The sequence below is a fragment of the Eleginops maclovinus genome, chromosome 2 (genome assembly GCF_036324505.1).
Source record: "Eleginops maclovinus isolate JMC-PN-2008 ecotype Puerto Natales chromosome 2, JC_Emac_rtc_rv5, whole genome shotgun sequence".
NCBI lineage: Eukaryota > Metazoa > Chordata > Actinopteri > Perciformes > Eleginopidae > Eleginops > Eleginops maclovinus.
Window position 1 is genome coordinate 21,911,308 of NC_086350.1, and position 288,358 is coordinate 22,199,665.

At 39.3% G+C, this 288,358-nt stretch overlaps 24 protein-coding genes, 1 long non-coding RNA gene and 2 other non-coding genes across 35 annotated transcripts in view; 12 read left to right on the forward strand and 15 right to left on the reverse strand.

The window, feature by feature from the left end:
- Positions 1-3,874: 3,874 nt before the first annotated feature.
- Positions 3,875-34,918, reverse strand: lonp2 (lon peptidase 2, peroxisomal). The gene is made up of 17 exons (XM_063896669.1): positions 34,419-34,918; positions 31,352-31,487; positions 30,191-30,304; positions 26,904-27,035; positions 26,203-26,325; positions 25,952-26,115; positions 25,528-25,622; positions 24,413-24,531; positions 24,093-24,232; positions 22,432-22,573; positions 12,401-12,551; positions 10,929-11,055; positions 8,162-8,301; positions 5,978-6,063; positions 5,518-5,725; positions 5,232-5,422; positions 3,875-5,153 (listed from the first exon to the last, which is right to left on the reverse strand). Exons 1-17 carry the CDS (start codon positions 34,649-34,651, stop codon positions 4,923-4,925), a joined length of 2,532 nt encoding a protein of 843 aa, XP_063752739.1. The 5' UTR covers positions 34,652-34,918; the 3' UTR covers positions 3,875-4,922.
- A 6,702-nt stretch (positions 34,919-41,620) lies between these two features.
- On the reverse strand, positions 41,621-66,713 carry il34 (interleukin 34). 2 transcript variants are annotated; one of them, XM_063896920.1, is made up of 8 exons: positions 66,520-66,713; positions 60,087-60,379; positions 52,976-53,079; positions 52,266-52,343; positions 51,391-51,468; positions 50,023-50,130; positions 47,333-47,516; positions 41,621-44,821 (listed from the first exon to the last, which is right to left on the reverse strand). In XM_063896920.1, the coding sequence occupies exons 2-8, from the start codon at positions 60,130-60,132 to the stop codon at positions 44,778-44,780; spliced, it is 642 nt and encodes a 213-aa protein (XP_063752990.1). In that variant the 5' UTR covers positions 60,133-60,379; positions 66,520-66,713; the 3' UTR covers positions 41,621-44,777. The 2 variants fall into 2 exon arrangements, with proteins under 2 accessions (XP_063752990.1, XP_063752998.1); XM_063896928.1 differs by lacking the exon at positions 60,087-60,379 and having other exon boundaries at positions 66,520-66,629.
- Positions 66,714-74,865: 8,152 nt separating this feature from the next.
- Positions 74,866-78,393, forward strand: LOC134873357 (uncharacterized). Its single transcript, XM_063896888.1, has 4 exons — positions 74,866-75,627; positions 76,445-76,597; positions 76,965-77,048; positions 77,605-78,393. The coding sequence occupies exons 1-4, from the start codon at positions 75,292-75,294 to the stop codon at positions 77,908-77,910; spliced, it is 879 nt and encodes a 292-aa protein (XP_063752958.1). The 5' UTR covers positions 74,866-75,291; the 3' UTR covers positions 77,911-78,393.
- A 15,807-nt stretch (positions 78,394-94,200) lies between these two features.
- sf3b3 (splicing factor 3b, subunit 3) lies at positions 94,201-124,343 on the reverse strand. Its single transcript, XM_063896641.1, has 27 exons — positions 124,236-124,343; positions 123,471-123,611; positions 122,787-122,942; positions 122,364-122,534; positions 121,898-122,070; positions 121,440-121,581; positions 120,969-121,081; positions 120,545-120,682; positions 120,328-120,431; positions 119,966-120,131; positions 119,739-119,834; positions 119,326-119,398; positions 118,481-118,632; positions 111,980-112,135; positions 111,583-111,738; positions 110,702-110,845; positions 110,229-110,351; positions 109,915-110,069; positions 107,394-107,568; positions 105,972-106,177; positions 101,817-101,973; positions 99,307-99,432; positions 98,329-98,541; positions 98,030-98,128; positions 95,843-95,986; positions 95,495-95,599; positions 94,201-95,390 (listed from the first exon to the last, which is right to left on the reverse strand). Exons 2-27 carry the CDS (start codon positions 123,538-123,540, stop codon positions 95,250-95,252), a joined length of 3,654 nt encoding a protein of 1,217 aa, XP_063752711.1. The 5' UTR covers positions 123,541-123,611; positions 124,236-124,343; the 3' UTR covers positions 94,201-95,249.
- Positions 124,344-126,863: 2,520 nt separating this feature from the next.
- LOC134873731 (uncharacterized) lies at positions 126,864-158,780 on the forward strand. The gene is made up of 3 exons (XR_010166980.1): positions 126,864-127,196; positions 156,839-157,019; positions 157,428-158,780. It is a non-coding gene; the product is annotated as an uncharacterized LOC134873731 (long non-coding RNA).
- A 22-nt stretch (positions 158,781-158,802) lies between these two features.
- On the forward strand, positions 158,803-175,225 carry st3gal2 (ST3 beta-galactoside alpha-2,3-sialyltransferase 2). Its single transcript, XM_063907011.1, has 8 exons — positions 158,803-158,819; positions 158,851-159,343; positions 166,256-166,315; positions 166,663-166,796; positions 170,025-170,204; positions 170,628-170,673; positions 171,319-171,438; positions 171,558-175,225. Exons 1-8 carry the CDS (start codon positions 158,803-158,805, stop codon positions 171,729-171,731), a joined length of 1,224 nt encoding a protein of 407 aa, XP_063763081.1. The 3' UTR covers positions 171,732-175,225.
- Positions 175,226-178,320: 3,095 nt separating this feature from the next.
- On the reverse strand, positions 178,321-197,327 carry aars1 (alanyl-tRNA synthetase 1). The gene is made up of 20 exons (XM_063907087.1): positions 197,199-197,327; positions 193,422-193,579; positions 193,122-193,310; positions 190,171-190,316; positions 188,997-189,188; positions 188,291-188,435; positions 187,846-187,991; positions 187,522-187,630; positions 187,221-187,371; positions 186,514-186,638; positions 185,573-185,717; positions 185,313-185,490; positions 184,518-184,647; positions 183,530-183,736; positions 183,115-183,299; positions 181,499-181,607; positions 180,829-180,942; positions 180,546-180,752; positions 180,042-180,155; positions 178,321-179,145 (listed from the first exon to the last, which is right to left on the reverse strand). The coding sequence occupies exons 2-20, from the start codon at positions 193,563-193,565 to the stop codon at positions 178,966-178,968; spliced, it is 2,916 nt and encodes a 971-aa protein (XP_063763157.1). The 5' UTR covers positions 193,566-193,579; positions 197,199-197,327; the 3' UTR covers positions 178,321-178,965.
- A 319-nt stretch (positions 197,328-197,646) lies between these two features.
- On the forward strand, positions 197,647-199,273 carry exosc6 (exosome component 6). The gene is made up of 2 exons (XM_063896861.1): positions 197,647-198,102; positions 198,603-199,273. Exons 1-2 carry the CDS (start codon positions 197,825-197,827, stop codon positions 199,246-199,248), a joined length of 924 nt encoding a protein of 307 aa, XP_063752931.1. The 5' UTR covers positions 197,647-197,824; the 3' UTR covers positions 199,249-199,273.
- Positions 199,274-201,414: 2,141 nt separating this feature from the next.
- Positions 201,415-202,131, reverse strand: LOC134873407 (histone H1-like). The gene has a single exon (XM_063896979.1). The coding sequence runs from the start codon at positions 202,088-202,090 to the stop codon at positions 201,476-201,478; it is 615 nt and encodes a 204-aa protein (XP_063753049.1). The 5' UTR covers positions 202,091-202,131; the 3' UTR covers positions 201,415-201,475.
- Positions 202,132-203,600: 1,469 nt separating this feature from the next.
- LOC134873649 (histone H4) lies at positions 203,601-203,912 on the reverse strand. Its single transcript, XM_063897442.1, has one exon. The coding sequence runs from the start codon at positions 203,910-203,912 to the stop codon at positions 203,601-203,603; it is 312 nt and encodes a 103-aa protein (XP_063753512.1).
- A 1,639-nt stretch (positions 203,913-205,551) lies between these two features.
- On the reverse strand, positions 205,552-205,953 carry LOC134873545 (histone H2A-like). Its single transcript, XM_063897234.1, has one exon. It carries the CDS (start codon positions 205,933-205,935, stop codon positions 205,552-205,554), a length of 384 nt encoding a protein of 127 aa, XP_063753304.1. The 5' UTR covers positions 205,936-205,953.
- Positions 205,954-207,132: 1,179 nt separating this feature from the next.
- On the forward strand, positions 207,133-207,569 carry LOC134873666 (histone H2B 1/2). The gene has a single exon (XM_063897467.1). The coding sequence runs from the start codon at positions 207,278-207,280 to the stop codon at positions 207,521-207,523; it is 246 nt and encodes an 81-aa protein (XP_063753537.1). The 5' UTR covers positions 207,133-207,277; the 3' UTR covers positions 207,524-207,569.
- Positions 207,570-208,382: 813 nt separating this feature from the next.
- Positions 208,383-208,716, reverse strand: LOC134873641 (histone H4). Its single transcript, XM_063897430.1, has one exon. It carries the CDS (start codon positions 208,702-208,704, stop codon positions 208,393-208,395), a length of 312 nt encoding a protein of 103 aa, XP_063753500.1. The 5' UTR covers positions 208,705-208,716; the 3' UTR covers positions 208,383-208,392.
- A 1,533-nt stretch (positions 208,717-210,249) lies between these two features.
- Positions 210,250-211,312, reverse strand: LOC134873695 (histone H2B 1.2-like). The gene has a single exon (XM_063897500.1). It carries the CDS (start codon positions 211,289-211,291, stop codon positions 210,914-210,916), a length of 378 nt encoding a protein of 125 aa, XP_063753570.1. The 5' UTR covers positions 211,292-211,312; the 3' UTR covers positions 210,250-210,913.
- A 2,094-nt stretch (positions 211,313-213,406) lies between these two features.
- LOC134873531 (histone H2A-like) lies at positions 213,407-213,796 on the reverse strand. Its single transcript, XM_063897207.1, has one exon. The coding sequence runs from the start codon at positions 213,794-213,796 to the stop codon at positions 213,413-213,415; it is 384 nt and encodes a 127-aa protein (XP_063753277.1). The 3' UTR covers positions 213,407-213,412.
- Positions 213,797-218,066: 4,270 nt separating this feature from the next.
- Positions 218,067-218,138, forward strand: trnap-agg (transfer RNA proline (anticodon AGG)). The gene has a single exon. It is a non-coding gene; the product is annotated as a tRNA-Pro (tRNA).
- Positions 218,139-220,626: 2,488 nt separating this feature from the next.
- On the forward strand, positions 220,627-236,870 carry phaf1 (phagosome assembly factor 1). 3 transcript variants are annotated; one of them, XM_063896804.1, is made up of 17 exons: positions 220,627-220,853; positions 221,676-221,822; positions 221,951-222,033; positions 223,240-223,323; positions 223,629-223,672; positions 224,107-224,186; positions 224,275-224,369; positions 226,504-226,601; positions 226,889-227,001; positions 227,862-227,995; positions 229,001-229,084; positions 229,812-229,894; positions 230,551-230,594; positions 230,701-230,750; positions 231,263-231,321; positions 231,735-231,807; positions 231,957-236,870. In XM_063896804.1, exons 2-17 carry the CDS (start codon positions 221,759-221,761, stop codon positions 232,050-232,052), a joined length of 1,284 nt encoding a protein of 427 aa, XP_063752874.1. In that variant the 5' UTR covers positions 220,627-220,853; positions 221,676-221,758; the 3' UTR covers positions 232,053-236,870. The 3 variants fall into 3 exon arrangements, with proteins under 3 accessions (XP_063752874.1, XP_063752883.1, XP_063752890.1); XM_063896813.1 differs by having other exon boundaries at positions 220,627-221,822; positions 230,704-230,750; XM_063896820.1 differs by having other exon boundaries at positions 220,627-221,822; positions 226,537-226,601.
- Positions 236,871-238,069: 1,199 nt separating this feature from the next.
- On the reverse strand, positions 238,070-244,258 carry b3gnt9 (UDP-GlcNAc:betaGal beta-1,3-N-acetylglucosaminyltransferase 9). Of its 2 annotated transcripts, none has more exons than XM_063896757.1 (7): positions 244,054-244,258; positions 242,508-242,817; positions 241,843-241,962; positions 240,616-240,972; positions 239,609-239,850; positions 239,260-239,515; positions 238,070-239,179 (listed from the first exon to the last, which is right to left on the reverse strand). In XM_063896757.1, exons 2-7 carry the CDS (start codon positions 242,622-242,624, stop codon positions 238,835-238,837), a joined length of 1,437 nt encoding a protein of 478 aa, XP_063752827.1. In that variant the 5' UTR covers positions 242,625-242,817; positions 244,054-244,258; the 3' UTR covers positions 238,070-238,834. The 2 variants fall into 2 exon arrangements, with proteins under 2 accessions (XP_063752827.1, XP_063752821.1); XM_063896751.1 differs by having other exon boundaries at positions 240,616-240,975.
- Positions 244,259-245,516: 1,258 nt separating this feature from the next.
- bbs2 (Bardet-Biedl syndrome 2) lies at positions 245,517-254,358 on the reverse strand. 2 transcript variants are annotated; one of them, XM_063896681.1, is made up of 18 exons: positions 254,253-254,358; positions 253,615-253,749; positions 253,064-253,291; positions 252,145-252,270; positions 251,971-252,033; positions 251,513-251,590; positions 251,203-251,307; positions 250,006-250,092; positions 249,711-249,846; positions 249,433-249,572; positions 248,492-248,621; positions 248,220-248,391; positions 248,016-248,145; positions 247,380-247,499; positions 246,985-247,122; positions 246,647-246,759; positions 246,373-246,521; positions 245,517-246,190 (listed from the first exon to the last, which is right to left on the reverse strand). In XM_063896681.1, exons 2-18 carry the CDS (start codon positions 253,729-253,731, stop codon positions 246,084-246,086), a joined length of 2,139 nt encoding a protein of 712 aa, XP_063752751.1. In that variant the 5' UTR covers positions 253,732-253,749; positions 254,253-254,358; the 3' UTR covers positions 245,517-246,083. The 2 variants fall into 2 exon arrangements, with proteins under 2 accessions (XP_063752751.1, XP_063752760.1); XM_063896690.1 differs by having other exon boundaries at positions 254,231-254,309.
- An 899-nt stretch (positions 254,359-255,257) lies between these two features.
- trnap-agg (transfer RNA proline (anticodon AGG)) lies at positions 255,258-255,329 on the reverse strand. The gene has a single exon. It is a non-coding gene; the product is annotated as a tRNA-Pro (tRNA).
- A 758-nt stretch (positions 255,330-256,087) lies between these two features.
- Positions 256,088-257,710, forward strand: LOC134873555 (histone H2B 1.2-like). The gene has a single exon (XM_063897280.1). It carries the CDS (start codon positions 256,096-256,098, stop codon positions 256,471-256,473), a length of 378 nt encoding a protein of 125 aa, XP_063753350.1. The 5' UTR covers positions 256,088-256,095; the 3' UTR covers positions 256,474-257,710.
- A 703-nt stretch (positions 257,711-258,413) lies between these two features.
- Positions 258,414-258,767, forward strand: LOC134873617 (histone H4). The gene has a single exon (XM_063897394.1). It carries the CDS (start codon positions 258,432-258,434, stop codon positions 258,741-258,743), a length of 312 nt encoding a protein of 103 aa, XP_063753464.1. The 5' UTR covers positions 258,414-258,431; the 3' UTR covers positions 258,744-258,767.
- Positions 258,768-263,282: 4,515 nt separating this feature from the next.
- LOC134873400 (histone H1-like) lies at positions 263,283-263,897 on the forward strand. Its single transcript, XM_063896966.1, has one exon. The coding sequence runs from the start codon at positions 263,283-263,285 to the stop codon at positions 263,895-263,897; it is 615 nt and encodes a 204-aa protein (XP_063753036.1).
- Positions 263,898-268,706: 4,809 nt separating this feature from the next.
- On the forward strand, positions 268,707-269,529 carry LOC134873513 (histone H2A-like). Its single transcript, XM_063897183.1, has one exon. The coding sequence runs from the start codon at positions 268,814-268,816 to the stop codon at positions 269,195-269,197; it is 384 nt and encodes a 127-aa protein (XP_063753253.1). The 5' UTR covers positions 268,707-268,813; the 3' UTR covers positions 269,198-269,529.
- A 981-nt stretch (positions 269,530-270,510) lies between these two features.
- On the forward strand, positions 270,511-270,922 carry LOC134873587 (histone H2B 1.2-like). The gene has a single exon (XM_063897345.1). It carries the CDS (start codon positions 270,524-270,526, stop codon positions 270,899-270,901), a length of 378 nt encoding a protein of 125 aa, XP_063753415.1. The 5' UTR covers positions 270,511-270,523; the 3' UTR covers positions 270,902-270,922.
- Positions 270,923-273,137: 2,215 nt separating this feature from the next.
- Positions 273,138-273,929, reverse strand: LOC134873466 (histone H3). Its single transcript, XM_063897097.1, has one exon. The coding sequence runs from the start codon at positions 273,904-273,906 to the stop codon at positions 273,496-273,498; it is 411 nt and encodes a 136-aa protein (XP_063753167.1). The 5' UTR covers positions 273,907-273,929; the 3' UTR covers positions 273,138-273,495.
- A 2,491-nt stretch (positions 273,930-276,420) lies between these two features.
- cbfb (core-binding factor subunit beta) overlaps positions 276,421-288,358 on the reverse strand; it is a 32,760-nt gene continuing 20,822 nt past the window's right edge. The window contains exons 4-7 of one of the 4 annotated variants that reach the window (XM_063897034.1): positions 287,198-287,314; positions 286,628-286,723; positions 284,606-284,669; positions 276,421-279,779 (exon numbers count right to left, since the gene is read on the reverse strand). In XM_063897034.1, the coding sequence (XP_063753104.1) occupies positions 284,640-284,669; positions 286,628-286,723; positions 287,198-287,314 (243 nt within the window). In that variant the 3' untranslated portion in view covers positions 276,421-279,779; positions 284,606-284,639. Of the gene's footprint in view, positions 279,785-284,605; positions 284,670-286,627; positions 286,724-287,197; positions 287,315-288,358 lie in introns of all 4 variants that reach the window. The other 3 variants (XM_063897024.1, XM_063897016.1, XM_063897007.1) reach the window with 3 other exon arrangements.

A 288,358-nucleotide genomic window follows, 5' to 3' on the forward strand; every position in this document is an offset into this window, starting at 1 on the left:
CTTGAAAGAATAAAAAGTAGCCAGTTTTTCTATTTACAACAAGACGAGTCCACGGATGTCACGAATGCTGCACTGCTGCTGGATTTTGTTTGCTATCGCTGGGACAGTAGTTTGCACGAAGACATACTGTTTTGTGGAGAGCTACCAACACGTACCACGGCTCAGGAATGTTTCCGCTGCATGGATAACTACTTCACTGAGAACGGCCTGGACTGGCAGAACTGTGTCGGGGTGTGCAGTGATGGTGCAGCATCAATGACTGGCAGGCATCAGGGTGCACCAGAAGCTAAATGGACACACTGTTTTCTCCACCGTGAAAGCCTTGCAGCAAAAAAGTTGTCACCAGATTTCCACCAGGTGATGGATGTAAGTGCGAAAACCATAAACTTTATTAAAAACAATGCTACGAACTCCAGATGTTTTGCTAAGCTTTGCGAGGACATAGAAGCAGATCACATCCAGATGCTGTATCACAGTGAAGTGAAATGGCTTTCAAGTCCTCAAGTGTTTGTTTGAACTGAGGAATGAGGTCTTCTCTTTTCTCACTGAGAAAAACAATCATCTTGCACAGTACTATGCCAACACAATGTTCACAGCAAAACTTGCCTACCTCTGACATTTTTTCACTGCTGAACCAACTGAACATCTCACTTCAAGGAAGAAACAACAAATATGTTGCAGACAAAGTTCAAGCTTTCAAGAGGAAACTTGCTTTGTTGACCAAGAGGGCCGAGGAAAAGAGGATGGACATGTTTCCACTTTTGTCTGACATAAAAACTACTTTCCTGAGGATCTACTTTCCTGAGGATCCCAGAGAGGGAAACATGTGGATTTTGGACCCATTTTCAGTGGATCCCACTAAAAATGGTGTTGCTTTGCCCTCATATCTGGAATCCCAGCTTCTGGAAGTTTCCACTGACAGCACTTTAAAGTTGCAGTGGGGCAAACTGGACCTGGGCTCCTTCTGGATTGCTGTCTCAAAGGAGTACCCATGTCTTGCACCGAGGGCCGTGAAAGTCCTTCTCCCATTCACGACTACATACCTGTGTGAATCAGGATTCTCCATTGTGGCCACAACCAAGACCAAAGCCCGAAACAGACTCAGAGCAATGCTTGAGGCTACTCTGAGTGAGCCTTTCCCCCATTCCACCCAGACTGGATCTGATTATGTCTCAGAGGCAGGCCCAAATGTCTCATTAAGAGCTGAAGATAAAAAAGGGAGTTGTATTACTGTTGTTCATTGTTGTTATTATTGTTGTTATTGTTGATTTGTCAGATATAAAGATTCTTCTGGTTCTGCATGCCTGCTGAAACAATTGTCAAATGACTTCGCAGATTATAAGGCTATAGTTTCATTTGCACTTTATTTCAATTTTATTTACAGTTTATTTCATTCAAAAAAAATGTTCATATTATTTGAATGTATTTATTTTGTCACCTTTTTACTGATTGATTGATTTATATATATATTTGTAATTTTTTTATTATAAGTAAAATCTAAATATTGGTCCTTTTTTAATTAAAAAGCCTGACTTGATCCCTCAGGAATTATCAGCCTGTTCAGTGGCTTGATGTGTGTGCAGGTTTACATACACATGTCTAATAAAAGTCTTTGTGATGATCCCATTTTATCATGTCATTTTATTTGACAAGGTTTTTGCTTGTTAAACTGTAAGTGGATTTGGTTTATTATTGAATACAAATCAAACCGTGAGTGAGGTCAATTAAACCTATACAGTGTAAATATTTAATGGGCCCCGGGCCACTTTGTACTATAAAAATTGGGCCTCAAGGTCAAAAAAGGTTAAGAACCCCTGTTTTAGAGCTCAACAAAACAAAAGGCCTTTTAGATTATGACATAACTTGTTTGCAGTTGACATTTACACATTTAACTCTTGATACACATTTAATTCTTGATACACATTTAACTCTTGATACACATTTAATTCTTGATACACATTTAACTCTTGATACACATTTAACTCTTGATACACATTTAATTCTTGATACACATTTAACTCTTGATTTAAATGTATACAGGAAGTATATGATACTATGCAGTATGGCCTACATATTCATTGATAACGTTATTGCTTTTTTGTTACTGAAAACTTGGAACTTCACTATTAATGATGATTATAAATGAAGTGTGTAACTCATTGAAGTGCAACAACGAAAATCTAATGAAGTTACTAGAGAGCAAAAATATTGAATAATAATCAATAGAAATAAAGAAAAAAACATATCACTATTTTAAAATTACATTTCAGAAAGAGGCAACACTAAGTAGCTAAGTGTGATACAGAATTGTCTGCTTTTAAAGTCTTTACAGCATCCTCAATTAAAGTTAAACATTCCATTATAGACTGCCTGTAGAAGCTGACTCACATCTAAACATTTGTGTTGCATTATGATTATTGCAGTTATTTTCCCCATTATTTTATGTTTACATATGTTTTACTTAGTAGACACCTTAAGAGGGTATGCTTTGTTTCCTTTAATGATAGTGTGAGCATATGCCCGCACGTTTGCAGATGGGTGTTTATGGGATGCATTGTTGTCAAGAACTGCCTTTCATTTCATTTTTTCCTCCGTCAAGGATAACATTACACTCCTATAATGACCTCCTGTAATTTGCTGCCTGTAGTCACTTTTCAAGCCCCCTTCCAGGCGATGTTCCCTTGAAAAGGTTCCCCCTGCAGATTGTTTAAGTGGCTTCGTTCTTTCTTTTCTTAAAAGGTGATGCAGTGTTCATAGCTTCTCACTGCTCATCCTAAGTGACCAACATTAGTTATTGCAGCTTGAATGGATTTATTTTCCCCCCACAAACACATACAAGGACAAATTGAAAAATAAACAAGAACGTTCACTAATTCTTCACGTTGATAAAACATATCGCTGCTGATATATTGCTCCAAGTAAGTACATTTCTAGTACGCACGCAAGCGCAGTGTGTAAAATCTATTGTACCCATTCAACTCTTTTGATGTTCTTGGCTTAGTTGCATGTATCTGGTCAAAAATGTTCTGCATGTGCATGAATCTTTTCATGGCTGTTGAATATGTAAAAACACACTGCACGCTGGTGTTCCGCATTAGATGGCTGCAGGGAAAGAACATCACATCTGTAACAGAGTTGAAAATCATTAATTTTGTCCTGCTTCAACGTGAATTCAGCTGGGATACGATTCATCCTGTGCGAGTTAAAGGAAGAACTAATACACGTGAAGAAAGAAAAAAGGTCCTTTTTCAAAATGTCAAGCATCTTTAATTAAACTCTTTATTTGTAGTTATTCAATAGGACATAAGTGCATTCTATGTATTACGAAATCAGAGTTGTATTGATTTAAAGGTCTTTATTACAGTTTTGTACACCATGTTTTTTTGTTTCACATCAATCTCAGGGATTTTAACGTATTCCTCAGACAGCCCCCTACAAGAACAGTATTGTTGTTACAGAGCACCGAACTCTCCTGAAAGTAACTGAACACATTAATATATAATATTTTTAGTTAAATAATTGAAAAAGATGCCAAAAGAAATATAAATCTTTATTCTTTTCATTGTTTTAAAATAAAAAATATTTTTCTTAGTATTTCATGAGAGGACCGTAGCTTAGCTAACACTCGTTGCTAAACACACTTAGTGGCCGCCTTTGTGCTAGTTTATGTATCATCCTACATATGCTGTGGAATCACTGTTAAAAGTTATAAGGTAGTTGTAGCTTTAAGAAGGTGTGATGGAAAAGAATAACGTTTCATGTACGCTTTTAAACACAATTTAGCTAGAAACGTTATTTATTGTGTGTACAGTTATAACTTGTCCCAGCGCCTATACTATATTTTTGTCCAATAAAAAAAAACGAGTCCAATTAATAGCATTTTGGATTTTATTAAAATTGTAATATCTGTCCAGAATAATTGTTTAGACACATAAGGAAGGGCCTCAGCATTCATAGTGTTTATGATCAAACTAAATATAGCCTTTTCTGTAAATTGATATGAAATGTGCTCATACATCACAATCTGCATGTTCAATACCTATTGAATTTAAATCAGACATGTTCACCTATGTGATTTAACACAAACAGAACATATCATCACATACACGCCAACTCAGCAGGTGGCTTTGCCTTCACTTTTCAGCACACGCTGTAACAATCAAACTGAATCAACATGTTTTCGGTGGCAGGCAATGTTTTAAGGCTTCACATTCATTTCACAACGCTGCTATTAATATAATGAAGATATTTTTGACAACAGCAGTGAAGCTGAATCCCAATGTGACAACACACAGTGGGAATGCTATCAGAATAAGTCTTCCCTGCAAATGATACCATCACGACCCCCATAACAGAGTTTGGAGTATATTACATTCTCCTACAGGGCTTGAATGGGAATTTGGAGCAATAACCTCAAATGATCTCTTCAATAGGAAAATAATGCTTTGTTCAAAGGAGCATTACATCCGGTCATAAAAGGGAAACAAGGGAAATTGTTGATTTATTCTGCATTTCAAGAACAAAATCCAAATGTGGAGAATAAAGTCCAAAACCATATCGAAAATAAAATTAAGATAGCCATTTGGAGAATAAACGGAGAATAAGTTTGAACTTTTGGGGGAATAAATCAAAGTACTAGCGTTAGCGCATACACTGATATTTGGAAATGTTTCTCGAAAGTTTGGCATTTTTCTCAAAATGTAAAATTTATCATCTTGTTTTTCCCTTCATACTCATCCAACAACCTGACTACTCAGAATCACAGCTGTTCACACTGACTTACAATTTCCGGGAAACTGCAAATCAGGGAAAAACACATTGCACTCCTAGAAGTCGAGCATGACTACGCAAGCTCTCCGCTGTTGGACTACAAAATGCTTCTCTCACTTCAGACTAGCTGTGTGTGTGTGTTCTTCAGTGTGTTACAGTTTACTGCTGAGCTGAGGCTGTGTGTGTGTGCCAGCTATTCCTGGGAAGCCTCCGTCAAAGGCACCGTTCAAAACTTCATCCAGGTTGGCCGCGGTGACAAAGTCAAGGTCGGCTCGGACGTTAGCCGGTAGCTCCTCTAAGTCCTTCTCGTTGCGTTTCGGGAGGATGACGCGCTTCACTCCCGCCCTGTGGGCCGCCAGGACCTTGTCCTTGATTCCACCCACCTGAAACAGACCAATCAGCTGTGGTTAAATTTGAAAAACAAATCAATTTTGTCTTTAAATTACGTGTTAAGAACTCACGGGCAGCACCAGCCCTCGCAGCGTGATCTCGCCCGTCATGGCGACATCTGATCGGACCAATCGGCCACTAAACAGCGATGCTAGGCAGGTAACTATTGTAACGCCTGCAGACGGGCCATCTTTGGTGACGGCTCCAGCAGGGAAGTGGAGGTGGATGTCTGTCCCTTCCAGCGGATCTGGCCCTCCGACCACTGATCAAACCCACACAAGTGCACGTCAATTAGCCTAGCTGCGGATCAGAAGCATTTCTTTAACTCATGTACACTTTGAATCTGTGTGCACTCACTGTTGGTGAGCTGGTAGGTCTTAGCGTTGGCTCGGAGCCAGCTGATAGCAAGATGTGCGGATTCCTTCATAACGTCTCCCAGCTGACCTGTCAGAGTGAGCTGGCCCTCCCCCTCCATCCGACTGGCCTCCACAAACAAGATCTCCCCCCCCAGCGGAGTCCAGGCCAGACCGACAGCCACGCCTGGCAGGGTGAGTCTCTCAGACACCTTACCAGAACGAAAAGAGAGATGAAAAAAGCACAAAAAAAGGGAAAAGCCTGTTTTACTTTATACTGTATGATAACATCAAGTGGCTGCTGCACTATTCTCACTTAATGTAGAGCAGCTGTTGTTGGAGCTGTGAGACAGCTTTTCTTTATATTCATGAGCTGTGCAGAAATACCACACAGCCTCAGGACATTAAATATATCTGAAGGTCAGCTATGCAGGTTTCTGTAAATGTAGATTGGTCCTGCTCACCTCCATCTCAAACAGAGGAGGCCCCAGGATGTCTTTCAGGGCCACGTGGTCGATCACGATGGGCATCTCTGGCGGCGCTGCCTTGTCTGAGCACACAGGAAGTTAAGTTAGTCCTTAATGTTGACGTCATATTTTTTATGAGAAGAGTTACAGTGGGGCAAAAAAGTATTTAGTCAGCCACCAATTGTGCAAGTTCTCCCATTTAAAAAGATGAGAGAGGCCTGTAATTTTCATCATAGATACCAACTATGAGAGACAGAATGGGGAAACAATCCAGGAAATCACATTGTAGGATTTTTAAAGAATTAATTTTCAAGAAAAAAGAATTAATTAATTTCATTTGTTTTTCTCATTCTGTCTCTCATAGTTGAGGTATACCTATGATAGGTCCTCTCGCTTTAAGAAAGTACTCCTGATGTCATCTCGTGACCTGGATAAAGACCCCTGTCCACAGTCAATAAATCAGATTACAATCTCTCCACCGAGGGCAAGACCAGAGACAGGTCTGGTGATCATGGTGGAACTAATGTCTAAGGACATCATGGACAAGATTGTAGACCAGCACAAAGACTGAATAGGAGACAAGACCACCAGCAAGCAGCTTGGTGAGAAAGAGACAACTGGTTTGATTATTAGAGAATGGAAGAAGCACAAAATGACCATCAATCGCCCTCAATCTGGGACTCCACTATCTAAGGTCTCGCCTCTTGGGGCATCAATGATCATGAGAAAGGTGAGGGGTCAGCCAAGAACTACACAGGAGGGACTTGTTAATGATCTCAAATCAGCTGGGACCACAGTCACCAAGAAACCTATTGGTAACACACTGCTCTGTAATGGATACAAATTCTACCATTAAAACTATAGACTTTTAATTTATTTGTAAGTAGGCAAACTTACAAAATCACAATTTAATATCCCTCTAGAATTAAGTATACAGAAAACAATTAAATAATACAAATACATTAATTAAATGGATGTGTCTTCTGTGGTACTATGAAAACAAACTGGCATTCAAGAGTTTAAAATTCTGAAAAAAAAAAGCTTAAAGCTAAATCTACTTTAGTTTTACTGGTGCTGCTGATAAAAGGGAGTTAAAAATACTGTCTGTTATTTTTCATGCCATGTCTTAATTCCAGTTTCAGAACAATTACTGTATTATGATATATACCATTACTATGATATAATATACTCTGATAGATGATTTTGGCCCTGAGTAACACATTGAATTAGTGATTTTGAAAACAGGTGTCGTTAGGTGCTAAGCAACTATTGAAAACTGCCAAGTAAGTATTATTTTAAGGAAACTTAGATTATGGAATCTGTTTTCTACAGTAAATAATATAGATATGTTCTCCCCATTTGTTCTCTTAACTGTACCTTAACATCACTTGCTATCATTTGCAGTTATTTTATACAACAGTTTTTATGTTTCTCAAGCTCAATTCTCATACCAAGGAATTATCTAGGCCTTTCTCACATACGAAATCCACACATTATGTAGCTGGAACAACTATGCTACAGATTCTTTGTCATTATTGGTGGTATGCAATTATGAACACAGCCAGTTTCAAGTTGGGGACTTATTGGTGAAACTGTTCTGTAGATAAAGAGGACATATTATATTCATTTTGTGTGTGTGTGTGTGTGTGTGTGGGGGGGGGGGGGGGAGAGAATCTCCCTCTGGTGGGAACATTGGGATTTTTGCCTTTGTAGACCATTTACAAAAAAACGTAACAGGAAAGGGGAAACCCAAAATAGCAGACCAAGACCCCTTGTATGTCATTTTGTTTAACTTGGTGCACTCATGGCTGTGTGTGCCAATAGAAAAGTGTGCAAGCATTGTAAGCAGTGAAATATAATCTTATTAGCGTTTTTATAAGTGTGTGGTCACGTTGTAGTCCCTTTGCTCGCCATGAACTGTTCTTGCTCAGGTTAATCTCCCCCCTAGTATTGGTTTCTTGGGGCCAGAAAGATCCGTTTTTTTCGGCGCTTAAAGCCGGCGCTTAAAGCCGGCGCCGCTGCGGTGGAAACACGAAAAAACCAGATCTTTATCGGCTCCAGCTCCGGCCAGGTTGGTGGAAAAAAGAATTGATTGACTTTAACGTATGCAAGTTGACTTATTGTGAGCGAGAGTGCTCTGCTTAGCATCTGGCTCATCAGGCAGAGAGCCGGGGCTCTTACCCCCCGGCTGCGTTGGGCTCTCCGGGCTCAGAGCCTCCGTCTTTGTGACTCTGTGACCTTCAGCGACCTTCACAGCCACAGCCCGGCAGATCGCCCCTAACTTCCTCTCAAGGGAGCGCACGCCCGCCTCCCGGGTGTAACTTAAAAGGACAAAAACACACAAACAAAGGGGTGAGGTTTCAATGAAGCTGTGGCTGAGCATCAGTGATCAGCATGTGTCTGCTACACAAAACAGGTTCAAATTTAACATTTGGATCAAATGCTGTGCCTCGCTCGGGCCTGAAAACGCTGATTAATCGTTTTTACTGTGGCATTAAGAAAACATAATCATATTAATTTATTCATCCTAGGGGGAATTGTTTTTTTCTAAAAGCTGCTTGGTTTTATGATTAAATATTTTTTTTTTTTAAAAAGAACATTTATGAAAAATGTTTATGTAAACACAAGAAGTTTAAGAAAAAAATCTGCATTAAAATAAATACATGAATAAAGATATTAATGCAAACATAAGCTAAACGAAAAGTTATGAAAAAATGTAAAATGTCTAAAAAAAGATTAAATTAAATAGAAAAATACAATATTAATACAAACATAACAAGTTAAATTAAAATGTCTAGTAAAATATCAAATTAAATATAGTTAAATTAGTTATATAATCATGGGAAATTCAGGTAAAATGTCCCAAAAATATAAAATAAAATATAATATAAACATAATAATTTACAGTAAAATGTCCAACACAAGATAACAAAAATAATATTCAAGTAAAAAAGTGCACACTCATAATAAACAACACATAACATGTATATTGCTACATTTATAGTGATGTACAAATGTGAATACAATATTAATGCTGAATTGCAGTCTAAAAAGCTTGTAGTTAGTTGAAGAACCAGTCTATTGACCATTTGTGGTGAGGAATGAATCCAAGAGCATATCAATGAAAACTTGGGGTAAAAATAGATATGAATTCATTCAAAATGAACTGGATTGGCCCCGGCCGTGGCGCAACTGGCTGGGGCACCTGCAACGTACGCCGGCGACCCGGGTTCAATTGTGGTCCTTTCCGGATCCCATCCCTACTCTCTCTCCCGCTTTCCTGTCACTCTCCACTGTCCTATCCCCCAAAAATATCTTAAAACAAAAAGAAAAAATGAACTGGATTGATAGTGTATGCAAAAATACTTGAAGCCCAGCTGAATTACATCCGTATCTACTCCCTCCACTTAACACCAAACCTCTTCTGTTTCTTCTGCTTTCTGCTATTTGTTCTTCAAAAAAGGTCTAGACAGTAAAAAGGGAGTCTCCTTTAAAGGATGAGCACCAAGCTGTGGGGTGTGGAATGTTACAATGGTAACTGGACTGGAGTGTGGCGTGTGTTGCACCGAGGCTCTGCGGGGAACGTAGTGCTGACCATGTGAAAACAGCGGAAGCCGTTTTATCAGCGGGAGCTCGATGTGGGCTTATTTCCTTTTAAACATGCACTTTGATCCGGCTGGTATTGATAGATGTTACCATTACAGTCTGACTACATTGACAGATAATCAGACTGTTTCCAGCTTCTCAAATGTCATGATTTTTTGCTTTTCTTCAGTGACTTGAATGAATTTGGTTTTAGACTACTGTTAAGACGAAACAACCAACTTGAAGCTGGTAAAATGTGCTCTTTAAAGTGTGATATGTGAGTGAGTGTGATGTTGGTCAACCGCTTAGAGATGTCCTGCCTCTTAGCCTAGCATGTACACCGTATTGGAGTGCTAGCCAATAGAAGCATAACATGCCACTTGTTAGATGCTTTGATCCAAAGCACAGTAGTGATATCACTATGTCGCAGAAGTATGAGTACATCGAGGCATTGTAGGTGGGGTGTGCGGTGGTGGATGGTATGGGAGAGGCTTTTGTTGGCCTTTGAAGACCCTTTTCATGCACAAAAACATATATAGCACACTACAGGAAAGGAATAAAGCCCCCTTAACTTACAGTACACTGTTTTATAACATTCAACCGCAAAGAACTGAATGAGATCCAAAGCAAGACTTTTAATAAAAATCAACACCGGACCAGAATCCATGGTGAAAGGCAGGATACGCACTGTGGAGGACAATAATGCTGATGTGTTTCAGACAGAAACTTACAGACAAATGAGTCTGCACTCATACATCTGGTTTAAAGATGTTCTCTGTCCAATCAAAAGACAGAGACCAGTACTTCACTACAGGATACGCACTGTGGAGGACAATAACGCTGATGTGTTTCAGACACAGACTTACAAATGAGTCTGCACTCATACATCTGGTTTAAAGATGTTCTCTGTCTTATGAAAAGACAGACACCATTACTTCACTGCCTCTCGCGCCGGCAGTGAAGTAATGGTCAATATTCACAACACATAGTCACTAAACCACTTGACAACTTAATGACACACTCTGATGACCAGTGGAATTCCAAGTAAGCCTCAGATCCTGGATTTCTCTGCCATTCACACAACATACACATGGCTCTTGTGAGCATGCAAACACGTGCATATAATCTTGGGAATTGGGTGTCATTTATTTAAAATATTCCTGTGTAACATGAGCTCAAGCATGCTGTAACAAATATGATGCACCTGTTACTGACTACTAGACAGGGTCTCTCCACTAATGACGTATTTTGAGACCACTAAAGGATGTGAAGATTTCATAAAATGTGGCTCTTATTATGTAGAACTTGAGTTATTTACCTTTTTTCATTACATACTTTTTAAAAATGTTTTGTGTGTGTATACCTGCTGATAATATTCTGTGTGGTGTCCTGTGGTATATGCAGCTGTTGAGGGGTTAACCCATGCTGCTCCAGCTGGTTTGGGATCAGGTGACGGTGAGCTATCTCCACTTTCTCCTCCTGAGTGTAGCCTGAAACACACAAACTAGTCTTTGAACACAGTAATTCATAATATTCATTATTGGTATTTGTAAGGGATAACGCACAGCGAGCCAAACACATGTGTCTTTAAAGCTGTTTCCTTCTGTTGCGCTCTTTTTTTTGTTCTCTTATTTTTTACTTGTTACAGTTTAGCCATCATGATGCCAATATTTAATCTGCTCCACATACAGTGAAGGATTGTGAACTATTTGATCCCCTGCAGATTTTGTGAGTTTGCCCACTTGCAAACAACTGAACAGTCTTTACTTTTAGTGGTAGGTTTATTTTACAGTGAGAGACAGAATATCAAAAATCCAGAAATGTACATTAAAGATATAAATTGATATGCGTTTGAGTGTGGGAAATAAGTATTTGATCCCCTTTCAAAACATGCCTTAGTACTTGTTGGAGAAAGCCTTGTTGGACAGCACAGAGGTCAGATGTTTCTTGTAGTTGGTCACCAGGTTTGCTCACACCTCAGGAGGGATTTTGGTCCACTGCTCTCTGCAGATCGGAAATCCTTAAGGTTTGGAAGCTTCAGCTTCCTCCACAGATTTTCTATGGGATGGAGGTCCGGAGACTGGCTAGGCCCCTCCATCACCTCAATGGGTTTCTTCTTTAGCCACTCCATGTTTTGGGTCATTGTGCTGGAGGAGCTATCCATGTCCCATTTTCTGTGACCTGGCTGAGGGAAGGGGGTTATCAACCAATATGTTACGATACATGGCCCCCACCATCCTCCCCTCGATGCGATGAATCACCCTGTCCCATTAGCAGAGAACACCCCCCCAAAGCATAATGTTTCAACCTCTGTGCTTGATGCTGGTGATGGTGGTCTTCAGGTAATAGTCAGCATTGTTGTTCCTCCAAACACGACATGTTGAGTTGATGCCTAAGATCTTGATTTTGGTCTCATCTGACCACATCACCTTCTCATAAGCCTTCTCTGAATCATTCAGAGGTTCATTGGTAGACTTCAGATGGCCTGTACATGTGCCTTCTTAAGCAGGGGACCTTGCAGTCCGTGGGAGCCAGAATTCTTGTTGGTTGCAAGAGGATCAAATACTTATTTCCCACAATTAAATGCAAATAAATGTATATCTTTGTGTACATTTCTGGATTTTAACATGCTGGGGTGTGCATGTTTGGATGAAACCAACTGTGATTTGCTACGCAGCATGACACAATATTTCTTCAGCTGTTTCCTAGATATGGAGAAAACTCAATTACACGGATGCACTCTGGGGTTAGTTTATCACCAGAGCAAGAGTCCCAGGTTCCTTGATCAAACGGAAAGTGCTACAAGAGGGGATTTCTTAGAGCACCTGAACCTACCTGGTACCTGCAGCACCTCCATCCTGTCCAGCAGGGCAGGGGGAATGGTGGCTGTGGTGTTTGCTGTGGCAATAAAGAGAACTTGGGACAGGTCAAAGGCCACGTTGAGGTAATGGTCGGTGAAGCTGTGGTTCTGCTCTGGGTCCAAGACCTAAAGGCACAGGTAGAGACAGTTTTAGTGTGTGCATTTTTGTATCGAACTTCATTTAATTCATTTAGATAGAAAGAGGGCCAGCTAATCTTAGCCTGGCATCATCTCTGGTTTGAACACAAACGTGAGGAGTCATTAACAGCATCAACAGGCTGCAGCATTATTTTATTAAATGTTACCAAGAATAAGTCACAATGACTGATAAGATATATGCCTCAATAAGTGTCTTTTTACAATGAGTTTAACTGTAGAAGAACCCAGTTTATCTTCCTTGATTACATTTGCTTTATTGGTCATCATTTGGGGAATGGGTTCATCCGAGCTGCATGTAACAAGGCATTGCACATGAATTCAAAATTAATAAAATAAAAAATAAACAGGAAGCTAAATGGACACACTGTTTTCTCCACCGTGAAAGCCTTGCAGCAAAACAGTTGTCACCAGATTTCCACCAGGTGATGGATGTAAGTGCGAAAACCATAAACTTTATTAAAAACAATGCTACGAACTCCAGATGTTTTGCTAAGCTTTGCGAGGACATAGAAGCAGATCACATCCAGATGCTGTATCACAGTGAAGTGAGATGGCTTTCAAGAGGACTAGTCCTCAAGCGTTTGTTTGAACTGAGGAATGAGGGCTTCTCTTTTCTCACTGAGAAAAACAATCATCTTGCACAGTACTATGCCAACACAATGTTCACAGCAAAACTTGCCTACCTCTGACATTTTTTCACTGCTGAACCAACTGAACATCTCACTTCAAGGAAGAAACAACAAATATGTTGCAGACAAAGTTCAAGCTTTCAAGAGGAAACTTGCTTTGTGGACCAAGAGGGCCGAGGAAAAGAGGATGGACATGTTTCCACTTTTGTCTGACATACAAACTACTTTCCTGAGGATCTACTTTCCTGAGGATCCCAGAGAGGGAAACATGTGGATTTTGGACCCATTTTCAGTGGATCCCACTAAAAATGATGTTGCTTTGCCCTCATATCTGGAATCCCAGCTTCTGGAAGTTTCCACTGACAGCACTTTAAAGTTGCATTGGGGCAAACTGGACCTGGGCTCCTTCTGGATTGCTGTCTCAAAGGAGTACCCATGTCTTGCACTGAGGGCCGTGAAAGTCCTTCTCCCATTCACGACTACATACCTGTGTGAATCAGGATTCTCCATTGTGGCCACAACCAAGACCAAAGCCCGAAACAGACTCAGAGCAATGCTTGAGGCTACTCTGAGTGAGCCTTTCCCCCATTCCACCCAGACTGGATCAGAGGCAGGCCCAAATGTCTCATTAAGAGGCGAAGATAAAAAAAAGGGAGTTGTATTACTGTTGTTCATTGTTGTTCATTGTTGTTCATTGTTGTTATTATTGTTGATTTGTCAGTGTGGCAGCCGGGTGTGGTTAGAGCGCCGGCTGCTGGGGTGAGGGGAGTGGCTCGGCCGGAGACCAGACAGCTGATCGGAATCAGGTAATCAGGCAGTCAATATAAAACATGTCGGTAACCTGGTTCTGGTCTGTCTTGCAGTAGGCTGGGTCCTGGGAAGACCACACACCCCGTCCTGGCCTTGCCCGTCCTGGAAGTACCGCGGAGCTTTCTTTTGATTGCACGTTTCGGACGAAATAAACGCTATTGTTTTTGCCCAACCCCGAACGCTTCCGTCTCTTGCCTTTTACCTGAGCCATCCTGCTCACAGTGGCACCTAAACAGGGACCTGACCCCTCAGATGACGGAAGGAGAAAGCCCGCTGGGCCAGGCCCTCCAGCGTCTCGCCCTCATGCAGGCTCGAAATCGCCTCCAGCCAGTGGGAGGACCGTGCTCTCCTGCGGGAGCTGCTGCAGCGTCCGGCCGCCCGGGAGGCCGAGCCGGTGACCAACCCAGCCCGGCCGCCGCAGATTGCCCTCCAGAAGATGTCAGCCGACGACGACTCAGAGGCTTATCTGGACATATTTGAGGGCACTGCGGCGGCGTGCGGGTGGCCGGAGGAGGAGTGGGCTGTGCGGCTTCTTCCCCTGCTGGCCGGGGGAGCGCAGCTAGCCGCCCACAGCCTGCCAGAGTCCGATCGACATGAGTACAAGCAGCTGCGGAGGGCCATCCTGGACCGGCTCGGCAGCACGCCAGAGGGACACCGCCGCCGGTTCAGGGCCCTTCCCTTCGAGGACGCTGGCCGCCCCTTCTCCTACGCGAAGCAGCTCCTCGATGCGACGAGGCGCTGGCTTCAGCCAGGGATGCGCTCCGCCGAGGACGTCATGGAGCAGGTGGCACTGGAGCAGTTTGTCGCCGGGCTGCCATCGTCAACGGCGAATTGGGTCCAGTGTCACCGCCCTGCCAGCCTGGAGGCAGCCTTCGTCCTCGCGGAGGACCACCTTTCGCTTCCCCGGCGGAGCATGAAGGAGGAGCCCCGACAACCTGTCGTCCCCGCGGGCCGACCCGTTCCAGCCCCGAGGAGGAGGTTCCCGACAGCAGCCGCTGCACCGCCTTCCCCTCAACCCACGACCCGGCCCCTTCCCACTCAAGCCCTACCTCATCTCTCTCTCTCTCTCTCTCCTCAGGATCCAGCCTCCGCCTCTGGTCGTCCGGCACCACGGGGGGCTCCTCAGGCGCCAGGGCAGGAGTGCTGGCGGTGCGGGCAGCCCGGCCACTTCCGGCGGGAGTGTCCCATGATGGAGGTCGGACAGTTGGTCCGGGTTGCGGGACCGCCAGTTGCCTCCCCCGGTTTAGAAGGGACGTACCGTATACCGGTATGTATACAGTGGGGTACCCACCAGGCTCTGATGGACACGGGCTGTAATCAGACGATGATCCATCAGCGCTTGGTTCGGCCGGGGGCATTGGTTGAAGCATCGTGGGTGAAGGTGAGGTGTGTGCATGGGGATATTCACCAGTACCCGGAGGTGACTCTGGAAATATCTTTTAGGGGTAAAAAGCATAGAGTCAGGGCTGGAGTTAGTACTCGCCTCACGCACCCTCTGATCTTGGGAACAAATTGGCCGGGGTTTGCTAAGCTAGCGGGGGCTATGGGGGTGCGTTCACGGGAGTCAGGGAAATGTGAGTGGTGTGCTGTGTTTAGAGGCGAATCGGAAGCGGCTGACGGCGACGAAGGGGGAACAGACACGGAGGGGGCCGGGGAGGTCCCTCTACCACCGGAGGGTGCCGGGGAGGCCCCTCTGCCCCCGCCAGTGTTTCCGGTTGAGGATTTCCCCCTCGAACAGTCTAGGGATGGGACCCTTCAGCACGCTTTCGATCAGGTGGTGAGTATTAATGGCTCCCAGCTCCACCCAAACACAGCACTCACACACCCACACTTTGTTGTTATTAGGGACAGGCTGTATCGTGTGAGCCGTGACACACAGACAGGAGAGATCAATACCCAGTTGTTGGTACCACAAAGCCGTCGGGAAATGATTTTCCAGGCAGCTCATCACAACCCCATGTCAGGTCACCTAGGGTACGATAAGACACTACACCGGATCATGGCCCGATTTTATTGGCCGGGCATTCGCGCGGATGTGAAGCGGTGGTGTGCATCCTGCAGCGAATGTCGGCTGGTTAATCCGCCGGCCACCCCAAAAGCGCCTCTGCGCCCACTCCCATTAATTGAGGTGCCTTTTGAGAGAGTTGGTATGGACCTCATCGGGCCATTAGACCGGAGTGCACGGGGATATCGCTTTGTACTCGTCCTAGTGGATTATGCAACACGATATCCCGAGGCAGTGCCGTTGCGCAATATCTCTGCAAAGAGCGTTGCACAGGCACTGTTTCATATAATCTCCCGAGTCGGGATCCCGAAAGAGATCCTGACTGACCAGGGCACGTCATTTATGTCACGCACACTACGCGAGCTGTATGAACTGTTGGGCGTCCGCTCGATCCGGACTAGCGTTTACCATCCACAGACCGATGGCCTGGTGGAGCGGTTTAACAAAACGCTAAAGAACATGGTTCGTAAGTTCGCTCACGAGGATAGCCGTAATTGGGATAAATGGCTAGACCCTCTGTTGTTTGCAGTGCGGGAGGTGCCTCAAAAATTCAGTACGTTATGGACCTGCGAGCAAAACTCCATTCACTGGGGCAGTTATCACGGGAGAATTTGCTGCAGGCTCAGGAACGTCAGCAGCGCCTGTACAACAGAGGGTCGAAACTGAGACAATTTTCACCGGGAGATAAAGTACTTGTGTTACTCCCGACTTCTAGCTCCAAATTACTCGCCAAGTGGCAAGGGCCCTTCATGGTCACACGACGAGTGGGGGACGTAGATTATGAGCTGGTGCGTTCTGACAGGGGGGGAGCAACACAGATCTACCACGTAAACCTCCTTAAAACATGGAGGGAAGTGGCGTCTGCTTCTCTGGCCACCACGGTGATAGAGAGAGATGAGTTGGGACCGGAGGTCATTATTAACACCGAATTAGCCCCGGTCTGTTGCGGCGACCATCTCTCACCCGGTCAGATGGCAGACGTTGCCGCGTTGCAAGGGCGGTTTGCCGATGTGTTCTCCCCGCTGCCAGGGCGCACCTCTCTCATAAACCACCGCATAGAAACGCCCCCGGGCGTGGCCATTCGTTCACGGCCCTATCGGCTGCCTGAACACAAGAGGAAAATTGTTCAGGCGGAGCTTCAGGCTATGCTAGAGATGGGAGTAATAGAAGAGTCCACCAGTGAATGGTGTTGCCCTGTCGTGCTGGTACATAAGCCGGACGGGTCAATCCGGTTCTGTGTGGACTACCGCAGGGTTAACGAGGTGTCCAAATTCGATGCTTATCCAATGCCCCGGGTCGACGAACTCCTGGATCGGCTAGGCACTGCTCGTTTTTATACGACACTGGATTTAACCAAGGGCTACTGGCAGATTCCCCTTTCTCCAGAGTCGAAGGAAAAAACGGCCTTCTCCACTCCGTACGGTTTGTACCAATTTGTCACACTTCCTTTCGGGTTGTTCGGGGCTCCAGCCACCTTCCAACGGCTCATGGACCGAGTGCTGCGTCCCCACTCTGCATATGCTGCTGCTTACTTGGATGATGTCATCATCCACAGTGAGACATGGGAGCAGCATATGCAGCAGGTGGGGGCAGTGCTCGAGTCCCTGAGGCAGGCGGGGCTCACGGCCAACCCAAAGAAGTGTGCGGTTGGGCGGAGGGAGGTACGGTATCTGGGGTACCACTTGGGCGGCGGGCAGGTGCGGCCACAGATAGAGAAAACTGCCGCAATTTCTGCCTGTCCGGTGCCCAAGACGAAAAAAGAGGTTAGGAGGTTCGTGGGGCTGGCCGGTTACTACAGGCGGTTCATCCCCGCCTTTTCGGAGCTGACCAGCCCTCTGACCGACCTGACCCGAAAGGGTGCTTCAGATCCGGTCCAGTGGACGGAGCAATGTCAGCTGGCGTTTGAGAGGGTTAAGAAAGCCCTCTGTGGAAAGCCGCTTCTGTTCACCCCTAACTTCTCTCTACCTTTTGTTTTGCAGACCGACGCCTGGAACAGTGGGGTGGGGGCCGTTTTGTCCCAGCAGGTAGAGGGGGTCGACCGCCCCGTACTGTACATTAGCCGTAAGCTGGCTCAGAGGGAGGTGAACTACAGTACGGTGGAAAAGGAGTGCCTCGCCATAAGGTGGGCGGTCGGCGCCCTGCGTTACTACCTCCTGGGGCGCCCTTTCACCCTCTATTCGGACCATGCCCCGCTCCAGTGGCTCCACCGCATGAAGGATGCCAACGCCCGGATCACTCGTTAGTATCTGGCGTTACAGCCGTTTAACTTCAAGGTGATCCACAGGCCGGGTAACCGGATGGTCGTGGCTGATTTCCTCTCCCGCTCGGCGGAGGGGGGGAGTCAAAATAATAACAAAATAAACGCTATTGTTTTTGCCCAACCCCGGCGCTTCCGTCTCTTGCCTTTTACCTGAGCCATCCTGCTCACAGTCAGATATAAAGATTCTTCTGGTTCTGCATGCCTGCTGAAGCAATTGTCAAATGACTTCGCAGATTATAAGGCTATAGTTTCATTTGCACTTTATTTCAATTTTATTTACAGTTTATTTCATTAAAAAAATATTCATATTATTTGAATGTATTTATTTTGTCACCTTTTTACTGATTGATTGATTTATATATATATTTGTAATTTTTTTATTATAAGTAAAATCTAAATATTGGTCCTTTTTTAATTAAAAAGCCTGACTTGATCCTTCAGGAATTATCAGCCTGTTCAGTGGCTTGATGTGTGTGCAGGTTTACATACACATGTCTAATAAAAGTCTTTGTGATGATCCCATTTTATCATGTCATTTTATTTGACAAGGTTTTTGCTTGTTAAACTGTAAGTGGATTTGGTTTATTATTGAATACAAATCAAACCGTGAGTGAGGTCAATTAAACCAATACAGTGTAAATATTTAATGGGCCCCGGGCCACTTTGTACTATAAAAATTGGGCCTCAAGGTCAAAAAGGTTAAGAACCCCTGGTTAGGGGGGGTGGATAAATGGAAAAAATGGAAAATGATTACGCCCACTTCAGTGATGGTGCATTGGGTCATTTGGGAGATATTTTGTATTGGAAGTTGGTACCTATCATGAAAAACCCCCTACCCCACCCAAAAAACTAAATCGGACATGTTTTTTGCCCCCTTTTCCCCCCTTTTATCATTAAAAATAAAATAAAATCTTAAGAGAACACTTTGGTTCACCTGTCAGATGTTGCAATGTTCTAATGTGATAAAGTACATATACATAATACATTGTGGCTGCTGGTTGACTGCAAGCAAACCGTTGAAATCCCCAAGCAGACAGTCATATTCAACACACCATCAGACAAGCAGTTAAACAAAGTTGTCCCAGGTATGTGTTTTCCTTTTAAACAAAATTATTATATTCTAATTGTATTATTATATGATTTATTGTACTATAATTTAGCTTGGTTTGTGTCAGGTTCCAATATTAGTCATACTTTTAGCTTTCTATCTGTTAAGAACATAGCTCAAACTAGCTAGCTAGCTAGCTTAGTGCAACAGTTGCACCCACACTACACTGGGCTTCAGCAGTGCCATGAATAAAGTGATGCGGTTGGTGGAGGCCGATATGAAGATGGAGCAAGTGCTACAGAGTTTCATGGTGGATCTGGATGTAGACAGCAAGAATGCCAGTGTGGCTGGACAGGCACTGGACATGTGCCTCAAGTTGGTGGCTCCTGAGTATTCCCACAAACCCTGGAACCGCTACAGGGAATTCCTCCTCTTCCTTGAGCAAAGGCAGGTATCCAGTGTGCTGTTTTCCTACAAAGACAGCAGGTTTGGATGTCTCTCCAGGGCAGCAGCAGTCCTAATATACCACTTTGGCCATCTGACAGAGTTCCTGAGCCAGAACCCTCACATAAACAACCGCCTGGCCTGGCTCGTCAGAGAAGTGATGGAGCTTCCCTACCTCAAAGTGGCCCTTTTGGTGTTTGCCTGCCTGGGTGTGCACTTGGTGGAGCCCTTCTATGCCAGAACCATAGAGAAAGATGCTACCCATACTCAGCTCAGGGAGTTCTACAAGGGACTGCATAAAGGCTTGGGCCAGCCAATCAGCGACAACTACACTACGTTCACAACAGCTGAGTATCCTGTAGTGTCTGACAAGCTTTTCAGTAGCGTAAAGAAGACCTACACGGAAGAGGTCCTGAACTCAGTGTCAGACGTGGCTGCCGAACACTTGGATGAAGTGAAGAAGCTGACAGATCTCATGCAGCCCCATCTGAAGACTGTCCTGGCCAGGCAGAGGAGGGACTATGGGATTGATGAGGAGACCTTCCCAATGGACTACCCTGTCAGTGAACAGGCTAGTAACATTGATGGCACCCCTGTGCACAACATTGGGATGGAGAGACAATGTGGCAAGGTGGACTACAGACTGAAGAAGCTAGGCACACTGAACGCAGTCAGTAGGTCAATAATTTTACAGAAGAGCCAGGAGCTTAGGGATGGACAGATTCTGTCCTTCAGATGTTTCAAGGCAGCAGCCCAAGCAAAAAGAGAGGTTGAACTCAACTGGAGTAAACTCATGAAGGCGAAATTCGAGAGTGGGGCAGACGAGAAACAGGAGATGGCTCAAAGAAAGGAGAGGAAGAGACTAGACATGCTGGACACACTGAAATCTAGAGGTGGCCCCTTCACTGACAGTGGGGAAGTTGAAAAGTTCCTTGTGGATGAAAGTCTGAACAACAACGCAAAGCTGCAGAGGATGAAGCTCGAGGTTCAGTTTGCCAGAGAAAGCACCACGCTTCTGCCTAAAGTCGATCCTATCTTCAGAATCCAGGTGACACTGCCCAGTGGGAAGAGGAGGATGAAAACAGCACAGGAGTTTGGAGATGCTCTCATGGCGTACCTAGGCAAGAGGAGTGACCGAACCACACTGGAATATGCAAAATTCCAAGAAAGTCTTGAAAGGCTAAGAAAAATGTGAGGTGCTACTTAAGACTGACAAGTTCAAGTTCTTTCCATGTCAATGTGACTGAATAAAAATGAATTAACTGTTTTGTATTTGAAATAAAAAAATTCCAAATGAGTTTAGTCTTTTAGTATTGGCAGACTGTAAGAATAGTGAATGCATACAAAGGGCAGAACAGCTAAAAAAAACGCTTTTTGTTTCTTTTTTTAATTTTAAAGAGGGATGGGGTATTATTTTCAAGATACAGGGTCACTTTGAGGTGTAACAGTTCTTCTATTAATAGTGTTTATTAAATATCAAATGGGTTTGAAAGCATTTATTCAACAGTATATAGGCAAACAGTAAGAACAGCTTATGCATACCAGGCGGAATGTGCAGAAAATGCCACTTTTGGGGTTCTTTTTTTCATTTTCAAGGGGTGGGGGGTTATTTTCAAGATACAGAGTTACTTTTGGTGTCAAAGTTCTTGTATTGATAGTGTTAATCAAGTCCCAAATGGGTGTGTTGAAATTTTGAACTTGATGATTATCCCCCCCCCTACCTGATTTAGATAACGTTTTAATGCGGAAACAACAACAAGATGAGTTTGACTTTTTTCTTGGTTTTCCATAATATTGTTTAATTGAACACACAAATGTATCAAACTTAGCAATGAAGTTCTGGCTTTTTTTGCATATTTTTGAAATATTGCCAAAAGTTATTGAACCTATTACAAGACGACTCAGATGAGTCAGGTCTGCCTTTTTCTGTGACAGCGTTAACATACTTTGTTCACGTTAGGGCCTTACTAAATTAGTTTGATTGAGAACATTATGGACGTGAGGTTGAACCATTTACCCTATTTAAGTGTTTAAAGGGGCCCTATTATGCCAATTTTCTGGTTCATAATTGTATTTTGTGCCTCTACTGGGACATGTCTCCATGCTTTATTGTTCAAAAAGCTCTTTATTTGTCTCATACTGCCTGTGCTGCAGCACCTCTCTTCACTCTCTGTCTGAAACCAGAGCCCAGTCTGCTCAGATTGGTTAGCTGATCGGCTATGTTGTTATAAGTCAACCGCTTAGAGATGTCCTGCCCTGTAACCTATCACCTTCAATATGTTGGAGGGCTAGCTGGAGGGAACTTTGGGAATTTGGCCTTTGAAGACCATTTACATGCACAAAAACTATAACATACTACAGGAAAGGGAAACCCCTCAAAAGCATAATAGGGCCCCTTTAAGTGTGTGTAAATTAGATGCTGTTTCCGACCTAATGTGTCTAATTGAGGTGACCAACATGCAACTTTTTTCGATTAATCCCACACCACATAAATGCAGCAGAATATTCCCTTCCCCCCAAACGAGATAACTATAGAGAAACACAATTTATATATCCTCCCAATTATAAATTATTGGGTTCACCCTTTTTCAAACATTGAGGACAATTGATACGAATACATAAGTCATGTGAGAGGGAGGGACATATCTGACCTCTAAAAGGGCAGCTGCTGGGTCTCCTTGCAGGCTCTTCCCCAGTTTGTCCACCTCGTCCAAGAGGAAAACGGGATTATTGACGGCAACTGTCTTCAAACCGTTGATGATGCGGCCCGGCATACTGCCTACGTACGTGCGTCTGGAGAAGTGAACACAATTTCAACTCCTGACTTTGGTGTAAATTATGACAAGAGAAAAGTGTCATGGTGAACTTCATTTCTAAGCATTTTTTTGATGCTCAACTGCTCATAGGAGTATGAATTGCATTATCAGGCAACAATGATAATGGAATGGTGGCAGAAAACATATCTGTGACAAATACAAACATGTTTCAAACATTTGTCAGCTCAAGGCATGAGATCTTCAGGATCTGGGTTTCAAAGAAATGAAATAAAAAAAACAACAGGAGTGATCTACCTGACATATCATTTATTGTTAAGATGAACAAAAATTCACCCTTGAAGAACTTTAGGTCGTTATCTCTTGCGCTCCTGCTGTTGGAATGCCTGACACATGTTTCTCATTTGGTTGGTAGAAAGTGTCTAAACTCAGTCTCGTCTTTTTAAAGCAGGGAACAGCTCTGTCGCAACCTGAGATGAATTTTGCTGCCTTGCTCACCCCTCTGCAGACACACATGCATGCAGAGGCAAAGGCTCTGATATGTTATTGTTATTCCACCTGATACTATATACCCGTGCGCAAACACACAGCAGACTGTCTGCATTGTGTGTTTTGATAAGAGTTCAGACTCATTCTGATCAAAGGCAAGATAAATGTCAAGACGGATGCCCCTTAATGATTAGTTTTCTTTACAAAAAGCAGAAACTGTGTGAGTCCATAAATATACTGATAGTTTGTTAGGTCTTTGTTTGTTTTGCAGAATACTTTTACCTGATGTGAGCAAGACAACAGTAATCTTTTAATTCCACAATTTATTTAGTTTAATCCTTAATTTTAGTTGTCGTATCAAAGTTCATTCAATTCCACACGGTTGTACTTTTTACCAGATAATAACGCTTTGTCCCCGTATGAACCCTATCTGAGGTTACGGCAGAATTGATTTAACTGTTTTACATCAGTGCCGCTGATGTTGTGATTTGATAATGTGGTTTACTTGTCAAGAGACAACATTAGCAGCAAACTACTATCCCTGAAAAGGGCATGTCTGGGGTTGGAGGCTCCGTAAGAGATGTGCTGTTTACAGATGTAATTGGTCTGCAGACTCTTATCCGCACAACCTTTAAACATGCACATGTGTGTTTTAATCCTCACTGTCTTAAATTACACACAGGTTGACTCCCAGACAAGCTGGATTTAGATCCATCTTGAGCCAGTGTGTTGAACTGCTGGATAAATACTCCAGCAAGAGTCTTTTAGAAAAAACTTGAAAGAAATAAGGGAAAAAATAACTTGAAAAAACACAAGAAACAAGTTTCCAGGATTACACGCCGCTCCCGAACAAAGACCCATCTGGAGTAAATCCAGTTTGCAGCTGATAAATCAGAAGTCCATGAATTCTAAATATTGAGATTTCTTCAGACGTGTGCATATTTTAAATGGAATGATTTGCCTCACATTCAAGCTGTTTAAGAAATCTCCTTCCCCTAGCTCCACAAAACAAAACATGGTGTTCATAAGCCTCTCAAGTAGGGTGATACCTGTGTCCTCGGATGTCAGATTGGTCACAGACGCCTCCCAATGCGATGCGGTGAAACTCTCTGCCCAGAGTCCTTGCTATGGAGCGACCCACACTGGTCTTACCTACTCCTGGGGGCCCCACGAAGCACAGGATGGGACCCTAAAGACAAAAAGTGCATGAATTCACAGGCAAAAAAAGCGAGACAGGGTTGTGGCGGATGCAGTTTTGAATCCAGCCTGTGACCCCTTTTCTGTGCTCCTATTTTTTACTTTTCTCGCAATTAAACTGTTCCAACAAATAATCTTAAGCTTAACAGACCGACAATTCTTTAAGACACACCTTCAGTGAAGTTTTCAGCTGCCTCACAGCCAGGTACTCAAGCACACGTCTCTTCAGCTTATCCATGGCAAAGTGGTCGTTGTCCAATAGAGTGCGAGCTGCTCGGATGTCCAGGCAGTCTGACCATTGTGCATGTGAATGTGTGTGTTGGGTAGATTCCAAGAAAAGAAAAAGAAAGCAAGTACAATGATTTTCCTTCAGACATACTGATGTGAGGTTTTTTGTTATTCAGGCATTCTGCGGTCAGTGGCAGAGACAAGGCCAAGCAGAGTCTACCACAATTATATTATCATGTAAATGTGTGACATTTATTGGCAGCGGGTCTGATATTCTTATTTATATTCTACCTCAAATAAATCATCATAAATAATTGCATGGTACATTGTTTGATAGGATTATGGCATTGGAACTTTTCATGGAAATTACTCTGGGTTAAGATATAGCAAAATGCTTTTACATATTTACGTTGAACACATGATTAGCATTAGCACAATTGTTCTTTGTTATTATCAATAACATATTAGAAATCTGCGAAATATGTATCTCTGTATCCTCGGTAAATCCCTTGACGTGCAGCAAACATTAATTTTCAGCTGGATGTGTGTCTTTGACAACATGATGAAAGCAGGTCTACTATTCAGCATGAGTTTGCCAACTGTTGTGTAAAAATATCTGGCTCTGGAGCAGCTAAATGCTCCAATATGTTAACAGATCATTGCTAATCTTCACATGGTGTTGTCCTGAGAATTTTTGCTGTTAACAGCTGCTGCTGGAAACTGGATGAGATTGGATGAGAGTTGTGAGCCAAAAGGGCAAAAGTTTTGGACCTTAAAACCACAACAATGAGCTGATAGACACTAAAACACTCCTTACAGCTGGGCGGAACTACAGAGTTTAGTTGGTTAATCAAGCCACACCTTTCATATAAAAGTATTGATAAATTCGGGTAAAACTTTTCTTACATAAAATAAAGGAATATAGTAGGAATATACATTAGCAAGTTCCCTTGTTATGAATTTGAGAGGTAAGTGTAATCAGAGATCTCTTACTGTATCTAAGGAATCTGACATTCTGCATTTGGATCTAGAAAAAACATCGCCTTCAACTTCATTTACCTTTAGTGCTTTTACTCCATGGCAACTCTACCATCAGATCCAAGTAGTTTCTGGTCAGGGCGAATTCAGGCATGGACTGAGGCATCTTTTTTAATCTGAATACACATGTATGAGATTAAATGTAATACAGGTCAGACTTTGTGCTCATCAGTGAAATCATGCATTAAACAAAGTAAGACATTGTACTCAAGACAAAACCACATCTAAGAAATGATCTGAAGGGATTGAGAGTATTCAAAGGCTTTAAAAATGAATCTTAAAAAACTAAAAACAAGCTTTTGTTTTAGAAGAGTCTTTTTTAAATTAAATTAATCAAAACATGATCTATCAAAAAAGTATCAGCATGTGGCATTGTTTCACCCAAAATATTTGCTTTTTTAGAACTGTGGAATCAAAAGGTACAGTTATATAAATGTGAGTTCACCTCTTGAGCTCTTTCAGGCAAACTCTAAGTGCAGCTTCAGGCATCTTGGCTCCATGAACCTTCCTTTCCAATGCTGCTGTGTCATCCCCATCCTCATCTTCATCTTCCTCATCCAGGTTAAACTGCCTGCCCGGGAACACTCCACCTTTACGAACTGATATCACCTGTTCAGATGAGACACAGAGACGTGAGCGGGGATATAAATAAAGATACTGCTGAAAGAAAAATTAGAAATTCCAAAGTTTTGATACCCTCTTCTCATTGTCAGGACTTTTTTTCCTGGTTTTCTGCAGCAGCTTCAGTCCCTCTATCTGTCTTGTCAACATGGGCAGAGCCTTCTTGAATCGCTCCTCCAAACTTAATGCATCAAGGACCTTCAAAGCACACGGAATTACACAAACACAAATAGATTCACTTAAGAGAAAATCTTTGACGCAAGCTTACTCTACTGTATGTGTCAAAGTTCAAAGGCATAGGTCATAAAAAAATAATCTGATAAATATAATATAATAGAAAAATGTAAAAAAAAAAGTTTAATTACGTTTAAATAATCAAAAATAAAAAAATGTTTTAAAAAAATTGTGAAAGTGACACAATATAAGAGTAAATGGAGAAATGATCAAATTATATAAATGTAAAGTAGGTAATATTACAGAATGAAAATGTATGTAACAGTATTGACATAATTTCTCAATGGCACTATCTAATGGTAGCCTTAGTTACATCCCATTACGGATTCAATGTAGGGACACTGCATTATGAAGAAACACTGCACACATGTTTACAGTGACTCACTACAAAATAAATAAATACGATTATATTTCAACTGAAAATAATGAAAAATGGTGATATCCCATTGAAAACAGGCTTTAAACCCTGAGCTACTTACGGTTATATCCAAGTAATGGGTTTGATTTGATTTGGGAAACACAGAGCTAACATGTTACTTCACCTGGAGTTTCTCCTTGTTTGAGGTGCGGATCATGGAGGCTACCACATCAGGGAGAGTTTCCTTGGGCAGACTGTCCAACAGACGCCTGAACTTAGCCACCACTGGAACAGACATGTCCAACATACCTAACAACTACACACACGGAGGGACATGGAAACACATTGGTGTTAGATAACACAACTTTTTTAATTTCCAAGGTTATCAATTCAAAGCGATTAACCGTTTCTATTATTCAAAGGTTATGTTACATACATTACACATTTTATTTGTCACACAAATGTTTGTATTTTTAATTTGTTCATATATTTATATTTGCCGTAGACATTTCTCTTTATTTTAGTTTTGGGGTTTTTAAAAATAGTATTTAAAAAAGTAATATTTTACTCTTTTTCTACAATTTAATTTTCTTACTGTGTTTATGCATGCACCATTTGACACCAAAGCAAATGCCCTGTATGTGTAAACCTCCTCGGCAATAAACCTGATTCTGATACATTTTACTCCTCTGTGTCTCCAATGTGTGATAAATGTATATCAGTCTTTCTGGGTCTTGGTTCTCTTTGTCTGCTCAGAGGACTCTTCAATACTCTCTGCCAACATTCCGCAGTTTGGCACGGCACAGTCGTTCAATCAGCCGGAATTTATTAGTCAAAAATATGCTGCAACGCACCAGCAAAGGAAGAAAGGCAGTAAAGAAGAGCTGCTTCATGCTAGTTTACACATATATCAACAATTACCCCTTGACACTCATTTAACAGAGCGTGTCATATAAACAGCTGAACAAACACATTCTGTTTATGTGGTCAGGGACAAACTAGGGGCAAGAGGATCAATCAGTCTCAATCATCAGGGCTCAGGCAGTGCTGACAGTCACTGACAATTCGTCTAGCTGGTTCCACCTTTAAACTTCATTACACGGCTTAGTCGAGTACTTGTTTGTGGTCAATTTGTATAGCCTGCAGCCTGCTATTTCTTTATAGCTATATCTTTATAGCGGACCATTGCTAGATATAAATGACCATTGCTGAGCACACTGTGATCAAGGGAACAAGTGCATTCATATCAATCTGCAGAAAAAGGTCCAGTCAATTTAACGTAAGCTTTGGCCAAAAAATATAGCTGTTATCCATCCGTTACTCCCCCAGATTACACTATTGAATACTTTTTGAAGGTTCTCTTTAATATATGGTTGGCAGATTTGGAAGCATGACAACGAACAAAAACAAATAAAAATTGTCTGAAGGACATACTTTTTTATTGTTGATAGATCTAGAACCATAACATGAACTACTGTACATGCGATCTGTGAAAGAATCGAGAATTTCTGGGTAGAGGGATGTAACCTGGAAATAACAGCTCTGTAGAAATCACTGCTTTATCTCAGTGGCAAAACTGTGGAACCTATACACCGAGTTTAGTTTATGAATGAGTTAATTCTCTTCCTTATTGAATTCATTATATTATTTAAATAAAATGATAATAGTATATTTTAAAAAATATATACTTTTCTTTCCTAGCTCCAATATATGCACCAAAATGAAACCATTGTTTGTGACTAGGACAAAGAATTGATAAACACTTATCTCTTACCAAATGTTCTTATTTTTTCAGGTGCTCAGGGGATTTTTTCTTGTTTACTACCCCTCTATTCCATACTAACAAAGCACACCCTTAAAACAAACACATACAGTGGGGCAAAAAAGTATTTAGTCAGCCACCAATTGTGCAAGTTCTCCCATTTAAAAAGATGAGAGAGGCCTGTCATTTTTATCATAGGTACACTTCAACTATGAGAGACAGAATGAGAAAAAAAAATCCAGGAAATCACATTGTAGGATTTTTAATGAATTAATTGGTAAATTCCTCGGTAAAAAAAGTATTTGGTCACCTACAAACAAGCAAGATTTCTGGCTCTCACAGACCTGTAACTTCTTCTTTAAGAGGCTCCTCTGTCCTCCACTCGTTGCCTGTATTAATGGCACCTTTTTGAACTCGTTATCAGTATAAAAGACACCTGTCCACAACCTCAAACAGTCATACTCCAAACTCCACTATGGCCAAGACCAAAGAGCTGTCAAAGGAGACCACAGACAAAATTGTAGACCTGCACCAGGCTGGGAAAACTGAATCTGCAATAGGTAAGCAGCTTGGTGTGAAGAAATCAACTGTGGGAGCAATTATTAGAAAATGGAAGACATACAAGACCACTGCTAATCTCCCTCCATCTGGGGCTCCACGCAAGATCTCACCCCGTGGGGTCAAAATGATCACAAGAACAAAATCCCAGAACCACACGGGGGGACCTAGTGAATGACCTGCAGAGAGCTGGGACCAAAGTAACAGAGGCTACCATCAGTAACACACTACGCTGCCAGGGACTTAAATCCTGCAGTTCCAGACGTGTCCCCCTGCTTAAGCCAGTACATGTCCAGGCCCGTCTGAAGTTTGCTAGAGGGCATTTGGATGATCCAGAAGAGGATTGGGAGAATGTCATATGGTCAGATGAAACCAAAATAGAACTTTTTGGTAAAAACTCAACTCGTCGTGTTTGGAGGAGAAAGAATGCAGAGTTGCATCCAAAGAACACCATACCTACTGTGAAGCATGGGGGTGGAAACATCATGCTTTGGGGCTGTTTTTCTGCAAAGGGACCAGGACGACTGATCCGTGTAAAGGAAAGAATGAATGGGGCCATGTATCGTGAGATTTTGAGTGAAAACCTCCTTCCATCAGCAAGGGCACTGAAGATGAAGCGTGGCTGGGTCTTTCAGCATGACAATGATCCCAAACACACCGCCAGGGCAACGAAGGAGTGGCTTCGTAAGAAGCATTTCAAGGTCCTGGAGTGGCCTAGCCAGTCTCCAGATCTCAACCCCATAGAAAATCTTTGGAGGGAGTTGAAAGTCTGTGTTGCCCAGCGACAGCCCCAAAACATCACTGCTTTAGAGGAGATCTGCATGGAGGAATGGGCCAAAATACCAGCAACAGTGTGTGAAAACCTTGTGAAGACTTACAGAAAACGTTTGACCTCTGTCATTGCCAACAAAGGGTATATAACAAAGTATTGAGATGAACTTTTGTTATTGACCAAATACTTATTTTCCACAACAATTTGAAAATAAATTCTTTAAAAATCCTACAATGTGATTTCCTGGATTTTTTTTTCTCATTCTGTCTCTCATAGTTGAGGTATACCTATGATAAAAATGACAGGCCTCTCTCACCTTTTTAAATGGGAGAACTTGCACAATTGGTGGCTGACTAAATACTTTTTTGCCCCACTGTACCTGTACAGCCGCCTGGTAGAACTTGTGTGAGAGCTCCCCCAGCTCTCCATCTTCTGCTGTGACCCCCTCTGAGGCTGGGGTCGTATACTGCTCCAGTTTATCCAGCTGCTCCACCTGAAATGTTTTCCAAATGGAGAGGCACATATTGAAGTCACTTTGGAGAATCTGAAAAAAGGTTTATTTTATCCTATATTGCCTATAAAAGGAGGAACAATTGGTAATGAAGTCCCAAATCAGGGATCCACCTTTGACAATAAATGTTAACATTTCTCAAATATTTCGTTTTTTGACCATATTAAAAAAATGGCAATGGTCCTACTGAACTTTTTACACGTCTATTGACAAACAATATTCCACATACACTCACTGGCCTCTTTATTACATACACATGTTCAACTGCTTGTTAACACAAATATCGAATCAGCCAATCAAATGGAAGCAACTCAATACATTGTGGCATGTAGACATAGTCAAGAGGACTTGGTGAAGTTCAAACAGAGCGACAGAATGGGGATTTAAGTGACTTGGAATTTTTTGCAGAATTTGGTGTTAACAACTTGAAAGCATGGATCCATCCTGCCTTTCATCAACGGCTCAGGCTGTTGGTGGTGGTGTAATGGTGTGGGGGATATTTTCTTGGCATACTTTAGGCCCCTTAGTACCAATTGAGCATTGTTTAAACGCCACAGCCTACCTCAGTATAGTTACTGATTATGTCCATCTCTTTATAACCACAGTGTACCCATCTTCTGATGGCTACTTCCAGCAGGATAACACACGTCACAAAGCTCAAATGATGTCCAACTGGTTTCTTGAACATGACAATGAGTTCACTGTATTTAAATGGCTCCACAGTCACCAGCTGTCAATCTTATAGAGCACCTTTGGGGTGTGGTGGAATGAGGGAATCGCATGATGGATGTGAAGCTGTGTGTGATTCTATCACGTAAAGGGGATGCAACCCGGTACTAGCAAGGTGTACCTAATAAAGTGGCAGGTGAATGTATATCCTGTCACAGGCAAATGGATCAATGATTTTACAAAAGGGTCCCCACTTCCCACATTATTTATAAACAATGAATTTTGCATTTTGATAAATTCTAGGAAAGACCAGATTTGTTATCTTAAATGTTCAATTGTCTTGATATGAAATAGTTTTACCTCTGCCAGGACAAAGGGTCGCTCCTTAAGCATACTTGTTACACTAAAGCGACACAGTCCAGTGATGAGGAGGGTGTAGTGGGGCTTTGGCCAGTTGCTGCCCACAACCTGCACAGCTATACCTGCTGTACCAATTCTGCAGAGAGAGGAAGAGAGTGAAACACAGGAGGTGATGATAGACAACCCACTGGAGAATGGATGGCTTGTCCTGAGCTTCATGGTGGTATTATCTTATATTTAACTATAAAGTGCCCTAACTGTTTTTCTGTGAATGGTTCAGATTTACACCTTGGAATTGGTCCGGATCAAACGACTCTGTTATAATCTTTGAGGGTTTTAAGTGCATTGTGGGAAAGTCTTTAATTTAAGTCTCACATCAAAAGTCAGTGAAGCTTAGCAGACTTTAAAGTTGTGCATTGGACCAAATGAACATTACTTAAAAGCTTCAAAGGTTGTTTGTTTTTTTGTCACATACAGTTACAGTTTAGTTTTGCTGTGAATATGTTGTGTTACAACATGAATATATATAAGACAGAAAACAAATAAAAACAATCAAAATAGTGCAAGCTGAGGAGTTCAGCAGTCTTATGGCATGTGGGATATAACTGTCCCTCAGTCTGGTGGTCTTACCCTAATTCAAAGCGTTATTTCCTGTAACCAAGAATGAGTCACATGTTCAATTGTTTGAGAAAAGCTTTCAAATGTATCTTCAAAACTTCTGCTTGTTTCTGAGCCACATCCAAATTTATCTTCTGAGGCTTTTTTTCTGCTCAGGGTTAATTGAAGCAGTTGTAATAAAAGACTTCCAGGAAAACAAGCTGAGTAAAAGTGTTTAGGGTCATTTGGAACCCATTCAAATGCTGACACATTTTTAAAACATGCAGTGTCTGGGCCTCAATGACTTGAGGTACAGACGTTTTTTGGGGGGGAAACAAGTTTTATCGGCAGGAACCCCAAAAATGACAATTTCTTTAAAACAACCCCAATAGATTATTAAGAACTCAGCGGCTAGAATTGCTAAAGTCAGTGTGCATGATAGCAGGACATGTATAGCTATGGATCGATACAATATACTAGCAATTCAAGAGTTCTTGGCAATGTTCCCTGACTTAACAACCCCCTTACACACACAACATATGTTACTGATTATGGGCTTGCAGTGGCGGGATATCAATTCCTCAATTTTAAGTGAAGTTGAGTGGAACTGACAGCTGCCACAGAGTAGATGACAACAGTTTGGCAAGGATGGTGGCTGGTGTGAGAAGCCATTTGAAGGTGCTCAGGCTCTAAATCAAAGAATCATGTACTGCCTAAATTGGGAAGATGATTAAATAAACAGCATATAATCCCAGCTTCCCCTCAGAAATCAAATAGTACTGTAGTCTACTACATTGACACAAGGATATCAGATTGTCTTCATTATTTTAAGACTTTCAGCGTCATGGAGCATTTAGTCTTTTTTAAATAAACTATTTGTTAGCAGTGCATGGCCACAATGTATTGCTACATTGCCAAGTTCAGTGCTTTAGCCAAGGTGGTAGTTATTCCCCCCAGTAACCGTGGCTGAAATATAGACAAACCATCGCTATTTAGTAACCAGAATGACCCGGTAGACTGTAGGTGAAAGGTTAATGTCCACTTCTCTGTACTCACCTGCAGTGCCACTGCTTAACTGTAGACTTCTCGAGAACAGATTACTAACTGCCACTTCTTTTCTAAAATGACTGTGCATATAACAAAAAATACCATTTTGAATAAATATTAGGGTCATGCACAAGGCCGGACTAAAGTTGCTGAACAAAACAAAAGTTTTTTTCTCTCTGTTGCAGTTGCATAGATCAGTTAGACCAAAGAGAGAAATCAGTACATCCAGAGATGTGACAAAACAAATGCAAAGCAATTTGTCATGGGAAAACATGAGACAATAAACCATTTTGCAGGGGGGACTGCGCCTATTAGACACATTAATGCGGTCAGATCTGCAAATTAACATGATTTAATTTGGACATGGGTTTGTGTTAACCATTCAAATGTAACTAAATGAAGAATTAAAAAATCTTTTTGAGGTTAGCTTAATAACCCTGAATTTAAACTCCTGAGCTTGCACAATTGTATTGTTTTTGTATTTGATTTGTTTTATGTCTTGTACATATTCATATCGCATTGTTAAGGAACATCTGTTACCCACGTTTTTCATTCAACCTTTGAAATCTTAAGAGTCCAAATAAACAAAAGAAAAATAATTCATGGATTAGCATTATGGTATGCTCTGTAGTGCCAGTGAAATGCCATGGCCTACATGTTTAATGAATTGGGACATGGTGTTACACAGAAGTGGAAGAAGTACTCAGATCTTGTACCTAAGTAAAAGTAGAAGTAGCAGAGTGTAGGAATAATCTGTTACAAGTAAAAGTCCTGCATTTGAAATGTTACTTAATTATAAGTATTAACTCAAAATATGCTTTTTGTACCAATAGTACTTATCATGCAGATTGGTCCATTTCAGAATAGTATATCTATATATGTTTTGATTATAATTATTGATGCATTAATGTGTTTATTTTTAATAACTGTGTACTGCAAGGTAGCTTGTGAATTTACTCCAGGTGCAACTAAAGTCTGATTTAAGTGATGATTATATTTAACATCATTAATCCAAAATCTGTAAAGTAACTAAAGGTACTAAATAAATGTACTGGAGTAAAAGCAAACTATTTACCTCTGAATTGTGTACAAGTTCAAGTTAGCATAAAATGGAAATACTCAAAGTACAAGTGCCTCAGTACTTGAGTAAATGTAGGATACTTAGTTACTTCCCACCTGTGGTGTTACCTAAAGTGTATCCACTCTTGTCGAAAAACTGAATAGAATGTATAGTAAGCTATCTTATTCTCCCCTTAACAGTGCTGAACATAACTATTTGTCATGACCCCTAAGGTTTGAAGGGGTCTCCACTCCCAGGTTGTACTGTACAGTCATCTGGTAGGCCTCCATAATACAAACAAAAACAACACAAAGGACATAAATGTTTACTCTTTATCTTAGTATATAACTAAAAGTTGATTACTTATGCAAGTTGGGAAGGTCATCGGTGTCTTGCTCTGGGTCTCTGGTGTTGGGAATCACTCCTATGATAGTGCTTTTCAGAGAAGTTCCCTTCAGCAGCCGCTGGCTGACCAGCTGCATGTTCCGCGGAGAGTCCACGCTGAATCTGACGGTGGAGCCTGGGAGGAGCACCCCTTCATGAGTCAGTAGCAGCGGCAGGCGGCTCGGTATCTGAATTCCGCCAGCAGAGGACATTGTGTGCTGTTTTCACAAGCAAAGTGGGTCACTGTCTATATAACACAACTCTTGCAAATAAACAGGCACACCTCTTACTGTCAAAGACCTTTGGTATGGCTTCCGAGTCGTTCTTTCAAAATAAAATTGTAATTTTAACGCAATAACATAATACAGTAACCTTGGAAGCGTACAATGAAGTTAAGCATGTGTTTTGAGTTAATGTCACTGAACATAAATGCAGTGGGTTTGGTTCTTACAATGATTTTTTGCAATATGCTTGCCCTAAAAATTGAATACAAATTCTTCTCACTTCTTGCCTTGGAGGACTTCCTGTATTCTCTGTTAGGGCTACGGTAAGTACAGAGGGACAAACTAGACGTTATTGCAGTAGTACATTGACTGCAAGAGAAGTTGATTCTGTTGGACATGTACTCTAGTCTAGATCAGTCTCAATACTAATGTATGCAACAAATAAGATCACAGACGTTATTTGTGAATTATATAGAAATCACTATCTCAACAAAAATGTGTAAATCCTTTTTTTTTTTGCAATAGAAAAATATGTTTCATTTGCACAATGTATCTAAAAAGATAACTGTTATAAACACAATAGTTTAAAAAATAAAACAGTTATAAACAAAATAGTTTTCGTTGTATATATCGGTGAAATAAAGTAGATTAGAAAATAACATTATCTCATATATATTTTTAAATAATTGTAATAGAAATCCACATAATGATACAATTTCTATTACTGCTTATAAGGATTATAACACCTCACTACATTAGACGCTTTGTATGATCAAGGTCCCAAGCTCTGGAATTCCCTGCCTGTGGGTCTGAAGCTAACGAAATCAGGGGCATCCTTTAAATAAGCTCTTAAAATGTTTATTTTCCCAAAAGGCTTTATTCTTTCACACTTTTTAATTTACAACTTTTCTTTCGTGTTTGTTTGCGCAATTTCAGTATTATCTTTGATTTTGGTTCAGACATACAGTGGGGCAAAAAAGTATTTAGTCAGCCACCAATTGTGCAAGTTCTCCCATTTAAAAAGATGAGAAAGGCCTGTATTTTTATCATAGGTACACTTCAACTATGAGAGACAGAATGAGAAAAAAAAATCCAGGAAATCACATTGTAGGATTTTTAATGAATTAATTGGTAAATTCCTCGGTAAAATAAGTATTTGGTCAATTACAAACAAGCAAGATTTCTGGCTCTCACAGACCTGTAACTTCTTCTTTAAGAGGCTCCTCTGTCCTCCACTCGTTACCTGTATTAATGGCACCTTTTTGAACTCGTTATCAGTATAAAAGACACCTGTCCACCAGGGCCGTAGCCAGCATTTTGGAATAAGTGAGGTCCATGATGGCGATTTCTAAAAAATATATATATAAATATTTTAAATTATATTGTTTTTTAGATATACATTTATGTACATGTATAATATATATATATATTTTATGTATTTATTAAATTACAAGTCACACAAGAGTTTTATTGTTTAAATGTCTTTTAATTGTATAAACCAGCATTTTCACCCCAAAAAATGTACTGTACTATATTTACATACCACCATGTTTTTAAAGAATATAGGGGGTAACTTTGAACTTGATGAACTGAATGATGAATGATTCCAAAATAAAAATAATATTCAAGTAGAAATAAATCATTGCAAATTACAGCCCCTAAAAGTACAAATGGCATCACCTAAAATCTCAACAATCAACTTTTTAATCAAATGCAAGCTGAATCCTCCTATGACCAGAGGCATCCCACCGTCGAAGGATATTCTCCCGGTCCACTTCCACTTTCTGATGCACATGCATCATCGCCAGGCCCGTCAGTCTGTCGTTGGACATGGTAGATCTAAGCCATGTCTTTAGTCTTCGCATGGCTGAGAATGACCTCTCACAGGCACAAGTTGTCACTGGCAAGGTTAAGAAAATCTTCAACATACATTTTATGTTAGGGAAGAATGACAGGTTGTGTTTTTGTAGAACTTCTAGGGCAAAAGAAGGAAGGGGGCCATCTTCAAATTTATGTCTCCAGCGCTCAATTTCCTGTCTGGCAGTGTCTTGGTCAGGGAGGTCTTCGTGGTACCACCGAAGCATCTCATCCTCTCGTGCTGGTGTTAAATATTTCAAGGATGATGGCACCAAGTATGATGCAAGGATAGGGGGCTTATTATTCTTGGCAAATCTCTCATCCAACTGAGCTGTGATGTGGTCCAAGAAGGGGTAGAAGAGATTTATCCTGTAATGGTCCTCCACTGATTCTGTGGTCACGTTTGCTCTGTATGTTTGTCTCACAGATACCCTCCGCTTGGCTGGGACAACACCTATTGAATTAGCCAATGCAGTGGCTTTCTCAAAGCACAACCTGGAACCTTTGTCCTCTCTTTGGTTGGCGATGACCTGCCGCATGTTTCTTGCTTCCTCATAGGCTGTGAGGATGTCCAAATTTGTAGTCTGCAGCAGTTTGGTTAAAGGATGTATGTATCCAAGTATTTCATTTACCATCACAGCTGTAATTATGGTCTCAAATGATTCCATGCTGTGCCTGAGGGTGGCAGCCTTTGCAGAAACAGAAGGTTTTTCAACCCCCATTTTTTCCAACACAGAATGCACCGCTGTGAACTTCTCCACAAATGCGCTGAGGGTGGTTGATCTGCTGCTCCATCTTGTGTCACTCATGAGTGGGATTCCTGATTTTTTTGTTTGTTTGGTTTCTGCCTCCAAAGCACCTTTTCTGGCACTAGATCCTGAAAAGAACACTGCAATTTCCTCAATAATAGACATTGTATTCCTCACTATAGGCAGATCTGAACAGCCATGCACTACAACTAAATTAAGTGCATGGCTCCTGCAGTGGGTGTACATTGCCCTGGGATGAACATCACTGATTCTTTTTTGGACTCCACTCACATGGCCACTCATTGTAGATGCCCCATCATATCCTTGGCCCCTTAAATACTCAGTGTGAAGTCCCCATTCAGTCAGCTGTCGAAGAATTACTGTGGCTATTGTCTTCGCATCTTGCTGAGTCAAAGGGCAGAATCCAAGAAAGTCCTCTCTTATTTCAGAACTCTCTCCCTCCCCACTCACATACCGAACGCAGAGTGATAGTTGCTCAATTCCACTGATATCCATTGACTCATCAGCTAAAACAGTGAAGAACTTCGCTGTTTTGATATTGTTGATAAGAGTCTCCCTTATGTCCTCTGCACAGCATGCAATGAGATCATTCTGAATTTGTGGGGATATGTATTTTGCATTCTTGGCTGCAGTCTCCAGATGTTGCTTGAGTGTAGTGTCAAATTATGCTTTCCAGTTAACAAAATAGTTAAAATTTCCATTTTCACTGGATCCCTCCCAGTTCCCCCGGAAAGGCACATTTCTTTTCCCTAAACATACAATGATGTCTATGATGGAGAGCAAAGCCTTGCGGTTAGCCATGACCTTGTCATCATATTGCTTGCTGATAACAGATTTAATATCTTTCTTTTGGCCTTGTGTGATCAACATCAAATTTTCAGCCAATTCGGTGGCTCTCTGGTATCCCTCTGAATGGCTATGCCTTGGGATCACGCCTCTTTTATCACCAACTGCATTTTTCCAGTCAGTAAAGCCCTTTGTAAGGAAGCTAAAGTTTTTTCCTTTTACTTTATTAAAGCAGAGGCAAGTGGCACAATAAGCTGCATCCTCAGATGGCGAGTAGCTCAGCCATTCATAATTTTTCTCCCACTGGGGATTGTACCTCAGCTGTTTTCCTCCCAAGGTACGTTTGGGACAGCTATATCCCTGTGGTGCTAACCACCGATGTTGGAGTACACTTTTTTTCTCATCATCTGTAAGGGCATCACCATTAATAACTTGGTTTTTTACCCTAACCGGATCAAAGGGATGCTGAGGGCATGAACTTCCAATTTCTTCTCCCCCTATTTCCATGTTTCCCTGCCCCCTGCTGTATTCATTCTCTGCGCTTCTCTGCCCTCCCTCCTCCACTGTGTGCCTCTGCGCTTCATCATCCTCTGCGCTTCTCTGCCCTCCCTCCTCCACTGTGTGCCTCTGCGCTTCATCATCCTCTGTGTGCCTCTCTCCTTCCATCTCTGAATGACTCTCTTCTCTGTGCTCCAGCTTACTTTCCCTATTCTCTCTTTCATCCTCCTTGCTTTCCTGTTTACTATCTCCATCTCTGTCCTTTTCTTTCTTTTTCTTTGACAGAAATGTATCCATTGTGTTTTGTTTTAATCTCTTGGACATGGTTGGCCTGCTCTTTGTGACTTGTTTTCTGTGGAATGGGTATATTAAAATCAATATGAGCTGAAAACGTGCTAGATTAACTGAACATTAATATCTAAAGGTGCCCCCTCCAAATTTAACCCATAGCCTAACCCAATAAAGTCAATAAGACTAGATGCTTATTAATCTACCTGAAAAGGAAGCTTTGGCTGATCCTACAGTATGGGTCTAATGCCAAAGTAGCCAACAAATGAGCTAAAATATCCGTTGAAGTCGTGGACAGTCCCAAAACGGATATTTAAAACGGATATTTTGCTCATTTGGACACTATTTTAATGGTACAGGGTAAAATAGTAGCCTACTTTCACTTACCAAATGGTTTCTTGACGTTGACACAGGCTAGAAGTTACTGTCGTTACTGCTATCATTCACACACTGACTTCATGTCGGCTGAACATTCTTATCCTCGCGTCGCACGCGCGCTTTGTGTTATTTTTTTTCTTCACACGTAAACGCAAAAAGCCGAAAGTGCACACAGGAAACCGAAAACAAAGCCCATGGATGTTAACCACAATCTGCAAAGCACGTTTCACAGAGGTTTAATGAGAGGTTTTTAATGTTTGATTCAGTTGGGCATTTTTGACGTTCAAAAAAAAAAAAAAAAAAAAAATGAAATAAGCGAGGTCCGGACCTCCCTTACCTCTAATGTGGCTACGGCCATGCTGTCCACAACCTCAAACAGTCATACTCCAAACTCCACTATGGCCAAGACCAAAGAGCTGTCAAAGGAGACCAGAGACAAAATTGTAGACCTGCACCAGGCTGGGAAAACTGAATCTGCAATAGGTAAGCAGCTTGGTGTGAAGAAATCAACTGTGGGAGCAATTATTAGAAAATAGAAGACATACAAGACCACTGCTAATCTCCCTCCATCTGGGGCTCCACGCAAGATCTCACCCCGTGGGGTCAAAATGATCACAAGAACGGTGAGCAAAAATCCCAGAACCACACGGGGGGACCTAGTGAATGACCTGCAGAGAGCTGGGACCAAAGTAACAGAGGCTACCATCAGTAACACACTACGCCGCCAGGGACTTAAATCCTGCAGTTCCAGACGTGTCCCCCTGCTTAAGCCAGTACATGTCCAGGCCCGTCTGAAGTTTGCTAGAGGGCATTTGGATGATCCAGAGGGGATTGGGAGAATGTCATATGGTCAGATGAAACCAAAATAGAAGTTTTTGGTAAAAACTCAACTCGTCGTGTTTGGAGGAGAAAGAATGCAGAGTTGCATCCAAAGAACACCATACCTACTGTGAAGCATGGGGGTGGAAACATGCTTTGGGGCTGCTTTTCTGCAAAGGGACCAGGACGACTGACCCGTGTAAAGGAAAGAATGAATGGGGCCATGTATCGTGAGATTTTGAGTGAAAACCTCCTTCCATCAGCAAGGGCACTGAAGATGAAGCGTGGCTGGGTCTTTCAGCATGACAATGATCCCAAACACACCACCAGGGCAACGAAGGAGTGGCTTCGTAAGAAGCATGTCAAGGTCCTGGAGTGGCCTAGCCAGTCTCCAGATCTCAACCCCATAGAAAATCTTTGGAGGGAGTTGAAAGTCTGTGTTCCCCAGCGACAGCCCCAAAACATCACTGCTTTAGAGGAGATCTGCATGGAGGAATGGGCCAAAATACCAGCAACAGTGTGTGAAAACCTTGTGAAGACTTACAGAAAACGTTTGACCTCTGTCATTGCCAACAAAGGGTATATAACAAAGTATTGAGATGAACTTTTGTTATTGACCAAATACTTATTTTCCACAATAATTTGAACATAAATTCATTAAAAATCCTACAATGTGATTTTCTGGATTTTTTTTTCTCATTCTGTCTCTCATAGTTGAGGTATACCTATGATACAAATTACAGGCCTCTCTCATCTCTGCTTGTGAGGAATAAGATTATTTAAACCAAACACAACACCAGAAAATATGATTCATTTGTCAAAGAGTATAGTTAAATTAACTCCACCGAGACCAGGTACAGCAATTCTTCTAATATATTTTTACATAAGCAATAAGAATACAAACATTATATATTCTGACAGGAGATAACATGCTTTATAATGTACAATATGCTTAATAATGTACTGTTTATAAAAGTACATTTTGCGGAAGACACTCAAGTCACTTTAAAAGTAGTATTAGCTACTGAAGTTTTATCTGAAACTACCTCTTCCACTTAGTAATTGGAACTTCCTATTAGGTTACTGCAGATTTGATTGGCAGGTCTTAAACACTGCTTTCAGGATAATTGGTCTCCCCACACCCAACATTGTAGAGCTAAACAAGAGGTCATCAGTTGAATTGACACCTTCATAGAACAGGACATCGCACCTCACTGACCTCCAGGCGCAGGGATCACTGAGGTGCAGAGGGCGCACAAAGGGAAAAGCCTTACTTAATAGGCTTACCCGGCGCAGGCACAGGGGCCCAAAGTGTCAGGGCACCTCCTCAACCTTCAACATGTTGCTCAAAGAGACACATACTGACCAGAAAGAGTTTGAAAAAATGACTTCAAAGAAACATGAACAGACTTTTCCGTGGCACAAAAAGGCTACAAAGAGATGCTCCAAATATATATATATATATATATATAAGTTATATATAAAATATATAAGGGGCAAGCAACCAAAAACATACAAAATAAGCAAAAAAATCTATAATAACTGGACACTAAACACACGGTTAGTTGAAAAAAAATAGCTATTTAATTTGTATTTCTTTCATTGAAGTACCGCACATAGCATTATACATTTCAAAAAAATAAATAAATGTAATATCTTGTGTATAAAAAAATCTGTTTTTATAGACCACAGGCAACAACCAGTTTGCAGTTATCATATGTCTGCTGTTGCCTGTCAGTTTTGGGAAAATATCATTTTATATTCACAATAAGGGATCTTTGAATACACACAATGCTCTTATGGTAACAAAAAGATAACCGTACATTTATATATGATTAAGTGTAATACCAATATACGCTGCATTTAGAACAATACACCAATGATTATCATTCATTTATTACATCATTAAAGCTCTCCTGAATAGAGCTCCTTTCAAACTCAATCTCAACACATTACTTTGTATATTACATCATCATTGAATATCATCATCATTCTCCCCCTGAAGAGTGAAACAAATAAGATTGCAAGACTTGAACATATATCATATGGTATGTGAATTTAGGAGCAAATGCTTGAACTGAAACTCTTAGCTTCTTATAGTTAGCTTTCATAAATAGATACTTGGTGCAGTCATAAGGGGTCACTAAGTTCTATGGGACAAATACCTGAAGTTTATAAGTGAAACACCATATTACTTTTTTAAATTGTTTAGTGTTTTTTTATTTATTAATTACTTTATATCTTTGTTCATTTAATTTTAAATGTAAAATGTATAACTTTACTGTAAAAGATACATTTTTCTATTCGATCTTTGATATTTTGTTTTATTTTTTTATATAAAGATAAGGATTGTTATACTATAAACTGACTACACCAGCAAGTCAGGATTTGTAGGCAGTGAATAAGGAGCATCAAGATGAAAGTCACACCACTGCCTGAAGTAGTAAGCAAATAATCTTGAGCCCGTCCTTGCCTCAATCGATTAATATACTCCCAGAAGGCCTACAGTGTCCTTTTTTTTTGTTGCACAAAGCATGACGTCTTCATTTATAGGTTTTATTCTTTATTGGTTGGTGTATATTCAATTAAAGAATTATCTCTATTAGGGCTTTACCAAATGACATTTATTTCTAATTTATTTTAGTTTTTGGCTGAAGCTTTGAATGTCCGTCACCAACATTTGTTTTAGTTATTGCGGCGTAGTTAATGTAATTTATTGTGCTGTTAGACTGTTGCAAGACCAGCCTTTTGATCCAGATGTTTGCCTCCCTTTGCAAGCTGGAGAACATTTTCGTAAACGCAATGAATAATATTATGTAAAACGTTAAACACAAACATGTAAGGATTCGAAGTAAAATATTTAAATATAGTTATTCAATCTCTTTTCAATATATTTGGACTTTTGGACTTTTTAACAACGCTCTAGAAAATATTAGCCCACATGTATTGGAAACAGTTCATCGCAGCCACCACTACCATATCATTTTTGGAGTAGTATGACAATAATAATACTGTACCCTTACCTTTGACAGCAATTGTGCATACATACAGGGTTAAATAGAATGAATAGACATGCAAACAGATAACAGCTGCACATTATTCAGCAATTTAAGATTTGAATGGCATCATTATGAATGAAGCTACAAAGCTTTAAACTCTTGGTATAGCCCTAAACCTTATGTTGAGTATATCGAGTATGTGTTCATTGCTCAAAACTTAAAAACAGTGAATACGTTTAATTCCAATTAAAAATCCACAAGAAAGCCTAACAACTGGAAAGCTGACTCAACCTGAGGTTGTCTTAGACAGAACATCAATGACATGAGATACTGATTTGTTTTGAATTAAAATCCTAGAGTCTATCAATCTGTGAAGTTAGGGTTTCAGGTTATTCTATATCAGCCTTCATTTCTAGCCTGTTCATAAATAAACATCTGAAAGGAGCAACTGAAAATATCCTTAACAAGCCTGATGAAATTCAAATATTTAAATGACACAAATGTCTCCAATGTAGTTATTTTTAGATTATGTATCTATTTAAGGAGGACATTTTTCAAATGTTCTCTAATTTTCAGGTTCGTACTTGTATTTTGGGTTTCTACAAGAACATGTTTACATGCTTTAGTGTTTAAAAAGTATATTAATTGTTATCATACTGCCTTTCTTAATGTACCTGTAATAACTTCTGTCTGGAACGCTTCATTTTAGCGCCTGTCTTTAAGATCCCTTCCTGAAAAAGCTAATAAAGCTCTGAGTGGCTTGTGAGAAAAATGAACCTGCCAGATTTTTATCATAATATATATATTCTAATGGACCTGCATGTGACTATGAAGGGAAATCAAATCTGAATGGCCAGATATGCAAATTTATGTGCATGAGCAATGAAAAGGAGAGTTTTTCATGAAATTCCCCTTTTAAGAACATGTCATTCTATCAAAAAAGATCGATTTTGGCCCAAATTGTAGTGTCAGAACAAAGTGAGCTATGATATTGATACACATTTAAAAATGCTAATGGTCACTCTTCAAGGTTTGCACAGTTTGCCAGTAGGTTTGAAATTCAGTTCATGTCATTTGCTCTGGCTCCAGCTCTCTGATGTGTGAAAGACTCAGATATGGTACAAAGTCAGTGGAAGTTTCTCAATATGACACTACAATGCATTGTCTGTCTTACGGCTTCATGTTGATCTCTGATCCGAACCATTCAGTTCCACCGGAGCACATCAAAGGCTTTTTGAGGAGAGTTTTTCTAAAGCCACAGTGACATCCAATCGATGATCAGTTTAGTCCATATATGTGAACATGAACAAATCTCTCAAGTATCAAAGAATCAATCTGAGCTGCCATCAAGAGACACATATTTAAACTTCATGTGTGACAGAATTGGAAAATCTAAAAGTTGGAGAATTGGTCCTCAATAAGCATAATTTCATTTTAGCAGAAAGTCCATATGCTCATTAAGTCACCATAAATGCTGCTGCTGTACCTACAATAAGGGTCTTCTTTGTGTGATAAAGCCATTGATAATACCTTATTATCATCAAAACAATCTTAGCTCTGTTTGGTATAATTAGGAAGGAGTTATTGGTGTTCACAAATCAGGACTGAGCTCTGTTGTTTCCGTATGGATTGTCCTTTCACTCTTTTCTCTATCGCTGAATGGAGATACTGACACCAACCCCTTATTGGTATCAACACCGCAGCTTCCTGGCCCCCTTCTCAGCTTCGAGGGCGTAAATCTCTCTTCCAATGGGAAACGCAATCTGAGAAGTAGACAAAAAGATAAACTTGATTTATTTTCATAGATATTATTCCATGTCTCCTACCACATGTTTTACTGGAACCGTCTACAACGTGGATAAGAGCCTTGAGACTACTCAGAGATAATTACCTTCAGCCCCACTTCCCTCTCAGGTTTCAACGTTTTGAGGAGTCAAAAACAAAGCAGTTGCAGCTGTACTTGTTAACTGAACAGTGCAGTATAAGAGGTATTAATAACTGACTAAACCACAGATACTTGAACAACACATGTATGTATTTTCTGAATGAAACAGCAAAGGCTACTAGGCTTACAATAGTTTGGGAAATTTCAATTCGGGAAATTCAACTAAAACTGTTTCTATATGTGACGAAGTGTACTCGATAGCATCACACGGCTCCTCTAGGCTACAATAACACTCAAAAAACCATTAACAACACAATTATCAGCGCCATTGCTGATACATACCCCCGATACCTAACATAGAACCTTTGTAAGACTTGTTTCGCCCTGTCATGTTAGTCCTGTAACGACACCTATAATATTAAGCTCTTCCCAGTAAAGTCACACACGAAACTTAACTTTATTTGGTAATTAGTTTAAGTGTCATGTCATTCTCACATTTGGTGGTGATGTGTGTAGAGATGCAATGACTTAAATCTCTGTGAAAGTCAGGACCACAGAATAACCTGTGACAGCAGCCTTGTATGGGGGGTCAAAAGCACAGTGAACACATACTACTGAAAATAGACCAGGCCATGAGGATATCCGAATGAACGTCTGATTGGGAATTACTGTATGATAAATGCAGGTTATTATGTAGATTTTAAGCCTTTCGTAACATTGACATGTTCTACTTTTCAATTTACTAGACACAAATCGCATAACTGAACAGAAATGCTGACTGTACCGTTGTGCTGCTAATAACTGTATAATTTACCACTGAAACCTTCCAAGTGTTGGCTGCTATAGTGATTAAAGGTTTTAATGCTTTCAATGTTAACTGTCTTATTAAAATCTTCTTCCAGGTGTGTAGTAGGCTGGAATAAAGTCCACATGAAACCCGCAACATTGAAGCTCTGTTTCATGATGAATGGAGTCACATGTTGGGGCCTCTCTTCCAGGAACAGTTCCCCTTCTGACTTTGCCTAAATATCATCTTGTGAAAATCCATGTATAGTATTATTGTAGCACATTACTACCGAGACATTCTGGTTTCGTTCAAGCAAACATGATATGTGTCCTTGAGGTTTAAGTCAGGTTTCGTCATGTCGTTTCAATTTGAGTAATGCAAGATCTGGGGGCCACTCTGACAGAGTGAAGGACGTTGAAGCTTTCCAAAATCACACCATCATACCAACCTACCTTAGCATTAAGAAACAGCAGTCAAAAAATGTATGATATTAGGATCCAATGCTAAGTTGTTCGTCACAATGATAAAGGCAGGCCTTCTATGAATTATAACAATATTCACCCAAATTGTGAAAATTGCCATCGAACAACGACAAATGGGTGCATACAGTATGTTTTGGTCATGTCCATGTCTGCGTAACTAGTGACCTACGATTTTCAATAGTCTAACTGAGGTAACTGGGACACTTATCCAAACTAATGCCATTACTGCTCGGTCGACATTCCTCAGTTGACTTTTGCAGAGTCTCCAAACGGATCTGATAAATCTTCCAACATTATTGGCTAGACCTCTAATACTAATGAGATGATGTTGAAAAAAACGTTGTTTATTTATGGCTTGAAAAACTACGATGAACGTTGGAAGCCTCTCCCAAGAAGTCTAAATAGATGTGGGGGACTTTCTTTGCCTATGCAGAGAAACGCTACAACATTACTGTCAATGTGTGTATGAAAAAGCAATAATCAAATCTCATCAACAAAAGTATGATATATGTAGTTGAATAATGTGGTGAGAGCCATTGATAACATAGGCCCTACATTATCTTTTGCTGGTGGTATGGTATCCATAAATATACAAGCTTACCAGGGGTCAGGCCCTGAAGTGTGTGTGTATGAATCAAATCTAGGCTTTCGGTATATATGCAGACTTCCTGCTATGTAATAGGCATATTTTGTCCATCGCTCAGAACTTTGTTCATATTGGGATGGATTGTTTAATATGCTGTCCTCTTAACTAAAACAAATGATTGAATTGAAAAATCTCATTGACAGTAGTATTTTACTGTTACATAGGAAACAATAACTCTTCCATTTTCCACTGGTTTAAAAAGATTTTTAAAGATTTTCATCCCGATGAGAGGCAGCGCATGCCCTTGCCCTAACCCAAATGTATGATGAAACACAAATGTTGATGGAACCTTTGACATCAAGTATCTAACATACAACAATGGCCTGTAGGGAAGTTTGGTTTGTCCTTTTTTGAATTGTTCTTCACAAAGCATATGTTGCTTGTGTTTCTCTCTAATTAGGGAAATAACATGTTTTTAATTGTTGCCTTAAATTACAGCCAGTGCCACTTGAGGGATTTCTTTAAAATACTCACAGTCCTGCTTCGTTTCTGTGCTGGCAAAGCACTCACTGAAGAGGCAGTGCATAGTGTGGCAGAGGTTGTCCAGGAGAGACTTCGGTGGAGCAGATCTCCAACTGGACTCTGGCACTCTGCTAGGCTCTTCTGTTAAATGATCCCAAGTGTCCTGGATGGACTCTGGAAGCTCCTGCTGGAACACCTGGACAGACAGAGACACAAGAATGAGTCAGTAGCTACATTTGATTTATGTATCAATCCAATACCTCTTAAGAAATGCATCAACCGCAGTGTGAGAAAGTCTTTAGATGCTTTTGTGGCAATTTCAAAGCATGGATGCAGAACCCATTTGAATTCTGAAGCTACATCACACTTGGGCATTTTCTTCATTTGAATTCAAATGGCAATACAAGTGTTGCCTTTGTCATTAATACTTTCACACAGAAAGGGAAAAAGACATGGTGGAAAAATGGCCATGTTGCATAATCACGTTATGCTTGTGTACTCTAAAAGACCTGTGGTTCAGAGGGTTTTAAATTGCTTATCAGGATTATAAAACAACATGTAAGCTTCCTAGTCCAATCTATAGACTGTATAAATACTCAATGAGTCCCTTCACCTTAAATCCGCCCACTCATAAGACTTCGATTAGGGTTAGGGTTGGGTAGTTTTTGGTTCTATTTACTTGTGTTCACTTTGCTAGTCCTGTTTTTTGATTGCACAGTCACACTAATTGTCAATATCAAGACAATGTACTGTATCCCTATGTCCAGCTGTCATAGACATACACATAGGATCGCAGTGCGCTCAGCAAATGAAGGCGTTCATAATTGTGACGTCATTCGTAGAAGTTAATTGCATTGTTTCCCTTTATCTACTCATCTGAGTTCCCTAATTGGTAAATGTTCAGAATTAAGTAAATGTCCGTGATCTGTCTGTGAGTCCAGACTGACTGTCTGCTGACTTTAGTCTCACTGTCTACTACAACAGAGGCCATAAGGCATGTGGAAGATGACTGATATAGGACAACGGTATACATTCAAGTAACTTGTCAACGTGTCCATCCCTGCCATAAAGAAAGTGGTCCAGGAAAAGTTTTGTATAACTGCTACCACTGGGCTAACAGTATTTAACACAGAAATTCAAGAGGATATATGAATGGAATACATAGACTTGAGAAAAAATACCTGCACAGATTGGTCAACAAGATCAAAGAGTGTATTGAATTCATTTTCACTGAACTTTTGTTTGACCATAAATAAAAGCTGCTTTCAATTACCAATGATTGAATGATTGCACTTATTCTCAATATTAATAAATAAAATCAATGTTACAACCATTCCCAGTCAAATCTCAATATTATAAGTATGTGCGAAACTCTCAAACAAATACTTAATTCAATACGTTTTCTAATATGTTTGCTAGCAGTGGGGACATTCAACCACAATTACATGGTAACGGGTCACTCCCTGGGCTAGACTTCCCCAAACAAAGAAAATTCGCTGTAGAGCATGTTAGTGATGGCAGATCACTTAAGGGCCCTTAGACAGCAATAAATAAAAATTGCGGCCATACATGCCAGATACTGTATCTTTTTTATTAGCAATCGGCAACATTAAAGTTGACAGCGATGTGGAGTAGGTAAAGGGAACATATTTATTTTTCAACAACACTAGAGAAAACACTTCTACAATCTGAGAATAGTCTGTCTACCAAGAGAAAACATGAAATTGAACATGAGGAAGACATTAATGTAGAGAAGAGGTTGCAGACTTGTGTAGGTGTACACTCTGACTCATACAAATGGAGACACAAGCTCTTACAGTTCATATTTAAACTTCATTTGTAGGCCCGGCCGTGGCGCAACTGGCTGGGGCACCTGTACGCCGGTGACCCGGGTTCGATTCCCGACCAGTGGTCCTTTCCGGATCCCACCTCGACTCTCTCTCTCACTCTCCACTGTCCTATCCGATTAAAGGCAAAAAGCCCCCCAAAAATATCTTTAACAAAACGTAATTGAGTAAACTGAATGATATGCATTCAGAAATGTCCTTCTTGTGTTGGTGCAAGAGACATAAGGGATCCTTTCTGACTATGCTAGAATCTGTTATACCAACCATTTACTTCAACAGAAGATACAGAGCATGTGGAAGATGACTGTTAAAGGACAATGATATGCATTTATTTTAATTATCCAAACATCCAAGTCTGTCATGTAGAAAGTGCACTATAAAAAGTGTTTTTAATAAAAGAGGTCAAATAGGCCATGGAATAACCGATTGTTGATAAAATACCAGCACAGACCTGTCAGCATTCAAGGGACACAACATTTATTGCAGGATTTTATTTTGGAATGAGTACTTGCACCATTCACCAAATATAGCGAACAGTCCAAGTACTCATTCCAAAAGAATATTTCAACATATCTTTCATACGCACTTTCCTGTCAGATCAAATCATTTACTTAATTTACTTTGACTGAGCTCTTGCTGTACCATAAATATAAGCCACATTTAATTCCCCAAAGATTGAATGATCAGATCATTCCCAATATTGATAAATAGGATCAATGTGACAACCATCTCCTGTCAAATATCCTCTGAGCCCTTACCGTCTGAGGAGAAATTCACTTACTGACTTAATTGCTTCGTTTGAAGAGGAACGTAGTACAGCTGTGGTACACATACAGTACGTGAACTCTGGCTTACCTCAGCCGGATGTGACTGTACAAACACGCCTTCCGCATCCCTGAAGCGCCTTTCCAACTCAGTGGTGTATTGACGTGAAGGATGTCTCTTTGGCATAACCCGGATGATCTGAAATGTATTAAAAAACATGTTTAGTGTAAGACAATAAACTAAAAGGCAGCATTCAACTGTCTTCTCAATTCTGACCTTTGTTTGAAATTTTAAAAAAATGGCAGTAAAATGATGTGCAGGATCCAAATCATTGCCATATAATTCATTATGAGTTATACAATTTATTTTATGTTTTTACTGTGTAACAGGTGGCAGCTGTGACATCCACCTTTTACCAATACAACAAAGCTCAGCCTGTTGCGCTATTTCAGTAGCTCCAGTACAACCCTCAAATGTCTATGCAATTACATAGTAATTAACTAAGTTACTGTGACAAATGCAATTAGATGGCTACTCACTCAAATTCAGCTTCTTTTCTAAACTATCAGATAAAGAATATAAGGCTGTGTTTCCCGGCAGAGTCTTTTCACAACCACACCCACCACACCCTTTTTTGTGAATTCTTATCTGCCACTTTTCTTTCTTCCCTTTGTTTCTTTGTTTTTAGTTGTGTTTTTTTGTGACTTGTTTTTCATGGGTGTCATTGTGTCATTGCCTTGGGCTTCTCCCAAATATACAACTTATCAGAGAAATAAATGGAAAGACACCAAGAGGTTGTGGCATTAAAAGGGAGAAAATAACTTTGTATATAAAATGAAATAGGTCGGGTCAGTGTTACAACAATTGTAACACTGATAATGATAAAAGAAGAGTTAATATAACTACAGGACCAATTTGTATGTGTCTGGTTTGACTGTACTTGGTGGAGAGAGAGTATAGATGGGCATTAATGGATACAATTTTATGTTTTTGTGTGTATGTGCGTATATGTGCCATAGCCAAAAGTAGAGAAAACTATTTTTCATTCACCTTCTTTGCTGTCAACAGCTGTACTGGTGTGACGCAGTTGACTATGATGGATTGAGTGAACAACATAACCTTGAATAACACAGGTTAAGTGTCCATTAAATGCTTAAGGGCGTTGCCTTTTGTTACTAAGTGGAAGAAACTATACACTTCACTTGAGTGCACTTGCCCAGAGGCTTAGGAGTCATCATACATTGGCAAAGAGAGCTGCAGGGCCAAACTCAACTAAAACCCCTTTCCCTCCCAAATCAGCAAAATATGCAGGTTTCCATCACAGCTGATCAAAGAAAAAAAAGAAGCTCTATCACTCATAAAACATAATTTGTGTTAATCACATTAATGACACATAACTGCATATGGTATAATCATGGTTTCTGGACAAATATAACAAATTGCATATTTAAGGAGTACCTTTTTTAACACGCCTCGGTTGACCTGGAACCACAACCTCTGGAGAACTAGCTCTTCCAAACCCTCCACATGTAACCTCTGATGGGCCAGGAGAGAAGACAAGAGAAAGAATAATGTTAAACAAAATGATGTAACAATAACTAACTGAAGATGACCACTCGAAAATAATGTTGATGCTACACTGAATTATAACTAGTTGGTAATTAGTAGTTTCCTTCAGGAGAAATGTGTAAAGCTTAACAGCATTAAGATGTGACCTATCTAGCCCTTCAGGAGTATAGATGTCTCCCCTTTCAGAAGAGCAATGTGAAAACAACTCTCAAGTCTGCACAGTCAAGGCCAGACACTTAGAGGGACATAAACATTCTTGAGTTAAGGAGATTTTTGGACAAATTCTACAATACGGTAATCAGAATTATATGCCAGGTTGAAAGTAAAATACTGTGTAAATTCCTGCAAGAGCAATATATAAAACTCAAAAGGGTTTATAGATTCAGCACTTAAGTGTATTATTTAACTGTTTATATGTATCTTTTTATTCTCCTTTTATTGCCTGCTGATCTTAATTTGAATGACTTAATGTCACTAGAGGGAACAGTTAGTGTTCAACAAACTGCCTCCTACTTTACGGGAGCAAACAAACACATCCAAGTGGCAGTCAACTTTTATTTTTAATAGAAAAGATTTACGGGAAAATATTTAATTGGGAGGACAGCGGTAGAAAATGGGAAAATATGGGGGAAATCCTTGAAAAAGCAGCCTAGGTTGACATGTTGGCTTGTAAGACAGATGGTCTGAGGAATCTCCTGAACCAAGTCCTCTGGCAGGAAAATAAAAGTGGTCACTGAATCAAGAACAAGACTGGAGACTTTTACCATTCTGTTAATGTTTGACAGTTTGAAGACTTCCTCAAAATGGACCCTGATGGTGTAGTTGATGGGGAAGTTGTGTTTCTGTAATACATGGAAAAGGAGAGATTAATCAGCATGTGGAATTCATAAATCAGAGAGCTGTTAACTATGTTTGGTTGTTACATTTATGTTTAGAGTAAGCAGATTTAGACATATACACTTGTGGTCTGGGACAATAATTAATTAATGTCAGACAGCAAGATATTGTGCATGATGGACAAAGGGACAGTAATAATTCATTTGGTGCCCGAAATGTCTTGTTCAGGACAAAAAAGAGACCTGTGCGAAGAATTTTAAAGACATGGCCATTTACCAGTCAGAGTGGATAGACAGCAGATACTTTTGAGTTGCATTACGGGAATAAGTGATTTAGGAACCTGTAAGGAAGGACTACAACGTAAGCTATCTCCGCAACCATTTAAAAAAAATGTTTCCTTTTAGGGTTTATTGATACAGAAATCCAAGATTTCACTTTTTGTGGATAATGTCTAATCGTTATCATTATTGTTATATATTTGCATGCGGACATACAAAGAACTTCGGATAAGAAGTAGAGAAAGGTTCCAAAAGATTACCTCTAGAATGAACCAAACAAATGTATTTATTTGAGGGTGAAATTAGCTAGCGTTCCTCCACATTGAGTCAAACTTGCAAATGTGTCATAATTCTCTCACCATGTACCGCCGCCTGTTGCTGAGGCTACCGTTGAGTGTCTTCAAGGCTGTGCACATGCTGGCTGGTGTCGGGGCCATCAGAACAGGTGATAGCAGAAACAAGCCTACAAAACCAGAAGAAAGAATGAGATGAACTGCATTACCAGTCATGTTATACTCTTTACATACTGACCTTTAAGGGACCAACCATGTGTGTATAAAGAATACAGGTATAACAGTTATAAAACTAAGACCAAAACCACAGCATAAACGTCCATGGTCTCAAGTCATAAATAGTATATTTTCCTGAAAATTTGATTGCCAGGAATTATAGGGAATAATGTGGGTTTCATTGTATTCATTTACAAAAAAGAAATATAATTTAAATTTAAATTGTTTCAGCATAATGAGTCCAACAGATGAACAACCAACCCCCGTGGCCCTCACTGCACACATACTCACACCCCCCTCCTTCCTCACGGCACGCACGCAGGCACACACACATTTGATGTGCAATGATCAAGATAACAAGAACAAGATCCAGATGGTCAGTGGTATGTCTAGATACTAATCCGTGTGTCAATCTAAAAATATTTTCTGGGACCCTTGCAAAACAGGTATACATTTACCTCTAATGACCAGGGTTTGTTTGCATCAATTTTTCACCATCTAATTTTCTGTTTCTACCAACATTGTGATTTCTGCCTACGCTGCTGCTACACTACTACCTATGGTTCTGCTACTGTGCCAGCTACAAATGTGACAGATTTTCCCATACAAAATTGGTGCTTAATTATGCAAGATTAACGGTAGTTGTCTTCAGTGTGTGACCTGAAAACTAAGATTCAAAAGTCGGCACTGTGTTGTTCCAGTATCTTTAAATGGAAACATGTAATTTGTAATGTATCGTAGTACACATCTGTGCGTGTATTGAGTGGGGATGAAAGAAAGTCTCGCACAGGTGGGAGAGTAATACTGCTGCTGCACCATCTGGAAGTATTTGTGTGTGAAGACCACGGAACAACTTGTGGATCAGAAAACTAATCACGATAAGATAGCATTCAAAACCAACATATAGAAGTACAGCCATTACAGCTGATCCTTTCAGCAAAACTGTTGACCAGTTATAATATCATGGCCATTTAAAACATGAGTCATGTCATATTAATGGTACATTTAAAGTCAACAACACAGCCTTTATGTCAGCATGTTTGTCTGTGCATGGTTTGGTTATACGCGCAAGGGTCTAAATGGATTCATTGCCACTGTATGACCTAATAAATAATTTGTACTTCTATAAAATCGTTTTTCATAGTAAGGTAAAGCTTTAGTTTAGCAATAAACTTCTTTCTACACACCAAGTGAGTGGAAGCCTGCAGCAAATATACTCCATAAACTTTGATTACTGTCAGCAAGCTGATTATTCTACAATATGCATTGCTGTGACACTTGACACTGCAGTAAAAGGACTGTCAGCTACCACAGAAGAAGACTACGCAGGGGTGAGACCAAAACCAGCTGTGTTTCATCAGGGCAGGAGTTTACAGTGATCTGTTTAGGGTCCTAATGGGACAAGGAAATGTTATATAAGAGGTGCAGCTTGAGATAAAGATTAATGGGTTCAAAAGCTTATGAGATGGTAAAACACTGCGCAATGATCCTTGTGTGAGTTTGAACATATTTATTTGGCCAACACAGTGCCGTAGCCTGGTTGACCATTTTTGCCACACAACCCTGCATTCTTTCACCAGAACCCTTTATATATGTAACCCTGTTAAGACGAGTGACTTGCTCCATTCAAATGAATAATATAGTTAATGTCTGTTTGAGGCCCAGCAGCTCATAAGGGCCGTACTTAACATGCTTACAATAAAAAATGCTTTAATGCTGACATGAAATAATCATAACTGAAAAAATGGGAACTCTTTTACCAAACAGGATTTATTTGGTTAACCAAACACTTGACAATGTGCTTGTCAACTTTTTTTATTTAATTTACTTACACAACGATATCAAAATGCAAAATTGATGACGAAACAAGACAAGTTTCAAAAGTGAAAACTTTGGGAGAATCTCTCTTTATTTTTCTAACATTCCATCTTCTCTCTTCATCTTTCTCTTTCACTTCCTCTTGCTCTCTCTTTACTAAATATAAAATACCTGCTAAAATAAACCCTGGTACCAACACTGAAATCCATCCAATCCAAAATAGTTTTGAAACATTTGACTCAAAACCAAAGCTTTTAAACTAATTTTGATGCTATGGGCAAAGTCTGGGGCTCACCAAAGTCAATAGTACACATCCACCAGCCATGATGGATATCCTAACAAATGTTTATGGCAATACATCCAGTGGTTACTGAGATATTTTAGTTTGACCTGAACCTCAATTATAGAGAGCATTTGTGCAACAAATGATCCTGTTTATAAGTACAGGAGAACTAACAAGACCTGCACCCCTCTGCGACCTACCCATTAGAGGGCAAAGTGTGCTGCTTATGGTAAATGGCTTGTTTTATTGGTTGTAGCCACTTTAAGCAACCAAGGGAGTACAACTTGATTGCATTCCTCTGAAGACACAAAGCCTAAAGCTAAGGTTAGAAGAATGGATGACAGGAGTCACTAACGGTGGTTTAAAAAAACATCACATTATGCTGCAAAACATACAAAGGTCTCACAAACAGAGGCATAACCCAGCCTTAGCAATTGCTTACATAATGCTGGAAATAGCTATGCTGGCCCACAAGCCTGGCAGGAGTTTTTTTGCAGCTCTTTTGCCATGATCCCCTATGAGACAATGCGGAGGGGACTGGTCAAGGCCATCTTGGCCCTCAGAGGAGGAATGAATGATCAGTAAGCCCCATAGAGGACCAATTGCAATTATGCCTCCTCTGTTGCTAAAAATAATTGTTTTGCTCAAAATTCTGTAAATGGGGATCTATCTGTATACTTTACAGGTCAAGGAATATAAATCCAATTAGTGGTAACAATTTTAATGGGTGGGCTTATCATAAACTTTATGTAAGTTCTGTCACCCTTTTGAGGACTTAAATCACAAGCTAATGCAGGCAAACAGAAAAAATGCTGAAACTACCTATGTAGCCTGGTATGGGTCAGTCAGTCTATACAGGTTTCCAGTAATGTGATAATCGAACGGCTTAACTGTTTAAAATCTAATAGGCTTCCATGTTAAATTATTTCATTATGGATGCTTCCTCCACTATTTTGTATGTTATGCCTTATTTGGGCAAACAATCTGTAGATGAACCAACATTTGGCACGTTGACCAAAACAGCCGATTTTGAAGTATCTGAACAGCTTATTCTGTTATTGTTAAGATTTTAGTTTAAGGCAGTGTAGAGGTACATGATCATGCAGAGAGCTGTCGGTTTCATTTTATCTCAAAGGTATATACTGTATATGCTGCGATAGTTTTACTGTATATTCTCTTTTTACATTACTGTGTTTTGGCCTTACCACAGGAACATCTGAAACAAATATATAACAGAAGTTTTTATAACAGTGTTTTGTGGTAATTGACTGCTGTCTTGACATTTGAAATCCATCATCTGTAAAGTACACTGTGTCTGCTTCTTTTTTGTACTGGTAGTAATGCTATGATCCGAAGATTCTTGGAATTCGGAGATATACGTACAGTATATTACTGATAAATGTTGAGTATAGCCTGATTTTGGAAACTACCAGGCTAACTGTCTGTCCCCAGGCAGTGTGAGGAGCACACTGTTAAGGATTAACACCTGAAAAGCCCCTGGGCCCGACAACATTCCTGGTCGTGTGCTAAAGGACTGCGCAGCTGACCTCACAAACATCTTCAACATCTCCCAGAGCCAAGCTGTTGCTCCCTCGTGCGTCAAGGAAACCACCATTATACCAATGTCGAAGAAGCATCTCCATCCAGCTTTAATAATTACCCCCCATTGCGCTGACTTCGAGCATCATGAAGTGCTTCGAGAGGCTAGTCATGAAGCAAATCAAATCCACCCTCGCTGGACCCGTTTCAGTTTGCATAATGGGCGAAGCGGTCCACTGAAGATGCCATCTCCTCTGCTCTCCACCAAGACCTCAACCAATGGACACTAAAAACTCCTATGTTAGGATGCTGTTCATATACTTTAGCTCAGCATTCAACACCATCATCCCCCAGCAGCTGGTTTGTAAACTAACAAACCTGGGCCTCAGCCCCTTTCTCTGCAACTGGCTGCTGGACTTCCTCACTGCCAGACCCTAATCTGTACGGGTCTGCAATAACACATTAGATACCCTCCCACTGAATACAAGTTACTCCCATGATTGTGTGCTTAGCCCCCTACCCTTTACCCTGCTGACCCATGACTGCACTCCCACCTACAGCTCCAACAACCAATTCATGGGGGTGAACATCACAGAGGACCTCTGCTGGAGCAACACCAAGTCCCTCGACAGGAAAGCCCAGCAGCGCCTCTACTTCGTCCGCAAACTGAAGAAAGCAGGAGACCATACACCCATCATGCACACCTTCTACCGAGGCCCCATCGAGAGCATCCTCAGCAGTTGCATCACTGTGTGGTTCGGAAACTGCACAGCATCCAACCGCAAGACCCTGCAGTGCATCGTGAACACTGATGAGAGGATCAATGGTGCCTCACTCCCTTCACTCCTGGACATTTATAACACCCACCTCACCCGCAAAGCAGTCAGAATTGTGGGTGACCCCTCCCATCCCTCCAACTTCCTCTTCACCCTACTGCTTTCACAGAGAAGGTTCCGCAGCCTGAGGTCAAGCACCATCCGACTGAAAAACAGTTTTTTCAACAAGGCTGTCAGGAGGCTGAACTCTCTCCCCTCTCCACCCTACCCCCACTTGACATGGATTTTAACGCCCCCCACACACACACACACACACACACACACACACACACACACACACACACACACACACACACACACACACACACACACACACACACACACACACACACACACACACACACACACACACACACAAATCCAGGACCGGACTTTGTTTCAACAGGTTAATTTGTTTCCCTTGAGCTGTCAGACCAAAGCACAGATGAGCCACAAATAAGTGAATCCATATGAATTAAATTCCTCTGTAAAACTGTCTACACCCTGTACCCTCACTCATGTCCTGGGGCAAAGGTTGTCATGTAAATGGCCCAGCACAAAAGCCTACGTCAACTGAAGTTAAGATGGAGTTGCTTGCCATCTGTGTTAATCTTGTCAGTTGTCTCAATGGTATTTATTCTCAAACAATAACTAAATAAATTGTAAAACTACTTAAGGCTCTGTTTGAGTTGATAGACTGCAGCAAAACTAAGGTGATAGCTTAAGGCAAAGATACTTTGATATAAGAAAACATCTGTGTAGATGCTGGTTTGTCAACAAAGTCCTCAACAGAAACGTTGCAAAAGCACGCAAAGATCCCAATTTTTTATCTGAAACCACCATTGGAATCACTTAGTTACAAATCGGGGTAATTTTGCTTTTTAATAAAAACTGTGTACACATGATCATCCAAAGGATAATATAAATTAAATGCTGTGGTTACTTTCTCCAAAGTAAGGTTTAATTTCTTTGAACTATTAAAACTATTTTTTCTCTCAATGATAAACAGCCCTGTTATTATTGACCAAGAAATGAGTTAAGACGCCAAGCCTGCGGAGGATAGACTATTGGTATTTTTATGGTTAAAGATGCCCAGCCCACCTATGGTGCAGTTGGGAAAGAAGTAAGTATGTTTTGATCTAGGATCAGTCACAGTCTGACAAACCTCTACAAGGCTCTGACAAACATAGGTTAAGACCCTGTTGAACTTAACTTGTTTCAGAAAGAAAAATAGGCAGATAATGTGCAAATCTTAATGTAGCATTTTTCCCCCCATTACAGGGTTTCACTCTGATTGAATACAGGGAGTACCCAGGCACTACATGAGACATACCTGTAATTATAGATATGTAATGTAAAGTAATGAAAAATGTGTAAAAGAAAATGTAGTACCTAATAATTTCATTATTATTCTATTGTGTGCCTTGAATAATTGCCTTGATTTTCTCAAGGGGGATGCATGAGTTTATCTTCAATGATAGACCCATGTGAGTGAAACCATTTGAACTTCCAATGGGAAAGAATTTAGAGTGATGATTTATTGCAAGGGGAGCCCAGCCTTGCGGGGTTCCACTATCTCAGGCGCCTCTCTGCTGTTTACAATAGCACCTCATCTTAAAATAGACATACAGCCCTGGAAAAAATGAAGAGACCACTTCAGCATTAATAGTTTCTCTTGTTTTATTTTATATAGGTAAGTCTTTTCAGTTAAATGTTTTTTTAATTTTTTTATTGTATTCTTAAAACTTCTGGCAATTGTTCTCTGTGTTGGAATTCAACAGACACTGGAGTGGCTGCCATACATGTAGAGATAAAGATTTAAGAAAAAATTGTAGTGGTCTCTTAATTTTTTCCGCGGCTGTAGTTTGACTTAGTAGTTGTAAAAGTGTAAAGCTTTCATGGTAAATACTTAACTTAAAGTTGAATTGATTAATATAATAAATAATCAGCAGATTATTCGATAATGTCCACAATTGTAACTTTGTACCCATACACAGATGTAGCATATAATATCTACAGGCCGGGCAAACAAGCAGCCTCTACTAAAAGCAACCTGCCATTCTCATTCGTAGGTCAACCTCAAAATAAACATATTGTACAGTAGAACAAATATGCTTTCAAGGTATATAAAGATATTTTCAAATGGCTATGCCACAAAGCTGGGTTCTCAAACTACCAGTGTTTGACTTTATGCAACAATGGTATCAAGTGCTGCCAAAACAAGTGTAAGCAATAGTTTGATTAGGTCACTGACCAGTTTGCGATCAGACCCTTGAACTGGAAAAGAAAAAACAACTCAAAAGTCTTGTAAGAACAGAGCTTAGCGCCAATTACGGTGGCAAGGGCCACCACACACACACACACACACACACACACACACACACACACACACACACACACACACACACACACACACACACACACACACACACACACACACACACACACACACACACACACACACACACAGAGGGACAAATACAGACATGTGCAATGTGTGTCTTACCCAAAAGGCCTCCCAGCAGGTAGACTGAGGTGGACAGTTGGACCATGCTCTTGAACACAAGTTCTCAACTCCACAGTGCTTTAAATTCAGTACAGTGTGTAAACACACACACACACAGGGCCAGCCAGGCACAAAACACTGGTGTCTGCAACTCTTCAGTCTGTGTGTTCGGAGGGACAAACATGGGTTATCTGGCTTCAGGTCGTTATTGCATTGTTGAGCTTCTGGAGCATTTCAGCAGACAGATCTTGGTTTCTGAGGCTCTTGTACTCCTTGTTGCTCCCTGATGTTCACTGAAAATAAGAGGCAAAACCAGTCAAGGAAAAGACAACAAAATAAGCGCATGATAATACTGATAGGAATAAGAAGTTGGCAGTCCACCTCACCGATGAGTTCAAGCCTGAACATTTGTTAAATAAAAAAACTCACATATTTTGTAATACTGCAAAGTCCTTAAAGTCTGGTTTTATGCCGTTGGAGGGTCCTCAGTATACAGCCATCTTAATAGAGCGTTTCACCTAAAGCTCTACCGTATTTCTTTTAAAGTCCATATCAACACATTGAATATATTATATATCGTCTAAAACAAATTGAAAGGGTGATTTCTGTAATGGAAAATAAATATAACACCTATTTTAGAATGTTATCAACCACTTAAATCGGCATTATGAATGGTTATCTTCACCATACTATAGCGTAAAGACTGACCAAAAATGTCCTACAAAGCTTAAAAAGTGAAATTGAAACAATTTATTCAGGTTTTGGCAACAGCACTACAAGGGGATAAAACCAAGTATTCAGTCCTTAGATGCAACCACAAATGCATCCATACACACTCAACTTCAAAAACGTCTCCATGCCAATTTTAGCTTCCTAGGTCAAAAACTGTCACCACCAAAGTGTGAGGAAATTTGGAAAAAGGCAGATGAATCACTGTGTATGATCTTTTCGTAGGATACGTTCTAGTGTCTAGTGTTTTCTAGTGTCTTGTCCAGGAGTGGCTCAGTCAGTAGGGGCTTGGACTGGGAATTGTAGGGTCGCCGGTTCAAGTCCCCGAACAGACTTGAAAATATGGAAGGTGGACTGCTACTTGGAGAGGTCCATGTTCACCTCCTTGGCCCTGCTGTGGTGCCCTTGAGCAAGGCACCGGACACCTCCAATCCCCCCTCCCCATTGCTCCACGGGCGCTGCACAATAGCTGCCCACTGCTCCTAGTACTAGGATGGGTTAAATGCAGAGGACCAATTTCACTGTGTGTGCTCTGCTGTGCGCATGTATGTGACTAATAAAGAGGGTTTCATCCTCCGATTTTAGTGAGGCGCTCTTACAGTTCTGCATTTGTAGATGACAAAAAGGCAAAATTCAATATTTAAACTAACAATTTAACTAACTTAAAACTCTTTAATCAATATCATATTAACATGTAATGCAGCTGAGCACAGACAGCTTCCTTCCATCCATCCTTACAGTCACTTCTTCTCAGTAGATGATTTTGTAGCATAAGATCTAGTTGCAGTTCTGAGGAGTCCAGTCTCACTGGCACATCTTCAACTTGGACCTACTTTTGGGCACCATCTTCACACATGGTTCAACGACACGCCCCTAACTTAGACAATATTGCTGCCCTATCACTTCCGAAAGATAAATTGCCACCTACTGACCAACGATAAGGTAATTTCAGATGTAATTATTGAGCTCAGTGCAACTTCACAGCAGGCAGCATAAAGAAAAGAAAGACACTAAAGATAAAAGGCAACTTTATCAAGTTCCCACTGTCAGAGAGCTTCTCCTTTCTGTGAAGATTCTGTCATGAGTGCATGACATATTAAAAGGTGTTTCCAATATGTGTCATCCCCATTGAGCAGTATATTAGAAGCTTTTCAGGGAGAGCAGAGGCATTCCCCTCATGATACAGAGACTGACAGAGCAACACACCCACTGTTTGAGTTGTTTTTTTTTTTTTAAAAATGGTATCTCAAGTAACATCCAGCAAAGCTCAGGAATGCTTCTGATTTTTTTACGGAAAACACACAGGAGTAAAGCTATATATTCACTGGTTAATGTCAATGATTTGTCAAACATACTTAAACAAAAACATGTTTTTGTGACTCTTCAACACAACATGACTTGTTGATACAAATTTGAGGCTAAATGAAAAGACCTTCCTCCTCTTCTTTTTCTAATATGCCCCAACTTCCTCTATCTTTTGTCAAACTCTGTCCGGCTCTCCACAGTGTCACTGAAGTAGTTGTGGCAGGCAGCAAATGTGCAGAGATCAAGAAATGACTAAATCCATCTGTTGGGTTCACAGCCAGCAAAAATCAAACCGTGCGTAGGTTGTAATTACATCATGTGTGGTCACCTCAAAAATAATTTTTAAAAAAACGATAGATTGTTGGAAAATAACATCAAATAACAACATTTTGAAATAGGTTAAATGCAGGCAATTCCCTTTGGTCAAGTGTTCAATTTAGAAAACTCCTTAGAAAGTGCCAATCTGCAACACATAGCTAAAGAATGTGCAAATTATCTGAATGAATCACAAGGGATTTTGGGTACAGCAGATAGGATGGAGGCAGAGTAGTTAGGGATATGAAGATGTCAATATAGGCGCCAAAGCAATTTGGCAACAGACGCAAGCCAATGCTAAACTCAGGGAAGCAAACGTGTGTTTATGTGGGCATATATCTAGCTGTTATCAAATGCTGGATCCGCTCAGTCCACTCGAAGGATTCACCTCTTGAATATTGGGTGGGTGTGACCTTTTCACCATTGTCCTCATTAAATATCGAAACAACTTTATGATTAAGTCGTGTAAAAGCATAACAAGTTTTACAAGAGCAGAGAGTTTTACAGAGAAATAGAATTTTGTTCTGAAAGTGCAAAAAGTCAAAGGGAAACACTTGGAAACACTAATACGTGGTGCAATGTAAGCGAAGTATGATAGTTACACAGACAGCAGCTTTTTTGGATTGATGAAGGCTATGTATTGCAGGAAATGGCACTTTCAAACTTGATGCTTTAGCACTGTGATACATTCTAAGTTTGAACAAAAAAGATAGTAACACGTAACTGAATATATCTGAGCACGTAGATTTTTGTGCAGATACTTAAGGGTTTCAAATTGGCACATTTAACAACTCATTTCCATACATAGATTATTTCCCAACTGTCATGAGATGTTAGCCCCAGTCTTAACATCTGGCACCCACATTGTAACGATGTATAGAAACAAAGCTGCATCTTTAAGATGCCTTCAGTGTGCACTATGAAAATTACAGGGTTGGTGAGTTCTTGCCTTCACAAGGGTACACTGTATGGCCATAGTCCTACAGAATTATGCAAATTGTATTGGTGGGGGGAGCCGAGTGTCATCATGTTTACTGGGAGCTCCAGAGCAACGCCTGGTGTTTTTAAAAAAATTTTATTCCTGAGCCCCAGACAGTCTTTAATAGCTACTGCCAACATTGACGTTATCCATCCAACATTGCACATCTAAATCTCATCCTAATTCTAAACCTGACCCCAGATTAAATACCTGCTGCATTTGTATTTCTTTGTAGTCTTATTTCACTGGTTGACACAAAGACGTATTTAATTTTGTTTTAATGTTCATATAAAATGTCATAAATATGTAAGTTTATAGCCCTGTGTAGTTCTAACAAGAAACTAAGCAAATCAAATGCAGTTCCAAAAGTCAAATTGGTTTTAGTGGTGTAATGCTCATGCGTAAAGCTGAGCAGTTCCTGCCGCTGCGACTCCTCCGGGACTTGCAGAGCGAGGCGAAAAGAGAGTCCCAAGAGTATCGCGCATACAAATTACATAATTGTGGCCTTGATAGATTGTGTTATATCTTTATGGCCACTTACGGTTCGGGTTACGTTGTACATTGCATATCGAAAAGATTTGTGTTACGCTCGTCTGATGCACTATTTTTTTCCCTTGCAACAGTTATGTGTTTTTATTTCCCTTTTATTGTGTTTAGGGAAAATTGTTCCTGTTTAATAGTTTATACAATTGTTGTATCCTGTTTTACATGGTAATCTTTAAAACTGTAATTGATTGTTATCCTTTCACCTTTTCTCAGAGTTTGCTTTAACAGTAAAGGTTTTTGAAGTGTAACAGTGCTTTAAAACAGTTGTGGTGAAAAGAGGTTTAAAACGGAATTCAGTGTGAACTTTCTTTTTCCTATCGACTCTTTGAAGAACATCTCCTTTTAGACAATATTTCACTGGGATTTACAATCCGGGCAGTCAGCTGGGAAATGTGGTTGTGGCTTCTAAGTAAGGCTCCAAAATGACAAAACGCCTTTTTAAAGACCAATGTAGAGGATGGAACTTTTTGCAAATTTAGAATCCCGGTGAAATTGTTTAAGTGAAGATTTTCAATGTGAAAATGCTCACTGGGTCTGGTTAAATGAGCTTGTGGAAAAGCGTGAATTACCTTTGATTCCATGAATGTGGCTCACCTTAGCAGGAACAATAACCTCCTGGGGAAAAAAGTTTCTTTTATTTTAAGTTAACCTCAGTAGTCCTACGCTGCACAAGTTGCCACACAATGTTTAGTAGATCTACGCTTTATTAGCCGCATTTGATATTGATCTAATGAAAACACGTTTCATGCAGCTAATAAAAGGTTGGGGTCTCAGTAATTTCAACCAGCAGCATGACTCTAAATTGTGAAACCTGAACTCTTTCCCTCCTATGTTCGCTCTCGGTGTATGGAAGTAGACGCGGGCGTTTATTCTAACGGTCTTCTTATTGTAAGGAGTCGGATCAGAAGGTCTCATATTATCCTTCATGGTCTATATAGCTTCAGGAATCTATACGAAGAGGCGACTGGTCGCATAACTCCCTGCAGGCTTTGCACCACGGTTTATTGACATGTACATTTCACCATGGGAACCATCTCCTCACTTCACCATAACTAAAAAGCCGCTCTTAATAAAACATTAACTCACCTAACTAAAGTGAAAGTACCTTCTGCTGCACAACTAAAGGCTACTAGCTCCCTGCGCCAGACACAACAGCACACACTTGAGAGCAAAAGGAAGATTTGAGGTGGGGGGGGGGAGAAGTGGGACTGACTACCCAGGGCCCAGATGGGGGAAGGGCCCTTGAAAGGCATGGAATTAAAGTTTGTTTTTGTTTGCAATTATGTTTTTAGTAGATAGTGTCATAACTTAGGTTACCATAGCTCAGTAAAATTAGTTGAGTGATTACATTTTGTATATACTTTTTTTTTTTTTAAATGGTGAAGGCTTTGTGGGGCCCATCACCCCTCACAAAAAGGAGGTAAATGGTTTAGTCCAGGGCCGCACTAGGATTCGTCTCGTTATCTTAAGCCCCGCCTCCCAACCACATCTCTCTCACATGAATGCAGAAAATAACCCTCTGGTTTCGGCTTAGAGCGCATTTTACAACTTTGAGGATTTAATGATAAGTGCTTCAAGAGAGTACTGGAAAGTTGATTTAGCTCAAAGAACTATCATACAATTTTAAGATTTACGGACATCTCTTTCCCAAGATAATACAACAAAGGATCATTGCTGAATTTGAAAATGAAATGCTGCACCTGAGCAAAATATATAGTGCCACATTTCCAAATACTCTGTCCCCTCTTGAGCTCCTAATGCCATCTATGAGATGCAACTACAGAGCCTTTTTGGAGAAATTTGTATTGGATTACGGATGTTCAGCACACTGCCTGCTGTTGCTGGGGGTGAACGGGCTTTCAGAAAGTTGAAACAGGTGAAAAACTACTTGAGATCTACAATGTCTCCGGACAGACTGAACAGCTTTGCACTTCTCTCCATTGAAAGTCCAATTAGCAAAATAATTTGACTTTAAATATCTAATCAGTGATTTTGCTAACCAGGACCCGTCAGTGGGTCCAATATCATGAGCATCATTTCCATAAGATACTTTAAAGTTTGAAGTTAGACATTCTCATATTATTGTCAATAACTGCAAGATCAATCATATTATCCAAAGCATAACTTGTAAAGTTTTTCAGCTTTCTAAAGTTTTAATTAGCCTTTTTGCTTTTCATGCTTTCTGATTTTGTGTGTGTTATTGTAACTTGTGCAAATAAAGATGATGAGTGAAGTCTTGTTCAACTGTCTTATATTATGTATTAATATTATATATTATTATAGTATGTTGAGGAAAGAGGTTTGAAATGTGCACAGATTATTATTACTTCTATTATTACCACTATTATTATTACTTTGTTACTTTAGTTCATTGGTGACTGCCCTAATAACTGCTACAGATTAATGTGTACAGTTGTTGGCTCAATCGTTTGTAAATACATTTCAAAAGATACATGAGATCATGGATCAAGAGAGGAAGGGGGCCCACAGAGACAGTTAATGTATAGGGCCCGGAGTTCTACTCAACGCCGCTGTACACACATATTGCTACACACTCACCTGAAGATTCCTTGAGTCCCAGCTCCCGTGATGCGCAAAAGCAATATCCGCTCAGAGTTGGCGCGTTGTAAAAAGCCCTTGTTAAATGAGTGGAGCCGGTAGGAATCCAATCATAAAATTGCCTTAAAAGAGGTGGAAGGGAAGTCCTTAAGTGGCTCCGTCCATCCAAGCATTTGGGGTGCGTTGTGTCTGTGTGTGCCGTCATGTGCGCAAGGGGCTGAAGTGTAGCTGCTTCCAATCAATTCAAACTGCACACACACACACACACACACAAATTTAGCCTTTTTTCAAAATAAAAGCAGCTCGGAATCCTCTCTCCATGTCTTTGCGGTCTCCCCTCATCTCTCTCACTCTCTGGTGCTCTGTCCACCCCAAACAGACTAATCTTATCTATTACAACTAAATTACATCGCATTTACATTTACGTTTTTTGCTAAAGGTGATCGAGGATCTTTTGTATATACACAAAAGATCCTCGCTTTTAGCAAAAAAATATTTTCCAAAAACCTTTTTTTCCAGTTGCCCATTTGATTTAATCCAATTAATGTAAATTGCCAATCAAACAGAAATGATGAGCTATATTGTTAAGATAAATCTATGAATCGACAGTTTTGGGTCACTCTTGCAAACTTCAATGAAAAGTGTTTGAGACACCAATGTCATTGTCCTACCTCGTGTTACCATTTTCCAACAATTACCCTAGCCTTAACCTTGATGTGTGTTTATTTACCCAACCTTAACCATAACCTTCATACATAGGCCTACTGCAGGACTTTCCAATTGTAATACCTTGGCAGTGAACTTTTTGTGGACCTTTTATCATCTGTCACACTCAATTATTTCTTTATAGTGTACAGATAAGACCTCACAACCTGTACGAATCAGTAACACAGCGTCCGTCTCATATCAACGCTTAATCTTTGTTGCATACGTCACCCCCCAAAACGTTGTCCCTTCATTTTACTTTGAAATTTGAGTTTTAACCGGAACTGTTGCTACTATTTCCCATCTAGCTTGATGGTATAAAGCGCGATACGGCCGCGCCGGCTCTAACAGATAACATATCATTGTCTATCAGACCCCCTGTTGCTCGTACTTTTTTCTGCATCGCACATGTTTTCATTCCACTTTACAGCCTTTCTCATTTTACATCCATTCATAACAAGCAGCAGAGCAACGGAATCGCTATTATATAGGCTACCTATCTTATTATTTCACCTGTTTTGTTAAAGAAATGGGCTGTGTGTTCTTTTTTCTTTTTTTTTTTACTTAACCTGCTTAAATAAGGTTTTATCATAATGGCTTAATTCCATCCTGAACTTAATTTCAGTGGACAACTCAAATTCTAGAAATGCTCAAGACAAGTACAACGAAGGGCAAATCCACTCTCCTCCTTTCTGCACCCCTCTGATTATGACCTGGAAACTGATTAACATCTGCTAAAATCAGCCAAGCCTCAGGGCATCGAGTCCGTCTATCTATCAAAGTTTGGATATATGTTATTATTAAGCATCAATAAATGCACGCCTGTTAAGGATATCCGGATGACTCTAAGCATTCTTGGTGGTTGGAGGGATGTTATTTCATTATCATAGACCAAAAGCCAGATCACATCAAAACGTTTAGAGCCAAGCCTGCACCACAACCGCATGTGTCGCTCCAGACTGGCTGCTGAGCTCAGAGGGGGAAGCCCGCAGCAGAGAAGCGGCATGGTCACAGTTTTGTTTTTTTAAATAAGCATTTTCATTAAGTCATATATAAATGGTCGTTGAGATTGTTTTTTAGAAAAAGTTGAAAAGTTATAATTATCGGTATAATTTTCAATATTTCAAAAAGGAGCTTGTCAAGAACAGGAGCATAAAAGGAGCTGCATTAATAATCTTGAGGTAAGATTGTGAGGTTTTTCAATGGAGCAAAAATAGCCTTTACGAGGGTTTATATAATGAGGGTATGCATTGCAACTAATGGGTTAATTTACAGCTAATAATACATCATTAGGGGTTACTCTTTAGTTTACTTTATTGATTAGATAAACAATACACTTAATTTGGGGTTGTTTAAAACTTTAAGAGTTTAATTTGACTGGCCAGCGAATAAATATTTTAGACAAAACTATTCCAGCTGTTTATTTCAAGCAAGGATTATAACTGAAAACAATTCTACATGTTTTGACATTCCAATACCACCCCCCCACCCCCCCCAACAAAAAAAACGGACTTAAAAAGTACATTTTAATCTTTAAGAAATGCTCTCCCCTCTGCCAACAGTAGTGATTCAGCTCTAGTGAAAAAACTCTATGGACAGCAGTAGAGGGCTGTGTGGTTGCACTTGATTTGTTATTGAGTCCAGCCTTCCCTTTCCATTGTTCATCTGTAAAGGCTTGATGCTTGAGGCTAAGAATATGATAGGACACTGCACTTGACATTTTTTGTTGTTTTGTACATTTGTCACCACAAATAAACTCTCCAGGTTTGGGCTTTAATTGTTGTATATTTTGGACCCAGAATATTCTAGATCGACATGACAGCTAGCAAAATAAAGGAAGAGAGAAAAACCTTAAAAATAACAGGAATCCAGACTTTGAAAGATTGTTGCTATTGAAACTCCCGCTTCTTGTCAGAATGCTTAGCCAAAGTTACTTTCTTCCAGCATAAGGTTAATATTTAAAAGATACATGTAGAAACTGGATTTATCTTCTCATATTAACGTCCTCAGTCCATTGCCATTATCAATGCTCTCAGTCCGAAAGTCAAAATGTGGAAGAAATAAATCAATGCAATAATTTCCAATGTTCACAACATATTTTTTTTCAAACAATATCTCCTCTTGTATCCATATTTGTTGGTGTTGGTTTGTTAGTGTTAATAACATTTCACATAGACCTACTAAGAGAAGAATCCACTTTTATCGTCAGACATTCAAAGCACACACAGAACGGACTGTGTTTTGGATTGGAATCACAGAGACCACCTTTGAGTGCATTTCCCCCAAAAAATTGAATTATTACTTGAATAAAAAGCAGGATATATCAGAAATGTAGCAATGCAATTGTATAAATGATCTTATAAAGATGGGGGATATCCTAACTTTTTTTCCCTCAATTTTCTCTGGGTCAAATCACCAACTGCCTTCAAAAGAAAGTTAAGTTAAAAAACAGTCTTCTGACCACAAGACTCTTAAAGACTTGAGCTGTTCTTTGATACAGTATCACATGTCTAACGTGAAACAGTTCAATTTCAAACTCTAACATTATTAAGCTTACCATATATATGTTATGGTCACTCCAGGACAACTCTAATTTATTTCATTTTGAAACTCTTGATTTCTGATTAATTTTCGGTGCATCCGGAGAAACACTTCACTGTCATAAATCTATTTATAAAGGGTCACTGCGAAAATATGGTCTATTGGATTCATGGAAGCTAAGCCCTGTTTTGTTTTTTTTCTACAGTAATTTATGGAAAAATAAATATTGCTGTTTGACATTGTTTGGACACCCATGCTTTTGGGCCAAGTAAATTCTCTTTCAAATACCTCCCATACTATTCAGTATGAATATGCAAAGTACATATATTTATCTTGTTGCTGTCAAAAGGTTATACAAAATTATCCTCCAGGACCTCTAAATCTCATTGCTTTACATGTTATGTTATCGTATTCAAACCATGTTATCGGTTTCGTCCTGCGTCTTGTCGTTATGCGAAGCTACAGAAGCTAACTCCTGGTTGCATATTTATATTTAACACAATGTTTCTTCTCTTCTCATTCAATAAAAAAAAGCACATTTTCCAAAATGTAGAAAACTGCCTTCAAGAAAAAGAGGGACAAAGAATGACAGACAAGTGCACTAAGAAATTAAGTGATCTATTTTCATTGTATTGTGCTGTGGTATTTGGCCTAAATTGATTAAAAATATGCCAAAACAGGGTCACTTTTTGGACTTCTTGTTTATGATATTGTTGACTTGGCTCGAAGTCAACAATAGTTGAGTTTTCAACAACTAAGTTTTCCACAACAATGTTTCTCAGTCTGGTTCTGGTTTTTTTTCACAAAGGCTTAAATTTAAGGTTACCTACAGTTTAAATGCAGACATTGAATTTCATTTAAATCTTCCTTTCCATTTTTTATTTCAATTCTTGCAATCAAATGAAGTGAAAATAAATCTTAGCTATTTTTAGTGTTAAGAATAGCAATCATTAACACAATACACAAAATGTATTAAAGATAATAACATAATCAACTCACAAATGAAGAAACTAGTAAACAAAATGTATGAAATGGTAAAATTACTATGACAATTAGAAAGCAATTACATTTTTGATGAAAGATGGGAAAAATGGGTAAAGTATAGAAGCACAAAACATTTATAATGGACATTAGGTAAGAACTGACAATTAATGTAAATATTAGTATTAGTACATGAGTATTAACAATGTATCCATTATGTTTTTTCCATTTATTTCTTTTTTCCTGATAGATTGCTATGTAGTTAATTTAGTATCTATCTGTGTTTATTTGGTTGTGTATGCTTCGATTGTCGTTAGCAAAACAACAACAAAAACAATTTGAAATCGTATCTTATCTTGGTGTGTTGTTCTGTATTTATCCCTTCCAAAACTCAGTAAATGAAAAAATGAGGTAATGTAAGGGGATCAGGTCAAAGCTTCTAAAGAATTTAAGGTAATGTCTAAAGCAGAGTGTGGTGTAATGTAATCTGGCACAGAAGAAAACATGGCTGAGGTCACATGAAGGAGGGTGGTATTTGTAAAGTTGTTGAGCAGCATTTGGAAAAATGTAAATTTTTTAAAGAATGAACTTGGCTGTTCTATAAATCCCCCAAATGTCTATTTTAGGCAAGAGAATGGCCATGTAATGAGTTGTGTATAGTATTTAATGGATCTATAAGATAAAAGAGATTTCTGATGGAACTTTAGGGTCAGAAGGTATTCCCATTGCTTGTAAAACTGTCTTCAAATAAAACTTAAGGTCAAAGGGCAAGAACACACAGCTTGACGCTAGTGTTTTCTTTGAACTACCATTTTGGCATTAAGACATGAAAGCTTTCTTTTTGACAAAAAATTGTGCTGGAATATCTAGTTCCAACCAAAAGTGTCAAGTGGTAGCTGACATTCGAGAAAATGTGAGGCATAGTAAAAGAAATGTATTAGATGTATTGCTGTGAGTCAGATGATCATAAACCTTTTACCAAAAGAGAAAAAATATTGTGGTCTGACGCAGTAAGTCAGGGAAATGACTCCTCTTTAAACCCCTGGAGAGTTCCGGCCACAGTTGTTTTGATGATTATTGGTTCCACCCTGAGGGGAAAATACATTATTTTTCAAATACCCTTGAGTTTACTGTGCAAGTAGCCCATGGCATTGACTTTTTGTAGTCAGTAATTAGGCTTAGGTTTAAGCTACAATGAGTTAAACAGATGGCTCCACAGGTGCACTTTCAACACTTCAGACATTATTAAAACAAAGCTGATCTGGACCTTTGATGGTTTTGTTACTTACATTGTTTTTCCTTTATTTAACTGGGGTATCTTATAAAGATATGATCAATTGTGGTCTTTTATTATTTTATGTATTTGATTTGATTTTATCCCCTTTTTGCAACTGTGTTATTAAATGTTATTATTATATTATAGGCAATTGTCAGCGCTTATAGATCAGGAGGCTTGGGACAGAATCATACAATAATGTTAAAGCAATTTTCTCATAGTAGGTGTTCACTAACAGTGTTCATTTTGGGTTGGATATGACAAATTAAGGATTTATTTTTAAGGCACTGATAGCCTACAGTTTGTTTTCGGACCTGCTTGAAAAATGTAGAAATGCACCAAAACCACCAAACTTGGGAGTAGCCTATTTGCACTGCTAATGTAACTGTGTCTGCTAACAACATAACACTGCCTTAGACTGGCGCCTGATTAGAATTGTAAGTACAGTAAACACATTGTGTAAACAGCATGTACAAATCTACTGTACAATTTAAACACTACACTGTGTATAATTCTAATTCACAAGCATATTATAATACAGCGCAATAATGCATTTCTATAGTAAATTGTTTAAAACAGACAATAAAATTCAGTAAACAGCAAAGACATCAGTTGTAAAACCCAATGTTGCTTGTTTGTTATCATAACTAATTTTTCCTTGTCAATACAACACAGATTTGTGCAAAAAGTCATTTCAACTCAAAATAATCAATTGATAACGTCTCAACTACATGGAAGTTGACTCAATGAAAAGCCATGCTATGTTAACAAAATATGTCAAGCTGAGTTGACTACTGCATAAACGTTGTAAACTTGTGCGTCATCACGCTATACGCTGTGTAGCACGTTTTGCGTCTTGCGTCATTATTTAACGTCTTTCTCTGCTAAGCGCGCGTTCGGTGGAGAGTGAAATGGGTGGAAGTTCATGGAACAACACCACCAGAGACTGATACCAGTCGTATTTTTGCAAGGTGAGTGTAAATGTTAGCTTGCAAGTAATATTTAAGACATGTTTTACGTTTTTGATTTGATTACATTGTCGTCCGTGTTGCCCGTTTATTGAAAACATAACAGCAAAACTTTGGCTGAAATTCACAGTATAGCTAACAGCGTAGCAGACCGAGTTAGCTGCATACTGGCGCCTATTATCGTTCGAGTTGTGGGGAAATTCTATGTTCAAAGTGTACTTTTAGAAGAACGCAACATATTCACTTACTTCAAATACCAGTTTCTTGATCACGTTTATGTTTACTTTCCCATGAACGATTCGTTTTTCCGCGGAAATGAACGTTGTTAAAATTATCTACAGAGTCGGCGTCAGAGCAGATCTACAGGAGGGGCATTGGTTCAGCAGTGAGGGGGGGGGGGGGGGCACTGCCGTTTGATAAATATTTTAAAAACAAAATATGTTTTTCTTTATTAATAATAATAATAATAATAATTTCATTTGCGAATTTCGTTTTTTGTTGTTGCTAATTTCTATATCATGTCACTCAGGGAAGCTACACCGGGCACATAACTGAAGCGTTCCGTTCGCGACACTTAAAAAACAACAACAGATTACCCACCTCTGACATGTCAGAAATAGTTTTAAATGCACGTCCAGAAAACCATTTAGTAGGTGGTAGGCTGGTTATATACATATATACATTTAGACAACCTCATCATCATAAACAGGGCCCTGTACAACATAGCTATATTAGGTCTAGGTAAAATGACCGGACGTTATCGGCTGACATCATGACATATGGCCTAGGCACACATTCGGGCAGCAAGTAGCCTAACAGACAAGCCACACACCAGGCAGAAATGTCATAAGCCCATGTATTTTACAGGCAGCCGAGTATAAAACACAAATGCAGATAGACCCAGTAAACGTTAATCAACAATTCACCTGCTTAGGCCTTATCATGAAAGCCAGGGCTGGCTTCAACAAGTGAAATGAACAAACAACAACTTACGGTCAGAAGAGCTGCAGGCGACGAGTGTTGCTGCTGAACTTTCGAAGTACTGTGTCTTTCCATTCGCTTGTGCATTTGCAAGTCAAGTCTTTTTCGAATGCAAGCTGTACCAACCGGGCCTTTCTCTCGTGTAACATTGAGCGTCTGTGTTCCGAAAAAACATTTCTCAGAGTGGAGAATGAATTCTCACACATTGCTGTAGATGCACCAAATGTTAATGCATGTTTAAAAGCAGTCAGCACACTGGGCATGGCAATCAGATGGTTGTGGTACTTTGAGATGATGTGCTGTATGGTCCAGTCTCCCTCCATTGCTTGCTTTTGTGACATTAAAAACTCTTTAGCAACTTCGAACTCAGCGTCAATTAAAACTGATTGTGACAGGTCGAGAATATGCTTCACAGCTTTCACATCAAGGAAATTATCACCTTCAGGATTTAGTGCTGCAAGTGCACTTGCCAGTTGTGAGTTGCGCTCGCTGAATCTACGCTCCAGTTCCCCAACCACCAAATCAATCGTGTTGTAGTACAATCCCCGAAGTTCAGTTTCGCAGTCATCATCACCTCTGGCTCTGTATCCTCCTGTAGGCCCCATAACGATGTAACCATCCATCCGTGTGGTCTCTGTGCGTCTCCGTTTGGGCCCAGGTCTCAATGACTCGCTGGTGGCTGTGGCAGTATCCAGCACCTGCTTAAACTCCTCATCACAACGCAGTTTTTTAACACATGCTGTTGCACTCGCCACAACACTTAAACCCGTCAACAAGTCAGTGTCCTCTCTCTGTAGAAGCTTGTTCGGTGGATCCAATAGAGAAAGGACCCTGTGGGTTAAGTTGACAAGGAACATGAAACTTGGCTCAGACACCTCGCGTAGTAGGCCAGTAGCTTCCATTCTCGTCTCTGCGCCATAGTTCAGCACTGTGTCAGCATCGGTCAGAATCGATTTGATGTCATTGAAAGACTTACGAATGACTGAGACAGTGGCAAGATGCCCTGTCCATCTCTGCTCCAGAAGACGTTTAAGCTGAACACCTTTGTAATGCATAGCAACCGTTGGCTTCCTACAGAATTTGTAGAGGGAATTGCAAACCTCAAAAAACTCTGAAAGTGCAGACTCTGCAGACATGACATGGACCACAACCAAATGCAACTGATGGTTGCATTTATATATATGTATATAGTATAACCCCTACCCAGAATCTGAGGAATATGCTTTGGTGGCGCAAGCCCTCATCAAAAAACATCCATGTCTGAGGGAACCAGGGTCTGTCGCTGGATGGTACAATTGGAGGTCTAGTTTAAAGTATAAAATGGGTAACTTCAGACAAAAGCTACGAGAGGCTGGATGTCCAGAGCTCAAGATCAACTCGCGGTCATCCAGCACATCTGGGAAAAGAACTCTTGAGAGGGCTAGAAAATCAGAAGTCAACTTCATGCCAGACATCCCGGAAGGAAAAACAAAACACTCCCTTGATGAAGAAAGGACAGCAATGCTCACAGAAATGAAGAAGAGGAAGGTTGATTGGAAGCAAATTCAAGCGATGATGACCAGCACATTCTCTTTGCGGAGAAAGGAAATCGTTGAGGACGAGCCACTTGTGTCTGACATCAAAGATAGATGGCCATCACTGTTCTCTGAACGTCAGGTAAAGTACTTCTCTATTTCAAATGAGTTGAGGAAGATCAGAATGGAGGCTTATTAAGAATAGAAATATATTCAATTTTAATTTCACTTATAAAGCGCCAAAACATTACACACGTCTCATAGCGCTTTAAGGCCGTTTTATACTTCAAGAGACAAAAGTCGTTTGACGCTTGTGACTTTTTGTTGCAGGTGTCGCTGCGAACTACAACTTATGTCATAAGGGGTGGAACTATTTTTCGCGATGTAAATTTTAGAGGTGGTGCTAGGCTAAACCAACAAAATGTTACTAGGACAACAGTTGGCGACAGCGTTCTGCGCCGCTACAATATTCTAGATGTACGCGACAAGCTCGGCGACAGCCCTAGCAGACAGAAAATTTGTCTCCTGACGTAATATTTTGTCAGGCGACATTTGTCTCTTGAAGTATGAAACGGCCTTTACACAGAGTGTTAACGTTCCTACAGAGCCCAAGAGTACCAGGGGCGAGGAAAAACTCTCTAGAGATATATAGGAAGAAACCTTGGGCAGATCCACAACTCAAGAGGTTGACACATCTGCCTAGGGTCAGTTACAGGGCAGTAAAGTCTGTATACATGATACATCAATAGGTTAGTTTGGAACAGAGGATAGGACATGGTGTTAAAGCAACCTGGGTATAGCTTACAGAAGGTCGGATGGTGACGTGACCTATATGATAATGCATGATAACTATATTATGCAACAATGGCTAATATCTGCTGTCATGAAGACTATACAATTATAATTATCAGTGCTAATGAATCCCTCGGCTTGTTCTTTGCTTCTTTTATGCCTACTAGATTGAAGCCGAGTTAGCTCGCCTCACCACTGTTGACCTGAAAGGCTGCCTCTTCGCTGGCCTTGACAAGTATCTGCAGAGGTTCATTGATATCTACAGAGCCAAGCCTGGTGTGGTGGAGCTGAAGAAGCTGTTGACAACACTGGATGGTGAAGTAAGTAGGCTTACGTGATATTTTAAACAATATGTTTTTCTGTTAAAAAAAAGAAGTTATTATAGTAAATATTACTATATAGTGTTGGTTCAGTAACAGGCTTCTCCCAGTCCCTGTCTCTCCAACTCTTTAATAAACAGCAAATGTATTTTAACACAGGTCAATGGTATATCCAACCAGAACAAAACTTCAAATTTATAGTTTTCCAATTTTGTCTGCAGCTTTCTTTGTTTCATGACTTACAATTGCACTTGTTTATCCTGTATCTGTGTCTCTCCTGATTGGATGAAATTGGTATTAAATACTCTATTCTGATGCTATCTGATCGAAGCTGTTCCATTGATTGTGTATTGTCAATTGTTTTTAGTGTTCCAACCAATGGAAAAGGACCATCGTGCTGATGGGGCTCCCCCACTACCTCAAAGAGTCCAACTTTTACAAGAAAGTTCAGGTATATTTTATTTTATATTTTCTGCCAGTGTAGATCAGCCCCCCATTCTTATGTATTTACCCTTACTTGAACATATCCTGTATTTTAGGACCTAAACAGCGGGTTGGGACCAATCATGAGTAAATAGCCCTACAGTGCTAACCGCTCCAACATGTGGCTTTGTGTGTATGTCCATACCAGAACGGCCTCAATGTCATTGTCCAAGCTTCACATAACATCTGTGCCACATATAAATTAACTTATTGAAAGCACTGCTCATTTCACACTGGGTGTAATTTGTTTTTGTTATTTGTTTTTTTAATAAATGCCTTTTTAAAAATAGGTTTTTAAGTACTCAACAGCTCACACTGCGTTTTTTTATCACTATTTTGAAGTGTTGTGAGCTTGTAGGTCAGCTATTTTCACTAGTTTGGATTCCGGGGAGACAGAAAATGTCTCTTTTGTGTCTCAAGCTAAAAAGTTTAGGAACCACTGGTGTGTCATGCTTAATGCTGTTTTGGCCACAACAACAGAATCAATAAAGGTTTATTTTATCACGTTTGTCCACTTTGTTTAGGCCACAGATGCTGAGGAGGACATGACTAGAGGAATGACGGTGGGCATCCTCATTGTGGCAGACGGGGTTGATACTGTCGCTTTCGCTGTGGTCATTGAGGAAGAAATCATCCTTCCATCGCTCAGTGATTGCCCAACAGCTGTGGCACTTCTGTTGGGTCTGCTCTACGCACTAAACATTGACTATCCCAAACACATGAGGTACACATTTGAAGTCATTCAGAAGGTGCTCATGGACATTGGTGGAGGCCATTGCACTGCTTTGGTTCATGGCTTGAGAAACAGACTCTTGAAGAAGACCATGTAAGCTTAAAGCAGAGTTTAAGCATTGGCCAAATGTGAACAAAATGTGAACTTGATTGAGAAATCTTATTTTGTTATTTTGGTTAGATGTCCTATAGATTGTGTACTGTATTTGACAATTTAATGACTTGTGCAGGTTTACACGCCCACTTTGGAAGGGCACACACTGGATTTGTTGGGATATTTACACCCAGTGTGTATTTGGGTATAGCGACACAGTGTATTTCGGACACAGTAACACACAGTGTATGTGGGACACATAACACACACGGTGTGTATTCATTTTGGGGGACACAGTAACACACACGGTGTGTATTTATTTTCGGGACCGTAACACACACAGTGTGTATTTATTTTGGGGACAGTAACACACACGGTGTGTATTTTGGGGACGGTAACACACAGTGTGTATTTATTTTGGGGACAGTAACACACACGGTGTGTATTTATTTTGGGGGACACAGTAACACACACGGTGTGTATTTATTTTGGGGACCGTAACACACACAGTGTGTATTTATTTTGGGGGACACAGTAACACACACAGTGTTTATTTATTTTGGGGACGGTAACACACACAGTGTTTATTTATTTTGGGGACGGTAACACACACACAGTGTTTATTTATTTTGGGGACGGTAACACACACAGTGTTTATTTATTTTGGGGACGGTAACACACACAGTGTTTATTTATTTTGGGGACGGTAACACATACGTTGTGTATTTATTTTGGGGGACACAGTAACACACACTTCATGGGGTGTGTAACTGATAGAAAATAAGTATTTGTTCCAAAAAGCAATTGTATTTACTCATCTGTTTTTATTAAAGAGGCTTGAGTTGGATCTCAGTGTTTTGGGTTTATGAAGTTGTATCTTCAATAAAACAAGAAACATATTGGGCAGTATTAGTTGTTAAATTGTATTAGATGTCTGGGGTGAAACTACATTAGATTTAAGCAGTTGGTGTATGTAACTCACTAGCATTGCAGATAAATCAACCAAAAGCTTAAGTAGTATTGACTTAAGGTTAAGTTATATCAACTAAAACTACCAAGTAGTGAAGTTATATCAACTAAAGGTATGAAGTTATATCAACTAAAGGTATGAAGTTATATCAACTAAAGTCAAGTTATATCAACTAAAGGTATGAAGTTATATCAACTAAAGGTATGAAGTTATATCAACTAAAGTCAAGTTATATCAACTAAAGGTATGAAGTTATATCAACTAAAGGTATGAAGTTATATCAACTAAAGGTATGAAGTTATATCAACTAAAGGTATGAAGTTATATCAACTAAAGGTATGAAGTTATATGAACTAAAGGTATGAAGTTATATCAACTAAAGGTATGAAGTTATATGAACTAAAGGTATGAAGTTATATCAACTAAAGGTATGAAGTTATATCAACTAAAACTACCAAGTAGTGAAGTTATATCAACTAAAGTTATGAAGTTATATCAACTAAAGGTATGAAGTTATATCAACTAAAGGTATGAAGTTATATCAACTAAAGTCAAGTTATATCAACTAAAGGTATGAAGTTATATCAACTAAAGTCAAGTTATATCAACTAAAGGTATGAAGTTATATCAACTAAAACTACCAAGTAGTGAAGTTATATCAACTAAAGTTATGAAGTTATATCAACTAAAGTTATGAAGTTATATCAACTAAAGGTATGAAGTTATATCAACTAAAGGTATGAAGTTATATCAACTAAAGGTATGAAGTTATATCAACTAAAGGTATGAAGTTATATCAACTAAAGGTATGAAGTTATATCAACTAAAGGTATGAAGTTATATCAACTAAAGGTATGAAGTTATATCAACTAAAGGTATGAAGTTATATCAACTAAAACTACCAAGTAGTGAAGTTATATCAACTAAAGTCAAGTTATATCAACTAAAGTTATGAAGTTATATCAACTAAAGGTATGAAGTTATATCAACTAAAGTTATGAAGTTATATCAACTAAAGTTATGAAGTTATATCAACTAAAGGTATGAAGTTATATCAACTAAAGGTATGAAGTTATATCAACTAAAGGTATGAAGTTATATCAACTAAAGGTATGAAGTTATATCAACTAAAGGTATGAAGTTATATCAACTAAAGGTATGAAGTTATATCAACTAAAGGTATGAAGTTATATCAACTAAAGGTATGAAGTTATATCAACTAAAGTCAAGTTATATCAACTAAAGTCAAGTTATATCAACTAAAGTCAAGTTATATCAACTAAAGGTATGAAGTTATATCAACTAAAGTCAAGTTATATCAACTAAAGTCAAGTTATATCAACTAAAGTCAAGTTATATCAACTAAAGGTATGAAGTTATATCAACTAAAGTCAAGTTATATCAACTAAAGTTATGAAGTTATATGAAGTTATATCAACTAAAGTTATGAAGTTATATCAACTAAAGTCAAGTTATATCAAAGTTATATAAACTAAAATCAAGTTATATCAACTAAAGTCAAGTTATATCAACTAAAGTCAAGTTATATCAACTAAAGTCAAGTTATATCAACTAAAGGTATGAAGTTATATCAACTAATGTTGAGTTGAGTCAAATAGCAATATTTATTGGAGTTAACTCAATTGTCTTTGTTGTCTTGACATAAATTCTTTCGCAGCATGGAAACACAAATATTTAAGTTGAAACAACAAGTTGGGTTTTATAGTGTAGCTTTATACTCATATAATAATGTCAGTTAAATTGTAATCTTCATAACAAACAAAGAAAAAACTGCTTAATCATCCACATAGTTATCAATATGACCTGGACCGATGTGATCACTATAATAGTTTTACACTTTAATGAATACAAGTTGTTTCTGTTTTTAATACAATGAATGTCTGTGTTTCTCAGTTTATTCTGTTTTGTTCCGACCAAGCTTATTTTCTAGCAGCTGTGATTTGTTTTTTACTTTGCTTTTTATGTTTTTTACATTTTCCAAATGCAAGCATAAGATCACAAGTAAATCACTTTAAATTGCCGTGTTGTTGAAAGATGCTAAACAATTCCTCAATATTTATATTTAATCGTTTGAAATACATGTTGCCTAATTCCTTTGTTTTCTGAATTTCCATCAAACTTTCTTTTACTTAATTATTATTTTATAGGGTCAGGAATTTTGCTGAATCTGTCGTAATTTGAATATGTGTAAATCACTTTGAATTGCCTTGTTGTTGAAAGGTGCTATAAAAACTTGCCATTTCTCATCAGTTATATTTGATCATTTTAATTATATTTTGCCTTATTAATTTGTTTTCTGATTTTGAATTTCATATGATCTAATAGAGTCAAGGATATTCCAGAGGTTGTTGTAATTCACACCAACATTTAAAAAATATATATCATTTGAAATTGTGTTTTTTCCAAAATTCTGTTTCAAGTCCAACAAAGACACTGGTCACATCACAAATTCAAGTGCTCCTCTGGCAAGCGGTCAACTTCAATTTCAGTTTGGACTCACAGTCAATGGCAGATTTATTCAATATGCCTTTCATTTTATTGAGAAAGTTGACATTTAAATGTGAAAGTAATATAAGAATAATTATTAGGAAGCTGCTCTAAACAATTTGTTTGAGGTTTTTTAATTTATTTTTATGTAATGCCCTGATTAGTACTGATTCTCACCTGTTGAGTCAAGTACAATGTATTTGAATGGCACAAAATTAAATGGACTTATTATTGGTTAGTGATTTTAATTTTGTTATTGATTGAAATAAAGATTAAATAATAAGTCAAATGATATTATACCTGTTGAAGCAATAAACACATTTGTTTTATTTTTAAAATATGCACCTTTTGGAGAAGAAAATCTATCCCACCAAAATGATCAAATCTGGAACCAAACATTTTCTTGAGAAATATAAAAAAAGCACAACCTCACCTGAAAGTAAGTAAGTAACATCCCACCTATCCTGCATCCATCCTGGGTAGGTTTGGCTGGAATGCAGGTTCAATGGGCCCAGCTTAATTTCTTGTTAAATCTATCTTCTACCATTGCGGAAGCAGGTGCTTGGACTCTACGGCTTTTCAATTTTGCAATCCAAAAGTTGCTGGTGGACATGATTGGTGGCGGAAGTTGTCCGGATGAGCAAGAGTCAGCCGACAGCTACCAGGACAAAGAGAACTGCAGCTTTCTTGTGTTTTCCAGAAAGTCGATCAATCCGATGAGTCAGAAAGTGGACTTTGCCTGTTTCCATCCAGAGGACACAGCTGACCTTGTCCTTCTCCATACTAGAAGGTTGACAAATAGGTGCAAGATGTGGATGATGTAAAGTGGCTGGAGGTAAAGCCTGCTGACTAATATCCCGTTTTGGAAAAAATGGGATTGGAGGGTGTGCATTAATGGATTTCGCTGCTTAGCCGCTGTCTATCCTGGGTATGAGCAAGCCAAACAAAAGCTGCTGGTGGACCTCATCGTTGAACACACTTGAGAGGCGTGTGTCAGCGTCTGTTTTGTGGAATTAAAGGTGGGCGTATGACCCTGTCCCTTGGACTTCCTGAGGGGGATGCTGCACGAACGGAGCATCACAACAGATGGCTACAAGCCATCTTGTTCTTGTGTGGCTGTATTAATTGTGAATGCAGTTTACATCTATAACCATTTGTCGTCTTTTTTTCAAATGCTTTATTTAACAGTCAACGAGAATTTTAGTTAAGAAGTTAGCTTGAGCTGAACAATTTGAATTAAATTCGACAGATATTACAATTCTGATATAATGAATGATATTATAGGCAATGGTCACTCTTGAACCATTATTCTAGTCTTCATTGATTTTTTGGGTGAAGATATGTACCAAATAAATACATTTCTAAGTTTGTATATAAGTATTTGTAAATCAGGACACCCCTACATCACCACACCCCTAAATTAAAGATTTGTATTTTGACACATCATTTCTCTTTAACAAATTGTGCAGTGATTTGACAATTGCACTTGTTGATGTTGAGATTATCATTTATTTATTTATTTGTGTGCATAATATGAACTTTTCTGAGTGCACCTTCAGGGGTTTTAGGAGGATCCCCCTCCAGTCAATCAAACCACCAGTTGTAAAGTTTGAGGAGGCAGACAACGATCTATAAAATGGACATTAAAAGTCTAATTGTCAAAGTGGTTGTTTCTAAAAACACTGACTCACTTACCAGCAGTTATAGTAACAGCCATGCAACTAGCACTGCCCTGGAGTCTCCAGAAAACAACTCGTCTCACAAAACTCCCCAGATCTAGGTTTGTAGCCTCCAATCCCCAAACCTTTTTATAAAAGGGACAGTTTTTTAAATTTTTTTAAATGGACGTTTTTTTTTCATGGCTTTAAGATATTCAGTGGGAACGCTGTTCTGTTGTATGGGAAAATGTCCAATTCATTATTAGTTTTTTGTTTTTTGCATTGATTATTTTGTTTATAATTGAGACATAATATCCCCCCAAAAGTTGTTGCAGTTCATTAACCAATATAAATGATTAATTAACAAGACAATGGCATATCGGATTTTATTGATTTCCTTTGAATTCGTGGGAATTTAAATACATGTAATGTTTATCTGAAAGATTACATTATGTGTTTTAACAGAAGCCTAAATAGAAAAAATACTAAAGGCATCAAAAACCTCTGTGTATTGAATTTAACAAGAGTGCATTGCATATCTTGTTAACTAAAGCGTGTTTTCTTTTGCATTTTGTATATATATATTTTGTAATATTGATGATCCATTACCATTTTTTCAGATTTATTCCAAGTAAATCAGTTACCCCCTGATATTATCACAGAAAAGGGAACAGACTCATTCTGTTTTTGGTATCAAGTTCATATTTCACTATATTCTACACATTGTTTTCGAAATATGGCACAAAATGTTTAATGGCAAATGGCTCATACCTGTGCAAATGGCATTATGTTATAAACACCAATTCTGTTTAATCAAACCATTTATGTCTTTAATGTGGGAGCAACATACACATTTTTTGTGCACTTTTGACAACTCTATTTTATCCTTTACTCTTGAATTTAAAACACATGGATGAAACCACGACATGAGGTTGAATAGTGAGCTCCTGCATGGGCCTTAATGAAAGACACTTATTGAATCACTGCAGCATCATAGACCCCTTGAAAGCTAAGGAGAAAATGTAATGATGAGTCTAAACATAGTAGCAATGTCCTTTGAAACAGAGCATCACTGATAACTGAAAGTTGTATGTTCCTCATGTCTTCAACTGTCCTCTCTTTGGACATTTGTTAAGATACACGGCAGCATAGGGCAACACTGATTACAATCAAACTAAAGTATTTCTCAAACCTTTAAGCTGTCAGGAAATGTGTAAGACCAAAAAACAACGGTTTTCTTTCATTTTTTTACTTTGTTATTAAATCTTTTGATCAGAACACAAGATGAAAACTGGTTAATTTCAGGTGTTATATTTTGTTAACCTGTTTGGATTTCATTTCAGTAAACCAACAGGGACCTCCCAAATGTTTAGTGCATTCTTTCATTTAGTTTTAAAGTGGGGACATTTAACTTTAATGAGGACAAACTGATTCCTGCAGCTTACTGTGAGTGTGAAAGTTCTCCTAATTTGAAACGTGTGATTACTTGCTTGAACATCTTGCTCTGGGATCAAAGGTCTGTTGTGGGTTTTTCTGTGTTTACTTTTTCTCTAAGGTAGTAAAAGTTGGCTTGAGACCACAAAACAGTTGTAAAAGGTGCCATAAGCCCATCAATTTATATAAGGTGTGAAATGGAATTTATGGCAACAGGAAAGGTAAGGTAGTTCAATGATGAGATGGGACACATTTGAGATGGCAGATTTATTTGTTCACCTGTTCATCTGTAAACCATTTGGGCTCATTGTTTTGCAGTGTGGGACATCTAAATGGGATGCTGCTATACCGTATGTCTATTCAACATTTGAATTTTTAGTTTAAAATATATATATATATTATCACTGCACTGCACATGTTGTCTTAATCCAGCATTTTGTCAATGAGATGACTTCAATATGATAGATTGATGTCAATAACCTTGATCATTTACTAATAGCTCTATTTTAGTTCATTTTTTGTTTCCCCAAATGAAATATCTTCTGTTTTTGCTGGATAAAAATGAATTTTGGTTTCCTGCAATATTATAATTTTATTTGTATTACATTTTACTGCACTCCGTTTTCTACATAACCATATTTTGTGTAAATACTGTCTTTCAGTGACAGGCTGCCTCATCCACGCTCACATAAAGGTACCACAAGTAACCACTATCAAACTATTCACACTGAGTCCCTGTTGTGATAGGAATAAGGGTTTTTTGATTCTGATATGGATAGGTTTGTGTCAGAGCTGGCTTTCCCCGCTTATGTCTTTGTGAGTGGGATGTGATATGGTTTATGTTTATGTAACAAGACTTGTGCTAGTAAAATACATATTCTACAACACCAGGACTTCTGTGTCTGTCTCCACTCAGGGTATTTTGATGGGTCTGACCCATGACTAACTGTTTGCATGCTCAAGCATCCCTCCTTCAGGACATTTGGATAGAGAAATAGTTGCCAAATTATTTTTCAAAACATATAAATATCCCAGCTCTTGTAAACAGCATGATCTTAGGACTGAGGAAACTCGATCAAAGGGAAAATATGTGCCAAGGGGAAGTCTGAAAAGAGAAGTGGAGTTAGGGTTCGTGCAAAGATGTAACATATTCAGGAGATCTGCTTTTAAAGGAACAGTGGTTTTACAATCCCACCAAGCAGGTTTTTGGAAAACGAGCGATGGCATTTCCTTTGTTTTCCACAGTTATATGATCTTTTAAAGGGAGATTATGACATTAAAGGGATGGTAAAGACATATAAGCAGAGGTGGATATTTTACTTAAGTAAAAGTAGAAGTACCAGAGTGTAGGAATACTCTGTTACAAGTAAAAGTCCTGAAATCAAAACGTTACTTAATTAAAAGTACAAAAGTATAAGCATCAAAAAGTACTTAAAGTACCAAAAGTAGTCATTGTGCTGATTGATCCATTTCAGAATAATATCTCTGATATGTTTTATAATGATTGATCATTAAAGTGTTCTCAGAGCTGGTAAAGGTGCAGCTAGTTTAAATGGCTTTGTATACTGCAGGGTAGCTGCTGAATTTACTCCAGGTGAACTAAAGTCATACAGTATTTAACTGTTGATTATATTTCACATTGTTCATGCAAATTTGCAAACTAACTTAAGATATAAAATACATGTATTGTAGTAAAATTACTCCATTAACCTTTGCATTTGAATGGAGTAGAAGTACAAAGTAGCAACACATTGAAATAATCAAGTAAAGCACAAGTATTTTGACATTTTACTTAAGTACAGTACTTAAGGACAGTACTTAAGGACAGTACTTGAGTAAATGTACTTAGTTACTTTACACCACTGTAGATAAGATAAGCTGCAGAATCCCCGGACAAATAAAGTAGCCGTGATCAGTCAAACTGTGATTGTGAGGAGGTGTTTATTGTAAACTGTGTAAATGGATATTTCCTGTTGAGGGTCAGTGTTCCGAAGCAACAGTTGGGGGAAATCCTGCCTCCTACTGTATGTATCATAATGATGTCTCGAAGAGAAATAAAATAATGTCAACAACATTAAAGTAGAGTCAAGTTGATTCAAAAGAAAAACTGCTGGCATTGCATTTTCTGGCAGATCACATGCATTCACATTATCTCTTTAGTTGTTGTTTATATTTATCCTTTAGTTTGGCTTGGACAAAGGTCTTCCACTTTAACTTAATAATGCAAATTCCATGTTGCAACACACACTCTGAGATAAGAGATGCATTTAGCTTTGACTTTTTCGATAAATGTCCCTGTAGATACTGGTGGTAAACATTACATTCCCTACTGCAGCATTCTGCTCTCAAAGGGTGATCTGTTTAAGACAACTAATTACCTGCTAAGTGGTTACTGCTGGAATGCATAGGATGATTAAAAAAATTGGCTTCTTTTGCAACCCTTTTGAGTAAATTGTTCCCTCCAGAATGAAGTTAAAAAACAAATTTTATTAGCTGATCCGTATGTGGTCAGCATATTTTGAGGCATCCGAGCACCAACACACACTGTGAATCACCTACTTTGTTTGCCAATGGTACATGTCCTCGTGACCTGGAGCACACAGGTCCATGCGCAAAACATTAGTCAAGTTCTAAGCACAGGGATTGATTTCTGTGTCTTTGCATACATGTATAGAGGACATTCATGTTTTTATGTAAAAGAAAACAATAGAATTGTATTTAAAGGCTTTCAGGCATTCTGTATCGCCACATTTTCTGCTTATGGCAAAGTCTAGGAAAAAAAAACGAGATGGTAATTTATCAAATCACAAACATACTGTATTGAAGAAAAGTTGAAACTAGCGATTGAGACCAATGAACTCATGAGGAGAATGTTTACTGAGGAAATAAATCAAGTGAGAAGTAAGTCATTTCTGATAGACTTCTAAGCAATTGGAATTACTTTGCCAGAAAGGTCGCTGCCTGCTGGATTTGAGAGAGAAGACACATTCAAGGCCGTTAGTGGTCCCAGGCTCAAGGGTTTGTGAATGATGATGAAATGGAAAGGCTTAATTGACCTTTTAAAGGAAACAAGCCATCAATAATAACTTAAGCCAGGGTAATGCTTTTCTTAATAGGAACATTAATTTGAATATACACAGAGCAGAGTCTTGTATTTTTTGGAAGACAGACCCTTAGAGTGTGGTTTAATAATTCAACAATTGCTTAATCACAAATTGATCAGTCAAGGAGATAAGGATCATGAGGATTAGTATTTGGATTAATCTGATGTTGTGTCTGTACTAGGGCTGTCAATCGATTAGAATATTTAATTTTCATTAATCGCATTAATCGAAAAAAAAATTGCACATTTTCTATCTATTGTAAATGTACCTTAAAGGGACAGTTTATGTATTTTAGTGAGTGGACAGTTATGATTGCTTTATAATAAATTATACATTATGTTTATAATAAATAAACATTGTTTATAAACCATGTTCATTTATTATAAATCAGTCATTATTATAAATAATCATTGTATAATCATTATTAATTATAAATGGTAAATACAATGGTGGCTCTCTGAGGCATTTCATATGTGCGGTCGTTTGATGCGGTGTGAATTATCTCTAGCAGAGCCTAAATTAGCCAATTTAACTCATTGAATAAGGGAGAGAAAAGAAATATGTAATATCTCTAATTGAGTGGAATAAGATAAGATAAACTTGAGCCAACACTGAAACTTGTACTTTGAATAGATGTCTTTTGGCCTTGTGTGTTTCCCTTTGACTCCATTCGTCTTTTTGGGCAGCTACCAAATGTTTTTCCTGGAGCACAGTGTGTTTGTTCATTTATCAATTTGCAATTAGAATTCAGGAGACTAGCTTGACATTGAATGTATTGTATTAGTTCCAGCAATATCTAACAACGGTAAAATAAACCTCATCCAGTTTCCCTCTGTGTTAAATAAAGGATTTCAGATTTTTGTACACCTACAGAATGTTACATACTCTCTCTCCACCCTCCTTACACTTGTAGGTTTAACTTTAATTTAACTCTTTTGCCAAAACCATGACCATTAAACAAAGCTTAACACACATTTGGCTGATAGATAGTTATTGTTTTTGAGAATGATTTTGGAAATGTTTAATGGGATAGTCAAAACCTGATGTAGTGACAGCCCTAATTGCCGCAGTTAAATTGTCACTCACTGTGAGGTCTGTTGAGGCCATCTGGTATCTGTTGTTGTCACTAACAACCTACAGGATTTACAGAGGTTAACACAGTTAACCTCCTATGTATGTGAACACTAACACCTTTAAAACTGGAAAGTCACAGTTTGAGATGGTTGGAGCCGAAACAATAAAACACTGCCAGTTTTCTCCGCTGAAGGACTAATAAAGGATTTTCTTAGCTCAGCCCCTAATAACTTACTCTGTCATATGAGAAAAAGGTCAGTTCTGGTAGAGAACTTGGTCTACATTCAAACCCTGGAGCTCAAATTCAATTTCACCAACTGCATGACACAAAATCTAATCTTTCCATTGCCATTTAGGCGGGGTAACATTTCACACTGGACACCCAGGAGCGGTATTTGTGACTTTATCTGCTTATTTAACAGTTAGCACAGTGATACTACTTATGGACTGCAGGCACATACATTGAATAAATTGATTTAAAACAGTATTTCTTATGAAAAAATGGTCTAGGTGCAAAAAAAGCACACAAAATTGGTAAGCGCTGATTCATATAAACCCTGCAAGAAAATCATTATGCCAAGTGGCTCCCAGGCGATTTTGCTCCTTTGTGTCGTTTAAACTGGTGACCTCATTTTGATGTCATGTATACATTGTTTTTCATTAATTGATAAGTTTATTTTTAGAAAATGTGCCTGCTTAATTTTTATCCTCGTGTTGGTGTCTTTTTCAATATATAGTCTTGATCCAAAATTGGGTGTCAAACAAGGGATATTTTATTCTAATGGGTCTGAAGGTTTTCAAATATTTCCCCGTATCAAATACACTGTTCACAGAATGCACAGCTGCAAATGATCCAATAAAGAAAAACGGTGTCCAAAAATAGAATTGAGGTTTTGCGTGTTGCATTGGACTGGTCTGTTATAATGAGAGTGTAATGAATGAAAGTGAAAATGAAAGGAAACGTGTGACAGTGGCAGCTCACGGGATAATTCTTGTTTTTTATTTAGTACATATGTCTAACTACAAATCTGCTCTAGAGGAAGCACAAAAGGGAAACATCCCGGGGGGGCGGCGGGGTTCGGGGGATGAAGCGTATCACTCTGAATTGTAGGTTAGGTTTATGGTCAAGGGTCATGGCCCAAAGTCTGAACATTGTCAAGAGGTCCAGACACAGCAGTGGTATTCTGTGGGATACATCACATGCAAAGCTCTTTGTAACAACATTTAGTAAAACAAATTTCCCTTTTGAAAAGATCCATCAAGACAGTTTTTTTTGCACCTAGACCAGAGTGAGGAATGTATGATGAATTTTGATCACGTGACGTCGACCATGTATATTGGTTTTTCTTGCAATTACTTATCAGTAATCCATTTAAGTCATCAATTCATCAATTGAGCATAAGGAAACCACAGAGTTTCATGTATAACTGGATTTGTAAAATTAACAAGTTCATGGAAAATGTTAAGGGTAAGTATGTTTTATTTAGAGGGATGTGTGATCATAAATGGAATATAAAACTATATTTCCTTTGTGTGTAATCACATGAAACCATCATCCTTACTTTAGAATGAATGTTTCATGTGTGCTTTGTCAGGTATGTTTGTAAAGCCAAGAGCACGCTAAATAATCTCTAGGGAGGGCATTTAATGTTTTTAAGTTACTCTAAAGGCCACTGGAGTTGTCAGACACGCTTGTAAAACTGAGGTAGCGTCGTCTGAATTTCATTGTCCTTGAAGTAGTGTTTCATTAAGGATCGCCTCTGAATAAAGGTCCTGAAAGATCTCTCTGTATTACAACAAATTTCTGGTAATGTAAATTGGTTTCCACCGTCTTGTAAAGGCAAAGGTAAAAAAGGGGTGTTTAATTCATTAATTTAGCATAATCAGTTTAAAGTCTATATTTACAATATGCACTGGCATTAAACATATTTAATGTTACACACTTATTACCTCCCTGCTGTGGAACAGCATGTTATCCAAGCCTTTGATGAAGTTCAAATACTGCCTTCATTCTTGAAGCTAAACCAACTCTCTTGTTGATTAGATAGATTAGCTAGTCAGAGCCGTACTTAAGAATGTGTGTGTGTTTTTTTAAATGGTATGCATTTAAAATGTTGAACAAGCACCACTTATTACATACGGTGTCTTTATTACCTCTTCATGTTGAAGTTCTAATAGTTTGGTTTATGTCTTCTCAAAGCTTGTATCAACACATACTGCCGCATTTAGATGATCAGATAAACACATATAAAAATGTAGAGCATGTTTTTGTTGTACGTGCCTTACATGTGTAATATTTTGAAGGACTGTGTTTTCCCCTTTAAGGTTTCGGATGGATAGATTGGTGATATTGGTAACCAGACTTTGAAAATCTAATCACATAAGCTTCAATCAAGTCTTCTGTTGATTGATTGCAATCTATGACCCTAATGATTTGATTGTGTGTGACTGTAATGTTTGTCCTTTGTGAAATGCTCATGTGTCTGATATGAATAAAAGAACACATTGTAGAAAAATAACAGTAGCGCAATATTGCAGACAGCAAAAGGCTGCTCAAATACTTTGAATGAACACTATAGTAGGTAACACACATGTATAAAGAATCTCAGAAGTTCAAGCAGCAATGCTTTGAAAAAAAAAGATTTATGTAGAGGCGGCAGTGGAATGCAGTGTGATGGATGAGCTCTATTATCCCAGTCATGACCCCCGAACACCCAGATCACTCCAAGACGCAGGGGTGCATGTAAAGAGAATACCAGTTACAGCCAAAGGTGTGAACAGGGCTTCGTAGCTGGACCCCTTAAGAAGAAGAAGAATATATACTTTAATAATCCCATACAGGGACATTTCTTTTCCCTCAAACACAGAAGAAATAAATGCACAAACAGATGCACATAGAAGAGGTGGCAGAGCAGAGAGGATGCCAGGTACCCGGCAACACGGACCAGTTTCTGGGTTAGGTGCCTTGCTCAAGGGCATCTCGGCAGTGGGCCAGGAGGTGAACTGTCACATCTCCAGCTACCAGCTCCATATTTTAGTTTGGTCCAATCCGGACATGAACAGGCGACCCACCAGATCCAACTCAAAGCCCTACAGGCTGAGCAGCCTCCCTTTGGCCAATTTATGGAACCAAAATATTCATGAGGGCAGTAGTGTGCTTCACGTGCAAGATACATTTCTTCATATCTTTTATATGACACTGGGAGAACTTATATATCCAGCCTCAAAAGAATTTAAAGTTAAATAATGTTTTTTTAATTTTCTATTAAATGCTATTTTTAGGTTCATACTTGTATTTATTAGTTAACATAACATGCTTCAATGTTCAAAAACAAATCATTTTTCTCCGTCTGAAACACTGTTTTAATGTCTGTCTCTTTAGGCCCCAGTCTGCTCTGCTGTCATTGGTCAGTTGTCTATTAGTCTGCATCATCTGACCCCCTCGGTGTCCCTGCACTGTAACTGTTGCCTGGGAATGACTGTAACAGCTCTGTTGAGCCACCTTTACTTATACATATTGTAGTTCTGATATCACAAGCCTAAGGAAGTCTGGGCGGGTCATCTAAAGACAGGTTTTTAAACACAGGTCTAGTGCATTTTTCCATGAATTTAGAATTGTGATACTTTTGCAGTATTTTATACAACCTACACCTGGTTTATTATTTTTTTAAATCCCACTTTTTATGATAAAGAAACATTAAAATAATCAATGTTTTGACAAAATTCATGGGGCATAATTCTCAAAATGTGATCTAACTAAATGGTTTCCTTGCTGGTTACCAAACTCAGACCTAGACTTAACTCACTGGCTCAATTTCAGATCCAGCCTCTACACAAAATCCCTACCAACATCCATCCGTTTGCAAATTCCCATGGGGGGTCCGCCATATTAAGTGCCAAACCAACTAGTGGGGAGGGGAAGTTGGTTATTATATATACAGGGACTATTGCAAAACAGACTATGCTGCTAAAGATTTTTATTATTGTTTATTATTTCGTCCATCAAGGTTATGAGAAATGTGTATTATTTAACCCTCCACATGAAAGAAGAGGCCTCATTCAGCTGAGAGAGACTAGAGTGCAGTCGGCCTCAGAGTGTGAGGGTCACTGTCGCGTCTGCTTAACCAACAGGGCACTGGTGTAATGTAAAACATGCATAGATACATTTACTCAGTTACTTAAGGTCAGCTTTCAGATAATTGTAATTTGAGTATTTCCATTTTAAGCTACTTCATGGCAAATATTTTTGCTTGTCTACAGTTATGTTAAACTTAAGGTACTAGTCAGAGACAGGTTCATTGCACAAGCCGTAAGACTATTTAACGCCTGAGCTTGCACTTTTTTAACTTTGATTGTTGTTTTTTATACATATATACAGTATTTTGTATGTCCTATAAACTGCATTGTTGAGGAACCTGTGATCTAAGTTTTTCACACATTACATAATGGAACCGTATTATACTACACGTTATGACAATAAACCTTGAATCTAGTCACTATCCGGGTTTATAATGATTACTGCATATAATCAACTAATACTTTATCTGTTTTAATTTTATTATAGAATATCTACTTATTTAATTCAATAAAATCATATAGGATATTCAGAAATAGTTAATTCTGCACCGAGTACTTTTGGGACGTACCTATACCATTGCACCATGTGCTACTTGAATGTTTGCTTTAGCAACACTGCCTATATAACATCATTGGTGTATTATATACCTGTTTGGTGGTTATGCTGCCCATTTTATGTGTTTTCAAACTCGTAATTCTGACCAGGACTGACTTAAGTGTTGCAATAAAAAAGGAGTTACAAGTAAATAAAAAAAGGAAAAACAATCCATTCACTTAATTCCTCTCATCTCATGGTCGTACTGCTACCAATTTAAGGAGCATCATACCTCCTAAAATAAAATCATTTAAAAAATAAATTGAAGTAGCATGTGAAAACAGTTATTGCACAGGATGGACATTCTCAATGACCCAGATGTTTCTTTTGTGTGCCTGGAAAAGTTTTATCTTCAAATTACAAGCACATGTCTCGATGGTTATTCACTTGAGGCAGTTTTTTTGTCCATAACATTTTTTTTTTTAACATTGCCCATGTGGTTATGGAATATAAACTCTGGGAAAAAGTGGGGAAGTCTTATTCTGACCAAGTGCATCCCGCAGCGACAAAAACCCATCACACATCCAAAAGCAGACAGACGTGAGCACTTAGTCATGTCTGTTTATATTCTAATTGGTTAAAGATCATTACCCTCTTGTTTTGTGATTTAAATGGCTGTAAGTGGTGTTTTCGACCTTGCTCAGCGTTAGATATGAGCAAGGTAGCTCACAGCTGTATGCGTTGTTCCAACAACAAGGTCTAAGTCAGATTGAGGCAGTTTAACTTTTAATAAATAAATAAATTACCTATGCTGACACCGTGACGAATCACAGAACTTATTAGACCTCTACTGTGTTCATGATTGAGACAAATGCACTCATGAATCTTTTGGTTGATCGATGTTTCAGTGGCAGGAAATGACCCAAATGCATGGTTTTATAAAAGCACAAAAAAACAACAACTTTATTTACAAAAAACAGATCACGTCCCCCATCCCACAAACCCCTAAATTCAGTGACTACTGAGGAATGCTATGTCTGAGCCTGTGGCTGAGGTTGGGAATTTACAGGACTGAGAAGAACAACACCCAGTGCAAACCTTCGGAGTTCTTCCACCCACTTATTTAGTCTGAGTCCGGCTGACGTCTAATGCCACAGTATGGCAACACTTCTCGAAACGTGGGTCAGACGTTGGCTTCTGTTTGGTTCCCAGTTGCAAGTAAGCAATATGCTTTAATGAGGCTGACATGTCAAACACAGGTAGGGCAAGGGGATAAGAAAGATTTAATGATACCCTCCTGGACTATGGTATATGCATCATGGCATAATTCTAAATCAATACACATACAAAAAGATCTTACCATACAAAAACATGTTTCGTTCAGCTGAGATTAAAAAGGACAAACACACCGTTGTGCTAAATAACAGATACAAAAACATTTCTTAGCTTTCAGCTTGACATCCCTCTCTACACAACTAGATTTCTCTGCTTGGCTTTTAAATAAAAAGTTTTCACTTGTGAGAAAAAGATTTTGGTTGCATGTACTTGAGGTGCAGATGACAGTTGCTCCTCAGTTTCTGTTCACACATATGTGTGAATAACACGTATGACTGAGTGTGGTGAGTGACATTCACACTGCTGTTTGTCTTAATCAAGGTAATTTAACGGTCTAGCAATGTAAGAAGGCTGAACTGGCCCGACAGTTCCTGCCATGTTTCCAGGTAATGACGGAAATACTGAACGTTTGCACACTCATAGTTTTAATTGCGGGTGTTTGTGTTACAAGGTTGAGATATGTGTGACTTGCAATGTACGGGAATCAAAACCATGTGACGTCTTGCGGTTTGTTTCTGCGTAATAAGGTGTGTGTCTGCTCACATAGAAATCCATCAATTTGTTTCCTGAACTTAACGTGGTGCTGAAGGGTGTGTGTGTGTGTGTGTGTGTGTGTGTGTGTGTGTCCTGCTGCATGAGGGTGTATGATTAGAAGGCGTAGCGAGTGCGAATGTCCTCCAGTTTCTTAGACACCTCAGGCGGTGTTCTGTCCAGTTCCTCTGCCACACTTTTCTGCTTGTGAGGGTCCATGCTGTTAAACTGCTCGCAGAGATCTCCGTCAATCACATTCTGGAGGGGAAAAAAACATGGCAGATCAAAATATACGAGTCAGGACATAAAAGTCTATAAATCTGAAACATCTGAAGGATGAGATCTCGCAAAAGATAACCAACCTTGACTGGGAAGTAATACGATCTGAAGCTGAGGTGGTCTCTGCCGCACAGTGGGGGGAACTCGGAGCGCATGTGCATCTCTAAATGCTGGAAGAAGTCATGGTCCTGGAGAAAGAAACAGAAGGGTGGGAAATGTGAGAAAAAGAAATTGAGACACAATAAATAAAAACCCAATGAGGGAAAAATAATTGATAAGTTGGGATATGTTTTGCCACAGCAGCATTTTGACAGCCTTAAACATCTCCCCACTTAGCTGCAATATGTATATGCATCATATGCAAATTGTTCATGATTATAGAAAAGAACAACACGGATCTTGTTGTGTATGACTAGGCTTTGACGTAATACCTCATGTGACGTGAATGGGACCAGAATGCCGATGCCTCCGGACAGAGTGGTGTAGACCATGGACTCGGAGCCTCCAGGGATCAGAGTGGTTTTCTGAAGGGATAACACGGTCTCTCCTACGTGGTAGTTCATAATCACTTCAGCCTGGAGAGACAAGAATGTAGCATTATGATCCCTTCATCCCGAGACATGAACCGATGGGGCAATAACAGCCACACAGACAGCCATGCCTGTTTCAGACCCCCTGTGGCTCTTAACGGGACTTTGAACAAAACAACATTCCATGTGACGTGAATTTCATTTCATACGCTATACATCAAGTAACTATAGGCATTCACTAGTTTCTATCAACATTATGTGACAACGAGCATAAAAGAAAATAAACAAATTGGAACACATGCTATGAGTGAAATTATTTTGCCAATTTTATTCTATTTACGTGACCCGGTGTGTTTCAACGCAATATGGTTATTGTCTTCTTGACATAAATATATCAGGCTTTTAATAATAATAAAAATAAGAGAAATACACAGCTTTTACAATGAGCTTGGTGGCATAGAAAGCCTAAAATGATAGTTCAATGACCTCTTTACCTTACTTTTATCCATCCAGGCTAATTGAAAATTATTAGGGGTTGATTTAGACATGACAAATCAAGAAGACACGCAGCCACCCTGTTCCTAGAGGAAATTGGTCCGGATGGTCAGATGTAATGCAATAACCATCAAAAAACCGCTTTGCTCATGATTAGGGTAATAATCAGCCAGTACAGTGGATACAAAGGAGGCATTTGGGAGCAATAAAACCTCAGTATTAGTCTGAGCCGAGTGAACAAAGTACATGTGGATGCCAAGAGACAAGGAAAGCCCACTAGTAAGACAAAGAGACATGTACAAAAACAAGCAGATCAAATCGATTAATCACTGACTGCTCATTTCCCTGTGGGTGTTCACTATTAACAAACTAAGAGTATAGAGCAATGCTAGCAGAGAAGTCAGTGACATCTTTGACGCTGTAGGGGATTCCGGCATACCAAGCCTACAAAGGCTAAGCAGCAGGCCTCAGAATTTGTTTTTGCGTCAAGTGTTAAGGCGCACTTCCCAGGACACTTTTTAATAACATGACTGCTCCTAACACTGACATTTGGGGGAAACACAGCCATTCCTTTCATTGTGCTCGTCAAACAGCTGCGTCTCCCTGACCTTCATCTTTTTGAGATACAGTAATTAAATCAAAGCGGAATGCATCCAATTTAATATTAAAAAAAGGGGCCATGCACACACACACACACACACGCACAACATTTTGGATAAGGACAAATCCAGGCTTCCACACCCACATCGAAATGAAGACACAGCACATTTTCCAACTCCAAGAAATTCTCAATCAATGTGCACAGAGGAAAAAATAGCCGACAAAGTCTGTGTCACAAACACAACTGGGACCAACTCAGTGTCTAAATCTGAGGGACTTTCCCAGTGTATCTGCTACCTAAACAGTTTCTGACCAGAATTTAAATATGGGATGAGTGATACTGTGTGTGCTCCTTCAATCAGTGTGTGTGTGTGTGTACACACTGTGTCTTTGAGAAGGTTAAACTTGTGGTTCACTATGTTATGCAGTTTGTGTATGTGCGTGTGTGTGTTGTGCTTCTGTGTGTCGGCGGTTGGAGGTCAGAACAGTTGAGGAGGCAGATTATGCCTGAAATGTATAAACTTGTGCGGCTGGGGTTAAACAGAAAACAAAAGTCAAATCCTGGGGCCACAGATGCAGCATTAAAACTCACTTTTTGCCCTCTGTAAATTCCTGCCTAACACATAAAACTTTAACAGTTCAGCTGTGCAGTAAAAGACACGGTGTGCGCTTAGCTTTCACAACATGATCAGGTGGAAAAGTACCTTGTTCAACCCAACGTAAAAAATCTAAACCGTCCCTTTAAAAGGTGGACTGGAGTATATATGACATTGAAGACTTAAAACAGAACAACATAACCATTGAATAGAGAACAAAACTCTTTATATAAATGTATAAACCCTTATTAAGGCTATGCTCCAGTACCTAAGTGTATGCTAAGGATGCTTTTATTTCAATTGAAAAAACGACAAACAGCTAAAATACTAAAAAGTTTGCTGTAAAATATGTAGGTTAACGTCTCAGAAGCATTGGTTTGCAGTTATGGCTCTTTACCTTCTGTGATGCTCCATTAAGGAGGCCTCTGTCCCATAATGCTTTGTTCCCAGTGGGGTCTTCATCTACATCATCGCTGGTGTTGGGCGGAAGGCGCACCTGAGAAAAATTAAATGGGAAATAAGGATGCACTCATTTAGTTTGTCGTTACTACTGGGCTACAGAAGTGTTTTTGTGACAATAAAAAAAAGTTCTCATGCACATCATAAGCTGTGCACTATTCATAGCGTGTTCACCTCATTCCCATTCAATAAAAGTCAGATACACACACACCAAGTGCTCCCCTTCCCCTAACTTACGATACTGATGTTCCCAAACTTGTCAGCGGCGGCCATGGTGTCGTAGTCAAGCAGACAGGCCGTGGTCACCCAGCGGGGGTACGTGTCATCGGCGAAGATGATGAGCTGGTTCTCGTTGCGTCGGTAACGTACCCAGAAAAGGCTCTCGGAAACGTCAGTCACGATCACACGCTGGCCGATGGTGTGGATGCTGGTCACCAGGTTGGGAACGTGCTAAATAGGTGAGCAATAAAGCACACCCATTAAAGACATAACACACACTAAGAAGGAAAATCTGTCTGTTCACATGATGACGGAGCCCATTGTAAATTGGTAAGACATCCCACTAAAACCAACTCATTTTGGGGACACACACACACACACACACACACACACACACACACACACACACACACACACACACACACACACACACACACACACACACACACACACACACACACACACACACACACACACACACACACACACACACACACACACACACACACACACACACACACACACACACACACACACACACACACACACCCCCCTAACAAAAATGTATTCCAAATAGGCTGTTAAATCTATAACAACAATTTAGCTCTCTGATTTGTCACTTAGACAAGGAATGCGCTAACTGCAGTCCATTTATCAGTTCACTTGAAATGTTGCTCTTCTTCATAGGGAAACAGATGTGTGTTTGACACAAAAGACTGATTATTTTGACATCGGTTTGTGGAATCGATTACTCTTCATCTATGAGTCCCTAGGGATATTTAATTCAAAAATTGTACTTTGGAAACCATCTGTGTTTCTTTTCTATCAATTTAAGTGATTAAGAGAAATGATGTGAACATAAAACCTTTTTTTTGACCATGCTGACCCTTGAGCAGTTTTTCTTAATACACAACGCGACGGTCTGTCATACTGACATCAGTTACTCACTGAAAACATCAGGGTACACACGTGCGTCTGTTTGGGTTTTTGCCCTACCTTGTTTTCACATTTGCGAAGCAGCTTCTTCTTGCCCAGGTCGTAAATTCTCAACAGTTTACCCACTCCCACCAGGACTCGACCCTGGAATGGAGCAATAGCCAAAGGGACGTCCTCGACTGGGGTCTGCCATTCAAAACAAAGAACAGATAGGCAAAGCTTTATCAGATCATCACATCTCTAAGAGGTAGTTGATACAAACATTATAATGTTTTCACATTGTCCATTAGGTCACGTTGCTGTGATGTGAGTAACAGATAAACTGCAGCACTCTTCAGAGGACACTCATCGGCAAGCATAACAACACGGTTTCATTCAACCACAGACAATAGAATCATTTTTAGCAAATCTTGTTATGAAACACTTTGCTGACAAATCAAGTGATTTGAAGGAAATAAATCAAAATTGTGGAATTTAACTTAAATACTGTGTTTTGAGAGGAGGCCCATAAAAAGAGCAGATATCATTAAACTAGGACAGCTTTTATTTTGAAGCTGTGACTTTAGATTCAGTTTTCTTTTAAAATTAATCAATAACTGCCTTTTGGTAAATTATATTTTTCAAACAAAGTTACAGTGGTGACAACTTAACATCTGAAGGAGTCACTGAGAACGTCTTGTTGCAGTATGTCTGGCCTTTTCCTCAAACTACCCAATGATCGTTAGGGATGAGTTCTAACGAGCAGTCGTTGCTTTCCCTTCAGCCTTTCAACAGGCCCGTCATTACTTTAATGCATGTTTATAGGTTAATTGGCCAGGAAAGCAGGTAGGTCTGTGAAACAGGATGGAACTTCATCTTGCTCACTGATCCTTTAAAACTCCCTCTCCCCAGATCAGAGGTTTTATGGGCTACTCATTAAATCAGATCCAACTGAAGGACACATTCTTCTGGTGTGAAGCACTAATGTTTGGAACAAATACTGGGTGTCACCTTTGAAGAGGCTTTCAAAAACTGCTATCCCATCAAACTCCTTCAATTAGGTTTTTCCTTTCATTTTTTAAAACAAACATCTATTAAAGAGGCTTTCATATTCCCATTTTCAGGTTTATATTGTATCATGTGCCTCTACTGTGACATGTCTCCATGCTTTAATGTTCAAAAAGCTCTTTATTTTCTCATACTGTCTGTATGAAACCAGAGCCAGTCTACTCTGATTGGTTAGCTGACCAGCTCTGTTGTGATTGGCCAACCGCTTCGAGATGTCCCATCCCTTAGAGTATCAAAAACAATGTGTTACCTACATAAACACACTGACAAATAGGGAAATCCCTAAAAAGCTATATAGGGCCACTTTAAACACACATTAGATTCTGTATTTTTTCCCCTGAAAAACATATTAACTAACTTTACAAGAAACAAGCGTTCAGGCTTCAATAGTCTTTTTTCACCAAAAGGCATAGTCACATGGAATTAGAATACTGCTTCGGTACTGTCATTAAACTTCAAAACTGGTTTCTGAATTGCAAAATGAATAAAGAAAACTAAAAAGGTAGTCTTCTTTAAGTATTGTTCAAATATACCAATAAAAAGACTCTACAAGTGTGACATAATGAAAAACATGTTCCCGTTGTGACAAGCTGACAAAAACATGAAATACGATACTGGGTCAGAGATGTGTTATCACACTGTGCATGTGTGTGTGTTCCGGTCATGTCAATAATAGTATGAATAATACATTTTCTATCTGGGCATGCACATGCTTGTGAAAGTGAATCAGTGAAATTAATTATGAATAAAAATAGAGTGTTTTTTCCGCCAATAAACCCATCTACAATATCTGATCTGGTTTAAGTGCTTGGGGAATTCCTTTGAACGTGAAGAGAAGCAGCAGCCACCCCACTGTGCAATTAAACACTCATGACCCACTTCCCTTGTTAATCCAAAGGAGCTAACATATGCCTGTGGGGCAATTCACGCGATGCCCTCCACCCTTTATGAGTCTCTGGGGAATTGCCTGGGGAAAGTGAATGGCTTCATGGCGGTAACATCTGTGTTTAACACTTTACTCGAGGCAATCCTTCCTTTTGCACTTTGACTACTCCTCTGTCTGTAGTCCAACCCCTTGTCTGAGCATCTCAAACCGTGACCTACTAACTCACATTTCAATAATAATAATAATAATAATAATAATAATAATAACGATAATGATAATAATAACAATGAATAGAATAGAAAAATGTATTTACAGGTGCGTGTAAAAGGTAACGCGATTAATGTCAGTGCTGCAGACCAAAAAAAGCTCATCTCAGTGCTTTTGTGAGGTTTAATGCTCACCTTCAGCTCTATAAAGCGTTACTGCTGAGGAAACCTAGCCTTTTCCTCTTCACAGTACAACTACAAAAGCAGTGGGGTTTTATTGTGAAGAATTTAGAGTAACTTATGTTTGGTTTATCCATCGACTAGTCACAGCTACAGATCAGTTTAGGACCGGCATTAATAAATGAAACAAGTTAAAGAAGGTTTGCTGTTAGCCACTTAAATAGAATGTCATTTAAGTTCAACCAACTCACTTTGTGCACAAACTCCAGTTTCTCCCCTCCGCTGATGAGCCGATAGGTGTAGATAAATCCACCGCTCACTGATCTGGGGTTGAGAATCATGTCTCTGGCAACGCCCACCAGGACGTACCAATCATCTCCTGTGTTGGGGAAACGACACACTGCAACACTGGAAAATATAAAACACAGGAAGAGAGGGGGTGTGAGATAAAGCATTGACCACGATGGAGAAGAAACAACAATAAAAAAGTTGTCGTACACAACAGAAACATTTCCTTTCAGAGCATTTGTACCTGTAAACACTACGATATCGAGGCTGCTAAATAAACATTAACATGGCTTGTCAGGCTTCCGGTTGATTCCACATGCTAATAAGTAAAAGATGCACCTTTGTGTCGCTGGAAGTTGACCCATTTCTATTTACAATTGTACGTTATATCATGTAGAGTAACTATATTCTGAACTTTTTAACATAGTTAAGACTAAACTGTTTTAGAAACGTACCACAGAGACATTTAAACGTGATATTTTTCAATTGAATTAAACTGCCAAAAATGTTCAAAAAAAGATGGCAAAGCTGCAATTCAATAAAACCCTCTTTCTGTAGCAATCAGGTTTACTGTTGTCAGTGCGGAAAGGACAGTGATTATAAAAAACAGCCTCTCTCTTCAAAATGAGGACAAAACCAACTCTGTCTTCTGAATTATTCCATCTATCACCAGATGAAAATGAGATATGAAATTTCAAAAGACTGTCTGGTCCTTTTTGGCATCCCATAAAATGAAGAGACTGTTTGATTTAGACAGTTACGAAGCACTCTGATGAAGATTTATTACATGCTGGGAGTTTTGGAGTAAATGACTAAATCAAAGTGAAAGGCGTGATAAACCAGAGACAGTCCAGGGTCAGACTAGAGTCCACAGTCTGACCCTGGACTACAGTGTAGAGTCTACACTGTAGACTATTACCTTACCCCCACCACACCCATATAGGATTCAAAGCTACGATACAGAGTCATGCAAAATGTGGTATGTCGTAAAGAGTGAGGGTGAGGTGCAGCGCTGCGGCCAGGCGTTTAACTCGTTCCCATGGTAGTTGCTCTTCACTGGTGACCTAGGACTTTTAGGTTTCATTGTGTTTTTAAAGCTTACACTTCTGACCTACTCAGTCTGATTGGGTCAGTCATTAAAAGCTGACCAAACTTTTGCAGTTGGGGCCCCTCAGTAGGGTTGGGACACGATTTTCGAATAGTCGAATATTCGTGACACGTTCGAATAAAGAATACTCATTTCGAATGCCGCATTGATTGTTTTTTTTTTTTTTTAATTTTTTTTTATTGTATTGCCGCATTGACTAGTAGGCCTATTGCGTTTCACTGGGAAAGAATGTCGCATTGTTTACATAGAAATATACGTCCGAACCTAATTACGTTTCATGTGGTAAAAAAAAGAATGAAGAGGTTTCCTAGTCCCTAAACGATATTTAAGCTGACATATGCAAATTCTGCCAGAAGATGCCGCTACAGTAGGAGTAGAGTACAGTAGGCGAAACAATAACAGTAAACAAAAAATAACAGAAGAAGAATTTGAAACGTGCGATTGCTCAGGCTACAACAATGCAGCGAGCTAGTAAAAGTTCTGTATGGTCCTCCTTTACTTTGATCAGCGAAAATGAAGTTCAATGCAATCTCTGCCAGGTAAAGCTGGCATACCATAAATCAACCACTACCATGCACAACCACCTGAAAGCGAGACACCCTGTAGAAGTGACTTCGGGACAGCAGCAGTCAGTTGCCGCGTTCATGGTGAGGTCTACTAAGATGAATGCTAGGCGTGCTGAACAGCTAACGGCGCTTCTCGCGAAGATGGTAGCAAAAGATATGCTGCCTATAAGCTTTGTGGAAGGAGAGGGGTTTCGAGAGTTGATGAACTTTGTTGAGCCTGAATACAAAGTTCCATGTCGGAAAACAATCACTAGCAGACTCGAAAAACTTCACATTGAAAATGCAAGCATCCTACGCAATGATTTAGAGAATGCCGATAAAGTGTCCCTAACCACAGATTCGTGGACGGCACTGACCACTGAATCATATGTCACAGTCACCTGTCATTACATGCTTGAATGGGAGATGCGGAGCGCTGTTCTGCAGACCAAAGCCATGCCTGAGCGGCATACGGCTGATAATCTGGCAAATGTCCTGTCTAATGCGAGGGATCACTGGGGTCTCACTGGAAAAGTCACTGCCTGTGTACACGACAATGCCAGTAACATTGTTCTCGCCAATTCCCAGGCTGGGCTGGGATGGGACTCGCAGCCTTGTTTTGCGCACACCCTTCAACTCGCTACAAATGACGGGTTCAAATTGCAAAACATAAACCACGTCGTTAAAGCTGCCAATCGCCTTGTATCTCACTTTCACCATAGCACGGTGGCAACAGAAGCACTGAAGCAAAAGCAACAGCTCCAAAACGTCCCTGGCCACAAGTTAGTGCAAAGCTGCCGTACCCGATGGAATTCAATATATGACATGTTCGAACGCTTGCTAGAGCAGAGATGGGCTGTGTGCGCTGTCTTGTCGGACAGGACTGTCACTAAGCTACCAGACGCGCGCACACTGGAACTGGCCGATGATAGCTGGACTGTGATGGAGGAACTGATGCCAGTGCTGCACTCCCTGAAATGCGCCACTACCGCCTTGTGCGGAGAGTCAAATGTCTCTCTATCCATGATTTACCCGGTGGTTGCAAATCTTCTGTCTAAGCATCTCAAGGAAGTCCCAGAGGAGTCCAACAAAGTCACAAATTTCAAAAAAAATGTGGCGACCTCATTGAAAGCGCGGCTTGCACCTGCGGATACCAGCAGCGCACGAAAAGTCGCCTACATTGCCTCATTTTTAGATCCCAGGCACAAACACCTGAGGTTCACAACTGATGAGGTGCGTGACACAGTTCAGGCCGAGGTGAGAACCCTCCTGTCCATGGCCGATGACCAAGAGACCGAAGAGGCAGCAGAATGTGATGAAGGGCCCTCCGAGCCAAAACATCCCCGAAAGGATTGCTTATCTGCAGCGGCAATCGCGGTCCTATTTGGAGAGGAGTACAGTGCAGAGGGGGCAACATACACCACTGAACTGACTCAGTACTGCCAGGATGTGTGCCCACCGCTCCACACTGACCCACTGACATGGTGGAAAGCAAATCAAAAAAGATACCCCCGCCTGGCAAAGTTGGCGAGCGCCTATTTGTGTGTGCCTGCAACGTCCGTGCCGTCGGAGCGCGTGTTCTCCGCTGCCGGCTTAATAGTTAATAGGCTGCGCACACGTCTCCACCCCGAACACGTTGACATGTTGATTTTTCTGAATAAAAATATGCAATAGGTTTTCGCTATTTTATTACTATTCTATTACTTTGCTATTTCTGTTAAATCCATTCGATCTCGTTGCTGAAACTGTTTCACCCGGTTCCGCCAAACAGGCAGTTAAATGAAAAACAGCGCAGCGGTTGCAATTATAAAACTGTTTGTTTGTTTGTTGTCATGCTGTAGCTGAGATAAATGCTCAGGGAATATGCCCATTTTACCGTTCTGTAATGTTTTTGTTGATTCAGTAAACTGTTTGGTTAAGTCTACTCTTTCTGTCGTGTGTGGTGGTTGAAGGAGGGGGATGTCGCACGTGAGCGCGCGTGTGTGTGTTTTTTTTTTTTTTTTTTTTGGGGGGGGGGGGGGCGGGGGGGCTCGATTTTCGAATAAAATTCGAATGTTGTCTAGCGAATTTCGAATAGTGTTTTGGACTGAAAGTCACATCCCTACCCCTCAGCCCTGAAAATCCCTGGCAAATAAAATGTGACCTCTTAAGTATCGTCTGAAAACTTTTTTTGCTTGGCTTTTATTAACGGAAAGGTGCTGATTGTAAAAATGTAATGTATAATTTAGTTCATGCGTTTTACTATCTTGTAAGTTTAGCTTCATTATAGTAAAGCATTTAAAGACAGCTATGAGAAGTGCTATGAAAACTAAATTGTTGGATGATTGTTCACTGGCTGCTAACAGCACAGCATTGTTATTCCAAATGAAGCACGAGGCGAGGACAACAGGAAGCTTCAAGTCTTGAGGCCTGACGATACCCACCTTGAAACTTAACTACAACAATTAATGAAACGACCTGCTCACCTGAACGCAGCTTCATTCTGTTCCAGCTGCACCTGGTCCAGTGTTGTACCCTGTATGGGGTTGACGAGGCGCACCAGTGAGGCCCACTGTCCTGCTCCGGCTTTAGGTGCACCGAAAATAGCTTCTGGGAGGTTCTCGTTGAGGAAGGCAGCAGCCATCTCAGCGGCCAGTTCTCTTTCATCCTCACCGGCAGCCTCCACCATTTCCTACAGAAGCAGCAGCAACAAAGGACACAGCAGGTCAGCTTGGGGGTAACCAGTGTTCTGAGCAGGTAGAGACCGTTTTTCCCACTGAAACCACCAGATTCACATCATTTTATAGGAAAGAATAAGCAGCTACATGTTTGTGTCCTTTGATTAACCTACAATTAATCAGCAACTCTTTTTTGCTATTTGGTCAAGTCATTGACTATGCATAATGACAAACATGTTCCCGTTTCAGCTTTTCAAGCGCAAGAATTTTGAGGCCAAACCTGAGTGCTGACATCGACCTTTGATCAATCTTAAACAGAAGAGTTAGGCCTAGCGTTTAACTTAAACAAAGATCCAAAAGGCAGTCTTAAAACTCAGCCAGGGAGGTCACAGCAGTGGAAACGGTTTGGCTTAAATTGTACATCAAAAGTCTGCTGGAGACAACAAACTCTTTATCATTATTGTCGGAGCCAGGTGCACGTTTATGGAGCGTGTGCATCTGTCTGTCCACAGATAATATATCAAACTACTGGAATCATAAGTTTTATACTTTTTTAATGCCAAATATATGACTATATTTTTTTATATGACTTTTTATGCTAAAAGGTGGTTCACCACTTTGGAAAAACCCATTTTATTGAGTGTTTCATACCGTCTACTCACTGCTCTTCAGTTTGGAATGTGGTTTGCATTTGGGATTAGGAAGTGTTCTATAACAGAATCATGCGCCAAGGGTAAATAATAGGGTTTGTTTTCATTTGTTTAAACATTTCAGTAGTGGGTGTTTAAAAACTCGGCTCGGGAAAACTCTTTCCAGTGATGTCTCTGGAATGACAGGGATATTTTTATGACTATCTTGCTAGGGGACTAACTGCACTGAGTGCTGTTCCTATAACTGGGAGTAGAGCTACTTGATATCAGCTGCTGGGCAGCAGAGTTTTTGCACATGAAGCGCTACACTGAGCAACTGTATGGGGTGTCGAGTAAATAAATGAACTGAAGTAATTCTGCTGAGTGCAGTTTGGACTTCCACACTTTACATCGTTGAGGACAGTGATAACCAACATGTGGTTTTTCTCCGTACTAAAGTCCACTGCTGATGCTCTGGTATTTCGGTGATTAAAGTGTCTGGTAGCTGTTTTTTTGTGCCTAACACAATGTCAAACAATGAAAAACAGCAGGTAATTAGGACTGGCTCTCTTAATCCTTTTATTTACACCGCAGATCTTACCTCAGCCATTTGTTGCTTCCTCTGGGCTTTGGTTGCCTCAGTGTAGGCATTGTGGTCGGTCTCGATCAAAATAAGGTTGTTGGTCTCCGGGTGGATTACAAACTTCCTCGGAGTGTACTGCAGAGGAAAGGCCACCTGGTTGAAGACTGCTCCCAGTTTCTCCAAAGCCAAGATTCTGCAAGACAGATGCAAGACTGTTACAAATCATTTTTAAACTACAGGGTTACAGCTGCGCTACGAGGTTGGATCCGTGCTTCTCCACTGAGCTGTCCCACCCAACATTTATTTCACAGGGTAAAGAAGGATTTCTGTTAACTGTCAGTCCACATCATAGCACCAGGTAGAGGAGAAGTACATTACATTTAGCTGACACTTTTGTCCAAACTGACTTCCAATTACTGTGATTTGTACAGAGCAAAGGATAGAGGATTGCTCTTAGCTTTACGATCAACAATACAAACTCACCTATGAAATTAGACTTCTGCTATTATTGTACCGCTGAAATAATTGTGTTTTCATTGTTCAAGAAAATAACAGCTTTCTATCACAAAGAAAGAAAACAAGGTTCATCTTCTGTCTTCGTTATCAGCAACTTCAGACATGTATACAGTGGGGAAAAAAAAGTATTTAGTCAGCCACCAATTGTGCAAGTTCTCCCATTTAAAAAGATGAGAGAGGCCTGTAATTTTCATCATAGGTATACCTCAACTATGAGAGACAGAATGAGAAAAAAAAATCCAGAAAATCACATTGTAGGATTTTTAAAGAATTTATTTTCTAATTATTGTGGAAAATAAGTATTTGGTCAATAACAAAAGTTCATCTCAATACTTTGTTATATACCCTTTGTTGGCAATGACAGAGGTCAAACGTTTTCTGTAAGTCTTCACAAGGTTTTCACACACTGTTGCTGGTATTTTGGCCCATTCCTCCATGCAGATCTCCTCTAAAGCAGTGATGTTTTGGGGCTGTCGCTGGGGAACACAGACTTTCAACTCCCTCCAAAGATTTTCTATGGGGTCGAGATCTGGAGACTGGCTAGGCCACTCCAGGACCTTGAAATGCTTCTTACGAAGCCACTCCTTCGTTGCCCTGGCAGTGTGTTTGGGATCATTGTCATGCTGAAAGACCCAGCCACGCTTCATCTTCAGTGCCCTTGCTGATGGAAGGAGGTTTTCACTCAAAATCTCACGATACATGGCCCCATTCATTCTTTCCTTTGCACGGATCAGTCGTCCTGGTCCCTTTGCAGAAAAACAGCCCCAAAGCATGATGTTTCCACCCCCATGCTTCACAGTAGGTATGGTGTTCTTTGGATGCAACTCTGCATTCTTTCTCCTCCAAACACGACGAGTTGAGTTTTTACCAAAAAGTTCTATTGTGGTTTCATCTGACCATATGACATTCTCCCAATCCTCTTCTGGATCATCCAAATGCCCTCTAGCAAACTTCAGACGGGCCTGGACATGTACTGGCTTAAGCAGGGGGACACGTCTGGAACTGCAGGATTTAAGTCCCTGGCGGCGTAGTGTGTTACTGATGGTAGCCTCTGTCACTTTGGTCCCATCTCTCTGCAGGTCATTCACTAGGTCCCCCCGTGTGGTTCTGGGATTTTTGCTCACCGTTCTTGTGATCATTTTGACCCCACGGGGTGAGATCTTGCGTGGAGCCCCAGATCGAGGGAGATTAGCAGTGGTCTTGTATGTCTTCCATTTTCTAATAATTGCTCCCACAGTTGATTTCTTCACACCAAGCTGCTTACCTATTGCAGATTCAGTTTTCCCAGCCTGGTGCAGGTCTACAATTTTTCTCTGGTCTCCTTTGACAGCTCTTTGGTCTTGGGCATAGTGGAGTTTGGAGTATGACTGTTTGAGGTTGTGGACAGGTGTTTTTTATACTGATAACGAGTTCAAAAGCTGCCATTAATACAGGTAACGAGTGGAGGACAGAGGAGCCTCTTAAAGAAGAAGTTACAAGTCTGTGAGAGCCAGAAATCTTGCTTGTTTGTAGGTGACCATATACTTATTTTACAGAGGAATTTACCAATTAATTCATTAAAAATCCTACAATGTGATTTCCTGGATTGTTTCCCCCATTCTGTCTCTCATAGTTGAAGTGTACCTATGATGAAAATTACAGGCCTCTCATCTTTTTAAATGGGAGAACTTGCACAATTGGTGGCTGACTAAATACTTTTTTGCCCCACTGTAGGAGTAGAGTAAAACAAAAAGCAGCCCATACTGAACAACTATGTGAAAGGGGGACCATATTGCAACTCTATTGGCCTGACACATATTGCATTTTTTTTTTTAAGATCAGCAAGGACAATCCCTGAACATTTTACATTCACTAAGCCTTTGTTTAGCTTTATTTCCAGACAAACATTTATCGGACGATGACAACCATAATTAAAATGTAACCCTAACAATCACACAAACATCATTTCTTAAAGACATAATGCATGTTCTTCCCATATGCTATTTTTCTTGACATCGTCTCCCTGCAGTGTATATATCCATACCTCAGTGTGTTGGTGGAAATGGCCACTATGCCTTCAGGGCACTGCTCGGAGGCAAAGCCAGAGGCATACTCCAGAGTCTCGTAGGACAGCGGGGTCAGATGGAAGCGTGACTGGTATGAGTAGCTCAGCCAGGAGCGACTGGACATTGCCAGCACCTGTCAGCGAGAGGAGACAATTTCCAACGAATCACATGAAAACAGAACAGATTTACCGTTCTTAAGAGGGTAAAATGCACACTGATTATGTATTTTGTTATGTTGGAGCTATATCATCATGGTTTGTGTGCGTGTTGATTGTATGTTAGTATCGCGTACAGCTTCCTGCCCCTGCATCCTGACTCTGAAGAGCTTGACAGGTCGTGACCCCAGGTAGCGGGTTCTGGTGTCTGACAGGTCGCCCGTCACCGGATCCAGCACAGTCCTCAGCAGCACACCATTCTGAGAGAAGAGATCAAACAAACACACGATTACTGGATGACATGATCCAGATCCCAGCTGATACATTTATTAGAGCAAATCTTCTGTCTTCTGCTACGGATTGTGGGTCATGTTTGAGCAGAGCTTCTGTTTGATGTCATGGGTGGTTGCAGCAATCTTTAGAACAACTATAAAGGATCGGGTCACATATCTCTGCCCTGTATATTCATAAAGAATGCAAAACAGTTTTGCTTGTTTAAGTACAAGATCAATCTGAGCTGATGATAACATTAAGGGTGGATATGATGCGTCGTTTTTTTTTTTTAGGGGTTTGATTATTCTTTTTACTTTTGGTAGATGAGAAACAATACCTGGAGCCCTATGTTGAGGTAGAGGAAGCCGATGGTTCCCTTTTCTCCGAGTTCATCCTGTTTCTCCACTCCTCCCATCTCAACAATACACAGACTCTCAGGCTGGGCTGGCAGGGCCTGCATACTCAACGGCTGGAGGCAGTCCTGAACATGATGAAGATTCAGAGGGTTAGGAGCATTTCAACAACCAAAACATTCTGTACATAAATGTTAGGTGAAGTCAAAAGATGTTTTCTTTCTTTATATATTGAAGCGGCACCTTTCGTAAACAATTATTCATCATCAGTCAATTCTGTAACCAAAAACACTCAAACACAGAGTGCAACTTTCACTAAAGAAATCCCCAAGTAAGCAGAATTGTTCAGATGCTTTGAGCTAGCATTGATTATGAAGTTCATAAAGCTTAACGCAAACTTGATACACTTTATCTTTTTTTCAGCCTCAGTCATAGTGCGAGGTCAGGTAGAGTAAATAAACTGATGTTATAGGCATTGGATTAGAGACAGCTGTCATTTTAATGGAAGAGGAGAGTCCAACCCTAGAGAATCTAAAGCAAATATTTATAAGAGCAAAGGGCGAGTCATTCTTAGGAGGAGAAAAAGTGCCAAGCACTCCCGAGGCAGGCTGGGTATTATTGGAACAACATGGATATTACCTCTTACTGACCTGAGAACAAAGCAATCAAACTAATTATGGCAGGTGGGGATTCATGTCAATATAAAAAAAAAGTGTGGCTTATAAGCCAAAGTTGTCATGGTGGAGGATAAAACGAACTTACTGCATACCAAAACTTAGCTAGCAAGGCACTTAAGACAGGGTTTAGGTTGTAATGCGTCTTGAGGATTATGTGCTGATTTACAAACTAGTGTTTCTTTTCTTACCGAAGGGTCCAGGGAGATGATTCGCACGGTGTTGTCAACCAGACCCACAGCCAGGAAACGAGAGCGCTGCTCACCAGGAGGGACGTTAGCCAGGCTCATACACACCACGTCTGCAGACATCTCCTTACGCTCGGTGTACTCATTCAGCTGGCCAGACTGCAGGGTGAGGACACACAGAAAGACGCTGTATTACACATGTTCAGTCTTCTCAGTTCTCTTCTAGGTTTGGTTATGCTTTTTATAGTGTTTAAAATTAGGCCACGCTGAAAAATGTTACATTAACGCAGAGAGTGTCAGAGGTATTATCAAAGCTCGTTGGTAAAGTGTTTCATGCATCACATTACATGTCAGTAGAACTATGCTCAATGCTATCAAAAAGAGCCGCCATCTTTCTTACCGGGTCCATCTCAAAGTAGACCAGCTCCCCTCCAGTGAGAGCGATGACAACCTGTCGCTGGTTCACAGCACAGCGCACAATGGTTTTCTTGCCGGGAGTCTTCCACTCGTTCACACGCTTGTCTGCTCGGATGTGGCGGATACCGTCTGGGTACACCTGTATGGAGAAACGGGGGAGGGAGAGAGGAGGAGGAAGAGGAAGGAAAGAAAGCCACTGTTATTAGTGTACATTTATTTTCCTCCTATTATTACATAATCTGTTTACTGTTTAAGATACAGAAAGGTAAGCATCTTTAACAGGGATCAGGATACATTAGATATTGTTGTCTGTGAGGCAATCTTTAACACTTCACTGCAAAAAAGGAATTTCAAGAAAGTAAAAAAAGCCTTGTATCAAGGAAATAAGTCTTATTTTTTGTCCAAAAAGAATATCAATCTTGTCAAGCATGTTTTGCATTAGAAAAATGATCTCATTTTAAGACAGTATGGCTAAGTTTTTCTTGATAAGATATTCCAGCTAATTTTGAATGAAGCAGAAACAGAGTATAACAATGTTTAACAATAAAACTCAGTGGAGCAACAAGATTATTTGCCTTATTTTAAGAGTATGACAATTTGCACAACTTCTCAATTTAAGAATGCCATGAAACAAGAACAATTAAAGTTTTTTTTAAATTAGTATTATTTCATTGCAGCCCATCTGAACCTGACAGAACCTGCTGCTTCATATCTAACACGCTAAGATGACAGCAGACTGGTCTATACAACACACAACATACAACATAATACAAATAACCATTCTGGATGAAAACTGCATGGCCCACAAACAAAACAAAATGACCAAAAACGGCCAAAATGAAATGACCCTTGACCCTACCCTGCAGCATCAGCATTTGACTGCTAACTGATTGTTGATCTGCTGTTTTATCAGTCAGATTAAAGTTATTTTGATACATGGAAAGAAGAAAGAATCATGAAACAACAAAACAAAACAACGGTCAACAAGTACAGTTGGTCTATGAGAGGCAAACACATTAAACAGTGCGCCTTTTACAGTCCATCAGATGAGGCTCTGTGTAGCCCAAGCACATCTCCCAGATAATATTTTGTAGGGACATATGTCACATCCTTGTGAGTATAACTATAATATGGAGTGAAATCTACCAGATTATCAGATGTTATGAGTTCAGTTGCTTGTGCCATGTTTGGAATCTCTATTGTATATGCCATGTCATTTCTATCATAGCAAACAGTATTATGTTGCTGCAAGTCAAAACAATGTAACGATGAGTTAATTACATAGATATTGCTCACAAGTCCAAACTCAGGTAAATCACTGGAATTAACAGCAGTTACAAGTAATGTCTTCTCCCGTATATATTTATTACCATTTAGATTAATCCATTTAACAGACACTGCATTGTTTATGTCATCATTTCCAAGGAAAGCCCTCGTTTTTTCTTTCAAATATGACATGTTGCGTATTTCTGAAGTTGGTCCCAATGCACATTCGTTAAAAGAAATTGGGTGTTCAGAATGACTTACATTTTGACAACATTCATACATTTGATTATGCCTTGTTAAAGACTTGCAAACGTTTCGAAAATTCAGTTTTGAGGCCCACTGTTTGAAAAAACAATGTTTTGATTCAAATCTCATGCACATGTGACGGACCATTGGTCCCAGGAGTTTTATCTGCGATGGAGCATGAATCAAATAATGCTGTTTTGGGGTAATGTTGTTACCAGGGAAAATACTTTTCATATGTTTTAAATGCTGTTCAATTAGTCTCTTTAACCTGCTAATTGTCTGTAGACCAATGACAGGAGCAAACAACATTTTAACAATTTCTATGAGTTCAAGAATTATTTTGTAGTATTCAGTATCTTTAGCTGTATCAATAAGAAATGAAGCAGTATGATGAGCAGTATTTATATGACTCAGTAAAGACTTGAGAGTGAGAGCCACAAACACACAGCATATAACACAGCGCCAAATCATTTCCCCGTTTTTAGCCTGAATTAGCTAGCTGCTGACCGCTTTTGCCTCTGAACCGAAGATGACCTTGTGATACATCACGTGATAAAGGTACGTACCATAATTCCGTGTTTTATAATGGCAGAAACGACTTGCCAATTATCAATTATCACATAGATGTGGCTCGATTTGAATAATTATTAAGTAATATGAACTTATTTAGATAAACATAGTTTGTATAAATGCAAATTAAACTTATTTAGGCTGATCGCCCACCCCTGCTCCCTCGCGGTTTATTTTCTCCGCTTGGAGTCTGTTGCAATTTGAATTTTGAAATACACACACAGCTAATTCGGGGGTCACCTGCTGCTGCTCTAAATTCATTTTTCTCAAACGTCGATTGTGGATATCAGAGTCATAAAATGGACAAACTGGACGAGGTTGCAATTGCCACACTCAGAGGTATGCTACAAGGGTTACTTTTATGTTGTGCTGGTGTTATATTTAATGTAGTTAAGGTAGTTTAACGAGTTGTGGATTTGCGGCTAATGGGCTAAAGTCGCCAAACTACATAAAAAAACGGGCTGGTGTTGCATTCTGATTCCCATCTAGAAATAGGTTAAGTCTTATTAAGCTTTGGGGCCATTTTCTTAATATTAAGGGCTGTAAATGCTGAAAATACAGCAACACCTGGTCGTTTGTAAGACATTAATACATTCTGTCAAATTCACTTACTGCTCTTGAAGTAGAAGTAGCAAGAATTAGTAAAATGTCCAAACAATGCTTATTGTACAAGAGGTGTATCCTCACCTGCTATGTTAAAATCTGAAGGAATTCAATGATAACCTGTTTCTTGGCCCTGACTTTAACTTTTCTATATTACAGTTGCTAATATTGGAGAAGACTTATTCCCCTCGCTTTTCCGAGAGGACATTAAAGACCTCTTTCCTGGACCTGAAAATTTGAGGCGCCGGGCTATATGGCTTGTTGTAAATCAAAATGAAAAGGTCAGGTCTGTCTTTCACAGTATAACAGAACTGTTTAACAGTACAACATTTTTCCAATATCACAGTTCAAATCTGGTTCATATACATAATATGTAATTGTTTTTTTGATTTGAATTATTTCTGCTTTGAGTCCGTTTCAACAGTGGATATAAAATAAAAGAAGTGCTTTTTCAAGTTTTTTAACTCCCCAAAAATGATAATGCATGTTTATTAAACTAACAAGTATGCACATACTATGACAAGTTACTCAATAAATGTTTGCGTAAATGTGTTTTAGGTGGATACTGCTCCTGAAATTCAGCAATCTCCCCCCACTGGAGGCAGTGACCTTTTAAAAGAGGAGGCCAGTACTTCTAAATTTGTGACTATGTCCAACCCAGAATACATAGTCTTCACAGACAGTGAGTCATAAGGAACACTATGACTAATATGATCTCAATCGCAAGCCACAGAGGACTCCAGATATCCTACCAAACATGAGGTGAATGCCATGGCAAAGCGATTGGTGGAGTACTATCCAATGATAAAAGACAGGTCATCAAACAGTGAGTGGGTGAGTAGATTTTTGTCACTTTTGCTTGTTGATAGTATGATGTTAATACTGAGGCTTAAAATGAGGTGGTGGTGGTACCTGATCGTGGGCTCACAGGTGCACATGTACCGTGCCTTCAACTAGCTCAAGCAAGTGTTTTACTAGCAGTCTATTTTAGGAGTTGTAATTACATGAATTAAAAAAAACCAACATATTATTTTACAGCATATTCATTTATTTGATTGTGATTTGTTTAACATTTAGTTCAGTTACATGGCAGCTTAACCACCATCTACTTGCAGTATAAGAAAGCTTGAGTCTCTTGTCATGTTTTTAACGTTTACCATGTGTGCCTCGCAGGGGCATGTTGCCAAAAAGCTCATGAGAGACTCTCAAATGTCAGAAGTCCAAGGAAGGCCAAAGTACCTCCTTCCAAGAAACCACGACAAGAACTCAGTTCAGATGTTACAACTACTGACTATGATGGAGATGCCAGTGCATCCACCATTATTCTGGAACGGTCACCTCTTAGTCCCATGGGCATCCCAGGAGATCTGTCACCAAGAGCTAGCACCCCAGTGCAGAACCAGGACAGCAGTGATGAAGAATGTATGTATTGTATTAAATATAATTTCGGCTGAGTTCATTCATATGACTTATTCTGGACATTCAGCTGCTTTTTCACTATCTGTCCAAAAGTGTCTGTACTCTATTGTCCAATATTTTACTTTTATATCAAGTAACATAAACATTTATTAACTAATCCAACCACTTACTCAGTTTCATTATACTGACAACTTGTTAGTTAGGAAATCTCATGTCCCCTTTCCGCCATAATGTCCCTGTAATGTCTTCAGCTTGTTCAGTTGACGTCATGGACAGCCAGAAAATCCAAGCAAGACTCTATAAGACCCTCCAACAAATGTACAAGTCCAAAAAGCCAAACAAAGCTGCAGTTACTCATTTGCTGAACCTGGAATTTGAGTCTCGAAGACGCTTCATCATCTCTGAAGTTTTAAAGGTTTTAAAGTTCACATTTTCAGCTCTTCCAAGGAATCAGTTTAGCATGACATAATTAGCACAATGTTCATATATCTTACACATTATAGATTTTTTTTGAAGAACATTAGTCATCAGAATGTTTGACCAGGTTTTTGTCAGTAATTTTTCTTTCTTTATCTGAATCCAATTTTCAGGTGCTGGATGAGCTGCAGCGAATCATCCAACCGACCAACTCCCAGTACATATCAGAGATGCAGAACAGATGGAAAACCTATTCAAAGGTCCAGTTTTATGGAGTGATGAATAAGGCCACGAAGCCTCCTAAAACTTTGAATGGAGGTGAAGTCACAATACATACTTGCTCTTTTTATATAATGTCTCTTAATTATTTATGTTATGTTATAGTTATTTATGGTACCACCTTGTACTGTGCCTTTTCCATTAAACCAGTGGAGCATATCACAGCTGTCTTCAGAGCCCTGCCACTGCTCTTTCCGTCCAGCATGCCACCGAAGAAACTGGGCTCAAGCAGCGAGGCTCTTTTCCATGTCCTTGCGGTGAGATTAACAGACTTACTGAAATATTTTATAATATATGCTCCCGTTTTTCAGGCATACATTTTATATTAGGTTTAGTTACTTTGAGATAAACTTTTATCATTTCAAAAGGTCCAAAGGGGAAGTGTTCTCCATAGTGTACTTAAAGTACTACTAACTTCATTAGAACTAGCTCTGGTGCATTTAGCATTTGCAGTGCTGAATGCTGAGGGGTTATTGTGACTATATGATTTCACTAGTGTCCTTGTCCAGGTCAAAGTTTATGTTACTTGTAATGTATTTCTAATCTTCTTCATTGATTTGTGTCATCCAGACTTCTGAGGATCCTAATGGTTTCATGCAGCAGCGACCCCTGCCTTCTCCTGTTCTGCTAATTTCTGAGGACAACTGCATGATCGCCATTGGAAACACACCAGTGACCACCTTCACCATGGACAGACTTAATGAGGGACTTCTCTACCTCCTGGCATATTACTATGCCTTGCACATGACCTACCCGAAGTGCACTTCTACTGTACTGTCAGTACTGCAGACAGAGATACTTCAAGATTCAATTCATGAGCAGGATTTAACCCCCCACTACAAAAAAGCGATTGGTGAGTGGAAGTCATTCACTGAGTGAGTGAGTCCCTTTGTTTGTCCCTCTGCCCCACTCTGCCTGATGTAAGAGTTTCAAAGAAAGTTGAAGTTCTGTTTCAAATAAAGGTTCATCACAGTTAGTCACATTTGTTGGTGAGATTGAACACTTTTCCTGTGAGATATGAAAGCAGCCGCAACATGATGTGTATTGCTATGGTATGCTGCTACAATAACTGATTATTTTTTTTTGATAGTGAGGTTCGAATCAAAACTGGCTTTTCAATCTGTTAGATAATGATAGACCTGGAATGTGGAAGTGGTCCTGTTTTGGATGTTGAATTGAGCAATTGTATTGCAAATGTAATAAAAAGATATTAAATGAGACGTTTTGGTATCTTGATTTAAGACATCACTTAAATTTGTTATGCTGTTTCAAGAAATTATGTCTAATTTTAACTACTTTTATGCTCATTAATCCCAGATTAAGCTGTAATTTCTTAAGATAAATTTAGTAGCGAGACATAAATTCTAATTGTAAGTAAATTAATCTTAAATTAGTGTTTTTTTTTAATTGCTTGTTTTAGAAGAACTTGGATTAATGTAAGATTCTCTGTCTAGTTTTAAGTCTCATTTTAGTCTCATTTTAGTGCTTATTTTAAGAATTCTTGTCAAGCAAAAAAGGCTTACCCCATTGGCAGATTCTTTTGCTCAATAAAAGACAAATCAACTAGATATAGGAATATTTGGCTTATTTCAAGAAGGGCCTTTTTTGCAGTGTTGGCATGAAGTTCCAATATGTTTTTGTGTATATATGAATAATAATGATGTAAAAGGGACATTGCACCCACCTGCACCAGGGCGTCTTCACCGAGCAGCGAGCAGGAGAGAGTGGGCGTGGTTCCCAGGAATCCAGAATCTGTCACTTCCTCTACAGTCTCTCCGATGGACAGAACCAGAGTAGCGTTCACGAAAGATACGATGATGTAGGCGTCAAACTCATCTAATGGAAACAATTAGGGTCAGAAAATTAAAAATGCTGATTGAGACTTAATATGTTAAGTAAAGGACCTTGGATGCGAGATGCTAAGGAAAGTCGATTCAATGCTTCTTTAATAAATCGCCTTTAGGATTAGGAATACTGGAACGTCCTTTAACAAAGGAAATGAGCCCACCAACAATGCCTTGAAGCAGCAACAGTGAAAACCGGTACTACTATTAATAAAAAAGGTCAGGCGCTCAGATAAGAAGAGATCATGTTTCCCAGGAATCATTCTCGGGTATCGATCAGTTAACCAGGGATCAGATTTTTAAATAAACATCCCTAGTTTTAAAAAATGTACTTTTTGTAAGTGTTTGTTTTGGGAAGTGTACTTTGTTTGTTCGTTCAGAATTTGGTGGTCTACGTTGGTAACTGGGGGTCATTTTTGTGATGTTTTATAGTTGTAAGCATCATGGAAGTGGCACTCACAATTCTTGACTACAGCTGTATTTTATTACAGTGGCTGAGTTCCTCTCTTACTTTGAACCTAAGGTTGACATTGCAGAATCTGCTAGTGTCATACCAGACTGCTGGCCACAGTATTGTCAGAGCGCCCTCTGCTGGTCGGTCTATGTTGTGACCTAATGTCTTAGTTGGAAAAAGGCAGGATTTTATTGTTTGGGAAAGAAAAAAAAACATTAAAAAAAGTATTACCTTCTACATGTCTGCGTACTGTCCACACAGCGTTGGGGTTACCGGGCAGCTCAGACACAGCCATCTCTGATACCTGATGGAGACGGACAGAAGTGGAGAAAGAGGCAAAGAGTTTAGTGTATCACACGACAGTTGATGCTAAATCCAAGGATGTTTCAAGGTCTGTCACAAGCAACCAGTAAATAACCAGTGATGGATTGGTGCAGTGTTTGTAATCAGCCTACAGCCGATACAGCTGTGCATTATGTCAAATCATCACATTTAGTTTGTGCGGAAATCAGAGCAATCGAAAAACTCTTCAGCTTTTATTCAGAGAAGAGACATGAACATACTCATCATTTTGTCAGCCAGCAGTGTGTGCGTGTGTCTGTTATTTCATGTTATTATGTAGTCATGTGTGTGTGCATATGTACCTCCAGTCCATGTCTAAGGACCCTCAGAGTAGACCGTGGTCCTCGTCCACAGGCAACGTACAACTGTGGTGTATCTTCATTGGCCAAATCAGCAATCTGTCAAAAACAGGAGGGGAGCAGACAATGAGCCAGGAAATAAAGACCCTGTTCAAAGCAATCAAGTAAGTCTTGAGGTAGAGTAATATGGCTCTCTGGATGGGTGCAAGTGCATGCAAACACACACTGACCTGGCAGGTCATGATGGGGGATAAGTTCTCCTGTTCGTCCACCAGCACAAGGTTCTTGAGGGGGCGGGGCTGGAAGAAGAAGGTGTCTCCCTCCTCCAGGGGCATTGCAGAGGAGAACTCAGGCTCCTCGTCATCGTCACCCAAGTGAGCAATCTGGTAAAGGTAGCTAAGAGAAAAAAAAAGTTCAACATCATGAGACAGAAGAGAAATAAAGCGAAAGACAACTCATTTTGAGCTTAACTTTAAATATACTTTTCAAATCCACAGATACAAATCCTGATTGGTTGTACGTTGTAGTCTTGGGAAAGTACAAAATGATCATGAAAAAGGAAAGACAGAATTAACGCTGACAAATAACTTACTGGTTTCCAAATTCTGAAGACACAAACAAGAAGCCAGTCTTCAGGACACACATGGCTGTTGCCACGGGGATCGTGTCAAAGTATTTCAGCCGGATTTCTGTGACCTGAGAAATAACACAAAGCCTCATATAAGCATACATTTTAATACACTGTCACTCTGAAATGTACCAAAGAATTAGTCACAAATTGTCTGCATCCATTCTTAATCTTTGCTCACCATTTCCTCATCGGTTTCCAGAGTAACCTTAAAGATGTCTCCCTGCTCAGTTTGGGCCAGGAAGAAGAACATGGACTTGGTCTTATGAGTTGCTGAGCAGACAAAAATCATGCCACGCTCCGGGTCATCCAGGTCGTTCTGCAGGATGCGAGAGATTAGGAAAAGGATAGGGTGAAGGGAGCAGAGTTAAAATAAATGTGCACGCAGAGAGAGAGAAATCCAACACAGCTTCCAAATATAGAGTAAAAAAAAAGAAAATGATAGGACTGGATTACAAATTCATATCGTGAAATAGCAAAGAGAGGAGACCAAGAGAAGTTTCACATTTTGTAGTCATGCTGTAGGAAGTTGTAGTGAAATATACTCCACAAAACCAGCACTGGATTGTTTACTGTGTTTTTATCTTTCTATTGTTAAGACTCACCCTGCGTCTCGGGATAGGACAGCGAATGTCTGGCTGGTCTCCAAAGTTCTTGTAGGTGATGTAGTTTTCGGAGCAGATCAGAACTCCACTCGGACCATCTGAACCACCAGGAACTAAAGAGAGGAGTGTTTAGTGGGGTTTTTAAATCATGAGGACCGCAGTGAAAACAGCTGGAATCCTAAAGCAGTATATGTGCTCTGTTATCTTATCCAAGGTCTCCTATTTCTACTTATAATAGCTCGTGGATGTGGGGGTCCTGAGATCAGAGGTGTTTTATCTTTCTCCATTGTAACTCAGAGAAGAGACATGACAAACTCATCATATCAACAACAGTTCTATGGGTTTAAATCATAGCTAATCCAATAAGCCAGACAGAACTCTATATAGATTCTTCTAAAAACAAACCTCACGTTTTCTAAATAGACCAGTTGTATCCCTAGGGTGCACAACCACATGGACGGGAATGCTCACCAGTGATGAGGAAGTTTCCATGCTCTTCCAAAGCCTCGCTGTACTTTCGCACAACGTGATTCAACCCGAGGTCCAGCTCGTAAAAGGTGAGCGTCTGTTGCGTGTTGGCGGCAGCTTCTCCTGTCGGGTCACTGTCAGCTTCCTGGAAAAGAGCAAACATCAACACGCAGGATCAGGAGGAGGCGTTCAAAATGAGGCCATTGTTACGCTCAGTGTAGAAACTAGGGCAGTGGTAGCTGATTTTAATTACACAAGGTAAAAAAAAATCTTACAGCAACAGAAAAGTCAGCAATATTTGTTACAAGTATGCATATAAATTGTACTTGTGTGCTGAGATCAGAGAGGTTACATTTCTCCAGAGATAGTCAGAGAAGAGACATGAAAATCTCATCACGTCTGCAACACAGGCCAGTGGGCGTTATCTTAAAAGGCTTAACCTTGACTTTTCAAGACCTTACCTCATAGTCCATCTCGAGGCAGGCAAACATTGGGTTTTCAAATCCGACGTCAACTCCCACTACGTGGTACACCAGTGTGTTGGCTTTGTGGGCTTCCAGTGGAGAGGAGATGGTGAGCCTCGCAGCTGCATCTCTGTTCAGAATATAAACCAGCTTCTGTTTCTCTGTCGCTCCTAAACAGGGGAGAGACAGAATTGCATTACAAACGTTTCATTCTATTTAAATCAATGGTTTCATCACAGTGTCTTTCTTATTAGAATAAGACACGTTTGTAAAACCCAATTTGTTTAACCTTTTAAAGATTTCTCTATCCTTACAGGAAATCTGAAAAGACCTCAGACTACAGTTCTACACAACAGACCTGTATTTATTACAAAATGCCTTTATGCACTTAAAAAAAGAGGCTGTTTAGAGGCCGTAAACAGTGGTGTGTTGAACAGTCTGGGGACATTTGAGTTCTTCATACCTATCATAACAGCTCTGCCTTTTGGGTCCACAGCCAGGAACTGTCCGGGGACGATGCGCCTGCAGCCGCTCTTTCCAAACGTTTCCTGGTGGATCTTCTCAAACATGTTTTTTGATGGATGATATTCCAGGATGACAATACGTCCACTGTCACTTCCAACAACAATGTAGTCTGCAAGCACACAACAACACACATAAAACAAAAGATAGTAAATGCAGAGCTTTGCTTTCATCTAAGCTTTTATCAGTGTATACACAATTTGCGAGGTCATACATTTAAACATTGGATCTCTGGGAAGAGGGAAATCCTTTCCCTTCAGTAAGGGAATGTGAAACCAGTAGCTAAATCTGCACATATGTAATTCTGTTTCATGAAAAATCATTCATCTCAGGAACTCTACAGAGTCCATGTTTTGCTACGTACCTTTGGTTCCTCCGGTGAGTCTGAAAGCCATCAGGGATCTAACGATACCAAACACCTCCACTGTGAGCAGAGTGTGAACCTTTCCCGTGTTGGCATCTGGCCGCAATAATTCTATGATCTTTCCCCTGGAAACAACGATTTCCTGCATCTTGGTTCCTACCAAGATAAAAACATTTTTTTCAGCATTCAGCATGTGTCGACTATGAACTGTATTCATATAATGATTGGAAGCTATATATAGCAAGGCAAGCTTAGTCGTTTTAGTTGTTAACGGTTGCATTACAGTATCGTGGTGCTATTTTCTGTTATATTTACAACACAAAACGAGCCAAAAATGTGTGAGTTTAGAAATAACTGAAACGCAACAAAAATGACAGGCATAGAGCGTAAGTGCAGAATGAGGGACAGACAGTCCACCCTAATGCATAGAAGGAGAATTAACTAGTACGCTTGCTTCATATAAAAACAGAGACTGATGCAAATACAGGTCTATTTCGCACAGCGTATTCATTTATCAGAGAACTTTGTCCCCATATGGACTTGCATCTGGAACAGTTTATGGTCAAGGGTTTTGCTCAAGAATACTTGATCAAAGGGGAAACCAGGAATTGTACCACCAACCCTACATTTTAAGTGCTGGGTAATGCACAGACACAAAAACAAAAAGGCAGGTGTGGAACCGACCTGAAAAGTTTCCATGGATGGCATGGGTGATGCCAGTGGCACGCTGCAGGGTGATGTTGTACAGAAACATGGCTCCCTTTCTGTGGTTTTCCCACAAGGATCTTCAGGGGCTGCAAACAGAGCACTATGCCCAGCTCAAACCTGCAGAGAAATAAAGATGTATCAGTCCAAATGGTAATATCTTTGTTAATACTGTAAGTTTCGTTCAAGTGGAGTGTTTTAAATACTTAACGTATTGACTTTGAAAAAGGACATGTTAACTTAACTGCACATTTGAGGAAATAGCACGGTGGTACACATACTAACGTTCCCAGAACAGAAATAATTCTAATAGCATAGCATAGCATAGCCATTACGAGTTAACGATATGCTGAACACAAACTAAACTTGTGCTTTCAGTTTAGATGCATAAAACCGACAAGCAATGCTAACGTTAGCTTAGCAGAGTAAATACGAACTTTCTCCCAATCAATGTTTACGGTTGTTTTAATTTAGCTTCTTCGTTACAAAGCCAATAAAGCACCATTCAACCTATCTTCACCCTCGAAACTTAAAGTTGGTGAAACTGTGTACGCAGTTAGACCATATAGCTCACTTATTGACCTGCATTCAATGGACGGAAAGCCCATTCATAGAAAGCGCCACTTTTCCCCGACGCTATCCTTTATTTTCGGGCTATATTACTTAAGACCGTGCACACTTCACAGACATATAACCCCCATTTGAATCAGAAAAAGCTGTAGAATTGTACAATAAAATATTTACCGGCGTGTTTGATATGATGTCTCAGATTTCAGATGGATAAAGTATCATTTGAACTAACAGTTTCCATTAAAACTCAACGATGAGCCGCCGTTTGTGGGTCCTTCGTCCGCCAATACGTCGTCATGAGAGGTGGCCCACACAGAGCCTGATAGAAATTTCAAACACGCTGTAGTACCAAATCTCCAACAGGTGGCGACACAGACCTAAAAAACAACTGTATACAGACAAACACAGCAAAAGGATATTTTATGAGCACAAAAAGGCATTTCTTTCATGTATTGTCTAAAAATAGTTTTTTCATGATTGCTTACAATTCAGTATTTGGTATTGTTTCACCTTTCATGAACATTAGCCGTATGTATACCATACTGACCAATTTATTTGATAATACATTGAATAGCCGTTATTGTACTATACTCCATCTATGTAAATGTATATCATGCAGTCAAACACATTTTAAAATTAAGCAAAATCAATCACATTTATTTAAAATTGTTTATTAGTAGTTGTTTAAAATAAATGTGGCAACCATGATCCAATCGTGCAGAATAATACAAATTAGCAAATTAATTGAATGGTTCTGCCCACATAAATTATACAGTTAATCAGTAAGTGCAAACATGAATATAGCTTATTTGAAATGTTGTTTTAATAAAATGCGGATCATTCACTTTTGTCTGATCGTGTTACTCATTTTCTTCGCATTTAAAGACAGAAAAACTGCAATCAATGGTTTAAGCAGCTTTTTTCTCCCTGTCTTGATAATCTGTAATCCTCAGGGTGGTTTGGTACTTATAATTGTTCAAAAGCACAGCTGACAAACACACACACACACACACACACACACACACACACACACACACACACACACACACACACACACACACACACACACACACACACACACACACACACACACACACACACACACACACACTATAGTACTAAGGTGGACTGTAGAAACGCTTCATTGACTTTTCACTGCTATGATGGGCTTAGTAATATTTGGATTGGATGTAGCCACCTCTAAGATGCCTACCAGTCTTTTTGACAATACTTAGTATCACCCCTGATGGATTCTCAGTTTCATGGTCCATTTAATGTGCTGAGGGAACCAGAAAATGAAAACTGAGCTGAATTATGTTGTTAACCTGCTGAGGGATTGTGTCATCTCAATGAAAACCTTTTGCAATAGTGCAATGAGTCACTTGATGACTGGCTACAAACATAATTCATTCAGGATCTAGTTTTAGTGCCATTTAACTTGTTTAGATAAGAATAAAGTAGGCCTTACTCTTATGTTTCATATGGAGAAAGAATAATGTGTACCTCAGTCTCTGGTAAGGAGATGATTTCCAATATGTTGAGATAAGCATGGACAATATATTAATATATTTTCAGTTGTGAGTAAACATGTTACTTAAAAAAATATATATTATAGCAAAAACCCACATTATGTGTAAATACTGCAAGCTCTAAAATGATCTGCATGAATCAACAATGCAGAGAGGGGCATCATCATTATCACAACATGGCCCTGAGAGATGAATGAACTCTGTGCTGAAAATACAAAGGGGATGAAGTGAGTTAAATTTAGTTCCATATCCTCATTATTGCTGCTGATCATGGAGCCAAGCTAGTGCAATCAACAGTTATTGCACATGGAAGGAGCATTGAAAAAACGATGATTGCATAATGTAAATACTTCTAAATCATTATTCCAATGTTCAAAGGTGGATTTTAAACCTTTTTCAACCATGGAGTCAGAGTTCATGTTGTATCTACTGGTTTGGCTCTTCTGATTTTGTTTCTTGAGGACTTAATTAAATTGATCAAATACAGATGGAGAGTTTACGTTATTAGGAGGTTACATCTGTTAAATCAAAAGTGGCAAAGTTGTTACAAAAAACAAATGGGTAGGCTATAGGCCTAGGATGCATGTCAACAACGAAAATCATTTCAAAATCTCTCTATTTATTGTGTTTTAATTTGTGCCATTTTAGAACTGTTATCCATCTATTTCTAACTCCTCTTCTTCTTAAACATGTAATGATGATTGGTTTCAATACAGTCAAGAAGATGAGATAAGATTGACTGTGTTTAATTAATAAAATATAATTAACATTTTAAATATAAACTGTTTAATGAAGTGGCCTACTTGTTTTACAGAGCTGTGTGGCTTGTGATCTGATCTAGACTAGCTATCTGGATGGGAAGCAGACTTTTATTAAGACTAAAGAAGAACCATGTTTTCATGAATGCATTGTTTCGCTAAGCAAATACAATAGTTATGTATATTAAAGTGTTTTTAATGTATTTTTTTTCAATTGAATTTATATGGTTAATAACAACGATATACACACATTATGATACATCCACAAAGCCTACTGCATGGGTCCAGATGGTTTTAAATGTCCCTTAATGTGATGATGTTATGGTTGAAAAACACACCTTATTTTAATTGTGAAAAAATATAACAGGAAGTTGTAGATTTATGCTAGTTAGCATAACAGCGGTGGCCACAGGGGGTTTACGAGGACCAGCCCTCCCAGGAAGACGCCACCCTACGTCGCCTCCTCCTCCTCCTCCTGCCTGGTCGCTGAGGAGGGCGGTCCCGGAGAACAGACCTCGGTGCTCTTCCTGTATTGGACACTGCCCCACAACTCATTACTATTCAACGAACATGTTAGCAGGTTTAGCCTCTTCAGCATCTGGTACCCGCTTTCTTTGAATAGCTACGTTGAAACCGCTAGCCTCTATATTTTTGTTATCCGAGGTCCATTTTAATCCCGTTGCTCGTTCAGCTTTGTATCCAGAGGCAGTGTGGGAAAAAGACACCTTTAGGTTCAGACAACGTGACTGCGTGCCATGAACGACGAGAACCGCTAACGGTGGATGCCTGAAAGCAGCAGCAGCGAGCGAGGCTGAAAAGGACCGGTGGTTTGAACCAACGCAGATTTGGTGAGCTTATGAAACCATATTTTTTTACGCATACAAAGGATCTCTTTGCATGTTGTTTTAGGGAGAAGACACAGCTTGGTTAAACAGTGCTTTGTGGTACCGATAGAGAGGCAGGCATCATTCTCCAGTGTCTGCTGCTTGTGTCTGAGGCCATCGGCTCTTTACATCCCCCTCTGCCCAGACCAGAGATGCTTTGTCGCCATTGACCTGCATGATCCTAAACATATTTTACACCATGGCCATCAGTTTTGCAACACACATAGACACTTAAAGAACTGTGGATACTTGTCTTACCCACGCCTTACTTCAGTCCCACATTTAATCGTTTCAGGGTTTTATTATTATTTTATTACAAGGGGGAGCAAGTTACAGTACCAATGCCTGACTTTGAATTCAGATCCCGGAGTTCACAGGGCGAGGAAGCCCTCTATATTTTATAACCAAAACTCTTAGCAAAGTATTTTCCTCAAAATGTAGTGCTTGTACAGAAAACATGCACTTTCCCTCGAAAATCTACTTTATCGTCTTGACATTTTGGTCCCAAATGACTGACAAATGATTAAATGCAGTGACTTGGTTAGAGACTGACATTTAAAGCATCCTTCCCTACTTTCTTTCATGCTGTCTTTCCTCCTCTTTCTTCCTCTCCTCCTCTCCCTCTCGTCTTTATCTTCCCCCAGTCACCTTTCCTCCCCTCTCTGTGCTCTGCAGGATTTACCTCTTCTCCCTGCGTAATTCTCAACTTCACTCCACCACGTTTCTCCTTTTCTTTGTATACTTGACACCCATTTACCCTTCTCCCCACTTCTTCCTCGCCTTTTGTCCTCTCACCCCCTTCAGTGTCACTCTTTTTTCCCCGTTGCTAAGAGACAACAGCTGTCTGAGTGCCGTGAAGGATAGAGTGGATGGAGGGTGAAGCTACGCCTGGTAAAGGAGGTGAAGATCGTAAGAGGAGAGTCTCTTTACTCCTCAGTTGCTTCCCTACATTTTAATGTGCAGTTCCCAATAGATTCAGTTGAGGCCGTTTAATAAGCATTTATCTTCCCATCTGATTTGCTGGAGAAGGACACTGTTTAGTATAGGTAGAGAGGTTATGCTTAAACATGCTTTTTCCAAATTATATGTAGATGTGGCTCACAAGAAAGTTGTTGCACACTGTGCATCGCCCTGGAAGTCAAACAATGCTGGTTGGTTATGCATGGACCAACATGGACATAAAACAAAACCGAAAACAGTGGCAACACTGATGAATTGAGTCTGTTTTCATTAATTGTAACATGGCCACTGAATAATTATCTGTCTATTTTTTTATGGTTATTGACTGTATTTTAAAGTACGAAAATATCACAATCTCCCAAAGACGTCTTAAACTGTCACTTCTATTGAAAGGAAAGACCTAAAATGATTAAGCCAATTTCGAAGTGGTGAATTTATTTTTCTGGTGATTGGCTAACCAAATATCAACTAGTTATTTTATCCCTATTACTGCATTTCCTTTTTTTTTTTACAAGACAGTGTAGGTGAGGACAAGCGGATGACAAAGCAGCAAATCTCATGCACTATGACACGGTTACACACTCACACAAACACCTTGTAAATTAGTTTCCCTGTACCTTTTTATAACAGTACAACCACAAGGACTGTTTCATTTTTTATAAGGATGTGACACAGGACTCCACTTTATGAGTTGTCCTTCTTTGTAACCACAAAAAAGTCATGTGAATAACTCAATACAATAGAATACAATAGAGATGACTCACAAAACATTATTGGCATAGGTGTTGGAAAAAAACAAAACAAGACTGCAATAGAGGGTACACTGGAATTAAGTCCCTTGAAACGCACCTTCTTGTACAACACATATAAACGATTAAACAATAAGCATTGAGAAAAAATGAATTCTAGACCCCTCCTATGTGAGATATCCCAAACTGTTTCAACTTTGCAAGAAATCAATGCGTCCATACAGACTTTATTACTTAGTATTGTCTTTTAACAGTCATTTATGTGGTGACATGGCAGGAGAAACATCACACAGCATACCTTAACTTGTGTCAAAAGGTCCCCACATTTACCTGCACGACACCGCTTCATCCTCCAAGGCTTAGCCTATATGTAAGCAGGGACATTCACGATCTAGCTTAGCAATGGGCTGTGAGGAGTGTCATTACCTTTAACCTGGCTTCCTGTTTAAATCATCTAACTGTTAAAAATAAACACGAAAGTCGGCAGACCGTCACTAAGGGAAGTAAAATCAAAGGCTACAACCGCTCTGGATATCCCAACAGTGTGTTATAGTTGTACAGACACACCTCACCCCCTCCACTGTTCCTATGAACTCACTCACCTCAGGTTGCTGGTTCTTAGGCTCTACCTGCCTCTACTGAGTACATTTTCTACAAAATGTCATTTTGAGGACCTACTTTTTAAAGGTGCCTTATATGTTTTTGATAAAGGTCCTGCAAATGCATTGTTTGAAACAGGACATTAGTGTGAAAAGCCGTTTGCACAATGTTCAAACTGTCATTCTTGGCGTAAACTAGAGCAGCAAAAAAGCAGGCCTGGTTTGCTGATAAGATAATAAGATTAAGATTCAACTTTATTGTCATTGCACAGAGTACAAGTACTAGGACAACGAAATGCGGTCTCTGCATTTGACCCATCCTAGTGTTAGGAGCAGTGGGCTGCCATTATGTACGGCGCCCGGGGAGCAGTGTAGGTAACCAGTGTCTTGCTCAGGGACACCACGGTGGCACTTGGTCTTTCGGGGACTTGAACTGGTGACCTTCCAGTTCCCAGGCCAAGCCCCTATGGACTTTGCCACCACTGCCCTATCGTGGCCAATATAACATATAAACCCCTTTTTTTGTAATGTTATGCTTGAAAAGACACTGTGCATTGGCATAGGCTAATGTTACACTGCATCTGAGTCCATTTTCTTAAATATACTCTATAAATATAATTTTTGCTGTGAAACCTTAAATCTACTGTTTAATCAAAGGGATCATGTCCTCATGGTTGCTTTGGAGAACTTTATCAACCTCTAACTTATCTACAAGCCATGCTAAACTGTTTACCGGTAGTCAAACTGCTGACCAGAAAACTGTATAAATTAGCACACAATTCTGCACACAGATTTCAAAAGCTGTCATCCAGGTTGAATAACCACTGCAATGCTTGTCATGTATTAAGGGCAATACCATATACAAGGGTTTATCTATAAACCTTTCACACCATACAGTTTCAGAATGAACTTGAAGTTTGAAAAATTGCCAGTTGAGGAAAACATTGCAAAAAAATCCACTTTCTGTGCTTCAGAAACGCTATCTTTTGCTAGTAATGCTGTTCGAAACTTGAATAAAAGTGTCAGACTGAATGTCTCAGACCAAATGATAGTACTGTAAATGGACCAGAATATCTGTTTATCTACAGTTTACTTTAAATTACATTTGACATTTTTTTACAAACAAATGCACTAGTACTGTTGTCGAACAAAATCCACGTTGTTTATTTAGCAATCTGTAATGATTTTATTCTGCAAACTATCACTATGCTAGCTAGCTAGCTAACAGTAGCAGGGGTCAATTCAGTGAGGGCGCGGCTGTTTTCCCCAACTGTAGGTTGTAATTAACAGCCTGGCTGTTAGCCAGTATACCATTTCATTGCATTGATTAGGTTTGGTACTGATCAATTGTGCCCAGAGGATGAATTGTAAAACTCTGGTAATCACTTTACTTTTTATTGCACCATCATCAGGTCAAACAGTAACTTTCGGTAATGGACTACCTGCAAAACTAATGACATTTCCATCAGTCTCAGCTGTACTTTGGGTTTTGTTTTATTATCAATTCTAAGCATGCTTACACAAAATAAAGCCAAAATATAATCATTAAGGCTGACCACGATATGCGATTAAGTTTATTGGAAGTCCTTGATTCAGAATGAAAGAAATATGTATAAATAAAAACATACTTATTTTAAGAAGTCTTAATGGGCCAAAACAACCAACAATTAATTTGACAACATCATACATTTAAACTTGCATTATCATAGTGAGCAGGCCTATGAAAAAAAACAAACAATCAAACACAATACTTTCTGAAAGGTTAAAAATGATAAACCTCAAACACACACACATAGAGGGGAAAGGCTCAAGCTTGGCATCTTAAGACAGAACATAAGACATCAGCTGTCAAACTAAACATGGAGCCAAGTGGTTGCTAATAGGATTCGTACCTTTAAACCTTTTGTACACACACACACACACACACACACACACACACACACACACACACACACACACACACACACACACACACACACACACACACACACACACACACACACACACTCACACTCACACTCATTATACTCCTGCTACATTCTGAGAATACTGAGAACAGAGTTAAAATGTAAATCCCTTCTTTGGAATGCACTAAATCTTCTCAGCATTGCCCCAAGACTCAGTTCACAACTTCCTATTACTGTGCTGACTATAAGCAACATCTTAACTTGCTTACACATCAACACATATATCATTTGTTGGTTTGGATTAGCCCAAGCTTTGTGCAGTGAGTGTTTTTGATCGAAAAAACATACCATCATTCAGCGGGGATCTGCATCCTAGAGTAAGAAACACTCCAAATGCAAAAACCAACTTAAGCTGTAATCAAATGCTTTGCACAACAGTTTCTTGTCAACCTAAGGAGTTTAAAATCCGAAATATATCTTAAACTTAAAAACTTCTTTATGGAAGCTTTCTCGGGGCACTGTGTGTGTGCAAATGTGGCTGTGGCAGCAAATAGAGTGCTTAATGAGCTGAAGAAATTGTGTGATGTGCATCCAGTTTAAACACTGCCTTGAGGTTAAAGCCCCCCAGTGATGCTAAGTTTATGGGCTCTCAGAGAGACTTGATACCAAAAGGCACAAAGACTGATTTCACAATGCCGGGGGTATTATGTGAAAGCCCCTCAAGCTTGTGAGACCATAGCAGTAACACCGGGGGGACAAAATGAATAGGACACGACATGATGTGGAGCGCAGGCTGGGAATAAATCAAAAAAGCGTTTTCTCCACTCGTGCACACACGAACACGTACACAAACAGACACACATAATCCAATCATCTTAAACTACTTACAGTAAATGTGTTCAATTCTCTCTCTCACCCACATACGCGAAAACCCTCAATCCTATCATTGTAAACTACTTAACATTCTCACACACGTTTAACTCCTTTATCCACAAGGCTATTTGTATCAGATCTCAATACCAGTAAGTGTAAAGCCAAATAATTCGTAGTACTTTGCACTGTATTCATATTTTGAGATTTACTGGAAATCAATTAAGTCTGACTGTTATTATTATATGTGCTAATCTGCATTTGTCTGCTCAATTGATAGTGATCTGCAATTTCATTTTGTGTCTAATAATTTTTTCGAAGTAAAAATCCCTTGGCTAGACAAACCATTAGATAACACAGTTAATGTCAGTCCCTTCATTTGCACTCCATTTGCCTAATCAATGGCATCTATTCATGCTGATTATGGCACACACAATCATTGATGGATGACAGGGGAACTCCTACCACTTTGGGCTAATGGAGTGCAAAGTGGAAAACAACATTCAAATCAAATGTGTCAAAATTGAATTGTAGAGGCAACTCATCGAAAAATGAATACACTCCCTTTCCATTATGTCATACAATTTCCATTTTAGTCGCTCTGTTCAGCAAAGCTCTTCGAAAAAGACCTTCTCTTGCAAATAAAAATCAAGAAAATATCTTTCCAGACAATAGTGTCTTCATTTCCAATACGGTCTTAAAACCTCATGGTTTGGTTCAACATTATAAAGTTCCACAGTTATTCCATTTTATGGGCGAGAGTCAGATTAGAAGATTCACCACCACTCTTATTATTATGTGTTTAATATAAAGCTGGAGTTGGTAAGCTTAGCTTTGTGTCAAGACTGCAATTGGAGGAAACCTGCCACCTTGGCTCTTTCTCAAGGTAAAACCTATTTTATGAAGACTTTGCCTAGAACCCTTTCAGATGGTTCTACCTAGACCCCCAACAAGGGTCACATCAGGAACCATCCTTTTAGGTGGATACACACTTAGTACCACAGATAACCATTGATTCCTAGAACTTTCATCTAGACCCTACCCAGTAAGGTTCTAAGTACCATGCTTTCAACAATTTTTGAAAGAATGATTTTTCCGAAGCTAACGTTTCTGGATGGAACCTCAGCCCATTTTGGTAGGCCCCTTTCAAAACCCTTATTTCCACTGTAGCTCACAAGCTATCTACTAACCTGCTAACCAGCCAGGTAGGGTGCAACATATATTTTGTTGCTCCATTGGCCAAAGGACCAGTCAATGCAGTAACTCAACAGATGACCATTGTTTTTTAAGGCTGTTGAGATATCCACTATCCACTTGCATATTCTACCAACATTCGACTGGTAAATGGTGCAATTCTTTTACCCTGAAGCAAAGGAGATGCTAGGGCTAAGCTTTTTTCTATTTTCTCTGAACTGTGCTGTTTCAAGATGGCTTGCTATTCAATGGTCAATAGAGCAAACTCACGAGTCAAAGTTGAACCCAACTGTAAGTAAATCTACAGATTGCTCCATTGTACTGAAGTACTTTGCTTTCTTAAATGCTGGCTTGACAAGGTTTATGGTAGAGCTGTAGTTTACAGTCTGTTATGTGTTTAATGTAAACCTTAGAAGTGAAGTAGTTTCTTTAGTTCTCTGGTCCTCTGACTTTCTCTCTGTACTTTTTTAAAGCAAACTCAAGGCAACTAAAGTGGTGACTGTTTGATGTATTTCATAAGAGTATCAAGTGGTCCAAAAGCACCATTAAATAATATTAAAATTCAGTCAGTTGGCTTCCCCTCAAGACCAACCACATTGCAAACACTCAGCAAAACACACTGAGCAATCCTGCATTTTCCTGCTGGCTAAAACCAATGCCCAAATACCAGATTAGATTTCTAGGCAGTCACATGCTTTGCACTGCAGAGGGTACTTCAAACACAGCCAAATAAAATAATTATAGATTACCATCTTGCTCACATACCCAATTTTTAGTCCAGAACCAATGATAGCCATCACATCATTAGACAGCTGCAGTGGTGGGACTCAGAAACGCTTTCCAATCTTGTCTAATAACTCAGCTGTAAAAGCCTCAACTAGGTTAATTGTATACCTTGGGAGCAGAAGTTTAATAGAGCCAAACAAACCTAACTGGGTTAGCCTGGTTTCTTCTCGCTTCTTCATTTTTCACTCTCCTCTCCTCTCCTTCGCATCTTTCCTCTCTGAAATGTTTAATGATACAGTCCCTGTCTCTTTTGGTCTAGAGGGATTTCACACTGGGTAAACACACAGGTCATCTTATTGAAACTGCCACATAAAAACGTTTCTTTATATATTCTTTCTCTGGTTTGCCTTTATCATTACTCACAACTGAAAATAGCTCAATTGCACAAGACACAGCATTCTCACAGAATAATCACTTAAGTAGACAGACAGCATCGAGGTGTCAGCATAGTGGTTTCTTAAAGCTGTCTGCAGATGATGAGAATGTTGCGCTTTGCTCATCGCAAGGAGACACAGAGCATGGTGCAGATGTAAACACAAGTAAACTCTGGCTTTGTCACAAACAGCTGTTATCTCATTGGTTGCATTTTAAAAGGTCAGTTGCAAACAAGGTCAAAGTTTTAATAATTTGAACTTTGGGTACAACAGGCAACAGTGAACATAATTCGTAGTGTAACTGTTAAGGCACTGAAGTACCGGCATATTGTAAATAGGAAAATAAATAACAACAATTGTAGACTTTTCTGTGCTGCCAGACATTGATCATGGCATTTGTTCAGTGGTTATGTTTTTTTTAAATCTTTATCTCTCTATGAATATATCTATGTGCAGTTATATCTCCTGGTGTGTCATCATAACATAACTAGAGGAAAATGCCACTTGACAGCACGATTAGGACAGTCTCCAGGTAGCACCATGAGTCATTTATGATGACAGTCTCAGATTCCCCTAAGTAGCTCCTAAGCAAGTGCAAATACCAGTTTTGTACAAACCTTGCTGCAAGGAATCTATCCATTTTATCTTACATGGTGCAATGTCAGGGAGATGCTTGAACTATGCCACTGTGGTTGTGTAAGCAAGCTGCATAGGCGTCAGTTTGGGAGATAGTGTGACTGAGGTATCACTCCATCCATCAAATGTGAGAGGCTGAGCCAGAAGTAAAGTAGAAATTGCTGAGAGAAGTAACATTTATGGGATAATGCAACTTTGTTGCTTATATAGGCTGTTGTATTTCTTTCTTGGAGTATTGTGTGGGCATGAAGGAACAAATCAAACATTATACATAATAGTAGCATCTGCATTTTTTAGCAGTGTATGTTTGTCCTGCCTTTTTACAGACTGACTGTCCAGTTAAGTCCATGTGTTCTCTTATGCAACCCCTACTATCACCTCCTTTATGTTCTAGATGGATTGTAGTAAGGTAGACTGAGGGGTTTGTATTCTCGGGATTATGATAATGTCTTTGAATGTCGTGTCTTCACCTTGGAGCACATGTTCAGACAGTCTTTATAGCTCTTCCACTTTACTTGCGATCAGATTTAGAGCTTTGAAAACGATCCATCCTGGATGTCCAGCTAGCAAACAGGTGATGCTGCTTTTTATTAACAGTTTAACGCCGCAGGTATTCTTTTCTATCTACATTACATTACATGTCACTTATTAGACGCTACTGTGGGCAACCCCCAAGCAATTTGAGGTGAAGTGTCTTGCCCAGGGACACAACAAAATGCTGACTGTTGGACAGGAACCAGCATCCCCCTGATCCGAAGATCAGCGCTCTATTCCACTGAGCCACACCCTCCTAGGTAGTGTATGGCTCTCTCTCTTTCTCGCTCAACAACAGACTTGGTATGCAGTAAGCTACACAAATCCTCATTCTCAACCAAGTTGTATGTTTTCTTCCAATAATCAGAAAAGACAGAAAGGTTTAAATCCAAAGGATACAACATTGTAATTATTACTGATACCAGGAGAAGAGATCACGTATGAATATGTTGTCATCAAAAATTGCTCAAGTCATTGTGTTCTTCAGTAATTTTGACTCATACCGAATATGCCACTGGTTCTTCGAGTTTATAAAACTTTATAGACGTTTTTTTTTTAGTTCTTTCCAGGGTCGCTGTCTGTCAAGTGTTGTCTTGATCTCATCTTCCTGCCAGATTTCTTGTCATCTCTTTGTCTCCTATCACCTTCACATCCCTTTGTGATGTGAGAAAGAGCCCCCAAGGGAGAGAATAAGGAAGAGCAAAGGGATTACTTCTGCTCTCTTTCGAAGAAATATGTAGGGCCAAGGCCTACTTAATCGACTTTCCCTAAAACCAGAGACACTGCTCGCTCTGAACCACTACCTGACTTGAATTTAAGACTTACTCATTAATTTACTGTGAAAAAGGTAACAATTTCACGCCGAGGCAGATTGGATTTAGTAGTTATACCTCCACTAGTTCACATTACTTTATGTTGTCCTGGCAGAGCACAAGATTAGCACCATTAAATAAATATGCAGGTGGCTAGCAGATAAACGCTAAACATTCTCTTGCCATTTGGCCGGTTGACAAAAAAAGTAACTTTTTCACTGGTTGTTGATAGCAAATGGTTACGACTTTCTGAACACTGTGCCCAATATCATGTTTTGAACATTGCTTCAACCAGGCTCCTCCTCCCCTTTAAGAATAGATCACAACCATGACAGTTAGACAGATGCAATGAATATTTACAAATCATAATTTATATTGAGAGGAAAAAAGGGAAAAGGACAAGATGGGGTGGGAGTTAAAGAAAGAGACAAACCCACACATGTACAGAGCTGGAAGCAGGTAATATATTACAATAATGCTGATAGTGTAGCAACACTGAGTTTTCATTGAAAAGAAATGCAGCATTTTGCTGTGTACAAAAGGTTTGAGGCAAATTAAATCAGCATTTTATTATACTGTAATAGCCAATGTTGTTTTTATTATAGCAATTAGGGCGTATGGCTTGTATTTATTAAACCCTTATCGCACACTTAATGTTAATTCCTTTATGTTCTGTAGTTGTTCAGCCAAACACAGTTGTTAACAGAAACAATATGCCTATTGGGACTTTATGGTGTATTTTCTCTTTGATTAAGCTATTACAAAATAATGTCAGGCATTGAATATAACTGCAAGTTGCCTAAAGTGTAGAATTTGCTTTGTAAACCCTCCTCCTTTGAGGCTGGCCTTTTCAAAGCTGCCCATTAGCGAGCCTGTGCATTAAGAATGTTGACTAGACTTTGTATCTTATGTAGAGATCTATTCTCTCACTTGCCGACCGTGCTCCTGACTAGGGCTTTGACCTCGAACTTCGTTGTTCGAATATAATTCGATTGTTTAAAAAAATAAAGAAATTCGAACGAATTTTAGGGAGCCCTTAATATTCGAACCTATATGGGAATTATTTTTTATTAGTGTTGTTTTCAATTCAGATTCCAAGGTTTTTTTCACGCCTGGTGAAGTAAAACCGCGAGCTCATTATCAAGGCTATTATTGGTCATCTGGGCTCCTGTAGACCTATGACGTTGGCATCCTCCTGGTTCGCGCAATCGCGCTTATTTTAAAACAATATTCTAAAACAATGGCCGCGCCAACGACAACTACGCCTGACGAGGAGTAAGCCTTAACCTACTTAGCCTGACTGGTTTATTTTTTTTTTTATTTTTGATGAGAACAGTGGATAAAACTGTTTGTGTTTAATCCAGAGTCTGATAATAATACAATTAAAAAAACCAAAACAAGTGACTGTGTTTTTCTTCCGAAAGCATCATTGACTGACTAGGTGCACGTCACGAAAGGTTCCTGTAAGCTCGTGTATTTCCGATGGAGCGTTAACTGTCATATGTGGGACCCACACTAATGTTGTACATATTACGGACACCCGCCATTGACTGATACACTGCCCTCTGGTGGACAGAACATCGAACTGAAGTGTGATACTAATATTGGTCTTACTGAAGACATTTAATGGTCAAAATATTATTAATAAATATTCGAATACATTCGAACTTTAATATTAATAAACAAACGAACTTCGAATATGATTTTTGGGCAAAAGTCAAAGCCCTACTCCTGACTCATAGAGATCATTCTTGGTAATTGCAGCTGGTAATCAAATGCTGCTTTTCTCTTCCTGCATCCATTTACTTTATATTGAACTGAAACGGCAGTTTTTTTGTTAACAAGTTCAGCTTTTATGTTGTGGATTGCTTTAAGGAAAGCTGATTAATGATAAACTCATGGAAGTTCATACATCTTATTTAGTCTTTGGAAGAAACAGATACATACTTTTTCATTGGTGTTTGGATATATGTGTTTTTATACTGCAAACATAATTTTTGCCAAGTTTGACTGCCCTCATGCATAAATACACAGCAATGTGGATGTATGAAGGAGGATAAAATTACCTTTTGACATCTGTGTTTACAAAACGGTTAAGAAATGCACTCACTTGTAATGGTGACATTTTTTATAGAGCGTAGACTGGAGTTACTTCTGTTTCTACTATTAGGGAGATAACATCACATAGCACCAGGAGTTTGCATCAAGGGCTGAATTCCAAAACACTGTCACCCCAGCCTGCCGGGGTTTGGATGGATAGTCTTTGCAGCAGTAGCAGCTGGCACTGGCACTCAGGACGGAGGACTTGCCTCTTCGTCTTCCCTTTTGTATTTCTCTCGCCTCTCTTTAGGACTGAAGACTAATGGAAAGAAAGGGATGGGAGGGGAGTGAATGAAGAGCCCAGAGACACTAGCAGGGCTGGCAGGGAGACGAGAGGGAAGAGAGACAAGTGGTTGGTTCTCTGCAGTTACAAATTAGGGAGCACCATACAAATGCAGACATGCCATCTGTTAACTTTGGCAGTCTTCTAAATTAACCATGATAAAAGACTACCTGAGAACTTGAGTACCTAAGTGCTGCTGTAGGTAAATTTAGCTCTACACACACATCTTAAGAGCCATAGATAGTGTTAGCTCTATGAGTTGGTAGAAAACACTTTTGCTGCTTTATAGGATTTTTAGCAGACACATTTTACAACAAGAATCCTGGAAAAATTACAACTGCTAAGATCAGACTGCTTTTATGCCTTTGGCCTTTTAAAACACTTTTTTGTCAAAGTTCAAGCTTCCTGTGGCATTAAAAAACCCAAAGTGATATAACATTCAACCATATAACTCAAGAAATAAGGCGCTACTTATGACAATATCGAATATCGCACAAATTACTAATATGATACGTTTCTGAAGTGATTGCATTTTGGTATCAGGACCAACTTCGACATAAGGGAGATCCCAAACTTTGTTTGAATATTTCAGATTTTGTAATACAAATTAATTTTGTTAGTAAACTCCTCTTCCTTATGTAACCCCTGGTTACTAGTGAATCTAGTAATCAAATCAGTCAAACCGGTGTGTGGTTTCAGCTTACGTTAATGCAAATAAACACTATACAGGATGAAGGCTAAAATACACACCACCCTACACTCTTATATTCTTTTATTTGCATTAGTTTTTTGTTTGTTTATTTGCTTTCTGTTTGTCCTCAGTACATGGAAAGCGGCCTTGGGTACATAGAAAGGCGCTATATAAATTCAAATAATAATTATTATTATTATTATCATTACTATCATTATTATTATCATTATTATTATCATTATTATTATTATTATTATTATTATTATTATTATTATTATTATTATTATTATTATTATTATTATCATTATTATTGTCATTATTATTATTATCATTATCATTATCATTATTATTATCATTATTATTATTATTATTATTATTATTATTATTATTATTATTATCATTATTATTATCATTATTATTATTATTATTATTATTATTATAATTATCATTATTATTATTATTATTATTATCATCATTATTATTATTATTATCATTATTATTATTATTATTATTATTATTATTATCATTATCATTATCATTATTATTATCATCATCATCATCATCATCATCATCATCATCATCATCATCATCATCATCATCATCATCATCATCATCATCATCATCATCATCATCATCATCATTATTATTATTATTATTATTATTATTATTATTATTATTATTATTATTATTATTCTCTTTAGATAGAGTTATGCCTCTGCAGCCCCATGCACAACACTTAAACATGCCTAGTTAGGATTGCTAAGCTATGGGGTTTAGAAGAAGGACAGTTGGCGACTACAGTCTCGTTTTGTCCGTACCAGTCTTGTGAGAGTGATATCTCAGAAATGTGGACAACTTGGAATCAAGGATGAACTGAAAAGAGTTCAGTGGTCAGAGGTCACTGTGTCTTCACATTACTCATTTTTGGCCACCACTTAATAATTCATATGCCAATTCTGATTATTTCATACATGGATAAGGATAAAATGATAAATTGATGAGGGGTACAACTGTGAGGTGGTAATTCTAGTTGGTAAGCCAGTACTACCAGAAAGAGTAGTTTAGCGAACTGCTGCCTTTTCTTATACTTTCTAAAGTTCACATATACACACAACATGGTGTTTACATTTTATAAATGGCAAACAACATCTCAATTTTGTTCACAGCGATTCCTGTTTGCCATCAGGGATGTTAAGCACTAAATGTCCACATTTCCTAACAGTCATTTAATATCAAACAACTTGGATTTCGCGCTTGCAATGAAATACAGTTTCTTCCAATGTAGCAGAACAAGCCCATGACATTGCGACAGCTGTGGACAGGTCAATTAAAAAGGAATGAAAAAGGAATAGGAATTGACATTTGATATAGGTCATGCAGCGCTCACCTAAATGCAAATTACACAGAAAATTATGCAGTGAAGATTAAAAAGCAAGCGAGGATAGACTGTGGGAAAATTCTCAGTGGGACAGCAGGGGGCTTGAATGATAAGAAGCCTGAAAACACAGTGATGAAGAGAGAGAGAAGAGATGAAGAGAGCAAGGAAATTAGGAGGTATTGCTGATATGAAAAAGGACTGTCAATGGGTGTCATAAGATTTGTGTTTGACGGATGTGAAAGTAGTAGACAGAAGCAACAGTTAGCGTGGATCAATCCTTCATCTGAGGAAAAAATCTTGTGACGCTTAATGGAGCTAGATTTCCATAACATGCTTACAAAAATGGCTTCTTGTGTTGTTGATTTGATATATAAATCCCTTTTACAGGGAACATACATATAGTTGGTTGAACAAAATAATAAAAAGAATGAATATGGCAAGACAGAAAGGGCACAAAGTAGGGTAGGATTATAAAACGGCAGATGAAGGAAGAGACTGGGGAAGAAAAATAGAGCTCGGAGATGGAAGCTGGAGAACGAGGTGATTGTTTTTGGTGATAGGCAGCTTCACCAATACCTTTTTATTTAGCTGTCAGTTGAGAAATATTGTAAGTGCTCTTTAAGTGCAGCCATTTTTTCCAGTGATTGGACAAATGCGATGCTATCCCATTGAGATACAGAGCTGCAACGACTTATAAATCCAGAAAAAGAAAAATGAGATTACAACTGAAGAGGGAAAGCCATGTCCTTTTACCTCAAAGTAATGACTCGGCAGTCTTGTATATATTTGTGTATATTCTTTGCTAACAGTTTTAAAACACTGAAGAGGCTAAGAGAAACAAAAAAAATGATTGAAACGACACAAAGATGGTGAACGTTTTTTGTATTAATGGTTGACTAGAACGCACATGTACATCTTATAGAACAGGCCCATAGGCTAACAAAGGCTTGAATGCCAAAACATATTTTTTAAATCCGTTTTATTGACTCGGCACATCAGTGATGAATTAATTAAAATGTACTGTTATGCCATGAAAAGTATTTAACTAGTAACAGGAGCACTGGGCCGTAACTGAACCCGCCACATTTCTCTGCTACTTTGCATTATATTTAATTACCAGCTCCGGCTTACATTCTCAATATTAAGGGGTTTGGTTTACTTTACAATGATTGCATGCAGCCCAGTTGAACCCTGCGTAATACCCAAAATGTAAATAGGTTGCAGAGCCGATCACTTTAAACTTTTTAACCCCTGTGTGCACAACAAGCGGCGAAAACAAGTTATTTTTATGAACTCTTCCATGGCAGCAGATTCAAAGCACCACCGCTTTTTTATTAACAGCATCATTTAAAAAGTGGAAACTTTATATATTAGCTTGGCACAGAAAGTGTTACAAAACATAACTTTTTTAATTTGAAAAGGACTTCAAAAACGTTTTGGTAGTATAACTTAATGTTTCCATGTTGTTCAATCCCTTCACCTGGCAGGAACTTATTCATATTTGGCTCAAATATATACTTGAACTTAAGATTCAAATTTGGCGATCGAAGTTTACTCACAACATTTTCAGCCACAACTCAATAATTCATATGCTAATTAGGACAATTTCACAAAGTGTCTAATAGGATACATGATAAAGTAAAGACAATATGGACCAACAGGGATGTAAACTGCTACTGAAACATGCAGCTCTCATTCTAGTTTGAATTATGACTTGCCTGTTTTCTGCCTTACTTATGTGATGTGATTATAGTCTTGTTTATAGTTATCCTACTGCACACTATGGAGCAATGCCTTTTACAAGATGGCCCCTGTTTGCATTATTCATGTGCATTTGGGTGATGTGATACACACTCTATCCACTGATTTCAAGCGAGTCTGCTGAACATTTGTGAGGCAATGCTTCAACAAGAAGACTGCTATCTAGCAAACATGGACATTTTGTTTGTGAAAAAGTAAAAGCAGGTCACCATTAAGTGTAACGATTAACATTGCATTTCCAGCTTCTGCTATTACATTTTAGACAGCTTTTTGTGAAGCATTCTTCCTGCTGTTCACCTGTGTCCATGCCCATTTAGTGAAATTATGATTTGCCCTCTCCCATAACAGGAACATCTAGCAACCCTACTCAAAGAAGGTCCCAGTTTTAGCCTAAATGTTTGAAAGCCTTTTCAGCAGCAAATCATCGTTTAAATGCTCCCTGCGCTCTGGCAAAGATTGCAGGACAAACCAGCTGCTTATGGAATAGACAGAAGTTAAGCCTGTTTATGCCTGCTAATCCTCCCAGTGATTTCCCTTTATGTGTACAGTAAAAGCAATGTGTTGTATATTTCATTGAATCAGCATACTCTAGTCTCATTGGTGGAAAGTCAAAAACAAATTAAACACAACATCTTTGTCTGTACTGTTTAACATGCTTTGTACAAGGTTAAACAACATGTGTACAAATGTTTAGTTGCTATGTTTAGTTTGTAATACACTTGAAATAGACAACCCCAAAAAACGGGATGATGAAGCCAGCGTTTACCTACTTCTTTCCTTTATGGAGATGACGCATTAGCTTTGTTGCTTTTAGCCCCTCACACATTATTATTTTGGTAATAGTCTATCCCGACAGTATAATATTGCCTAAGTGATAGAAACTGATGAACTGCAAAATAAAGAAATCCGTGGCAGGTTGGGATCTCATCAGATCAATTGCTTATCTGTTGTGTTTTGTTACCTTTAATGATGCAAACAGAACGAGTCAAAACACAACCATTTATAACTCTCCATCAACAAATAGTTTAAAAGCAATACTTCACCTAATAAAGCATGAATCCATTTATCATTTGTTTTGTAAGCAAGTTAATGGCTTACGATTGAAGTAGGTGAGGTTGTACTGAAAAATGCTTGAACGACAAATTGACTTGTAAATGGTTGCAAGCAAGAAATGTACATCATTAAGAACATGCCCATGAGAACAAGGCTGATTAAAACATATTTTAAATTTTTATGGGCATGGACACAAGTGATGAATTAATTAAAAATGTACTGTTAAGCACAAATCTTTAATAGAAACAGATGTAACTTGGTTCCGTAGCCTGAATTTTGACTCTGCTACTTTGATTATTGTAATTACACTCGCTGATCTCAATAATTAAGGTTTGATTTCAGTTTAAATGATTATGAGCCATTGAACTGCGAAATTTACCAATGTAATATGTTGCATAATCTATTAATCACTTTTATTCCTTGTGTCCACAAGCCAAACCTTATTTTTATGCTACAATGTTCAGCAGCATGATGTAGCACTTTTAAACGCTCATTTACAGTGGCTCTCTATATTATTATTGCCAAAATGTACATAAAAACTTTTGATTTAAAGGATTAAATGTTATTGGTATATAATAATGTTCTTTGTTATTTAAGGTAAGTTTGTCAAAGTAATACTTACTTTAAATTACAAATTTGCGATCGAATATTATCACATTTTCAGCCACTACCATAATTATGTGAATCTATTGACATTTACAAGTGGGAAAAAAGTAAAAAATATGATCACAGGGAAATGTTGCATAGCTCTCATTTAAAAGTTGAATATGATTCCTGTTTTTGTTCATTATGGTATGTAAAGCTATGTAAGTACAGTATGAAATAGGGAAATCCTTTTACAAGATCCATTTGCATTGATTTTAATTGAGTTATGTGTAAATTATCCCTGTTTAAAATAAATTTGTGGAAACTTCAACAAGAAGATTTCTAGCTCAACAGGACTTGTTGGAAAGTAGATCACTTAAGTGCTCATCTGTTCCTCCAACTCTTAGCCTGTTTTGGAGCTTCTTTTTTCAAACTCGTTATCAGTAGTGAAAAGACACCTTCCTACAACATCACAACCTACTCAAAAGTCCACTTTGCCAAGTTTGAAAGAGCTGTTCAAAGGAAACATGTAAATGTCTGCCTTGCAAGTTGGGAAAACAAGCTGCATTAGGTAAGCGGGTTGTGTGTAGGTAAATCACCAGTGAGCCAATTATTTAGTAAAATGGTGACATTAATAAGAATCAGCATATCTCCTCGATGGTGGGCTCCAAAACAAATCACACCTGTGTGTTAAAATGCTTTGTACAAGAGTACAAAAAGTAGTACAATTTGGGCTGTTATTTTGTAATGACCTGCAAAAGCGACCCAAAGATATAAGAGGCTTACCATCTTACATTCACTAATGCGCATTAGTTCTGGCTGTTTAGCCCCCACACTTTTATTGGTACATGTCTATCCCGACGAATATGCTAAGTGGCATGATGATCGCAAATAAGAATGGATGGAGGATTGGTCTCATGTCAATGCTTATAACTGTTGTTGGTTAAAATGCAAACAGACGTAGTCTAGAAAACATTTATAGTTCCTCCAAAGTAAAACAATACTACTATGAAGCATGGTGGTGTTAAAGCATTAATGCTTTGAGTTGAATTGGTTTTTCTGAAGGGATTGGACATGAAATCCTGAAAGTGCAAGAAAGAATGCCATAATGTGACAATTTGAAGTGAAAAACGACTTCAAAGCAGTATGCACAATTATGGCGTGGCTAGGGGAACAATCAACATAACAAATCCAACACAAATCTTAAGGCAATGAACTTTGGTTTCGTGAAAGATTGCATGTTGTAATCCCGGATGCTACCCCATATACAGTTCAAACCCAGTAGATTATTATTGGAGGCATTTGAATGAATTTGACACAGTGGGCCCCAAAATCATTCACTTTGCTTTGTAGCAAGTCTCACTTTAAATGCCCAAAATATCAGCAATGTGCTGTGAAACTTTGAAACGTCCATACTTGACCCTCTGGCATCTGCCTACAAAGAGTATATGAAAAATTTGGATTAATTATTGTTATTGTCCAAATGTCTTTTTTCAGTAAGTTGAAAGTAATATTACTTTAAAAATAACAATGATTTTAGTTTTCATCTGTTTATATTACTTTACCTATGATAAAATTATGTGGTTATCTTTTTAAAGGTCATTTTGACTAAATACTTTTTCATGTAGTCTTTTAATAGTGGTACTTTGTATCTTCCAAAGTTGGAACAATGACGGATAAAGCATTCTTACATGACAGGCAAACACACTTAAACTTCCTGTAGAAATATGTCTGATGAGTTTAATTGGCAACTGGGGAGCTATTGGACGGACCTGTCTTTGTCTCTCTGTCTTTGTCTCTGTTTCTATCATTCTTATCACCCTATCTCTGTTTACTCTATCTATCTAGAATCCAATCTGCCCCCCCTTCCCTTTGTTTGGATGCAGATTGAATACCATTACGACATTCCCGATTCAGACAATGACAATGCTCTCATGTACAGCAAGGCAGAACACAATGATTTTAAATTACTCCATTCAAAATAGGTTGACATCTCAAGTTAATTTCCTCGGGGAATGTGTTTTTGACTTCCCCATTAAAATATGTCACTTGTAATACTATTAAAACTATGGCAATGTAGAACCTGCAAAATGATTTTTGCAGTCCCAGTCCTGAAATCCATGAATACATCAACACATTGCATGGTTATTGTTTTGTGTTATATTATGTAAATTGAGTTTGCAACTCCAATAAACAAGCAGATGCATCCTTCGATTGATGTCAGACTTGCCCTGTCAATCTTTGCTTAACATATGACTTTAAACACACCTAAATGACCTTGGGGTGACATGCTTTGTCTGTTATGTTAATAATGGCTCAGAACCATGGATAATACAAATAATGTAGTACTTTTCAACCATCTACTGGCAGTAATTCACTATCCTTAAACCAACAGTTAAAAGGGAAGCACTTTTTCACTGGTGACTTCAATCATAGAGAAACAAAATGACCTATTAAACCATACTGAATGTGCCCTTCTGTTAGAAAATGTCACTGAAAATGACCTTACTCTATGTCCTTACCTATTTTTAATTTTGTAAGATAGGGACATGCTGCTCTTGTGAACTATTACCTTGTTCCTCATTATGCTAATTTCCATCTGGCGTGATTATCTTCGTGACTCTCTGTCAGCTTCTGAGTCTCTGGGGAGAAAAATCATTGGTGCTTTCATCCCTAATCCCCCAAAAAGTTCAAAACTACTTTTTAACCTCTTGATACATGATTTATGGTGTTTGTAATAAACCGGTATTTGAGTGTACATAGGTTGTGTAATATATGGCATTTACAAAACCTTCATAGTTTTCAAAGGATTGGGAGTCATATTTCCATGATGCTTTCAGGAGACTTTATTCTGAGGTGATCTTTTGCGATAGGACCCAAGCTTGTCTAATTATAGTCGTGCTGACAGCACTAAAGCGGGAAAAGGCACTCAGAAATTGGAGAGCTTCAAATGATTAAAACATTATGCCTCCAGGATCTTGGCAAGGGCACAAATTACCGACCACATACAGTAACACCCATGCTGTTTGACAGTTTGGCTTCTTGTGTCAGCTAGAATGGATTTGAAACCTCTTTGAATGATCAGAAATGTAAATTATAATTTGATTCCTAAATTTTAATGGAGTAGTGCTTTCAAAGATTTCTGACTGTCTGTGATTTTGAAGTTCAGTTCTCTCACCTATAGTACTACATGCACATTGTAACTTATGCAGACCATCTAAGAAATGCACCACTGCTGCAGCTTACACTTTAAACAGAAGTTGAAGGCCTACAATACCTTTTGATAGAACTCAAAAAGTATTTCTTCTTTATTGAGCCATTCTTTTAAATTAGCAAAAGTATTTCTGTTTTTTTGGTGTCATTTGGCAATTGTGTTGGAAAGCACATTCTGTTTTACGCTTGTAAGGCATTGGGTCAACATTTTCAAAATCAGGGTATGGTTTTTAGAGCTGTTTCGTTATTTACTTACCACAAACAATATTTACAACACTTTTCCTTTCCCTTTTTTATATCATTGTATAGTGAATATCTTTGGTTATTGGACTAAGGGATACTGTGTTTTGCAATAAAACATTTTTTTAACAGACCAATGTATTAAAAAGACATTTGACAGAGTCATTGATATTCTAAATGAACATTAGGGGTAGTCCAAACAAATGCAAGTTCTGGTTCTCTTTGTTCTCCAAAAAAGTGTCCACAAAATAAATACCGGTTTAGATAAAAACATTTACAGCGGGGTATGTGTACAATTTTTATCCCAAACTTTGCTTTATTCATATTTATGGAACATTTAGCTGACAAATTAATAAACAAAGTAGTCGATTCTCCATTTTGCATCTTTGGCACTTGACTGTGCAACGAAACGCTATAAATGCATTTTGTACATAAGTGTTCTTCAAAACGATTCTCCGATCCCACCCTGTTGATCCCCAGCAACATATTCATAACCCGATCTGGACAAAAAATATGTGCAGATAAACAATGAGAAATACACTTGCAGCTGCTTTAACAAACAGTGTCACATTGTGTCCCCAGTATCAAGTTAAAATGACACCCTGATCTTTCATGTGACTTAATTTATAGTTTATATTAACTTGAATACATTCATACAAGCAAATGTTGCTGTGAACCACTTTTTTTGCCTGCAGCAGGTTGTGGTAATACATCAATAAATACATCAACATGTATGAGACTATGCTGGCTTGGATTAAATTGTGATTAAGTCAAAATAAATGATTGCTCTTTAATGAACATCGTATATACAAAAACAGGTTGACTTGTGAAATTGTATAATTATGCTGTATTTCTGCAAATTCAATTTTAAGGACTGAATTTTAGAGTCATTTTGTGCAATCAGTGTGGCAGTATGACACAATTAACGGAAGGCATAAATGAAAGAATAATCTCCTTCAATAGGATGCAGATAGTGAGTTTCCATGGCTACAACCTAGTTGCAGAGCCAGAATTTCTGCTTGCAGTTTATAAAAATGGTGACACTTGAATTGTGATAAATAGCCCATTACCTTCTTTTCGAATTGGCTGCTCTTTGTCTGTGTCTGGGATTATTGTCTCATCGCTATATTTCATTTCATGTTTTCATTTTTCCGCTTTACTGTGTCGCTCGAGGCTGGTCTTGACTTTCTCTCTGCGTTTCCAGAAGGCGATACCTTTCAAAGTCAGGGGCTTTTTTTCTTGGATGCATTAAAGCAGAGACATACAATCCAGGTTGTTGCTGAAGGCCTTTCTTTAAGTGGTTTTCTGTAACACAAATCCAGAAAGGTCCTTTGGTCAAGGCTCAAATGCAGTCATGTTTTCATTCGGCAGACTTATCCCACTTATTGGCTATTATCAGCAATGACTAAGCTCAGAGTTAGGTAGTCTCCCAACACTTTAACCCTTTAAAATGAGCATTAACCAGGGAAGTGTGCTGATGGAAGCGCAAGTTTTACGTGATGATGTCACTATGTCCCGGGATTAAACAAAGGACTAAACTTGAGGCGTTTCAGGTAGGGGAGGAGCGTGTTGGAGGAAAACTCCCTCCTGAGAAAAAGTTAGAAATGTAGTCTTTGAAGACCATTTACACATACACATAAACCTATAAAACTAACCCAATGAAAGGGAAAACGCCCATAAAGGGTATTAGGGCCCCTATAAATGTGAAGTTGATGGCCAATAAAAAAGGCAGGGAAAAAAGATAAAGAAGAACATGTGTTGAAGAGCTGCCGTGTTTACATTCCACATTAACGAGACCAGGCTGGCTGTTGTGTTTGCAGCTAGCTCGCATGCTTAAGTAGGTTTTTGTCTAGCTTTGAGAGTAATGAAGACACGTGTCACCAAGTTTAAACAAAATATGTTGCAATGACTTAAAAACAGATGACATAAAATATGTTTTGATGATAATAGTTGCCCTAACCAACACAATAAAATGACTTTGTTACTGATTTAAGTTTAAGTGAGAATAGACAGGGTTAGAGGTCAGGTAACATTTAGACTGACACAATATGTTTATTGAAAAGGAAACAAAGTCAACAGTTTCCCTAAACCACCAGCTTCTCTCTGAGTGCAGATAGGGTGAAGAAAAGAGGGTTGCATTACAAAAATATGGATCATGTTTTACAACAACTAACCATTGAATCCTTCCTCTATAATTTATGTTGTCAGGAAAGGCAACTTCTGGTTTGTGAAATTGCAGTGAATCATTATTATTTCCGAACACAGCCATGATACATGGCAGAAAGTGATGGGAATGGGAGTAAAGGCAGACAAAACAAGAGGATGATGGAAGAGGGGCACCTGTAACAACCAAAATGGCTGCATCTCACAGTTGTGAAAGAGAAGAATGATGGAGGCTATCTGTGAAAAACAGTAACAAATGAGACAGAGGGGTTAAGGTGAAAATAATGGAAGACCACAAGGAGAGATAATTATTAATGATTAGATCCTGTTAGAACCTCTTAAACAAAATCAATGAGATCGACTGTGAGGTGGAACGACGGAGAGTGAACGATAAAGACATGGTATGTGGGGGGGAATTTTTCACAATCTTTCCTCAACATAAACACACTCTACGTACAGTCAGGACAGGAGGAAATGAGGATTAATGACAGGTCGAAGAAATAATGAGAAACAAATGGTCACTGTAGCCGATAGAGAAACACTAGGTGGTGGGGGTGTAGATTATGGAAGGGTGATTGGGGAAAAGGAATTGAAAATGCTCTGCATCATGATAGCAGCTGCTAATAACAGATGCTTTTATTGCAGAAATAGCTGACAGATATTTAAATATTTAAAACTGTGATCATGATAGAAAATGAGACACTGGAGGGAGAAATAATAAGACGTGGGTCGTCTAAGGCAAAGCAAGGCAAGGCAAGTTTATTTATATAGCACCTTTCAACACAAGGCAATTCAAAGTGCTTTACAAACATGAAAGACATTAAGAGCGTTAAAAGAAATAGTGCAGTATAAACACATTATACAAAGGCATTTAAAAACAGTCATTTAAGAGCAAAGATGACTAACTAAGAGCAACATTTAACTCATCAACTCAGGTAAATGGTCGGCTGGCAACAATGTAACAGTTACAGTAAGCTGAGTAATACAATCAATTAAAGACATGGTAATTCAGTTTGAAAATATATGCATCAAGACACACACGCTGCTTTGTTGGTCACTGAGCAACACTTAGTCAAGGTCATGTTAGTGCTGTTTGTCTAAATGGGTAATTTATTTTATTTATTCTAGGTGTTAGGGGGATATTAATTAATTTCTGCAGCTAATACTACATTATCTATTCAGTCATTTTAACTACTTAGTTGTACCTACTCAGGGTCGTAGCAAAGTGGAGTCCATCCCACAATGCATTGAGTGGAAGGCATGCGGCTATCTGTAGATACACAAATGCTCACAATCACTTTCTTTCAATGTCAAACAATCACTTTATTGGCATGCCTTTGGCTGGTTGGAGGAAAACATAGGAAATATTTGCTGCTGCCCCCTGCATTGGTGCCCCCACTGTGCCATCAGACTGGCCTCATTCAAATGAATGACAGGACTGTGCTTCATCATGCAGCGCTGAACACGGTCTTTGTCTAGTTGGACAACAATGGAGCTCTATGGTACAGAGAAATAATCTGTGTCAGTGGTCTCAACCTGGTGTACCGGACCCCTAAGGGAGGTCAGGAGAACATGTCTGGGGGTATTCAGATGTTTTTGGAGAAATGTTTTTAAAAATAACCGCCTCTACCAGAAATATGATTTGTGCTAAGCTGTAGGGATGACAGTTATCTTATTCCAAAATGTTTAAATAGCAACAAAAAAAGGGTATTATAAGGAAGCGTCTCAAAATACACATCATAACCAATATGTGTAACAAATGATCTATTCAGGTTGACTTTGTTGAGATATCAGATGTATAATTAAATGGTGGTTGACACGTTATAATAAATGTTATGTTATAAAGGATTTCTGATTCTGATTCATTGATATTTATACTAGCTATATGAGAGCACATTTTATTTTGCTGTAGGATAATAAAGTATCTATGCTTAGTTACTATAAACACGGCAGCTCTTCGATACAAATTTAGATCCTGTATCTTTCTTCCCAGCCGTTTTATTTGCCATCAAATTCACATTATATATACATGTAGGTTTTGTGCAAAGGCTGAAATCCCAAAGAGGGAGGTTCTCTTCCAGAAGAAAGTGTAAATAAACGCTTTATGTCGCGTTCAAGTCTGTGAACCGCACAAACCCCTTCAGACAGCAGCATAAATTAAATGGGAGAGAATCTGATGCATTTGATCTGCAAGCAGCCTAAAACAAGGGCAATTGTGGTTTGTATTCATTTAATAAAACGTTACAGTATTGGTTTTCGCAGACATGCTTGGCTTTTCCAGTTTATCATGTTTACATGGAGTGCAGACCTGGAGCAAAACTTTTAGTGTCCCGGGGCCAGGATTTGATTGCCAGTAATATTACTGCTGGTACTCGCTGTTCTGCAGCAGTGCAGACAATTGTGAAGTTAAACTGCTGCTGGGAGAGCCAGAACTACTTTTACTGTGGAGTATGTGGTCTGGGCTTAAGCTCAACGAGTGCCTGAAGGCCAGGTGCATGCAGATAGATTTGTTCTTGAGTTAGTCATTGTTTTGTTCAGTCATTAATGACAGCCTCACCTACATAAAGAAGAGAGGTGGTGAGGCTGAGTACACCGAGGGCGTCATACGAGCGCGCTGAACAGGAGGCAGACAAAACTCATTGGAACATTTCAGTAACTGTTGAGAGCCATTGTCAAAGGAAAGAGGCCTGCAGGAGGGTATTGGATAATAATTACTAGCTGTAAAAATGTGAATGCATCAAAATTCCAGGAAAATGACAGGACAAAAGCTAAGCCTTAAACACTGAGAGTGCAGAAAAACTGAGAGTGAAAGGTAGGGAACGTGATTGACAGTTTAAAGTGTTGAGCTTCTGTTAAAGTTGGATTGAAATCAATGCAACATAAATACAACCATTCAGAAGGCAGAGCCATGTACACAAACTGGACAGAATACAGAAAACAGAAGCCAAGCTCAAATGCTGAAAGCTGCACCCGAGGTGTGTAAGTGTATTACCAACTCGACAGGTGATGCCTCTGGGCTAATAAAATCATTTGAGCTGCAGTGTGTGTGTGTGTGTAGGAATCAATGCCTGCATTTTCTGACATACTGATGAGACGTGATCGCTGAATCGTAGAAAGTTGTTCGGTGATGCGATGAATCATTTAACAGAAGATTTCATTGACAGCTGTGTGGACTGTAAGGACAGTACAGATAACATTGGGAAATACTGACAGCTGTTGCTGTTCAAGGCAGCCACCGTGAACAATTATTATTAAAAATGAATAATGGATTCAATAAGAATGTCGCATTGGGAACATTCTTTATTAAAACCAAAGGCGAGCATCATGCTCAACTTAATTGTATCCCTTGGCCTCAGTGACAGATTGGAACAAATACTAACAAGCAATTATACAAAATCATGGACAATTTGAGAGTGAAACCAGTTTAAGTTCATACCAAACCTTAAGATTGTTAGGTACCTTTACACCCAGATGGCATTCAGTAAAGGTATGAAAAACACCAGGACTGGGGCTCCAGTTTTGAATGTGTGAAACTCTCTGTCATGGAAGGCATGATATATACAGCAACTATAGAAAAAGAACATAAAACATAAAGAAATATATCAGCTGGAGACAGCAAAGTCGGCCTCTGTTCTCGAGCATGGATTACACAGGTCAAGGTTGGAGACTCTGTAGTTTGTGTTGCCGTAACAACCCTGCATGGCTTGCTGGCTGCCATGGTAATGCATCAGAAATAGATGGTGGAAAATAATCCTTCACTGCTCGGTGGGTGGGCGGGTTGGTAGATATAAAGAGAGGCAGACTGTCTGTGGAGGGGACAAAGAGAAGGACATTCCAGTACACAACTTAGTATTGTTTGGCTGGGAACAACACACAGGGGTTATAATTAAGGAGGTTGGGAATTTTTTCAGCACAAATAAGTACCATTGCTCTAGCCATTACTTACTGAAGGTTTGGCATTGGTTAAAGGGAAGCACGGGGCAGATGGAGAGAAAATGTCTTATTAGTAGGGCTGCATAGCCTTCTTCATAGCTTCATAGATGTGTATGCTAATCATTTTCTCAATCTAACCCTAACCCTTTAAATGTTCAAAATGGAAATGGAAAACCATGCCCATCTAAATTTCCTTAAGCTAATGAAAACAATTTGGTGAAATCATCTTCAAAACAAAAACAAAATAAGTATTTTTAGCACAGACTTAGAATGGATAGTAGCATTGTTTTTAGCATTTGAAATACATTTCAACTTCATTACAAAGGTCTTTAGGCTACCTTTCTTTTTCTCTAACTCTCCAGATAGATTTTGCATATGTCATTTTTATGGCTTTAAAGTCAATCTGCAAAAGCCTGTTGAATTTCTTTCACTTGTTAAAAGCCACCTTCAAGTCAAAGAAGACTAAATATTTCACCCGTAATCTCCTACACTTAGCTTTTTTAAAATCATCTTATGCAATGACTAAGCTTTTAATATTTGGCTATTTAAATGATATTTCCTCACAAACAGAACAGCCTTTTTTCTTGCATGCTCAAAACCTACTTTTAAGTTCCAGTTTTTATACAACCAATATAAGTTCAGCAGAACAAACACCAGTTCAACAAGGCACGTCAGCCAATTTGATCAGTTTAATGAGTCAGACATTAGATTATCTTCAGCTCATTTATATCTGTAGTAACAATGAACACCTTGCTCTGATGCAAAATTGTACAGCCTGATGCCAAATTGGATTGTGGGCTCCGCAAATGTGCCTCACAGAGGCATCGTCATCCTCAGGAATAAGCAGTAGCTTTAAGATCTAAGAGGAGTTTGTATGTGAGGTCGGTGTCATTGCTTAGTATTCTGCCCCGACTCCTTCAATCTGTATCCTGTCACTCTACTTCAACATTTCCATTTCAGAACAGTGACATTTAGAAATGTCTTGAGCAGCACACACACAAACAGACCAGAGCCCAGTTTGCTCTTTGTTTGCCCTTGCCCCTTGTGATGGACACAGTAAAAGATGTTCAGTAATGAAATATAAAATACTTTTTCTTAACGGGCAATTCAAGGCATACAAGAGTCCAAGCAGAAATACATTAAAATGATTCCTTTACACTATATATAACACAGTTCGAAGTGTAAAAGCTCAAACGCATTATTCATTCTAAAGGTTAAGGGACCACTTCTTATTCTGTGACTGTTCACAGATCTAATGGCTTGCGGAATAAAACCAAACTCCTGTTTTACTATTAAGCTGTATTAGGGATCAATTAGTTAAGCATTTGAGAGCTAAGGTTAGCATAACCTTGCTTTTCCTTTTGGCAAATGGATTGAAAACATATCAATGAAGAAAGAAAACATAAGTTTAAGCATTAGAAAAGCTGAGACTTTCACAGGGACATCTGTATTTTCCCAAAATTTCAATCCATCATCAAAAACGGTTCCATGTATTTGTATGTTTGGATGATTTCAACTCAAACACAGCATACGTTTTGTTAAGATCATCAATTCTATATATTAAGATACCCTTAAATCCAAACAAAGATATGTTTCACCAGTCCAAACATTCTTGCATTATGGCTCGGTGTGACTGATCTTACAGAAAATAAATAAAGACACTGTTATTAGCACATTTTAAATGTGTTGATCTACTACTATGACATTCATTTCCATAGAAAATAAGAAGCAAATGAGCCAGTGATTGTAACACAGGGATAGAGATGGATTTATGAATACGTCTTAGTGCTGTTAGTGAGAAAACTGTTCATCCATATGATAAGTGGATCTACATTTAATAAGATATACGCTTTTCTTCTACTACATGGGTAATCGTTGTCTTACAGGCTGACGAGAACAAACAACAACGAAAAGTACTCTTACAATTGTGTTTTTTTTTTCTTCTAAGTACTTGTGTACAGAGTTCAAAATGTGAAGCTTTGTGTCTTCAGCACCTCTCCCAGGCTTATGCACAAACTACAGGGGGTCGAGTACTGGCCCAGTTACACGCACAGTTTGTGAGAGAGAGCAGATGCAATGAAACTGCAGAACGAGGGCTGCTGGAGAAAGTTAAAGACTAAAAAGAGGTCATTCTGGTTAGACTTAGGGTAGGGAAAGAGGACATGAGAATGAAAAGTAAGAGAGGAAAATGATCAAAGTGGAAAAGGAAGGGAGGATTAAAAATGTCAATATGGTCAATGAGTCTTAGTCTGGATTCGCACCAAATCAGGCGTTGCGATGAAAATGCAAGTCGTCCATTTCATTTGATCGCCACTAGTGCGTTGAGGTTGCTGTGGTCGGGACAGCAGGGGATGGCAATTAAAAATGCTGCAGCTATGGTTGAAACAGTACCAACTTTTGGAGAAATGCAACAAGAAGTCAGGCTGCATTGGCCAATCACGTAACCCTAAGACTCTCATGGGAGAAAGACCATTGTTTACCTTGTCTGTCTTGCTGCTAAACCAATAACTTTTATTTGTGGACATTTGTTAGAGCTTGGGGATAGGAAATGTAAGGAATGTACTGGGCTAAATTTCTATATATTTTTTAATATTGATGTTTAAAGGCGTTTTGCAAACTGCTTTATGGCCCAATGCCACCATAGTCTGTATTAGATTGTTCACAACATGAAGTCAAATATGGGCCATTTCAGCAACACCACCTTGCGCTACATGCAGCCTAATGGCGAAAAAAATACTAACACTTTTTTATTGCTTTCTTTTTCGGTCCCTCTGGTTTTCTACAGAACAAGAATCAAGACTTCAGGCCAGAGATGTCGCACAACCTAGTACAACATTACAAGATGACTTACAAAACTCCATTACTTTGCTCGGAGGATTGCTTTGTGCCTTAGGAGTCCAGGTTGCAGAGGAACGAACACACATCAAAGGTTATTACAGCAGAACGACTGCAGTGTTTCTCAACAGGTGAGTTAAGCAGGTTATTTTTTGGCATCACATGATCCTGGGTAGGGCATACAGCTGGCAGAAAGTGGGCAATGCAGGGCTTTACTCTGGGATTACAGTTTAGCAGATTACAGCTAAACAGGAGTCACCTCAAACTCACCAGCCTCATGAAATGTACGCTTCCAGCCAAACACACACACTCACCGGCACAGCTGTAGAACACAATACCATTTGTGCAACTGGCAGACGGTGCGCTTCCCTAGCTTAACACCACACATGCACGCACGCACGCACGCACGCAAACACACATACACTGCAATGCAGGACAGACGCTATTCCGTCCTTTCATCCTGTCGCCCTCGCAAAGCCAGCTGGAGAGAAGATGAGATTTTGGGCTGATTGGTTTTGTCTTTTTTTTTTTCATCGCAGCATCTGCACATCACTATATCCACCACTTTCGCCTTTCCTTGGTGCAGCTTCATCCCTGGATAAACCATCGTGATAGAAAACTTTCTGCCCGAGGGACATCGGACAATCTGCTTGTGTTTCCTTGATTACTTCTCCTAAAGTTTTGTTTGACCTTTAGCTTTGAGTTTGATTGTTTTTTCATCTTTATGGGTACAGAGAAGAGGGGTGAAAGGACTTTGGGATTAGTTGCTGGATGATTTTTGTGATTTCTAGATACTACCACAGCCAGGCTTGGCAGAACCCCTCATAGAAGTGACCTCTAGAAGGTGATGACATTGAATGCTAAGGAGTAGCAGATTTTTTTTTCATTTCTTTAAGATTCTTAAACATTTCATCCAAAGTTTTTAAAACTTTGTCTGAGGGAAGTGAGAAGAAGAACATCACAAAGAAGCTCTAAAAAAACCAGACAGACAACAGACAAAGAACTGAAAAGGGAGGGTTAAAAGAGAAGACGAGGGACCTTGATTCGTAGATAAACTAGGTGAGGTAAACCTCGAGAGAAAAGCAAGAATCTAAGGAAAAGAAAAGAGAATACAGAGAAAACGGCAGATAACAGAGGCACTGAGCAGCGAAGGAGAAAACAGGGGAAGATAGGTATCTTTTTGGTCTAGCATGGCTAGAGACATGATGGAACACCCTTCAGGCCAGACCTCCTCCCTTCTCCCGCTCCTCCTCCCATCTCCCCTCCCTCTCTACGCTGCTCTCAACTAGGCTGCCAGTTTTTTTCTTTGGCTACGTCGCTTCAGTGCAACGAGTGAGACGGAAAAAGAGAGAAAGCACCGGAGCCGAGCTCAACATTCACACAGATGGCAGAGCAAACGAGAGGGACCTGCTGCATCCTTCCACACTGTGCACTAGATTTCACTAAAGATGGACTTTGCAGTTAATCTCAAGATTAAGGAGGGAAAAGAGAGAGGTGGATGTAAAGAAAGCTGAAACAACGGAAGTTAGAAAGTATATAGAGGGGGAATTAACAAAGCATAGAAGCTGAAGGAGAGATCGCCTCTCATTGAAAGCAAGGGAAGCAGTCGGGCTACAGCTGTGTGTGTTTGTCGAGGCATTTTTGTGCGGGAGGCAAGCTGTAAAGAGAGAGGGAGAGAGTCCAGCAGGATACGGCGAGGAAGCGCAGGAGCGTTGCTGAGTGCACAGTTTGACTGTGAGACAAATCGACTCTGACACATCGCCCTCAGTCAGAGTGTGTGTGATCTCGTAGTCTCAAGTGTAAGTCAGGGGTCGTGCCACTCGCGCCGACCAAGCGTTGGTGGTCGTCGCGTGGAGGCGGCAGTGCAGGAGGTGGTGGTGGACTGGAGACAGTGGCAGGCCTAGGGGTGGGGGCATGGCCATGGGGGGGCCGCATCCCATCCTCCACCCTGCATCGAGACAGGCGCTGGGGCTGGGGGTCCTGGGGTGGCGGTCCAGCCAGAGGAGCTCCGAGACTCTCTGAGCTCAGGCCCTGGCTGAGCGGAGGGACGCTCGCAGCCACAGGAGGTGGAGGTAGTACTCTGGGAGGAGGTGGGGCGGAGAAGGGAGGTAGGGGGAGATGCTCACGCAGGGTCTGGGTTCTCCTCGGCTCCTTGGTCCTCGTCTTCCTCACATCGCTATTCTTCTCCGTCTCACTCCGTGGGGGTGTCGGACTCAACTACCTGGAGCCGCCCGGGTGGGAGGAGTCGAGGCGGGTGAAGCTAGTGCCCAGCTACGTGGGCGCACACAGGCTGTCAACACCCGACACCTCGCAGCAGAAGACGTGCGCTTGCTCGCACTGTGTCGGAGACCCCGGAGTTTCTGATTGGTTCGATGAGAACTACGACCCAGACATCTTACCTGTGTGGACCCGAGACAACATCCAGCTGCCTTCTGATGTCTACTACTGGTGGGTGGTAAGTAACAATACCTTTTACCTTTACATGCTAAAGTTTACATTCACAGTGATATTCCACTATTATTCTGAATATGACATTATTCTGAATTTGATACAGTTCTTGTAAACAGCATATTCTGCTCGGATATTTCAATTTTGTTAACAAACATAGCATTTTCTAGTCAATACATTTGGGATATGCCAGTATTATTTGGGTTTTCAGAGGATCAGAATCTGGGTTTGAGAAGCGTTTTTTGGACATCTATACGGTGTATTGAGAATATGGTTCTCAATTTGTATTTCTTCGGCAGTTTGCATCACACCGTCTCTTGCTGACTCGTTTTGTGCAATGCGTACAAGTTAGCTAGATACTGGTTTACAATTCTCGAGTAGAAGTGCCCACCGAAATAGAAAACCCAACATTATTGGTTGGAAGAAGGAACACACCTACTTTTTTGAAAGACTTGCACATTAACATGTTTTTGGATATGCACACATAGCGCAAATAACTCTGACCTATTCAAGCACACGATTATAGAAGTGAAATATTGTGAACTGAAACTGTTTTCACCCAGTTAAGTAAATCCACAGCTGTTGTAAATCTTTGATTAAATCCTATTTTAAAGGATGCATTTACCATACAAGAAATAGCCATACGCCATGTAAAGAGCTTAGTAGGAATATTGTCTTTTTTTGAAAAAACAAAAAACAAACTTTAACACTTACAATGTTAAGTGTATACTGTGTATGTGTTCAGTGTTGCAGGTTTTTTTTCCAAGAGTAAGATGAGAAATTTGATGCCGGCTTCATGCCTAGATTAAATATTGAGCTACAGCCATTAAACTTAGCTTAGCATAAAGACTGGGAACAACGGGAAGGCACTGGCTGGTAAAAGATAAAAACAAAACAAAATTATATGAAGGGTTAAGACGGCATTATGTGTCCTATTAGGCAATATCACAAACACAGTGCACATGCAACAATCAGTTTGTGTTGATGTTTAGCAAAGTGTCTCAGCAAAGTGAAATATAATTTAGTCACAGTTATAGTGTAAACATTTTTCAAATTCTCTCAACTCACAACATTTACCATTAACATTTAACCCAGTAAAGTAATTATGTCACATGTTATAAATGTTCACATTGTTATAGCATTTTTCAAAATATTCTGCTGGCATACTGTATGTCTTCTACAAAAAACATTAATATCAACAATTACTATGAAAATGGTTGCAGATTTTTCTTTTCAATAAATGTTATTGGGATTATGTCTCTTGCCTCTATGCATTACATTTTTTGTGAGATAATTTGCAAGATATCATGAATAAATGTCAATCCTGGACTCAAAGATGAACTGAATCAAATATAGTGGTCAAAGATCACTAATGACATAAAAAAACGTTTTTGGAACTCAATCATTTACACCATTAATATAATATGATAAATCATGAAGTAAGCTGGTGGGGTCATGTAACCACGAGTCTTTCCCTTTAATGTTTGGTGGTTTAATTTCTCTATTTGTTAAAAAGCTCCAAAACTGAACTTCTACAGGACCCATTGTAATGCATTTGCCCCGATGACGTAAGGAACTATTTTTCCAATTTAACATCCAAACTTTGTATTACAATAACACACAGAGAAGTTCATGATTTTACATTACCTTTTATAATTTTGAGTATTTTTGTACTACATACAGTAGCAGCAACACCACACACTTTTCATTGCAGAATGACACACAGAAGAGAAGTTGGGTACATATGAGGTATACGTTCATTAGGAAAGTAAGGGGAGTAATACATCGTAATCACAAATCTGTCTCCACCATCCTCATCCTCTTTTGTCAAGTAGCCAACCAATCCCTGCTTACAAGTACTACATGCTGCTCAAGTCATATGTCATGTCATGGTGAAGCACAACATGGTGGGTCACTGGGCTTAAACCACTCCTGGGTATAATGGAAATTAATGGAAGCATTACATTAAAGAAAAGTTGCATTACATTCCTCCTCAGTTTGTGTTGGTGGAAAGTGTGTTTGTGTGTGTGTTTCTGGGATTATATTGAGTGCTATGCGGTGTCCTTCATTGGCCGGTCTAGAGTCTTTTTTTAGAGCCTTAGCCTCAGTCCTGCACTGGAATGGCAGAAAACTGCAAACACAGGCTAACAGCTGCCAAGTCATTAGGTCACACTGCAACAGGGGGGCGATGTACTGGGAGAGAGAAAGGAGAAAGAATTGAGAGGAAGAAAAGACGAAGGCGGGTGGGGTTCAGAGTAAAGGAATAAGGTTGATCACATAAGGAACCATGAAAAGATAATGAAAGGACCTAAAGAACAAACAGAAGAATGATAATTCCAACATGGATAAACAAACCAGTATCTGCAGAATTGTTGGAACATTTTTTGTCATTGATCCATTTCAACTGCAATTACTGTACACTGTTCACAACTCTTAAAATATTGTCCAGATTGCAAACACTCTTTTCTGTTTCTCTATGCTAAAGGTGGAAATGAATGCATCATGTCCGAAACTTTGAATCGTTAGCAAAGTTTAGACGTATGACATGGTCAAACTGATAATGTTACTTAAAGGTTGCAACATCTAGGAAGATCAACAAGTCATTACCCCTCTGTCAAACAAGGAATACGTTTACCATAGTGGCAGAGAGAACCAGGCCTTTATTTCGCCTATAGGCATATATCAAGGTAAAGTGGAGTTCTGTTGGAAATCAGAATACACAATAAGAGGTTGATTGTAGCGAGACTAGCGGAGACTAGAAGGCAGATATTAAAGATGCAAAATAAGAAGTAGCTGTGTAAGTGCTACCCCGTTACTAACTCTGTTTTATGTCTCGTGATGGAGATTCTTCAGTCCAAAGTTGATGAATATGAAGATTCAATCAAACTAAACAAAATGGTGAAAGACCGTCTCTGCTTTTTTTTCATTGTTGACTAGCTTTTTATTCTGAGACTAATCAACAAAGAAAACAAGCGTGTGCGCATAATAAGGAGTAAATAAGTCTTCAATCAGACGTAATGTTTTGTTGTGCATTCCTGCTTCAAGAGTGACAGGAATTAGCACTTAATGGAAGAAAAAATGTGTAGAATAATATTTTCGTTACAGCCTTAAGTGATTTTCACATTTAAGGATGTAAACACTCAACTGCCAGTCAGGCTGATTTTCAATGAATAATTTAGCGTGTTTGCCTAAATGCTAAAACGCTTGAATGGAGGCTTTGACCTTCACTTCCAGAGACAACTGATTGAAGTTTACTCTCACCAGCTATTTTAAATTCATTCACAGAGTTTGAGGCTAAAGGGATCCTTTGGTTTGTAGTAACTGATAGCTACTATATAAATTAGCCTTACACTAAAGAGCGTTTACCATTAAACATAAGGAGCTAGTAAAAACTTGTTAAAGACCTAAAAGTGTAATGTGAACCGTCGCTTAGGGTTGTTAGTTTGTAGTAATAATATAATAAAGAGTTTAGTTAGAGGGAAATATGAGATGTAAATCAATCTAGCTTTATTTGGTCATTTAGGCTCTTGTTACTGGCAGCAGGTTTTATACTTAAAGGTATACTGCAATATATAATTTCTCAAAAGTTTGTGTTTTTTAAACCGAACAAATATTTACTACATAACCCTCTCTTGTTTTTTAATACCAGGTCAGAGCATTTGGTAAACTTAGCTAGGCTGTTACTTTTTTGTGTGGTTCAACCCAATTTCATTTAATAATGCAAACATCCCAACTTAGACGATACTAATGTTATTACTAGGGTAGGGTTAAACTTAACAACAGCTGGTACAACCACTCTTAGACTAGCATAATCTGGAATATTGGAAACATCGGTTTATTGAGACTGAACAATAAAGTTGTATTTATTTGAAAAAAAACGTGCCACGAAGCATCTATTTAGGAGCCAGAGGACAGATGAGAAGTGGGAAGCAGGAAGGCATTTGGCATGGTTGCCAAAAAACATCTGCCAAAAATTTGAAGCCCCTGAACAACAGCGGTGCAGGAGCCCCAAGCTGGCACCAGCATCATGCAGGGATTCAGAGAGAAAAGATAAAAATGCAGAGAGGTAACGGCATGAAAAAAAAAGTGAGTTTGAGGAGTAAAAGAAAGGTTTAGTGGTCTCTTTAGTGGTTAGTGCTGATGAACTGCGTGGTGCACAGGCGTCCCAGAGAGATGAAGAGATAAAGAAAGACACAAGGCGGAGAGGAAACAAAGAGGGAGCAAGGGAAATTAAAGAGAAGGAATTAGACATGAGAGAGGATGCATGAATGGAAATGTAAGCGAATTAAATCTGTGTTAGGAAAAGCGAATTAAGGCCGATAGCGAGTGAAAAGGAAAGAGTGGGAAGTGGAAGATAACTGTGTGGGAGAAAGACAGAAAGATAAATATGGTTATGGATAGAAAGAGCCATGTGGTGGCTGCCAACATCTTGATGAACTTTTGTGTCTGCATTTTTGTTTTGGGAGATTCTTTTTATGTTGAGTGCAGGTGCTGGCATTCTCATTGAGCGCATGAATGCACATCTAACTGCGTGGTTTGGTAGAAGCTAAAATTGGAGCAAAATGTTTCCTTTTATTTTTTATTATTGAAAGACTATGTCTCTTAACATCCCACAATGAGGCACTTTAAAACCATGATCGCAAAACAAATCAGAAAGACACAAATGAACAGAAGAAACAATATTTTTACTCTACTGTGAGAAACATGTCTTGCTTTTAGACACAAGCTATATCAATTTAAAGTGACTTGTGTCTCTTATAAAGAACCAATGTTAAGGGAGAGCTTCACAAATTCACAAAGTCTCTAAAGACTGGTGTCCATATAAACACTTTAACGCTACTGTAATCATTCCTCTGTTTTGTACTGGCCATTAAAAGATCCCTTGCTAATGCACTACTGTGGCTGCGAGGTAGTGCGGTCATCTTTCAACCAGAAGGTTGTGGGTTCGATCCCGGGCAGTCAACATGTCCATGTATCCTTGGGCAAGATACTTAACACCGCTCTGTGTGAATGGGTTGAATGACATGTAGTATGTAAAGCGCTTTAAGGGGTCGAAAAGACTGAATAAAGCACTGTACAAGACCATTTACCATTTAATATCAATGGTCTGAATCTACAGTAGGTGGTGCTGGCTTGATACATTTCAATGAGTGAGTTCGTAAGAATGTTAGTTGCCCATTTTACTGAGTAGTGCCAAGTTTCTGAGGATATTACTATTTATTTCCTATTAACAGAGTCTGCATATCAATGCAAAAATCTGTGGACAACCATTTTTGTATAGGAATCGCTCTGTATTCCACTTGTAGTCTGAGTAGGATGGACCACTGGCCGATTATGTTTCAGGGCTTTGATTACACATTGCTAAACTGTCTGTGTCAAGTGCAAAATAAAAACTGTGTCCAATGAAATGCAATTTCAGCACCCATCAGTTATCGCTTGACGCTTATGAAGGCACATACAATCTAATCGTAGATGTCATCCCTCAACCCTAACTCCATTCTTGCATCTCATGTTACTAATCAGACTGTAAACCAAGATATGAGTTTTTGGGCTCCAAGATTGAAATTCAAATATTGACAATTAACTCCGTATGGCCATTGTTAGAGTAGGTGTATCCCATTAAAGATATATCCCTAAAAATAAAACTGACATAAAAAATGAAACAATATAAATAACTTTTTATAGGGAAAAAAAATATCAGGTCAAGAATTTGTTTCGTCAAATTACTTTTCTTTTTTGGCTTACAAAGGTTTACATTTCCTGTAGTGCCCTAAAATGGTAATTTGGACTGGGGGTTATTTATTGCTTTAATCAACACAGAGATACTTTTCCTTTTAATTAAGAGCCCTGACCTGTTCACATTGTAATGGATTAAATTCAAGCTGAAACACTTTAATGGTATTCAAAGTGTATGACTGGTAGTGTATAGGATTAGTTTTCATCAGTGTTAAATCACCTTAACACTTTAACCGACATTCTTGGGAAAACATTTATAACCCATCTTTTATGTAGCTGAAGACAATCTTGAATGATTTCGTGTTTTTTTTTGTTGCATGGAAATAAAAAGTTAAATAAAATTAACTTTAAATTTATGATGGTATCCAAGTCTGACATTCTGGGCAAATGACCTACAGTATCATCATGCTCCTCTCTTAGTCTTCTTTCAAATCCTTTTAGATCCCATGCCTTTATTCTGCTCTTCCTTTTTTACATTCGCATAACAAACTTCTATTTGTATCCTGCCTCTATTTATTCTAGTCGTTGAACCAGACAGTAAAGGCGTGTTGTCACCTGTCACTTCCCCCTAAGCGGGAACTCTCGGCACCTCGGTGTTGTTAGTGACTAACAACACTAACAACAAAAGAAATGTGCCTGGAAACACACACATAAACACACTGTCTCTCAAGATGTAAAAATCTGTTTTTGTGCAGTCAAACACGTCGTGTGGAAGAAGCAAAAGCATTTGGTAAGGGTGGGAGGTTTTCAAGATGTTTGGTACTATCCCACACTTTCTGCTTTCTTTTGGACATTTGACATCCCTTCTTCCTCTGCCATCTGTTCCTTGTTTTTTATTCAGCTTGCTCTTGACATGTGGGCAGCAATGCCTCTGCTCCTCTGACCACAGCTCCCCCATCATCCTGTCAGTCTGACACATGGCTGTTACCTAAACACACACACACACACACACACACACACACACACACACACACACACACACACACACACACACACACACACACACACACACACACACACACACACACACACACACACACACACACACACACACACACACACACACACACACACGTACAGGGGCTCAGGGAAAGTAACTGAATATAAAGTATGTTGTCACATCCAATTTGTGTGCTGAGGAGAAACAACACATCCTAACCATATTTCTTCTCTTTCTCTCTAGATGCTACAGCCCCAGTTTAAACCTCACAGCATCCAGCAGGTGTTGCTTAGGCTGTTCCAGGTATTTTATATTATTAATTCATCTTTCCACTTTCAAATCAACCCAGTCATCTCTCTTGGGCTAAGGCTGAGGGCTAAACCGCTAAGGTTTATCAGCATTCCTTGTGAATGCATCTAGATTATTCTTATTCTTTTCATTCTGACTGTCAATGCAACTCATACAGTTGTATGTTTTAATATCTCAGTATGGCTCCTTGAGGGCAGACTCATGTATTTTTCATGGAGACTATCATGCGGTATTCACCCCAGCAGGGCTGAGCTGCTGGTTAGATTATTAAATGTGTCTTGCTCTTCCAGTGCCGTTTCATTTCCTACGTAGTTTGATTGAATCGTGGCTGTGTGTCGCAGGTGATTCCGGGAAGGTCGCCGTATGGCTCGTGGGATCCGGGACGCTGCCTGCGCTGTGCCGTTGTGGGCAACTCCGGAAACCTCCGCGGAGCCGGATATGGGCCGACCATTGACGGACACAACCACGTCATGAGGTGAGAGGCATCGATGGGGTTGATAGATAGACGGCCAATAAGATAGTGAGGAGAGCGGATGCACAGCTACATTACATGGAGTAAGATATGGAGATAGAGGATAGGATGAAGGTGGATAAGGACGATAGTTTGAGGGCAGAAGGGAAGAGAGATTTCATGAAAGGAGAGCACTATAGCGTTAAAGTTATATAATAATTAGTGTTAGGGAATGTTTGCTTAGGTGGATAACCTTTGACACAGTTCATCATTTTCTCCTTCCTCTGTCTCTATTCCTATGGCATAGTTCTTTGGCCTTCGGGTTGCTGTAATCCCCTTTAAGGAGGGGCAGCTTTGGTGCTTTGCTGATGCCAGTCTATGACCGAGCACAAGCTGACATGAGATTAGATTATTGTTTAGGGATCTAGAAGCCCTTCTTATCTGGAATGTAGGTTCCCTGATGTACATGCTTTTCTCATGTACGACAGCTTTAGTTAGATTTAGGATCCATATTTGTTTAGTCTGGCGACTGAAGAACGTTGATTGTCCTTCCGAACTAGTTAAAACCTCGCATTGTAGTAGAGATCTTCAGAATTGGTTCGTCTCCATTGCTTCAGAAGTTTCCATCACAATTAGTGCTGGGCAATGATAACATTTCTAATTAATAGCATTCTTATGCGCAAGATACAATAATGAGTTCAAAAGTCATGTAGGTTTTTTTTAAGCAGTGCTATATTAACAAAAGTGCAATAACATTTGGTTTGCAAACACTTTATGAATAAGGTGCTTTAACAGCAGTATTCCCTTTACACAATAGTAGTTAAAATATGTCTTGCAAATCTCAACTTAGACATTAATTCATGTAATCAACTCAAATATAATACCTAAGCAATTGGCCACGATCAGGGATAAATTCAATTTTGCAGTGGTTACAAATAACTCCCTCAACTCGGCCGTCTGGAAGAGAATTAAATTGTCCATGTAAGAGTTTGGTACCTTTCCCCATGTTTCTGTCACTGCCAGTTCTTTTCTGTTGGTGCTCATGCTCATGCGTCTCAACCAACAAAATACTTTCGTTGGTTGAGACGCATGATGACGCTCATCCTAAGCCAGTTCTAGTCGACATCCCACCCCTCCTCCTGTGACCCATGTTTTTTCTGTATGTGTATTCAGAGCCAGTGAGCAACGGACTTTCAAAATAACAATAATAATACAAAAAAACTGTTAATGTGTGATAAAATAATTGTCTGTGTTGATTCAATAATGTGTTAACGTAATAATAACGTGTTAACTGGCCCAGCCCTAATAATAATTATAATACTATTTTATTTCCATACACCAGGTGCAGTTCAAAGTGCTTTCACAACACTGCACTCATCACAAATAAATTCACTGCAGGTCAAACCATAAAACCTTTTTGCACACATGCAGCGTGCAAACATAATATAGCAGTTCAAGGGACACAAGAGGGAAAGAGGTGTCATAATACAAAGAAAATACAATGAAATAAATAATGGTAAATGGTAAATAAAGGAAGACATGAGACAAAATAAATAAATACAATAAAATAATAAAAACCTATAAAATAAATAAAACAAAAGTAATATACAATAATAATAAAAACATCATGTCTGACTAATGTATATAGAAGCCGACAGCAGATGTGTTTTTCTGATCAGCTTCTGATACTATATTTAATCTTTTTAAATCTGTCCAATATTCAGGTCTGATTGGTTGACAGAGAGGTCAACTGACTCATGTGAGGTCACCACACAGAGGCGTTATGTCTTAAGAAGCTGAAACGTATAGATCGTACCTCTCTCACGCACGCACCCAGGCAGAGAGGGACATAAATCCGTTTGTTTGAATCCACCCCCCCACACTTTCTAGCGCAGCAGTGATGGATCACAGGGCCTGATTGTCGTCAGTTGGCATGAGCACACAGCTATATGTTGTTGCCCGCTGCGAGTGTGTGTGTCGTGGCCACGTGGTTTTGGCTTAAGTGCCACCACAGGAATGACAAGTATTTTTTTGTTTCTGCATTAGCATCCATTAGTGTTGCACTCTCAGTGGACTTGTGTGGGCTGCTTCCAGGCCCATCTCCTGTTACACTCACTGTGGTTTGATGCTCATTCTGTGTTGGTATAATCAGCTTGGTCCACAACACCACCACCCACCTGCTGTCTGTGTTCCTCTTCACTCCTGCTATCTGAACAAACATCTGTTTTGTTCACTGACATATGTGTAGGCTCACTCAGTGGCCTTTTGTTTTTAAGGTGCACCTTCCTGTTTTTTATGAACAGCTCAGTCCTCCAGACAGTGAGTCACATTGACTGTTAATACAGCATAAGTCTGAAATATACAGACAGAGTTACTGTCTGACAGGAAACATGTTTATTAAATTCAAGGGCATGAAAAATGGTGGGAACATAAATGTTTAAGCAGTGTTAAAGGTAGTTGAAGGCAACGAGGGATGGGTAGGAGGTTATACACAGTCATTATGGCGAGTTTGGAAATCATTTGCATATCGACACATCCGGAGGAAATACACTTGGCTATTGGAGAGAGAATCAAACCTAAAAGATTTGCAGAGGTACAAAGGAAACGAAAGCATGAATAAACCACATTTGCTTGGTTACTGATAGGCTCAGGCACTCTTTATGGTCATTTAATAATCATTTGTCTTATTTTTGTTGGCTATGCACATAGGTTCCTTCTATTTTTTACCCATTTGTCAGAACATGGTTTACAAGTTAAGCCTTTAAAAAGTGGTGGGGACATGAGCTTATCAAGACTTAAATAATAACTTGAACCACTCTCGTAGTAATGATGACTCAAACCACTACTTTTGGTTTCCAGGTAATGACAAACCAAAAGTTAATCATCATCACTCTTCCCACCTTTACTCTTTTGGCTCAGTCTGACTGCTCTCATGAGCAGCTTTTCAGTGCTCTAGAAAGCCCCTGTACACCACCTGCTCAGCACCAGACAGGAAACAAATAAAGGTTAGCAACCAGCTGGTGAACATTGTGGGGCATTTGGAAGCTAAAAAGACCGATATTCTCTCTTAGGAGACCAAAACTGAGCCGTAAGGAGGGTTAATATTGAACAGACAACCATATGGGCAACCATATGTGGACACATTCAGATTGAAAACCGCTTTGTTGACCATGGCTGTAGCTCAGATATCACCTGCTAGATCAGTGTTACCTGAAGACGTGCATTTCTTATACTCTAACTCCCTTTTCGCAGAATAAACCTGGCCCCCACAGTAGGGTACGAAGAAGACGCCGGCAGCCACACCACACACCACTTCATGTACCCGGAGAGTGCCAAGAACCTGGCAGCCAACGTCAGCTTCGTCCTGGTTCCCTTCAAAACGCTGGATCTTGTCTGGATCACCAGCGCTCTGTCTACAGGACAGATCCGATTGTAAGAAGAGACACACACATACACACACACACACACACACACACACACACACACACACACACACACACACACACACACACACACACACACACACACGCACACACACACACACACACACACACACACACGCACACATACATGAACACGGATTAGCACACATGCAAGTGCACATACAGATAAAAATGAATTTTGGAAACATCACACGGCATTGGGACACTAACACACATAAGTAAAGTTTGGGTTCTTCAATACACTTCATTTTTCACACACACATACACACACAGAGTCACTAGGCTGGAGCAATCTGTCAGACGTCAATCATCCAGGATTCATAGCGGCAGCAATCACATAAAGTGCTGATTGAATGTGTGTAATCAATTTCTCTCTCTTTACTCCCCCTCCCTCTTCCTCTCCCTTTCTCAGTACTTACGCTCCAGTGAAGCAGTTCCTCCGTGTAGATAAGGACAAGGTCTGTATTCTCATTACTTTTGGCCATTCTCAGCGTAATACGACATACAAACACACACACGGTGAACCCTCTTTGCTGCCGGAATTAGATCATACCCTCCCCATTGTTGATGAGGGATTACAGTTAGATTATAAACCTTCCTTTGTTTTTAATAATCTTCTGCTTTCACTCCTTTTAATCCCTGAAAATAAATAAACTCAAACTAATCCCGCCATGCGAGGACTTTTCGTGAATGTCTTCGCCTGGTCAGAGACACGTTGTGATTTTTTGCCGCAAAAATATAGATTTAAATGAAAAAGAGCGGCTTTTTGGGGACTGCTCCTGGAAGCAGATGATAAATGTGTTTTTTTTTATTTGGGTGCTATAAATCTTTCGCAGCGGGAATAGTATTACAATTTAACCAAATGTGTTTTTTTGTCCCGTTGGCTGTTTGAATAAGCTGGAGCTTTTATCCTGAATTTCTGTTTAAATGTGAAGCTATGAATCTGAAAACAAAGGGAACTTGGATTTTACTTTATATAAACTGTGAAAATGAAATGGAAATATTGTAGATGTTTCTGAATATGAGACTGAGGGACAATGCTGTGTAGAAACAGGATTGTTTGAATCTTAGTTATTCAACAACTCTGCTTCTCTTCGCACTAGGTCCAGGTCTTTAACCCAGCTTTCTTTAAATACATCCACGACCGCTGGACCAGACACCATGGGCGCTACCCCTCCACTGGCATGCTAGTGCTGTTCTTTGCCCTACATGTCTGTGACGAGGTCAGTTTATTTCTCTTCTCTACTTCCAATCTGTAAATCCTTCCACCATGCTGGAACGACATTTTATATGTTAACATTTGTAACTACAAACTTGTTGTCCAACACTCCTTCTCCTCTAGGTGAATGTGTTTGGCTTTGGAGCGGACAGCAGGGGGAACTGGCACCACTACTGGGAACAGAACCGCTATTCCGGGGAGTTCAGGAAGACCGGCGTCCACGATGCAGACTACGAAGCCCAGATCATTGAGCGGCTGGCCAACGCCGGCAAGATCACTGTATTCCCCGGGAAATAACCAGCAAATCATCCTTTTTATCTTAGTTTTCCAACATTGGTATGGCGACAGACACTATAGAGTCTGCTTAGAACGAGTTAGACATTTTAACCAAAAGCTTACTTGTTGCTGGTTCCAAACAATGTTATTACGTTCACTTTCCCTTATGTCTGAGAGCCAGAAGGGGCCCTGATGGTGAAGACTCTAAGTAACCCACTGGGAACATATAGATCCAGATATAGTTGCTTGTCACAACTGGCTTAAGAGTTGGAGTTGAGCCTTACATTCAACTCGTATTAAATAACAAGTGAACGTTGGACAGTAGGAAAACTCATTGAATCCCAACAAAAAGCCCCTCTGACTATATGGCACAGAGAGAGCGTACTGGAAACGCCACAGTAATAGCACCATCGGCATTATAGAGACTATTGTTCTACACTTGGAAGTGTGTCAAAACGTACACCCTCTAAGCCCGCGGCTCTGTACCCTAGACCTGCTGACAAAACTGGCTACTGACCATTTGAGACTCGAAGACTCACATTTCCATCTCTTACAGAACCCTGGGCCATGACTTCATGCAAGTTCTGCCTCACCAGACTGTGTTACAAGGACCCGGTCTGACTGTGACGGGCTGTAAAAATGCTGGGTTATAAGCCAATGTGTGATTGCTGTGGGTTATATCAATTGTCCTCTAAACCAACTCCCTTTGGGTCCTCAACAGGCTTAGCAAGGCCTCGACAACGTGTAGCAGACTAACAGAAACATAATCAAGACTTTTGCCTTTTGACCATTCTGACCCACACAGATCACTGCAGCACTAGCATGAGCCTGCTTACCCCACAGCCGAGCTTAAGACTGTATTCCCACAGCCAGGGGGAGTTCTGGGAGGAGCCTTGGTTTGACTGCTCTAATGAGGCCAAGAGTCCATCTCCTGGGATTTAATGTTTGGATGAAGGAGCGCTGGTTACCGGAGTTTCATCCCCATGTGGTCTGTCAGGGTCTAATTTGGGAGAATGGTTCTTCATGCCACTGCTCTCTGAGGCAGCATGAGGAGCACATAGTTTTGCTCGAGAGAAAAGCTGTTGGTTTATTGTTTCCGTGCAGCAGACTTCTACAAAAACTGTTTTCGGCTCGCCACTTTGGCTTCCTGACAGGACTGAGACATCAGGGGAACCTCGCTCTGTTTCTTTGCCCTTACACAGACCCGACTTCTGTATTCCAGTGGAGTTAAGAGAATGTCAGGAGCATTTCGCTTCAGATTAAGGCCCATATTATGGGTTGAAAGAAAAGCCCCACTGAGTCTCTCCATTGACCACTAGCACTGGTTTTCGCTCAGCCAATTAAAACTTCAGCTATGTCTGGAGGGGGCGGAGCCACCAGACGCCTTAGACTTCATTGCTGCATCGATTAAACTGCACTTCCTGTTTGATTTCACATTAATGGCATATCCCCCTGCAAGCTGCAGACTTCATTTCAGGTTTTGTACTATTTGCTTTGACTTTGTGATTTATACTGTTGGCTCAGATTTTGTTTTCTACGCAGGTGGCACATTAATGGCTTCTTCATCATTTGGTACTTTTCTCAAATGATGCCCATTTACACATTTATAGCCTCCATTGATAGTTATTTACATCTTCAGCGAGGAGGCACAAACGAATAGCAGACATGCAAGCGCTGCTCAACATTTTCAAAAGCGTCATTGGCAAAAAATAAAATGTGAGCCACAGAGACATGGAAAAATAAAAAGTATTTGGTGTGATGTGAGACATTTATAAAAAAGCGTGACGTACTTGGGGTTCCCACACAGGTTTTGCGAGGTTCATACTTTTGTTTCGTTTCTATATAGTCTTGCGCAATTTGAAGATAAACCAAATAAAAAAATGGCTGGAGATGTACTCAAAGAAGTCCTTCCTTATTGGTCAAAACAAAACTGATCCAAATAAATGTCTCATTTGGAAGTCAGTTCTCTAACACTCAATTAAACGTTGTGTTTGGATGGTAAACCAAATGGATTGTCATCTTCTTGGATTCTAAATCAATTCAAACATTTGAAAGACCAGTTTTTTTAGACTTTTTTTATTTTACAAAATTAGATGTGTGTTGCTACTGATGGATTCCATTGTGTGGCAAGCACCAGGGTATGTTTAAATCCAACTAGAGCTTGGCTGGGGAAAGCCCATCGTGTGACTCATAATGTGTAATGAGCTAAAAAAATTTTTTTTTTAAAATGTACCACCTCCAAAAATGTTTAGAAAGAAAGTTACATGTTGGACTATAAGCTGTGTAGGAACCCTGAGTGCCGCAGATACTAATTTAATGTGAAATAACAACTGTGTATATGAGAAATTAGCACATCCCTGGTTCAGAGGGATTTGGATTTAACCACATGGCATTATAAAGCTCGTTCTTATTGATTAAGTGTTTTTACATGTAGTTCAACCATTGCTCCTGCTGAGGTTTGAGGTACACACACACACACACACACACACACACACACACACACACACACACACACACACACACACACACACACACACACACACACACACACACACACACACACACACACACACACACACACACACAGTGAGGAGGGTCGGGGGTTGTACTGCCCCCAGCAGACGATGTGAAGAACTGTGCTTTCAATATTGATATCAGTTCTGTTTGGTGTTAACTTGTGTTATCTTTGGAGGATATTGTGTAACCTCATGTGACCCTTATGTGTTGTACTTTCTTTGCGTTTGATGGTTTTATCCTACTTTGCACATAACTAGTCTTTAGCATTGAGCTGAGCTCACTTATAGAGTCCTTGGGGCAGAATCTGAACATTTTGTTTGTATTTTCTCTTTCTGTTTCACACACACACACACACACACACACACACACACACACACACACACACACACACACACACACACACACACACACACACACACACACACACACACACACACACACACACACACACACACACACACACACACACATTACTGCTTTTGTGCCTTGTCCTGCTGCTAGACTTTTCTGCTCCATCTTTGCATGTTTTTAGTCACACACAGTCCCATGTCTTTTGGATGAGAGCTGTGCCTTCTGAGCTGCACACACACACACCCACACACACAAACACACACACCCACACACACACACACACACACACACACACACACACGCGCGCACACACACACACACACACCGCCTTCGGCTTGGGGTACAGGCGCCTACCACTCTTCACTTCTCATACTGCTTTTTGCACTGACATTGTAGGCCTGCTCCAACGATGGCTGCAGACCATGTAAACTGGTGATGCAGCATGACTCATATTAGGGCATTTGCTACTTTTCTTTAAAACATGAAGTGTATACACTTTGGCGGCATATCTAGATAAAAGGTAGGGAAGAAGTACTGGGAAGATGCTAGACATAAAGTGTGTCAACATTTGCAGTGACCTGTCTTATCTCTGTCTGTTTTGAACTACTGATGGTAAAAATGATTAAAAGTTTGGACGTATCAGTGTACCGCTGCTTTCGTGGTTCAGTGTTTTCTTGGCGTGGTCAGCGGCTGTTCTTGTGTTGATTTTTGTTTCTTTAGATGCTACTTCCAACTTAAAAAAATAATGTGTCAAGTGTTTTTGAGATAACATGGCTCTCTGGTGGCAGCATAACACCTTGCCCTTCATTCCTGTGGCCTGCAGTGGATGGGAATGTCCTGATAGCCCCAAACAGGGTGATGACCATGAAAACCACTATCAGCATCCTCAATTTCTCACAGATGCAGACCAGAACATTGTGATCAGATAAAGTGGTAATAGGATGATCCCTCTTCGCTGGTTGAGCCGACACTGGAGTTTTCAGGTCATTTTATAAGGCAGGGCTTTGTCAGGGTAATCAGTCAGGAAATACAACTAAGAATGTGAATGTGCAATTCTGATCTGCTTAAAAATTTAATTTATTTTTCCAGGGCCCATGCAGCAACCTTCCAAAAGTGTCATGAAAATTGGGCCAGTAGTTTTTTTTTTTCGCTATCCTGCTAACAAACCTAATTGAAAACAACCTTGTTGGCGGAGGTTTTTGAAGAAGACTTGTGTGTTCAATATCTGACACAATTTATCATACTTCCTTCTAAGCAATGAGTTTTTTTTATTCCAGGCCAGATTTATGCTGAACATCTCTGCACTAAAACCATTCCTCATTGCTGTCAGAGAATCCAGGTTCCTTTTACATCCAGCACTATTTTTACACCGCCTATGTGCTGAGGTGCCTTTTAAGCCACAAACACCCAATTGCTGATTGCCTGAAAATGTGTCATTGAGCCTTTTACGACTGCACAGAGCAGCCGCAGCAGCACTCGGGGATATCTGTATCTCAACCATTTTACATCCATCTACATTATAAGGAATAGGTGACATTTTGGAAAACTGATATGTTTGAGTAATGTAAGATGATTGATACCACCACTGTGTTAAAGAAGTATTTCACAGCTGAAAAGATGCTCTATTCATAGTACTGGACTTTCAAAACATAAAGAAAGGTGCAGATACTTTTGAAATTGGTGCTACATAACCAGAGGGGGTTGGACGTATTCAAATTCGCTTAATAGATTGATAAAAACATAAAACAGATTAAAAATGCATTGGACTTCAAACATTGTAATTCCTCCACACTGTAATGATTGTATAAACAGACTAGAATGTGAGATTCCAAGCATATCATATGCCCCTGTCTTCGCATAAAAAACATCTGAAAGTACAATGCATGGACGAATAACAGCAAAAAGAGGAGAACCCCAGGTGCTGGCTACAGTTAGGGAAGTTAAAATTAGCTATTTTTTGCTTCATGTTATGCTACAATTTGGTTAAACTCAGCAAAGTGTCTGTTTAAATAAAAAGGCTAAAGGCAGGAGACAGTTGGCATAGCTTAGCATAAACTGAAAAGGGGAAAGAGCTAGCCTGCTACTCCAGACTGCTCCAGGTCAAGAAATACTAACATAATACTACTGTAATACTACAATTTGTTTTCTCTTTGACACTCAACAAGATAAACCCTGTTGGGAAGTGTGTTCAAGAGGCGCTAGTAGGCTAATAGTTCACCTAAGACAGACCTAAACTAGCTTGTTATTCTAGGCTAACCCTCTACTTTCACACACACTAAGTGGTATCAATCTCCTGGAAAAATGGCAAATTAGCTTTTTTCCTTTCTAGCTGTGATAAAGCATTATATTCAATGTTTTATCACTCCTACCCTTTTTATCAGAACCTCATTACTGAGAGGTAACTCAATATCTGATCAATGTGTGGGTGTCTGGCAGGGGGAAAACAGTATGGAGCTGCAAAAACTTTGCCAAAGAAAAAGGAATTCACAGCTTTTGTGGCTCGAAATCAGGGTAAGACCATATTTGAAGTGGCTGCAGCTCAGTGTCCTACCAAGGTAATGGAGAATAGGTTTCTCCAGCAGGGATAGACATTTTACCAACTGTGAAGAGAGCTTTAAGGAGCAAATACATGCTGATCATAACACTGCCGGTGCGGGCTGTTGCCAGCGTGCTGCTTCTCCTCATCAGTTCACTGGTCTGCATTGAACAGGAACAGCTCCTTAGCAGCAGTCACTGAGCTGCACAATGCACATATCAGACTGTCGCTGTGGATTGTAATGCTAACACTCATACCTCTGTCAGCTATTGTGCTAGTACCCTCTATCTAGTATGAAGTAGGATTAAATGCTGCTTAGATAGATTATACATCTGCCATGCCAGCAACATATTTGAGGCTCATATGAAATAGATACTTTAGGGATTTAGAGTTTGGACAAGGGAAATCTTTCCATGTGGGCAGCTTCTTTCTGGCTTGAATTTCCTGTTCTTGAGAAGGACTACCTTTTGGAAAAGGTAGCACACGTGTATTTACTCCATCAAAACATCGTTAAATGTGATCAAACTCTTTGTATGTTATGCTATTGTACAAATAAAAATGTCATGAAATGTTAGGCAAAAGTCTGATGAGTTTGTGGGGGTCTTTGGTTTTCACTGCCAGGTTATAATGTGGCTTTAAGCTATGAACATTTGTTTTCCTCAGGAGATAGTAAAGACAAAACCGAGCTACAATGAGTGAATTCTGGAGTAACTGGAAGACAGAAAACAGACAATTGTTTGCTATCAAGTTCAAAATAACATTCTACTTTTCAAGTTCAGTTACATTTTTAGTTCCTACTAAACTATATATATATATTAAAAAAAGCCTATTCTGCAGTGAAGTAAAAAATGTGTATTTCTGGTGGATATAGTGTAGCCTAGTGAGCCTGCATGTGACAGGAAGGGGAGCCCTGTGTTTTATGTCATAGATCATGCACAGTTCACTGAAAAGGGAGTTTTTTTTCATGCTTTCATTAATTTAGGCCTGATCAAGGTAGACAATATTCCTTCTTTTTAAAACTGACAGCATTAATAATAGATGCTTCGAGAAACTTAATCATCTTTATTCAGTGATCCACATCTAATGATCCGTCTAACCTTGTGGTGTTATTGAAAGTTGATGTTCAGCGTACACTTTAGTTTCCTCCTGAAATGAATTCCAACACTCTGATGTCATCATCACACACACAGGAGCGAGGTAGACACGTAGCATAACCAGTTGTTTTTATTCCATTCTCATAACATGACGCTTCTGACATTTTGCATTCAACGTTTTCTTGCGAGTGGAATTAAGTTACACAGATTAATTATTTGACACGTTCATGATTATTTTATACAGTTAATGAAATCCTTTTTTACTACAATAAACCTCTTGTGTTCTTACACGTCAGATAATGGCTTGTCATTCGAAAAGCAAGACTATGTTACAGCTAGTGTGTGTACAACTCTAGTGCAACCAACCACAGGAGAGAGCTCAGGCTTCCGCTCTCACTGATGGACGGAGCCACTGTTTACAGATCAGATCAAAGGACATAGTGCCTAAATCCCTTTAGAGCTGGACTGACTTTTTACTTTTCTTTCCAAGGCTGAGATAAAGTGTTAAGTTGTTTGCAGTTTAAAGCAGCCTGAAACAAGCGGGAACTGCTTTTGGGGGTTGTATTAACTAAAGGGTTATTGTTTACGTCTTCAAAGGGAGAAGAACAAAGCAGAGGAAATGGACCAAGGAAAGGATGGTGTGTGGTGATTTCTAACTTGGTCGAGACTATACCCATTACCTCCTTTCCACTTAACTACCCAAACTATGTTTGCAACCTAAATCTTCCCACCTGCGACAAAGGCCCCCCCTTTCCTCTTAGTTTTCTCCCAGTTTAAGCTGTGCAAACTGGTTGGCCATCTGCAGCGCCTCCTGCATGCACTGTGTGTTCTTGCCCGTGGCCTGGGCCGACATGTCCTTGCCGCCTCCTTTGCCATCCAGCAGGGGGCACAATTCCTGAACCCACTCGCTGGCCTTTAGACCGCGTTTAGCTACATCCTGAAGAGAGAAGGAAGAATGAGGGATAATTTGATGAAAAGGGATTATTCACTACAAAGTTACAAATATATTTCTTTCTTTTTATATGTAGTGTTGTTTATCAATCTAGTGTATCCCGACACTCCTGAGGCCTGTATGACAAAGCCAGTTCAACATACCCTGGATAGGTTTTAGTTCTCTGGCTTAACTAAACCTAACAAACGCGTTCTCGCTCAGTGTCCCTACGACGCTGGTTATAAACTCGGCAAGTCCACCCAGGGTTTCTCTGTCCGGCTATGAGCGCGTTCATGTGAAAGGGGCTGGGTTAACAAAATCTGACCAATAAAAAACCTGAAGAAGCGTACTGACAGCGGAGCGTCATACTTCATGAATGAAGAATAAACTATCATGTCAGACAAATAAGAACTATAAACATCCATGACTCGTGACTTTTTGATGATGTGATATGTGATAATGATAAATGCGACACGTTGGCGTCTGCCCCAGAGTACCGCCCAATACGCAATGCTCTGAGTTACTTTACTCCGGTTACTTATGTTGTGGCAGATATTTAAGTAAGCTTGCTAAACACAAATGTTATAATAGTCAAATTGCTCTGAAGAGGGGCAGTGATATTCTATTAATTTACATGTTTACACAATCTGTGATTTTTACATATCCATGTTTTACCACAGCGATCTACCGCGGTAAGAAGGGAACCAGTGTCATAGGACCGAAAACCCAGAGTTAACCCTGAAAGTACCTCGCTAACTGCAAATCCTGCTTCGTTGTACAGGCCTCTGGCTACAGTGAAGAGTTAAAACATGTTGTTTTTTTGTTATTTTGGAGTGTGTTGCCCCTTAAAGACATGGCCCTGAATGGCTGTCAACATGTGACCGAGTGAGTGGACATGTTACCTGTGGGACTTGACACAGGCAGGTGACCTTGCCAGCTTCAGGGTCTACAGTGAAGAGCATCGCAGCGGTCTGAGGAGATTGTGACTTCAGCAGCTTCAGGGACTCGTTCAGGGCCTGAGAGAAAAGGGAAAAGGAAAAAGAAAAAGTGAGAGAGGAAGGAGGGGAAGAGCAGAAACAGGGAGGCAAGACCGAAAGATAAAGCCTCCTAATCAGCACTATTGATGTCTCAAGGTCAGAGCTAATGGGCCACAGAGCTGATTTAGTCCCATGGCACTAACACAATGAGATAAGTTAAGAGACTGTCGGAGAAAAGTGCAACACTGCAGAGATAAACTGGATTTTAATACTGTTTGTAGTTTTTAGGAGTTTGGAATATAGATTTCCCTCTTCTTTTACATGGACAATGTTTTATTTAAAGCTGATGAGTGAAAGAGCAGAATAAAAAAAGAGATAGAAATGGTTTTGATAGAATTGAGTTACATCCTTTTAGTGGACTCTCGGTACCTTAGCTGAGGCCCCGGTCTCCATCTCCATGACGAGCAGCGCTTGGTTGGGGTTACTTTCGATCACCTCCTTGGTCTTTTCCAGGACTCTCTTCTGGATGTCAGCCTTGTAGTTGCGGTCCAAGTCATCCATGGTCTTCTTCAGGCCCTTCAGGGATTCCCTCATTTCGTCCTTCTTCCACTGGGAGATCATCGCGGTGCCTATCAACTGCAGAGAGGACGAAGGTGTTGGTATCGTCTGAAATATTTGTTCTGGAGTTTTTGAGCACAAAGATGGCATTTACCTCCGTCATGTCGGCGATGTCTTTCTGGATGTCCTTGTTTGGGGCCGTCTGCTGCTTCACCTTTTCTCCCAGTGCGGACAAAGACTGGAGCAGGGAGTCAGCTTTCCTCTGAGCCTGATGGATGTTAGACAGAGGCAGCATGAGCAGTGGAGCAGGAGTGAGATGAGAGGCAAAGATCAGGGAGTGAAGGGAGACATTAGGGAAGAAAGAAAAAGAGTAGTGGAAGCAAGAGGAAAGAAGAAAAGGCAAAACGATAAAGAGGAGGATCAAACAGCAATTGTTGTCTAAAAATAGTAAAGATTAATTTGTCCTCAGGCCAAGAGAGAGAGAGAGAGAGAGAGAGAGAGAGAGAGGGGAAATTCTAGATGTAGCTCCAAGTTCACCATAAGTCAAAAACAAGCTTCATTAAAGTTTCATCACTGGGATTTCTCACCAGGGACCAAATTAAAATATATCTTGTCCCTAGGACTGAGATTTATTTAGGGTTTGAGTTAAAAGGCAGCAAGAAAACCACCAACACGGCCTGAAAATAGTCAGACACTGAAAGAGAATTTAATGTAGCTTTTTCTAAATGTTTAACTATAGTCTATGCAAGAAGAGGTAGTCTAGTTGTGTCAGATGGGCATGAAGCTTCAAGCAAGTGCATGTGCGTGCATGTGTGTGTTCGGACCTTCTGGGCCTCTGTTCCTGTCACAGCAACAATGCGGCGGATGCCCTTAGCGATGGCCTCCTCTGAGACGATGACAAACGGCGCGGCGTGACCCGAGTTCCGCAGATGGCTGCGGATAAGAGAAACCAACAGCACGTTACCGACAGAGCTACACAACTGTGGGAAGCAGATAATAGGGAGAGCGGTTAGGGGGAGAAGAGGACATTACAAAAAACAGCAGCACGAAAAAAGGGATTCTTTGAAGAGGGTGCGGATTAAAACATCAAAGATAACATCAGGAAGAACAACAACAGCTTACTAAAGTGAAATCATTTCAAACAAAAATGGAATGATTTAGTTGACACGCAAGCAAAAGAAAACAACAAGATAAGTGCAAACGTGTCTTCCACTGCCTGAATCAGGATCAATTCTTTACACATGCAGGGTTGTTTTCAACACCTCAGCACATGAAACAAAGCTCGGAAATCGTTTGTACACCGACAGTAATCAAAGTAATCGAAAAGTCTTGCTATATTTGAGGCATTCAGGTGAATTTTACAGCCAGGAGCAGATTCTGTTAAAGTCAGTGCAGCGAGTCTAATCACTGGATTTAGCTCTATAAACGGTTCCAGGCTCCGTCTGGACGCGGCTGTTTCACAGTAAAAATCCAGAGATCCAATTCCCACTTTCTCTGACACTTGTGAAAACTGTTGGCTTCATGCAGACTCAGACATTTCTTGAGAAACTGCAGGTTAAGAGTGGAACATACGCCGTATCATTATCAGCAATGCCGTAACGCCATAGGACGCAACTGTGAATACACAATCAAAGCAGCAGCTCATGGAGCAAAATCGCTAACAGGTTTCAACATTGGGCTAATTTACCAAGCTTCAAACTGCTTAAATACATTAACATTCAACTGAGAGCATCATGATGACAGTTATGGAGCATGTGAAGAGAAAACTTGCTGCTCCTCTGTTTAAACTAAATACGTTAGCATTAGCAGGGATTTTGCAGAAGATATTTAAGCTGCTTTAACAATAACCTAGAACATAGTTAGTTAGCAACAGTTTGGGAAAACTAGTTTAATTAGATTTACCTTTAGCAGCTAGCCATGGCTAACTGACCAGCTAGCTTGTTTTTTGTAGTTCTTTTGTTTTAACTGTGTTGAAAGTGCCACAGCGACAAAGAGTTAAAAATGGAAATTGAACTATATTATGGAATTCAAATTGTTGTATATACAAAGAAAAAATGGATACTTATTTTAATATTTTGAGCTTAATAATCCCACCAATAAATCAATGATGCATCGTGATACCTTCCTAGATAATAAGGATGTTACTTATATCTCTTATTTGGACCTACAGCAAAGACAATCAGAACATTTTACTGAATGTAACAGATGACTTTTCCCTTTCTTTTGCTGTAGCCAGGTTTATGATCATATGTACCGCATGGTTTGAGGTTTGTTTTTTTCTAAAACAACTGTTAATGAGCTAACCAGCTTTTGCCTCTTCAAGGCAAGTGGATTAACATGCTGTCTGAATGGGCACCGTGACAGGCGGCTTTGCATCCCCCATCACAAGTCAGCATTAAAAATGCATGAAAGCCATGAAAAATTAAAGCATCACACTCACGTTCCACCACAAAACTCGATGGAGGTGAGAGAACCGGCGGTGCTCTCGGGGTTCTCCAGCAGCTCCTCTACAGGGATGCCAATGGACACGACTCGGACCGGGTCGGGGTACGTCTCATCGAACACGGCGCGCAGGCCCTGGATAGCCTTGGCTTTTGCTAGTGGGGCGTCCATGGCGTAGACTTGCTGGAGACAGCAAAGTTTAATATTCAGAATTGTTATTATACTCAGGGTTAAAGGTTTGTTCCACCCCTCTTTTGTTTTATATAAAACAATCTTTTTGTTTAAGTGTTAGCAGAGGATGTTGGATTAAGGTAAACATTTGAGCTAGAATTGTCACCGATGCATCAAAATCATTTAAAAAGGCTACATTTTTAAAACGTTATTTCTTATTTCATGTGTATTTTCCCACTAACCTTTGCGTCTTTTATCATAGCACAAGCGATCTCCTCCGTCCGGCGGACCTCCCCTGTGCTCAAGGCGCCTTTAGCAGTGAAATCAAAGCGCAGACGGTCGGGGGCCACCAAGGAGCCCCTCTGGTCTGCCTCCCCCAAAACCCCCCGCAAGGCGAAGTTCAGGATGTGTGTGGCGGTGTGGTTGCTCATGATTGGCCTACGACGAGCCTGGAGAGAGAGTGAGCAGATATGTGTCAGATAAACAGATGCTCGCTTTATGATAACAATCGTTATTACATTGTAAATGTATTTAATTTAAAAAGTAACAAATAATGTTTTGGGGTTATGTGGAAATTGTTGTTATTGTATCATTTGTTTCTGTGATAAAAAATAAAATAAAACTCTTAATTATAATGAAATCATAACTGATTTTTAGAGACAATAAAAATGACTCATTCTATTTGTACGAGAGAACTATTCCCAGGTTATGGTTGCACGGATTATAGCATTTAATATTCTATATTAAGCATATATTAGTGATTAAGCAATGGTTTGTACATTTTTTAGAAATGGTTTGTAAAACATAAACATTATAGATGTATAGAAACTAATCATTTTATTTACTTTCAAATGTATTTATTTAATTTTTTGACCATTTAACAAATATTATATATAATCAGTTGAAAGTGTAGTTTTCATAACAGTTTACAAACCAATTTTTAACCATTAATGAAGTGTCAATCTGCGTAATGTTTAAGAAATGTTTTTAAAGGATGTGGTTATCATAAAACAAACACTTGGTTATGGAATATAACATTGTATAATGTGTGCAATATTTAACTTTTAAAATAGCCTTAAAAATAGCATTTCTTCTAATAAACATTAACTAAAATAATTGCAATAAAATTGACAAACTATCCATTAAGCATATATATCAATAATGTGTTTTATAAAGTGTTACCCAGCCCTGTGTTAATAATGGATTTCGAATTCGCAGTGATGTTCTCACCTCATCGACGCGTAAGGTGACGCGGTCTCCAACCTTCATAGTGCCGTAGACTGTCCCCAGATGGAGAACGAAACCTCCTCGAACTTGTGTATTCTTCACCGTGAACTCCATCCGCTGCAGAGACAGGAAAAAGACGAATCAGCAAAATGGTTGGAATTGTTTCTGTTCTGCAGAAAACCGATCAGGCATTTCTGAAGTCCAGTTAGTTTAGTTACAAAGCCGGCTGTGATGGATGGTGAGTTTGTTTGTTTCATCAATTTGAGATTTATTTTGAAGACCCATCCTTTAGATCCTGACGTGTTTCAAGAAATGTTGTCAGAAGCAGAAGAGAACAGAACACCAATAACTTAGCAGAAGAAGTTCCTTTAGCAAGAACTGACATTTGCAATGGATTTTTGTCTGACAGGTCCTCTCTTAAGTGTGAAATGAAAGGGTTTTCACGCCATTTGGGTTCTTACTTGTGAGACAGATGAGAACAATTTATAATCTTTCATCTGTTCTCCTGTCTAAATGCTGATATTTCCAGCTTCTATCATGGTCTTTTTGCCTGCAGCTATCAGAACCAGCGGTCCCATTTAAACAAACACAGACTGGCAGTGTCTGTCAATACTCTTTTACTTTTAAAATAAACAAAAGGTGAATTACATTTAGCTTTGGAAGAACCAAAATTCATAATTATCACTGTTTAGTTTAGTGAAAAAAGCATGCACCAAATCTTAAAATGACATGGTTTTTGTTTATGTTTTCACAACACTCTCAAACAGCATCAGTTTTCTTCATTTGTTTGGCTCTTACATCTCTGAGCTGTCGTCCTCGCGAATCATGTACCCCTCGTCAAAGGTCTGCCCGCCCTGCTCGGCGTAGAAGGAAGTGGAGTCCAGCAGCACGCCGCACTCCTGACCCGTCGTCACTTCGTCGCAGAAGGCACGGTCGCAGCGCAGGGCCATCACTGTGGCTGAGGCCTGCTCGAAGTCTGGACAAGCAGACAGGATGAGAGTTAGCATGCAAATTTGTAGAAATACAGCAGCCAGATTGAAGACTTGAGAATCACTTACTGTAGTTGCCGTCTTCCTCCGACGTGTATTTGTATTTGGAAGAGTCGTCTGTGGCGGGGATGTTCTTGTTCCTCAGCTCTTCAATGGCATAGATGTCCAACATCATGTGGTCCACGTCTCCTGCGCCCTTACCCTGGGACTTCAACTACACACACAAAGTTATTGGTCAGTTACTCACCCAAAATCTTTAACACAAGTCAATTTATTTACATTAATTAACTTTGTTCCTTCTCAATTCAATAATACTCTTGCCAACATTACATTTAAAAGTGTATGTTCTTTCAACAACAATATGTCTATCCTCCTCTTCATGATTACTTGTTTAACTTGGTGCTAGTGCTATATAAATGAAGTCTATTTACCATTTTACCATTCGTGTGAGAACATATACACTGTGGGGGGGACGCAGTTTGTTTTGTGAGGTGCATTAGTACAACCAAATACATTAAAGCCCTGAAGGAAACCATCTCATCTTTGTAAAGGCTATAATGTTCAGTTTGTGTTCATATTCTCTTCAATTCAAGTAGAAATATCTGACAGCGTTAACTCGAAACAACCTTTACAAGATACACAGAGTTGGGACTTTCTGTTGCGTTTTATTAGGTATACTAAGGAAACATACAAACGGATATTGTGACAACATGTCTTCACACTTCACTGATGTGTTGAACAGGAGTCTGAGGCTGCAGTAAACTTGAAAAGAGATCAATCTTTTTGCAAAACTAAAAAACAAGGGATAAGCAGAGAGCTGTAAAGTAAATGAGGGATTATTTAAACAGCAGGTGCATCGCTTCTGGTTCTGATTACAGTGCAATACTGGAAACGCTGACACAAGGGGAAAAAAAGTGTTCCCAAGGGAAAGGACACAAGATACTGCTCAGTTGAGTTTCCCCTCGCATATACAAACAATCAGTTAACATCAGTCCTCCACCCGTCCTCACCTGTGCTGCCTTCTTCTCCTCCTCAAAGGAAGCGGTGTCTACCGCCATGCCCTTCTCCTCTGCGATGAGGGAGGTCAGGTCCAGAGGGAAGCCGTATGTGTCGTATAGCAGCCATGCTGTGTCACCTGGGTGCACACGGAGAGAAACACAAGCTGATTGATATGCAGGAGGAAGCAGCAATGCTCAAAGACTCCACGAGTCAAACAGAAAACCTTTTATTCCAACAAAGTAAAGCTGTCAGCAGCAAACATTTGGATGTGAAGGTATACAAATGTAAGAAAAGTCACGGTTAGTCTCACATTTAAGCCTGAGCTTCAGTCTCGTCTCACTTTGCGAAAATTATGCTGACGCCTCGGGACAAGGCAGGAGTGAAACTAGAAAACGTTGAGGTAGAGAACAATCTGTCTCAATGACTATAAATGTGACTTTGGTGATGGATCTCTCATTAGTATTTTGGCTTTTCTAATTATGGTTACTTTCCTTTAGCCAATCTGAATGATTCAAAATGAATGAATACGAATATGGAACACATTATGTATTGTGAGACAGACGTGTAAAAAAGAAGAGAAATCAGTCCATGATGTGTATGACTTTAATCTGATCAGTTTAAATAAAGACAAAAAACAGAGTAATGGAGGAAAGAGTAGAGTATAGAAATCGTAAGAATAGAGGAAAAAGCAAAGAATGCAAATAGTGAACTCTCTCACCTGGAATGGTCTTGCTCTCGCCCAGACTCATGATCTTCCTGTCGAGGATACGGCGCCCCCTGCTGAGGGTTTTGAGGAACTGCACCTCCTCCTCATTAATGATGTCCTTCACCATTTCAGGGTCTTTCTTCAACTCCGGGAAGGCATTGCCCTGGAGAAGGAGAGATGATTTGAATTTTGGATGAAGAGGGAGAAAGGAGGGAATTGTTTTAAAGGATAATGGAAAGCTCTAAAGTGCATATTTTTGATACAGTAGAGAAAAGATCAAACATCATAAGGTGAAAGGAAAGTAAATCCTCACCAGGGAATCGACCACCACATCCACTAGAGAGGCAAAAAAGCCTTTCTCAGCTCCGAGCTTCTCATGGGAATAACGGACTGCGCGACGAAGGATTCTCCTCAACACGTAGCTGAACATGATGAACACAAAAGAACATCACAATGAGGTGAAACACAGAAGCTGTGAAGTCATTGCTGAAACATTAATTTATCCAAGCATGATTCTGGAGAGTTCATCAAAGACTATCATGCTAAATTCTCCTCAAAGACACATTACACTGTTCCAGTGGTATGTTTAAGCTTTGTAATCCCCTCCCTTTTCTGCTCTGCTTCTACCCTCTCTTACCCTCTCCCTGTGTTGTCAGGTCGGCCGCCATCAGACAGGGCGATTGTGATGGTGCGGGCGTGGTCAGCCAGCACACGGTAGGCCATGTCGATACCGTCGGTATCCTCGGCTCCTACTTTACCAGTGTAAGGTCGAGCACCTGTGCCCTGAAACAAACACAACTTATGTTTAAATGCTTTATACATGAGTTATGACGTACATTTCATTGTTGAAATAGTAAACCCAAAAGACCCATTGATGAGTACGATAGAAAAACATCCTGCAACTATTTTGACAATCAATTCATTGTTTTAAAAGTGTTTTTGTTACTTTTGGTCCAATGTCAAAACTAACTCCCAGTGCTAATAGAGCATCTGTTTCAGGCTCTACAGCAAAACAACTGTGTGACTACATTTAAATTGATTAAACAGATATTTTTGTACACATATCTGGAGCCTTTCAGCACCTTCTGGATGGCTTCGAAGTATGGGATGAAGAGGTCTGTGTCGTAGTTGGACATCTTGTTCTGCAGCACGGACACCAGGCGCTCCAGGCCCATCCCAGTGTCGATGCTCTTCTTCGGGAGGGGCTTCAGCTCTGTCTCTGACTCTCTGAGCAAGGTAGGAAGAGAGACAATCATTACCAACACAGAAGAAGCATTATAATATTGTGGTAGAGCACACAGATTTTTCTTTGAGTATCAAAAATGATCTAATTAGTTTTTGGATGCAGGCGATTATTGGTCATATTATTCTGATACCATTTGGGTCATTGGTCATGCAAGCAAACAAACTTTTTTGGAAGTAAGGTTAGGGCTCTACACAGCCAAGTAATCAGATTTCATCAGCAGAAATCTTCTTGTGTTTACTTTGTCATTTATATGAACTGCAATAAAACATAGCAGCAACTGTAGAGGTGGGTAGCAATGTGATTCAGTAGCTGCACTGCAGAGCAGATGACAATACAAAAGGTGTGTCCAAATTCCAACAGCATTGGTTAATGTTAGGTTTAGCTTGTGATCAGTTGAATATTTCATATATAACTCACTGAACTGGTTACCAGCCTTGTATAACCACATAGAGCAATGATGTGCTAGTGTGAAGGTGTAAACAACCAAAAAGGTGTGTGTGTGTGTATGTGTGCGTGTGCACGTGTGTGTGTGTGCGTGTTACCTGTTGAACTGGATGAACACCAGGTTCCAGATCTCCAGGACGTTGGGATCGTCCATGTTCACCAGGTGAGAGGCGTCCCTCCCACCAATGCGGTCGTAGTGCATCTCACTGCAGGGGCCGCAGGGGCCCGTGTCTCCCATCTCCCAGAAGTTGTCCTTCATACTGCCGGGCAGGATGCGAGCCTCCTCCATCCTGAGGGAGAAAACAGGGAGCAGAGAGGGAGGTATTAAATAAAACCAACTGTTAAAGTACAAACTAAGATAAGTAGGAGATATTTGCACAGTGTAAAACGCAACCCTCTTTGGCCCTCTTTTTTCTCTTTTTCTGTGGTTGAATGATTTAATAGTCATGCACGATATATATAGGAAGAACAATGATATTAGACATAAAGAGGAAGTAAGAAAAAAAGGATTTATTTACCTCGGTTATGTGCACTAGTTTTATTTGCGCTCATTGTGAGTGTCTTTTATTCGATTTTCTGTCATTTACTGTCGCTAGTTTCTCTCCTCATCATAACCAATTTTTACCAGGGCAACCAATCTAATCATTTAAAAGAAAAAATCTGCCACTCAGTACGCTAAGGCAATAATCACATTGTGTCCTTACAAAAAAAAACACACAGACACAAAGCAAAGCCACAGTGTGAAAACACCTTGCGTGATTATATCTTATAGACGAGCAATGCAAGCAGAGACAGTGACGTATCATCATCATAAAAAATGGTAGGTAAGAAACACTTTCATCCTAAAGATCTGGATAAAAAGGAGATAAAAGCATTGAAACACTAAGGAGGGATACGTTTAATTTAGTGGGATATTAAAAGAATCAAAGAGGAGATATGATTTCAAACAGGGAGGAGGAAAAATGGAGAGAGAGAGAGAGAGAGACAATCTTTCAGACGTTTGTTGTTAGCAGTGAGGAAGTTCGGTGGGACTGGGGGAGGAGAGGAAACACAGTTCCCCCGGGAATGATCACAGAGCATCATGCAAGTATATTAAACAGAGGCAGATAGATGGAGAAGTTTAGCAACATTCATGCAGAGACAAAGCAGGATCTGTTCAAAACAGTAGTGTATTGTAGAAGAGACATTAAGAACTACATGCGACAAAGCACATGATGAAAAATAAGTTATTATTAAAAGAGGATACCCCAAATTAACAAAAACATGTCTCACCCTAGGTCGATCCAGATCTGTTTGCACTCCAGGTCGGGCTCCAGGCCTGCTGCAGCGTCCCCGCCGAAGTAGGTGACATACAGACGTTCGATGGGAATACCAAACTCCTTGGTCAGAAGCTCCAAGGCCATCTTACAAGCTAGGTGCTGCAGGGAAGACACAGGGAGAAAACAGAAGGGTTAGAGAACCCCACAGGACACATCTGGGCTAAAGAGGAAAAGATGAGTGGAGCAAAACTATTATTAACATACTTCCTCAATGATTTATCCTAGCAGAATTAGCCATGTTAGCAAGACATGGGGCTGACTGTTATGCTACGCCTGATATATGGATGATATGGAGTTTAATAATCATCACCATGTCTTTGACCAAATACATTGCAATGATATTTTAGGGTTGACTGTTATTGCTTTCATAAAAAAATAGTCATACAATGACATTTTTGAGTATTTGGCAGTGATGTTGATAGATAACTTAGTAGGTAAGGACAAATTATACACATCACTGTAAAAATCAATGCCGCCTTTAAAACCAAGAAAAACACACTTTTGACACATTACGATATTGACATATACATTAGCGATATAATATAGCCCAGCCCTAAACCAGAAATCATATTGTATATTCAAAACGTATTTGTAAAAATGTGTTGTCAAGTCAGCTCAAAACCTTTTAGCTACATTCTAACATGCAACCACACAACCAAACACTATGGTGCTTTCTGCACATTCTGTATAAAGCTAACCACTTTATCTTCATGTCAAAATGAGTCATTTTACTTACAACTATTTATTGTTGCGAGTTACACTAGGGTTTAAAATATGTTAGATTAGATGATTTACAAGTTAATTCAAGTCTCACCTTTTGCTGTCAAATGTGCGCTGGATATTATGTGCATGCTTATATGCCTATGTACAGTGGGGCAAAAAAGCCACCAATTGTGCAAGTTCTCCCATTTAAAAAGATGAGAGAGGCCTGTAATTTTTATCATAGGTATACCTCAACTATGAGAGACAAAATGAGAAAAGAAATCCAGAAAATCACATTGTAGGATTTTTAATGAATTTATTTCAAATTATTGTGGAAAATAAGTATTTGGTCAATAACAAAAGTTCATCTCAATACTTTGTTATATACCCTTTGTTGGCAATGACAGAGGTCAAACGTTTTCTGTAAGTCTTCACAAGGTTTTCACACACTGTTGCTGGTATTTTGGCCCATTCCTCCATGCAGATCTCCTCTAAAGCAGTGATGTTTTGGGGCTGTCGCTGGGCAACACGGACTTTCAACTCCCTCCAAAGATTTTCTATGGGGTTGAGATCTGGAGACTGGCTAGGCCACTCCAGGACCTTGAAATGCTTCTTACGAAGCCACTCCTTCGTTGCCCTGGCGGTGTGTTTGGGATCATTGTCATGCTGAAAGACCCAGCCACGCTTCATCTTCAGTGCCCTTGCTGATGGAAGGTCTCACGATACATGGCCCCATTCATTCTTTCCTTTACACGGGTCAGTCGTCCTGGTCCCTTTGCAGAAAAACAGCCCCAAAGCACGATGTTTCCACCCCCATGCTTCACAGTAGGTATGGTGTTCTTTGGATGCAACTCTGCATTCTTTCTCCTCCAAACACGACGAGTTGAGTTTTTACCAAAAAGTTCTATTTTGGTTTCATCTGACCATATGACATTCTCCCAATCCTCTTCTGGATCATCCAAATGCCCTCTAGGAAACTTCAGACGGGCCTGGACATGTACTGGCTTAAGCAGGGGGACACGTCTGGAACTGCAGGATTTAAGTCCCTGGCGGCGTAGTGTGTTACTGATGGTAGCCTCTGTTACTTTGGTCCCAGCTCTCTGCAGGTCATTCACTAGGTCCCCCCGTGTGGTTCTGGGATTTTTGCTCACTGTTCTTGTGATCATTTTGACCCCACGGGGTGAGATCTTGCATGGAGCCCCAGATCGAGGGAGATTAGCAGTGGTCTTGTATGTCTTCCATTTTCTAATAATTGCTCCCACAGTTGATTTCTTCACACCAAGCTGCTTACCTATTGCAGATTCAGTTTTCCCAGCCTGGTGCAGGTCTACAATCTGGTCTCTGGTCTCCTTTGACAGCTCTTTGGTCTTGGCCATAGTGGAGTTTGGAGTATGACTGTTTGAGGTTGTGGACAGGTGTCTTTTATACTGATATCGAGTTCAAAAAGGTGCCATTAATACAGGTAACGAGTGGAGGACAGAGGAGCCTCTTAAAGAAGAAGTTACAGGTCTGTGAGAGCCAGAAATCTTGCTTGTTTGTAGGTGACCAAATACTTATTTTACCGAGGAATTTACCAATGAATTCATTAAAAATCCTACAATGTGATTTCCTGGATTGTTTCCCCCATTCTGTCTCTCATAGTTGAAGTGTACCTATGATAAAAATTACAGGCCTCTCTCATCTTTTTAAATGGGAGAACTTGCACAATTGGTGGCTGACTAAATACTTTTTTGCCCCACTGTATGGCAGGACAATGGGACACAGCATTGACTGATAAGACGGGAAGCAGTACAGTCTTTTGACTGGGATCTTTTTGCTGTATTTTGATACAGAAAACTACTTTTGTTACTTTTGAAGAGAGGAAGTTTATGTTCATGTTTATATTCCACGTGGATGGACCAACAAATATTATATGATGCAACGCTTCAATGATCTCTGCAATTAGTTTGAAACCAAAGAGAGCCCCACAACCCCGACAAAGGAAAGTACCTTTTTAATTTTAGAAACATGACAGTAGTAGATAAAGTTGCAAGCAAGTCTGCCAGTCAATATTTTGCAGATATATCATGTGGGCAGAATAAGTATCAAGAAATTGCAATACAGAAATAAAAAAATAAATGGTAAATTGTCACACGGGTGTTTTGATCAAACGGCTTCCAAATTCTGTCGTTGTGAATGTATGGAGGTATGACCGCGTAATACCTTAAAGTAGTCCCCAAAGGACCAGGAGCCCAGCATCTCGAAGAAGGTGTGATGGTAGACATCTTTGCCCACATCGTCCAAGTCGTTGTGTTTACCTCCTGCGCGGATACACTTCTGGGTGTTGGCGGCACGACGCAGCTTGGCCATAGGGTGGGAGGGATCAATGGTGTTGAGGAAGATTGGCTTGAACTTAAAAGGAGGGGATACAAAAAAAGTAAATCAGAGAACAGGTATGATATAGACACCCTGAAGGGGAGGGGGCACATTTTGGAGTGATGATGAGAAGTATGGATAGTATACCTGGTTCATGCCAGCATTGGCGAAGAGCAGCGTGGGGTCATCCAGAGGGATGGTGGAGGACGAGTGGACGTACGTGTGCTCATAGCCACGGAAGAAGTCGATGAACTTCTCACGGATTTGAGCTGCACTCAAAGAGGAGTCCATTCTGAATCAGCTGTCTGAACATAAAAAAAGACAATCAGTACAGTTATAATCAAGCATGTTAAAAAGGCCCTCCCAGGGGTCGCGGCGACATGTTTACGTGAGCTCCATCTCCAATTAAAATGTTCTGGCTCCCTGACTGTGTTCTAGTGACGCCGTGAAATCTGTATGCAAAATACTAGTACTGCTAAAAGCATTGATGTAATGATAGAGTCACTGGTCTAACCTGTTGCCAGCAGTTGGGCCTATTTAAAAAGGTTACATAAAAGAATCTGTTCTACTAAGTATGATATGGTTATTTTAAAGGTCCCCTATTACGCAAAATGCACTTTTTACTGTCTTTTATACATAACTATGTGTCCCCGGTGTGTAAGGAGACTCACAAAGTGTCAGCAAATACAACCCTCTCTCTTTTCCTCCTTACCCACATCTCTAGAAACGGGGGTACAAACGGGCTGATCCAGATTTGCTTCGGTTATGACGTCATAACCAAAGTGTGGGCTGGCTTTACATTGAGCGCCTGGCAACGTCCCGCCCACGTGACACGTCCCAACATACCGTCCCCCATATACAGTTGCGAGCTGAATCCCCTCTGCAGCACCTCTGTACGTCTGTGTATTCAGCAGGATGTCTGCAGGAGGGACTTAGGGTTTATAATGTCACTGTTCTAGTGGTTAACACAGCATTTTCTCAGAAATAATGCTGGTTGTGGTTTTGAACATGATATGGCGTTTAATGAATGCAGCGTTCAGAGTATCTCCATTAGAAACTTGTCTCTTCAGATAGAGAGCTGCATGGCTCTAAAGGGGCATGGCCAGCTTCAGCTCAGCTCAAATTTAAAGCGACAGTCACAGAATCAGCACTTCAGGTACAGGGCTGAAATAGAGAGGTATGAGGCATGCTACAATGGGTGATCTGTTTGGTATTTTGAGCAAAACACTTCACAGACATGTTTTGTATAGATATTGCCCTACAATATATTGTTCAAATATAGCATGATAGGAGCCCTTTAATCTATTTCATGAAATGTTAATTGTTTCACAGAACAATTACTGTATTGATTTATTGATAGAAGATTTGGTCTCTAATCGCCCACCCATTTTGGAATGATGCAACTCCTTTAACTAAAAAGCCTAAGTTGCATCATGCATTGTCTGCATTTTGGTGTCGATGTGGCAGCTCTTTCTAAAAGTCAGTTAAAGCTCAAAAGGCCTGCAGGCAGCGCTTATCCCAAGGGCAGTTTCCCTCTGCACTTTAGCTGTGTGTGAGTGTGACAAGTTAGCACTGGCTCAGTCCACTCTGTTGGTTGTATGTTGTCTGCAGAGCACAAGCCAGGGAGGTTAAAGACATGTCCAACCAGTCACGCCCCAACATCTGTTGTTGTTGTTCTCATTATTTGTGGACAACCCTGTTGAACTCCACTGTTATATTGGCAACAACTAACTGTAGTTGGGTTTATTAATTGTCTCTGAAAATGTGCTATCCGTTTATATGGAAAACAACAAGGTTAGCAGCAACACTACTGAACAGCTAGTCTCACTATTATTTCAAAAAATATGTTATCCTCACAGTGAGTTAGACGGCTGTTGTTATAGGGCAACGACAACAGTCAGACCACCTTAGTCCTTGCTGCAGGCAAGTTATTTTATCCAAGGCAGGGATATGTATTGAGAAACAATTTGAAATGGTCTGCTCCTTTGAAATGAAATGCCTCCTAGGTTATGCTTTTATTGTATTAAAGCAGACATGTTTTTCTTACGGTTTCAATGAGCGATGCAGCATGACGTCACACTTTTTCTACACTATTCAAGAATGAGTCATGGTGGAGAGGAAGATACATCAATACTGGCTTGATTTCAATGAAATTCTACTAGTTTTTTTTTATTTGTTAATAGCAAATAGAACATGTTTACGTTATTATTAATAGCATTTGTTGAAAAATAAGAAGTAGGGTCAAAAAGTAGCCTCGACTTAAACATGGCCATAGAGTTAGTTATTAGTTACAAGCATTAATCATTTATTATTCCACAATATACTGTAAGGCTGACAAATATTAAATTAGTTTTTGCATAATAAGTGTTCAACACCTGAAAACCTGCCAAAATTAAAACAGTAAAAAACTCTGAATGTTTGATTTTAAACATCCAACAGTCCAAAACCCAGAAAAAACCTGTCCGAATGTTTAACATGTTACACTTATTTTCCTGTCAATCCACTCTTCAGCAATTTGCTTGCCTACAGTCGAGTCAGTTAACGTATGTGTCCCGGAGTAACGTAACAAAAATATTTCGCTTGGTTTAGCTGAGAGAGGCAAGACTTTATTATGATTTAGGGCATTGCGTTCAAACTAAGAGCATATTTGCACTAAACTGTTGTGGATCTGTATTTTACTTATTTAACTCTACTTAAATAGTAGAGTCGTATCATTGCAGTATGTCCTCATCACTGAATCACTCAATTTACATATATGTTTTTTGTGTGGTTATTTGTTCTTCTCACCATGTTTTAATACAACATGCATTAAAGAAATAGCCTCAACCATCACTGCTATGGTTACTCACACTGAATACACAGAGTGTAAAAGTAAGTGTAGTTTTGTCAGGTTGAGCTTCAGATGTGATTTCCACTTAGCAGCTGAAATAAACCCATTCAACAAGGGAACTATTTACTTATCATTTAAAACTAGAGGAAACAATTGAAATGTGCAAGGATTCAAATTCGGCAAAAAAAAAAAAAAAAGAATATATATATATATATATATATATATATATATATATAATTAAAGGGTAGCACAGCAGATTCCCCATAATTGAACTCATATGTAAACTCGATGGCAAAGGAACACAGCTGATGTCTTCAGCCCTCTGGGGCCAGCATTAAAATAGTAAACAGCCACCATCCCTATCCTGACTACGAAACCACCCTGATGGCAACCAGAGAAAGTGAAGACATTGGGGTGGTGGGGTGGAAAGTGCCTCTGCAAAGAACATACTATAAGAACAACTAGTGCAACGTAAACAAGGGTTTGTCAGGAAGATGTCAGTTCAAAAAGCCAATGGATGAGACAAACATGACACAATGAATACAGTATCCGGACATTCTGTGCACTTTTAAGGATACAAACAAGGATGAACACAATGTAGGCTACATGTTATTTTGTGTAATTACTACATTGACAAAGAGCTACACAACTAATATAAGCGAGTTCTACCATAAGGGAGACAAACACAAACAGACTAAAATGAGTTATATCCGCAGGTCTAACATTAAGTCTCAGAGGGTTAATTTCCTTTTCTCCAGCTGACATCCGTGCTCCCCTGTCACCTGTGCTGTAACCTTAAACAGGTGCATAGAAAGTGGTGCTACAAAATAGTGCCAATCAATTCAGACAATAACATTCATTTTTAAGACGTGAACTATCAGCGTTATCAGTGTACTGGCTGTGAATTGCTTTGCTAGGCAGACGAACTACTAGCTTGACAAGCTGACGTTAGCAGTTGCTATATGTTAGCCAGACCGGCTACCTCAATAAATCGAGCCTAAGAGAGTTTTCCCGCACACGTAAAACCGACTTAACTGAATGGTAGGGTCAATATTATTTATTTTAACAGCACTTGAGCAAAACATAATACTCACAGAAGTCGCTATTCTCGCAGAATGAATGTGTTACTGCTCCCTGAGACACTGCTTTAGCCCACGCTGCTCGACCAAAAGGAAAGCACAGAGAGTGAGCATGCCCTCGGCAGCTGCCCATTGGTGCAGCCAACTTGTCTGTCTGCAAACGTCAATACCTATTGGACAAACCACCTGTCAAACTAAGCTGATCCCGCCACATCAGTGGTACTAACTTCCCTAGTTTGGCTGATGCAATTGAAAAGACACCAGTGTTATTAGACAAGTATTGCTCTTTTTAAATGAGAAGGATGACATTGCACTTGTTCGCATATAAGCTTACCAAAATGTTGTAGCACCAGTGACAATATGTAATCGTTTTATAAATTAGTGTGGATGTTTTGTTCTTTGCCAAGTCACCATTACATATGACACATTGTAATTTTGTGAAATAATAATGACAATGAATTAATGTTGATTATATAACTGTATCTGCATATATCTAAGATTTGGCTATCACCTATACAGCTTTCTCAGCGTTTCATTCCGCAACGCGGAATCATTTCTCCATTTGCTTTGTTTTCGGGGGACTGCTTTTCTGCCGGACTGTTTTCCACACGCTGCCACATTTCCTCTTCTCCTGCACCACCATGCCGACTGACACCAAACGTGTACGCGGCCCAGAAGTTTCACAAAGTCCGTCTCTGTTTTTGTGTAAACATGCGGCCGTTCTCCCCTCGGACGGGCCCAGAGCGGACGGTCGGCAGCGGGACCAGGTAGACGTCCGGCCGGTGTTTGTGCGCTGTGGGCTGGTGAGCCAGGCTAAAGGCTCCGCGTACATCGAGGCTGGAAACACCAAGTTGATGTGCTGCGTTTATGGCCCCAGAGAAATGGAGCGGAAAGATGAGACCGATATGAAATGTGGAAAGTATGTCCTGATTTAATTAATAAATTAATGCTTTTATTTGAGTCGTTTAATGCTCTACAGCAAGTTAAACGCTTATGATAAAGCTATATCTTGTGACTAAATAAGCAGTACAACGCGTCTATACTTGTACGTGCAACTAGGAACGTTAGGTTATGTCGTCAGAAAGATAGCTCATAATAAACTTAAGATAGACATTTTAAGCGTTCAACAGAAGTTACACTAAGTGAGAAGACGTATTTCAAACATTGAACAAAGATGTGAAAAGACTGGACTACGTGACGTTAACATAAACATTAGTAGATTTAATACCGTATGTAAATTGCAACGAGTAAATGAGGTAGTCAATGTCAAATTGTTTGAAAGCCATTTTGTTTCATACTTTTTTGCGAGTATTAGCATCTCTTCATCTTAAGCAGAGGAAACACATATGTCATGTAACTGTAATAAATAATATAGAAAGAGTTAATGAAGACAACTAAACTGTTTTTCTGTGTATCCAGATTGACTACTGACATGCGTTTCGCTCCATTTTCCTGCCTGGAGAGGGGCTCTTGGATTCAGGGGAGCCAGGACAAGGACCTCTCCCTGATGTTACATGAGAGTCTGCAGCCAGCCGTGTGCCTCCATAAATATCCCCGCTCTCAGATTGAGGTTAACGTGATGGTTCTTGAGAACAGCGGCTCAGTTCTCGCCCATGCTGTGACGTGCGCTTCCCTCGCTCTTGCAGATGCAGGAATCGAAATGTATGATCTGGTGCTTGGTTGTTCCACACGCCAGAATGGCGCCTCATATGTTGTTGATCCTTCTTATCTGGAGGAAAACAGCTGCAACTCAGTCAGCAGTGAGAACCAGGGTGGTCTGACTGTAGCTTTCCTCCCCAGCCTGAACCAGATTTCTGGGCTGCAGTCAGATGGAGAAATGACTAAAGAGATTCTGACAGCCGGGGTCCGGACCTGCATCGAGGGATGCTATAAACTGTACCCTGTCATTCAACAAGCCCTGACCAAGGCCGTGCGCCGAGCTGCCCCCCCCGCCATCAGAGAGCTGAAAGACTCAATAACCAGTATCCTAGGGTTACAATTTTCAGTTCTTACATTGACAACTCAACCCCTGTTATGTTTGCTATATGTTCTTAAAAACTATTAAAAGACAGTTTTCTTATACAATACAATATACTTAATGGGATAGTCTGCCATTTCTGAATTAATTGTTTAGCTTCAACCTACTCGTATACATAACTATATAAATGTTCATTTTTGCAAATGGCTTATCTGAACTGTTTTATGTGCTATATTGATTTATGTTTATAGAGATTTTTGTAAAGGTTATTATTGGCCAAGATGCAGTCGAACAGGCAGGTTTTCAATCTGCGACAAAATATGTAGGCTTTCTCCTGTACTGACCTCAATGGGGATCTTGTTACACCATTTTGGAGACAGGATATTTAACAGGCCTGTTTTGGTTGAGAAGTACCTGGGTCCGACTCACAGTAGTGAACCAATTGGCAGCGCGAAGTGGACATGTTGGAGTGTACGGTTTACCCATGTCCTGGATGTAGGAAGGGCCTGATCCATTCACATAAACATCATAGATGGACTTAGTCGACCAAAGATCTCCAGTTCAATGGAGCTGTTGGTCTGCCTGAGGATTGGGCTTAAGCCTGTGCTATCAGGAACAAAATGACATGGATTTGAAAACATGATGCTGTGCACTTAGCATAGAACCTATTGTTAGCCGAAAGTCACTTGATGTAACTTAATATTCTTAATAACCTATTATAGCAGAAGTGTACATGTATTTTTAATTAACAAGTGATTACTTAAGACACTTTTTTAATACTCTTAACACAACATGTACATGTAATACCAACTCTAAATTCCCTAGCGCAAAAATGCTGTCTCTGCATACAGTAGCACAGCAAATCGTCATTAACATTAGAACCTTGTTTTTCTATTTTAGCATAGCCGATCATTTACTGTACATGTTTCACTTGTACTTGCATACAATAGACTCTGAAAACAATTGTTTTCGTATAGTCTGGTTGGTTTTATTGTAAACCACTTTACTTTGTGTATGCTTGAGTTTGGAACATGGGTTTTTCTAACATACTGTCTCAAAGTGAACGTTACTTCTGAATATACAGTTAAGATAATGACATTGATGGAATTGCTACAGTAAAAGCTGCATTAGTACCAAACAATTAAGTATATCAAATATGCATGACTGCAGTAAACAAGGCACATGAAAAAAAGTGTTGGTGCTTGGAATAGGTTTCCAAAAGCCTTGCACTCACATTAAACTCATTTTGGTCATTGATTGCAAGACATGTCACTTATTAGATGTTTTTTATCCAAAGTGACTTACATTCCATACTGTGGGCAATCCCCCCGTGAGCAATTTGGGGTGAATTGTCTTGCCCAGGGACACAATGACATGCTGACTGCAGTGGGGACTAGAACCTTCTCTCTCATTTCAACATGGACTAATAGTTTTAGTACGAGGTGCAGTGTGAAGTGGATCTATAGTTGAAAAGACATCTAAGATACCTACACAGTTTTTTGAGAAGTAAATTATTGAAAAATGAATGAACTGCATCCAACAACTTATGAATAAACATTACATTGCATTGATCCACAACAGCTAACAGGTTGACAGAGCAATGTATTAATATGTAATTCATTTCTGATTTCTTTTTTTTTTATGCCAATTGTTCTTTTTGGGCAAACTTGCTGTTTGTCAGTACAAAGATCGGCTTTCACACCTCTATTCCCCTCGTATTTCATTTGAACTTGCAAGTTTTATAACGTTTTAGCACCTGTGATAAAAGCAAGCTCAAAATACGATTTTGTGACAGGAAAAAAAATTAACTAATTTAGGTGCTCAATTTACATGTTAGTTGACATAATGGAGCAGAAGGATGCTTTTTTAGGATTTGCTTATGAAAACAAATCCAAATTAATGAATAAATGAACTCATTAACTCTGATATTATTACAGCAGCTCAAAAAGAGGGTCCTCAGTGGATGCAAAACTTTAACAGCTGGGCTGCTCAGACTCATGCTTACCTTCCAGTTGATACAGCTGCTCATATTCATCTTCCAATGTATTTGAGACATGGGAACATTATGTACAAGAGAACATTTGAATGTGGGTGCTTTTATGTAAATGGCTATCGCTACTCTAACAAAGGCTCTCATGAGAATGTAACTGATTTTCTTAATTTCATTTAATCCAGTCTGTCACAAATAAAAACAATAAGCATATAACTTTTCAGGATCAATGAGACAACATTACGAACATGCTCTTTAAAGGATGAGGTGGGTGGCTCTTAAAAGAGCCTTTTGTGGATCTTAGCAGATCAGACTGATGACAGCTCACTTCTTCTTGGGTGCTGCCTTCTTCGCTTTGGGCTTTGCAACCTTCTTTGCGGGGGACTTCTTGGCTGCAGGGGCTTTTTTCGCTACCTTCTTGGGGCTCTTTGCCACCGTCTTTTTGGCGGCTTTCTTCGGGCTCTTGGTGGCCTTCTTGGGGCTCTTGGTAACTGCTTTCTTGGCCGCTGCAGGTTTCTTCGCCTTCTTGGGAGACTTCTTTGCTGCCGCGGGCTTTTTGGCCGCTGCTGGTTTCTTGGCTGCGGGCTTCTTGGCTTTAGGAGCGGCTTTCTTTGCTGCGGGCTTCTTGGCCTTAGGTTCGGCAACCTTCTTGCTCATTTTGAATGATCCGGATGCCCCGGTGCCCTTGGTCTGGACCAGAGCTCCATTAACGACCAGGGTCTTGATGGCGGTCTTGACGCGTGCATTGTTCTTCTCCACATCGTAGCCTCCGGCAGCCAGAGCCTTCTTAACGGCGGCCAGAGACACGCCACTTCGCTCCTTGGATTCGGCCACAATTTTCACGATGAGATCCCGGACGCTGGGGCCAGCTTTCTTCGCTTTAGTAACCTTCTTCTTGACGGCTTTGGCCGGTGCGGCGGCTGGAGGTACTTCTGCCATTTTCTGCTCAAGTTTAGTTCCTGCTCACACTACACGAGAGGCTGACTGAACTGGTGAAGAGAGCGGGGCGCTGGGCAGGGGGCCGGCTCTTAAACACATCATGAGAACCGTGGAGACTCAATCCAGTCCGCGTCTCCTCCGTACGCCTGAAAGTCGTGCAATTTAGCGTTTTCTCTTCACAGACAAAAGCCTCTAAACTAATTGTGGAAAAAGTGCTGAAGGCTGACTGTTAATGTAGGTGATGGCGGACTTATTTCTCTTCATATTGAAATTATGTATAGCTCTGAAGCTCTCTGAATTTGTATTCTGGAGCTTCCAATCCTCACATTTTCCTCACTGTGGCCAGCACTGCCTAACTACTTATCCCTATAATTATTCTCCTAAATTCATCTTAAATGCACCAAATGTTTAATAAAAGCTGTTCTCCAAGTGACCCACGTAAAAACAGCTGTATGTTGTATAATGAGATTGTAATAAGTGAAGTTTTCGGGGCTTATGGTAAGGTTTAAACAGGCTTTGCATTAAAGTTGCTTGCTGGGAACATATCTTAAGACCAACACTTATTTTACATAAAGGCTATTCATTTTATCAAACAGGCTGAGAAATACATGTGACTTTTATAGCATAGCACACGAATAAATGATAAACATAAATGATTTTTTTCGCTTTAGTTATACTGTTTCATTGACACACACCAGTGCTTATCAGAAAACTTGAAGATCCTTTAATGTTCTAATAAAAAATCACAAAATGGCTTTTTTTTTACTGATCTAACTTTGTCAATTCTACATTGTTTCCCGTATACACTCTATGTATCAATATATAATTGATTTATTTCATTATTTTTGAATGACATCTTATATTATGTTGGGTTTTTAAGGTAATTTGGAACATTGTATTTCATGTCTAGTGCCAGTGAGAACTGAGATAGCCCTGCAGCTATATTTTATTAAGAGGAAATGCAACAGCATTAAATAACAAAGTTTCTTAAGCACTCGTTAAGTGCAACAATAAATCTCAGCTGCAGAAATCATGTTTTGTGTATGCATTTTGTTTACCATCAACTGGAGTTTCTATTAACTGGTTGTAATTCTGATAGCAACTGAAACTTCGTCAGCTTGACATATGAATCTGTTAACATCCATGCATTTTGTTTTATTTCTTCGAAGAGTACAAAACAGGCTGTTATTGTTTTGCCGTGTGTTCCTCCATTCGTTCAGTGATCTACTGCATTATGCAGTTTCAGAATACCTAACGGCCAGAGGGGCAGTTTAATAATATGGTTGTTTGAAATGTTACGGATTTGTATTTAATCCTTTAGCGCCTAAACTTTATGGTTTGCATGGATAACATTTCCAGTATTTTCATGAGGTGAGATGAATACGCTTTCTTGCACCAGCACACTGACAACTAGTGCTCAAGGTTATGATGGGAGGGTATTCAGCTCTTTAAATTGAAGATATGGGTGGCCCTTAAAAGGACCTTTGAGTTGGTATCAGGTGTCAAATGCTTAACCTCCGAATCCGTACAGGGTGCGACCCTGTCTCTTCAGAGCATACACCACATCCATGGCGGTCACGGTCTTTCTCTTGGCGTGCTCGGTGTAGGTGACTGCATCACGGATCACATTCTCCAGGAACACCTTCAGCACCCCACGGGTCTCCTCGTAGATCAGACCGGAGATACGCTTCACTCCACCACGGCGAGCCAGACGGCGGATAGCGGGCTTGGTGATTCCCTGGATGTTATCACGGAGAACTTTACGGTGACGCTTGGCGCCTCCTTTCCCGAGTCCCTTTCCTCCTTTGCCTCTTCCACTCATTGTGCTTGTATAGTAGTCTGATCGTTCAAAACGAATGAAGTGGTTTCTCCTGAACGGCAGAATTTAAATCTTATCTGCGGACGTAAAAGAGGATCTGGAACCGGATGGCCTAACCCAGTAGCCCTTTATTAAAAATGTAGCCTTTTGTGTTTCTTTTTGTATTATTCGTTATTTATTTGGTGGCTTCATACTAGGGTCCTATCAATACGCGTTTACTGATTTGTAATGTGGCGATACATATTTCTTGAAACACTGCAAATAATAATAATAATCATCATCATCATCATCATCATCATCATCATCATCATCCTTATCATCATCATTTATAATGTTTATGCCGCAAAACTTTGCATTACATATGCCAAGTTCTGAAGTTGATGATCATCATTTTGCCATGGAGTTATACTTTGTTGTGCTTTATTCTAGTTTATCTAATGTGTGCTTTTCTTCTATACAGCTTAACCTGTGTTATTGCATGCCTTATATAATATATATATATATATATATATGTGTTGTTTGTGTCTAATATATGTATATATTACTTAGGTTTTTTTTGTATACCCCTTTCCCCCCCCTATTTTTTTCTAGGCTCTTATCTTTTTATGCTTTATGTTCTTGTTTATATTTGCACTGTGGGACTGCCAGAAACGGTATTTCAATGTTCTGTATGTATAACACATGTGGAAACTTTGACAATAAAGTGGACTTTGACTATGACTAATCTGCTATGCAGCTTTTGCTGTACAAATGTACATTTTGCTAAAGGATTTTTTATTCTGATATTGATGAATGAAAAAGGCCTGCTTGCAACATATACATTTGTTCTGAACATTCCTTTTTTTCAAATGAGTCAATACACACTAAAGTGTATGCAAACACTGTACAAACAACTTCCATACACTGGAATCTTTTTACACTTTACTGAAGCTTGGTTGGACTGAATTATTAGTCACAGCAACAATTTAATGAGTAATTGTACAACTAGTAATGGTAACCATAACAACTTTCCTCTGCTCATAGTTATCCAATATGATTCAATGAGGATGCTAGGCTAATGGTTTTCATTTTAGTCATAATAACACTATGAACATTACAACCAAAATTGTAAAGCTTATTAAAATAATTTGAAAAGAGAAGAGTGGTCAACAATGACACTCAGAGTTGTGCTGACAAAATAATGACCAATTGGTGTGACTTCTATTCGCAACTCCGTATTCTTCCCAAAACCTCCTAGAGTTATGTAGACAATGTGGATTTAGTTTAATTCCTCAAACCCTTTAGGAACAATGCCAGGAATTGTAGATTTGTCTTGGACTAATACTTTGCAAAGCATTTTTAAGTTATATTGAGTTTGATTATGAATGTAGACAAGTCATAATATATAATAAAAAGTTTCATAGTATATAGTATTTCTGAGTTGTATTCAGGGTTCATTGATTTCCTTTCATCAACCAGACCATTATAATGAGTTACATTTATAGGATAAGATTTTCCATGATACCATGTTAAGTAAAATATATGGCTAATTATGAGTATAAAGAGTACAACATTCAGGAAAAGAGCCCTTCTCAGGTCAGTGTGTGGCTCTTAAAAGAACCTTTTTGGGGTCTGGTTTACACCAGTCAGCTAGTACCAAGATTTACTTCTTGGGAGCCTTCTCGGTCTTCTTGGGCAGCAGCACAGCCTGGATGTTGGGCAGCACACCGCCCTGAGCGATGGTCACTCCTCCCAGCAGCTTGTTGAGCTCCTCGTCGTTGCGGACAGCAAGCTGCAGGTGACGGGGGATGATACGGGTCTTCTTGTTGTCGCGGGCAGCGTTTCCAGCCAGCTCCAGGATCTCAGCGGTCAGGTACTCAAGCACAGCCGCCAGGTAGACGGGAGCTCCGGCACCGACGCGCTGGGCATAGTTACCCTTCCTCAGATGCCTGTGGACACGGCCGACGGGGAACTGGAGCCCGGCACGGGAGGAGCGGGTCTTGGCCTTTGCTCTGGACTTTCCGCCGGTTTTGCCTCTTCCACTCATTTTCAGATGTTCGATGTAAACCCGTGCAAGAGAGTGATAATCTAGCCGAAGAACTCCTCCCTTATATGTTCCCAGAGCGCGGGACGGTTCACAGCAGAGGGCGTTACACTCTGGATTCAGATGGACTTTTTGAAAGGCTTTCCTTCCAATAAGCAGCGGAGATTCGGGCGGTGGGTCTCTCCTATGGGCGGGGCTGAGCTCAAAAATGAGCCTCCACCAACCAGGAGCCTGATGACGAAATAGCGTCACTATTTCAAAAACACATGAAAGCCAAAGTGCAAAATGTAATAAAAAGATTTGTATTTGGTATGAATTTTGTGAAAAAAAGTGAACTATAAAGTAATACCTTAAACATATTATTTTATTTCAATATTTTTTTGACAGTGGCCTCGTTCTGACTAGGAGGATCAATATGACATATTTGACTTAAATTGACTTAATACACTATTGTAGGAGCCATATATTATAAATGTATAATTTCATATATTTGAACTTTGTAGTTCTTTATTATTATAATAATAATATAATATAATAATAATATTATTATTATTATTATTATTATTATTATTATTATTTATTGAAACACATGCACCCAGACCTTTCAACGATTAATTAATAAAAAGCTTCTGCTTTTATTTTTACGTATGATCTACACAAAAAGGCTTGAATAATAAATAGTTTCTTATATACACAAATAAATTAAATGTTACATATCTGAGACCAATTGTGACTTTGAACTAAACACAAGTATTTTTTAAGTAGCCCTGGGTTCAGCTGCTGTTTTGGTTGTTTCTTTTTCTTTCAAATTACATTGATCTCAACCATTTTATGGATTTACACATTTACCAAACATAACACAAACCTAATAATACAGAGTATTGTGAAATCAATGGGGGATTACTTTTACATTTAGTCATCCAATCTATTTTGATTCTAATACTTTTGAACTTTTACTCAATCCCTGATTATATATGTATGAGGTAGTGTTGTCTTTATTTCCTATTCTTGACAGTAAATGAATCAACTTAACTCCATTAATTGAACCACATATAAAAAAAACCCCTGCTCGTTAAGCGCATGCTCCGTCCTGCTCAGAAGACAACCAATTCCGTGCGAGCAACAGCACAACCAGATCTGCATAGAGTGGATATAAATATACCGCGCTGTGCCTTACAGGTATTGGTGCTAGAACAACCTCAACCGGTAATCATGCCCGAAGCAAACCCCGTCAAAGCGCCCTAAGAAGGGTTCGAAGAAAGCCGTCTCCAAGACCGTCAGCAAGGCTGGCAAGAAGAGGAGAAAGTCCAGGAAGGAGAGCTACGCCATCTACGTGTACAAGGTGATGAAGCAGGTCCACCCCGACACCGGCATCTCCTCCAAGGCTATGGGCATCATGAACTGCTTTGTGAGCGACATCTTTGAGCGCATCGCCGGTGAGGCCTCTCGTCTGGCTCACTACAACAAGCGCTCCACCATCACCTCCAGGGAGATTCAGACCGCTGTCCGCCTGCTGCTGCCCGGAGAGCTGGCTAAACACGCTGTCTCTGAGGGCACCAAGGCCGTGACCAAGTACACCAGCTCCAAGTAAACTCTGCTGCTGATATACCAACAACACAAAGGCTCTTTTAAGAGCCACCCACTACATCTGAAGCCATATTCCAAACATTGCATCTACATGTAATCATATTCCTGCCCCTATGATTAAACACACTTCACTTTGTTTGAAGACTGTCTTAAAAAAGGCTTTGGTGAAAGACTTGATTCGACCCCTTTATACTAGCTCAGCATTGTAGTAGTCCTTATGTATGTTTATCATATAATTGTTTTATATCTTGCCTTTGTTCTCATTTTGTAGTCACTGTAATGGTGGCCATGAAAGCAAATGTATTTATTCAATGTGTGATGACACTTAGAAGTAGTAAAGCAATTGTCTAGTTCTAGTCTCCCCATGTCAAGCAATGCAATCTGACACAATTTATGCTTCCTTGTTAAGTGTGCTCTTAGAGCCACCCACTACATCTAGACAGAATCCTGATATTACGTTTTGAGGCATGTCCGTATACCGTCAGAGAAGTCAGTTTATTTTGTAATGTAGATTGTTTACCAACGTTGATAGTTAAATACCCACCCAACCATAGTGTGTCTGTATGTTCTCCATGAGTTAATTTCTTTGTGGATTGGTATCTTCAGGTGTGAGTTGAAGTGAAGTAAATTCCTATACTAATCTTAATTGCAACAAAACTTTCCTAGTTATTCTCCAAGTAACTGGGGCTCATGGTTAAACCAGGAGCCGAGAAGTACTGCGTTATGTAACACAGGTTGTAATTTCATTTCGTAGAGATTTTACACTTATTAATGGAATTCAAGATCCTCTAGCTTGACAGGATATAAACTCTTTAAAGTAATTTGGGTGGCTCTTAAAAGAGCCGTTGTTTTTGCAGCAAGAGCGTTGTTGATTTAACCTCCGAATCCGTACAGAGTGCGACCCTGTCTCTTCAGGGCATAAACCACATCCATGGCGGTCACGGTCTTTCTCTTGGCGTGCTCGGTGTAGGTGACTGCATCACGGATCACGTTCTCCAGGAACACCTTCAGCACCCCACGGGTCTCCTCGTAGATCAGACCGGAGATACGCTTCACTCCACCACGGCGAGCCAGGCGGCGGATAGCGGGCTTGGTGATTCCCTGGATGTTATCACGGAGTACTTTACGGTGACGCTTGGCGCCTCCTTTCCCGAGTCCCTTTCCTCCTTTGCCTCTTCCACTCATATTTATGTTGCGTTAGTTTGGGTCGTTGTAAACGAATGCCTTCCGTCGGTCTGACAGGCAGTATTTAAGTATTCTTTGCGGACCTAAGAGAGGAAGGAGAGCGGGAAAGCTGCTAGGCGGGGCCAACGCCAGCCCTGCAGCCATCCACATTATCTTTCAAAGTATTTAGTCTTCCTATATATGTTGTTTATATAATTCGGTCAGGTTAATACTAAGGGTTTGATAAATAAACGTTCGTTATATGTAATAAAACTGTCGTATGCTTAATGAAATAATCGAATTGGAATCCATTCAGCATCGCTTTCTGAAGTAAACAATACATTTATAGTTGCTCAACATTATTTAAAGAATACTCTTTATAGCCTATACATTAATTCTAAATGGTTGCATACAACTTGAAATAATGTGACCTTAAAGCAGGAATTACTTCAATAGAAACCCTGGAATCTATACACTATTTAGGTTTGATCCATGGTGTTCTAGAACCTTTGAAATGGGGTTTTACACTTAAAGTGTAAAACCAAATATAGTATAAAACAGCAGGACATACTTGTGATACCCTAAAATTATACTTTGGTTATACTTAGTTATAATTAAGTCCACAAATGATATCACCCATCTCTTAAAACAGCTTAAGGCAACCTGTGGAACAAGTCATATGTATCAATAATGCATGATAGATTGCACTGCTGTATATGTTTGCAAAGAGAATAAAAACATACCATGCCATCTTGCTGGAGTTTCATCTGGCTTCTGATCACTGCCTCTGTCTCTCTTTCTGAGTTTGACATCACATCTTTATTTGTCACAATTATTTAATCTTTTTCACTAACGTCTTCATCTCCTCCTGCTCTTACCCTCCTGGTCTCTTCAGTGTACTCTTTTCCTTTTCCTCTTTTTATTTGTCCTGATCACTTTTCAGATATGTATTTTTTTGGTTGTTAAGTCACTCCATCTCAGGCCTGCAAGAGTCTCGATGTGAAATGCAGTGGTACACATTATTGTATTACTTTACAATTTAGGGTCATGTAGCGTAATAAGTAGCCTATAATAAATATAAACACATGTGAACACAGGTAGCTGTGTTTAGACTGTTGATTATGTATTTTGACAGTGAAGGATGTATCCTGGTTTGATTTATGCAGCATCCTTGCTGTGATGTGTGAGAGTAACTCACATGGATTGTATGGCACCGCATAGTTAAGCAAATAAAAGACATCGATCTCCCAGCAAGCGTTGTCACTGTGTAGTAGGTTGTGACGTAACCAAACAGTGACCGTCTGTTAAACATTATCGATTCAAACAGGAGATGTTTGAATATTTTGTTTCAAGCTCTCGTCATCATTTAATGAAGGGACGTGGATACGTTTCTGGGGGGGGCTAAGATTATATTTTAAATTATTCACTTTAATGTTAATGTTGCTTGTTTTGTTGCTTGAGATGACATCATCAAATGATTAAATAATTAAACAAGAAATGTACTACATATTTAATGGTGAATATAAAATACTAAGTAACAGACATAAGCATAGATTTCTGCAACTCATAACATAATTCAGCTCTCACAAAACTCAATAAGTTTGTTCATTGTTTGTAAGTGGCTTCGGATAAAATCATCTGCCAAATAAAATGTAATTGTATTACCTTTGTATACAGAATAAAATAATACATTATAACTACCATTTAGCACCAAATTATATTTGATCTTATTTATATCATGGAAATTAAGTAGGCTACAGAAAAAAAACCTAAAGCTGTATAGGGGAAAACATGATTACGACTCAAAAAGTATTTATCCACACTTAACACAAAGTAACTAAACAAGTTATTGCAGATTTAAATGCCTTTACTTCAAATCGGGGGAGTAATTAATTACTTTAAGTGACATTGTAGATGAAATAAATACTTACTTTAATGGCCATCACTACAGTGATAATGAGGGCTAAATAAAAAACAAGAGTGACAGGATCTAGAAATAAACTAATACATAATACACATTGTAGGAGCAAGTAATATAGGCGACAATTCAAAACATTTACAAAAGCCCTAAATTAGTAAAGCATCTACAGCTTCAGCAAAAAAAGATTAATTGTTTCATTAATCATACAGCTATACGTCAGTGGTAGGAGCATTATCAGGAATATGTCTTCAGATGTAGTGGGTGGCTCTTAAAAGAGCCTTTGTGTTGTTGGTATATCAGCAGCAGAGTTTACTTGGAGCTGGTGTACTTGGTCACGGCCTTGGTGCCCTCAGAGACAGCGTGTTTAGCCAGCTCTCCGGGCAGCAGCAGGCGGACAGCGGTCTGAATCTCCCTGGAGGTGATGGTGGAGCGCTTGTTGTAGTGAGCCAGACGAGAGGCCTCACCGGCGATGCGCTCAAAGATGTCGCTCACAAAGCAGTTCATGATGCCCATAGCCTTGGAGGAGATGCCGGTGTCGGGGTGGACCTGCTTCATCACTTTGTACACGTAGATGGCGTAGCTCTCCTTCCTGGACTTTCTCCTCTTCTTGCCAGTCTTGCTGACGGTCTTGGAGACAGCTTTCTTTGAGCCCTTCTTGGGCGCTTTGACGGAGGGTGCGTCAGGCATGATGATCAGTCGAGGATTGACAGTCAGATGGGTTCCAACGAAGCGAGCCGCCTCTTTATATTCACTCTATGCAAATCTAGCTGAGCTGTTGCTTGCACGGGATTGGTTATTGTCTGCGCATGACTGAGACTACGCATACAAAGTAATGGTTCACTGTAAGCAGATGTATCTACCTTACTTGCATGTAAGAAGGGGAAAAAGCATTTAAATACTATTCTGCACCCCCATTTTCTGACAATAAATAGAATAAAATAATAAATAATGATAATGGAAATACTTCATAGTTAAAGTAGCAGTTGTGGCTGTAAAGATACTACATTGGTGTTTATAAAATGAACACATGCACCAGGGGTGTCCAAACCTTTTTCACTGAGGGCCAAATTCAGAAAAATCTATGAAAGTTTGGGCCACACATTGCCTCACCTTTAGTGGGTTAAAGTTAGCAAAATCAATCAAATGTAAGTAAATTATGCTTGATAATTGGATATGCTTAAAGAAAAAAAAAAACTGGCTAAATTATAGCTTTCCATTAATGGGTTTTCATTTATTTTGTTAATAAAAAGGTTGGCAGCTCATTCTCAGCTTTTTTTATTTACTATTTATGTGTTTATTTTATTATATTGTAATCTATTATTTTTTGTATTATATCATATTAAAAGAGTAAAGTACATCTAATCTAAGAATGACAGTGAGGTGTGTTAACACGTTTTCACTTTCAAGTAATTTGATGAAATATATACAGGTTAATATACTGTATACTCTGCAAACTTTGACAAAGCCAAAGGATTATTTAACAACTCTTACCCCTATTTCCAAATCTGGATATTAAATTAAATGTGTCAACTGCACAATATATGACAAGTTTACCATTTTTTAAATGGCATAGGTGTAAAGTCAATAATTACATTCACTCAAATACATTTACTCAAAGTAATTAAGTTCAATTTTGAGGAACTTGTACTTTACTTGAGTATTTACGTTGTTTTGCTACTTTATATTTCTACCCCATTACAACAAAAAAGAGGTGAATCATGTACTTTTATTCCATTACATTTATTTAATACCTTTAGTTACTGATGATAAATGAATGATATGAAATATAATCATCACTTAATCAGACTTGTTACACCTGGAGTAAATTCACAAGTTACCCTGCAGTAAACTTAGTCATTAAAACTAGCTAAAACTTTACCAGCTTTGATAACACTTAAATGCATCAATAATAATATAAAAATCCTATAATAGATTTCAAAATATGATATATCATATATATCATATATATATCATATTCATATATATATATATATATATATATATATATATATATATATGATATATATATATTCATATATATATATATATATATATATATATGATATATATATATTCATATATATATATATATATATATATATATATATATATATATATATATATATATATATATATATATATATATATAGATATATATATCATATATATATGAATATGATATATATATATATATATATATATATGAATATGATATATATATATGAATATGATATATATATATATATATATATATATTCATATATATATATATATATATATATTCATATATATATATAATAGGATTTTTTACGAGGCTTTTCCATTGAAATGATTCCATTAGAATTTATTTCCACCTCTAACCAGTACATTCTTTACATTTATAATCAGAGATGCTCGAGTGTGCTTTTCTACATACCTTTGTATGGTTTTCATTCAGCACATCAAGCTTGATTCTTGGGGTGAGCACTGAAAGTTAAACTTAAATGACTAGTTTGGTTCATTTCACCTCTGCAACGGCCTTCATGACAGTTGTTGATGTTGAGCACGATCCTGCTCCAAATCATGTTGGAATATGAGGGTTATCTCGCATCTACCCAGTTAATCATTGTAGAGTATTCCATGTTATGTTGAGCTCTTCTTCTCTCTTGATTCTAATGTCTTCTTTCATATTACCCAACGCTTCATTTTATTTTTAATCATCTTCATTCAACACTTGCATAAACCATAAATGAAAGAATTCCATCTTTAGTTAGAGGTGAGTGTGGCTCTTAAAAGAGCCGTTTGTTTGTTTAGGATGGTTCGGTTTGTTTACTTCTTGGGAGCCTTCTCGGTCTTCTTGGGCAGAAGCACAGCCTGGATGTTGGGCAGCACACCGCCCTGAGCGATGGTCACTCCTCCCAGCAGCTTGTTGAGCTCCTCGTCGTTGCGGACAGCCAGCTGAAGGTGACGGGGGATGATACGGGTCTTCTTGTTGTCGCGGGCAGCGTTTCCAGCCAGCTCCAGGATCTCAGCGGTCAGGTACTCAAGCACAGCCGCCAGGTAGACGGGAGCTCCGGCACCGACGCGCTGGGCATAGTTACCCTTCCTCAGATGTCTGTGGACACGGCCGACGGGGAACTGGAGCCCGGCGCGGGAGGAGCGGGTCTTAGCCTTTGCTCTGGCTTTTCCGCCGGTTTTACCTCTTCCACTCATTTTCTTATCTGCTTTCAAAGTCGGTACAATAGAAAGTGCTGGTCTGATCGAAAAACACTCCTTTATATGTCCACGGAGCGCGGGACGGTTCACAGCAGAGGGCGGTGCATTCCGGATTTTTGGCGGACTTTTTGAAAGGATTTTCAGCCAATAAGCAGCGGAGATTCGGGCGGTGGGTCTCTCCTCCAGTCATTGTTTCAGGAGGGACCCACCAATCAGTGGCCTGACGTCCGAAGCGGACCGCCCTCTCAGTGCAAAGCCTGTTTGGCCAACAATAAAAAATAGAAACCTAAGTGTTAGCCTTCCAAAAGTAAAATATAGCCCTGCGTTTTACAGATTATTCAAAACAATATTGGCTACCTAGAAAAATTAGAATTATAATGGGTCATTGCCATCCTTTTAGAATATAAAATAAAAATATTTTAGCAAGCACTAACATTTTAAATACATTCATAGCATGTAAATCACGATCCTTATTCAACTTTGTGCCAGTCAGGTGATAGACTTGATATAAACTCTTCAAGTAAGTTGGGTGACTCTTAAAAGAGCTGTTATTTTACAGAAAGATGAGGCTGTTGTGGATTTGTTCTGTTGTATCTTCTATTCTGAGATGTCTATATTGTAGTGTTTGTTCTCTTTTATTTCTTATTATTTGAAATTATTTTGGTTGTTGCTGCAACAAAGAACTTCCCAATTTGTTATTAAGTGTATAAAGTATAACTTATCGTATCTTATTGCCTCATTTGGATGCATTCATAGGCCTCTTGACTATACATTAATTCTCCTATATGACCATTAAAATTCCTCTTTAATACATGCTTTCCCAGATTAATGGTTGGCCAAATGTTATTTGATTAACATACGTTAGGGGAAGTTTTATCAGAAACAATGCATGTTATTTAAGTTTTCAGTTATATGTTTGGCCTGTCAAATTTTCTGAAAGTATATAATAGAACATATTAGAATTACTTTATCGATCCCAATTTGGGAAATGTTTATGTTGCAGCAGCATAAAAACAAGGCAACATAGTTACAATACAAAAACAATATATACATCTTTGACAAAAAATGTACAGAAAATATTAACAAAAACAAAATACTAAATATAAAGCAGGATGTAAGATGTACAATAAGTGTGAGAGGTGTGAAATATTATTAAAAGAAGTATAGAATGTACAGTATGTAATGGTTTAAGTCCAGTGGTCACAGAGAGGCTATGGAGCAGAGAGTTATCTTTCAGCCAGAGGTGAGTTGTTGTACAGGGTTATTGCAGTGGGCAGGAAGGTTCTCCTGTACCCGTCCTTGTGACAGCAGAGCTGGAGCATTCCGTTGAAGAAGGAGCTCCGCTGTCTGTCCAGCAGCAGGTGTAGAGGGTGGGTGGGGTTATTCATGATGGATAACAGTCTGTTCAGAGTCCTCCTCTCCACCACAGCCTCAAAGTGGTCCAGTTTGATGCCAATGACAGATCAAGCTTTCCTTATCAGTTTTTCAGTCTGCTGGTGTCACCGGCCCTGATGGTGCCCCCCCAGCAGACGGCAGCAAAGAAGAATGCACTAGTAACAACAGACTGGTAGAAGATCTCCAACATCTTGCTGCACGTTAAAGGATCTCAGCTTCCTCAGGAAATAGAGTCGGCTCATCCCCTTCTTGTACACAGCGTCAGTGTTGGCCCTCCAGTTCAGTCTGTTGTCGAGGTGTACTCCCAAGTACTTGTAGTCCTCCACAGCAGCCACATCCTCACTCAGAATGCACAGGGGCAGTGAAGACGTCCTCTTCCTCCCGAAGTTAATGACCATCTCTCTGGTGTTGGCCAAATTCAGAAGCAGATGGTTTCATTCAGTCCACTCCACAAAATGATCCACCAGTACTCCTCCTCCCATCCGTCCTTTATACACCCTATCACTGCTAAGGGACTCCATGAAAAAAATGACCTATTTTGGATGATTTTGAATTAAAGGGAAGTTTTCTGGTAGAAGCAAACACAGTGGCGACCCAGGCTCATTTTGTAGCTTAGACAGGCTTCCTACCAGAGCTGCACCCTGTAGACATGTCCTCTGATGAAGACTGCTTCTGTAATAATAATTATTATAGTTATTATAATTAAAGTATAAATGATAAAACACGCTGACAAATATGTTGTTTTAAATGTGTTTTACCAATAAATGCATTTCACTTCAGTAAGTGTTACAGTAGTATTATTATTTTTAATGTGTTTAATATGTATGATAGCTGTTGTTGACAATGTATTACTAAACAACATATTTAAAAATATGTTCACTGTTTTTTTTTGTCATTGTTTGTACTTTAATGGTTTGTTTTTAAATAAACTGCTATGTACATATGATTTTATAATGTAAATATTTAGGCAGAATGTAAGCAGTCGAAAGTTCATCTCTCATCTTTTGCCTGTTGTCCAACAAACCTTGTAAACCACACGCTCCCATTTCTGTCACATTGCTCACGCTTACCCTTCTGCTTTGAACCTATAACATTTTAATGTTCATACTTATTTATGATACATGCATCTCACCAAAATTGCTAGAAAGTGTGAGTCAAAGACTCTTTTAAAACACTATTTAGAGTCACCTTCCAAAACAGTAATAACAAATACAAAATGTGATATTTGTTTTGTTGATCTTACTAAAAAGGTGAAAGTTATGTTTAACAAGATACAAAGGTTCAACGTTGAAGAATCTTGAAGTTGAAGTTGTTTTGTGTTTAACAACTTTAACTGCGATTATCTCTGAAATGTCAACATACAGTATACAGGGTGGATCCCCAATTTAGGGACAATACGGTTTCTAATCTAATCCAATCCCGGGGTCAAACATATCAACATTTATGTCCAGTTCTAGTCTTCTCATTTTGTTTTATCAAAGTTACATTTTTTATTGAGTTAAACATTTATATGATTATATTATATTATATTATATAAATTATACAATAATTTACATTGCTAAGGTATCCATTTTAATATCCAATATTGAATATTAACGGCACAAAACAAATGTTCCAATGGAGACAATCTGCAAAGAATAAAATACACAAACTAAAACAGAATGTTTTTCCATTTTACTTCATTCTTGCCTTATGTTGATACCATATATCATCATTACACTTAATTAGTTATGACCACAATGGAATAAGGGATTTGGGTTTTGTTTGAAAAAAAAATGTTTAATTTAAAATTAGAGGCTGAATATATATTTATTATATATGTTATTCATACTTTGTTATTACTTGTGTAATACTCTCTGGTATTGTAATACAATTCGATTACAGCAGTAATGCAATCATTTAAGATTATACATGTGTTAGATGAAACTTGTACTTGACAATGGATTATAACATCTCACATAAAGTAGATAACACAATGTTGTATTAACTCCCCGGGTTTCTTCTGTTCTAATTGATCGTAGTCAATAACTGAGAGCTACTTCAAATTATGTATATTTTGAACAAATAGCTACATATCCTATTGACCTACAGAGACACATCACTTTTTCAAAAGCACTTTTGTTAAGTGTAACTAACAAAATGATGCATGCCATACACATTGAGAAAATGCACAATTGTGACCACCAGAGAATGCTGTTGGACTAGATGGGGTTTTCACAACAAATCCTGCTAGTAGGATTATTTCTTCTGCTGTGAGTTTTGGGTAAGATGTTTAATGTTTTTGTTAATATGGAACTGGGATCCAAAGGGATACCTTAGAAACTGTCAGATTGGACCAGGTACAGAGTGTGTGAGAGCTGTCAAACCTCCTGGACACTACCGAGGTGCCTTTGAGCAAGGTACCAGACCTCCAGGCACTGTAACTGCCCACTGCTCCAAGTACAAAGATGTGTTAAATGCAGACACAATCTTTCTTTGTCCGCTGCTGTGTACCTTGTACCATGACTGAAAAATGGATTGCATTTCCATTTACACCCACATGACAATTAAAAAAAACATTTCTACAAAAAAATAATACATTGTGTGAACAACATTATAGACCTATCTATTACAGAAATTACAATAAAACATGCAGCGGATGTGTCAGAACACCAAAACAACGCAAAAGATGCAACACAGCTCTTCATGAGAATGGTTTGAGCGCTTAAGGATAAGAGCTGAATGGGATTTATAATGTTGTTCAGCAGAGGGTGCTCTTTTTCCAAATAAAATATGCAACTTCAAACTGCCACATCACCAATATGGAGTTAAGCTGCAGGTCTGGAGAGAAAAAGGGGTTGTGTTTTTTCCCTTCTTCTGGCTGAGTTAAGAAGGCTTGTTGGTCTAGGGGTATGATTCTCGCTTAGGGTGCGAGAGGTCCCGGGTTCAAATCCCGGACAAGCCCAGATTTTAATAGGAGGCATACATGTTAAATATCATTAATTAGATCTTGTGGGTAGCAGTGTGCCTTGAAGTTTAAAGTAGTAGGCTCACCAAAAAAGCATTCTGGGTAGGCAAGTCTAGTGAGAGATAAAAGGCTCTTGCATGATGTATAAAGTGTATTTACCCAAGAAAGATTACCCCGTTCCCCAGGAGGAGGCTGTGCTCCATCAGGACCAAAACCTCTCGCCACTTGCTTCACCTCTGCTACCGGCCTCATCAACAAGGCCCGGGACCCCCACTGACACTGACGTTCATCCACCCTAAACATTTTTTATGCATTGCATTAATGCACATCACGCTAACAATTTATTTTCATTTTAATATTGTAAATCCAGCACAAAATCTTGCGCATCTCTGCTCCATGCTCAAATCAGCAAAGTTCTACAATTTAAATATAATTTATTATTGTCATATTTTATTACATTTTACTTTACTTAGTTTCCTAAATACCTATATTTTGTGTAAATACTCTCTTTATCTTTAATTTATTGCAATAGTCTTAGCTTTTTATAATTGTACTATTATTAGTTTTTGGTTATGTATTCTTCTTTCTGTGTCTCTGTATGCACCACTTATACCAAAGCAAATTCCTACTTGGTAATAAAACTGATTCTGATTCTGAATTGGATAAATCCTTGTAGCCATTACCCCTTCATTGCAATGACAGCTGAGTGATAATTGTCAATATGGCTCAGCCTCGAGTGAAATAATAATCTTGTGGCGATATCCTGCATTAATGTATGTGCTCATAGCAAAAAGTGTACTAATGTTTTACTTGAATGTTTCTCAGAATCGAGGAGGGAAAATAATTACGCATTCCGCTATTAGAACATTTAACAACTTTACGAACATTATATGTTCATACTGGGAAGCTGATTTACCTCCAAAATGTTTTATTTGGAATTTCCAAGTTCCCAGTTGAAGAGTTTTCCAGTGTGTTCTGAGCTGATTATAAAACACAGACAGCACATCTTGTATAAGAAGCACATAAATGAGCAAACATTTTAGATATTGTATGAAGAGTATACAGTATATTGGGCAAATACTTTTAAAACAAATTGCCAATATTATGAGAGCTCCAAAATTAGTTTAGGGTTGTTTTATCAATACTGTAAGTCTGGCCGGGAATACAACTCCCAGCCAGGCCACTACTTATTATATATAGGCCTATATTTACAGCGTTTCTGCCCATAGCCCTCTAGTTTAAATCTCACTGACATCGATAACATGTCCTACTGTGGACTGTTGGCCCTGTACCTGCCAGATCCTATCTGCTGCTGGTTCTACTACCCAAATAGAAACCTATGGACATAAGTTACTATTTAAAAAAGTGTTTTTGTTAATGTTGGAGTTAAATGCATCAATCTAGTGCACTTTGAGGGCAAATTACAGATATTAAATGTATGGAAACACCTGTATGAATCAGAAATGTATACATTTCAATAATCATAAAATATGAAAGAATATGGCCATGACCAATACCATACCATATCCAATAGCAAAACATTGAAAAATATTTAAGGTGTATTTGTTGGTTAATTTAGTTGAGTGTGTCTGGGCTCCTGCATCAGCATCTCCTGTCTCCCTCATCTCCCCTGCTCCTCTGTGACGCAGCAGTAAAGACTAGTTTTAGCTCTCAACAAGTTTTTAAAGTTTATCTTATTTCACCAAGTTCAAATGTTTTCTTTTTATTCATGGATATTTAACTAATCACTCCCCTTTCAAACTGTATTTTACTTTTACTGCCCTATCTACAGTATATTGGAACGATCTTATACATGTTTTAATTTATAATGTTATTTTTATAACTATAATAACATTATAAAGGTGTGTCTTGTCATTTCGGCAGGACACATCATTTCCACAGCCAGTCACCCTGTGTGAGGCAGACCCATATCTGAACAGCGTTGCGTTCACAATACATAACAAAACAAACAAATCCTCAGGCCAGCAGGCCACTTAACAGGCTCCCGATGGCCAGTCCGGGTTTGCATATTGCGGTATAGTTCTTGGTATATTACACTAACTTTGGCTTGGAATCGGTCTAACTTTTCTAGTGGATGCAGATTTTTCCGAAAAAATGTTTATAATCAAACATTTACTTTTATTTATGTTCTTACCCAAGTCTTTCAAGAAATAAAAACATGTCTTCATCCTAAATTTGAATTGTGTGTCCAGTTTTCATTGAGACCAAAGTATTCTGGTAAACATACGGTGATAAAACACATTATTTATAGTTTTTTCTTCAAACTCACAGAAAATAATAATATTTTATATTCATTTTTTTCCCATTATGTTACATGCAAACTCTTAAAGGAAACATGTTTTCTTGAGACTATTCCTAAAGTGCCCAAAAAGGTATTGCTTGAAAACAAATTGTTTCAACTGTTCGTGACGTCATCACGCCAACCGAGAGCGTAAATCGAACACAGGAAGTTGAATTATCAGCTGATCCTGCTGACTGTTGTTGATGCCTGAAGTTGCTGTTGTTGGGGCGCTGTGTTGCTCTTATTTGCTCCTGACATTGAACACATTTTAAACCCGAGCAAGGGACACGCCGGGCATTTAGCATTAACCGTCGGACGAGCTTCTAATTGACAAGGGAAGCGTCTCGCAGCGAAGACTTTGAATTTGCGCACTAGCTGCTGAAAAGCTAGCACCAAAGCGTGAAGCTCGGGTGAGAGGAAGAAAGAAAGACAGTCGACAGCTCTACGTGCTTTGTTTACGTCGTGCCAGTCTGAATCGCAATCTTTTTTTTTCTTTGTCTTGAATGTGGATTTTGTTTCCTCACGTAGACTATTTACGTGTATACTTCATTACCTGTACACTAATGGCAGCTAGCTCATCAGCTAACGTTAGCTCATAGCGCAAAGAAACAGTGTTGTTGTCGAGCGCCGATGCTTTCGTAACCGCCCGCCTGTGACAGATAACAACAGCAAACACTGACAATATTCAGGCCCAGAGAAACTGTTGTCGTGCCTCTATTTTCCAGCTTTTTGGCCCTGAATCAGGTGATGTGTTGGAGTCACAGGGCAGCACGGTAACCAGACAAGTGGATGTTAAATAAGAGCCCTTAGCAGATCTTTGTGATTAATGAACACGTCTGTATTAGCTGTTTATTTATTCCCGGTTTCGAGGGGATTGAGATTTTTTTTATCCGTATCGATTTTAAGCCACGCCAACAAGTAATAGGTAAACTGTCAGCTGGCCTTGTTCATTTAAGGTTGCCTGGCAGGTTGCGTAATTTGTTTTCGTACAAGCTGTCAGTCTTTGCTGGGTGACTTTTTTTTTTCTTCAAACTTATGCATTTATTACGTGGCTCTGTGGATGTCACTTTAAATATTAAAAACACTTGTGTCACTTATGACGTGTGAGCAAGTGACCACTTTCTACCATATATGTATTAGTTGTTTGATGCTCAGATTTAGAACAAAATACTCAATATAGTTATGAATTAGAGTAGACATCTTAAATTATTGTGAGACTGTTTTGTGATCAGGGAGAGACAGGCGAGGAAAAAGGGTACCTCATAGGGGCCCATTGTGTCTTGAGGTGAGGTGAGCTGCCCCCCACTACTTGCCAATGCTGGATCTGGAGGTGGTGCCTGAGAGATCACTAGGAAATGAGCAATGGGAATTTGCCTTAGGTAAGTTTTACAACATAACAGTGATGAAAATAAAACATGCATCTACAAGCTGTTAGTAATGTTGAAAGCCACATGTAAAAATGGCTAAGTTTAATAACTACCACTTCTCTAAAATATTGTGTTTTCAGGGATGCCATTGGCCCAGGCCATCTCTATTCTGCAGAAACACTGCCGCATCATCAAAAATGTCCAGGTGCTATACAGTGAACAGGTAAGAAATGTCTTTCTTTATTTTGTGGGTTTCTTTCTTACTCGCACACAAACAAACAAGGAGAAGAAAGAAGAATAAATTACTGTTTTTCACTCTTTTGTGTTTACACAGATAACACAAAAGCAGGATATACACAAACAGAGGATATACTATACATGATATACAATGCAAAACAAACAGAACCACATGCAGGAAAGGAGAGGTGGCAAAGTGAAGGGGCAGCCAGTTAGCTGGTACCCAGAGCGGTTGCGGGTGAGCAAGTCCCTACAGACTGAGCCACTGTCGCCAAATAAACAAACAAAGGTTAATTAGCTTGTTTAAGACTGTCATGTTATGCAGCAGTACTTCTTTTGTTTTGTTAAGGCTGCCCTGTGTTGCAGCAGTTATTCCACTCATTTTACAAACCCAAATGTTTTGGATTTTTACACAATTTTTGTTACATTTCTGTATTTTGTTAAACGTATGTAGTTATTAGTATTTCTGTGCATTCAATAAGATAAGAGTTACTTTATTAATCCCAAACTGGGAAATGTTTGTGGCTCATTCAGACTGATAAAACTCAATAGGACACATTTTTGACTTAGTTTAGTGCATTAGTGTATTATCAAATAAATGACTAAGAATATATCTACATATGAAGTGGTCTTCTTCACAGAGTCCGCCATGTTGCAGCTAGCCCAGAAGAGACAAATCAAAGAATGGTCCTAGAGGGGGCCTATCACGTTTTTTTGTTACCTGAAGGCAACCGAGGGTTCTGTTACGGTTTGGAAGTGTAGGGTGAGCAAAAGGGGATTCAGTCGGTTGCAATATGCAACTTCAATGTTAGCTGCAACCAAATCCTACAAATCGTCCTTTAAAGAAAACATCAAAGGAACCAGAAAAAGTGTTTGTCTGAAGTAAAAAAAAAAAACGGCCAGGTCAGGCTATAGTTATCCTCCAAGGATCAATAGTTATTACCCAAGGTCTTAAAGAGAAGTTGTTTTTACGCCATCATACACCTTTTAGATTAAACATTTTATCAAATGGAAGAGGTTAATGTTAACATGGATGACACCAAATATGAAACACATAAATGACACGTATGAAACGTCAATATTTCTGTATCTTACATTTTGTTGTGGGCCTTGTTTCCTTGGTTAAATTGAAATGAGCTGATTTTTATTGTTTGCCTCTCTGCAAATCTGTTTTTTTTATCTCCCCCTCCAGACACCACTCAGCCATGACCTCATACTGAATTTGACTCAGGATGGGATTAAACTGCTGTTTGATGCCACAAATCAGAGACTCAAGGTAAACGTTGTAGATTTTAGGACATACATTTAAAACGTTGTGACTCTCAATAAGCTCAGGATCAGTATATGACATGTATTTCTAAGTTAATATTAGACATGAATTGTAACTGTTTGACTCGAACTTGGAGTTGCACTGCAGATATTAAGGAGAGGTGGCTGTGGTATTTCTCCGCACTTATTTACCAGCAGTTGCTAAATCCTCCCCTTTAATAGATAGCTATAAAAGAGACTTTTTAGGCATGTTATTGACCTCTAAATAACCATTTTAATTTGTACAATTGTTTTCATCTTTCTGAATGGCAGGTGATTGAAGTGTATGACCTGAGCAAAGTCAAGTTGAAATATTGGTGAGTTGAAATATAATACCACTATAAATATACTAATGTAAAAATATATATTTCTAGTTACACTTAGAAACGTGTATAATACAATTTAGCCACGATTAAAAACTATCTTAGACTCTCAGTTGTTATTGTTACAGGCTTTTATCTACAGGCACTTATCCATCTAATGGTCATTGTAATCATACACTGTCCATCCTATGTTGCAGCAGAAATCCCTTTTAATTACAAGGCATAGCATCTCAGAGTAATACAGCTATATAGTGAGAGGCATCCCAGTAATGTAGTCCCCTGTGTTAATGTGTTTCTTAAACGCTGTGTGTATGATTATTTGCCAGATGACTCTGTTTTACTTTTTTGGCAAAAGATCCACAACTAATGCAGTACATCCTGTATAAGCGTTAATAGATGTGACACGGGCTGTGTGTATTGTGTTTCAGTGGAGTCCATTTCAACTCTCAGGCCATTGCCCCCACAATAGAGCAAATTGACCAGTCATTTGGAGCTACGCACCCTGGAGGTAATTTACAAAGCAAAAACACATTAAGGGATGTCTCAAAAATGTGCCTGAATTTTAATGTTGCGTATTACCATTCGCCTCTGTTCAGTTTACAATGCTGCAGAGCAGTTGTTCCATCTCAACTTTCGAGGCCTGTCCTTCTCCTTCCAACTGGACTCGTGGAATGAAGCTCCAAAATACGAGGTGAGAATCCATTTTTCTTGTCTGGCAGTTAAAGAAGGGCAGCCTTGTAGTTGAAATGATAACCCTTCACACGGAACCGTTTGAGGTTATGTTCTATGTTCGCCTTAAGCACGACTTGATTGTTGTTATGAGGTGATAACAAATGATGTGTAACAGAATTAAAAACCCAAACGCAAGAGGAGACTTGTATTCTGTTGCTGATTGTTCACACAGAGTTGTGGAGCAAAGCGTTCTAACACCGGGAAATTACTATTTCTTGTTCTCTTATCTAAAGGTCACATTGTTTTGAATGTTTATGTGATTAAATCCCCTCAATACGGTCTTATGAGAATTTTGTTTAGCGAAATAAAAGTCACGTGAATGCCTAAAGCTTCCAAGTGGGACTTACTAAGACCTATAAACATAATGAAGATAAACATTAGCCACCTTTAGCTTAACAGTGGTGATATCCAGCCATGCGACTGTAGTGGAGTTTGGTTATAGACCTAATGTTAGCTTTTAACTTCTGGTGATTGCATTCACGCTTCGAGAATCATAAGAGTGGTGTTAATATATGGAGATTATTGTGTTTGCCACTGCAATATTTCAATTCCAATGGAAAAATCCCATTGCTTTTTATGAGGGAGCACCTGCAATGCTGTCTTTCAGTTCGACTTACAAAAATATGTCTGTATAGATCCATCCAAATTGCTTAGAAATGTGTTATTGATGCAAAACCTTTGTGGCAGATTTACTGCAACTTTGACAAATCAAAATGCCCCAAGTGTGAATTCCAGTTGTGTACTGTTCTGATTTCAAAGACCCATTGCGTGTTATTCAAGCAGTACAGTCAGATTGCAGTAGAGTTTAGGGACATGGGTAAGCTCAGGCAACATAATTAAATTCTTCAATACAACACTGACACCCAGCAGCTTACATTCAGATTTTCAGAACAAAATGACTTCAGTGACCTCAGTGAGCAATTAGGATTTTATCATTTGTAAATTTGTTTTTTGGATTTAGGCTTATATAATTACTCAGTGTTATACTGCCTGTACTGCACAGCTGTGAGTATCTGGAGTGATGCATGTCCTGATCCGGCGAAGCAGCTGACTGCTCCATTCTGCGGCTTGCCACTGTGAAAGCACACATCTTGATTGACGTTTTTATCGCTCCCTTAGCTCACTTTATATCCTATTGACAATTGTTTTCGCAGCTTTTCACATCTTTGTGGTTCGAACATTCTGCTGCTCCAACATATCTGTGATATCATATTACCTGCATTGATTTTTTTTCTCAAACCTTATATCCACCCTGACCTGCACGCTGAGTTGGTGAAATAAGTAAACTGAAACAACAGATTGGGCTTTTTAGGCATCTGTGGCTGTGTGTATGTACACACATGGTAGTTTCAGCTTTTAGTTTTAGTTAGAATTTTTGCATTTCTTTAGAGCCCAGCTGTATTTTGTTTCCTGCTTGTTGTGAGTGTGTTAGATGAATGCCTGAGTGTTGTGTTTTTTTTGGGAGGAAACTGATGCATTGTAAAGAGAATTAGTGAAGCAACGGAAAGGATTATATGACATTGTGTATGGAAAAACACATTAAGACCCCTTCCTGATTGTTAACACTTAAAGCCCAGACAATACCCCATAAGGGAAGACACCTGTGAACATCTAAAGTTGTTCATTTATTCAATTTAATATATTTAATGGTGGCTATTGTATTGTAACTTTGAAATTGTTTTTGGAGTTAATATATTATGTTATTCCTAGATGTCTTGTATTTTTTGGGGGGCAAGTAATCTTTACTTCATACTATGGATAACTTTTTTTCAAATTTCTTAAGACCTGCTAGCTTTTATTCACTTCCAGAATGACTCATCTGTTGCTTGCTGGTGATGCATACACTGCAATGTAGTAACCTCTGTTGAGTAACGTGACATTTGATTGGATTGGATACAAAATGTGTTTTAATAAATTGTCACTCATCATAGGAAACTCTGTGTGGCATTTGTCAGTGTGCTGATTGACCTTTCACTCCACACCTTCCTGTAATTGTGAAAAATATATTTCTGTAAACATCTCTTTGTTGTTGTGCACACACAAACACAGTATGTACCAGTCCCGTATCACTCCCAGTTGTTTTGCCTTGGCAGCCTAACTTTGCCATGGGTTTGGCCTCCCTGCAGATTCCACATGGGGCCATGGTCAAGAGGATGCACATATACACTGGCAACAACCTGCAAGAAACAAGGTAGCATACACTCACAAACTATACATCACTTAAAGGACATGCCTCTTACACAGGGTGCACACACTAGGTTTTTTTTGTGAATGGTCATTAGTGATTAGTGACTTTTATATTTATCCATATTGGTCAATAAGCACAATTTTAATCATAATTCTCCAGTGTTGACAAAGTAAACAAAAGCATGTGAGATCCTTATTCCACCTTTTAACAGATTCAAATGTGACAGTGAGAAAATGTCTGAACAACCACAAAAAAGCAACATTTTCACACCCCATACTCTCTGTCCTCAGAGCTCCAGCGATGCCGTTGGCTTGTTTCCTTGGCAACATCTTTGCAGAGTGTGTAGATGTCCTGAGAGACCGGGCAGGAGCGTTGGGGCTCAAACTCCGCCTTCTCACTGCAGGTAACTGTTCGTCTGGGTACTTTATGTCTTGAAGACAAAGATTTATTATGGATCAACATCTGTCCAAAATGATTTTCCTCACATATTTTCTTTTCTTGACTCTCCTTCACATTTCTACCACATTACAGAACACTGCTTTAAAACTGGAGCTAAATAGAAAAATCCAACTACAATATTTTATACCTGGGGGACTGTTCTCAAACTATTTATTCATCACTTTTATTTTTCATATCAATTAGCTGTGTTAAATATATTTTATAAATTATAGATTTGTTTTTTTTATTTAATCACATGTTGGGGGGTTCAACATCAGCTCCTCAGCTCCCATAAAGAATGGTGTAGACAAAACAGAATCTCACCCCTGTAAGGGGAAAAAAAAGGTGCCAAAGCAAGCGTAATATAATTAATTTGCTCATCATGATTTTCATTAAAATGTCTTTGTTTTTTTAAACTATTTTTCATTAGGTTGATCGAAGTTCTAATGCTTTCTGTGTTTGGCAAATATATATACTTGTCCTGGATTCCCGCACAAAAGATAAACATCAATCAAAATGTTGATGAACTTTGACTCAAGCATTTACCATATAAAAAGGCAAAAATATGCAAAAAATGTAATTTAATTTTTTGTAGTTATGTTCAGGTTGGAAATTGATTAAAAGATGTGGATTATAATATATAAAGAACATTTTTGTCAGAACTTTTTTCCTCAACAAACATCAAATCAAAACGAGATAAATCTTATGGACCGTGTATATCGCTGTAAGGTAAACACAAACAGTGATTGTGTCCAGCTGTTCCACTTATTGGGAGACTGAACGATTTCCTGTTCTGTTTTTCTGTTACGTGTGAATGTGGTCCAGGCTGTGGTCCAGGTGGGATGGCAGATTCCAAAGTGAGGTCCATAGAAAGGTGCATCTACTTTGGAGATTCCTGTCAGGATGTACTGGGTGCTCTGGGCTCACCCCATAAAGTCTTCTACAAGTCTGAGGACAAGGTAGGAATAGTCTTTATTTGTTTGTTTTTTTTAACTACGTCTTGTCTTTAATAAGCACTGATGTTTTTATCCTGATTTTCATCCTCTGACAACTCAACCTATTGAGTCTTTTAGCTACTAACAAGCTACATTTTTGAAGAGGGGGTCCACCTTTTACTCAGTTGAATGGTTTTAAATGTGGGATAACCAAAAAAATCACGATATACAGTATCGAAATGTCTAAAAAGCATAATTTGTTGAGCTGTGTACTTGCATAATCCCTAATGTAGCAACAGTTTTCAAACCAAGATAAATCTGTCCAATTAATCAAGGTAAAAGTCCATTTCATTAAGTTGCCTGTGATGCAAAGATATCTCTTTTTTACAATACACTTTTCCTCTAGTTTTTGATTTGTTGAAACCGTTGGATGATTTCAGTAATAAGATTACTCGAGTTAAGAAAAACACTTTGTTTAATTTGTCTGCAGATTTTGATTTTAAAGCCACTTCCTGTAGTGTTTTAAAAATATTTTCTTCTCTGACGTTTTGGAGAGAAGGTGTTGTATTTAGGACGCCACCAAACTTGTTTTTGTGTTGACTGATAAATCCCTAGTGGTAGAAAATGACTCATTGCACATTTAAAGCGCTCCTTACAAATACCTTTATATTGAAATTTGATTAAGTTCCTATGACGTGTAATCTGTAAGTGCTGTGACCAACTCAACACGCATTATCGACCTCAGTTAACATCAGGACTGTACTTTGTGGTTTAATCTCTTTAATTTCCTGAAATCATTTTCCAGTAGCAACAGTCAAACAGCACTGATGAATAATTAAGGTATTAACTTGCTGGTTCAGTTCACATTGAACAGATAAAAGCCACATTCAGTTCTTCTGTTATCACCAGAAAGATGACAAATAAAGACAAACATTTCTCTTCATCTGCTTTCAAATCAAACAGACAATTATAGCATTACTCTGTGACATATATAGTCATCTATATCATTTAGTGTTTTTTTTATTTTAGATGAAGATCCACTCTCCGTCTCCACACAAGCAGGTTCCTTCCAAATGTAACGACTACTACTTCAACTACTTCACCCTCGGAGTGGTATGTAAACTCAGCCTTACTCTTGTGTGCATACATTTGGATACTAAAGTGGTCGTGTTTTATGAAGTAGTTGTACTTTTTTTTGTGTATGAATTCATCCACTTTAACTTGAGTTTGTTTTCAAGCCACAATCTTTTTTTTAAGAAGCCTGGATGAAGATTTGGAAGAATAAGGTCATGTTTCATTTACCTTAGAACTGTTTACAATGTTGAACGCTCGGCGTGTTCATAGTAATGGTGGACTTTTTTGGGAAGGAAGAAGTGCACACATGGTTGTGGTGACGCAGTGAAGTATGTTACTGCTGAACATGGTGATAAGATGATGAATACATGTTTCTATAAAGGCGTTTAAATGAATTAATTTATGTTAAAAAAGTCTTACTTTAAGGGTCCCTGTGGGTTGTATACGTTTGCAAGACAATGGGAAATGTATATCAGCAAAACATTTGCGATAAAATTTAAATTTCTGTTATTTCCTGCATTGAGATTCGGTTTTTTGGTAGTTTGTTTGTCTGTTTTCAGTCATATCATATGGAATTTTCCTGCCAGTTTATAAGGCTTGAGCCTCTGCTCAGTGGCCGGCTGGTAATAACGAATGTGAGTGAGGGTGTAATCCAGTTTCCACTCGCCCCGTTGCTGTTTGCAGCAGATAGGACTGTAATGTACTGGTCTTGCCAAACATGTGGCACAGAAGCGATATTAAAGATTGGGTTTTCATTTTTTTTCAGGATATCCTGTTTGACTCTACAAATCACCTGGTTAAGAAGTTTGTCCTTCATACCAACTTCCCCGGACATTACAACTTCAATATGTAAATATCTCTCAGTCTAGCTTCATGATTCTGTGTGTCTGTTTTCCATTACGATTCCTTTACTTTTATTGCATAGGGTTGCAAGATGCAACATTCTAGAAGTTTTCAGCGTGAATTAATTGGAAATCACAGGAATCAAAAAAGAAAAAGTTGGTTATATGCACAGGCTGTATTTACAATGCGAGATACAGATATAAACAAACTCTTTACCATATTATGAACTGACATAATCCATTAATTATTCAAGTTGATTGCATCTTTGTTAAATATAATACAAAAGGAACCGGCAACATTTGAGCCAACAGTGTGGTCAAACCTAGAATTATAGTGAAAAAACTAACTGTGTGTGTGTGTATGTATATGTATATGTATGTATGTATATATATATATATATATATATATATATATATATATATATGTATATGTATGTATATATGTATATGTATATATATATACTTTTCTGAGATTATAGAATTTTTTTTAGTACATGTGATAGAAAACGGACAGATCCTTTGCCAGCCTAATACTGCATAATCTATATTGCCTACACGCAGGGCTCATATTATTAGCCTTTATTTCTTAGATTTTACCTTTCACACTGTATCATTACTGTCTTTGGTTTAATTTTCTATGCGTGTAATATTTTTCTCTCATAGCTATCATCGATGTGACTTTAAGATTCCTCTAGTCATTAAGAAAGGTGAGACCCTTATCAGTCATGTATCTCAAAAAAATGATTCTCTCAGCATGAGGTTGATTTTTTATCTATTGCTGCTTCCTCTTTTCTTTGTGTCCCTGCACTCTAGAAGGAGCTGATCCCCAGACAGAGGACTGCACCTTAACCACCTACAACAAGGTGAGTTATAGACAGAGGTTATAGCCCTGTTACATTTTGGCAGAGGCCGTTGCTTTGTTGTAAATTAACAAGGTTGGCGCAGCGCTGTGGTGGAGCTGCATTGATCGGACATAGTCACTTCTCCTGGAGGCTTCAAAGAGTTCAAGCGTTCTGTGGCATCACTACTTCTAAAATGTTTTCTCCGCATTGCTTGTAAACCCTTTGTTTGATACAGTATGTCATGTGAAATGACTTTGTATCCACTAAACGCGTTCAAACGATTGCCTCCCTTTTAGCTTCATATGGCCTTATATGATTTTTGGGTTGAGAGAAAACAGCATTTGTTCTTTACTTCAGAAATAATGTGATGATCAACCATCTGCTAGAAGCTAATACAAACCACAAAGTAGTTGTTGTTGTTGACACATATTTAGCATATCTTGTGATGCAAGGCATTGGATAGACAAGCCTTTTTTTGTTTACTGCAACACAAACTGTTTCTTGAATTTTCTGCTATATTGTGTTCCCGTCAGTGGGACCAGATTCAGGAACTGCTCGGCCACCCAATGGAAAAACCGGTAGTGCTCCACAGGTACGTACATATCCTCTTGAATCTAGTCAAACCATTGCTTCTTTGCGTCCCACCTTCATTTAAGATTATTTGACAATCATAAAAAACTTTTTTTTTTCTGAAGTTCATCACAGTTTTTGTTTTTTTGCAATGAATGAACTCCTTCAAATAAAGCTTCATTTTCTACATAATTACGACACAAGGGTGTTTTAGCTACACAATCACTTAAACAGGGTGTCATATTTAAAATGAAGCAATCCATTTGTTTTTTGTCTCCTGGCATCTGGCCTGGATGACTAGGTTTAAAATATATTTCCGAATTACATTTTGAGTAACAATGCGGGTATTGTTTAAGGCTTTGGCAGGTTGATTTGGTTTAGGTAAATTGAAAGTGGATGCACCCTGTATCTGACATAATGACATGTGTTTTGCAGGTCCTCATCTGCTAATAACACCAACCCCTTCGGCTCTACATTCTGCTTCGGACTGCAGAGGATGATCTTTGAGGTCTGAACACACATCTCTTTTGGCCTTAGCTAATGTTCCAATGTGTACAAAATGCCTGACTCAAACATGAGTACACTTAAAAGGATAGTTTACCTTATTCAGAATATTTCATTTAAATAAAATTCACTTTCTGTATCCCTCTCTTGCAGGTGATGCAGAATAACCACATAGCATCGGTGACCCTCTACGGCGCTCCACGGAGTGCTACTAAAGCCCGACCTGAGGCCAGTAGTAGTTCCCACTGAACAAGAAACCAGAACCACATCCCATTCTGGCCTGTCCTGAAATCTATTACCTCTGCTGACTGAACCTCTAACCCAGAGCCAGATTCTTAACCAAGCAGACCTAACCCAGAACAACAAAGCATTTCATACCCAGCTCAGATGTTACTCATTGAACGGAAACGCAACCAGAACCTAGAACGTCTAAAATCCTGGAGGGTCCTACTTTCTCTTCCAATCAGACACATCCAGTCGGCACAGTCTACTCAACCCAGACTATTTAGGATCTAGCTGCATGGTCGCAGTGCTGGACCACTGATGCATTGAAATGAAACTGATGAAAATATGTCTTGGTTTGAATATGCCTGTGGTGCTGCAAACTGGTGAAGAAATCCTGTTTCCATCCAGCGACTGAGTTTGCCCAGGACCGCAGAAGAAGAGTTTATACCGACTGAAAATTGGATGGCATGCAAAGGGCAGCCTGTTGACATAACCTCCATAACATTGTGGCGAGATGACCTGCATTTAATTATCATCTGCAACAAATCTCTATGGAAACTGCTGTGGCCAAAGTCTTGAAACAAACTCGTGCTTGACCCACTAAACAAACATCAACACTGCCAGCTTTATTGAGTACCGCCTGTCTTCCTCCCGAGACTTCACAACCAGGCTTGGCTCCAACCCTTAACGCATTTAAAACCAGAAGAAACAGAGACATCAGCCAATTGCATCGGAAGCTGCAGATCACTGTTACCAAAAAACTGGAGGAAAAAAAAGCAACCATGAAAAGAGAGGAAGAGGAGAACCAAACACACTCAGGGGTGTGGAGAGACATGTGGCCCAGAACACGCCCACAACAGATGTGAAGCCTCTCGAAGCAGAACCATCCTAACATCAGCGCCAACGGCTCCCTAGTCCACTTTCCTACACACTCTTCCTCCAGCTGTATTCAGTGGTGCCCGCACACACACAAACAGACACACACACTGGCTTGTCTCCTTGCTCAAACACTCACATGAATGGGCCACTTGCATGTGTAACGCTGGTTGTTTTTTTCAAGTTGACATTTCAACACACATCATTTCAGTCCCCTCACCACTATACGTGTGCACTCCTAACACATAAAAGCTGGTTTATCTTTTATAGCCTTTTGACCGCAAGACAAACACGGAGACGTGCAGGCATGGCACGAGGATTTGCATGAACTTGCTTTTGAACGAGAGGAAACTTATTATAAGCACAACTGGCACCCCGTTTGTTGAGTTTCTATGATCCTGCATGTTGTTAGGGGTAAAGACAGAGATATCTCTCCCCGCCACGCTTCACTCGTTCACACCACAACCATTTTCCTTTTTTACATTTGCACTACCACACACTGTATTACTTGATTGGTTGATTGGGCCCTATCCTCATTGACGGTTGGTGGAGACATTTGGAGAGATAGCGGTGTGTGTGTGTGTGTGTGTGTTTATTTCTGCACAAGATCCGTCCTCTCATTTACTTTGTGTTACTTTCCTCCCTGTTACTTCATTTCGACATCCTCACACTGCAATTCATCCCTCAGCAATTATTTCTTTGTTGAATTGCCAAATGCTACAGCCAAAGAAGTTTCAGGAAGATTTCAATTGCTGACATTTTCACTGTAGTCCTCGTCCTAAGGGGAGAGACACGTGTTGGCAGTCTCCTTTCTCTTGTGTCAAAACTGCACATCAAAGTCTAAATTAATTTCCTGGTATCAGTGACAATAATTACAAGGTATGTAAAAAGCTGACTTGTGTATGTGTGTACTCGGAGACCAATCAGTCTGTCTTTCATCTGGATTTGGTTACACAGACACATTAACAATACTAGCAACTAAAACTTGGGTATTGTTGTAATTGTTGTCAGAGCTGTACTTTAAAGATCAACCTTTATTTCTCTGGGAATTCACTACGTTGGAACCCATAGAGGAAATGGGAAAGAACACAAGTCATTCCGTCATCATAACATTTGTTTCCCTCCCAATGTCTGAATTCAAAATGTTTTTTTAATCATAAGCATTTGGAATAAACTGTGTATTAGTTTGAATACACATATTCTCTGTTTTTCTTGTCCATTCATACAAAAGCAATTTAGTTTATTTCCACTATTGCTGAATTTATTATTGCTTGTATTGACATGTGTGAAGGCATTAGAGCCCCTGTACATGAAGACATGTTGCAGATGGGAGAATAAAATGCAGTCGGCTGCTTGGAGGTGTTATATAGTATTTTATCAGAGCGAGTCACATTTATTTTGTCAGTATGTCATGGGGTACATGGAGAAGCTTGGAGATTTAACATTCAAACTGGCTCCACTGTGGTGTTTTGTTTCATATTCATTACTCTTCTACATGTCTGAACTTCTGTATTGTTATGATAGGATCTAAAGGTTTTACCATTTGTAGCCTTTATTTACAGTAGGCTACCTTGTTTGTGGGTCTCTGGATAGATTTCCTGTGAGTTTTCTTTCTGTATGAATGACCATGAGAAATAGAAGTAGAATAAATGAATTCATGTGCAGTGTAATTCCAGTTATTCAGGCTGTTTTATTTTCTGTATCCTGGCCCTGGTTATTGGAGTTGATGTACAAATGCTGTAAATACTTGTGTGCTGTTATTCCAGTGTCCTGTTATTTACATGACCTAAATGGCTACTTGGCATACACACAACTGACTCTGACAGGCACTGGCTGAGTGCTTTATTTTCCCCCTGTCATTCTGATTAGACTTTAACTCAGTAGGATACATCTGCTCATGGCTGACTCATTGACACTGAGATTTTTATTTTTTAATTCCTGACATTGAACATTTTCCTGGTACGATGCTAAGTTGGCACGTACACAGATTTCATGTCCATGTTGGATCCACCTGGATGGCATAAAACTAAATGTTTGCAGGGAAAACAATTATCCTTTTTTACATTTGGACTAGATTATAGCTTCGTATGAGATGTCTTTGTATAGTGGACAGATCTGATTTGGAATCTAGCATTGGCATGTTGCTAGAGTTAAAGTGTACTTGTTTACACTAGAAAAACAAACATCTCTTGCTATAGCCAGACCCCCTTCCTAAATTAGGTATTGTGGTTGTGGAAGCAGGAGACTCTGTTTCTAAAACTGGTATCACAAGCTAGGGTAATGTTTCAGGACAAATGGTAACACAAACTAGTTTTCTCAAAAAGCTCCCAAATTTAGATTGTCATAGAGCAATGGCTGTCCAGCAGTGTCTGACGAACCTTGACATTTCCTTTTTCTGTCCTAGTTCATCTATAGTCATGGATAGAACATCATGTGTATATAATTATGGTGATACAACTTGCTTTTGTGCAAATACACAAAGAAAATCAAGAAAAACACAAAACTGTTGAACATTGTGCCTCATCTCCCACCGAGCCTGTCTTTGACTTATGTCTCTATCTCCTTTGTACAGATCATGTTGTACATACAGTTTAAGTATGCATTTGAGCTGCATCTTTGTACGTATGTGTGCGTGTCACTGAGCATTAGCAACATGCTGACATGCTATTATGGCCGTCTGTTGTTTTAGTTTACCTGTTAGAGAGTGAAATGTTGGGTTGGTTGGATGGGATTTTGAGTTATTTTTGTTGTTGTTTTTTTGACCAAGGTTTTTGTTGTGTTTTTTTATGTGGTATGTGTGTTTATAATTACACCTGTACCCAGAATAATGTGAAAACGTTTTGAACCCCTGAATGTTCATCTTAGGTACTCTGGAATACATGATTTGAGCAACACATTTCTGCAAGGAAAACAGGATTTTAATTAGAAACATTCCTTGTCTTCCACCATATATTGGTCTTTGCTCAAAAAATTGCAGAGCTAATTTGAGTTTAGGAAAGTGATTGCTTCTAAGATGATATAAAACTACTTCAAAGAAGGGGCAGGCATGAATGAAACAAGAATATCCTGAGGGGAAACGTACATGTTTTGAGTAAACTTTGCTCAGCACAAAAATATAGAATCCACTTATACAAGACAAATCTCCTACATCGTGCATTTTTGGTTAACCCAGTGATGTGAGCTGCATCGTTGCCGAGAGGAGCTATAGGGAGGGTGCTAGGTAATGAATCTCATCACAAACTCAGGTGGTCATCGCATTCTTGTTTTTCTAAATGTTTTAAGATAGAAAAACAAGTGGAAACTTGAAACTGGAGGTCTGTGTGGCTTTAAAAGTACACATTTTTCGCTCTTTATTCTTTATTTGTTTTGCAGGAATGAATGATTGTTAAACTTTGTATTGCACAGCTTCAGTTCAGTGTAATGATAATCTCATATAACGCTTTGTGTTGCCTGTTCTTGGTGTCAGATGTTTGCTTGTCCATCTTGCTTTTTTCTCATGACAATATTTTTTGTTGATTCAGTGAATTTGAAGCCCATTTCTGGAAACGGGTCAGCTAATTAAACTTTGTGAAACTCATTGGAATGTGGCGTTTTATATTTTGAATACTATAGCTTAAGTAGGTAGAAACAAGATGATTTATTTAGCATGTCCTCTGATAAAAGGCAATAACAATACCATGTAGTGCAAACGGAAGGATAAGGCTGACTGAAAGCTTCTCCTAAGCAAATTACTTTGTACTGCGTTTGATGGCGTTAGTTGAGATAAGATAAAATAAGATGAACCTTTGTTAACCCCTTGTTAAAGGGGAAATTCAGTTGAGATTACTGCTGCGCAATCTCAACAACTCTAATGCAACAATGCAACGTTTAAAAAACAAATACTCACAATTCATTGACAACAAATTTCATTTTCTGTGTGCAACCAGGATATGAAAAAAACAATAAAAATGTGGATGTGAAAAGTGATTGAGACGTTTTATTTATTGTTTTACACAACTTTGAAACTGTAGACCTATATTGCATATGTCACTTACGCAATGAACTAAGCATTTTCAAGAAAATGTAGACACTATATTATGACTTTTTTCAAGATACTACACTTTGCATATATTTCAACATACACCGGGACTTTTTAAATATGTTTTGACATACTTAAAATGATTTTTTACATATTGACATAATATGCCTTTTTTCATATTGTTCCACATACTATACCATTACTTACTCCACAATGTATTTCGGAATTACCTAACTTTAGCTTTTTTGACTTTCTATACTATGAACTTTTCCATAAATGTGTTACTATGGCTACTTTTATATTTTCCAAATATTACATTTTAATGATATTTTTGACATGCTATAGGCCTACTTTCAAAATAACAAAAATGTTCCTATCTTCAAGGTTCTATATAACATAATGTATTTCTCATAAAATAACAACATACATATGATTTTATTTCACAATACATTCGACATAGTGTGCTATGACTTTGTGTCATATGTTTGGCATATTATACGATAACTTTTCCAGTATTTTTGACTTTGTATACTATGCCTTTTCTTTGTGATGTTTGGGACATGTTTTGTCAACACACAGAGAGCCACGTTGTTCAAGCCGACCAGCTATAGCATTTCGCAAAGCCTGTGACCTGTGACATTACATCAAAACATCTGCTATACTGGCTGGTATTGATACTATATGTATACATGTTTTCTATGTTTGGAGAATGCATTTAAAACACAATTAGCCAGTACATTGTGGAAGGTGTGTGAAGCTGATGGCGAAGAGATTTGTCCTACGTGCCAGGGCTCAGCCCTGCCATACTGGCAGTAAACTAAATTCTCTTCTGTCATCAGCCTCACACATCTTCAATTTAACCTCTGACTAAAAGGGAATAAAGTTTCCTTTTTTTGTAACATATAATTACAAAACACCATTAGTTATTCTGTAACTATCTAAGCCTGATGAGCAGTCACACTAATGGACAGAAATGTTACTCATTTATATCTGTCTTGGTTGTGAACATGATTTTCTGTTGAAATGCAGTATCATTTGAACACATGAGGGTAAAGGTAAAGAGTTTTAATGAAAAACACATAGTTATACAAATGAAATTATGATATTGACAATAGTAACAATGCTGTTCACATGAAAGTATGCATGTCTTCAAATATCAGGCTTTTTCACAAACATTCAGTAGAAATTGTATTGTGTGTGTGTGTGTGTGTGTGTGTGTGTGTGTGTGTGTGTGTGTGTGTGTGTGTGTGTGTGTGTGTGTGTGTGTGTGTGTGTGTGTGTGTGTGTGTGTGTGTGTGTGTGTGTGTGTGTGTGTGTGTGTGTGTGTGTGTGTGTGTGTGTGTGTGTGTGTTATCCCAATGTGCAGCTTGTTCCATTTAGGCTCCATTTGTTGTTCCTCCAGGGAACAGATAATGCGACTGCCCATTTGTGCCTCCATCCAGCATAAGGAGAGGGGAACACCTCTGCTCGTGTGATTCAATGTGAAAACACAAGTCTTTACTCTCCCCCAGAACACACAGCCATCTCCAGTCCTTACTGTTAAGCTGGCATGGGTTTAAACCCGATAACCACATGTGTTGTGTGTTGTGGATCAAATGTAGTCCCTGTGTAAACAATTAAAACCCAATACATTCGGATTGCACATTCAAAAGTCTTTTTTGTGGATAAAGATCTTGCTGCTTTGCTGTTCATTGTATGAACACAGATGTCAAAAGCCTGATTCTCTCTGGGCTCTCTGGCTGAACAATCTGAAGAACATTAGGCCTTTGCCAATTTATTTCCCCAAAGATGGTCTGCCAGCGTGGATCATATGACTCAACTGTGCTTTTGAACACTTAGCAATGCTTTCAAGTTTTCACAGATCGTGCTTTTATAAGCATTTTGTCCTTGCCTTTTGCCCTTCAGGGAGTCACTAATGCGTAACGAACACCTGCTTCTCACCGTAGTCCGTCTCTTTTACTTCAGTTTCTACCATCTTGTCCTTCCACCTAAATGGCCAGGATGTAGGACTGGTCCTGTTGTGGCAGCTCAGCTCGGGGTCATGCAGGAGGTTCCACATGAGCCAGATCTGAGGGACGCTGAGGCTGTGAACAACCATGAGTTCCCTGTAAAAACACGGGTCGAATGTTTGAAGGTGGGGCGCTGCAGACGGACGGGGAATCCCAAAGGTACGGAAGCCCTGGTGACGTGATGGTTTGACGCCAATCAGCTGGAGGCACATTCCCAGAAAGACATCATCGATGGGGAACAACTCCACCTGGAAGTAAAAAAAAGACTTGCATTAAATAATTCTTATAGCAGAAATAACAACACATTAGGTGTCCCATTTTGATATACCTGTTGACAGGCAGAGCTAAGTCTCCGAGCTGTATGTCCTGACATGACAAACCCCCCTCCACCAGCATAATTTGGGTACAAGCCCCCTCCGTAAACAAACTCTGGCACATAGTATTTGGAACTGCGCCGGCGAATGGGTTTAGCATGGATAATAATATCACCAACAAACAGATCTGTGTCTGGCTTTTGACCTTGAAGCATCTCTAGTATATTCTCCACGTTAACATACACATCAGCATCGCCCTTGAAGATGAATCTGTATGAATCAAAACAAAGGGAAAAACATCAGATGTGATTCATATATTAATCTAAGAATCAGATCAACCCAATATAATTTATAAACACTGACTTGACATGAGGGCAGCTGCTGTTAACCCATTCCAGGAAATGTGTTTCTTTCAGCGTCAGGTTGAAGAAGGTGTCCTCAAAGTCCCACAGCAGGATGTCCTTAAAGGTTTGACTCTCGTAGGTCAAAAGTCGATCCCACAGAGGCAGAGCTGTCCGATTCCTGGGAACCCCGAGTAGGAAAAGAGTGCGGATGGAAACACCATTTTTGAAAAGTCCCTCTTTACCCCAGGTCCGACGCACAACCTAAAAGTTATAACGTGAAGAGAGGAAAAGATGATTCTGTTGACCAAGAAATGTACTCAGTAAAGAAAAAAGTAACCTATAGGTTAAACTTGAATTAATTTCCAGCAGAGCAGACACTTATCCACAATAACTTTGATTTAAATGCATTGTAGTCAGTCTTTCCCAGTGAGGATTGCTTTATTATTTACATGTTTTATACATTTTCAAGTAAGAGTGATTCAAACTAGGAAAAAAAACAGAATAAAGCTGTTTCACAATTATAAAACCTGAGTTTCTCAGTGGCTATTCAGGGTGCAATGACATACCAAAGAACTCTGAGTTGAGTTACCAATTATGTTTGCTCAGCTTGTTTCTCTGATAATGTAAGATCTAGATGTTCGGAATTTTACCAGGGAACTAATCGAGAACAGACGTGGCCTCTTTTCCAAAATAAAACAACTGATTTGGTTAATAAAAAAGTGTCCTGTTAAATGTCAGTGCTTCTGAGACCTGTTTGCCCACATTTGCTCAAGTTTTTCTCTGTAACTTAAAGTCGTCCAGCAACGTATTTTATATATGCAGTTAAAATATAGAGTTCAGAAAAAAAACAAGTTGTCCAAAGTGTATTGTAAAAACATTTCTTACAACTGGATAAAGAGTTAATTTATCACAGCTTCTGGCAGATAACCACTGTCGTGAGGCATGTGCCATCATGTAAAGAAGATCATTACGTTGATTGAAATACCAGATTTTTCTTGACATGGATCACAACATGTTCTACTTTACCTGCCGTTTTTCAAAATCTGCAGGGATAGATTTCACTGCAATTAGCATGTACAGAGCAGTAGTAGACCCTTCACTTCCTTCTTGTTCTTCCTCTGCTCCCCCGACAAGACATTTCTCAGGCTGGTCTATGAGCAGTTTAAAGTTTCTGTTGTCCTTCTTTCTCAGATAGCCCTCAAAGTCAAATGGTGGCATCGTGGGGAGGGGCTTGCCAGCTGTCTTCGTCGGCACAGCATTTTTCCGTCGCGCCTTGGATTTCCCCTTAGATCTGACCTGAAGTTTTTGCTTGAGCTGCGGAAGTTTGGATTTGGACTGTGGTTTGCAGGGAGGCAGCTGTGTCTGTGAAGGGTTGGAGGGGATCTGCTAATAAGGAGAAATGACATGAGACAGAACACAGAGGACATTTATTAAAGCAAATGCATGCCATATTAAAAGGGGCCTATTATGCTTATTTTCAGATTCATATTTGTATTTCGTGCCTCTACATGTTCACATGCTTTAATGTTCAAACAGGTGATATTTGCTTTGAATCAAAGCAACTTGTAATGTGAATGAAATTACTTTTGTCTCATACTGCCTGTGTTACAGCACCTCTTTTCACCCTCTGTCTGAAACCAGAGCCCAGTATGCTCCGATTGGTTAGCTGGCTGGCTCTGGTGTGATGGGAAACCACTTAGTGATATCCTGCCCCTTAGCCTATCACCTACAATGTGTTAGAGTGCGAGCTAATACAAGCTACATATTGTAGAAGTAAAAAAAAGGATTAAAATCGAGGCATTTCAGGCAGGGGGGAGTGTGTTAGAGTCTGTTTCTACTCTTTTATTTGTTTTATTTGTTTTCTTTCTGTCTGTCCTCACAAAATGGAAAGCAGCCTTGGGTCCCTTGAAAGGCGCTATATATATTGAATCTATTATTATGACTATTATTATTAAGAAGAGAGAAAAAATGTCTCTCTGCAAGCACACAGCATGAGTTTGGAAACAACACTCAACCAAAACATTACAGTTGTGTAACGTTAAAGGGAAACAATGGGCTGAATTATAAAATAAAAGGGAACTTCAGAGTTGCTGATAGTTCTCTGTGGATATTACACTACAGTTATCTTTTAGTCTTTTGATCTGATGTTATCCATTTTTTAGTGCACACTTAACCATTTACAAATATATTTTGATTATGATACCTTCATGCAAACAAACACACATTCATCACTTGAATGAAATACGTTTATACCCCTTGAGACTCCTGGCTGGCTTTTACCGCGCTGGCGCCCAGCAAGGTCCTGCTCTGGCTGGTAGAGCCATGGATTTCCAACTTCAGCAAAGGCCTGTCCCACTCAGAGGAGAGCACGGCCTGGAAACATGGGTGGGATTTGATTAGACATTAAAAGAAATGAAAAGATGAAGGAGAGTGATGTAGGAGTAAAATAAAATCATCAGCAGTAACTTAAGTGTATGATATATTTAAAAGATTTCCACAGCCGTCATCCTTGCTTCTTCAAAGCAACCAGACAGACAGTAACTTTACCTTACACACTCCTCAATCTGTTGGCTTGTTTGTTTAATTATGTAACTTCTGTTTTTAATGGATAGTTCGGATCTGCCACGGTCACCCAACAACAAAAAGTAACTAACCGATCAAGACAGTGGTAGATCAGAAACTCGCCTGTTCTGCGAGGTTAAATTAATGCTTTTGTCAACAGAGTCTGGGGGCAACTGTTCCCTGTTGGCGACTTAAAATGATACCAATTATTCACTGAGCCTTCTTCAGGTGGTTCAAATATGTTTTGCTGCTGTAGTAGCTTAGTGGCTCAGCAGGTACTTTTGAATCTGAACCATCCCTTTTAGAATTTTACAAACATCTCTATTTCCCTATGCTGTGATTGGTTCCTTCCTCACCTGCCGGGCATAGAGCAGCACACAGAACAGCACCAGCAGCAGCATCGTGCACATCACATCTCCCTTCACATGGAGGACCCTCCTCATTATCACCATCTTCCTCAGCATCTTCTTCATTAACCTGACTTCAGTTAAGTGTTGAAAAGGATTGCAGTGTGAAGGAGCCGCTGCAGTTCATACTGCTTTAAGGGAAGGCTGAAACGGAGTCAGATCAGATTCTGGTTTGCTGGTTGATCTCATATCACTGGATGTATGTCCATCCTGTCCGGCTCCATCCTCCCCTTCTCAGGTACCAATGGGCCAAGGCATTCTGGACAACAACAACAACAACAACAACAGATTTCCATAAACTTTGATACACCCTGTTTATAAAGAGGAAATTGTTACTGTCCCATGTGTTTGTTCTACTTATGTACAACGATTAGAAAATCCTCTCTCATGTTATGAAATGTAATAAAATAATGTGGCTCCTTGGAATATATTGATAAACAGTGCAGTGGTAAAGGATATCATTTCACAATAATTAAATTATGGTGAAGATAATTTTGAAAAAACTCACCTAAGTGACTTTAATACGTTGTCTAGCTCAGCATTATGGTAGGGACGTGAAACATAGAGACAGTCATGTATGAAAAACTAAACACTTTATTTAATTATTTAATTTATTTATCCTTTATTAAAGAAAAGGGGACTATATCCTCTATATTAATTGTAGGTTGTTTGTTACTAAAAAAGGAGTATCCTACATGTTGTGTGATCAAATAGCTTATTTCTGTACAAAAATGTTAAACAATTTCAATATATATGATTAATTTGTAAGAGTTTTAATAATACTTTGGGATAATACTGTGAATCATCATTCGGTATTTTTTGGTCAGGATAATTTAAACATGAAATATGTCGAGTAAAATATTTAGCAGGATATTTCTGAAAATGTTCCTGTGGCAAAAAGCAATATACACAACCAATCATCCTCTTTTTTCTCAACTTTATCACAGTGCTTACTTCAAGGTTTTGGTATTTGGAGGTCATAAGATCTCCTGGCATCTTTGTTAAATTAGCTTTGCAACAAGTTATGAGCCGCTTCCCCCTCACCTCGAATAAGTAACTATTCAGTAGGCTATAATGAATTTAAAATGATCCAACAAGTTATTGCTTTTCTTGTTTCCCATCGATGTATAAACTCTGTTCAGAAGGGGGAGTGTCTCTTATGTAAGTGAGCATGAGGGTACCAACTCTTTCAAAGAACACTGTGTCCCAACATCCACATCATTTGCAGACATGCACAAATAACACCCTGTCAATGATGTGACAGTTTAACCACAGCTATATATATCTGTCAGAGAGCACCAATAAACAAAAATGCGTGACCAACAATGACCAAAAGTCTAGCAAACCTCTAGCGCAATTTACAAAGAAAGTATTATTTCTCTCCAAATATAATGCACATGTTTCAAAGTATCAACAACTAGCTGGTTTGATAAAAAAAAAAAAAAAACTCTAGTTATTAAATGTTTGCTGACTAATGCAAGTCATTCAAACTTACCAGACGAGACAGATGAGGAGGTTAAAGTGGTAACATCTGGGCTGTTGCAACACAAATCCACTCTGCACAGCCACACAAAGAAGAGGATTTAAAAAGTGTAAAAAGTCCAGAAGAAAGAAGAGAAGGGAGCAGTTCACATGCTGCCTTCAGGTGTGTGTTTGTGTGTGTCTGTGGGTGTGTGTGTGTGTGTGTGTGTGTGTGTGTGTGTCTGTGTGAGGAGGGTGTGTGTAGGGTAAGAACAGTTACCTGGCGCTGAGCCTGTCTTCTTCACGAGCTGCTGACTGCGCTTATGGTTGCCTTCACGTGCTATTGGACATACCCCAATATAAACTTATTGACTGAAATGGCAACAATTGAATACATATTTTTTGATAGCAATACATTTTAATTCATGGGACAGTCAACTATTATTGAAACAACTTAACACTGCTTAACGTTTCGGTAAATATTTGGGAAAAGAGACAATCATTTTAACAACCACTTTGTAATTTCTAAGGTAAAAATAAGCTTTCGTCCTATTGGCAAATTCACACACAAGTAATATGGTCTGGTGTAAATGTGCACTGAAAAGTTACATACAATTGATAAAAAACAATAAAACAAGAACAATATTTTTTTGAAATACTTTTTAAAACATGTACGAGTAGTCAGACGTCGGAGCGAACAAGGAGCACATGAACGCATCTCACTTATTCACTTATCACGTGACTTAAACCAAAGCGAAGCCACTTCAAGCCAGATGCCAGCACAGCAACTGAGGATGGTGAAGCGAAAAAAAGAAAGAAAAGGCGAGCGGAATAAATAAAAGTGCAGAGTGTGAGTTAATGTTCTGATGACTCATGTTTAGTTTTTTTTTTTTATTCTCCCAGTAGGTCCCTAAAACATAGATCAAAGACAAATCCAGAATAGTTAATCCGGGAAGTAATTGAAGATCATATAATTAAAGTGAGTTTCACTCTTTTAAATATCAGACCTCAGACAAATGAGTTCCTATTTTTTTTATATTTCAACCACCCTAAACATGCAGGAAAGCACACCTTTGGCATACGCAGTAGCGGTAATGGTGATTTATGACTTGTGCTGGGTCTTGACTGAGCCATCTGTGGCGCCTATAGAAAACAGCTCTTGCGTGAACATGTGTGCATACAATTAGACCTATAGAGGGAAGATACGTTTGGAAAGGTTGATGGTAATAAGTGAACACGTCTGCAGGGTTTTGGCCCTTAGAACCTGCTGGATGAAGGTTTTATACAGCCAAACTGACAACAAATAAAATTTAAAATACAGTAAGAAAATATGCAGCATAGCTTACATGGCAGATATATGTCCCAACATCGGTAGTATCCTTTTCACAATTATATAGCTTTTGCTGAGCAGCCAAGCTTAGTTTAAGAACCGCAGAACTGTCAAGCACACATTCTAGTAGAGATCCCAAAGTGTCCAAGAATACAAAAAAACATGCATTCTTTTAAAACATAATTATTTTAATAACATTTTCTGCCACAAAAAAACATTCAGAATCTCTCTCTACAAAAGGTAAACACACAGCATTGGTCCTCTGTGACAACTATTATTTAAACAATTCTTTGGCTACAAACACTCAACAGCTTGGAGCAGAGAGTCTGAGCGTTCGGCTCTGTCTGAGAGGAAGCTGCTCTCCAGCTTTGCTCTCTCTAAACATCACTCTGTCAGCTCGCTGCTGATCCAGCATATTTCTACAAACAGTCATGGAAAAAGACCGTTTTCTTTCTTGAGTTTAAACATTTCTTTGACAAAAGTGCAGGGTCACCTGGAACTTCTTGAAAACATTCAATGGACATTAGCTCAAATGCTGCCAGGTTGTTGCTTACTCCTAAATCATGGTCAAAGATAGATTAAGGCTACAACAGCGTTCCTTTACATGTTTAGTTCTCATCGCACCAATCCCAGTCCAACTTTGTAATTGATAGAGGTTAACATAACAACTCTTATTAGTTGTTCTTATCCTTTCAATCTATTGTCCATTTCCGCAAGTCCACCTCCTTTCGTCCTCAGGAGGAAGCAGTGCCAGCTCTCATGATCCTGAACAATGCGTTGACGTTGTTGCTCTTGATGGCGTCTCGACAGGCAGAGATCACTTGGTTCTTGGGCTTACCCACTGGAGAGAAGTAGGAACAGCAGAAAAGATGGATTAATATGAGGAGAAAAGATATGCAACTACTTATAAAGAATGCCACGCATGCTTTAAAGTTCCGGACACAATTTAGAGGCTCCAATTTCTGGCAGACCCAAATACGTAGTACAAAATATGCTATTTTTGATAATACACCTTTGCCCTACCTCTGAGTCTACCAGCTCGCTGTATGGCCTGGTTAACAGACTTGAGACAGGCCAGCAGTGCATTGTGGTTGTTGGAGCGGATTTTATACTCGTTGATCAGATCTCTGTTTAGATCGTAAAGCTCCCTGTAACGCTTCTTCATTGTAATCCTTCAGAGGGCAAGAGAGAACAGCAGAGAGGCAAAGAGGGAGAGGAACAATGAACAAATATCTTATATCAGCATTAACAATGGCTGTTGAATTGCCAATTGTTGCCAATCATGCTCAATACTCACATCTCACCCATCAGGCGAGCATCCTCTGCCTGCACCAGCATGTTCCTGATGTAGTTGGAGTGGTCGGCCATGGCTGCAGTCAATTTCTGGTGGACAGAGTGGAACTCATCCACCTATCAGACAGATATTTAAACCTCAATAAACAAAAGATCACCTCTCATGAGCTCCGTGACTTCTCTTGGCCTTAACAAGCCTTTTGAACAGGTGTGTTGTTGAAGTGCGAGGATGGATTCTTGGAGTAAAAGTGAAAATGTATACATTCCCCCCCCGTGGTACGAATAAAGGAATCTAATTCTAAATAAACAGCATAATATACTTGAATCTCATAAAAGCCTGACCTCAGTGAGTGTAGTGCGTAGCTCCTCAAAGTACACAGGGAAGTCTGTTTCTGCCGACAAATCCTCTATAGCGAGGAAGGAGGCTAGTGATTGGATCAGATCTCCCGCCAGGTCGATGTCATCAGTTCTCAGAGTGATCTGATTGGGCAATTTAGAGATGAATTAATGACTGATTATAGTTGATATTCAATAATGAATCACATTCTGTTAATATTGTTCAACTTTTCTACAGGTTTGAAAATATGTTCTTAACTAGTGCCATATAAACAAGTTCTGTTGCTTTCATCGGTAATCACAAATCATAGTGCTCTAAAAGTTTACAAAACAAGTACAATCAAACCAACTCAAAACTGAAAGAAGCTTATAGCTAAACACGTTGTTGTGTTCGTTTGTACCTGTCCATTGCTGGCCATGCTGATGGACAACAGTCCCCCTCCTCTTAGAGAACTGAACGTGATGTCAGGACTGTCTACTCCTTCAGGAAGCAAGAAGTTCTGATTCAGCCACATCACCACCTACACAAATATACAAGCACATGTTGCACATCAACAACAATATACAGAATTTAATAACAAAGGTTATCAGCATGTTATTGCTGAATTCAGCAAAATCTAAACAAAAATACAAAGTGGTTGTGCCTTGTGCTGGATCTTGTTGCAGGAAACAGTCAGCAGTTGCACAAACTCCTCAGGGTTTAAGTGGTTTTGTATAGTTTTGTACCCGCATTCATTGGCCAAATGTTGCCAGCCCCAGTCCCATTGCACTGACTATTTGGTCATCCTAAAACTGACTGAAAAAGTCTGATCACTGGTTAAAATGATTGGTCACTGCAGTGACGTCTGGCAATGTTTCTATAAAAGTGTAGTATGTTTTGTTTTGCCACAGGCTCCTGCGTTTTTACCCTAATGCCGTCGCTCAAACCTACATTCAAATGAAAGGGAGGGTTGGCATTTTGGATGCAACTCCGGTTTTGGTAAGTTGAAGCTTTTTTATTGTCCTCCATCTTTCTGAGAGACGCTTTGATAACCTACCCGTTGTTGTCGATCGTTGATGCTGAAGGTGACCCTTCCAGTGGGCTCAGCAGCCGAGGAGTCGACCGTGATGTCATACATGGAGAAACGGGGCAGCTGACGAGTGATTTCAAACACGTGGAACTGAGTGCTGGAGAGAAAAAAAGGGTGTTCTTTGGATAAATACTCAAAAGCAAACACACTTTACACACTCTCACACCCTACCTCGTTTTCCCTCCAACAAAGGCTTTGATGTGTAGATCCACTGGTATATCTTTTGGGGGGATAATAGGGACTCGGACACAGCCGGATAAATTCTGGGCACTGGGATGGACGACGTGACTCTCGCCCTCAAATATCCCCTCTGCGAAGATGAGCACTGCACGGATGATTGTTTCTGGAGAAGATACAAAGGCGGATCAGGGAACCGGAACTTTGTATTTACTCAGCCCTTAAACAAACTTGAAATTCTCAGCTTAAGTGCTAAAACACCATACCATTTGGTGTTGAAATGCTGAGCTCTACATGAGCCTTCTGTGTCTCTGTAGCAGGTCGAACCGAGAGCGCAGTCTGGAGCTGAGTGTTGGCAGGTATGACACCCACCCCACTGTTGGTCTCTGACACACCCTGAAACAATGGTAGAGTTTGTGTGGATGTTAGCATATGTATAAAAGAATATACAGCCCAATTTGAAATCAGACTGCTATCCCAACACAACAGGGATGTGGCAAAAAAATGAAAGTAATCAAAAAAAGTTTCAGGACAATCATTAATTCCACAATTATTCTAATTCTAATAACTCTAAAATCTGACATTTACCGGCTGTTACACATCTTAATAACAGTTTTGTATCACTGCGTTTTGGTGATTAATATTCAAGAAGGCTGTTTGTTTTTATCTGCACAATGCTATTTAATGGAATATTTATATTGTATATATGTTTATAATATCTTCCCATTGATCGTTCTTCTTTATTTCATTTTTTATTTGTCTGCTAGTGTGTGGAATCTTGTCTTTGTCTTTATTGCATTGTTTTTTTGTTTGTATTTTTCTAATAGATTAAGGTATACCCTGAGTGGTGAAAAGACCCTAACCATGAGAATTGTTTTTTTGCACCTCTGCATCACATTTTTGGTTATTTATGTATGATTTATTTTGTATTTTCAACTGAATATATGTAAGTGAATAAACAATTAATTTAGTTTTTCTGAGTTTATCGGTAAATTCAGTTAGATTTATGATAATCTGGAAATAATCTGCTATCATATCCAACATATCTTGTCAGGAGTTTAAAGTAAATGGAATGGATGTTGCTTGTTTCAATAACACCTTCTTTAATTCAACCAAACACTATTCCCCATTTTAATGTCTTTATTGTTGTATAATGCAGAACAATACAACTTAAATTACAAATAAATTAAAAAGTTATAAAATGTACCTTAGCATTCTCTTCATAGTTGCGTAGCTCCAGCAACAGATTCTGTCTGCGTTGGCTGAGCTCTCTAATGAGGTCCTGTTCAGCACTGGTGTCCATCAGATTCCCTTTAAGGTCTTTGCTCGCTGGCAGGTAACCTCGCACTACAAGACACACATTTATTACATTAAGGATTACTTTCATCAGCATCATTTTCAGGTTCAAGTATTGTATAAAACAAACATATCCTATTAAGTTAGTGAGATGATAGCAGGCCAACACAGCCAAATAACATACAGTACCTTCTCCCTCTATGGAGGTGCAGATGAGTTGTTTCTGTCCATCCAACCTGTAGTCCCCTTCCACCACTCCGGCCACAGAAGACGAGAAGTTGTCTTTGAAAATGACCTCGCCTGTGCGGTCGCTACGAGCATCAATCTGAAACAAAAAAGGGGGATGTGACGTCAAAGATCGATGACTAATGAGAGATACTGGGAAATTAAAGATTTGTTGTGTACAAACATAAATACAAATGAAATTTCTGAAGTGTGATTGGTTGTTTTTTTTAATTATAGGCCTGCTAGGTTATATGCTGACCTTTCCATTGGACCAACCAGTGATGAGCTCCACCACCCCATCAGCATTCAGGTCAAACGCATGGATGCTCATTGCATGATTCTTAGACTGATTGGTAGAGAAAAACACATGAATAAATAGCAAATGGAGACACATTATGGAAAGTACAAAAAAACCCAACACATTTGACCATTTGCATGTAGTTTTCAGGGTTATGTCTGAAGCGGGTAAAAGGGGCACGGCGCCCTCTTACTTTCGGCATGCGCCCTCATACCAAAATGCAGGTAAAAATGTAAAGTGATGCCAGAAAGCAATATTTCTGTTTGTCAAAGAGTGTATAATTACTCCAAAAATATGAAGATCAAGTTGAACGGCCATCAGGCGGCAGAGACAGCAGGCAGCAGGCTTACACTGTTTCTTTCGTGCTTCGGAAAGTCCTTTGTCCCTGTAGCCATTAGGCTGCACAATCTAACCATGTTGCACATTAAAAAGAACCCCTAATGTACATACATAAATTCTACACTGTTTGTACAAATGACTTTGACCTGCACACGCATCTGGGCACTAACATGTAAATATATTTAACAATCCAAACTCAAATATGTATATATGTTCATTCAAATGATCAATGTTTCACCTTATTGTGATATTTTGTTTTAAATGATACTTGTATAATGTTATTTTTAATTGTATTATCCTCTCGCTAATTTGTACTGTCCTGTCATTCGCTCTCACTCTGTTGCTGTTTTAAACTTCGGAATTTTCCTACGGACATTATTAAAGGTCCATCTTATCATATTTTAGTTCCTTCATGAAACTACTCACAATAAGGGTTACTTGAGTAACAAGGTCATGTTTTGGAAAGAGGCGTGTGTTGAATTTCTTTTTTTAGCACCACTTGTGAAGTTTCATTGAGTTGCATTATATTTAGAGAAAGCAGAAATCTCTTTGGAGTGTATTTCCAACAGTCTGCAACAACCTTGATTGATAAATAACACTAGAGGTAATAAGAAAAATATATTTGTTCTGATCGCGGGGAATGTCCCTTTAAAACAATTTAAGACAATCAATTGATTATTAAGCTCTTGCGGGCTCAAATAGTTGAGGAAATTAAAATTTGTACAGAAGCTGAAATAGAAAAAATGGAATCAAGCCTTTCTGAGCAGAGTGTGATGTGAATCCCCTCTTGTCCGAGACAGCATAATCGTAAATGAGTACCTTAATCCTCCAGTAGTGGGCGGTGCGGTCATAAACTCCGACAGTGCCATTAGCCAGGGCATAGCCAAACCTGCTGCCATGCATATAGCACAGTGATGTTACAGTCTGTATGAGGACAGAAGGAAAACTTGTTGAGTGAAAAACATTACTTTGCTTCAGGATGAAAGAGATAACATAACAACCAAGAGATAAGTAATATAGTGCAAAGATTTCTTCAGACCATATAGTGCGTGTCCCCCACAAAAATATGATTTAGTCTTTAAAAAAACATACTTTAGTATTGAGAGTGAAATGCGGTGCATCCATTTACCTCATTTTCAGTCATTTCAGCCACAAGCTCATCCTCTTTGAACACCCTGATGTCAAAATCCTCCGATCCTACCAGGAGCTGTAAACGTAAAGCAGAGTTAATTCTGTTTCAAAACAATATATTATCTTATCACTATGATTTAATCTTTCATTGAAGTCTATAGATTAGGTAGAAGGGCTATTCTGAATGTGTCTTTTGGACTTAACAAGTCTCTTGAATAATTGGACATTTGAATATGTTTGGATATCAAGAGTCAGAAAGAAACTTACGCAGCCATACTTAGAATCCAGTACCATACATCTTATAATATTCATAAAACTAGCATAGTCTAATCTGTACAGAAATACCTGCTTGAAAAGAAATGAAAAGACAAAAAGGTGTGCAGTATTCAAATGTTGAATGGGATTTTAAAGTGAATGTTGTAAAGTGACTCAGGCTGCCAGCCAGTCAGGACGTGCCTCATTTTTCCCATCTCCAGTGAAGTCACAGAGCACCAGAGATCTGACATTATCACCTGTTACCTAAAAAAACAAGACACCATATGGATACATTTATTAAGTTGACTCAGCCAAGAAATTATTTTATTTTCTTGAGGGATATGTATTGTATTCTGTTATTGAAACGTTGCTTACTGTCCAGAAGCGGTCATTGCCTTCATAGTCAAAGCCTTGTAAGGCGCAGTTCCCGCCTATGATGGCAAGAGGATTCGGGATGTCCCCGAGTTTCCCCAAAACAATTGCATTGGCCCCATCCGTCACCTACACACACAAACACACACAGACTCATCTTAGATGCATATATGTTTGAACTCCATCAGCAAAATCCCTCAAAAACTCACACATATTTTAGAGGAACACCTTAATTGCATCAGCTTTTTTTCAAACATCCCTACATACTGAGCTCTATACCATAAAACTATGTGAGCATCCATACTGATGAACAATAATTATCCTCTTCTGTATAAATTAGGAGTGATGGCGAGTGTACACCATTTACCATTCAGTACTTTGCAAATGCTACAGCTACAACACATTTTGTAAAGCACTATGATCTGTCTTAATAGTTATTGTTAAAAAGTAGCTGCAGCTGCACAAAAACACTGAGAGCCAATCATAATCTCTCCTCGCCTCCAAAGAGAGATATCTTATTGTTATCTTTATTTTATTTTTCAGATATTTAACTGATTTTATCGTCACTGTCAACTTTAATTTGTTTAACTTTTTTTAGTTCTGTTTTATCTTCTAGATGTTTATATTGTATAACTGTTTATTTTCTACTCTTTGTATTTATAATGATTTGCAATACCTTTTTTACATGCTGCTGCAACAAAAACATTTCCCAATTTGGGATCAATAAAGTATATCATATCTTATCTTGATTAGAGCTTACTATAACTTCGTATGGAGTGACACCTACACCAGAAAAGGATCATAAAAACCAGGATAATTAAAACAAATTACACAAAAAAACAACCCCTGGTTACCTCTATGTTGCAATTATTTCATTGTTTAAAGACTAACACCTACCACTACATCCCAATGTATATTTCACCTCTCTGTAGAATATATCAGCATTGTCATGGACATCATATGCCAGCAGGTTGGTCTGGGAGCCCACCAACAGCGTGTCCCCTGTCAAGTTTGGTCCAAGCATTCCTGCCGTCAGACAAGTCACTGCCTGGTTAATGTTAAGGAGTGAGATGTCAGAGTCTTGTGTGCTCTGGCTCAGTCGGTGGGCCACAGGTCTCTGACCACGAGCATGAGGGTTATGGATGAAAACCTTCCAAAGGGAAACAGGGAGAATTAACGGCATGAACTGAAAACATTAAACAAATGTATTAATAGTTAAGTAATGGCTTTCTAATAGAGATGTTTTAAAGTACTTTAAAACAGGGAAATATGTACTGTAAAGATTAGGATGTAATCCCCAATGTTACAACCTAGTCAAAAAACATGGGATTTGCAAATAAATCAGTGGAAAAACATAGGATGGAGGAATTATGAAAATACTAAAACAGCAAATATGCTATGCTACCTATTTTGTATGCTCATTACAAATTCCCCAAAGTTATGTTGGAATAGTGACCATGTTATTGCCCTTACCTTTCCAGCCTGTGTTGCTGCAGTGAGGCATGGGTGGACTCCATCAAATTTCCCAACAGTCACCATGCGAGGGTTAATCTTGTGGTTCAGCTTCAATGTGAATATAGGGACCAACATGATGCCTACTGTATATCTCTGTAAGAGAGCAGTAAAGCAGACACATACAGTGACAAACAACATTAGTTCGGTTATTTTTGGATAGTGAATTCATAAATCCACCACATGAGGAAAGTATCTTGCATATTACCAAGGGAAATGCGTGATGTTGCCACACTAATGTAATTACAGGCTTTACCCCAGTGGAGAGTTCCGTTGCCTAGCAACACGAGTGGCAAGCTAAAGCTTCTATTCTGGCTAATCGCCCTGTCCTCTGCTGTACAAGAATGCCAATTATACAACAAAAAGACACCACGTATGACTACTTAACCAACCGTAAGCCCTGTTTCAATGACAAGCACCATATTAATTATTCGAAAAAAATACAATCGCCTATATTTACCAAGAATGCTTTGGATGCCTAGCCTTAGCTTAGCTAACGTCGCTGTCTTATGTTGCCGGAAACCACAACCGCTATTGAATACAGTAAAACTGAGTAACATGTTTTGGAAACCCGTACCAAGTTGCGCAAGGAATCTCACCTGGCCTCCAGTAAAAGCTGTATTTTGGTTGATTAAGCTAACCAGCTAATGAGCTAGCTGGAGAGCCCGACAACGAAGTGACTCCCTGCTAACAACAACTTCCTGTCATGGGTTTTTCACAATAAATTATTCTGGCAAAGTTACTGCACAGGACTATTAGAGAGCTGGCAGCATGTAACCTAAAGTAAATAGCCTATATTTATTAATATATGCCTCCAGTCCATCTTACACTTACAAGTGTATAGATTATGTTCTATAGACAGTATGAGGTAGGGTCATAATATAAGTGCCTGCGCTTTGTAAAATGCCTTCATAGACATTCATCTGTTTGCATATTACAATGTATCTCTTATAACAACTAAACATTCTTTCATTTCCCTGTACAGTATTTAATTGTACATTATGTTGTTGTTTATCTTATAAGATGTAGACGTATATCATCTCTTGGATTTGCTTGTTCACGTACAACATTTTCTGCAACATTTACCTTATTGTATCTTTTTTTACATGTATATGGCTTACTTTATCTGCATGACTTGCACTTCGGCAAGATAATCTTGCACTATTTTATTGTTTGTTTTTTTTTTAATTAGTTTTTGTTGTTTTATGTCTTATATGAATATTATGTTGCACCGTTGGAGGACCCTGGGACTTACAATTTCCATTGTCGTATCTACATTTTAGCCAGAGGTTGGAGAAGTACTCAGAACTTGTAAAAGTAAAGACAACCAAACAGCTCCCTGGGAACTGCATACATATATTGGTAATGTAATGATGTTGTTATTACATTTATGTAAAACAAGCAAGTAACATTCCTCTGTAATTTTACTGAATATGGGTGATTTAAAATTAGGTGTTATCTTTTGAAACTATTTATTTGCAACATTGGTGAGTTGTTTTAGTGCAGTCCAAGTGAAATGTAGTCTGAAAGACAATGCAGTTATTAGTGTAGGCAGCAACATAGCTTTTACATTCTGAGGCTTTGAAGTCCATAGTTAGAAAACAGGGCTCGTCCGGGATTTGAACCCGGGACCTCTCGCACCCTAAGCGAGAATCATACCCCTAGACCAACGAGCCTCAACATTCTCAAAAGAAGGGTTGGAATAATTTCCTTAAACTTCCAGACCAAAACTTTAACTTCAGATTGGTGATGTGGCAGTTTAAAGGCATTACCTTCTTCTTTGGTAAAAGAGCCCCCTCTGCTGCACAATTGTGTAATCCCATTCAACTCTTCGTTTGTTAACTATGTTCAGCGCTCACACCAAAAGCATCAATGAATAAATGATGTGCTCAAATAAAATAATAGAAATTAACACAGTTTTGATGTGGTAGAGCAAAATTACATTATCACTTCTGATTCAAAATCTAAACTGAGCAGAGGTGCTACTTGAGAGGGGGAAATAAAGCCTATACTGGAATCATTTAAATGGAAAATCTGTATATAAATGTATATAGCTCTACCACTAAATATATACTGTATATATAATTAATGCAATCATAAAAAGAGCACTGGTTGAATATAAACATAATCCAAGGAGCGTTGGTTGTTTAACATCACAACTAAATAATATCCCTAGATTTAATCAGACAAAGATAAAAGTTGATAAAATTGTCATTCCAGCTGCTACCAAACTACAGGGATGACATACTTGAATTACTTTCATTCCGTTCAATAATTATTCTGTTGAGGATAAAGAATATTCATTAAGCGTAGGCTCAGTCATGCGCAGACGATAACTAATCCCGTGAAAGCAACAGCACAGTTAGATTTGCATAGACTGGATATAAAGAGGTGGCTCTGTTCTCTGGAAGCCATCTGACTGTCAATCCCTGACTGCTCATCATGCCTGACGCACCCTCCGTCAAAGCGCCCAAGAAAGGCTCAAAGAAAGCCGTTTCCAAGACCGCCAGCAAGACCGGCAAGAAGAGGAGAAAGTCCAGGAAGGAGAGCTACGCCATCTACGTGTACAAGGTGATGAAGCAGGTCCACCCCGACACCGGCATCTCCTCCAAGGCTATGGGCATCATGAACTGCTTTGTGAGCGACATCTTTGAGCGCATCGCCGGTGAGGCCTCTCGTCTGGCTCACTACAACAAGCGCTCCACCATCACCTCCAGGGAGATTCAGACCGCTGTCCGCCTGCTGCTGCCCGGAGAGCTGGCTAAACACGCTGTCTCTGAGGGCACCAAGGCTGTGACCAAGTACACCAGCTCCAAGTAAACTCTGCTGCTGATATACCAACAACACAAAGGCTCTTTTAAGAGCCACCCACTTCATCTGAAGCCCTATTCCAAACATTGCATCTATATGGAATCATATTCCTGCCCCTATGATTAAACACACTTCACTTTGTTTGAAGACTGTTTTACAAAAGGCTTTGGTGAATGACTTGATTCAACCCCTTTATACTAGCTCAGCATTGTAGTAGTCCTTATGTATGTTTATCATATAATTTTTTTTATATATTGCCTTTGTTCTCATTTTGTAGTGGTGGCCATGAAAGCAAATGTATTTATTCAATGTGTGATGACACTTAAAAGTAGTAAAGCAATTGTCTAGTTCTAATCTCCCCATGTCAAGCAATGCAATCTGACACAATTTATGCTTCTGTGTTAAGTGTGGATTAATTCATTGGAGTTATCATTTTTTCCCCCTGTATCTGAATTGTACAGTGTTAGGCTTTTCTCTGACTGTCTTCATTTCCAACATCTAAAGACTGTAATTAGAAAATGTAATTTCTCTAAGCTAAATGGAAGAATCGGAGGATGAAACCCTCTATTAGCAGCAGAGCACACAGTGAACTGTCTTCTGCATTTAACCCAGCCTGTTATAGGAGCAATGGGCAGCTATTGTCCAGTGCCCGGGTAGTATAGTGCAGCGCCCAATAGTAGTTCTAAAGAATTTACTTTTAGTCTGTAAATAAATGTCAAAAATGTATCTGAGGTAATATGTGGGATATTTTTGTATGGGACATGTTATATAATTCATTAATCAAGACATTGAGAAATAATGGTTTAAACCAAGGAATATAAATTATGAAAGATGGAGACAGACAAGGGATAGCATGATTAGGACATTATTAAAAATATCAAAATAACTTGTTAGGGATTGGAGAAAGTAAAGATCAAGAAAAAGAGAGTGTATGGTCAATACATTATTAAAATTGACCTAGGTCAAAATGTCAAAACAACTTGTATATTGGAGACAGTTAAGATCAAAAGAGAGTGTCCTGGTACCTGACATAATTCCATACTGCACTAATCCGATTGTTACTGGGTTGAAAGAGAGGCAGACTACACACACTCACACACATTCAGACAGACATACATGAAAGCAAAACATCTGATAAATGTCTATAAATATGAACTTGAATATTGTGAAAACAGTCGAGTCCAATGGACCTGACTAGTGTGTGCTGTACTTTGTTGAATTTTCAGTAAACTCTATTCTATTGGAATTCTCTTGACTGTTGATTTTTTCAAAACTATAATAAGTATTAACGTAGTGTTGTGAGGATCTTGAAGACACCCGGTCCGACTTCAGAGGATTGTCTTCCACAAATACAACTACATTTTAATTGGCTGACGCTTTTATCCAAAGCCAATTACAATAAGTGAACAAACTTGTTGAATTTTGTTTAAATTAAATGCATTTATTTAATCATTTTGATGATGGCAGCACAACTTTTCTTTACCAAACCTACATATATTGTATAGATTCCAATGTTTCTATTGAAGTAATTCCTTCCAATTTAAGGTCAAATTATTTTCCTTTTAAGCACGTGAGTGTTGACTCATCGGAAACCGTTTTGAAATAATGTATAGGTTATAAATAGTATTCTTTACTGTTGATCAACTTTTAATGTAATGCTAATTTTAGAAAGTGATGGGGAATTCTCCTTTTTAAATTATAAATGACATTAAGCATAGCCTTTTTAGTACATATTAACAAACGTTTATTTATCAAACACTTAATAATGTTAAGCGTGACCTAATTACGTAAACATATTTAAAAGAAGAGTAAATGTTTTGATAATGTAGAGAGCTGCAGCGTTGGCCCCGCCTAGCAGCTGTCCCGCTCTCCGTCTTCTCTTAGGTCCGCCGGGAATATATATATACAGCCTGTCAGCCCTTCACTCCTCAATCGTTCTCAACGACCCAACCTAACACGAAGCAAGAATGAGTGGAAGAGGCAAGGGAGGAAAGGGACTCGGTAAAGGAGGCGCCAAGCGCCACCGTAAAGTTCTCCGTGATAACATCCAGGGAATCACCAAGCCCGCTATCCGCCGTCTGGCTCGCCGTGGTGGAGTGAAGCGTATCTCCGGTCTGATCTACGAGGAGACCCGTGGGGTGCTGAAGGTGTTCCTGGAGAACGTGATCCGTGATGCAGTCACCTACACCGAGCACGCCAAGAGAAAGACCGTGACCGCCATGGATGTGGTGTATGCCCTGAAGAGACAGGGTCGCACCCTGTACGGATTCGGAGGTTAAACACTGCAGGCTCCTAACATAATAAAAAACCCAAAGGCCCTTTTAAGGGCCACCCACATCCTCAGTTTAAAGAGATGAATTCCCTCATATAATGTATGTTTTTATGTACCAGCTATACACAAACCTAAATATTAGTATGCTACACTTAAATACTAACAAAATAGGCCAATTTTGAAGTCTTAATTCAGTTTCAGCATTTCCTATTCCTTACACACCTCTGTCAGTATATGTTTAACGGACAGTCACTTAATGCATCTTGCTTTTGCTATAAATGATGCAAATGGTAACTTCAAACTATTTGTATGTGTCTAGCATTTCTAAATTGCACGTTACATGTGGGGAATGAACATACCACATGGGTCTACAGACACCAATTTGGCCTTGTCGCAGATTTATTTTTTAATAGTTTACCTGCTAGTCTCAGTTTGGACACTGTCAATTTCTCCAGTTAGATAACCCCACAATATTTTATATACCATAGTTCTCTATATCTTCTGTTGCTGCTTTTGAGATTCAGGGGCTTATAAAAACAGTCTATCATAAACAGCCTTCCTGTTATTTTCTTTCTTAATAAGGATTTCACTCAGAAGAACATGTTTCTGCTGGGCTGCAGGAACGGCAACAGGCTGCTGCTGGGTTTTTGCCTTCATAACATATGAAGAAGGGCGGTTGAGGTTTGTCGGATGTTTCCACATAGATTCCACAGGCTGTCTGAAATGCAATTGTTTGCCTTGTGGCCCAGGTTATTGCATCACCAACACTTAATTATGGTCAGCTGAGTTGAAGATAAAGGATGTTACAGACTGACCTGGAAAGATGATTCTCCCATTGTACGGGCCAAGATATATGGAATTTGGGTGATGTTGGATCTCACCACTACTGTTTTTGTGCTTCTTGATCTTGTATTTTCTTACCCCATACCAGGTCCCAAATTTGTCTCTGGGTTTGTATGTGCTAATTATTCAGAGTCTCAACATCATGATCAGGTATTCTGCCAGTCCAGAAATGAACAATGACGGTTGATATATCGATTTTAATTGATGATTAAAATGTCCAGTCTTTCCACTTCCACTGCATCTGAGGCTTTGGTTGAGATAATATCAACGAGACGTTTCAATGGAGCTTCTAGCAAGAAGCAGAGTACAAATTCCTTTCTATTGGGCAGTGCAATGAAAGAGTACACATCACTTGTGTTGATTCAACGTGTATAAAACAACAGTGACTCACCTACATATTCAGGGGGTTCACAACATTTTTCACACCATATTAGCAAAGATATCTGCTCCTGTACTCAATTTACTTGTCATGTTTCTTAATTTTAAAGCTATTCCTTTACTGAGTCCCTTCCATCCTTTTCCACTCATTTTTGGTTCTTGTTAAGTCTGGTTTTTCAGAACGAATACCTTATTTAAAGTGGTGTGCAGTAGTGGTTGTACAGTGGGGCAAAACATATTTAGTCAGCCACCAATTGTGCAAGTTCTCCCATTTAAAAAGATGAGAGAGCCTGTAATTTTTATCATAGGTATACCTCAACTATGAGAGACAGAATGAGACAAAAATTCCAGGAAATCACATTGTAGGATTTTTAAAGAATTTATTTTCAAATTATTGTGGAAAATAAGTATTTGGTCAATAACAAAAGTTCATCTCAATACTTTGTTATATACCCTTTGTTGGCAATGACAGAGGTCAAACGTTTTCTGTAAGTCTTCACAAGGTTTTCACACACTGTTGCTGGTATTTTGGCCCATTCCTCATGCAGATCTCCTCTAAAGCAGTGATGTTTTGGGGCTGTCGCTGGGCAACACAGACTTTCAACTCCCTCCAAAGATTTTGTATGGGGTTGCGATCTGGAGACTGGCTAGGCCACTCCAGGACCTTGAAATGCTTCTTACGAAGCCACTCCTTCGTTGCCCTGGCGGTGTGTTTGGGATCATTGTCACGCTGAAAGACCCAGCCACGCTTTATCTTCAGTGCCCTTGCTGATGGAAGGAGGTTTTCACTCAAAATCTCACGATATATGGCCCCATTCATACTTTCCTTTACACGGATCAGTCGTCCTGGTCCCTTTGCAGAAAAACAGCCCCAAAGCATGATGTTTCCAGCCCCTTGCTTCACAGTAGGTATGGTGTTCTTTGGATGCAACTCTGCATTCTTTCTCCTCCAAACACGACGAGTTGAGTTTTTACCAAAAAGTTTTATTTTGGTTTCATCTGACCATATGACATTCTCCCAATCCTCTTCTGGATCATCCAAATGCCCTCTAGCAAACTTCAGACGGGCCTGAACATGTACTGGCTTAAGCAGGGGGACACGTCTGGAACTGCAGGATTTAAGTCTCTGGCGTAGTGTGTTACTGATGGTAGCCTCTGTTACTTTAGTCCCAGCTCTCTGCAGGTCATTCACTAGGTCCCCCCGTGTGGTTCTGGGATTTTTGCTCACCGTTCTTGTGATCATTTTGACCCCACGGGGTGAGATCTTGCGTGGAGCCCCAGATCGAGGGAGATTAGCAGTGGTCTTGTATGTCTTCCATTTTCTAATAATTGCTCCCACAGTTGATTTCTTCACACCAAGCTGCTTACCTATTGCAGATTCAGTTTTCCCAGCCTGGTGCAGGTCTACAATTTTGTCTCTGGTGTCCTTTGACAGCTCTTTGGTCTTGGCCATAGTGGAGTTTGGAGTATGACTGTTTGAGGTTGTGGACAGGTGTCTTTTATACTGATAACGAGTTCAAAAAGGTGCCATAAATACAGGTAACGAGTGGAGGACAGAGGAGCCTCTTAAAGAAGAAGTTACAGGTCTGTGAGAGCCAGAAATCTTGCTTGTTTGTAGGTGACCAAATACTTATTTTACAGAGGAATTTACCAATTAATTCATTAAAAATCCTACAATGTGATTTCCTGGATTGTTTCCCCCATTCTGTCTCTCATAGTTGAAGTGTACCTATGATGAAAATTACAGGCATCTCTCATCTTTATAAATGGGAGAACTTGCACAATTGGTGGCTGACTAAATACGTTTTTGCCCCACTGTATGTTGGAGCAGGGAAAAACGTAAGTCTTGATTAAGTTAGATACTTGATTCATGCACACCATCAAGTTTAGGAATACATTGTAAGAAAAGTAAATCCAACCACTTACACATCACATAAAAGTGCATGATCAAAATTAAATTGTGGACGTTAACTGCAAAGACTGATCTTTTTGCAAAAGCAATCTTTTAAGAAATATTACAAATGGCATGGATATATTACATTGAAAGGGTAGGTAGGAAGTAATTATAAAGTACTGCTGGAATCTATTCACTTATGTACTGTGATTTGGCTAAATTGTTGCAATTTCGAATTACAATCAAAGTTAATTGATACATGGTCGAGTTGATGATAAAAACAAAATACGGTACAAATAAAAATACATTGTTCTAAATTGACAAACAAAACTATTTAAAATAAATACAAATATAAAAAAAGGTATTATGTATAAATGTGTTCATACATAGTGTGTCTAACATACAGTGCCCTCCAGAATTATTGGCACCCATTTGGTAAAAATGAGCAAAACAAGTTTATGGTTTTTCGTCATGATATTTCAGTCCAAATACTAACTAAAATCTAACATTTTCACTGAAGTAAAATAATTATAATAATGTTACCATTACATTTTTTTTTTTTTTCTCTCCAAAACATGTGTGCACCCCTTCATTTAATATTTTGTGCAGCTTCCTTTAGCCAGGATTACAGCTCTGAGTCTCCTCCTGTAATGCCTGATGAGGTTGGTGAACACATGGCACGGGATCTGAGACCATTCTTCCATACAGAATGTTTCCAAATCCTTAAGATTCGGAAGTTGATGCTTGTGGACTCTTCAGCTCATCCCACACATTTTCAATGGGATTTAGGTCTGGGGACTGTGATGGCCATGGCAAAGTCTTTATTCTGTGGTCAGTAAATCATTTTTGAGTAGATTTTGAGTAATGCTTCGGATCATTGTCCTGCTGGAATGTCCAACCACGGCCCATTTTAAGCATCCGAGCAGAGGCTGGTTTTCATTTAATATCTGCTGGTATTTGATAGAGTCCACTTTAATACAAAGCCTTTTTAAACCATACCCTAAGCCCTGCCATCATCGGTGTGTTTGCTCTTACCAGAAAACTTCACTTTATTACAATCTCATAAACAACATACAGCTGTTTTTACATGGAGTCCCTGGACACACACCTGGGTCACTTGGAAAACAGCTTTTATTATAGCTTTGGTGCATTTAAGATGAGTTTATGAGTATACTTAGAGAGATATGCAGTTTAGCAGTGCTTGCCACAGTGGGGAAAATGTGAGGATTGGAAGCTCCACAAACAAGATTCAGAGAGCTTCAGAGCTATACATAATTTCAATATGAAGATAAACAAGTCCGCCATCATCATTAACAGGATTAGTTGAGTCTCCACGGTTCTCATGATGTGTTTAAGAGCGGCGCCCCGCTCTCTTCACCAGTTCAGTCAGCCTCTCGTGTAGTGTGAGCAGGAACTAAACTTGAGTAGAAAATGTCAGAAGTACCTCCAGCCGCCGCACCGGCCAAAGCCGTCAAGAAGAAGATTTCCAAGCCGACGAAGACCGGCCCAGGCGTCCGTGATCTCATCGTGAAAGCTGTGGCCGCATCCAAGGAGCGAAGCGGCGTGTCTCTGGCCGCCGTTAAGAAGGCTCTAGCTGCCGGAGGCTACGATGTGGAGAAGAACAATTCCCGCGTCAATACCGCCATCAAGAGCCTGGTCGTTAATGGGACTATGGTCCAGACCAAGGGCACCGGGGCATCCGGATCATTCAAAATGAGCAAGAAGGTTGCCGAACCTAAGGCCAAGAAGCCCGCAGCAAAGAAAGCCGCTCCTAAAACCAAGAAGCCCGCAGCCAAGAAACCAGCAGCGGCCAAAAAGCCCGCGGCCTCAAAGAAATCTCCCAAGAAGGCAAAGAAACCCGCAGCGGCCAAGAAAGCAGTTACCAAGAGCCCCAAGAAGACCACCAAGAGCCCGAAGAAGGCCGCCAAAAAGACGGTGGCAAAGAGCCCCAAGAAGGTGGTGAAAAAAGCCCCTGCAGCCAAGAAGTCCCCCGCAAAGAAGGTTGCAAAGCCCAAAGCGAAGAAGGCAGCACCCAAGAAGAAGTGAGCTGTCATCCGTCTGATCTGTTAAGATCCACAAAAGGCTCTTTTAAGAGCCACCCATTTTGTCATTGGAGAGCACTTTTCTTGTCTCAGTAACTGCAGATGGTAAAATGAATTAATAATAGAAACTGCAGTGGATGTTTAATACATATTTAATCCAGATTATTCAATAGGATATTGAACTGGATGTCAATGAAATCAACTGTTTATAAACGCAATTATTACAGTCATAATTCAACCATGCACATCTCATTCATACATAGCAATGTTCCATACTGTTTATATTGTCTATGTTTCCACACTTTAGGATAAATAAGATGGAACTTAATTTATCCCTGTGGGGAATGTCAGAGGTGTATAGCAATAACAGGGTTAGAGTGAAAAACAGGACAGTGCAGATTCAAAAGGTAATATAAAATGATATAGTTGAAACTATATTGTTAACTGTTGAAACAAGATATCACGAAAAAATGTTAATCATTCGATAGACATTTTGATTGAAAATTATATTTACAGGAGGGGTGAGAGCATGGTCAGTGCTGTACAAACAGTTCAAGTTGCAGTCCTGGTTACTATTAACAGGTTACAGGGTTAGCTCATGATTGTGCAGCATGATGGCTACAGGCACATTAGAATGTCGTTTAGTGGGGTGCCAAGCAGGGATGAGTCTGTGGCTGAACATCCTTCTCATTTTCACTAGCTCTGCATGGAGGGGGTGGGAGGGGTTCTCCAGGATACAGCCCAGCTTCCTTCTCGACCTCCCCTCCGCCACCTCCGCCACCTCCTCCACATTGTCCAGTTTTACTCCAACTACTGAGCTAGCTTTCCTCGCAAGCTTGTTCAGCCTGTCAGTGTCCCCTTTGTTGGCGTTTCTCCCCCAGCAAAGAAAAGTGCACTGGCTACCACAGGCTGGTAGAACATCTGCAGCAGCCTCGCCACACATTGTAGCACCTAATGAATCCCTTTTTATATTTAACTTTGTTTAAATGTTGCGTGGATTGTGTTGATCTGATAAGGTACTATTTTGTATTTGTTTCACATGCTGTGGAATATACAGCTCATTTTTATAATAATAAAACATATTAATAAATACATACAGCACCCCTGCATATATCTCTCTTCCTTCCTTTACCCTTCTCTGACAAATCTTAAACACTCCATCCTCTTCTAATCACCATTTTCCTGTCATTCAATCTTTCCACATTAAACTTATCACAGAGAATAACACCAACTCTACAGGTTTTCAGCCAGAGGTGGGCAGAACCTTCATTTCTTGTATCCTTCAACATGTGTATTTGAAGTTTTATGTGCTTTCAAAGGAGAATTAAATGTCTATGTTTCTGTAGCAATACAAAGTTTTGTAAAATATGTCTCTTATAAAGCTACCAGAAACTCACAATGCCAAATGTGAATTAATAATACAAAACAGCTGCTTTTCTTCACCTTCTCTCTGATTATTGGTGGTGCAGCTGCTGTGGAGGAGGTTTCGTTTTTTGAAATTATTTTTGTCGAATAGCTGATCAGCTTCAGCATACGTGTCACCTTGCCTGTGCCAATCAGCACCGACCTGACTCCAGTAGTTCCTTTATAAGGTCTCTGATCTAGGCAACAAATATTTTTTCTTGAACTGTGAACTAGAGATGGCAAATCCGGATCTTTTTACGGACTCAAGGTCTTCTGATTCAGTCATTGAAGAGATCCGGATCGTATTAGTCCTTTGAGTCGTTTGAGTCAGCATCACCAAGAGTGTAGAAATCCTACCGGTGAAACAGGAGGCCATAGTCTCCAACTTCAAATATATATATTTTTTTTCTGTCTTAATGCTTGTTGATTGTTTATTATTTATTAATATTTGGCTTCTCACACTTGACTGGGTGAAATCGTCAAATTATCTGTGCACAGTATGCATCTACGTTCTCATAAACAGAGCTGACACTCACTGAAAACCATGACGAGTCCGACCGACGAGTTTGCTGTTTCGAGCTGTGTGGAATAATCCACTCATTCAGTCCGCTCACCGAATCTGTGTCTGTGAAGTTCCGCTGACTCACTCGTAGGCTACTGTTCTGGATCATTGATCTGGATCCACGGATCCCGCAAGTCCACTATGTTTCCGGCTCTAAAGGAAGTTTCAGTCTGGATCTCTGGATCTGCTACAGTTACGGCTCTGAGTCTGACGGGTCTGCAGGAAGTGTGTCCGATCCGCTTCCCCTGAGTCAAACGATGACTTGTGGTGGAAATGGATCCAAGTCCTTATCTATGATAAACTATGGACCTTCTGTTCTGGTAGCTACTTGCTACAGGCTAGGCAGATGGACGGGGATATGTTGTAATGTGGTTTTACATGTTATAGGGAGCGTAGTGAATGACGCAATATATAGTTTTAATTTGTACGTCACCAGGTGTAGGCCTCAAAGGATTTGGGTTAATGGAGAGGGGAGACTCGTGACTCCCGGGTCATTATTGGGATCCGGGTTAATGATCTGGATGAATCAGGACTCGTCCTTCTCTACTGTGAATGCAGAGAGGACTGAGGGACCACAATGGCAAGAACCAAGCAGACTGCTGTTGCAATACGCAACCAACGTTTTATTTCGTATAGGCTTGGCTCTCTTGCTATCTATTGGGAAAAATATAAAATAGAACTCACTTACTCCAAGGAACAAAAAACTGCAAATGACTCATCACAGTCTCGGGAGATATAACATAATATATGAAATGTTTTCCATGAGGGAACGAAGGCTGGAAAGAATAAAACCTGTGAGATTTAGAGACGAAGGTCAGATGTGGAATCAGTCCACTGATAAAGGGGGAATAGGCAGCTCTCTTTGTGTCGACAGGCAGGAGAGAGGGCGCACAGCTGAGTCCCCGATATCACGTATTCTGACAAAACATACTCAAAGACACATTATAAAATGATTATATTTATTTTTCCTAGGGGAAAATGTATAAGCTATTCATCAGCACACAGGCAATATATTTAAAAAATTGCAACATCTTTAATATCAGTGTCAATTTTGTAAGCAACAGGTAAGTAATTGCATGCTATCAAAACTCTAAAGATTTTTGCTGCCCGCTCTTCATACAGAACACTTAGTATTTTGAGCATTGAGGGAGAGAGGAATAGGAAATGGCCTCAAGATAGCTGTAGCTCAAAATAACTAGACATCTGGACACAAGCTGTGGTCTGATTAGCCAAAGATTACAGGAAAATCACTGAAGATGTGTCAAGAGGAGACACAATTGTAGGACAATATGGTTACTCCTCAGACACAAGTGGTGAGCACTGCTAACATACAACATCTTCTACAAAGAGAAAGCTATACAGCAGCTGCTGCATGTCTCTCTCTCAGTAAAGAGTCTCTCAACAATAGCGCTGAACAATGCTGCAGTAATACATGCAGTAATGCCTGCAGTAATAACCAGCGTTGGGTGTAATGCATTACAAAAGTAACAGAGGTTATATTACTTAACAATATAGAAGGAACGAGTGCCTGAAAGCCAAAGCTACATACGTTAACTTTCTCTCTGTCTGCTCAACTGCTTGAACCCCAAGAAGTTAAGAGACTCTTGCCGGAGTTTGTTGTTGAAGATGTGACTCTGACAACTGTGGAATCGCTGACTTTTAGAAAGCCTGTCAAAATGCCTGTTCACACCATAAATGACAAAGTAAGCTAACGTTGCAATAGAAACATGTTCATATACACTATGTTACTGGGCCATGTATGTATGTGTAATGAGCTGCATTAAACTACATTTTAGAATGTAAAATGCCTAGCCATACTTTTGTCGTTATTTTGGTGAAAGTAATTCAAAAGTAATGCAAAAGTAGTGTAACGCATTACAGTTCAAAGACAGTACTAATATAATGTAACTTGTTACTTAAAAGAAGACAGTAATAAGTAATGTATAATAATATATATTACATTTTGGAAGTAACTTGCCCAACACTGGTAATAACGATTGAAAATTAATGACTTATGTCCCTATGGTGTTCTTATCTAATGTGTGGGAATAGGAGTATACATCCCAAAGTTGAAAATATCAATCTCAAAACAAAAAATGAGTCTCAGTTCAAACAGAACAAATACTTGCATCAATTATTGGGCTACAATGGGTCGAACAGGTCAGACCTGATAGGGTGGTAATATGTGGACTCAAAATCTGCTTTGAAAAGCCTAAAGCCAACAATAACTGTTAGAGAACATTGCTTACTGAGACCTCAGAGGGGGGATTACAGTTATGCTGGGTGCCTGCACATGAGAGGGTTAAAGGGAATGAGCATGCTGATAAATTATTAAAATATGAAATACCAGTTTCACTTGGAAAGGGAGAAGGAAAATAATAATTGAGAAAAAAGGTATTGAAATGTGGCAGAAAAGGTGGGAGGAAGAGCAAAAAGGGAGGGCATACTACAAGTTACAGAAGTCAGTCATAACAAAGATATATACAGAAAGGAACAGAGGGGAGGAGATCACCATCACTAGACTCAGAAATCACAAGTGACCTTAAAGAGTGCAGTAGGTGTGGAGTGAAAGCAAATGTGGAACACATCATATCACATTGCAACATTTACAAAACCGAGATGAAGAAAACTAAGTGACAGGGTCAGAGATGCAGCAGGCACTCTTTAAGTATTTGAGTGAAACTGGACTGATTGGAAGAATTTGAAATAACTTTAACACAGTTGTCTATTTCCAAGAGTGGTGATATGAGGACATGGTGATAAACACTCTTGTACAGTAGGTGGCGGTATGCACTTTAAAGTTGTTTGCAATCCGCCAATAACGAGAGAAGAAAGAGAAGAAGAGTGTATCACCCACTGCTGAAAACTATCCCGCTCTCCGCGGACATATAAAGGCCCGGTTTTTCGGACCAGACACACTTTTTCTTATACCGATTTTGAAAGCAGGTCTGAAAATGAGTGGAAGAGGCAAAACCGGCGGAAAAGCCAGAGCAAAGGCCAAAACCCGCTCCTCCCGTGCCGGACTCCAGTTCCCTGTTGGCCGTGTCCACAGACATCTGAGGAAGGGTAACTATGCCCAGCGCGTCGGTGCCGGAGCTCCCGTCTACCTGGCGGCTGTGCTTGAGTACCTGACTGCTGAGATCCTGGAGCTGGCTGGAAACGCTGCCCGCGACAACAAGAAGACTCGTATCATCCCCCGTCACCTTCAGCTGGCTGTCCGCAACGACGAGGAGCTCAACAAGCTGCTGGGAGGAGTGACCATCGCTCAGGGCGGTGTGCTGCCCAACATCCAGGCTGTGCTGCTGCCCAAGAAGACCGAGAAGGCTCCCAAGAAGTAAACGACCAAACCATCTGCATCTAAACAATGGCTCTTTTAAGAGCCACACTCACCCCTAACTAAAGCTGGAATTCCGTTCATGTATACTTTATACAAGTGTAAAACTGCTATTGATTTTAAAATCCAAATGAATAAGAAGTTGTGTCACATGGTTGTTTTTAAAGTAACATTAGGAGGGAAGTTTCATTAGAATAAAGAGAAGATCCCTAACTTAACATGTCTTAACATCCTAAAATAACTAACTGGTGATCAACAACTGTCGTGACGTGAACCACATTTGTCATTTAAGTTGTACTTTGTCAGTGCTCACCCCATAAATCAAGCATGACTAAATAAACGATTTGCTCATGAAAATATAAATATTTTTTACAAAGGTTTGCTATAGAAAGGAACACCTCAACGCCTGATTCAAAAATGTAAAGATTGTGCTGTGCAGAGGTGGAAATACATTCCACTGGAATCATTTAAATAGAAAACACTCATTAAAAAATACTATTTATAAATATGTTGTTGAATTTATACAGCATTTGAATATACATTTAGATTGCTCTCTGAATTAGAGATATATTAATCAAATTATAGAAGGTATACTTGTGTCTGTGGTAGAGTGTAGACACTTAATACATTTAATGACAACATCTTATCTTGGGAACCTCTGTGAAACACTGACTGATCTCTGTAGACAGACTTCCTCATGGGGTGCTAGGTCATTGGAGGTATAACCTCCCAATTAAATAACATCCCTTGATTCAATCAGACAAAGACTGATGCTAAATCATATGCTCATTCCAGCTGATACAAAAGGGATAAAACAAACATGGGCAATTCAGAGTTTTAACATCCAATCAGATATAAAATCTTCCACAAATGGACGACTCATCTGGTGGAGGTTGTATAATGCCAGCGTCATTAAGAACTTAGTGTATGTGTTCATTTTATAATCACCAATTTAGTATATCCAACTATCAAGCATAATTGACTTACATTTGATTGATTTTGCTACTTACACTAGAGGTGAGGCGATGTGTGGCCCAAACTTACATAGATTTTTCTGAATGTGGCCCTGAGTGAAAAAGGTTTGGACACCCCTGGCGTATGTGTTCATTTTATAAACACCAATTTAGTATTAAGTTTACCTTATTACATTCAAGTAAAGCAGATACATCTGCTCACAGTACATCATTACTTTGTATGCGTAGGCTCGGTCATGCGCAGATGATAACCAATCCCGTGAAAGCAACAGCTCAGCCAGATTTGCATAGAGTGAATATAAAAGGCGGCTCGCTTCTCTGGAATCCATCTGACTGTCAATCCCCGACTGATCATCATGCCTGACGCACCTTCCGTCAAAGCGCCCAAGAAGGGCTCAAAGAAAGCCGTCTCCAAGACCGTCAGCAAGACCGGCAAGAAGAGGAGGAAGTCCAGGAAGGAGAGCTACGCCATCTACGTGTACAAGGTGATGAAGCAGGTCCACCCCGACACCGGTATCTCCTCCAAGGCTATGGGCATCATGAACTGCTTTGTGAGCGACATCTTTGAGCGCATCGCCGGTGAGGCCTCTCGTCTGGCTCACTACAACAAGCGCTCCACCATCACCTCCAGGGAGATTCAGACCGCTGTCCGCCTGCTGCTGCCCGGAGAGCTGGCTAAACACGCTGTCTCTGAGGGCACCAAGGCTGTGACCAAGTACACCAGCTCCAAGTAAACTCTGCTGCTGTTATACCAACAACACAAAGGCTCTTTTAAGAGCCACCCACTACATCTGATGACATATTCCTGATATTGTCTCTTGAGGCATGTCCCTATATAGTCAACAAAACCAGCTTATTTTATTTTATAATGTAGACCGCTTAACCAACAGTATTTCTGCGACAGTTGAATATACTCCAGACCTGCTCCAACTATGGGGTCCATTATTTATAGATGTATTGTTAGTCCTTTTTTTATTATTATTTGGCCATTAGTGAATTTATTTATTTTATACATCAAACCAGATTGGAAGAGGACAAGGCATTGTCAGGTTGGAGTAAAACAGTTATGCATAATCATAGATGGATGCCCCAGACAGATCTCTGAATAGTATGGGGTCAGATCAGTCTCATAATACACAAATGCACACGGAAGGATTCACACTTGTATTTCATACACCGCACAAATGTTGTTCAATGCACACACATATGTTCTGTTTCATATACATGTAAATAATATCCAAATGCAGAAAAGCACTTCATATACGCATTTTGCGCTGTTTGGAGCAGACAGGTCAACTTCATCATGGCGTCCAGCAGAAGTTAGTGATGAGTGTTTCGCGTGAATGCTTAAATATTTTTTAGGTATGAATTCTTGGGATGTGTTACAGTTATATGGGTGGCATGTAATGCTAGCGTGTGCTGGCAAGTTAGCTATATAATGCTAATAGACTACCTAAAATATATTCCATTGTGTTTAATGATGGAGTTAAATTGAACATTAAGAGCTGAAGTTAAATAGGATTAACCGGTGTATGTCCTAGGTCAGGGGTGTCCAAACTACGGCCCAGGGGACAAATGCGGCCCATTGTCCATTTTGAATCGGCCCGCAGCAATATTGAAAAGTATAATGGAATATGGCCCAATCCTGAAACGTGTGCTTGTCTTATATTGTACTTCTTAAATATGTAAACATATATTACGTTATTAGTAGCATGCATGTGTTAATAAACCCCCTTTCAGTCAATTAAAGCTGAAACATTTTTTAACAAATCTTGGTCAATAAATATCACGCATTTATAATATATAACAAGCTTGAAATTGACCCTTCATAGTTCCCCTTATTTTAAGAATGCTTCTGTTTTAAGGAATGAGCTGCCAACACTTATAATAAATGTATAATTTGTTAGATACATAGTTGACCTACATTTGCTTAATTTTGCTAACTTATAAGGCAAAATACCTCACCTCTAGTGAGGGGCCAAGCCCATTGTATGGTTTCCTTTATATGGCCCTCAGTGAAAAAAAGTTTGGACACCCCTGTCCTAGGTAGTCTTTTAGCATCGCTAAATGCCACCCATATTACTTCCATGCTCACAATAACACATCACTAATGTCACAATAATTCATACCTAAAGCATATTGAATCGTTCACGGAGAGACAGTTTCACTTTCACTTGTGCTAGACGCTGTGATGAAGTTGACCTGTCAGCTCCGGACAGCGCAAAATGCGTATATGAAGTGCTACGTCATGAACGCAAGAAATAATACCCTTGAGGGGAAGCGCTCATGTGACTGGCTTAGAATGGAGGAGACATCTGATTGGCTGTAGACAGAAAACATTACAAACATTGCACACGTTGCCATGGCAACAATAAACAATAGCTTTGTTCAGCACTACAGCCTGATACAACAACATAATACTACTGTTCAACTGCTGACATCTGTAAAGGTGTTTCTGTTCCACAGTATTTTGTAAATCCACTATTTCTGTGAAGACTACACAGCTACAATATTGTTGGATTGTGATGTTTTTGCTTGTAGACTTTAACGCTTATTGTATGCATTTAATTTATTCATTACAAAACCAGACACAAATTGTCAGTGGTTATTGTCACTAGACAATAGTTCATTTAAGTTATAAAGCACTTATATATGTGGTGTGTGTGTGTGTGTGTGTGTGTGTGTGCGTAGCCTTCTTAATAACGTTGTCTTCCGGCAGCGTCAGGTACAAAAGTTGGTTAGCCTTTCCAAACCTGAGCCAGACGCGCCTCCCATGATTAGAAGTATGAATCGGTTGACCGTCAGGGAAGAATCAAAAAACCCACACACGAATGCACAGCGATCCATGCACAGAAAGCGGTTTGTGTATGTAGGTTCAGCGGTTTGAAACGGAAAACAAATGTGTGCATCAAAAATGCATATGTAAAACGTTTTTCTGTATTTGGATTTTATTTACATGTAGATGAAACACCACATTTGTGTGTGCTTTGATAAACATGTGTGGATCATGAAATACACGTTTGAAACCTGTGTGCATTTGCGTATTAGGAGACTGATCTGACCCCATACAGAATAACAACACATTCATTTGAGTAGACTGCTATTATGGCTAAGGGAACAATGATAATAATTCCGCAATTTGCTGATAATTATACAAATATGAGCATGTTTGATACATATTTTAACTTCCTCTATTCAGAGTGCGGTTTCTAAAGATGTTGCATTGCTAAGGTTGGTCATTCATGTAGAGGAATATAAGCCCTTCAGTGAAGAGTGAGGTGGCTCTTAAAAGAGCCTTTGGGTTTCTATGGGTCGGTTTCGGGTAAATTTAAGCCCTCTCTCCGCGGATGCGGCGGGCCAGCTGGATGTCCTTGGGCATGATGGTGACCCTCTTGGCGTGGATGGCGCACAGGTTGGTGTCCTCGAACAGGCCGACCAGGTAAGCCTCGCTGGACTCCTGCAGAGCCATGACAGCGGAGCTCTGGAAGCGCAGGTCGGTCTTGAAGTCCTGAGCGATTTCTCTCACCAGGCGCTGGAAGGGCAGCTTGCGGATCAGCAGCTCTGTGGATTTCTGGTAGCGACGGATCTCTCTGAGAGCCACGGTACCGGGCCTGTAACGGTGAGGCTTCTTCACACCGCCGGTAGCCGGGGCGCTCTTACGAGCAGCCTTGGTGGCCAGCTGCTTCCTGGGGGCTTTGCCTCCGGTGGATTTACGAGCGGTCTGCTTGGTTCTTGCCATTGTGGTTCCTCAGTCCTCTTTGCGTTCACAGTTCAAGAAAGAATGTCTGCTGCCGAGAACAGGGGCTTTATAAAGGAACTACTGGAGTCAGGTCAGCGCTCATTGGCCCAGGCAAGGTGACACGTGCGCTGAAGCTGATCAGCTATTCGACAAAAATAATTAGAAAAACGAAACCTCCTCCACAGCAGCTGCACCGCCAATAATCAGAGAGACAAAGAAGAAAGGCAGTTGCTCTAATAATGGCTTCTGATTGAAAACTTGTGTTGAGTTTAAAGTGAGACTAAAATACGATAAGCAGTTCGGTATTAATCTCTGTATATAAAAAACGATATTTTTTTACTTGTGCCTTTACACTGTGTGCAGATTTACCCCCCCCTCTTAGATTTACAATTTGAATGATTCCAGTGGGCTTTATTTCCTCCTCTAAAGTACCTCTAGTCAGTGCACTCTTTACATTTTTAATCAGAGGTGTTAAGGGTGCTTTTCTTCATCACACTTTTATTTTTTTATTTGAGCACAATATGTATTCATTCATGCTTGATTGTACGGTGAAAACAGTTAACACAAATGAATTTAAATTACTAGTTTGGTTCCCTTCTGTGACTTATCTGAAATGCCTTTAACAACAGTGTGTGATGCTGAGCACTACTCTGCTCTAATCAAGAAGAACACATGTTTTAATGAAGAGAAGTATATCCCCTCTCTCCCCCATTTAGTCCTTCTAGGTGTATACATGTAACGTTAGGAGTATTGTTCCCTTTACTCTAAGGACTCTTCTCTCCTGAAAATTTGCCTTTTTAAAAAAATATATATTTCATTTAAACACGAGACCAACCTCAATAGCTAAATATCTTATGGAATTTGGTTGGTTACGCAATGTTATTTGGCTCTTGTATAATATGTATAGAATATCAAGAGACTTGAAAAAAAAAACACATTATGAATGAAGCTTATGTATTTTAATTAGTCTATTCCAAGTTTCCATTACAGAGTAATCAAAAGTAAGTTCAAACATCAGAATAGTGTGCATTTTACTTTTTAGAACACTTTATTTTAAATAGCTTGAACAATACATTCAAGATTCAAAGGCTTTAATATCATATGCACATAAGCAACAGTGTAGAAATGGCAATAAAAATGATAAGTCCCAACCTCCTCTAACAATGCAACATATATAAGACATAAAACAATCAACTAATTCAAATAATAACGAAATAAAAAAATAGTGCAAGAAAAAGTCTATACACATGTAAATAGAATATGATATACAGTAATACAATTAAATGTTGTTTATTGCAGTGATAACTTTTTAGAACAATAAATTGTTAGATGACAACAGATGAATGCTTATGGAGGCACTTCACAGAGCTCAGGTGTTAAATAGTCTTATGGCTTATTGAATGAAACTATCTCTGAGTCTGGTGGTTTTTGTCCTGATGCTGCGGTACCGCCTGCCAGGCGGCAGCAGACAGAACCGTCCCTTCCAGAAATTCACAGAGCTGCTGATCCGCAAGTCCTGTGCTTCCAGAGCTCCGCCGTCATGGCTCTGCAGGAGTCCAGTGAGTCCAAACTGTGTGCAATCCACGCCAAGAGATTTACCATCATGCCAAAGACATCCAGCTGGCCAGCCACATCCGTGGAGAGGGGGCTCAAACTGAATTGACTACATAAAGTACGTAAATGTAACACTATGTATATATTTACAGATTTCCAAACTGAATAATACAGTATTTCTCTACATGATCTTGATGGGAGAAAGTCCAGCTGGTAATAATGGTGTCTACATTTCTAAGCATGTTTATAGGTTGGCCATCAGATAAGAACAATTTAGGAATGAATGTCATTTGTTTTCAGTCTTTATTTCTGCAGGTATTACTGCAGTATTGTTCAGCGCTAATGCGTAGGCACTCTTTACTTATAGAGAGAAGTGCAGTTGCTGCTGGATAGCAATCATTTGTAGAATATGTTGTATGTTAACAGGGCTCACCACTTGTGTCTGAGGAGTAACCATATTTTCCTACAATTGTGTCTCCTGCTCTTGACACATCTTCAGTGATGTTCTTGTAATCTTTGGCTGATCAGACAACAGCTTGTGTCCAGATGGCTAGTTATAAATTACTCCATTTCTGCCCTTTTGAGCCACAGCCATCTTGAGGCCATCTCCACCACTTTGGTGTTACTGTGGAGGGCTTTCCTACACCTCTAACCCTCAATGCTAAAAATACTTAGTGCTCTGAACAAAAAGCAAGCTGCAAAGATCTTGAGAGTTTTGATAGCATGAAATTAGTTCAATGTTGCTGCTAGCAACGGTGACACTGATGTTAAAGATTTTGCTTCTTTTTTTTTGTATTGCCTGCATCCTGATGAATTGCTCTAAAATAAAAACATAATTGTATAATCTATTTTTGATTATATTTTGTATTTTCATTATCATTTGAGAAAGTAACTAAAACATCCAATAATGTCATCTGAGATCATACTGAGATTCCATACAAAAAAACAAAAAACAAAGAATGCAATAATTCGTACATGTTTATTACGAAACAAATCCAACATGTTGTAATGAATATCACATGTTACAGAAAAGGACAAGCTCAACCTTAAAACTGTAGGACCACACAAAAGTACATGAAACTAGGGGGACTGTGTACAAGCGGCCCGAGTTCTTCTTTGGATCTCTAAGAAAAAAACAATGAATAAATAACATAAACCAAAAGCGGTCAAAGTAGATTGAAAAAAGAAAGACAAAATAAATGTGTTTGTGTTTTCTTTTGCCTTAATGCCTGCATTAAGAGAATAGAGGGATGTGGTATTAACTGAGGTGGGTAACCACTTAAATATTGGTACAATAATTGATTGGGTGGGTGTGTTGAGCACATGATGGTACGCTGGGGTCACATTATATCACCTAAAAATGTCTATCTTTTATAATCACTTCCTTAATAATGTCTCTTAAGCTGAACGTGCTGTTTAAATCCATAAAGATGGTTGAATTACAGAAATGTAATGGTGGATTTCATGAGAACACCCACAGGTTTTAAAAATGTAGGGCCCTTGGCCACTGTCAAGCTGTAGTTCATACATAACATAATCAACTCACTTCTTAAAGAGACCATCCCAAACTGTACTGTCTCTGACTGTCCAGCAAAATTTCAATGTACATACCCAATGCTCTGGCTGAGTCAAAGATACTTTAACTTCATACTGCTGGGTACCTTAACACAAACCACACATATGACATAACAATATCAAACTCAGCCAAGTCACACAATGCACCTCATATCCCACTTATGGCCTCAGACAGAAAGTATGTTTTCCACAATCTTCAGTTAGAGACACAAAATAAACTCTTTCTCCCCCAGTTTCCCAAATATATGTGCAAAAAAATGAACTATGCCAATCAATGAGAAAGTTAATATTCTAACCTTATTGAAATACTTCCTCCCGATGCAGTTTGAGTATAAACATCCTGCATGTTTTGTTGTTGTACTCTGAGATCGATGATTTTGATTTGGGAACTTTGTTAATGGGGCTGTAGGAAACTTCACAAATATGTTACAGATGCAGCTTGAACCGTTGTTTCAGTTCGTTTGCATCTTGAGGTCTGTTAAAATGATAGAGCCTCAATCAGAGTCAGAGTTCATCATCATCATGTTGTTTGAGCTTTCAAATAACTGCTTTATTTCAACTACAATAGTGTGGCTATTGTAAAACTTCTTGTCAAATGTTACAAACACAATATCATTGGAAAAAAGATAACCTGTTCTCCTAATTAATAAAAAGAACATTAACATTCTTAATAAGTCAGGCCGAGAAAAGTAGAAAAGCATGAATAGACAAAAAAGTTGTCTTGGGTATAATAGTAAAAATAAAACCGTTGAGAGATCTAAATGTAAAACACACTGGAAAATGAAATTAGCTTCTAGTTGCAAAATATAAAAATAAAAGAGTCAATCCACATTCACTGTATTTAACCAAGTAAGTGGATTTCCTTTAAAAAACAATACAAATAACATACATAAAACAATAAAAAGCGAAAAGTCCCTAAAACTCCCAAATCTTTAGAGAGTCATCTCAATTTTACATAAAATAGTCTACTGCTGCTACTACTATTCCATAACAAAGCTGAAAGATGAACAAAAATGAATACGTATACGGATGTGAGAAGTAATATCAAAAGTAAACATCATGACTTTCACTCAAACAAAACAATAAAACAACATACCATTTTGTTACACTTGTGCTGTAACGGGACAGGGAATAGGATTTGTACTGTATTCAGGATTATACAGTCCTTTCATGATGAGGAATATCTGGGCGATTGATGGATCATTAGATGCATTTCAAGTTGGATTGGTACCTTACTTATAAAAGTGACTTGCACATGCAACTGATGTTTTTGTTGTGTTGTTTTAAGAATTTGGGAGCTTTAGACTTAAAAGTAGCAGGTCAATGTCAAGGAAAAGGGTACCACCTTCATGCACAAGAAGGGGGTTCATTCCTTCAACCCCAGATCACAAGTCCCCCTGGTGACAAACCTTGGTAAAATAAAACCAATGCGTTTATGCTTTGTGGTGCATACTACTGTGTGGGCACACCCAAATATTGCTTCACTATGATGTAGCTTTTACAAATCCCAGTTATTCCTTATCAAAGCGCTTTAAATGGGAGTGTTCTCACAATAGAAAATGCTGCATAGGTAACAATAGACAACATAGGCCTGTGTTTGGTTTCATGCATGTAAAGAAAATCCATGTTGAGAACAAGTTAGATTGTATCACATAGTGCAAATTGGCCATAAAGCTTGTTAAATCTCACCAGGGTTGATATTATAGTACAGCAAACACTTCTTAACTACACAAAACGGCATAGTTCTCTCTGGATGCTCTCCTCCCACCTGCCTACTTTTTAAATGCAACCCAGTTTTTTGTTATCGTATCCCCTTCCTTTCTCCCTCCCTTCCCTCCCTCCCTCCCCTTCCAGCAAAGTGAACTTGGTCTTAGAAAACAGCAGGTTTTGTGAACTACGTATAATTGGGGTTAACAAAGGCATGTTCCCAAATGTGAGGTGTTGCAGAACAATGAACAACACAGTCCCACTGCTTTTCTTTTTTAACACCTTACTTTTTGATACATGCTTTTCTGTTAATCCTGGACAATAGGCCTTGACCGTGGCCCTTAGCCAAACAAATCTCTTTTTTCTCGTGTCGTTCTGACTTCTCTTTTCCTTCCGTCACTAATGGCATCTGTTATTGTTATTTTCACTACTTGTATTAATAGAAAATATACCTTTTGGTACTTGGATCCATCCATAAAATAGTTTCAGACCTGGACAAAAAATAAATAGAAGTCTGAATGTTTTGATCTTTACTTTATATAGATTAAATACTCACTTGACTGAATACAACTTCAACCTCGGATGTGTCATATTTGCAATATAATGCTAATTCAAACTCTCATAAACCTTCCTCTGCGTTTAAATATATTCAAATACTTTTTGCCCAGGTCTGTTGGCTACTTATTCCTGGGATCACTTCTAATTGTGGGGCTTGGTTCACTTTCAATGCAATCAACTGAGGAAGTTGTTTTCTTCTAAATTCCAAAATGTAAACAAAATGATTTGAGTCTCAAAAAAAAAAAAAAAACATATCAGACCTAAAAGGAAACAAAGAACAAATGCTGAAAACATTGGTCAACATTGCAATCTCAGATGCTTTTTTGTTGTTGTTGATGTATTGAAAGTGAACAGACAGTCAGCCCTAGTTTTCTTCTCTTCCTCCTTGCAGTACTTCCTCTTCTCTTTCTCCTCAGCGCATCTTGTGTTCCACGTCAGCGTTGGCCATGTTGGAGCCAGGGCTGGGGTCCTGCTGTCGTCTGGACTGGGGAGAGAGAGGGATGGAAGGATGAAAGAGGGAAAGAAAGAAAGAGTGATTGAGCAAGACACAAGAAAGGGTATAGAGGGAAAGAGATTGATTGAGTACATTTCAAGGATGATCAGGTGTAAAGTCATACTGGTAACTTTTAACTTGAACTTTACTCTCAAAACAAAGTGCAGAAAAATAGTTATAACTGATTACAACAATATTGAACTGTGTTGGGAAGTATCTACTGTGCATACCCCAGATATAAATCTTTTATGGGAGCAGTCAAACATGTTAACACTTGAAAAGGTTATTTTGGTTACTTCATGGAAATTTTTTAGCACTGTGTTTTTTTTAAAGGGGCTTGTATGAGGCACTTATCCATTTTCATAGTTTTACCTACAGTAGATGCCGGGTGGCCCAAATTCATTTGAAGAAACAGACATCCCAGAGCAAAGTGATTACTGCTGTGGACAGAGGCAGCAGCAAAATGTATTTGAGATACTTAAAAGAATAACTTAGCTAAAAAAAAAAATGTATATCAGTGTTGCTGTATGGAATATTAAGACTACTTTCATCACGTAAATCTGCGATTAGACAGCCCTACAGAAAATGGAAGATGCTGATTTTCTGTTGCCTTGATCCTGTTAGTTAGTTACTGTTATTGTGTGTGATTTTGGTGGTTTAAAGGGTTCATTTGGATTCACCAAAGTCACACAAACTAACCGTTCGAGACAGCGGCAAACCAGCAACTCCCGTGTTGTGGGACGTACATTTACTGTTTTTGTTAATGGAATCTGGTGCAGTTAAAGAGATTACAGATTCAGTTCTGCATCTGAAAGTGCAAAAAAATCTACATTTAAATACATGTGGCTGCTGCCCCTTTCACAGAAGTATGGTGCGTGGTGTTCTTTATGATATTCCAGTCTCTTTCTCCAACTGGGAAAGAGCCCCCTACCATCTGTTGTAAGTAAAACACTGACTATGCTAAAGTAATTCATACAACACTACTTTAGCTAGTAGGTAATCAACACATTTTCACATTTGAAAACATATACAGTACTTAATCTACATCTACCAGCTGATGTGGTGCCCACAGAAGAAATGTTGCAGTTCAAAAACATTCACTAGAGGTAGCTAGAGTACTCTACTAGACACAACTCAGCGCTGCTGTTTATACACTTCACTGAAATGATATATTAGTCAAGATAGCTGGCAGACAGACAGGCAGACGGACAGTTAGACAAAAACACACCAACACCAAATGGATTATTAGGTCATCATTGTAAGCCAGCAGTATGACAAGACTTTTAAATATATTTAATGAGTGAGTGGTTGTGAGCCTGTGGCATCACCTGCTACGGCTGTACAAAAAAATAATAATGTGTGGTTATATGTTTACACTTAAGTGATAGCTGAGCGGAATTGGGAGGTGGGGGAATGGGGAATTTGGGGGACGGGTGAGTGGGGAGAGGTGAGTCGGAGAGCAGACAGAAATGCAGACAGAGATAGTAAAGGGGTTGCTTAGTTCAACTGGAATGTAGTTTATGTCATCTCAATGACTCACCATAATAGCAACATACACACAGTCACATGCACACAAACACATACAGTATGTCATACTACCATTTTGATTCCTCACAGCCAGACTGACTCCACTTTATGTCTGTCTGCTCTAGGGAGGCTTTCTTTCGCTCTAAAAAAAGCTGCTGCTAAAGAAATGTCCAATTCAATTAATTTTGTTGTGTGTTTTTTACATTTTCATGTAGTGCTACTTCCTAATGTTTTTCTGTCATTCTGAAGTAAAAAGGGTTTATAATCATCATTTATTTCCAGTCAAATCAGTCTCCTTCTTTATTCTAAAATTGTTGATGAGTAATAGATCCAGCCATAGCAGACAAACACACATGGATCCAATAACCCTAACAGTTCACTCCAGCACGTATTGTAAGGCCCTGCAGTAGTTGGTCACCTGTGTTTGATAAATCCAAATGTCTGCTGTGAGAAAAAGGCCCATAGAACTACTGCAAACACTACTCGTCAGTGTGAGTCGGGACAAGACTGAAGTGTATTAAATTGTAAGGTTATAGGAATAATGCATGCGTTGCAAAAGTGGTAAGCATACGGCCGAATAAATGAGACTGAAACTTTTGAGTTTCCCTTTGGTTTTCACCATGTCAAAGTGGGGGAAAAGAACCCAGAACATTACTACTTATTAAAGTTATTCCTTTAAGCAAACACTCGTTATCTGTTTGTGATCCACATCACATTTATAAAGGTTGTGAAAATGCAAATACAGGCATAAAGGGCTAAGTTAACTTTTTCTCAGGACTGTTGGTGCTGCATTATGGTGGTGGAGTAGTATTTATCTTTGTAAAAGGGAGTGGTCTCTTTGCTAATCATAAGGGTAGGAGAGCTTTGTGTATTGATCTACACCCAGATGGAAGCCTGCTCGGCCACTACAGGCTGCTTAACCACAACTCAATACTGGATAAGTGTGTGTGTGTGTGTGTGTGTGTGTGTGTGTGTGTGTGTGTGTGTGTGTGTGTGTGTGTGTGTGTGTGTGTGTGTGTGTGAGTGTGTGTGAGTGTGTGTGTGTGTGTGTGTGTGTGTGTGTGTGTGTATGTGTGTGTGTGTGTGTGTGTGTGGTGACCAATTTAGAGCAAATTTGCTGTATCTGGGAGATTGCACTGTATGTGTATGTGTGATTCAACGCAGGGGGCCTGATGGCGATCAATACTAATGATATATTAATGCTTTCAGTGCCAGCTCATCATTCACCACCAAATCTCTTTCTGCTGAGCACTTTGAGAAGTGTGTTAGTGTGTATGTGTGTATGTGTGTGTGTGTATATGTGTGAGTGTGTGTACATGACTTCACGGTATATATTGCTTCTCTATCCATCATTCTGACAGGACCCTTCTAACCTTGAATAACTGGAATATCACCTCTTTTGGAAAGAAAATGGTGTATCTGCCAAAATGACAAGGCTTCAGGAATGGAAGGAGAAACAGCTTTATATTCTGTAAGCAGCACACCATGGGAAAAAAAGACATTACTGTTATAGTATTTCGAGCATTATTGCAATGAAATCTTCTTTAAAATGTCTACTCAATTGAAGACCAGTTTTTGGGGACTTGGGTCAAAATATCATTGTATGGAAGTCAAGACATTGTAAGTGCTCGAGATATGTGAATTATAGGCAATTGAAATGTCATTCAAACAGTATTTTCCATCTCATCATTTTGCCTCATCCTTTTTACAAAATATTTCCCATAATTCTCCTTTAGCTTTAGCTCTGGTTGTACTGCACTTCTGCGTGTTGCTTTCCCGTCTGATCATCTATTATTGATTTAAATCGAAGAAATTTAGAATGTATATTCGACATGTACTGTAAATATTAGATGGATTAATTTAATTTCACTTTTGCCTTAAGTAGCAAGACAAACTAAACACACTTGCTGTGTTTCTGCTTGTTTCTATTTCCTTTCAGGCTTTGGCCACCACATAATATGTATATTTGTTAGGATTAGTTTGATGCTAGACAATTTTTTTCCCAAAACGGAATATTCCTTTAAGTTGAAAAACGTATCAACTGTTAGCTTAATGTTCTCTCATTATACACATCATTGAAAACTATAACAACCTCTGGGAGGGAAAAATGTAAATAAATGTAAATAAAAACAAGAAAGAAATGGCTGCAATGCTAGAACAGAAACTAGAGTGGGACCACAGTCTCATTTTCGATTTATCTTAATAATTTCTTATTTTAGAAGTCCATGGTTTCATTAAGAATCCCTAATTGAACTCAGTTTATTGCTAAGTTCAGTGACTTTGGTGTGGAATAGGGGACGGTGATGGCACTTGTATTGATTGAGTACGAGACACAGGGTTTTCTTTTTCTCTAAAAGCCTAAGGGAGGAAACATGAGATCAGTCAGATGAAAGATGACCTTCATAAAAGCCTCTCTTTCTTTTCTTTCTTTCTGTCTCTTTCCCCTTATCCCTGCTACACTCACACTCATGTCCTAATGTGCTGAGTCTCTGCCTTCCCTTTCTGTCTAATTTGAGAACCATGTTGCATTGCACTATTTTTTAAAATTATTATCTCAATAGTTATTTACAGAAAAACAGTATTAATTGTATTTCATTGTACAATATTTAATCTTACACTCTGCTACTGTATATTTAATTATATGACATGTACACTTCATCATTCAATGCATAATTCAATTTGTTGAGTTTATATTCTGTGATGTACATACTTCATCTGCACTATTTATAGACTGGTGTAACAAAATGCCTGCACTAAATTTAAACTACTGTGTTCATTTTTGCTCTACTTTTTTATTTTTATTTTATTATTTTGTGTTATGTCCTTTTATAATATGTTGCAGTGTTGGAGGAGCTCGGGGACCTAAGATTTTGAATGCCATAACTACACTGTAGATATTGTGCACATGGTAATACAAACCCTTGAACCTTGAAAGCTGTGGATGGGCTTGAATTGTGTGTGTGTGTGTGTGTGTGTGTGTGTGTGTGTGTGTGTGTGTGTGTGTGTGTGTGTGTGTGTGTGTGTGTGTGTGTGTGTGTTTGCAGTTCTGTGTCTCTCATGCAATCAGAAGTGTATCATTAAAAAAACAGAAGCAAGGAAGAGCATGCATATTGATGAACAGACACGTGTGAAAATCAAAACAGAGTTTTCCTGGGGAAGAACACAAAAACACACAAACATGAACAAGTAGACACACACACACACACACACACACATATGCACACTCACACAGGGTGGTTTAGTGCATGACAGTGTGATAGATGGTGAGAAATGAAGGACACAGACCCTGTTCTTTTCTGCTGGCTGCCTGTCTGTGTCATCAGTCCCAGATTTTAGAAACCACAGGGTCCTAAAAAATAAACAATTTGGGGTTCATTTGTAACTTCGTCAACTTAGGAAGGATGCCATTGACATCCCAAAAGCCTTGCTGGGAAAGTGAGTTTCTTCAAGTTGGTAAATGCTTTTGGGATGTTTGCAAAAATCACAGTGGTTCAGTGATTACATTTTTGGATATGTTCAGTAGGATACTTTGAACGTGAGGATTATCCAATTTACAAAACTTAATTTAAGAACAGATCTTACGACAATTTGTGGGATTCAAATTGTACAGTTCCTGATGTTATTTGGGACAGTTGAAATGAAGCTGTTTTTCTGTGATCTGCAGCGCAAGCGAATCAACTCCTTTCCCTTCAGAGGCTTTTGGGACACCTGCCAAAACTGAATAAGTCATTCAATAGTTCAATAATATCAAATCAATAATCAGATTAGATTAACTGTCAAACTGATCATGCACTAAACTCAAACTATAAAATGTACGTTTAAATAAAATTAAAAAATACTGTAAAAGCACACAACCACACATCACACAAAAGCCACCCCAGGTGCTAAGCAAAGAAAACCCAAATGGAAATTTGACTTTGACTGTGTCTTACTGTCTTGAATGAAATGGTGTCCTTCCTGATCTTCCTTTCAGTTGATTAAAGACTTACAAATACATAATTATGACACATTTATAACATATTTTGGTCACTTTTGCCTGATCTGTCAAATCTATACATTTTAATAAGTCTCATAATTTGACTTTTAGATTACTAAATGTTTTGCAAGAACATGGTGCACAATGTACTGCTAAATAAATGATGATTCCTATAGGTGTAACAATTATTTTAAATCTGAAAACACCTTTTGTAAATTTCCAATTGGGTAAGTCTAGACTAACATGGCCAGCCCACAAACTCAAAACTTCACTATTTGCCTAAGGTGGTCTGCCAAGGGAGTACTCAATCAGTAACAGCTTCACTCAGACTCCAACATGTGAGCCAATTTTTCTACACGTGGTCATATGAATGAGCCACCTGCTTGAATCTTTTTAGTCAGTTCTTTAGATCATCTCTTGTGGACAGATCTCATTCAATTAAATATGTTTCTAAATATTGAATTGAATTGAACAGTGCTTGCTTTACAAAGAAATACTTCATTCACAAAATTGGCCTTTATATACTAACCACTTAACACGTTTGAATTCTTGAAGGCAAAATGTATCTTTTACCACGTATGCCTCCACAGCGAATGCCAATTCCCAAAACTGAGAAAGTTGTGAATGAATTGAAGAAAACAGGGGCAGCGTTTAACAACAGCAAAAATAAATCAAAACATCTGCGACAAATAATTGCAAAGTCGTGTAATTTAATCCAAGTCTCATTCATTCAAGTCATTGTTAATTCCAGCCCCCAGTTACTTCAGTTTAACAATACTCTTCTCAGTTTCTTTGATTCTTTGTTTACTGTCAGAAAGCATGTGAGAACAACACAGTTTCTTTAAGAATTTAGGGTAACACAGGATCATTTATTAGAGATGGTTATTTTGTGAGTGAAGTATTCTTGCAGCTGAAATGCTTGTACTTGATGTCCTCCAGTAGTGCAGAAGTGTAATGAGGCATTAGAAAACAAATCATCACTGTAGGGCGTACTCCAAGATGCAATAGATCATACCCAAAAGTGATGCAGTGTTCACACTTTGAGTGAAACAATGCGTTTCAGTTTCAGTTAATCTTAAATAAGTCAGAAGGGGGAGATAATGAATACTCATTATAATGTGTATCCATTCAACACAGTATAGAGGTAAAACTCATAGTTCCCATGACCCAGACATTTTTATCTGATGATGAGGCTGGCTTCGCCAGGCTAAGACAGGGCTCAAGCAGTAGCACATTCAATTGTTTGGCTACACTATCTAGCATCAGTCAGCTTTTTTTTTTTAAATGAAACCTAATTTTGCTTTAAATATCGCCTTCACAGGACATCTCACCTCAAGATCCTCTCTGTGTGATCGGTCTCTGTCTTCAAAGTCTCTGGTTCTGCGTCGAGCCTCTTCAAAGGCTGCCTGGGCCAAAGCGTCCTCTTGCTGCAGGCACACACACACACAATACAGATAAAGAGTGAGGTGAGACAGGGGAATATGTGATTTTTTCTATGCATGCACACCAGCCTGCTCTCATTCCCAGGGCGTTAAGTAGCGACCTTTTGTCACACCCCTCAAAGTGTGATCCCGATTATGAAGGCAACTGTTAGTGTCTTTATGAGATGCATAGAAAACCTGACGTCGAAGGAATACATTTTTTGAGGAGGGAGTTATTTAAATTGACTTGAATTATTTTATTTTTTACCCAAACACATCTTGTCCTAAACCTAACCTAGTGCTTTTGTTTCAATGCACAACAATAACCACATGTGTACTGCGAGTGCATTGTGGGCATTTGGTTTGACGCATAGGGCATTATGTTAAAATATGAACCCAAGGAGTACTGACTGGGAATTAGAGCGGGTTGTGCCCACCAAAAGAAGACATAAATCAGCCCGCATGCGTGTGGTGTGTTACCTGCGCCCTCTCTTCATCATACTCCAGGTATCCCATCCCATCCAGTCTCTGCAAGTCAATCCAGCCTCTCCACATCACACACACCCCGTTCAAGATCATGGGAGCCTTTAAATAGACCTGGAGGGAGAGAGAGAGATAGAGAGAGATTAATGCCAAAAGCAGTACAGATGTGCTTTGATTTAAAATGTGTTCAGGTTTTGTTATTTATAAGGTATTAGTATGGCAACAAATTACATGTAACATAAGACACAGATCTGACGCTCTCCAGAAGTATACAGGACTGATTCCCGGTTTGTCATGGATTTAGTTTGAACTATACTTTTCCAATAACATAACAGATTAAAATTATAATTACAAGTTTTGAATCCGAAACGGCTAGCTGTTTTTGAAGAATATTAAAAAGCTCTTTGTTCCCAAGATGGAAGCCCCTCCTGCCATCCCAAACTCCCCCCATTCCCCTTCCACCAACCATGCTATTACTGCTGTGAAAAAGGAAAAACCACAAACTACGTCAACACCTCTCCAGCACAATTGAGTGTTAGACTTGGAAATCACTCACAGACACGCACATATTGACGTGCATGTACATATCTGCACAACCCATTGAGGTAAGTGTGTTTTCGTAAGGGAGTGGAACCACACGTGTACAATGTATGTCATTGTGTTTGCGACTGCAGGATGTCAGTCCTCTTTTTTTGGCAAATAGGCATTTTTGTATTGGACTAAATACACAAAAAATGATCAAAAATAAACATCATGTGCTTAATAAACATGTCACTCTTTTATCCTTTTTATTTCAGTGTGTGTATGTGTGTGTTCATTTTCATGGCCTTTGCCTATGACTTATTCACACACTGCCAGCTAAAATATGACTATGGTATTTTAGCCTGGGTAACAACCTCAATTATGTGATGTTGCTTTAGTGTTCATCTGACTTCAGTTCAGCCTGATATAGAAAAACAAAAAAGTGCAAAAAAATCATTACCTCTGTCTTGTTTAACTTTGTTAGTTTATTTCTTGTCTGTCTGTGAGAGGTAGAGCAGGACAGTGGGACAATGAGCAGTGATAAAAAGTGTTTCCTTATGTTATTTTAATCATTTTGTCTTACTCACATACAGCACAGTAACTCCATAAACAGTCAGACACACAGAGGAGGGTCAG

Excerpts from the sequence above, each read along its gene's own strand:
- lonp2 (XM_063896669.1), bottom strand. The coding sequence starts at position 34,651 with ATGTCCTCTGCTGGCGGAATTCAGATACCGAGCCGCCTGCCGCTGCTA. Across the intron at positions 31,488-34,418 it reads GACCTTCCCAACTTGCATAA|AATTGGTACAGCAGGTATAG; the intron begins GTAATCAACTTT and ends CTCTCTCTGCAG. Across the intron at positions 26,116-26,202 it reads GTCCTGACAATGAGAAGAGG|GTGATATCAGTTCGTAAAGG; the intron begins GTATCAAAACTT and ends TCATCTGAACAG.
- il34 (XM_063896920.1), bottom strand. The coding sequence starts at position 60,132 with ATGGTCCAACTGTCCACCTCAGTCTACCTGCTGGGAGGCCTTTTGG. Across the intron at positions 51,469-52,265 it reads TGTCAAACATTAACAGAATG|AGGTTACATGTGGAGGGTTT; the intron begins GTAAAAGTCTCC and ends CTGGCCCATCAG. Across the intron at positions 47,517-50,022 it reads TACAGTCACATCCGGCTGAG|GTGTTCCAGCAGGAGCTTCC; the intron begins GTAAGCCAGAGT and ends CTGTCTGTCCAG.
- LOC134873357 (XM_063896888.1), top strand. The coding sequence starts at position 75,292 with ATGGGTAACTTCAGACAAAAGCTACGAGAGGCTGGATGTCCAGAGCTC. Across the intron at positions 75,628-76,444 it reads CACTGTTCTCTGAACGTCAG|ATTGAAGCCGAGTTAGCTCG; the intron begins GTAAAGTACTTC and ends TATGCCTACTAG. Across the intron at positions 77,049-77,604 it reads ACTTTTACAAGAAAGTTCAG|GCCACAGATGCTGAGGAGGA; the intron begins GTATATTTTATT and ends CACTTTGTTTAG.
- sf3b3 (XM_063896641.1), bottom strand. The coding sequence starts at position 123,540 with ATGTTTCTGTACAACATCACCCTGCAGCGTGCCACTGGCATCACCCAT. Across the intron at positions 110,070-110,228 it reads GGATGCAGGGGCAGGAAGCT|GTGCTGGCAATGTCCAGTCG; the intron begins GTACGCGATACT and ends TCTCGCTGACAG. Across the intron at positions 95,987-98,029 it reads TTAATGGAGCATCACAGAAG|GCTGAAGTGATTATGAACTA; the intron begins GTAAAGAGCCAT and ends TTGTCTCTCCAG.
- st3gal2 (XM_063907011.1), top strand. Across the intron at positions 166,797-170,024 it reads GGACACAACCACGTCATGAG|AATAAACCTGGCCCCCACAG; the intron begins GTGAGAGGCATC and ends CCCTTTTCGCAG. Across the intron at positions 171,439-171,557 it reads CCCTACATGTCTGTGACGAG|GTGAATGTGTTTGGCTTTGG; the intron begins GTCAGTTTATTT and ends CTTCTCCTCTAG.
- aars1 (XM_063907087.1), bottom strand. The coding sequence starts at position 193,565 with ATGGACTCCTCTTTGAGTGCAGCTCAAATCCGTGAGAAGTTCATCGAC. Across the intron at positions 183,737-184,517 it reads TCACCTTACGCGTCGATGAG|GCTCGTCGTAGGCCAATCAT; the intron begins GTGAGAACATCA and ends CTCTCTCTCCAG. Across the intron at positions 180,943-181,498 it reads CAGGAACAGAGGCCCAGAAG|GCTCAGAGGAAAGCTGACTC; the intron begins GTCCGAACACAC and ends AACATCCATCAG.
- exosc6 (XM_063896861.1), top strand. The coding sequence starts at position 197,825 with ATGCCGACTGACACCAAACGTGTACGCGGCCCAGAAGTTTCACAAAGT. Across the intron at positions 198,103-198,602 it reads ACCGATATGAAATGTGGAAA|ATTGACTACTGACATGCGTT; the intron begins GTATGTCCTGAT and ends CTGTGTATCCAG.
- LOC134873407 (XM_063896979.1), bottom strand. The coding sequence starts at position 202,090 with ATGGCAGAAGTACCTCCAGCCGCCGCACCGGCCAAAGCCGTCAAGAAG.
- LOC134873649 (XM_063897442.1), bottom strand. The coding sequence starts at position 203,912 with ATGAGTGGAAGAGGCAAAGGAGGAAAGGGACTCGGGAAAGGAGGCGCC.
- LOC134873545 (XM_063897234.1), bottom strand. The coding sequence starts at position 205,935 with ATGAGTGGAAGAGGCAAAACCGGCGGAAAGTCCAGAGCAAAGGCCAAG.
- LOC134873666 (XM_063897467.1), top strand. The coding sequence starts at position 207,278 with ATGAAGCAGGTCCACCCCGACACCGGCATCTCCTCCAAGGCTATGGGC.
- LOC134873641 (XM_063897430.1), bottom strand. The coding sequence starts at position 208,704 with ATGAGTGGAAGAGGCAAAGGAGGAAAGGGACTCGGGAAAGGAGGCGCC.
- LOC134873695 (XM_063897500.1), bottom strand. The coding sequence starts at position 211,291 with ATGCCTGACGCACCCTCCGTCAAAGCGCCCAAGAAGGGCTCAAAGAAA.
- LOC134873531 (XM_063897207.1), bottom strand. The coding sequence starts at position 213,796 with ATGAGTGGAAGAGGTAAAACCGGCGGAAAAGCCAGAGCAAAGGCTAAG.
- phaf1 (XM_063896804.1), top strand. The coding sequence starts at position 221,759 with ATGCTGGATCTGGAGGTGGTGCCTGAGAGATCACTAGGAAATGAGCAA. Across the intron at positions 224,187-224,274 it reads TGGAGCTACGCACCCTGGAG|TTTACAATGCTGCAGAGCAG; the intron begins GTAATTTACAAA and ends GCCTCTGTTCAG. Across the intron at positions 229,895-230,550 it reads GGACATTACAACTTCAATAT|CTATCATCGATGTGACTTTA; the intron begins GTAAATATCTCT and ends TTTCTCTCATAG.
- b3gnt9 (XM_063896751.1), bottom strand. The coding sequence starts at position 242,624 with ATGAAGAAGATGCTGAGGAAGATGGTGATAATGAGGAGGGTCCTCCAT. Across the intron at positions 239,851-240,615 it reads CAGATTTTGAAAAACGGCAG|GTTGTGCGTCGGACCTGGGG; the intron begins GTAAAGTAGAAC and ends TATAACTTTTAG. Across the intron at positions 239,180-239,259 it reads TTAGCTCTGCCTGTCAACAG|GTGGAGTTGTTCCCCATCGA; the intron begins GTATATCAAAAT and ends TTTTACTTCCAG.
- bbs2 (XM_063896681.1), bottom strand. The coding sequence starts at position 253,731 with ATGTTGGTCCCTATATTCACATTGAAGCTGAACCACAAGATTAACCCT. Across the intron at positions 249,573-249,710 it reads CACCTCCATAGAGGGAGAAG|TGCGAGGTTACCTGCCAGCG; the intron begins GTACTGTATGTT and ends TGTGTCTTGTAG. Across the intron at positions 248,622-249,432 it reads ACTATGAAGAGAATGCTAAG|GGTGTGTCAGAGACCAACAG; the intron begins GTACATTTTATA and ends CCATTGTTTCAG.
- LOC134873555 (XM_063897280.1), top strand. The coding sequence starts at position 256,096 with ATGCCTGACGCACCCTCCGTCAAAGCGCCCAAGAAAGGCTCAAAGAAA.
- LOC134873617 (XM_063897394.1), top strand. The coding sequence starts at position 258,432 with ATGAGTGGAAGAGGCAAGGGAGGAAAGGGACTCGGTAAAGGAGGCGCC.
- LOC134873400 (XM_063896966.1), top strand. The coding sequence starts at position 263,283 with ATGTCAGAAGTACCTCCAGCCGCCGCACCGGCCAAAGCCGTCAAGAAG.
- LOC134873513 (XM_063897183.1), top strand. The coding sequence starts at position 268,814 with ATGAGTGGAAGAGGCAAAACCGGCGGAAAAGCCAGAGCAAAGGCCAAA.
- LOC134873587 (XM_063897345.1), top strand. The coding sequence starts at position 270,524 with ATGCCTGACGCACCTTCCGTCAAAGCGCCCAAGAAGGGCTCAAAGAAA.
- LOC134873466 (XM_063897097.1), bottom strand. The coding sequence starts at position 273,906 with ATGGCAAGAACCAAGCAGACCGCTCGTAAATCCACCGGAGGCAAAGCC.